The 265,656-nt window shown below is 38.5% G+C and overlaps 7 protein-coding genes across 14 annotated transcripts; 3 read left to right on the forward strand and 4 right to left on the reverse strand.

Moving 5' to 3' along the window:
- The first annotated feature begins 3,298 nt into the window (after positions 1–3,298).
- On the forward strand, positions 3,299–35,286 carry LOC117409120 (spermatogenesis associated 6-like protein). The gene is made up of 12 exons (XM_059000856.1): positions 3,299–3,779; positions 4,290–4,427; positions 4,718–4,766; positions 5,013–5,054; positions 5,561–5,685; positions 6,546–6,638; positions 20,070–20,178; positions 21,408–21,445; positions 21,996–22,183; positions 24,491–24,584; positions 25,693–25,786; positions 30,973–35,286. The coding sequence occupies exons 1-11, from the start codon at positions 3,732–3,734 to the stop codon at positions 25,774–25,776; spliced, it is 1,008 nt and encodes a 335-aa protein (XP_058856839.1). The 5' UTR covers positions 3,299–3,731; the 3' UTR covers positions 25,777–25,786; positions 30,973–35,286.
- Positions 35,287–38,767: 3,481 nt separating this feature from the next.
- LOC117408336 (excitatory amino acid transporter 3-like) lies at positions 38,768–61,658 on the reverse strand. Its single transcript, XM_034013249.3, has 12 exons — positions 61,440–61,658; positions 56,678–56,818; positions 54,698–54,790; positions 54,002–54,116; positions 52,568–52,610; positions 51,856–51,951; positions 50,736–50,920; positions 50,457–50,564; positions 49,311–49,433; positions 44,573–44,767; positions 43,953–44,087; positions 38,768–42,761 (listed from the first exon to the last, which is right to left on the reverse strand). The coding sequence occupies exons 1-12, from the start codon at positions 61,528–61,530 to the stop codon at positions 42,524–42,526; spliced, it is 1,563 nt and encodes a 520-aa protein (XP_033869140.1). The 5' UTR covers positions 61,531–61,658; the 3' UTR covers positions 38,768–42,523.
- Positions 61,659–85,748: 24,090 nt separating this feature from the next.
- On the forward strand, positions 85,749–153,337 carry LOC117409325 (rap1 GTPase-GDP dissociation stimulator 1). Of its 3 annotated transcripts, none has more exons than XM_034015188.3 (15): positions 85,749–86,184; positions 103,921–104,031; positions 114,446–114,568; positions 119,902–120,027; positions 132,319–132,465; positions 139,440–139,568; positions 141,576–141,701; positions 144,537–144,680; positions 146,175–146,306; positions 146,773–146,907; positions 147,266–147,391; positions 149,200–149,339; positions 150,475–150,601; positions 151,070–151,198; positions 152,603–153,337. In XM_034015188.3, the coding sequence occupies exons 1-15, from the start codon at positions 86,181–86,183 to the stop codon at positions 152,728–152,730; spliced, it is 1,827 nt and encodes a 608-aa protein (XP_033871079.1). In that variant the 5' UTR covers positions 85,749–86,180; the 3' UTR covers positions 152,731–153,337. The 3 variants fall into 3 exon arrangements, with proteins under 3 accessions (XP_033871079.1, XP_033871081.1, XP_033871082.1); XM_034015190.3 differs by having other exon boundaries at positions 103,924–104,031; XM_034015191.3 differs by lacking the exon at positions 132,319–132,465 and having other exon boundaries at positions 85,750–86,184.
- A 208-nt stretch (positions 153,338–153,545) lies between these two features.
- Positions 153,546–212,521, reverse strand: LOC117409437 (tetraspanin-5-like). 4 transcript variants are annotated; one of them, XM_034015481.3, is made up of 10 exons: positions 212,091–212,519; positions 175,875–175,925; positions 173,911–174,057; positions 171,392–171,562; positions 168,469–168,594; positions 167,250–167,297; positions 165,810–165,926; positions 164,474–164,535; positions 156,141–156,182; positions 153,546–155,037 (listed from the first exon to the last, which is right to left on the reverse strand). In XM_034015481.3, exons 1-9 carry the CDS (start codon positions 212,169–212,171, stop codon positions 156,170–156,172), a joined length of 816 nt encoding a protein of 271 aa, XP_033871372.1. In that variant the 5' UTR covers positions 212,172–212,519; the 3' UTR covers positions 153,546–155,037; positions 156,141–156,169. The 4 variants fall into 4 exon arrangements, with proteins under 4 accessions (XP_033871372.1, XP_033871373.1, XP_058856873.1 ...); XM_034015482.3 differs by having other exon boundaries at positions 153,548–155,772; positions 174,007–174,057; positions 212,091–212,521; XM_059000890.1 differs by having other exon boundaries at positions 153,549–155,772; positions 156,137–156,182.
- A 9,117-nt stretch (positions 212,522–221,638) lies between these two features.
- Positions 221,639–229,027, reverse strand: eif4ea (eukaryotic translation initiation factor 4ea). 2 transcript variants are annotated; one of them, XM_034013460.2, is made up of 7 exons: positions 228,925–229,027; positions 227,838–227,941; positions 226,211–226,306; positions 225,360–225,423; positions 223,461–223,574; positions 223,089–223,228; positions 221,639–222,565 (listed from the first exon to the last, which is right to left on the reverse strand). In XM_034013460.2, the coding sequence occupies exons 1-7, from the start codon at positions 228,940–228,942 to the stop codon at positions 222,451–222,453; spliced, it is 651 nt and encodes a 216-aa protein (XP_033869351.1). In that variant the 5' UTR covers positions 228,943–229,027; the 3' UTR covers positions 221,639–222,450. The 2 variants fall into 2 exon arrangements, with proteins under 2 accessions (XP_033869351.1, XP_033869352.1); XM_034013461.2 differs by lacking the exon at positions 228,925–229,027 and adding an exon at positions 228,838–228,913.
- A 4,445-nt stretch (positions 229,028–233,472) lies between these two features.
- On the forward strand, positions 233,473–246,834 carry LOC117408702 (methionine aminopeptidase 1-like). Of its 2 annotated transcripts, XM_034013943.3 has the most exons (12): positions 233,473–233,666; positions 241,607–241,658; positions 242,122–242,231; positions 242,933–242,993; positions 243,844–243,867; positions 244,175–244,266; positions 244,942–245,025; positions 245,448–245,586; positions 245,796–245,927; positions 246,130–246,273; positions 246,379–246,444; positions 246,549–246,834. In XM_034013943.3, exons 1-12 carry the CDS (start codon positions 233,553–233,555, stop codon positions 246,713–246,715), a joined length of 1,185 nt encoding a protein of 394 aa, XP_033869834.1. In that variant the 5' UTR covers positions 233,473–233,552; the 3' UTR covers positions 246,716–246,834. The 2 variants fall into 2 exon arrangements, with proteins under 2 accessions (XP_033869834.1, XP_033869835.1); XM_034013944.3 differs by lacking the exon at positions 243,844–243,867 and having other exon boundaries at positions 233,474–233,666.
- A 1,223-nt stretch (positions 246,835–248,057) lies between these two features.
- Positions 248,058–262,386, reverse strand: LOC117408703 (alcohol dehydrogenase class-3-like). The gene is made up of 9 exons (XM_034013945.3): positions 262,053–262,386; positions 260,499–260,600; positions 255,056–255,197; positions 253,119–253,206; positions 252,593–252,812; positions 251,477–251,737; positions 251,167–251,302; positions 249,091–249,229; positions 248,058–248,571 (listed from the first exon to the last, which is right to left on the reverse strand). The coding sequence occupies exons 1-9, from the start codon at positions 262,068–262,070 to the stop codon at positions 248,547–248,549; spliced, it is 1,131 nt and encodes a 376-aa protein (XP_033869836.1). The 5' UTR covers positions 262,071–262,386; the 3' UTR covers positions 248,058–248,546.
- Between the last annotated feature and the right edge of the window lie 3,270 nt (positions 262,387–265,656).

A 265,656-nucleotide genomic window follows, 5' to 3' on the forward strand; every position in this document is an offset into this window, starting at 1 on the left:
ATATATCTTTTGGAATGCAATTGTTCCAAAGTACTATAATGAACAGTACATTTATACACCAGCAGCACCTACTGGACATTATGTACATAACAGCTTCCTGAAATGAATGAGAACTAGGTGTGCCACTGTGCCCACAGTAAATCATGCTCATGTGCACTTGATTATACTTAGGGCTTCTAGTTATCAGGTTTTATTTTTGATCACGTGATGTCCCTTTAAACAAATTTTGAGCCAATTCGCTTTCTTAATCAAACACTAATTACCAAATGAAGTTGTTTCTTTTTACCTTCATGTCACGATTGAGCTAACAAATGACATGCATTGATCTCACCTGAATTCAGTTTACTAATTTCCACTGCGTTCGTTTCTAGTACTGTGTCGCTAATTTGAACAATCTGGTATTCAGTTAAGGCTTAATTAAGGTTTAAGAGGAGGGAGAGAGATGGAAAATAAAAAACGAAAACTAGAAGCCCTAATTATACTCAAAGACCTCTTGGGCAGTGGGTAAATGTTTTATGTTTTGGAAGAATGCTTTGTTATAACAATCTTCTATTATGCATGTTTGGTTACCACAACATTATGATTATATAATACATGGATGAAGGCTATATTCGCATCCTGTGTCTTGTGTCAAAAGTAGGCATAATAGCGCAGTAGTGATGTCAAAATGGCATATTCATCTAGAAGATTACACTTGACCTTTGACCCATATTTGATTCCTGTGCACCCTGAGACCACTTTCAAACACAAAATGTCTCGTTTTCAATCACTCGATGACACCCACAATAGTAGAGAAATGTTCATTTATGAACAACCAAATGAGAATACCTTGAAAAAAAACAAAATTTGATGTAGTGCTGGTACATTCATATCTCAGAGAAACTGGAGAGGAACGCGAAATGAAGCTCCATTCCTGTCAATGACTTGGACCAAAACCTGGCAAACTTCATCTTTTGTGTAAAAAAACAGGATGGCAGTGAGTATGAACCTGGAACAATTCATGGTTTTTTAAGCAGTGTAGACAGATACCTGAGGCAAAATGATTATCCACATTATATATATATATATATATATATATATATATATATATATAGATAGATAGATAGATAGATATAGATATATTGTAGAAATGATATTGATTTTGCTGAAACCAGGAAAACAATGGTTGCCAAACAGAAATAACAAACCTGTTTATTGTCGGGTAGAGTCAGGGTTAGGTTTAGGGGTAGGGGTAAGGCTAGGGGTTAATTTCAGGGGTTAGGTGTAAGTCGCATATGATGCAGTGTGGACTGAAGTTGCAGCTGTATTTTGTTGTATTATATTTTTGTAAATAATTAGAATTTATTTTTACTTTCCACATTTTTTGCCTGGATTAACATTTTTATATTTTAAGTACCTCTCCTACTCACGTAGTGTTGGTGGAAAGTCCATCTCTCTTATGGGGAAGTTCTGAAGACCTGTGATGGTGTCGATCGGGTACAGGCTGCTGTTAAGAAGGCGGGCTGGTAATTTGTATTGAAATAGATTCCTCTCTGTCGACGCAGGCTTTCCCAGACTGTAATGGAGACTTGAAAAGATGCCTTGATCCTTCACTAAGCAGACCGGTTGGTCATTCAGACCTGAATTAAACAGTAGCAATGTTTATTTCAGATATCCTCTTGGACTGTTAGATGAAGCAGATAATAATAACACAGAAAGGTTTTTATGGTTCTTGAGCCCAGCACAGTGCTGGCTGTGAATCAGTGCACATACTTTTATTATTTATGGGATGCAGTTAGACTCACAAAAGCCTATTAAACATTACAAAACACATTTTTCTTTTTTTTTTTTTACTTTAAAATGGCTATGCTAATCAGGTGTCAGAATTGTGAAAAAGACCTACAATCGACCTACAATCACAGAAAAGTATGTAGAATGACCTGTAACAAATGTCCATGCAAAATTAAATCAGATTTGTGTGATTACTGAATGAATTCCCTCAAACAAAAAAAAACAATGTACAGCTGTAGCATTTAGTGCTTCTTATGAATTGAATCAGAAGATTATAATGACAAATGAATTCAATAATACCTGATGCAGAGCTTGAAAGAACACAGATGGCAGGCACCTAACCCTAATTCCATATAGTTCCTTGAATACAACTATTTTCTGGATGTTGAGCATCAGTCCTGATGAAACGATAGCTATCTACAGTCTCTGTTGCTTAACAGTTCCAACATTCTGGACTTCATTGGTTCTTTGGTTGCTAAGATACTCTAATTCCCTGGTATATGTAAATAGAGTTTTGTTACTCAGTAATGGAAGGATGGGTATATGTTAGAACACATGTAGCCATATTCACAAAACATTTGCCCTAGTGCTAAGTTTACAGGGTTTTTTTTTTTTTTTTTTGTAAAAGGAAACAAAATTATTATGTACACTGCCTGGCCATTTTAATAGGATATGTGTAGTGTTGTTTTACGCATATCCCCAGTGTAGGGCAAGTTGTCCTGGTATACCCTGTGTCCCTTGATTATGAATGTCATAGTTTATTTAATTATCACTGTGGCCCCAACTACTTTCCAGCATGGTGCGGAAATGGTTTGAAGAGCATGACAGAGCTCATCTTCCATGATCACCACAATCCACAGATCTCAATCTAATTGAGCATGTTTGGGATGAACTTGAATGACACATTCGTCATCATGATCCTCATCCTCCCTCTCTCCACCAATCGTACAAATTAATGACTAACTTTCCACAAGACACAAATTGTGCAGTCTGTTCCACATTGTGTAAAGGCTGTTATCAGGGAAACGGTGACCCAATGGATTTTTAAGTACAGTTCCTAATAAAGTGTTTGAAGAAGCTCTTAAAACAACCCCCTAATTGGTTTCTTTTCATCGGCACTTAAAGAGTCAGGGGAGATATACTGCAGAATGGAAATGGCCCACTGTGGATGGACCAAGACAGTACATTATTTTTCAGAAAAATAGGTTTTTTATTTATTTATTGATGGTTTGACCTTATTGGTTTACTTGTAAACTTTGACACAAATCAACATATATTTTATTCTTTAGGAGTCACTTTTTATTAAAAAAAAAAAAAAAAAGAACAAAATTTCAACAAACATTCGGCAACACTATTAACAAAGATTATTGCAGAAATGGAGTTTGATTGAATGTGTACCAGTATTTATACTTTTAAAAATAGTCAATTAAACACAACTGTTTACATTAATTATACATACCGGTATTTAAAGAGGTCCCGTTGAGTACGTGATTTTTTTTTTTGGTCCATGGTCCAGTGAAGGTAGTCTACTCTCTGCACTGTTTTCCTGTATAATGAATAATGCCAAAACAACTGCCCTGGAAAGTGGCTAGAAATGTTGATGTTATGCAGATGTGAATATGTGGACAATCCATTACTTTTTTCTAATTTGAATAGAAAAATGTGGGTCCCGTCTACTGTACATTTTGTACCAACTTTTTTTCTGTTCTCACATTGGTTTACCTTCAACAAGCCTCCACATCCACTGCTTCACTGCAGCCCCCTGTCAGAAAGCAACAGAAGTGCATCGCTTGGGAATAATCGAGTAAAAGGGTCAGAACGTGCACCGCGGGTCTCTATGGAAACGTGAAGCTCCTCAAAACAGCGGTCTCGTCGGCGGGCGCAGTTGTCTGTAACTTTTCATACTCATTCACTCGCTGTAAACGCTAAAAATATACATAATTAAAAATCTTGACTGAAACATGCCACAGAAAGCAGTGAAGGTAGTTGTTGAACTCCAGCTTCATGCGGTAAGAGACTAATTTAAAATTAACAGGATTAGACAAAACGCTTGCATTATTTGTGTTTACAGCCCAGATTATTGCTTTGTTTTAATGTGTTTTAAGATGTTCGAGTAAACTATTCTTGTTGTTTGCTAGCTTAGTAATGTTTTAATACTATTTAAAGTGTCAAAAACGCTTTAGATATACTGTAGTATTTTATTTTGTTATCAGAGGTTCATTTGGACGTTTAGCTAGTACAAACAAGGAAGTAGCAGACTTGCAGGTCATAACACAACCTTTAGCAAAATCTGTAGACCGAAGTAAATTAAGCGCTACAAATTCTGCATAAAGCTGTATGCTTGCACAAACTGCAATTAACTGCCCCTAGTTACACAACAACCCACCCCTCCGCCAATGGCTGGACATGTTTACTTTGATGCACAAAATAGTATTCACTATTAAATCCAGAAAAATGCCCTTTCTTGTACATTAATATATTAATTTGGACAAAACACTGTTCTTTCTATTCTGATTTAGGTGACTTGCCCAGGTGTGTTTTTGACAGACAAAGATGATGTCTACCTCAGTGTATGCATCATGGGGCAGTACAGGAAGTCAGCATGTTGTTTGCCAGTATTCCCGCTGCTTTTTCATGAAAAGATGACATTTGAAAAGGTTGGTAATATTTGCTGTTATTTTACAGCGATTGTCTCAACAACAAACCGTTTTCTGAATGAGTAATTGAAAATGTATTTAATTAGAAAAAGTTACTTGTCCTGATTTTGTGCTAAAAATTAGAAAGTAAAAAAAAAAAAAAGTTTTGCAGAATATTTTAATGAAATTAAAGGTATTTGATAACATTTCTTATTTTCTAAGTTATTTGCTTATATTGGTCGATTCATGTTTTGTGGTGTATGCTTATTGCATCTATCGGAGTATTTTGTTTGTTTTGTATTCATATTTAGGTTTTTAAGATGGCGATGGACCCTGCTGCTGTAGCTGAGCAGTTAGAATGTATGTATTACATATATATTACTTTATAAATATAAAACCATGAATACATGGTGTCTTGCATTACATTTCAGTGGTTTCAATATGAAACATTATTGGATATCTCAAGACATACTTGTACTGTATACTGTTGTTCAAGTCAGTGTATTGTTAACACAATTGATGTACTGTTTTAGATATTTTACTCTACCTGTAATGTACTGTGTATCTATTTTAATTATGTTTTTTTTCTCTTTTTTTTTTAAATAGATCAAACTGCTAAATTTGAACTAATACAGTTATTTCCTCCAGGTAGGTTTTTTTTTTTTTTAGTTTTTTTTATCATGGAATTAGCACACAATTTGACTTCTAATAGTTTGGGCTAATGCAGGCTCCATCTATCTTCAGAACAATTTTCCTAAATGTGATGGAGCTATTGCACCTTTTTAATCTCAGTTTATCGATACCTGAATGGCAGAGTAATGGAAGGTTAGGCTGTATCTTGTGAGGCTCTTGCCATATATCCCTGAGAACCTTTTTTAAAAAGCAGCATTTCTACTGAAAACTACAAAAATGTCAGTAATATATTGTACTGTAGTTTTTTAACTATGCCTTTTAAAATACCACATGGTGTGATATACAAGTACAACACATCTTTACTTAACACCCTAATGTATATATTTCATCAGTTTGAAAAATGTGCACAGAAGTTCTAAGCCAGTAAAACTGTATGAAGGGTTGGCCACATGGTGTCAGCACTTTGTAGAGATCAAACAGCATCGATGTATTAAAAATGATAATGATGTTCTTTACTTTAGTGGGGGAGACATTGGCATCTTATGAAGAAGAGGCAAGGAGCTTTCTTTTTCCAGAGCCTAAACTGTCCCCTACTTACCCTGGAGTGGACAGAGAAGTACTAATGAGACGGACACGAAATTTCCCAGTAAGAAAGTTTTGGAAACTGTAAGAAATGTGTATTTTAAAATACATCATTGTGAGAGCCTTGCAAATGGAAACCACAATCACAGTTTTGCCAGTTTGATTAAGCAGGAATTTTTGTTAAGTCATTCTTGGTGGAAAAAATAAAACTAATACAGATTAACCTGTTTTATATCACCTTGCTTAATATCACACCCCATTTTTTATCACGATACCACTCACCCATACACCATAGGTTCTTTGAGAAATTACCTCTCTTAATATCATCTCACAAACCCACTTATTGTCACGTTTTGTGCACCCTGTCAAATGCAGCATGGGCGGTCTTAACGGGATACAATTTAGTTACAAAACACCAACAGTCTTATACAAATGCACACACACAAAAAAAAAAAACATCAAGTGCAACGCCTGATAGCTCTCATCAGTCGACAGTTCATGCCTTTTTTTAGATAATGACACAAACTGTTTTGTTCCAGTTAATACAAAACGTATTTATCCTATTGTAAACTATATGCATTTGTTTAATGTGAAGAACGACTAAATGTACAGTATTAAAACACTGCTCTTTAATTCACCGTTAGTTTGCTTAATTTGTTTCTCGCAATTGTAATGTGTTGTCATAGGCAAATGTGAAACCTGCTTTATATCACATATATCACAAGTATGCCTGCAGGGCAGTCATGATATAAAGCGGGTTCATCTGTAATATGCACTGCCATAAGCCACCAGAGGTCACTAGACTCTAAAAAATGAAACAGGGACTTACTGTACGTCAGTCTCTGTGTATTATCTGTACACTTTTAATACAGTAGTGTTCAAGAGCAATTTTAAATTATGTATACTCACTTTTGTTTTTATCAGGGAATTGCACCAAAACTAGAATTTTCAACCAGAACTACAATTAAGGAATGCTCATTCAAAAGAGAGAAAGGATTCTGTGCAAATAATCACTTGGTAAGTGGCCACTCTTTTGTATGGTGGCTCATTGAGGACGGGAAAAAATAGAAATGTGTTATGTCAAGATGACAAGATAAATACCGTGTGTTCTCGACATAACAGTTTGAAATGTTGAGATGCTGAAGATCCTGAGGTCATTTATGTTGTGATTTCGACATAACCCATTTCTATTTATTTTTTTCCATTGTCCTTAATGAACCACCGCATCTTTTATTTTAAACAAATAATACCAATGTATGTACTTTATATACTGTACTTTCACTGGTCACATTTTAAACAAGAAAATACAACAGTGAATGCTAATTGGGTCCCATTGGAATCCAAATACAGTATATGGTCTCTTGACACTGTGATGCTTTGTGGCTGTTTCAAGCAAATCACCACAGACTAGAATCTACTGTGGATAATCTTTTTGACGATGAGCTGGGCATATGAACGATAGATGATAGCAGTGTTGAAGGTAAAGTATTTATCAAAACTATTTCTATTACACTATTTAAATATCAAATAATAGATTGACCTTAAATAAATAAATTTATCGCAGTTATGGATTTGGCAAAATTCTTAAATCTCTGTTCTGAAAATATCTTACCCACTGCATAGAAAATATGGCACAATTTGAAGTTAAAAAAAAGCTAAATAACCCTGCACTTTGTAAACAAAGTTATTTGTTACGGTGCGTAGACCAAAACATAAATTATAAAGAAATCCAAAAAGGTCTGCACTCAAAAATTAGAAATTGTTTCCTTTTTTTCAAATTAAAAACATTTTTTTAAAAATGTGCAGTTCTCAGTCATGAACATGTTTCGCCCGTAGGCTTCATCAGCGTTAAAAAAAAAACACATCACTTTGTTATGTTTAATAGCAGTTCCTTTTTTTTATATACAACAAGAGACACAATACACAAAATGTATGATTATATATATATGGTTTTCTGGTACAGACACCTCACTTACCAAATAATGGTATTGCAGTGACAATATATTAATTATATTAATTTGAAATATACTAGGTAGCTCCAAGAAAACCAAATATTCAGAAGGCTCAAAGGTCAGGATCTTCCACACCATCCAGAAATAGAAGTACATCACCAGGGAAAAAACGAGTGTCCTGTTGTATTGAAAGGAATTACGAAAAGCAGACAAAAGTGTCCAGATCCAGGTCTTTATCGCTGTGCGCTAACAAGCGCGTAGCAGAGGATTTTGAGCTGAACAGACTGGGGCTGGCTCAGCTCAACCTGAGTCCTCACAAGTTCAAGTCAGACAAGAACACCAGGTCACACTTTCAGATCTAGTTCATAAAATAAAAACAGCATTCTGTGAACTATAATTAAAAAAAAAAAAAAAACACAGGATGGAGTTGCTATATGTATATTCAGTAAGAAGCTCTGTGCTCCCCAAAACAGAAACTTTTTTTTTTGTGTGATTCAAGGTGAGTCAACCACCACGAATGAGCAATCCGAGTTCAGTGTTAAGAACTAGTATTCATTGATTTTATTTTGTAAAGTATCAACTACAATATTCAAGGAATACCAGGATGTTTTATTTCTGTAGCAAAAATCACAATATGTTAAGGAACAACAAGTGTGTTAATCTTCAGAATACAAGGGGAAGTAAACAACTATTTAAATTAATTAAGTTTCAAAGTTGTCAATACATTATCCATAAGGAAAACTATTACTCTGAAACCTTATTAAAAATCTGGAATTTAGACCACTGGACACACCTTCTACTGACAATTAGTTACCCTTGAATCAGTTGAAGCCAGTATGTCACACTGGTGAGAATTTTCAAACCATAGTTGCAGACCCCATCAACTCTTGAAAGAATAGATAGAACTAAAATATTTTAATAAATTCATAAACATTTGTCCTCACAAAGGTAAATGTACCAGTACCTGTTAAGTTTTCAGAACAGATGTTTGCTGACATTGGTCCATGGGAAAGTCATTTAGTTTTACATGAAGTTCAAATTAATTTGGCTACACAAATGTGTCTCTAAACACTGGTGATGTTTAAATCATCAAAACAGGACCCAGTCTGGTGTTTTGCATACTTTATTTTTACCAACAAAAATACACTGAAGATAAATTAAGCCACGTAAATGGCTAGTGTTGGATTATCATAACCTTTGACTTATCTAAATGATCTAAACAGTGGTGGTTTTAAGATGTTCCACTGTTGATGGGGTGTCTGATGGAGTAGAATGACTAAAAGGGAGCTCCTTAATATTATACAGTAATATTGTGCAATCCTCCACAATTATTACAGAACTCTGTCAAGATATCAATCAGTAAAACTTTACTGCTTTAGATTTGCCTTTTATTTTCATCTTTTTTTTCTTTCTAATCATTTTTTTTCTTCGACACCATGCCAAGGCCTCCAAGAAAACCAACTCCAGAGGGCCTTGTACTCGCCGAGACTTTTGATAGGGAGAGTGTTGTCCTGGCGAGACCTGACTAGAGCAATCCGAATGCACATTGGAAAGCATTCGGGTTAGGGTTAGGGGAAACTGACATTCTGCGAGTGGAAATCAAATTAGCAATTGCTCCATTGCAGACTGCATTGTCATCTTGCCGCGAGAGAGTGAATGAGGTTAAAGTAGCAATCTACAAATACCGATGCCCGTCTCCGCTCCCTGAAAACAAACAGCAGTAACCTGCTGGCCGAAAATGAGAAACTGAGCAAAAATGGATGACCTGGAGAATTGTTCGAGAAGGGACAACCTCAGTGTCAACGGAATTCCAGAGGGCATTGAGAAGGTTAATCCAACTGAGTTTATGTCCCAATTCTTCTTGGAAGTCCTTGGCCCACTGAGCCTGGAATACCCATCCTCTCTGGAAAGGGCCCATCTCATAACTGGTGTGAAGCCAGGGGAGGGTGAATGTCTGAGAGCCATGATCTTAAGGGTCCACAAGTTCTAGGTAAAGGAGCGGATTCTCCATTTGGCTTCAGCGTGGATATCATGAAATGGAGAGCCGCATACAACGACGTGAAAAAAACATCTGAGGGCCTTTGAGGTCTGGTACGTCCTGACTGCGTGTATCCTTCAACGGGACAGACCAGGTATTCCTAATGCCACAAGCTGCAGAGAAATTTTTTGTGAAGTAAATCCAACCACAGATTAATAGATAGCTGTCTTTACTAGTATTTGATTAACTAAAAGTTCACAATAAGGAGCTGTGAATTGTCTGTTTAGAGGTGTCTCTGAATTCAAGCTGACATTTTATCTATATATATATATATATATATATATATATATATATATATATATATATACAGCCCCCCGCTATGTACCATATTCCTTCGCATTTAAGAGTACATTTTTTAACCATTTTATGCTTCAAAGATAAACTTTTACAATTTCAGCGTTTCTAACAAACATTACCAACTTGGACAGATGACTCCTGTATTTTTCGACATGCCAAGCAATACCACAGTTCACAAATTGGGAGAAAAACTGATGTCAATAATCTCCATATGCATATGTTATGTTCTATTGGTTGGTATTGTGCATACCATTCTGACTGTTATGTTTGCAATGTTATCAATGCTGTTGTGGTTGCTGGGTTACATGTTGCCTGATGCCGTGGAGTTTTGTGTCGTGCTTGCTGTTGCTGGGATGGGTGATGCCGTGATGAGTGGTGGTGTGTGTACGACAGACGCCATCTTAAGTACTATAGTACACAGCACGATAAACAAGCTCCGTGATTAATCTACAACAACACTGTTTCATGTCAGTTTTGTACGATACAACTGCGTAATTGAGGTTGTATCTTTGTAAATGCATATTTATTTGTTTTAATTTTTCCTCAAATTGAGAGTGGTAAATTTGGTCTGCGTCTTAAATTCGAGAGCATCTTAAATTCAAAGGTATACGGTATTGTGGAAGGGTGGTGGGCGATTCACTGACACACACGAGAGACAGAAGGTTTAATTGAAAACACCGTACTAGTGCCCAGTTTTATTATTGTATATATACACTACCAGTCAAAAGTTTTAGAACACCTCCATTTTTCCAGTTTTTATTGAAATTTACGCAGTTTAATGTCTCAATGTACTCTGAAATTAAAGCATAGAACAAATAAACAATTGGAGATAAAAAAGAAATCATGGAATTGTTTTGTTTAACAAAATTTAATCTAAATTTTTGACTCATCAAAGTAGCCACCTTTTGCAGATAGAACAGCCGAACACACTCGTGGCATTCTTTCTACAATGGAAATCAAATATTGTTCGGAAAGTTCTTCCCAACACTGTTGCAGAAGTTCCCACAAATGTGTTGCACTTCTAGGTTGCTTTGCTTTCACCCTTCTGTCCAGTTCATCCCAAACCAGCTCGATGGGGTTTAAGTCTGGAGACTGCTGGCCATTCCATGATTTGAAGCCTACCATCTTGTTCTTTTCTTCTAAGGTAGTTCTGACATAGCCTGGAGGTATGTTTTGGGTCATTATCTTGCTGTAGGATGAACCCCTGACCAACTAGGCGTATACCAGAAGGTATTGCATGGCGCTGCAAAATGCTGTGGTAGCAGTTTTGGTTCAGGGTGCCACTCACTCTGTGCAAGTTGCCGACCCTGGATCCAGCAAAAGAGCCCCAGACCATCATGCTTCCTCCTCCATGTTTGACAGTTGGTGTCACACACCGAGGAACCATCCTTTCGCCTACTCGACGGCGTACAAAAACCCTGCGTGATGAACCGAAGATTTCAAATTTTGATTCATCGGTCCATAAGACCTTCTTCCAGTCTTCAGTAGTCCACTGGCGGTGCTTCATGGCCCAGGCAAGCCTCTTTTTCTTATTTTGCCATTTTAGCAATGGCTTTCTTACTGCCACTCGACCTGTCAAACCTGCAGCTCGAAGTCTTCTCTTCACAGTTGAAACTGAGACTTGCTTACTTCGACCAGTGTTAAGCTGTGCTTGAAGCTGTTGTCCTGTGAGCCGCCTATCATGCAAGCTGTTGACTCTCAGAAAATTGTCTTCTGATTCTGTTGTGGCTTTGGGTCTGCCAGACCTCTTCCTGTCAGAGTTTTCTCCAGTTTCCAAGTGCCTTTTGATGGTGTAGGAAACAGTACTCACTGACACCTTGGCTTTCTTTGCAATTTCTCTAAAGGAAAGACCCTCCAAACAAATATATAATTATAATAATGAAAAGAAAACCACTAAAATTCATAGTACCATAATAATAATAATAATAATTACCCTCCCACCCCAGATTTTAATAATCACAGTACTAACAATTGCCAAAATCTACTAATATACCATAGTTGAAACATACTAAAATACCATAGTTAATAACATACTAAATTACCAAGTCAATAAAATTGTATATTTACAATTAGTAATCACAGTTTTGTTTTTGTTTAACCATACTTTTAGTTTACAAGTAAAATCTTTAAATTCATGAGTACCTTTAATGTTGCCTGGTAAAGAATTCCAGAAAGTTATACCTTTAAACTAAAGTGCAGTTAGTACAAATGTTGTATGTCATCTTGCCTCCATGCAGGTATTTTAAACGGCTGCCCTGGTAATTCTGTTATTCTAATCTGAACAGAACTCCATATATAATAATTTTTTGAGAATACTGCAATGGTGGAATCTTATTATCTAGAATTCTTAAGCTTTGTTCATACAGAGAGTAAATTGGCTGAATGACAGATTTCCAAGCTTGTGATCAAGTGGTTATTCAGTGGGATAAAATCATAGAATGCAAACATTATCTAGAGGCATTAGTGGATAGATTATTAAAATTTGACAGATTACATCTCACAGTTTTTATCACATTTTGTAATGTGTTTTTTGAACGTTAATTGGGAATCCATTATTATTCCTAAATATTTTAAATCTGAAAATATATCAATATTATCACCTTTAATTAAAATATCAACATTTTTTGTTTAATTTTTTTTGATAGAAAAATCCATTCTTCACATTCAGTGTTAGGCAGGAGTAATTTAGCCAATTTGTCACTGCTGTCATAACATTTGTCAGCCTCCTGACTAGTTTTGGCAGAGACATACACAACTGTATCATCAGCGTACATCTGGAGGTCACCTCCAGGACAGGCGACCGGCAAATCATTGATATACAGACTGACTAATAATGGCCCTAATACAGAACCCTGGGGGACCCTCACTGTGCAATTCCTAAAGGGAGATTGAATATTACACACATTTCAGGCTATAAACTAAACTTAAAAAAACGTGAACTGTTCCCAGTTAATCCCATAGCAGTTCATATGTCCTTTAACAATTTTACGTTCAAAATAGCCAGTGAAAGCTTTATCTATTTGGGAGTTTCAGTCAACCAGTCCTTAAAAAAAACCTCTTTAAGACAAACTTTATTTCTCTGTTAGAGCGTACTAAACTTGACTTGACACGCTGGTCCATGCTGCCTCTCTCGCTGATGGGTCGGCCATTTCTATCAAAATAAATATACTTTTCTTTACCCTTTTTAGTGTATCGCAGTCTTTTTTTTCTAAAGCTTTTTTTATTACTTTAGATCGCATTATTTCCTCATTTATTTGGAATGCAAAAAAGCCCTAGAATCCTGACATCCATCTTCACCATCGGATAGCCAACATCCGTACTATGTTGTATTGGTAACAATTCCACCCCCAGCATGAACGGCCAGAATAGTTATATTTAGAAGAAGCTTCTTGTAAAGCGTCATCTGTGTCTGCTCTATTGTGTTACTCCCTTCCCCAACCCATTTGTTATTCACTGTCTTCGAACCAGGCAGGTTGTCCGGAATGTCGAGATAATAATTGCACACACAGGTGCTGGACACGAGTGAGAGGTTAGGTTAAGGGCAGTATACACTTTTTGATTTTAAACAATTATCTTGTTTAAATAGCTTATATGCACATGCCTTCCTGAAAAAGAACTGTAACCACCAGACATTTCATTAGTTCATGATATTTTACTTTTGGTTGAGAAAAAAAGTATCCTCTAATGTTAGCACACATTTCCTTTCCAGTTTAGAAGGCAATGGAGCATCAGCAAGCTCCAGTTATTTTATTCATAATATTATGTTTAAAACTTAAGTTTGAGTGATAACTAGCACAGAAAGACAGCACTGCAGAGTTACATTAAAATACAATTGCAGTACACCCTCGCTATAACGAACCTGTTGGGGTCCAAGCCTTCTAATTATTATATCGAGGGGGTGGTTATTGTGAAAGGACAATCAAAATGAATGATAAACTGTTGGAGTAAATTAATGAGATGAGATTGTGAATAAAAGTAGAATTACATGTACCTGTTTGTTTCATGTATGCAGTATTCTGCCTTTATCCTATTTGTTAAAGAATTAAAACAAAGTACAAAAAGCAAAAATCCCGAATTGAAGCTGAACTTTTATTTAAAATCAATCTGACATGAACCGTTTCAAAATGCACCAAATCTTAATCCACCAGCAAGAATCCCAAACTGAGTTTTTATTCCAAATCATCCGACATGAAAAGTTTGACATAAAAAGTTAATCTGACCCTCAAGTTTTTGTTGTTGTTTTTTCTTTAATCAGTTTTGCTTTGCCGCATGGTTACTGAACAATCAAAAAACAGAGTGCTTTTTAACAACCTATATTCACGACAGAGGCATGCCTGCATTACTCCTTTTTTCAAACGATCAATATAGTTTCCAGCTTTGTTGCAACATAAAATGATTTTCGTTTCGGAGGCAAAGTTACACAGTACATGCTTTTTAACAGACTGGAATGTTGACAGTGTGCGTTTCTATTTTTCAGTTTTCTTTTTTTATTTATTTGGGGTCCAGGGGCCAGGTTCATTATAATAAAGGCCATTATAGCGAGGGTGTACTGTAATTGTTAAATGGCAGAAAAAGTGCATATGCTTTTATTTGTTACTGTATTCCTTCAGTTTGCAAATACCTACACAATTCATTCAAATACAATACAGACGTGCTCAAATTTGTTGGTACCCCTCCATAAAAAACGAAGAATGCACAATTTTCTCTGAAATAACTTGAAACTGACAAAAGTAATTGGCATCCACCATTGTTTATTCCATATTTAATAGAAATCAGACTTTCCTTTTGATTTTTTATTCAACATAATATTGTAAATAAGAAAACAAATGAAAATGGCATGGACAAAAATGATGGGACCGCTAACCTAATATTTTGCTGCACAACCTTTAGAGGCAATCACTGCAATCAAACCTTTTCTGTAGCTCTCAATGAGACTTCTGCACCTGGTAACAGGTAGTTTGGCCCACTCTTCCTGAGCAAACTGCTCCAGCTGTCTCAGGTTTGATGGGTACCTTCTCCAGACTGCAAGTTTCAGCGCTTTCTATAGATGTTCGATAGGATTCAGATCAGGACTCATAGAAGGCCACTTCAGAATAGTCAAATGTTTTGTTCTTATCCATTCTTGGGTGCTTTTAGCTGTGTGTTTTGGGTCATTATCCTGTTGGAGGACGCATGACCTGCGACTGAGACAGAGCTTTCTGACACTGGGCAGTACGTTTCACTCCAGAATGCCTTGATAGTCTTGAGATTTCATTGTGCCCTGCACAGATTCAAGGCACCCTGTACCAGGCGCAGCAAAGCAGCCCCAAAACATAACCGAGCCTCCTCCATGTTTCACTGTAGGTATGGTGTTCTTTTCTTTGAAAGCTTCATTTTTCCGTCTGTGAACATAGAGCTGATGTAACTTGCCAAAAAGCTCCAGTTTTGACTCATCTGTCCAAAGGACATTCTCCCAGAAGGATTGTGGCTTGTCAATATGCATTTTAGCAAATTCCAGTCTGGCTTTTTTATGTTTTTCTTTCAAAAGTGGAGTCCTCCTGGGTCTTCTTCCATGGAGCCCACTTTCGTTCAAAAAGCGACGGATGGTTCGATCAGAAACTGACGTACCTTCACCTTGGAGTTCAGCTTGTATCTCTTTGGCAGTTATCCTTGGTTCTTCTTCTACCATTCACACTATCCTTCTGTTCACTCTGGGGTCGATTTTCCTCTTGTGGCCGCGCCCAGGGAGGTTGGCTACAGTTCCATGGACCTTAAACTTCTTAATAATATTTGCAACTGTTGTCACAGGAACATCAAGCTGCTTGGAGATGGTCTTGTAGCCTTTACCTTTACCATGCTTGTCTATTATTTTCTTTCTGATCTCCTCAGACAACTCTCTCCTTTGCTTTCTCTGGTCCATCAGTGTGGTGCACACAATGATACCAAACAGCACAGTGACTACTTTTCTCCATTTAAATAGGCTGAATGACTGATTACAAGACTGGAGACATGTGTGATACTAATTAAAGAAACTAATTAGTTTGAAATATCACTATAATCCAATTATTTATTATCTTTTCTAAGGGGTACCAACAAATGTGTCCAGGCCATTTTAGAATATCTTTGTAGAATAAGCAATAATTCATCTCTTTTCACAGCTTCTTTGCTTTAGTCTATGACATACCAAAGACATGCAAGTATACATGATAAAATAGCTTTTAATTTCATCACTTTTCAGGAGGAATGAAGCATTATTTCAATGAGCTGTAGGGGTACCAACAAATTTGAGCACGTCTGTATATACAATAATAATACATCTCAAATCTGTGTCTCATACTGTCCACCTTACCATACAAAAAGCTTATTTTAAACTAAAAGAAATAAATGTAGCTAAATTGAAAAGTCCTGGCCATCACACAATACTACTTGGTTTCATAGCGAAATTGGATTAGAAAAATACTATTTCTTGCAATTTATTTATAGTTACTAAATACAACTTCTTGAACTAACTAACAACCCCATTTGACACAAATATGTATTTTTCAATATACAGCTATGGCCAAAAGAAAAAATAATAATTTTGGTCTTTTTGATAATGATTGTATAACTTCACAGTCTAATTCGTGATACAAACCGGGTCATGATATAAACCGAATTATGAGTCAAGGTACTGTATACTGAAACCAGACAAATTTTTTTGACAACATTTGTCTTTTTGATAATGATTGTATAACTTCACAGTCTAGAAAATAAGCACTTGCTGAATTTCCTCTTCTTTTGAGTAACATAAATGTTAATAAACCCACAAAGAGACTTTAAATACAGTACTGTATACTGTATGTATAGTTAATTTAAAAAAATGAGATAGTGTAGGGGGATGCCTTTTGAAGCACGCGATTACAATTTTAAAGGAAACATCAGTAACAATAGTAACCTTTCTGTACATTGTAAAAGTGCCAATTTTACAGCTGCCCTTTGAAGAGAGACCACCTCTTACAAGCAACCACTTTTGCTTACTCCCACGAGTGGTCGCTCTTGGAAGGTTTTACTGTATTTCATGTTAGATTTCAAAATGTCACATTTTTGTCAGTTTTTCATTAAGTATATGGAAAACTATAAAGTGGTATGTAATTCAATATGTTAAGGTAACATTATTCAGCAGGTTTCACTCGACTTTATGAAGCAATATTAGTTCATTCTATAGGGCGATGCAAAACTTTTGGCCAGAACTGTAAATAGTAAACACACATACATATTTGGGGGGCGTAATGAAATATAATTTACTTTAAAATGACAAATATCTAAAGCTAAGTACTACTACTAGCTTTCTGCGCACATATACTGTAGGAATGTTGTTTTGTTTTTTTTTAACCTGCAAAACTCACCAACATCGGAATCCTAATCATCATGTACATGCGAGAGTGCAAGAATCAAAATAACATACAATGCATTCTGTTCTGTATTTATTTTACCTATTTTAATACTGTTATCTATCTATATATATATATATATATATAAATGAAAGGCAGTTTAATCCCATCAGATTCTATAGTGGGGGCCCCAACCTTCATCCCCAAAAAGCTTTGTTTGTCCAACATAAGGAGGTGTTAGGTTTAAAAACAATACAATAAAATCACACACACACATACATTTATAGTGCTCAATGTAATGTAAATGTATAAATCATTGCGCTGAAATAACACCAATGTGTTTTGGGTAGGCTACACATAACATGTAAAAATATAAATCTGTACAGTAGGCCTATACAGTACAGTAGTAAAATCAACTTTTTACTTTAGCCTACTGGTAACACAAAATAAATCATGCTGCTGCAATGTGTACAATGCGAATAAAACATTATGTTAAATTGAAACTAAATGATTTTAGGGTTTTTTATTTTATTTTAATTATTATTTTTAACTTGGCTACTTAGTAGCCGAGACAATTAACACACAGTAGATCATTGTCCTACACAGATGCTCAGAATGAGCTGGAGGGGTCAGTGGCACATGTGTGCAGTCTATTGCTGCCAATATGCTGGGAAAACCAGAAATGTCATAGAAATTTGTTTTCAAGGTTTGTAAGTACACCCTGACTGAAAATTAGGTACTCAAAAATGTCAACGCACGAGAAAAAGCGGACTGGGAAATGCCACCAACAATTGAACAAATTGATTCAATTGTAAGTGTCACAATTGTCTGCAGCTTTAGTACATCTCATTATAATATTTGTGAACCCTCATTTGCACTCTCTCTGCCCCCTTTTTGCATATTTTTGCAAGAACGCCCATAATTACATATTCATGTAAGGTTAAATTGCAAAGAAAAACTGCTGCTGCAAAGCATTCCCTAAAAAGTCGCTAACAGCATTGCACTTGTTTAGTACATTTCACCCTAGACTTCAGACTCGTTTGCAACTGGTTTGCGACTATTGCGACAGGCGCAACACAATAGTTAAAATGTTCTTTAATGTTCAATTATGACCCTGAGTATTAACACTTAAAAGTTTGAATTTGGTTTCAAGTTACTGACACACAAAATAATTAAGATACAATTCACTGTATGAAGTATTATTCCTTTTCTCTGCACTGACTAATGCAACTACAGAGTCATGGTTTTGTAGCAATTCCTAAATGAGCCACTAAATCAGTATTAGATTCCATAGTTAACCTGCAAAGAGCTTGGGGACAAGAAATAGTTGAACTCTTTCAGCAGACCTCTCAAGTAAAAACAACTCAACTCGACAGCAGATCAGTTACCGTTACCAGTCTTGGGAATTTCCGTATATTGTTTGTGTCTTTTTTATTTATTAAAAAATGCATTTTAACAGTGAAAACAGTTCCCTTGCGCACACATTTCTTGGGTGACATACTCACTGTTCAAATTTTGTAAATACTGTGAAACTGTTTTGAATGCTGATGCTCTGAATAGGCAAAATGGCTTATTTATTGGTTCAGATACACTATCATGGATCATACACATTATAACACATACACCTAATGTGCATATTGCACATGACATACTATACTGTGCTGTAAAGGTCTCTTGTTTAGGGAGTGGCACAATTTAACAGAGGCTTTTCTCTCCTCACCCAGATCAGAGTAAGGGCCTAGAAGATTTACTAACTGTTTCATAAACTCTTGTTTTGAAAAAGACTGCCATGTTTGCTGTCTTCACTGTCTAGGTCATAACATCCTGCTGACTTCCCTCTGCACCATGCTCAAAAGTGACCTATTAACTTATAATCTAAAGTAATTTTATTGATATCTTGATTTCCCTTAGTCAGTAAAAAGACCATGGAAGCCTTCCTACAGACAGTAACTGCAACTCTTGGAAAATAATTATAAATTATTACCACATGAACAAAACAGGGATGGAGGTTCATTATTTACTCTATGCTCACTCACTGTGTATTGGTGGTGGAGGCCCCCAGCCAACATGATGTACTGGGTGGGGCCCAAATCTATCTCTTACTGTATTTATAGCCACCACCTTTTCAATAAATTAAATAGAAGCTCTTGGTCTATATTTTAATCTCTGGGCAAATCGCAGACAAATTGCCCCCTCCATAATTAATGTGCTGCAGATTGAACATGTTAAGTGGTAACTACTTGATTTAGTAAGCCTTGAATGATATATCTGAAATAGGCACTTTTAGTATATAATGCATGTGTTTGCTCTCAGAACAGGGGTGGCTCTATCTATAATGTATACTTTGTCCAGTGTGTACATGTAGGTAATAGTATTAGAAAAAAGGAGTCTGAGGTAGCTTCTCATAGCGCATGATAGTAAGACTGAGGGGAATGATGTAATTCTTCTTGTAAAGACCTCGCAATCAAAACAAAGCTATACCCTCATAATTTAGATCTATAGGTGCTGAAAAAAACAACTTTAAGTTGTCACATTGACAATATGTACGTAATGAGTCTAAGGTCAGTCTACCGTGTTCAAAAGATGTCAAGGAGCACTGGTAGTAGTGATTTTTTTGTGGTTGCAGTATGCTTTCTCAAAATGAAAAACCTTTAACTTGACACACTTCAGTGAACACTAAAGGATTGTTTCTGAATATTTCTCTACATTTGTGTATTAACTGAACATTTTACTGGAACTTGTCAATAAAAATAATTAACTTGGCATCAAATCTGCAGGAAATGTGCCACATGTTACTTTTTTCTTTTGTCAGGTTGACAGCTCCAGGTCTGTCAGCAAACATGACACACCGCCACAACGATCTCCAGATTTACTAATATCAAGGTCAAGAAGCACTTCACCCAAGTCACGTCTTAGTGGTGGTAGGTTTGCTGACAAATATATCATATATAGCCAATTACAGAGATACATGTGCCGATTTGAACACTCACCTTTTAAAAACTGACCCAGCTGATATTGATTGAAGCTCTTTCTTACTCATCTCCTTTGTTTCTACAATATGCCAGCAAGGATGGCAGGACACAAAACCCCTTCTATTGATTGGTGTTTGCTTTATTATGCTAACTAATGGCTTTATAGTGAGCCTTAATTGCATTTCACAGGTGTCCTAGTTGTTAAATCTGTTAAAGTATTGCAGTGCAACCTTTTGGCTGCCTTTCTAATTTAATTAACCATGTCTTTTTTATTCGTCCTGTCACACTAAAACAACACAGAAAGTATTGCTATCCCCATCCCCCACATGTTTTATTGCAGTTTGTAGGCTTTTGTATTTGCTTATTGTTTTTTACTTTTATTACACTGATGTGCTTATTGGCTGCTTTCACTGCCAATAGTTCCTATCCTTCCTGTTTTCATTAACTTTGGCCTTGTTTGTTTTATTTTCTCTTTTATTTATTAATAATGCAGATATTTCTGTTGTTTTTGCAAATTAAGGTAATCTGGGATTGTAGGAAATAGGCACAAATTGAAAATCAGAATTGATTTTTTTTTTTCTAAAACTGCAGATGTGTTTGTTATGATATAATGAATGTTGTGCATGAAATAGCATATTCCATGATGAGTACCCCCTGGGGTTCTCTTGATGTGAAGTATTTGGAATCTATGCCTGGGGGGTAGATACAACTGTCAAAGTGGTGTTTAACACCTAAGTTGTTTGCAATAGCATTGCTAAACTTAATTAAAATGTCTTCTATTTTTAGCAGCTGGAATTATATTACCTGCCAGTTAGAATCATCTGAACACAATAATTTTAAAGCATTTTCAAACAACACTTAATTACATTCATTCTACTGTCTCCTGTGTACTACTCAATGGGTTTTATTTTCAATTAGGAGACTGTGTGACTTGATTTGAGCTTTCATTCATTCTAGTGTACTAAATTCTCAAGTTTTCCTTTAAAAATATCAATTTAAAAAAAAAAATACTTGAATTTCACACATCTATAGTAATTGCTATTTTTTTTTTTTATAGGTAGCCTGCTATAAAAGTCATGAGTTGTTCGCCAGTGCTTTAATTTGGGAGGTAGTGAGTTACTAATTGTAGGACTGGCACAATAGTCATATATCTTTTAATATTTTTGTCTTTTATTTAGATATCTCTTTTGGAAGTCACAGACAAAAGAATGCTGTGGTATGCTTTTTTTTTTTTTTACTTTTATGACATTTTATTTTTAACTTTTTTTTATTATTAAATAAAAAGTTTCAAGCATCAAAAAAGTCAAAGTATTAAATAAAGCATTAGTATCTAATTGATCTCTTAAGACTGCTGTTACTCTTATTTTCAATTATGAGATATTCCTTAATGGAGATTTTATGTTAACTTTTCTGCCCTAAGTTCCATAATAAACTAGCCTATTGCATTGTTTTGAGAACATTATCTTCAGTGGTTTGATCCGTTATTGTCAAATCAACCAAGATCTCAGTATTTTTCCAATGTATAAAAAAGCACAATTTGTAAGTTAAACTTTATTTTTTTTAAAAAACACACACACACTGAGGCCAGGTGAATAATGTATTCCAAAACAATCAAAAGTAATACAATTAATTGCCCCCAAGGGATGGTCACTTAAGGATAACTGCAAAATTGTAATATCCAAGGTTAAAACTTAACTTGGCCGATCTGGGTCACATACTGTACGTGGCGCATTTGATGTTTGTTAAATAATAACTATTGTTTGCAGGAGATTAAAGATAGAGGCACCCAGGATGCTGGTGATTTGGCATCTATGGATACAGATGATCTAGTCAATTACTCCCCGAATTCAAATTCAAGCTCGGCTCTGAGAAGCCACATGAGATCCCCCAACTCTACCTCAATGCTGTTGAGTTCACGAAGCCTAATACTGAACCGGTCACCTCTAAGGCAAAGGTAGGTCAAGTTGGGAAGCCCCCTGTTGATACTGTGATTACACTTTGATTGATGATGAGGGCGTTAGAGAGTTCATTTGCATTATGCACTTCACAGCTAGGCAGCAAACTATTCAACCTGATGGGAAAAGTACTCTTTGTAGCGTTCAGAAAAATAACAAACTGGGACAGCCTCTTGCCTCTTTTTGTTTTCTTTATGTAAGAGACTGTGGCAGGGATGGCTGTAGTGGTGACGTCAGGCCAGCAACAGGAAGAAAACCACAGGCAGTACCGCAGGGCAAAAGACGCGCCGTTTATTTATAACACAAAAATAACTAAAATATTTGAACAAAAAACACTGCTCACAGAGCAAAATAAAAAGATAAAACAAATCACGAACACAAAACACAGGTCAGGCTGAGCAGATTGCTTTCACTGATCCTATGGCTATTTTAAACACTGTTTCTTTCTCCTCTCATTCGCTCTGTTTCTCCTCTCGAACACCCACACCCTACAACCAAAGCATCAGGTCTTTTATATAATGGCCGATTAATTCTCTCATTACCCCTCTGCCGTAATCTGCACAGGTAGAATTATTATGCTGACAGGTAGAATTATTATGTGTGACTGCCAGCTAATTCAATAATTACTAGCTGACAGTCACGTATTCCCACGAGGTATTTTAAAACAAAAACAATACATCATGGCAGATGGCACCTCGCTTGTCCTTGCCAAACAATAACAATTACGGCTTTTCGCCATCATATTTAAACATAATAAATCATAACAATAACAACAACAATAATAATAATACAACAACAAAACAAATACAGAATAATAAATTGCACAGGGGCAGAGGGATACCCCGTTCTAAAAATAAATGAACAATCATGTAGAGGGCTCCTCACCCTGTTACAGAAACACATTAAAGTCAAGTGTGGCCTTCTTGAACAAAATTGTTTTCTGAGTGATTCTGTCACTTTCATGGAATATGTTATTATAAAGATCTGTTTCTCAATGTCATTGGAGATCAGTTTCTCCAGATTGACTGTGTTGTAAGGATAATTAATCCAAGTCTCCTTCTTTGACTTTTAGCCTTGGCAAGCTGAGCATACTTCTCCTTTACACAATAAAGGAGAATAAAATCCCATGTTAATGTTGTCCCCTACCACATTTGGAGTTATTCAAGAAATACATTAAAAGTTCTATGGTTAGATATTGAATATTGGCTAAATATTCATAGATATTACTAGATGCATCGGAAATGATGGTCGGAAATATAATTGGACATGACATTATTTATAACTGGTTAGTGCTGGGACAAACATGGATTTTCATGTTTGGATATCCATTCACAGTTCAGGCAAGTATTGGAATAAAATTAAGTACAAAACAAAGGATGACATGCAGTAGTTTAAATTAAAAAAAAAAAAGTGGATGTAGATACATTTTCATAAAGTAATGCCGCTATTACTGGGATTTACTTATTCCTTTTTTTTAGCTGAACAAGCAAGTGAATACAGTAAAATTTAACCCAAATAAACACTTGTAATAAAATAAACTTGGAAAGGGGGGCGTTGGAGAATAAAAAGAAACTCACCGTTTTGGTTCTCATTTATTACATTCCATATAACAGACAAGTAGCATCACAACGTTTAAAAAAAATAAAATAAACTTTGATCACTATACATAACATTTCCCATACAAGTTGGGCCAGTGTTTTAAAGTATGAAGAATTTCTGAGTGATGTACCTGCATCTGTATCTCCTGATTCTGACTCGCTTCCTAAATATGTGGTTTAAGGTATAGACCATTATGCGTATGCATCCTAATCTGGTCTGTTTCCTTTTTGCTGTCAAGAGCCACTTTTTGCTATTTATCCCACACATCAAACGGAGGTCTATTTCAATTGCCAAACTGTTTCACGAATTCTGGGAAAATTGTTAACCGGTGCAAGGCAAAACATGTTGCGATATGTATTTCTAGTCTATCAACTGTTATTTCTGGCGGACACGGACATGGATTTTTGCTTTCGAATACATGTCAAGAAATCTTCGTTCGAATATTCCGATATTTATTCCAGCACTATAAGTGGTTGTGAAATATTGCACATTACACAATGTTTTAATGTTTGTGCATATACATTTTTCATTCATGCAGTTCTGTCAATTATGGGCATATACATAATTAAAGCATCTTCCTTGCCCCTTTTGATTGTAGTAACATATTACAAACTTTACCCCCAAAAAAAGCTACATTTTAAAATGTTTTAATTATTTGCAGCATTTGAGTTAATACATTCTATTTTACATTCTATTTTACTGTGCAGGTTCAATTCAGACTCTAACAATACCTGGGAATCAATCCATGACCGAGTTAGAAATCTTCTAACAACCCACAGTGCTAGACAGCGTCTTTCCTTTGTAAGTATCACTTAGAGGAGCTTGATGTAGGGATATGGAGTCAGACAGACTGCAATCTTCCCATTATATTCGTACACTAAATAGTGAGCACAAAATATAATATTAACTCACATTTGAGTCTGCTATTCAGATAGTAATGCAGCAGTTGACATTAGGAAGAAACTGCCTTTTTGACACAAAATCTTATTTTAATGTTTGGGACATTTTTATCATGCTAATATATGTTCTTACAATGTGTAAGAGGGGAAAACAAGTCCCTTTGCTTGGAGTGTTTCTTTTTTCAGTCTAAATACTTTTCAGACCCAATAAAGTAAAATGCCAATTATGTGTTCATAAGAGAGATGGGATCTAGTCAGGATAAGATGTTAATTCGGGTTATAAAGATGTGACAGTTAGCAGTTATTATGCTTACGTTTCACTCACCCTTGTGCTATGTATTGAGTCATGCTCTATTTTATTGCCAATTTGTTATAAAAAGAGCTTTAGTCAACATTTATTATCACAGAGTTTGACAAGGAGCACTGTCTTAGGCTAAACTGTATCACTGCATCTTTAGTAATCTTGTGTTGCATTTCAGTACTTAGGTTGGGTTAGTACTTGAACTTAGATACATTTTTAGTACAATATTTTAAACTAGAGTATATGCTAGCCACAATTATTAAAAATGACCACCCTCATCTCCTTGACTGGGTCCTAAATAAATTATATCTAACATTTTGCCGTTTCATACATTTTTAGATGACAATGTCAAAAAAGTTAGAATTTTGTTAAATAATGGAACAGAAAGTAAACTACTGACCAGTTACCAGCAACATGACAAGTAAAGTAAAATGTTATTAAGTATAAGTTCAGTTATTGTGTTCAATTATTGTAAAGGGTAGCACATCTAAACACCACTGTTGTTTTAAATCATTGTATGAAAACCAACATCTCTGACAGTGTGTGTCAGTTTCATAAGTAAGTAAACATGTAATATTTAAACAATGGGGTTATTTAGATGCTCCACTGTTTAGTTCAATTGAATAGATCCCCCATTCTCAATATTTTAAGTGTATTCTATGAATTTGAGTGGTTTGAAACATGGAATGAATATGCTCACATTTTCTAGGGGGCTACAGAATCTGAGGTAGCTGAAGTCCTTGAAAGGAGATCTATATCCCCTTCCAACTTCTCAATGGAAAAAAGAAATTAAGGTTCATAAGGTAACTAATAACTTTGGTTACAACTTTGGGATAAGTCAGCAGGGATTACTGTTTTGCCCTTTTTGCCTTGTATACCTGTAGCAGGGCGATTGCCCTGCACGTGTGTATTTAGTGTGGATATAATTTGTATGGGGAAATGGGTGTATTGTGTGTCGTTTTGGAGTTGATTTGTTTAATTGAATTATTGTTTTACAGACGGGCGCTCGATTGAGACTTGCTGCCTGCTAGGTTTGGTTGAGGGGAAGGGCAGCAAGTGATTGGCTGTGCTGGACCTCAATCAGCAGGTGGGCGGGTCTTGATCGAGTGTCCGTCAGTTCAAAAGCATCCGCGGGAGATGGTTCGAGGCAACTGTAACGCCATGTCAGAGGGGAGCGGCGTATACTTGGGAGGAGAGGGTCCGCTCTGCAGGAACGACAGCTATGCAACCCTGAGACTGCAAGCGGTGCTTGTGAAGGCAATGCCCAGCCAAGGCCGTATGAAGCAGCATGAGTCGTTGTATGAATACCGGCTCATGAGTAGGTTAGTTAGGGGATTGTGATCCCATGTGATGTATAGCGAGGGTTACGTAGTGTAGCCGGTTCCTGGAGCGGGACGCCTCGTTTTAAGGCTAGCGCGCGCCCTCTGGGGCACCTTTTATTTGTAGTTTTTGTACTGTGTTTTATTTTGCCTTTTGTACAGCTTGCTGTATGTGTCCCCTGTGCGTTACCATGGCTAGTAACGTCACATGACCACCTTTTTCGTTTCTGTTTGTATTAATAAATCCTGCGCGCCTGTGCCGGCGTTTCAACTCCACCCCCAGTTGTCTCTCTGTAGTTTGTAAACAGCGGCTATCCATGCACGTGACGTAAGACCCGGTCACAGTACCATACAATCCATTTTTAACTGCTCAAGATTTGGTCATAGAATTGCATATTTAGTGTTTTTGTGCACATGAGCTAATGAATTAGGATGCCCCAGAAGCAAATATGCTATTTTAATATTTAGCCAGGACACCAAAGTTAACACATAACTTTCTTCAGAAATGTCATGGCATCACATGACTTCAGTATGGAATCAGTTTTCCTGATTTTGCATGTATACAGGCATGACATATCGTATAGAAAATGTAATTATGTTATGTATTTGTTATGTATAGCTTCTACTAGGAACTTTTAATGTCTTTGTGTATCATGTATTCAGCTCTGTTAGCAAAAAAGAACACTAATCCATGCATTAGTAACACTGCTATTTCCATAAGTAGGTTATGACCTGACCCTAACAGTTTTCCAACCTATTGTTCAAAAGAAGCAGTAAGAAAAAGATTAACATAAGAGGTCAATAAATATGCAGATTTTTTAAACCTTGCAGGAACTTACTTGGAATGGAAGTCCCCTTGGATAAAAAAATGTAATGCTACATTATCAACTATCAAGAAAATTATGCAACTGTAGTCCAGTTACTGTTAAAAAAAAAAACTGTTAAAATACTGCATTGATTCTAGAAAAAGCTAATCAAATATGGAAGTTGTTAAAAGTAAGAAGTATATGTTATTGATGAAAAATGTTCAATTTTATATGATTTTGGTTTAGATATGTTTATACATAATAATACAAAAAAGTGAATTTGCTTTATATAGAACAGGATAAAATGCTATTAAAAACACAAGAGCAGCATACACTGTTTTGCTACAACCTGAAATCTTGATGCATTTAAATTGGATTTTCTTTCCTTTGATTTACACAACCTACTCAACACTTTCAATATGTGAAAAAATGGTGGGGGGGGGGGGGGGTGAAAAAACAAATCAATTAAAAATAAAAACCTGAAAAGTCTTCATTAGATAAGTATTCACCCCCTTTGCTATGATACTCTTAAATAAGCTCAGGTGCAACCAATTGCCTTCAGAATTCACACAATAAGTTAAATGGAGTCCATCTGTGTGCAATAAAAGTGGTTCACATGATATCAGATTAAATACACCTGTCTCTGTAAGGTCCCACAGTTGGGTAATGCATTCATAGCAAAGACACTACCATGAAGACCAAGGAGCTTTCAAAACAACTCTGGGATAAAGTTGTGGAAAGGCACAGATCAGGGGAGGGGTATAAAAAGATTTCAAAGGCATTGAATATCCCTTGGAGCACAGTCAAGTCGATCATTAAGAAATGGAAGGTATACGACACCACCCAGAATCTGCTTAGAACAGGCCGTCCTCCCAAACTAAGCAGCCGGGTAAGAAGGGCATTGGTCAGAGAAGCCACCAAGAGGCCAATGACAACTCTGAAAGACCTACAGCGTTCCATGGCTGAGATGGGAGAAACTGTCCATGTGTCAACAATAGCTGAGGTACTCCACAAATCTGGCCTGTATGGAAGAGTGGCAAGAAGGAAGCCATTTCTGAAAAACACCCATGTAAAATCCTGCTTGGAATTTGCAAAAAGGCATGTGGGAGACAACAAAAGATTCTGTGGTCCGATGAAACAAAAATTCAACTGTTTGGCCTAAATGCAAAGCGTTTATGTCTGGCGCAAACCCAACACAGCACAACACCCAAAGAACACCATCCCTACTGTGAAGCATGGTGGTGGCAGCATCATGCTATGGGGATGCTTTTCATCGGCAGGGACTGGGAAGCTTGTCAGGGTAGAGGGCAAAATGGATGGAGCTAAATACAGGCAAATCGAGGAAAACCTGCTGCCCTCTGCAAGAAAGCTGAAACTGGGATGGAAGTTCACCTTTCAGCATGACAACGACCCAAAGCACATAGCCAAATCTACACTGGAGTGGCTAAGGAATAAAAAGGTAAATGTCCTTGAGTGGCCCAGTCAGAGCCCTGACCTAAATCCAATCAAAAATTTGTGGCATGACTTGAAGATTGCTGTCCATCAATGCTCCCCAAGGAACTTGACAGAGCTTGAACAGGGGGGGGGGGGGGGTGGAGACTTATCCAATTATGATCTTTCAGTTTTGTATTTTTAATATATAATCTTTTTCTCAATAAAAACTTTTTTTCCCCTTAACAGTGTGGTGTATGGTGTGTAGATAAGTGGAAAAAAATCCTCATTTAAATGCATGAAACTGAGGCACTGACACAACAAAATGTGAAAAAAGTTCAAGAGGGTGTAGATTTTCTATAGGCAGTGTATATACTCTAAGCACACTCTTAAACGTTCAGGAGGACATAAAGATGTTTCGGACTCCTGTCACACTAAAACATAAATCATATACCTTATAGCAATGTATCAATATAAAACAGATATAAATTTAAAATAGTTCTTACATTCCAATATATATATGGAAGTGTAGAATATAAGGACAGAAACTGTCTTCAAAAGCAAAGACTTCTTTCTAAATACGACACCAACAGCAATCAGCTCAATCAGAGATCTTCAGAGCATGGATCACATCAGCTTGTAATTAGCAAGTTGAGTGACTCTTGACTAGGATTTTACCTCGGTTTTTAAACAATTTTTGCTTCGCTTTTAATGTCAGAAGTCATAATTAAATCTTAAACATTAATATGCCTTGACAGCTCATGTCCTTCATGTGAATAACATTTTCAAATACACCCAGTAACTCTTTATATTAGATTAATTGGCCATCATCACATAATCCACCTCCCCTACATTTCCAAAATATGTGAGGTGAACTTTAAAACTGATGGTATTCTTTTTTGGTACCAGGGAGTTCCTGAACACAGCACACAAGTGAATACAGTGCAAGTATAGAAGAACACATATAGAAAGATGTGTTTAATGTATAATACCTATTTTGGTTTAATTATTTCAACCTGGGTTAAAAAATATATTTCCCTTTTAACATCAAAAGACATCCTCCTTAGTAGGTTGGCTTTATTACATATATAGATGTGGTTTAACAATTAAGCCTTGTCTCATTGATTTGCGAGTTAGCAATCTCTAGTTATGAACACAGAAAATAAACATACATATTCACTATGCATTTTACAGTAGGTTAAGTCATATAGTGGTTAATAGCTCCTACAAACAGCTATTTGCGAGTTGCTATGTAGGAGCTATGAACCATTATATGACGTAACCTACTGTACAATTTAAAGTGAATATGAATGCATATTTTTCGTGTTCATAACTAGATATTGCTAACTCTCAAATCAACGAGACATGGCTTAAATTACTCCTTAGTATAACGTCTTTCATTGGGTGAAATATTGGTGTTTTGCGCCAATATCCAATATCCAATATCAACCTAACTTCACCGGGCTGAAATACCCTCTGATTCCTATTCATTTGAGGTGTAGTTTGTGTTGAATATTATTTTTTTAATACAATATAGGCCTATATATATATATTGTTTTAAATTGAGGACAATGTTTTGTGTTGTTCCAGCTTGCGGCATAAACCCATTTTGGTAGCTTTTCTTTTTAATGTAGACTACAGACTCTGTAGCCTCCATGTATTTTTTTCTACTTGTTTACAGTTAACACGTTTGTATTATTTTGTGTAAAAAAAAATCTAGTTTTGTTTATTTAAGAAATTGTGAAGATAGCTGTTTCTTCTTTTGATTTAGATTTTTTAGACTAAGGGATTAATGTGTCAACGTGTTGTTTTCTTTTGATATTTCGCTGTTGTGGATGTGCGCCATCGCCAAAAATAAATCTTCACACTGGGGGAAGGGAGCTTAAGTGATTCACATGCTGTCGAATGGGTGGAGGCAGATCGACGCTATATTCCAGTGGTTCATTCTCATAGTGGCTCTGCATGCGTTCAAGGAGTTCTCTTGCAACTTTGGTAACAGATCCATCTGCTTTGTGTAGATGTACAATTTGCCGCTTGAGGCTGTTAATGCTTCTCCTTTGTTTTTCATTGTGCAGCACAAGTTTTTTCAGAATAGAGTTCTTTGCTGGGTGAACAGGTACAAGGTGGGTTCGCTGCTGCATAGGTGAAATGTGGTCGGGCTGTTGCGGCAAAGGCAGCTGAGCGATGACATTTGCCTGTGTACGAAAATAAAATGTATTTTAGTATAAGGAGTAGCACACACTTTCTAAATAGCACAAGCTTGAAATGTAATGTTTAAAATTGAGTTTACTTATTTTGTTGAAGTAGCCCAATCCAACCTGAGCACTACATTTAACCTACATATTTTATTGTTTTTAGTATCTTTTAAAAATGTTGTACCACACAAGTATTAATGTGTTTGTTTGTTTGTTTGTTTGTTTGTCTGTGTTCCAGGACCCCCTTGTAAATGAGGCATCGCTCAACGGGTACATTTCCTGGTAAAATAAATAAATACAAAATTTGTAGCCAATAACATCGTACCTTTGACTTATTGGCAACATTCCTCTTTTTATCTGGATGGCAGCTTTCATTGTTACAAAGCTTCATTTTTCTTTTCTTCTGAACGTCATTTTTGATCTGTTGTTTCTCCAACTCCACTTTTGATTTAGCGAGTTTATCGGCATCTGGTAAAATAAAAAGTACAGCTAGATTAATGAATTGCATCAGTACATAACACATAAAGAGAGCTTCCCAGTATTCAACAATAAAATATAATTTGCGAGAAAAAAAAAAAAAAAGCTTACCACCAAGCTTCATAATTTTCATTGGAAAAGTTACCTTCTCTTTTCCCTTCTTTCGAAGAACCACGTTGCTGCCCTGCTTCAATGTTCCAACAATATCTTTAGTCAAGATGATGTCAGTCTTGTTCGGTTCAGTGTAGGACACAAGGGCAAACTTATCGCCGCAGTGTGAGAAGAAAGACTAAGGGATTCATTCATCAATGTGTTATTTTCTTTTGATATTTAATCATGTTCTTATTTTTACCCTGAATATCTCTTTACAGTCTCAATGACAGTTGTAGATAGAAGATTAGCCAACTAATGAGTCATAACGGAACGTTTAATGTGGAAATGTGCACAAGCAAACTGTAAACAGCGCAAGATCCCAAAATTATATCCAAATGATTATTATTTTATTTTGTATTTTTTGTCTGCAATGTGTAAAAACTAATCAATTGCGTTGCATGTTCGGTTTGGCCAAGGTTGTAATATTGCTACTGCATCATAAAGAAAATACTGCTGCATAAGGATTGCCTTTCTACCACAGAATATGTTCTTTAAAAAATTGCGCGAGAGAAGTGGCGTAAACAGTAAGGACAAACGTTGCTATTGGGACCATGCTGCATGATTTGTTTATTATTAATAGCATTATAATTAAACTATACCAAATCACGTTTTTATTTACAACGAAGGGAAAACATGTTTTTGCTGACTTTATAAGCATTTGGGTGACATAGTATAGGTTACCATTGTAAATAAAAAACATAATTTGACATAATTTAATGATAACGGTGTTAGTAAATGAATCATAATTATAGCAGCAGTTTTTAAGTATTCTGTAAATATTTTGTTAAATAGTTAAAAAGTACAATGTGGGGTTGGCATGTCTTGTTTTAAAAAATATCGGCACAGACATTATATACAAACCAATGGAATACCGTGTGTGTGTTTAATAGAGAGATAGAATACATGTCTCCAGTCATGTGGTTTTCAAGATCACGTCGCCTTAAGTTCTAGCGTTGTAGATATGCCATAGCCTTATCTTTTCACCTATTGATTCGGCCCATTGCCACTGTACTTTATGCATCCATGCAGCCCTTCCTGTGATGTCATCAGGCATTGTGTTCCGGGCTTAAGGTTACAAATTGTTAAAATAAGTGATCAAACCTCATTCATAACCACAAGTATATCAAAATTTAAAATATTTTCATAATTACAGATATTTAATTATCTAGGTAGTCTATCTATCATCGGCGTCTCAGCCGTGGTCTGTTAAATTTTAGTTTCAAGGTTAGTTATAGTTTTTCTTTAATTAAAACCCTCCTTTTCCAAGTGCAAATTAACTCCTGATAAATTATGACAATTAACACAGATTTGCTTATAAATTCCCATGCAAACAAAATAAATAGTCGCAAGAAGTTGCTCGTTACGCTATTAACATTATTTCGTAAATCAACATAATTTTGGAAATCACGTAGCATAATTATTTAATAACAAGATAGGCATAATGACCTCTTGAAACTAACAAAATCAATGCTACATAACGATTTGTTGATTAACACTGGAGTTATCATTTACGAACTTTTTGAAAATACTGCCCATGATGTCATAATGGTGGGGGAACGAAAGAGTTTCACATTGTTATAATAACCCTTCCACAGAACACCCCCAAATACCTTAAAATCCACCCACTAAGTAGATATAAGAGCATATTCATTTGTTAGTGCAAATTGGTTAGAATTGCTGTGTTAGGCAAACGCCCATCTGGTTACTCTAATACCCCAAATGCTAAAATAATAATGTTTTTGTCAGTAAATATGTATCTTCTGCCAGTACTCCTAAGATAATAGATGTGAAGGGAAGGTTACAATTCTGTTATGTCCCAGGAATGTATTGGGGCTTTAGAAAATCCAAATTATCGCACATTAATGCTTTGAATTCAGAAACATCTTGGCTGACATAGCTGATATGTGTTAAAGAATAAGCATTACAGTACATCTAATTATTTCAGTGATAGACAAAATTATACCAAAACATAATGTGCAATGTGTTGTGATACAACACAAACACAGCAAAAGCTAGTATATTTCTCACACAGATTGTTAGCTATACAGCATTGCAACACATCTTAGTTGACACGATGGTGAGTGGAAGTCATACAGTGAATTTATAGTGCATTGTATTTCATATTAATTTGTAAAGCATATAACTTGATTTGTCCCTAAGAGCACAATAACTGTACATTAATTGTAATTTATACTCCTGTGTACTGTATGAATTGCCTCCTACAAAACTGAATTGTGAAACTCCATGCTTATTAAATCATATATTGTTAAAAGGAGCCAACTGGATATTGCTGAACATATCCCATTTTATATTTGATTCAGCCCAAAAACTGCTAAATAATATTGTATTGCGTGCAATAAAAGGACACTGCCAATTGACATTTTAAAATCAGTGTTCAAATTCTAAATGTAACAAAATTCAAGACTCAAGTGATTTTTAACAGGCATTTCATGGTAAACCTGCCTCTCAAACTCATGTTATGGTTATGGATGCAAATAGGGGGTTCTCAACACATACCAGTAGTATGTTCCAATATGTTTATATGAATCTCACAGGTATGTTCTAACCAGGAAAGTATGTATTAATAAATGCAAATGTGTGCAGTTTAGGCATTCTTTAATATTGTTTCAAGTGAAATGCCTTGCATTTCAACGGTACTTTAAACATCTTAAATATCTTAATTAGAATTTATCTAGCATTCCGGTGTTATCACATTCCTGTCCAAAACATTGTGCTTGCTGTCTTTTCCTCAAAAACTTGCAAGCAGATCTGATCAAAAATCAACCAGAATATTTAACCATCTTGGATTTACTGTCGATGTTGAACTAACTTTGGGTTTCAATAGTAAAAAATACAAATAAATAAAAAAGATTATACTAAATTACAATATTTCCAATAGAAAAGTGAACATGTGCTGCATTGTTTTGTTAAAATAGCAAATAGCTGACTTGGTTGTACAATACGTGCCTCTGAAAACACCATCTCTCACTGTAAACCACCTGTCAAAAGTGGAAGGCACCCATGAGCGGCTGTACTGCAGTAAAACACATAGGAGTCATTTTAAAAGGGTGATGTTTTGTTTACGACATATCAAAATATGATAATATAAATGCTATATTATTTTTACTAAAATGTATTTGGAGGTTGCAAAGACACAGTAGCAACACAATTGCTACTTTTTTCCCTCCTCAATTTCTGTAATAAGTGTAATAAGATTAGACACAACTAAATATTGTATGCATATTTAACTGAAGCCATTCTATATTTGTTATTGTTCATTCTAGCTTTTTATTGGTTTTCTTTATAAACAAGTCAAATATGAAATTTTGATTTGTTTGACATCCTGATGTTTGTACATGTGTAGTAGGGCGGTAGTAAGCCCTGCTTATTGATATGTGTTTGTTTGTTTTATTTTCAGAACGAGGGTTCCCCCTCCGCCCCTGTGTTATTTTGTGTTTGTTTATTATGATTTAGTTGTATTTATATGACGGCGAGCGCCATATGTTTTCTTATTGTTTGTATTTTGACGGAGTAGACGGTTTGTTTTGTTTAGCGTGGATGGGTAGCCCCATCCACAACATAATTAAAACTCGTGCAGAAGGTGGCCATCTCCCGAATTAATTAGGTGATTTAATTTGTTGCTAATCGGGAGATGGTCACCTGTTATAAAAAGCCTGCAGCTCTCCAACTCAGGGTGGGTGTTAGTGAGGAGCGAGAGTGGAGAGAAACGAAACATGATTTAAAAAGATACCAGGAACAGTGACAGCAACTGCCCAGCCTGACCTGGGATCGTATTATTTATTATTTTGTGTTCGTGACTTGATTTTGTTTAAACCTTTTATTTTGCTCTGTGAGCAAGTGCTTTTTGTTTAAATATTTTATTTATTTTTGGTTCTCTTTAAATAAAACGGCGCCCGCGCCACTGCACCGTACCTTTTGTTTTTGTTGTGCCTTCTTCTGGTCTGACGTCACCACTCGTCATCCCTGTCACAACATGACTTAAGTATTTATAGATTGAAGCGTGCTTCATTGTGCAATGTATGCTGGGTTTACAGCAATTATTCTATGCCAATTAATTTGTCTCACATATGCCCATTAGCAAGAACAAAACAAAAACCGATACTATGGAGTAAGGTTGTGAACTTTCAGTTTATTAATTATGACCAAAGAGCAAAAAATGGAGCCCCTTGTCCCAACAATAAAAAAGTGAAAGTTAAACTAATTAAGATGATTCCGATTTATTTTTTCTTATTAGTTTTAATAACAGTGTTTATTTGTTAACATTTTGAGACTGTACATTTTTGTACGTTGATTAAAAGAAAATGAGGTGAGAAAGTAACTCAACCCCCTTTGGAATAATTAAATGGATAGTTCTTATAATGATACAAAAATAAAGCTGTTCTCAGCCATTCTGGGAGACAACTGTTTCCTTAGCTATGAATTATTGCCTGGGCAAGATCAGGCAGTATGACCTTGAAGCATCTTAATGTTTGTATCTAGTGGGCTATTAAATGAAAATTATGGTTGGAATGTTTGAAGTGGACCAAAGTCATCTTTCCATAATATTGCTTCTTCAGTGATTAGCCACTGCACATGTCATTCTAGAAAGTAGCAATTTACACCTGAAAAACAGCGAGATCAAGAAAAATGGGCTTTAATGAAAATGTTCTAATCGCAAATAGACTACTCTCAAGATAGTAGCAAACAAAGTAGCTGATACTAGTCAACCAGAAAGAGTTTCTAAATCTGTATATGGATTTATGAATACAAACTGAATAGGATGGCTATGTCTTTCTGCTCATTTCAATAGTTGTGTGGGGCTTGAAGGAGCAGAAGATTGGGTTTATTTTTGTGCATTTTTAGCATTTCAAAGCACAATACATTTTTATCATTTTAGAGTACTGTACTTTGAAAAAAGTGAATAATTCTAAACACGATGTGGAACAAAAAAAGGTGTACAGTATTCAGAATTTTCACTACTTATTATGTAGTTGAAATTATTATTTCAACTACATAATAAGCGTATTTTGAGCTTGTCAAAGTCTCTGATTCATGTCACATACTTTTCTGCTTGGCTGAAGGAAGTGTGCAATTATAACAAGTACAGTAATAATAATATATTTTATTTTTATATAGCATCTTTCATAGTGGACCACCATCACAAAGCGCTTTACAGAGGTAGGCTGTGAACTGTGCATTTTATGCAGAGTCACTTACATGAGGACATTAATTTAACATCTCATCGGTGGGATGGAGCACAAGGAGGTTAAGTGACTTGCTCCTGGTCACACAGTGAGTCAGTTGGTGGCAGGGGTGGGATTTGAACTGGTGACCGTCCGTGGCAGAGGTGGGATTTGAACCAGTGACCTTCTGGACTTTAACCACTGGACCACACTGCGTCCTTAGGTAAATAAACCTTACATGCTCTCTTTGCACTGTGCCAGGAAGCAGACGGAGGGTCTTGAGGGTCTTGTACTGTGAAATGTACATCGGTGTAGCCACCACTTGACATGTTACTAGAATTTATTATTTGAAAGGCTGCAGATGACTTTATCCATTAGAATATGCCCAGTAAAGCACAGAAACGGTTTGTTTAGAAAATCCATGTTTTTAATCAGCTGCCAGACAATGAAACGAAGACCCTACTGTATATAACTGTTGGTGCAAACACATTAACTTTAAAATAGTTAAACCTGTGTAGCTGACATTATACACTTACCTTTAGTTATTATGTTTGGATGGTGATATTTACAAATACACCTTTATTCTGTAAACCATTTCTTCAATTAAAAAACATCTAAGTTGATGCCCTGAATTTGTCAGTTGTTCAGAGATACAGTGGCTCTCAAAAGTATTCACCCCCCTTGGACGTTTCCACATTTGATTGTGTTACAACATGGAATCAAAATGGATTTAATTAGGAGTTTTTGCCACTGATCAACACAAAAAAGTCCATAATGTCAAAGTGAAAAATAAACTCTACAACTTGTTCTAAATTAATTACAAATATAAAACAGAAAATAATTGATTGCATAAGTATTCACCCCCTTTGCTATGACACACCTAAATAAGAACTGTTGCAACCAGTTGTCTTTAGAAGTCACATAATTAGTTGAATGGAGTCCACCTGTGTGCAATTAAGTTGTTTCACATGATTTCAGGTTAAATACACCTGTCTCTGGGAGGTCCCACAGTTGGTTAGTACATTTCCTAACAAAAACTACATCATGAAGACGAAGGAACATTCAAAGCAAATCCGGAATGAGGTTCTTCAAAAGCACCAATCGGGTAGGATTTAAGAACATTTCCACGGCATTGAATATCCCCTGGAGCACAGTAAAGTCCATTATTAAGAAATGGAGAGAATATGGCACAACTGTGAATGTGTCTAGAACAGGCCGTCCTCAAAAACTGAGTATCCGGACGAGAAGGGCACTAGTCAGGAAGGCCACCAAGAGGCCTATGGCAACTCTAAAGGAGTTACAGTCTTCCACGGCTGAGCTGGGAGACACTGTGCATACAGCAACAATAGCCCGGGTGCTTCACAAAACTGGCCTGGAAAGCGCATGAAGATAGAGGGCAAAATGGATGCAGCAAAGTACAGAGAAATCCTGGAGGAAAACCTGCTGAAGTCTGCAAGAGACCTGGGACTTGGGAGAAGATTCATCTTCCAGCAGGACAATGACCCCAAACATACAAACAAAGCCACACTGGAGTGGCTTAAAAACAAAAAGGTCAATGTCCTGGAGTGACCCAGTCAAAGCCCGGACCTCAATCCAATTGAGAATATGTGGAAAGAGTTGAAAATTGCTGTTCAACAAAGGTCCCCATCCAACTTGACGGAGCTTGAGCAATTTTGCAAAGAAGAATGGGCAAAAATTGCAGTGTCCAGATGTGCAAAGCTGGTAGAGACTTATCCAAGTAGACTCATGGCTGTAATTGCTGCCAAAGGTGCCTCTACCAAATATTGACTCAAGGGGGTGAATACTTATGCAATCAATGATTTTCTGTTTTGTATTTGTAATTAATTTAGAACAATTTGTAGATTTTATTTTTCACTTTGACATTATGGACTTTTTTTGTGTTGATCAGTGGCAAAAACTCCTAATTAAATCCATTTTGATTCCATGTTGTAACACAATACAATGTGGAAAAGTCCAAGGGGGGTGAATACTTTTGAGAGCCACTGTAAATAGCCATCAGTGTCATACTGATTAAGGGATAAGGGAACATCAGCAATTTATAATTAGAAAATGGAAAAGAGATGTTCCTTTAATAGATATGTAGAGATAACTGGTAAAGTAAAAGGCAAAACTTTCATTTTTATATATGAACAACTGCTTGTGAACCACTGGATAGAGGTGTGTCTAAATGAAGACGACAGAACAAAGTTTGTGGTATTTTCAATGGTTTATTACAGGGCTCAATAATTCAGTCAGTTATTCTTTTACAAACCAAATATACAAATTTATAATTATTATTTTGTAGTATTTGTGTGGTTTATTTAAAAATATTCAGAGCAAAACCAGATCTAAAATGTTTTAGATTAATCTGGCATTCTTTTTTACAGATCCCAAAACCTCTCCCCTCCAAAAAATATATATGTATATATATATACAGTATATATATTTTTTTAATTTAGTCATGGCCAATGATTTTACCCAATTTTTCTCCCCAATTTGGAATCGCCAATTGTGTTATTAATCCCAGTTCACTGCTGCGACACAGGAAACTGCAGTTGACACACGCATCCCCCGAAACGTGTCCCTGCCAAGCCGTCTTTTTTCGCACTGCAGATCCACAGCGAAGCCATCAGACCTATAGTGCCAGTGAACAACACAGATCCAAATGCTCCACAGCAGACCCGCAGATGCCCTATCAGCCACAGGAGTCGCTGGTGCGTGGTTAACTGCAGATTGCCCTGCTGACCTAAGCCCTCCCTACACAGGCGGCGCTCAGCCAATTGTGTGCCGCCTCCTGAGAACTCCTGGTCACGGTCGGCAATGACATAGCCTGGATTTGAATTTGACATCAAATATTATGAAAAATAGACATGAAACAGTGCTTTCTGTTATATTTACTCGAGACAGTCCTGAATATAAATGTTGAACACTTTTACATAACTCTTCATTGATGAAAGGTGTAGCATTAGTTTAGCTTTAGCACAATATTTCACATGCACAACATCTTCCAAAATATTGCTTCTTCACAGTATAAAAAAATAACTGCTGGAAGTGTTAATGAAATGTCTGTGACAACACCAACTGTTTTGGCCAATTATACACTTAGTTCTCTAAAAAACAACATTCAGTATAACTAGTGTGGTTGTAAGACTGCAAGATGAAACAGCAAAAAGTTACTGCAGTATCATTTATACATAATTATAGGCTGCTGAGGAGATTTTAGCAAAGCCAACCACAACTTACGTGTCTGTATTCCATGACACATTATAAACAAGTGACATTCATAACATCAACCATACCATATTGAGTTTTCACGCTACTTTATTGACAATAATGGTATGGTTGATATCACCTGCTTTAGATAATAGTGACATCATAATCGGCTAAGGACCTCAGTCACTTAAAGGAGGAGTACTGCAAAAAAAGAAAAAACATTTGCATGCCATTAGAACTAGCAGTATTAGGAGATCACGTGACCCACTGGCGCTAATGGTCTCTGTTCACTGGAGCTTCAAATCCCTAACTCCATTTTCCCCTTTTTTTTTTTGATATCCACTTTTCACTAAAGATGCCTTGTTCATCTCCTGATGGAAAGCGTCTTAAACCTTCTCAGAAACTTCCTGAGGCCTGTGACGGACACCGTTTCTGAAGCACTGGCTAAACAGCAAAACTCCCTCAAGACTAATTACCAACATTGTGAGCCAAGCTGTAGAGAAATTAAACGGTATGGTCCAGGAGACCAAGGATGCAGTGCAGTCGCTTAAAACAGACGTCGACGCTACAATGATCACCAAACCATTCTCCGGGGTGCAAAAGAAGCAGGTTCTGTTGCCTCTGCAAACAAGGAGCACAACACTCTCCCCCACAAACCTGTCAGCTTTCAGCAAATTCAGTGCTTGGTCAGGTTATAAAATTCATTGGTCTAAATCTGCCCTGATGCCCCTCAATGCTGCCACTGGTACAGTCCCCTTACCGTCCATTATCCCTGTTAAAAAAGCATACTTATCTTGGTATCGATATTTACCCCACCCTTCAAACAACTGCGAAAAACCTTACAGGGAGTTTGTGAAGACATGCACAGGTGGACACTAATGCCATCCTCTTTACATGCCCGGATCTCTACTGTTAAAATGAATGTCCTCCACCACGTTAACTTTGTGAGCTCTGTGATACTGCTGCCTCTCCCTTCGGGTTACTGGGTAAAGCTTGATTCTTTCATTCGGAAATTTATGTGGGGCGATAAACAACCACAGATTAAATTAACTACATTACAACTCTTCTTTCCGGTGCCCAGACCTTCTGGTCTAAAAAAGATAGTAACATTCTTAATGATATATTTAATAGATATGTTCTCTTCAGATTCCAAGAATGATGTTCATGTTTTGATTTACCTAGTTCATTTTTTTTTTCTACCTCAGACTTCGCTCTGTCCTGGGGGTCAGAACTGCAGCTATGTCCTATGATAAACTGGGTCACCACAAGGGTCTGTTCTAAGGGAATGGTCTCTGAGATCTATTTACACTTACTCAAAGCCTCCTATAAACCACTAACCCTAACCACTTTATGGGAAAGAGACCTGGCAATAACTGACAGACAAATTGATTGGGAAGCAGTTTGGGATCATATATTTGGAGCTGCCAAAAACCCTAATCACCAATTAATCCACCTTAAGGTCTGTCATGGATCTGGAACCCTTACTTTTATTGCTTAAATGATGACTCTAAACTTAATTTACCTGAGCTCCAGCATAAGATCCAGGTGGCTGGAATAACGGTGGCAAAAAAAATATATAGTTCAGCTCCCTCCTCACTAGTTATCCTGGTGGCAATGGCTATTTAATTTTAAAGACATCATTCTGTTTGAGCTCTCCACCGCCAGGATGAACATGATGAAGTCATCCACACTAGAGACATGCAAGGAAACTGCTACAGAGGTATCCCTGTTATTAACTCTATACAACATGGTACAGACTGATTTAGGCTCTTATACGCCCATGCTTTAATTGGCCCCTGGTTTAAAAAAAATCAAAATAAGTACATTCAAGTACATGTACTCAGTTATATAATTACTGTTTAATTACTGGGAGGGGCGGGTGACAGGCTGTCTTGAGGAGTTAGGGGTAGATATATTACACAGTTTCTGTTGTACGAATATGGCATTCTGTATATTCTGTTTTCATAAACTAATAAATAATTGATCTGAAAAAAAGAACTAGCAATATTATCATAGGTCCCTCTTCTGTTGATGATCTTTGGGTTCTATGCTTCTGTATTTAATACTTCTAGGTATTTATTTTTATTTGGATAGCATCACATTTTAAACATCATCACCATAAACAGCATAATTTTGTTGCATTTGTTATGTCCAATCAAACAAACGGGGAGAGAGGGGGAAGGAGAGAAAATTATGAAAATGACTAATACTATCTCTTTCTCATTATAACATTCCTAATCTGTTTTATAGAAGAGAAGAAATGCAGGCTTCCGGTCAGATTTGAGTGTGTAGTTTGAGTATAAGGCACACCAAAAATTGGTGACCTTTCTATTTTGAAATGATCCATATTTTTGGCACACTATACTATGCACAAAGGGATATATCAGAGGAGAGCATACATCATAGGCGGTGAAAACTTCAACAGTATAAATTGTATTCATTAGTTGTACGGATCATCGGATTGTGAAAGAAACTTTTCATATCTACTTGCTAATTGGGCTCCTATCCGAATCAGGGTTTATGAAAATTTTTCGTGGCACTTTCAACAGTTAGAAATTTTGAAACTGTATTTACAGAATTGGTGTCACCTGAAATCCACTACCTTTTTTGGCACAAATGCACATTAAATAATACAGCTTAAAGGACCCTGGGGCTGATTTACAGTCATTCGTATTTATAATCCTCCCACATGGTGGCACTGAAATTAAAGTCGATTACTGCAGTTTCTTTTTTTAACCCTACATCACTTTGACTCAATTTTCACTATAACTGAGATGACTCTGTGTATGAAATAGAGTCAGTTTTATCCACCATAAAGCCCCCATTTATATATGACTTTTTCTCGTGTTCCTCCTCATCCATTGTGTCCAGAGCAAACGGGTTGACAACATCCAAATCAGATGAGAGGTCCATCCTTTCCAGCTCCTTCTTGGAGAGTTTTTGCACGATACCTGCTCCATATGCGTCACCCAGCACGTTTATCATGGTCCGAAACCGATCCCTGAAAGGATATGAACCTTGCTGATATCAGAAGACAACAAAATCCTGACAGAGCCACTTCAATTCTTAAGTGTCCCTGCAACTGCTTGTAACTGGGTTGAACTAACTTAACTGGGACTTGTCTCCATACATCCTTGGCCATACACTACGCTCACAGGATGCCATTTTTCTGCAACTTCCTAGTTTTAAAATGCGTACTAGGGATAAAAGAACATTTTACCTCACCCCTAGCCTTTGGAATTACCACCTTTGGTCAGACAAGCAGTGTCTGTTCCTGTTTTTAAATCTTGTTTAAAAATATATCTCTTTGAAAAGACATTTCTTGGTACAGTACATTGCCTTAAAGAGTAAGTGGCAGGTTTCCAATAAATATAGCCTTACATGTCCCCACTTGTTGCTACAACTTTAAATATCGGACCTGTAATTTTTTCCTTTTCATTGTTAACATCCTGACAACATTTTACACTTATAACTTTAAAGTCTGTTTCAAAGCTCTTTTCAAAATGGCCACTCTAGTAAACTGATAGTGCAAGGATTATTGCCCACATTGTCAAACTGGTGAGACAGCAATAACAATCCATGATGTGGTATGGAACAGAAAAGCCAGTGCACTTTTTTATCGCTTTTCCTGCAGTGATTTAGAGGACAGATCTCAAATATTTTGAAAAGATCGTTGAAACAGACTTTAAAGTTGTAAGTGTAAAAAGATGTCAGGATGTTAACAATGAAAAGAAAAATTACAGGTACATTATTTAAACAGTTGTAGCAACACGTGGGGACGTATAACGCACTATTCATCAGAACCCTGTCTTTAAGTGTGTGATATATACATTAAACAGTGCTTTTGTTTTACAGTATTCTCTTAAGACAGTCCTGAATATAAATATTGAAGACATTTGCATAACTTCTATGTTGGAAGTATTAATGAAATGTCTGTGACAACACCAATTGTTTTGGCCACCTTATACCCATAGTTCTCTAAAAACAACATTCAGTTTAACTAGTGTGCTTGAAACAGCAATATGTTACTACAGTATCATATATACATAATTATATGCTGCTGGTGTCTCTTATTCATTTCAGACTACTAGGTTTTACTCATATTTGCTGTGCTAAAATGTGTTCATCGCTTTGAGAGGATCTGGTCTTGAAAGATGTTATGTAAGAAAAAAAAAAAAAAACATAGACTTACAGCAGCCAATCCACTGCCATGATTAGTGTGACATCATTAGCTGGTAATCCTACTGCTGACAAGACAATCACCATGGTAACCATGCCAGCCTGGGGGACTCCTGCTGCTCCAATGCTAGCTGCTGTTGCTGTTATACTGTAACCAAAACAAGCACAATGGTAACAAAATAAACTCAATAAATAGTAAATAGTTTACAGGAGGGTGGCTGCATTTTGGAGGCCACCCCCCCCCCCCCATCCCATGTTTTCTAAAGGTGTTTTGTTCAATTTGTTGGCTATTGATTAATAATAATAAAATGTCCAGAATACAACAACAATCCTGCATGGTATAAAGGGGAATTGCAGTGCTGTGGTGCACATTGCTTCAGTTTTTACAAGAAATATACTATTTTACCTTCACTGTATCCCGTGTAGTCCATATTGCAGCAATATATTTTTGAACAGTCCGATTGGTTTGGTATTTTTGTATTCACACATCAGGAGTCATAAATCATGGGTCATATATCAAGCTTCCTCTTGCAGAAATGCTGGTGCTCAAATGATCTCTGGCCAAATTCTAATGCAGGGATCTTGTGGTCTGACTATATTCCACTTGAGTCAGCTAATGTTGTGTTCCCTTACCTGATAGTTACAATCTGGCCAATATCCAGTGCATAATTATTAAGTTGTGCAATGAATATGGCAGCCACTGCTTCATAGAGCGCAGTTCCATCCATGTTGATTGTGGCCCCCACCGGTAGCACAAAGCGTGTGATCCTCTTGTCTACCTGGTTGTTTTCTTCCGCACATCGGAAAGTCACGGGCAAAGTTGCTGAACTGTGGAATACAGGTTCAAATTAAAGTATTTCATAAAGTATACAATAAGAAACTATTCTAAGAAACACTGTCATGATTTGGCATTTACCATTTTTCAAATGGGACTACAGAGGAGGAAACCTGTCTCAATAACATTAATTTATGTTACTCAAACATAGATCCTGAGGTAAAACACTGGCCTAGTACTTTCAACAATGTCATAAGCTTTGTCTCAGAATGCCAGAGCAGGGTAAAATTCAGGTCATTCATATTCTTTTAATCCCCAGTCTTAACCTATCCAATGAGACAGTGCTATATATATATAATGATTTCCATTACACGAGAGTAGATGTTAAAACTTCATGCTGATTTGAACTCGGCTCTCGCCAAGATACGCACTGACTAAGATGTAGCTTTACAGTAAACTAATGTGATCCATATGTGTCTCCATCCATTTGCGCTTCCTTCCATATGAGATATCCTTCTGTCTGGTGTTGTTGGCTGAAGTGTAATGCTGGCTCCAGGGATCAGCTTATTGCCTCCCTAGCGCATCAGCACACACAACGGCTGCGATGCTGGCTCCGGGTATCAACCACAGTGCGGTCTCCCCAGCGCATCAGCATGACAACCGTCTGGATTGAGCTAAGTAGGGTACATCTCTGGGGTCTTGAAGTGGGCACCTTCCATCCTTAGTGTTTCGTCAACTAGCCCACGACACCTCAAGAGGGCTCGACGGTGATTCTGGCGTCCCAGCATCACCCCCCTCCGTCCCCCACTCAACTCAGCCCAGCTTACTTACCTATACATCAGCGTTTCTTTCTTTCTATTGTGCTTGAGATCCCCAACCAGAATCTTTCCGTCTCAACCACAGCCAGTTGCTGCTCCTCTCTGCTGCTTCAGATAAGTTCTTCACTGTGCGACGCAACTCTTGGCCACTGAATCTGACGTCTCTGAGAAACCGGGTTGTAGAGTGTGCCACAAATCCTCGACAACCCACCTCCACTGGGTAAACCCGGACTCTCCATCCTCGCTGTTCCGCTTCAGTGGAAGGCGTGCTGATCCAGACCACATGACAATATCTGGTCAAAGGTTAGTGGTGGCAATCTCAGGTGGAAAAGTAAGGCGTTGACCAACATCTGCTAGCGAGGGCAAGGATTGGTTTTAACACCTTTTCTTGGTGGTTGCTCTCCTGGGCGGAGGAATGTTGTCTTTTGTGTGTAATGTTTTGATGGAACAGGTGGCAACTCATTGGTCATGTTACGCTTGTCTTCCAATGCTAAGGCCAAACATCGCAGCACCTGGTCAAGTAAACCGTCCTTGGCTAAGAGCCACCTTACATCCTGTCAAAATGTGCCTTAGTGTTGCAGATGATGAACACAAAGGACATGAGGGATCCTCTCCTACCCAGAGGTTTAGGTTCTGTGGTGATGGGAGAACATCATATGTTGACCTGATGAGAAAACCGATCCTGCTCTGATCAATTATCCATAGGTCTCACCAGCTGATCTTGCATTGTTCCACACTCTCCCATCTCATCCATTCTCCCTGCTTGGCCATGGAAATGGCCTTTATACACCTCATCCTCTCCTCCTGCTTTTGCACCTCGTTGACTATCAGCTTCCTCTGTTGAGCTGGGGCTGCCTTGTGCCATGTAGGAGGAGCTGAACTGAGACCAAGACCCCCTCTTCCATGCTGAACTTGCCCCATGATATCACCAATTTGAAGGGCAGCCTTTGCATCCTCCACAGCTTTCTTTGCCGCCCACTTTCTTCCAGTTTTCAATACAGGTGCTGCCTCCCTTACGCATTTGTCGCGTGACTCTACTAATGTCATTTCCAGTCTGACCTTGGCACACTTAAACTCCTCGGTTAGAGCGGAGACGGGTAGCTGCAGTATTCCTTTACCATAAAGTCCCACTCTGCTGAGGCAGTGTGGAACTCCCAACCATTTCCTGATGTATGAACTGATTAAAGCTTCCAGCTTCTCTACTTTTGTCATGTTATTGAACACATGCCTCAACACATTATATTCATACTAAAACATTTGCTAAAAAATATTTGTTTTCAGTTAAAAGTTTAAACTGAAATTAATTTGTAGGAATGTATTTAGTTTTTTTGGGGGGTGTGGGAGAGGGGAGGACATATTTGGACTTTGAAACAGAAACCTCTACTACTGTTCTATATGCCACTAAATAAACTGCCACTATAATTCAAACATTTGGGAACTCTAATAAAAAAATAATAATTATAAAAAAAAGCATTTTCTAAAACTCACAGGAAGCCAGTGCAAAGATTTAAGCACTGAAGTGATGTTGAGATATGAAAGTGTGAGTAAGCCCAGCGGTCCAGATAATCCGAAATACGCACTAAATTTAAATTGAACATGTGAAAATATGCATAGCAATTTTGCTGCATAGTTTGTCTGCCTCTCCTCCCGCCTCCCCTAAAACTTCCACTAACAACTACATCTCCCAGAATACACTGTCTTCAGTGACAAGGAAACTGTACACAAGAAAAAACAACCCAACAAACATTATCCAATCCCTGGCTAGCCCTGTTGTCTTTGCAGCCAATAACAGTAAGAATAAGAACAATTCAAAGCTGCACAGGTTGAAGCGTAAACATCCCAGTTCAGCTACAAATCCAATTGGAACCATCGTCAGAGGCAAATGATAAAAAAAAAAAACGGTGCCTTTAATATCAAACAAACTATTTTATAACTTTTTAATGCATTTCCTTATTTATCTGCATGGCTTCATATTGAAATGTTAACATGTTCATTGAGTGTAATAAATGCTAAAATATAAGTAACGTCATTAATTTGCAGAGTCAGTGTGATACCTCGAAAAAAATGCACTGAGTTGATAAAGAACCTTGTAGAACACACGCATGGTTGTACAGTAGTTCAAAGTAACAATGCAGTTAAAATGGAAGGCTCTTTTTTTAATGCATACCCCAATACCATTAAAGATTGTACAGAATTTATCAAGATTACTCATGACTTCAAGGTAATGTTGCATTTTATCCCCTAAAATTACGTTTTACTCTCTCAGTGTTAAAAGGGTAAGTTACTCCCAGACCCAAAACCTTATCTGGAGTGCTGAGTAAGCCATTTGGCAGCAGCATTCTGAACCAGCTCAAGCCTTTTTAACACTGGTTTCCACTGGTGCTTACTGGCCATGGCCAGCCCAGACCAACAGACACGCATTTCAGTGTTTTTTCCTAACGTGGCCAAATTCTGAAGTTCTTGTCCTGCATCATCAGGTCACTGGGGGGGTTGTGGGAATGTATTATGCTGCTTTTTAAAGAAACCCGTAGTAGTAGAAGTTCAGATAAAATACTGCCCAAGCCATGGAGCTGAAAAAAGTTTTGTCGTTATTTTTTATTTTTGTGCTATTCACTATTTTAGACAGCATTATCAAGACCCGATTTTCTGAACCAAAAAGAAGACGGATTGAATGTGAACCTGATAGCTCCCATGTTAAAAACAATACATAAACCTAGCACCACTAGCAAGGAACGCATCTTTAAACATGCAGGATTTCCAAGCAGGTAACATTTGTGTTTTATCTGTGCCAGAAACAAACATACTTAACATTGGTTCAGTGCAAATAAAATATTCCAAAAGGGGGCAGACAGCAGCAAAACAAACAACTAGGTTTTGTCGTTGTTGCGTTTAGCCTGGGCAAAAAAAGAATCATGATCTCTCCCGTAAACCTGTAACAACCCCCAAGACGCATTTTACTCTAGAATCACTGTAGTGCTCTAAATGTTTACCGTTTATGTTTACTGTTAGGAGACACAGTTTCCTGCTTTCAGAGAGAATAGTAAAACTTATATACCTGCAGAGTGCTGTCCCATCATTTCAAAACACTATCCATTTGTTCATAAAACAAAAAAAAATTGGCTGTTCCCACTCTGATTGTTGCTGTCTTTAATTTTTCTGTAGTCAGCCCGCAGTGTTTTTTTTTATTATTTTGTCCAGGCACTGTTGTGGTGTTCATGTGAATCCGTTATCTGAAAGGACTTTTGCTATTTTTTCATTGACTCGAATATTTCCACACAGCACCCTTTAATTGTTTTTGTATTTCCGAGTCAGCCCAATACGGACAACAAACATTTTGTCTCCTCATTTTCCTACATGCCACCACAAGTTTGTTCGACGGCAGCCATTGTAAAGGGTTAAATGTTACGTGATCACGTAATTCAGTCTGGCCACATCGGGTACGATAAAGCAAAGCAGGCCAGAAAAAATGTCCGCGGCTGACCAAGGCTGTTGTGGCCAGCAGTGGAAATACCTCTTTTACGGCCGTGGCTGGCCAGCAGTGAAAACGACACATTGGAACGCAAGCAAACAAAGCAATGGTCAATCAAATTAAGAAGTAGTACAAGCATATTTCTCAGCCTGTTTTCTAGTTAACATGGACCTTATATTTGAAATTATCCTCAAATGATAAAAACGTGGGCATCAAAATACAGCACAAGGTACACAACAATTCCCAAAGATTGCCATCAAGAACCGTGCCCATGGAATCCTCTAAAGCTACAAATTTGTTCCAACTTACCTGGAGGAGATCATGAGAGCTGTCAGTAGTGCCTGAGCCATCCCCATGGCAAACGTTAATGGATTTTTCCTCACAATTATGAAATATAACAGTGGAAGGCAAACAGTGGCATGAATTGCGAGCCTGATGGGAAAAAAGTTCATGTAACAGTATTGAACAAATTATTTTGATAACAACTACAGCAAAAATACAATTAGTACAGTATTGACTTATTTACTGCTGGCGCTTCATTTTAAGTGGACGAAAAATGGCCTAATCCTTTCTTAGATTTGTGCTGATGATTTTTTAAATTATTATTATAAGCATAATTTTCAAAGAACATCACAAATTAAATGAAGTTATTTATCTGCAAGGCCCAATCACAAGATTTTTCTTATGTGTTTGAGGTCCATAATACATTTAACCCGCCAATAAAATCAACCATAGACTGACAGTACGACTGTCCAATATAAGCCCACATAATGTGGAGCATAGAGAAGAGCCAGTGTGAATGCAATCCCAAACTATGATAACAGCAGTGAAATGAGGCTGAATGAAAGCTGCATGACAGTTACTATTACCATCGCTATTGTAAGGTTAATTAAGAGAGGAATTACTAGTGATAATTAAGAGAGAGATTACTGGTGGTCTGCTGTGGGTCAGCTTGTTTTGCCAGTTTGACAAATCCACAGTCACTACTTAACAGCACACATTATCTTAGCTTTTTGCTAAAGACAGCAAAGAACATATTATTAATTTAGAATCCATTTCCACCTCTTCCCAAAATCATACCATACAGATCATTTTTTCTTTGGATCTGTGTCACAGACGGCCTGCTGCAGATCAGAATTAAATGTAGGGGTGGGAGTTTTAATTGTATCTTCAGCCAATTCCAGCTACTCTCAGAGTCTGCATTACAGTAGACTAATCTGATCCAGTTGGGAGCAGACCCTGTTCAGATTAGTGATTCATTGGGTGTACTGCTCTTAATGTGTACTGAAAATGCCTTGGGTAGTTTATGTTTTACGTTTTTCATACTTATATTAATTCAAAAATACCAGTACACTCTCTCAATCTCAACAAACTGTGCCCTGATCAGTATTTGAATATATGCAATTAAAAAAACAAAACAAAACAAAAAAAACAGTAATACGGTAAATGACATACCCGGTCAACACAGTCACCATGTACAGCCCTAGCTTCCGGAAGATATCCCAGTCTTCAACTTCAATTATCTTGGCAGCAATTAGGGAGAATATTCCAATCGGCATGTAACTATGAACACATATTAAAAGTTAGAGGAGTTAAGAAAGATGGGTGGTAACTTCATCAAATTGCAGAGGTAGTTTAACATAGTAGTATGCAAGAAAAAAAGATAAATAAAACATGATATTTATTAAAAGCTTTGTTTGTTGTAGAGTTCCCAATCTGTGTGATTCCACTTACCACATGATGATCTGTACTATTTTCATGGTGGCCTCGTTTATTGCATCAAAAAAGTCCACCAGAACGCGCCCTTTCTCTCCCATCTGACCGATAACAATCCCAAAGACGAGACAGAAAACGATGAGTCCCAGCACGTTAATTCCATCTGAATACAGGCCCACTATTTTATAGTTCTTGGTTATATTCTGCAAAGTTAAAATTGAACAACATAAAGATGTGTAACAGTAAATGATAATTTAAAGATTACTATTATTATTTTTTTGTTTGTTTGTTTAATTAAAGCATGTATTGTAATATTTGAGAGATGCCATGGTACGCAGCAGGGTCTAATACATTTTTCTAAAGAGGGCCAGATCTAAATACCACCAGTAAGATAATTCAGACTTGAGAACCAAGATCATGATGACAAAACAGTGTGAGTCTCTTCAGTACATTTTCATCAGTAAAAGGAATGGGTCCTATTTAGTTAGTTAAAGATCACCACTGTTTAGTTAGTTAGTTAGTTAAGATCACCACTGTTTAGTTAGTTAGTTAGTTAGTTAAGATCACCACTGTTTAGATCAATTGAATGGACCCAAACATGTTTAAGAAACGTCTATTTAGGACTAGCCTAAAACTAAGTAATACTGTAACAAGAAAAGTGATTAAAGAAACATGTATTAGTGAATTAAATAAGGTGCAGCTAGACTACGGTTATAAATGTATGTGTATAATATTTTATATTCACTTTAAATGAGTGATAAACAAGGCTTCAAATTCCTTTTTATCTATAACTTTGTGCTGCATATCATTTTGTTCATTACTTTATCTATTTTCTTACTGCATATTTTTCAAGCTCCACTGGGTATTATTTCCTGTCTGATTCACTCTATTGGTCTCGATTGGTGTACCAGAGTTGTTCTCGTTATTAAGAGGTAAGAACAGTTGAAGGGACGATTGATCAGGTTGTTCTCGCTAATAAGAGGTAAGACATTGGATTGTAAACCCTTGGTTAGCCAAGCACTGCTTTAAAGATGTGTATCACTATTAATTATAAAGCTAATCCAGATGCCATTTGGTGTTTAATAATTATCGAGAGCTTCAAATTGAATAAAAAAAGTCAAACAATAAATAATATTACCTCTTGTAAAGCAGTTGTCATGACAACCGTCACCGGTGACACGGTAGTAAAGTTCACTGCCAGTTCAGGTTTTAATTCTTCACGCTTTGTTTTGTACTGTAATTGCAAGCAGTACAAAACAGTGTGTCGAACATCTTGATAAACAGAGGCCTTGAGAACCACAGTACTGTATTTGTACTTATTGTGTGGAGTAGTGGTTAGGGCTCTGGACTCTTGACCGGAGGGTCGTGGGTTCAGTCCCAGGTGGGGGACACTGTTGCTGTACCCTTGAGTAAGGTACTTTACCTAGATTGCTCCAGTAAAAACCCAACTGTGTAAAAGGGTAATTGTATGAAAAATAATGTGATATCTTGTAACAATTGTAAGTCGCCCTGGATAAGGGTGTTTGCTAAAAAATTAATAGTAATAATATTTGAATGATCCATACCTAACTTTTTTTTCATATAAAACCCAATCACAAGAACTTTCTACATGCAAGGTCTATGGGTTTATGTTCAAGACAATTATTTGTTTTTCTCTGTGCCCATACTGTACATTGACTTTGGTGTTGCTCATTTTGTTACATTAACATTGCTCAAATGTGCCCTATATTATTGGTATTCAAAATTAAGTCAATTTATGCAGCATTTGCAATGAGATGAATTGTGCCACTTTTTTTTTTTTTTCAACTAACCCATACCATACATGCACAAAAAAATAATTAATACTTTACCTGTTGAAAACAAGCCTGAACGAGATTTTCTGGAAACATGTTTCTTAAAAAAAAGGAATGCAATATTTACTTTAGCAACTATTTCTATGTACTGTACATTTAAAATGTTTAGATATTTATTACATTCAAGGAATACTCATTTACAACCTCTATTTTGTTTTATTGTATTTTCTTTGTGATGACTCAAGACTTTTTATTGAAACATCATGCAACCTTATAATTCGAGCCAGGTGCAAACACTGGTGTTTTGCTAAGCTGAGTTACAGCAAATCAGAAAGACCTGTGACAAAACACTAGGTCTGTGGTTCCTAATAGAACTGAAATAAAAACAGTAATGTATTTGTAATACTCAGAATAGAAAGAAAGTTATTGTAGAAATCCTCGGGGGTAAGCCCCCATAGAAAAACCATGGCTAATTTTAAAGGGGATTGTTTACGCTGGCCCCCCTAATTCAGGTTTAGGGAAAAGCTCCATAGGTGGCTGGGCTGTGACATCAGTCAAAAGAAGCAGGAGTTAGTAAAGGACTATGATGGAGCCATTTGGGTGTGGTCAGTTTTAGAACAGAGGAGTGGGCTGTGAAAAACATCAGGGCGAGGCATGGGCTGCATCCACTCTTGTCAAGCAGTCTGATAGGAAAGAATAGGGAACCACGCTTGTCCAATGCTTGTTGTTTCTGCTGTGTGGCGCCCAGGATGAGGCGCTGTACGGCAGGTCTGGGGTTACTAATTCGGCCTCTTTAAATGTTTGAGTCAGCTTATTTCTTTTTATTTTAAATTGCTAATAACAGCTGCAGTGATTATTCAAGGATGGCGGTAATTAGAAGTACTATGGTTTTCGAAAGGCGCCATTTTTTATTACGTTTTTTACAGTATTTGAGGGAGGCATATATTGAAGTTTATTTCTGTGCATACAACTTAATCAGGATGGTGAAGAAGTCCTACAACTTAGCTTTTAAACTGAAAGCTGTTGAGCTCGCAGACCAGATCAGTGTTTAACTAAGTGAGGACACATACCAGTGTCAGTACACAGTGCTGTGTATATTCTTTTTTTTGTTTGGGTTCGATAAACTTCACAGTAAAATACTGGCATGATCCAGTGTGTAATTGTATTCTTTTAAATAAATTGTATTCAAGTTTATTTTGTTTCTATTTGTAATGTTTTGCCATACTGTGTTTTGTATGTGTTTCTTTATTAAGTGCTGCATTTATTTCAGCTAGGTAGGGAAAAAAATGTACATGTTTCATTATTGATAACAGTGTTCATTCGAGGGCGGCATCTATTTTACAAATCTGATATCTGAATGCGGCGCTTATTAAGGGCGGTGGTAATACGGTACTTACTTCTAAAAGGTGAGTTATTTATTACAGTGTTTTAAGCACTCCTTAGAAATAATCACTCAAAGCTCAATACCTACTTATAATAAACAGTTTGTACCTAATTAGGTCCAACAAGGCATCCACTGTGGTGACCTCTGGAGTAGAGCCAGTTCTGTCAATGTCATCTGCATTTTGAGACATGCCAGGTTTGATGGTCATCACTAACACAATTCCTAAAATGAAATCAAACAAAGTTACATGTAAAACTTAATAAAATGTAATTAACATTGGTGCATCAACAATCGCTATGTTCCCATTTCTTGAATATAATTGGGGTCATTGTTCAAGATAAATGATCCAAAGTTATGATGTATAATTACTTGCAATACACACCCACACACCCACATAATATAAACACATATGCTTCATAGTATTAACCTTTAAGTAACCCTGGTAAATATATATATATATATATATATATATATATATATATATATATATATATATATATATATCAACAGTGAACAATCAATACAGATGTCACAGAAGTAGTTTTTAAAGTCAAAGAAAGCATATCAATGATGATTTAATTATGTGGATGTGTATTGCAAGTAACTTGCTCCTTTCTGAAACACATTCAAACCTTAATTTGTTCATTATCATTATGTTCTTGTAATGGATATTTTCAGAGAGTAATTGATTTGTTTCTTTCAGTTCATAGTGTTGTTTGCATTAATGGGTGCAGAGGATTTTCTCATTTGAGTATTGGGAGGTTGTGGTAAGAAATACTTTGGAGGATAAAACTGTTGCTTACCTAGGATAACAGCGATGATTGTTGTTGAGAAGTAATAGACAACTGCACGTAACCCGATTTTGCCAGAAACTGATGAATCTAATGCAGCCACTCCTGCAGATAAAGGCATCATTAATTATGCTGTCTCTAGAGGCAATAGACCAAGATGCAAACATTGTATTGCATTTAACTGATACAGTACATAATGTATATCTACTTAACAAATTAATATATCTGGTACAATACCAATACCAAAGCATGATTATAATTGGGTTGTTTCTTAGATGTGAAACAGACTATGTGATACAAGACTAATGTGGTTAACACAAAGTTAACACAAATGCTGGGAATGTCAAACATTTGGATTAGAGTTAAATAAGAACATGAACTGAATTTGCAGTTAGTGAAAATGACAAATTTAATTAAATGCTTTGAATAACTTTGGAAAGTTAGAGCTACTGGTATATTTAAGAATTGTGCAACTGAGCTGTTAGCATTCCATCATGTACTGTCCAAAATGGAAAGAATCTTTGTCATTGTTATAGGAAGGTTCCATAAATGGATGAGTTCCGTTGAGGTTGCTATTACCATCTATTGAACTTAATGCAGGTCTGGATGTTAGGGAAGGCAAAGCTATACATTCTTAGCAAAACAAAATGTAGTTTCTTATAGAAAATAAATTGATTTTGTGGTAATTGGCCACTAACATCAGGAAAATTAGGCAAATGGTAAAATTTTGACATTCCTTTCTTAGGATATATTGGATATGTTTGCTTTACCCACAATCCATTAGTTCACCCATACTTTAATTGGTTCTGCTAATTTCAGTTCTCTAAAGGATAAGGTCAATGGTTACATTTCTATTTCAGGGAACCAGGGTTATGATAATAACTTCAGGTATCCCTTTCAAGTAAGAAATGTAACCATTACCGATTGGGTGAGTGTACCAAAGCCGTCGCAATGGATAGATTGCAGAAGACTGGAATGCTACAAGGCGAACCCAAAGGCTGCCCAGTGCGTTATCATTCAGAATCACAGTAACAGGTAGTTATGGTAAAGAAAATTGGAGAGACATTTTCACCTCTATGCCTGTGTTGTAAGGGTCAACTGCAAAGCTGTCCTTAACACTCCATTTCCAAAACCAGGGTTTCGAGGATCCATGACATTAAGCCTGTAGAAACTAGTGAAGGTATGGGGAGTAGCCCACACCGCTGCATTGCATATGTCTTTGACAGATGCACCCTGGAGTAAAAGCTCAAGAAGTTGCCATGCTCCTGGTGGAATGGGCAGTGAGCTTCTCTGGAGGGGGCAAGTTGGCCAGCTCACAGGCAGTCTTGACCATGTCTGCTATCCACTTGGACAGCCGCTGCTTATACAGGGCTTGAACATGGGATAGCCGACCCATAGCAGACAAAATATAGTTTGAACTGCCTCCAACTTTTGCGTCCTGTCAACATAGTATGCCAGGGCCCAAACAGGGCAAATCATATGGCGCTGTCATTCTCTGTCAGACTGGAAAGGAGGTGGATGGAAAGCCTCCAGTTCCACAGACTGGTTGACATGGAATGCAGAGATAGTCTTCGGCAAGAAGGCAGAATTGGTATAGAGCATGACCTTTGTCCTTGCTTCTGTAAAAATTAAGCAGGCTTTCGCAATAGAGAATAGCTTCCATGCACTTCGAGATGGCATGTGGAGCTAGGGAGATGCCAAATGGCAAAACACAGAACTTGTACGCTGTACCCTGAAAGGTGGTGAACGTGCGGTTAGAGCGCTGCAGCATCTCATCCACGGCTGGAATGTTAACTCTTCTTCCTCATCCGCAGCAAAAACAGTGGCTTCAAGTGGGGCACAAGGCCACAGCGGGACGTAACAAGCAACAGGCTGTAGTGCACACAAATATGCATCATAGAAAAAAAAGCGATTAGAAAATGATCTCTTCCACCTGCCACCAGTGTTATTTAAAAAGTATCTTGTTTTATGCTTCGTTAGATGTTCAATTACCTGTAATCATGCTGGATATGATAAGAGGCAAGATGATTAATTTTAGCATTCGCATTAATATCTCTCCGGGAAATCCAAAGTAGAACTTGTCCTGGGTTGAGAGTCTGGCATATTCACGGACTAGGACTCCCAATCCAATACCTTAAAAATAAAGGCAAGAGAATTAACTTTGGTTTCAGAAACTCTTACGAGCCTGTTACTACATCTTATTTTGTCTACAAAGTAATATATGTTTTATTATATGGAGTGATCTACAGTATGAGTGATACTATATTATACCAGAATGCATGCACATGAAAAACATTTATTGGCACTGTGTGAAATTATTGCACTGGTCGCAATATTTTCTGTGGTTACCAGGGACAGTTCCAACCCCTGCTGTATTATTAGCAGCTCTACTTCTGACCATGTACATTTACTACATTGTGTTTGTGCTGCCACTCTTCAAGTTCAGGTGGATGATGACACTGGGAGGGGAATCTATGCTTGCAGACATGATGTAATTAAGACTGAATTTAATACACATACAGATCTACAACACTTAGCTTGGACAATTGGGAATAAATATGCTTTAACTTTTAATATAAACTAAAAGGTTTATGCATCTTACAAAATTTGAGAACTTTATTCCAAACCAGGTTTAGGCTTAGATTGCTCTTGTAACACTCATTGCTTGTAAGGGAACCCATCCCTTTCAATTGTTACTGCATACAGTCAGTTACTCTCCACACACTGGTCATGGTGCAATTTGTCCGGCGATAAAATTGTATTTTCGCTGCGACACTAGCTTTCACACCAATGGCAATGTTATGGTAAATTTCGCCCCCAGTATAAAAATATATTAACAAACGTTATTAATATGCATCAAAACAACAAAACAGGGTGCTCCCGAGTGGCGCATCTGGTAAAGGCACTCCGAGTGGAGTGCAGGATGCGTCCTATAGCCTGGAGGTCGCCGGTTCGAGTCCAGGCTATTCTATTGCCGACCGTAGATGGGAAATCCCAGGCAGCGGCGCAAAATTGGTCGAGCACCGCCCGGGGGGCTTAGGTCGGCCAGGGTGTCCTCAGCTCACCACGCACTAGCGACCCCTGTAGTCTGGCCGGTAAGCCGCCCAGCGCTGCGTTGTCCTCCGACACTGTAACTCTGAGGTGGCTGCACGGTGAGTCTGCAGTGTGAAAAAAAACGGTCGGCTGACAGCACACGCTTCGGAGGACAGCGTGTAATCATCTTCGCCGCTCCCGAGTCTGCGCGGGGGTGGTAGCGGTGAGCTGAGCCTAAAAAATTATTGGATATGCCAAATTGGGAGAAAATAATAAAATAATTGGCGATTACTACATTTAAAAAAAAAACAACAAAACCGACAGCATTATTGGTGTGTCTGAATGAGACATAATTAGTTAAAATGTATTCAAATTAGGTTCAAATAAGTTTTTCAATATATTACAAATAATAACTCAGTTACGTGTAATACGTAAACATACACACATGCATATCTATGGTTTAATTATGATTTTATATATATATATATATATATATATATATATATATATAGTAATTAAACCAGATTTTATGTTGTATTTGTTTTACTGTAAAGGTTATAATAATCACATGTTAATAATCCCAGGTCTGTGATGTCATCTGCTTGCGCCACTAACAAAGCCTCATGCTGCAACCATGGCTTCAAGAGATTTACATGATAAATGTGCTTTTCTCTCCGCTGCTCCAGCTGGCAGATCTCACAGTCCACCGTCCCAACTCGGCACGTAACCTTAAAAGGCCCTTGCCACTTCGCCAAGCGTTTAGACTCAGAGCTGGGTAATAGTAGAAGCACTTTATCCCCCGGCTAAAACATTCGTAACTGGGCCCCCCTATTATATTATGTCTCCTGTCTGTGCTGAGCCTGCTGCTAATTGTCATTTGTCCACTTTCCCACAGACGCAAGTCGTTTGCGCAGGTCCAACACATACCGGACTGTATTTGTCAAATTATTTTGCTGCTCCTCCCACATCTCTCTGACCAGCTCGAGCACACCCCAGGATCTCTGTCCATACAGCAGCTCGAATGGAGAAAACCCTGTGGAAGCCTGGGTCACCTCTCTGATAGCAAAGAGAAGGGGAGGAATCAGCTGGTCCCAGCAGCACACGTCACTTGCAATAAATCTACACAACATGTTTTTCATGGTTTTAATAAAACGCTCCACAAGACTATCGGTCTAAGGGTGGTAAACTGAGGTCCTGATGGTCTTAATCCCCAAAAGTTTACGTGTTCCGTGGACCAGCTGTGACATAATGTTGGTACCTTGGTTGGTACCAAGCATTCCAAAAACTGCTCGACCATGATGATCTCCACCAGCCTGGCTTTAGTGGTCACATTTGGGTTCAGCCAACCCATTGCAACATCCTTGAGGCAATGGGTTATGGTCCGGGGATGTTCCTCCGCCATCTGCTTATGACATGTCTTTTAAACCCGGAATAATTCTGGTCGCTCTTCTTTGCACTCTTTCTAGAGGAACAATATCCTTTTTGTAGCGAGGTGACCAGAACTGAACACAATATTCTAGATGAGGTCTTATTAATGCATTGTAAAGCTTTAACATTACTTCCCTTGATTTAAATTCACTATATATCTGAGCATATTGTTGGCCTTTTTTATAGCTTCCCAACATTGTCTAGATGAAGACATTTCTGAGTCAATATAAACTCCTAGGTCTTTTTCATACATTCCTTCTTCAATTTCAGTAGCTCCCATATGGTATTTATAATGCACATATTTATTGCCTGCGTGCAGTACCTTACACTTTTCTCTATTAAATGTCATTTGCCATGTGTCTGCCCAGTTCTGGATGCTGTCTAGATCATTTTGAATGACCTTTGCTGCTGCAACAGTGTTTGCCACTCCTCCTATTTTTGTGTCGTCTGCAAATTTAACAAGTTTGCTTACTATACCAGAATCTAAATCATTAATGTAGATTAGGAATAGCAGAGGACCTAATACTGATCCCTCTAGTACTCCACTGGTTACCTCGCTCCATTTTGAGGTTTTTCCTCTAATCAGTACTTTCTGTTTTCTACCTGTTAACCACTCCCTAATCCATGTGCATGCATTAACTTGAATCCCTACTGCGTTCAGTTTGAGAATTAATCTTTTATGCAGGACTTTTTCAAAAGCTTTCTGGAAATCAAAATAAACCAGGTCATATGTTTTGCAGTTATCCATTGTCGATGCTGCATCCTCAAAAAAATCAAGCGGATTAGTTAGACACGATCTCCCTTTCTTAAACCCATGCTGACTGTCTCCCAGGATTCTGTTGCCATATATTTTCCAAAATTTTACATATAGTAGAAGTCAGGTTTATTGGTGTGTAGTTACCTGGTAATCAATTTCAGTGACTCCAGTTTGCTAATGTACCAGTGGGGAATATTTGTCCAAATACATTGTGTTACCATTGCTGGTACTGTAATGCCGTGATCCTCTTCTGAAAGTAAAATATATATATATATATATATATATATATATATATATATATATATATATATATATATATATATATATATTTGGCTTATTTTAAGTCGCATTTGTCACAGATTTTATAGTGGTTACTGTTTGTGCAGGCAGATCTATGCATTAGACTGAATACAACAAAAATACAAGATAATGCTGTGTGATGTTTGAATATTATAGAAATATACATCTGATACAGGATTTTTTTTTGTTTATTTTAATGAATTGAATCAGCATTCTTGTGATAGTTTAAATTAAAGTAAAAATTAAACCAAAACAAAAACATAAATACAAATCAACCTAGTTATTTAACCCCCAAAAACAACTCTTATTTTATCTAAAACTCACATTGCCAGACTAAATTACTACATAACTGGTCAATAAAATTTGCAAGGTGTTTTTATTTATTTATTATTATTATTATTATTATTATTATTATTATTATTATTATTATTATTATTATTATTATTATTATTATGATGAATGTGTTCTTGTACTACAACAGTTTAAAAAAAAAACTTGTGTACAGTATAAGAAATTATTCAACAGATGTAATTTTCATAGACTATTCCATATTTCTGAGTCTAAAATATAAATAAAGCTAAATAATATACCCTTATATAATATACAATCCATTAGTACAAGATGTAATGTCCTCAAACTAATTATAATTCTTTCCTTTAAAAATACGTCTTTAAAGGGGCTCTTGTTTCTTATGGGGGAGCCACATCACCCATTGCCCCTCGGTATGTAGAACCCTGGATGGATGGATGGATAGATAGATAGATAGATAGATAGATAGATAGATAGATAGATAGATAGATAGATAGATAGAATTGTGCCTTTGTGTCTAATGTACAACTACTGATGCTACTACATTTTAGTTCCAGCAGTGTTTAATAGGATCAGGGTGGATGTATCATTGATATTAATAGATTACCAGCTGAGTCTGAAGCTCTGATTAGCTTAATTCTGCTTTCTGATTCAGGACCCCTTGCTTAGTGGAGAACAGCTGAACAAGGGACATAGACCCTTACAAACCCATTCAGGCATTGATTCCTGGCTGTTAATGCAGGGAGATGCTGAGGGCTGGATGTTAAACAAAAAATTAATAAATAAATAAATAGCAGGCTCTAGGCCCTTGCCTCACTGCAGTAAATAAACCATGCTGGATACAAGAAAACAGAACCATCTCCAGCCAGCATATGTGTGACAATTGCACATCTTTAATGCACTGCATGCTGAAAACAAAAGGCTTACCTAAAATCACGGCAACCACCGTTGTGATAAGAAGCCAGTTCTTCTTAAAACAGTTTTTAAAATTGCACCCTTTCTTGGATTTTGTCCCCATCCTTGGCTCTTTGTTTGTTCTCTACAGAGAAATTAATTCTTAAAACAGGAGCCGAGAAAGCAGCCCCCAACAGCTGATTCAAGAGCTTGCTGACAGCACCAGTGTTGAGGCAGTCTTTGCTGTGCACTCCCCTGTGCAGCTAGCTAAGTGGTACTGGGTGTGGGTGGGAATACAGACTGCTGCCCTAGTACCTAAATCACACTAAATTTAACCACATGTCAGCACCACTTCATTCCTGTGGACTCTGCCTCTCTAAGGTAGCTTTAACTGATATCATATTTTATATACACATTAAACAAAGGTTAAGAAAGAAATATAGTAAATCTATAGATAAATGAAACAGATTTGAACCACTGTTTTACCTTTTTGGATCTTTATTCAAATTTCTATGACGCACATAAATGATTGTGTCTTCAATACACCCTCACTATAGGGTCTTCATTTATTGATTTGGAAAAAGAGAGACTACTTATGATCAAAAGAAAGTATCAGCCTTACGGTATACCCTATTGACAAAATTAAGGAATGTTTTAAGGAATGCTTCTTTTAGGACTGTTTTTAAGTGTTTATAAACATTTTCAGTAATGCTTTATATTGCGTGGCATAAATTAATATTAAATAGATATGCAATTGCATATTAAATTAATGTTAAATTAATATTTAATAGATATGCAATTGATATTAAATTTACGTTCAATTATTCCTTGTTACTTTCCATTAATATTTAAGTCAGATTAACTGTATTTTCAATAAAAAAAAACCATGTAAACAATGGGAAATTATTACATATTTTCAAGGGTAACAAAACGTAATATAAATGGACGTGATATGCAATTACATTTACAATCGACATTTGGTTAACATTTAGCAAGAAACCAGCTGTTTCATATTTATTAAATATTAATTTAACATTAATTTAATATGCAATTGCATATCTATTTAATATTAATTTATGCCACACAATATAAAACGTTACCACATTTTCTTTTTTAAACAGTGTTTTGAGGATAAATTAAAAAAAACCTTTTCTAAAATAGTTTAAACAGGTTTCATGAACTGCAGGCTTGATTTAATTCATCAAAAAGGGCTTTAATAAGCCCTTAACAAAACATTCCTTAATACAGTCCTTAAAGTTGTGTCAATAGTACCTATGAAAATGCACCATATAGGCATACTGGAAGCTACTATTATCAAAACAAAATGCATGGGCCCTATTCTCAAAGCTCTACCTTTTTTAATTACTAAGATTAAGATACTAATTAACTTACCTATGTTGATGTTAAAGAAGCCAACAACAATCTAACAGTTTAATGACACTCCTGTCCCCTGCTATCCTCAGTGCCCTTTACAGATAACCCATCATAACAGTTTCAGGCAGAAAAGGTTCAGTGTAGCAGAAGAAACATCTGTACACCAAGAAAACATTTTAAAAATGTGCTGTAAATTCAAAATGTGCATGTTTTCACTGATAAGCTCATGAACTGGATAATTGTAATTTATAATTGTAAAGTAAAAAAGATGGTTGATTAAAAATGTTTTCAGACATTGAAACCAACATAAAATGTTGGATGTATAACGATCCAATGTATCATGAATGCCAAAATCCACTACGAACTACAGTATTGCAAAGGTTTGACAAGGTGATGACTCACAATAGGTCTGAGGTTAGTAGCTTGTGGGTTTATGACAAGACTATTTTTCATCATTGAGGTGACATGTGATGTTTTTCAATTACTTCATGAAGTTCTACTAAGGCAAGCGGTAAACACATCACTAAAAGTGTGATTAAATATTACTCTTGTACAACCCTGATGGGAATTTAAAGTCCTGAAGATTTAGATGCTGTTGTCGTGAATCTTTGATCCAGATGCAATAAACATTTGTCATAAAAAATTAAGAGATACCATTTTGTGAAACTTCTTAGGACAACAGAATTCTAAAATATACAGGGAGTATGGAGTGTAAGATAATAGTATTTCTAGTTTAGGTTTTCTTTTTTATAATTAGGTTTTAATCTAGTTAAACCTGTTTTTTTTTCTATACACATTGACAGACTTACCACTTATCTTGTGTTCATTCCCCCCTGTGGTTCACTGTGCAGTTTATTATGCTGTGTTGTATTACAGGTACAGTTTGCCATGTAATTCCCTGTGCCAGTATGTGACCCAATCAGTTCACTGTGGTGGCTAATTAAGGACAGCTCAAAATGAGTACAAATCTGTTATGCTAAGATCACAAAATACATTCTCAAGATCTCTATATTTCAAACCATTGCTGATAAAACAGGAGTATTTTGTCAGTTTACAAAACCTGAATATTTCCAAAAAATAAACATAAAAAGGTAATAAACACAACATAGAAGCTGTAAATATATGCTACACACCTGCTTAAATGTAACTCATTTCATTTTAGTTCTCATAGCTCTAGTTCTACTCATTTTAAAAAAATTATACCGTATTCACACTACCTAATAGTCTGCAATTAACACAAATTAAAAACATCATCACTCGCTCATCACTCACTTCATTCACAATCATATTTTTTGTTTTTATTTAAATTTTATTCTGCTCTCAAAAGTATTCACCCCCCTTGGACTTTTCCACATTTTATTGTTACAACATGGAATCAAAATGGATTTAATTAGGAGTTTTTGCCACTGATCAACACAAAAAAAGTCCATAATGTCAAAGTGAAAAATGAAATCTACAAATTGTTCTAAATGAATTACAAATACAAAACAGAAAATAATTGATTGCATAAGTGTTCACCCCCTTGAGTCAATATTTGGTAGAGGCACCATTGGCAGCAATTACAGCCATCAGTCTATTTGGATAAGTCTCTATCAGCTTTGCACAACTGGACACTGCAATTTTTGCCCATTCTTCTTTGCAAAATTGCTCAAGCTCCGTCAAGTTGGATGGGGACCTTTGGTGAACAGCAATTTTCAACTCTTTCCACATATTCTCAATTGGATTGAGGTCCAGGCTTTGACTGGGTCACTCCAGGACATTGACCTTTTTGTTTTTAAGTCACTCCAGTGTGGCTTTGGCTGTATGTTTGGGGTCATTGTCCTGCTGGAAGATGAATCTTCTCCCAAGTCCCAGGTCTCTTGCAGACTTCAGCAGGTTTTCCTCCAGGATTTCTCTGTACTTTGCTGCATCCATTTTGCCCTCTATCTTCACAAGCTTTCCAGGCCCTGATGCAGAGAAGCATCCCCATCGCATGATACTGCCACCACCATGCTTAACGGTAGGGATGGTGTTCTCAGGATGATGTGCATTAGCGTTGAGGCCAGAAAGCTCTATTTTGGTCTCATCAGACCATAGAATCTTCTTCCACTTGGTCTCAGAGTCTCCCACATGCCTTCTGGCAAACTCTAGCCGAGATTTGATGTGAGTTTTTTTCAAGAATGGCTTTCTTTTTGCAACTCTCCCATAAAGGCCAGTTTTGTGAAGCACCCAGGCTATTGTTGCTGTATGCACAGTGTCTTCCAGCTCAGCCGTGGAAGACTGTAACTCCTTTAGAGTTGCCATAGGCCTCTTGGTGGCCTCCCTGGCTAGTGCCCTTCTCGCCCGGATACTCAGTTTTTGAGGACTGCCTGTTCTAGACAGATTCACAGTTGTGCCATATTCTCTCCATTTCTTAATAATGGACTTTACTGTGCTCCGGGGGATATCCAATGCCTTGGAAATGTTCTTATAACCTACCCCTGATTGGTGCTTTTGAAGAACCTTATTCCAGATTTGCTTTGAATGTTCCTTCGTCTTCATGATGTAGTTTTTGTTAGGAAATGTACTAACCACCTATGGGACCACCCAGAGACAGGTGTATTTAACCTGAAATCATATGAAACACCTTAATTGCACACAAGTGGGCTCCATTCAACTAATTATGTGACTTCTAAAGACAATTGGTTGCACCAGAGCTTATTTAGGTGTGTCATAGCAAAGGAGGTGAATACTTACGCAATCAATTATTTTCTGTTTTATATTTGTAATTAATTTAGAACAATTTGTAGATTTTATTTTTCACTTTGACATTATGGACTTTTTTTGTGTTGATCAGTGGCAAAAACTTCTAATTAAATCCATGTTGATTCCATGTTGTAACACAATAACATGTGGAAAAGTCCAAGGGTGGTGAATACTTTTGAGAGCCACTGTGTGTGAATTTACCACAGTAAATGTTTATGGGCCTTTAATGAGGGGTCGGCTATTGCAATGTGTTATTCAGTTTAGTACCACACAAACTTGCAAAGACTCTACAAGTAACGCATCAGATAAGAAGCAGGAAATATTCTCCATGATGCTATGTCTTTTATTGTGCTTGCTACTACTAACAGGAAATGGCTTGCCTACTTAGCTAAGCTGAAATGACTCAAGACAGATGGTAATCAGAGAGCAATCTTTTTTTTTGTTTGTTTGGTGGACATTTTAAAGACTAATCACTGCATAATAAATGTAACACCTGTGCTCTAAATCATCTGATCCATAACCAGCATACTTGGTGATATTTTGATGTGAGATTAGACAGAATGAAATTGAATTATGACCGAACGCAAAGGGAGGGGGATGGAAAGCCTCTAGTTCCACTGACTGATTCAAGTGAAAAGCTGTAATCACCTTAGGGAGGAAAGCAGAGTTTGTGCGCAACGATACCCTGTTTCCATTCTCCCAAACACGCATACAGGAACTGTGCACGAACAGTGCCTGTAGCTCGCTGACCCGCTTAGCGGAGGTGATAGCTAAAAGAAACACTGTCTCCATAGAGAGATATTTCAGCTCTATGGTATTTATGGGCTCATTTGGCCTTCGTTAGAGCCTCCAATACCACGTCTAGACTCCATTCGGGGAGGACGTCCTTTATAGGAGGACGTAACCGCCGAGCACCCTTTAGAAAACGGGTTGCCAGTATATGAGCGCCCGGGGATACTGAGTCGATGGTAACGTGGCACGCAGATATGGCTACTAGGTACACTTTTAATGTAGAAGGGGATTTACCCGCCTCTAGCAGATCTTACAGAAACTGTAAAATAACTGCTATAGAGCAATACGTGGGATCATGGCCTCCGGCCATGCACCAGTTTTGAAAATATTTCCACTTATAGGTGTACAACGCTCTTGTGGAAGAAGCCCTAGCGTTCTGCAGTTTACTCACTACTGCGTCTGAGAGCCCTAGGGCGGACAGACAGTCCCGTTCAGGGGCCAAACCCACATTTGGAGTCTGCCTGGTTCTGGGTGCCAGAGGGTGCCTTTCGCCTGACTGAGGAGATCCATGTGTAGCGGGGGGCCTAGTAGCAGCTGGCAGAGGTTCGAAAACCAGTTTCTAGTGGGGGCCACCAGGAGATCTGTCGCCTCCTCTCCTGACCTTCTCGAGAAAGGCAGGGAGCAGCGGTATAGGCAGTGACAATTTATTACCTCGGTGAGGCGGGACCGAAGACGTCACTCTGCGGGGGGGCCTATCGGCAGCTTTGATATAAAATGCTCAGCAAATACCTGACAAACAGGCATATCCCAAAAGTATAATTGGCAGTCATCTTCGAATTGAAAGGGAACTGTACATTTTTTGCAACTGTAAATTTCAAGAACTGTGAAACTATAAGGTTTCTCAAATGTAAACATCTAACAGTATGTACATCCAGCTGTTCATCGATGCAGAGCACTCTCCATTGCCTGAATAAGCTTCTATTTAGAGTTTTTTTTCTATTTTCAAGCCACGTGTTTGTACAGGTTTTCTTCAGCGGTTATCAAACTACAGTTGCACAGACACTGCAGACCAAACAACTAATTTGACCACTGTCATTATTAATTTCCAGCCATGGGTAAATCTTCAGCAATGAAAATTGATCTTTTTTTTTAACTTTCCCTTCACTGACATCTCTTATTTGTGTTGTTGTATCACCAAGGCAGTTCAATTGTACAATGTATATTAACTAGGTTATGTTGATGGCAATAATTAATTGTTTTTCCATCTGGGTAAACAGGAAGTTGCAACCATGATGGCACCTTGGTTCATAAAAAATCCAGGAAACAAAATTGTTGCTTCACAGTTTGTCAACATCACCCATTTGTTGCCAAATTTATATATCAGGTGCTGCAATAAAACAATTTATTGTATCATTCTAATTAATGTGTTTTTACTGCAATATAAGAAATACCTTATACCTAATTCATGGAGGTTTATTTGCCCTTTACAGTTTAGGCAGAGCACAAGGAAGAAACACTGAAGATTGATCAATTCATCTAAACGGCACAGCAATCTATAGGCCTTGCCAGGCCAAGCAATACATCAAAGAGACACCCAACCTCTGGAAACCAGATCCAATACTTTGTTAAGACAGGGATGGATGAAACAACTGCAGTAATTATGATATCAATATTTGATATCGGTATTGCTTTTATTGATTGTAGAAACAAAATAAAAGCTTGTCGGGGAAAAAAATGGTTTAGAAATTGCATTGAATTTAACAGATAGTTTTAAAGACACAGAAAGATTTTTTTATTATATATTTTTTTTATTTTCCACTGGCAGATTCGCATGTACTCTTTTATTGATATATATACTCTAAGCACACTCTTAAACTCAGGTGTGACGTTCAGGACATGAAGATGTTTCAGACTCCTGTAAGTGGATCGTTCGTGCACTGGGCTTGCAACATATCCAGATGACTTTTAATAATCAAGTAACTCACACAGACTCATTCGATTTGAAGTTTTAATGAATCAGAGTAGTATTAGTACACCTTCGGTTTATTAAATGCTTAAAAATTTATTGAGTAGTTACAGACTACATCGAATCCCAGCTGACAGGCAATCTGGGAAGTCCAGTGCCTTAATAGGTATAATAGCATTAATACTTCAATATGTTTATGGTTATAACATGTTTTGCCCTTAAGCTATGCATGCATAAAGCTAAAAACGCCCATCGCTAAATCCTAGAACATCCAATATATCACTCTCACAGACTAAAACATAAATCATATACCTTATAGCAATGCATCAATATAAAAGAGATATAGATTCAAAATAGTTCTTACCTTCCAAAATATATATGGAAGTGTAGAATATAATGTAAGGACAGAAACTGTCTTCAAAGGCAAAAACAACTAAATACGACACCAATAGCAATCAGCTCGATCAGAGATCTTCAGAGCATGGATCACATCAGTTTGTAGTTAGCAAGTTGAGTGACACTTGACTAGGCTTTTCCCTTGGTTTTTATAGAGTTTTGCTTTGCTTCTTACGTCAGAAGTCTCAATTTAATATCAAACATTAATCCACTTTAACAGCTCCTGTCCTTCAAGTTAATAACATTTTCAAAATGATAAGATTAATTAGCCATCATCCTCTAGTCCACCTCGCCTACATCTCCAAAATATGTAAGGTGAACTTTTGAACTGATGTTATTCTTTTTTGGTACCAGGGAGTTCCTGAACACAGCATACATGTGAATCAGTGCAAGTATATAAAGAATACATAGAAATATGTGTTTAATATATAACACTTACTTTGGTTTAATTATTCCGTTCCTAGGTTAAAAGATATATTACCTTTTCAACATCAAAATACATCCCTCTTATTTGGTTGGCTTCATTACATGTATAGATGTGGTTTAACAATTAACTAAAACATATTGGATAGGGGCTGGTAGAAGGTCTATAGCAAACTTCCCTGTGGAAGGGTGGTGGGTAGTTCACTGACACACAGGAGACACAGAGGTAATTGGAAACACCGCACAGGTGCCCAGTTTTATTATGGGGAGATAATTTCTTTTCAGCCCACAGAGGGCGCTGTTGTCTGTGGTCTGCCTTACCAGCGATGGTACAGACAGAGCCACAACTATACCAGAGGCGGTACAGAACACAGGTGCTCAAACACAAGAATAATCCAAAGGCGAAAGGAACCAGGAAAATAAAGCACAATAAACAAAAACTACAAATAAAAGTTGCTGCACTCGGCAGCTTTCCCCAACCATCGCTACCCGCACGGCCCGGGTCTCCGTCCTACACTCAAGGCTCCCCCAGCCTACTATACAAATGGTTATCAGGTCTGCCCAAGGTTTTCCCCGCTACCACTATTTCTTTTCTTTGGGATTTCAGTCCCCACAGTTCTCGGTCCTGGGCCAGAGCTTCCGTACGCTCAGTACGTCTCAGAGGGCAGCCCTGAAGGAACAGCAGAATGTTATTTTATAGGGCCAGCAATCCAGCAATCCAGCAATCCCCACCCCCGCCCCGCCCCGCCCCGCCCCGCCCCGCGAGAAGGAAAGTCCACACACCCACCTCTCCGTGTCACTGCCATGACTGACAGACGAATACTGACTGGCTGCTGCCCTCTTCCTGCAACACTTCGAACACATCAGAAGAGTCAGTACAGGTCTCCCCCTGTTACAGTCCCTGTGACTGGGTGACAGAGGTTGAGACTCAGAGACAGTGTGAAAGCTCAAAAATAAAGCTTTTAATATACAAAATAAACCGGTACAAGGGCCAAACAAAAGGTTTCTAAAACACAAACAATTAACACAAAACTTACAACAAAATAAGGCTTCCAGGCTGGGCGTTACCTTCACTGGATTGCAAACTATGAACTAAAAAACAACACACACAGAAAACCACTCTTGCTTCCTCTCTTTCTAGAACTCTCCCCCTTCATGGGAGGCTGAGGCCTCCTTTTATGCCAGGTGGCTGGGTGATAATTAGATAATTGATTTAAATGTATAACATCAATTTAACATTTATAATTATATCACCAGCCATAATTATAAATCAATACATGGATTTCACTTACTGAATTTCAGTTCTGACAGTTAATGAACAAGGCAGAATAACCATTCTCAGGCTTTAAAAAAAGCTGTACCCCTTCTATCTGAAGATTTCATCTGAAGTACCCCTTTACAATTTTCCCTCACTGAATGGTACCACAGTTGCAATCAAAGGCAGAATAATTTGGTTAACAAATGTATTTATTTTCCCCAGTTTATGTAATACATAATTTATGTCACCAACAGTTTGGGACCAGTGATACACAGGATTATCTGGATGTATTTTTTTTATCAAACTCTGAAAACAATTCAACCAGCTGCTATTGCTGTTAATAAAATGCAACCTGCCCAGTTGAACTGATGCATTTGCACAGGTGGGTGATCATTTTGAAATTATAATTATAAACTTTGAGCTGCTAAACTAAAATGTAATCTTTATGTACAGTGGTTTATAGATAATATGTAATACCATTAAAAAGAATCAATTCAAGATCATTATTTTCTTTTACTTTCATTTTTATTTTTGCATTTCTAAGTCAACCTGCATACCTCCTATGACATAGGAGTATGCGTACCCCGGGCTGAAAACCCCCTGGTTTAGATCATAAAACAGACCCCCCTGTTGTTGTCCTGTGCTGTGTATTAGTAGATGCAATCTAGTAAAAACACTGAATCAAAAATCAACCCTAACCCTTTTCACTGAGCCATAGCACATGCAGAGAGCTCATATTAAAATATTTATACTAGTACAGACTGGCCTCTTAAGGACAAACATTGGATCTGCAAGGAATTTACATTCTCTAGTAGCGCATTTACAGTGCATGCGCTTATTCTAGAAACTACTCTAAATTTCAACAAATATGAATTGGCAAAATAAAATGCTGTGTAGGCCTGTGACAGAAATATAATGAGTTCTGGTTGTAAATCTCCCTCTCGACCTGTGAGGATACGAAGTAGCGAAAGGGAAAGGCTTTGGACAGGTTGTCCTGACAGTTCATTCCCTGGGTCAGGAAGTCAATCAGCCTGGAAAAAGATGAGGCTCCAGTGCAAGAATGTATTGACCTGGAAGGTAAACGAGGTAGCAGCTGCAGGCAATAGAATCAGCTGCAATCGTTTACCAAGGGGTCATGCATAATCGCATAAAAGGGGCTGGAGAATTGTAATTTTTTTCTTTCGCTTGGGTTTTGCTACGAGGAAACTGGAAGGACCGGAAGATCACCCAAAATAATTAACGAACGGAGTTCGTGAGTGTTTTGTTTGTTTGTCTATTTAGTAATTGTCTGTGTTTGTTATCACTAGACGGCTAAACACAGATCCGGAGCTGTCGCCAAGGGCCAGCACAAAACCGGATCCCCCCTGCACTACCGTCACGAATAAACAGTGTTATCAGCACTTGTTTCACTAATAGCACGTATTATATAGTACTTCACCACAAGCACTGAGAGCACTCACTTTGGAACAGTGATCGTGTGTGTCTAATTGTGTGTGTTTTTGTACCGTGTCCTTTTTTTGCGGGACTGCAACCCTTCGTTTTATTACTGTGCAATACACATTGTTGTGTATTGCCAGCTCTTTATTATTTACTGGCGGGTCATCAGACCATTGGATTATACACCATTAAATCAATCATTTTCACCCGTACTTTGTTGTCTGTGTGTTCTTGGAATTACTGTAAACGCACTGCACCTGCTACAACTTACCACTTTGCCACAAGGCCCCATTGAAATTGGAGGCCACAGTATTATTATTATTATTATTATTATTATTATTATTGACTGTGCTAGCGGGACTACAATCCCTAAAATGCAACATTTGTTGCTTATTGTGTGTTGAACTCTGTCCTAGTGTGTCAGTCAACAGGAGACTGTACTACTCAGGAATAAGGATTGCCTGCTTGTCCCTCCTCAGCTGATCTCATATATATATATATATATATATATATATATATATATATATATATATATATATATATTTGTGAGACTGCAGGGAGGGGGTTAAAGGCTCCCTGAAGAAAAACATGTGCGGAACGGAATGCACATTTGTTTAGTTTAATTGTTTTGGTTTATTGTTTAATTGTTTTGCGTTATTGTTGAATTTAATTTGTTAATTGTTTTATTATTAATTATCCCCTGCACTTGGTAAATATTGTCAAATTAGGACCAGGTGCAGGGTATTTAAGGGAGACAGTTAGTCTGCTCAGGACTGCTAAGGAGAAGGAGTCAGAAGGGGTGCGCTGCTTCCAGGCAGTCATTGGCAGGACAAAAATGTAAGTTTATAGCAAGTAAATGGCTTAGCCGTCCTGTGGTTCAGTTCAGGTTCCCGTGTGTTTAGTCAGTGCTCAGAAAGGAGCTAGGTGTTTGTTTGGTTTATTTTGTGTTTTTGTCTGTATTATTAAAAGTGTGCGTAAGCTCTGAACCTCCAATTCCTGTGTGTTGGGTCAGTTTTTAAAGGGGCAATGAACCCGAGCATGTGGCAGTGATCTTTTTATTATATATATATATATATATATATATATGTGTGTTTGTAGATGCTGTGAACATGTATTACAAAGAACTCTACTGTAACTACTTTGTTATTAGAGTTGGGTTAAGAAAACACATTTGCTTTTGTTATAGTATCACAGTGCTATGTTTGTTTTGGGTGTAATTAAGAAATGAATCATAATTGGAACAGTTTAAATTCTTAAGGGTTAATTAATGTTGTTCATTGCAGGTTTTCCCCTGGGTTACTAAATTAGGTAAAATAAATCAAACATTTTGCTCCATTTAAGGTGTATTTATGTTTTCAATGTACTGTTATTTTAAGTGCTGCTTAAAGTGTGGGTCAGATATGATATATTTTTCCTGGAAGATACACATTTGGCACATTAGTTTAGTGTGTACAGTATTATCCAGGTGGAGGCTGCACCATAGATATCCTCCATATTCATGCCTGAAGACACCTACAGGTAGAACAGGGGAATACCAGCCAGCGCGACATCAACCGCTGGGAACCAGGATCTCCCAAAAACGTACTATTGTAGACCTTCAGTTAACATCACCCGTGCAGATAAGTAAGTACTAGGTGTACCTTGTCTGCACGCTGGCTGGTTCAGAGTGACCAAAGTAGGGTTACAGCTGTTTATTTTGTATATCACTGTCAGGTATGGGTCTTAGATCCTCTTCATTTTTTTTCATTACTGCTACTGAATTTACAAATTCATACAGATTCTCTACCTTAACAGGTTGAGCGATTAACCTTTTTCTCTCTTCCCTTAAGTGAGCTTTAAACAGTTGTCATGGTCTTCACATTTTTTAAATTCACATTTTTTAAATTCCCCTTATACTTGATTTTACATATTAATATGCTTTTCAATTGATATTACATAGTAATACAATGGTTATCTTCTATGGTAGCACATAAGGCAGGTAAAGTGGTACAAGCCATTCAAAATACTATTGTCTAATAATACACTGTACTGGTTTTAATACTTTGTTTTGAGTTTTGAAAGGGTTTAAGACCATCAGTGTGGAATGGTTTGATGCTCGTATTAATGAATATGATCATACATAAATTCCCCTTACTCATTAATTTAATTATTTTAACCTTTCCTTGTGACATACTATTTATTAGCCTAGTTACCCTTCTGAAGTAGAATCTTTTTTTTTTTTAATAGTGAGTTTAACACTAGATGGTGCCTTATTTTCTGATATCAATTCAATCCTTTCTAAATCACCTCACCACTGTAATATAATCTAATTGTAAGCAGGCCAATATACTGTATTAAACTAAAATGCTACAAAATCTGTTCTGTCACATCGGTCTGAAATAAGTGCAACATAAGTAGATTATCACAAACATATGTTTAAGTAAATTCAAGATAATTTACTATTTGTATTTAAATATGTTCATAATGTTTAAATGCTATATTTTTATTATAATTAACTGTTGTACTTTGTAAATTCTTTGGCAATACTGCACCTTGAATTGAAAAGGGCTTTGTGCTAGCTGGTCCTAAAATATTTTGCTCGCAACAATGTAAATTTCCCACTACAGTAAATGTTCGTTAGCCTGCTCTAGAGAAAATATTGTACAAGTATAACGTATACACAGGAGGCAGTGTAGCTTAGTGGTTAGGGAAAAGCAAGGGAGATCTGTCACTGAATTACCTCACTTGGCTTCCACTGAATGACCCCCAAGGATGCATAGTCCACAGTAAGCATGGGGAGCTCCTGTACAACACTCATTTATAAGGTTTTCTAAAACTGTTCACTCCCACAGGTTGGTGTAAGCAGGTCTCATTACTTGAGGACATCCCTAAAAAAAGTACTCTCAGCAAAGTGAAAGATATTCATAAGAAGGTTTACAAACGAGAGGAGGCCATTCAGTCCCTCTTGCTTGTTTGGTTGTTAGTAGCTTATTGATTCCAGAATCTCATCAAGCAGCTTCTTGAAGGATCTCAGGGTGTGAGCTTCAACAATATTACTCTGGAGTTGGTTCCAGACCATTACAATTCTCTGTGTAAAAAAGTGCCTCCTATTTTCTGTTCTGAATGCCCCTTTATCTAATCTCTATTTGTGACCCCTGGTCCGTGTTTCTTTTTTCAGGTCAAAAAAGTCCTCTGGGTCGACATTCTCAATACCTTTTAGAATTTTGAATGTATGAATCGGATCACCACATAGTCTTCTTTGTTCAAGACTGAATAGATTGAATTATTTTAGCCTGTCTGCATACGACATGCCTTTTAAACCCAGGATAATTCTGGTCGCTCTTTTTTGCACTCTTTCTACAGCAGCAATATCCTTTTTGTAATGAGGTGACTAGAACTGAACACAATTTTCTAGATGAGGTCTTACTAATGCATTGTAAAGTTTTAACATTACTTCCCTTGATTCAACACTTTTCACAATATATCAGAGCATCTTGTTGGCCTTTTTTTTTTTTTTTTTATAGCTTCCCCACATTGCCTAGATGAAGACATTTCTGAGTCAACATAAATCCCTGGGTCTTTCATAGATTCCTTCAATTTCAGTATCTCCCATATGATATTTATAATGCACATTTTTACTGCCTGTGTGCAGTACCTTATACTTTTCTCTATTAAATGTAATTTGCCGTGTGTCTGCCCAGTTCAGTTTTTGCCACTCCTCCTATTTTTGTGTCATCTGCAAATTTAACAAGTTTGCTTACTATACCAGAATCTAAATCATTAATGTAGATTAGGAATAGCAGAGGACCTAGGTTATCCTGAATAAAAAATAACGTTAAAAAGTCTTCAACTGTTCTTAGTTTTATAATTGAATTCCCCAGTGGAATGAAATAAGTACAAAATATTTGATGTAGCCCTCGAATGCATGTTAATACAGCATTGGTCAGGACTGTGATTGCAGTAACATTGATTCATCCTAAATTGCTTACTTTTAACATTTAGTAATGTGAGAGGTAAAACGACAATGCCTCACTGTGACCGGGTCTTACGTCACGTGCGTGGATAGCCGCTGTTTACAAAGTACAGAGACAGTAGGGGTGGAGTTGAAACGCCAGCACAGGCGCGCAGGATTTATTAATACAAACAGAAATGAAATTAAAGGTGGTAATGTGACGGTACCAGCCATGGTAACACACAGAGGACACATACAGCAAGCTGTACAAAAGGCAAAATAAAACACAGTACAAAAACTACAAATAAAAGGTGCCCCAGAGGGCGAGCGCTAGCCTTAAAATGAGGCGTCCCGCTCCAGGAACCGGCTACACTACGTAACCCTCGCTATACATCACATGGGATCACAATCCCCTAACTAACCTACTCATGAGTCGGTATTCATACAACGACTCATGCTGCTTCATACGGCCTTGGCTGGGCATTGCCTTCACAAGCACCGCTTGCAGTCTCAGGGTTGCATAGCTGTCGTTCCTGCAGAGCGGACCCTCTCCTCCTGAGTATACGCCGCTCCCCTCTGACATGGCGTTACAGTCGCCTTGAACCATCTCCCGCCGATGCTTTTGAACTGACGGACACTCGGTCAAGACCCGTCCACCTGCTGGTTGAGGTCCAGCACAGCCAATCACCTGCTGCCCTTCCCCTCAACCAAGCCTAGCAGGCAGCAAGTCTCAATCGAGCGCCCGTCTGTAAAACAATAATTCAATTAAACAAGTCAACTCCAAAACGACACACAATACACCCATTTCCCCATACAAATTACATCCACACTAAATACTCGCGTGCAGGGCAATCGCGACCTGCTACACTCACTCACCGGCAATAACACGTTTCCCTCAAGACTTCCAGTATGAATAACATTAGTCATTTCAGCCAGCACTGAAACAAATCAAATGGGTAAGTTAACCTTCACTTGAAGTACTTGGTGTTGTTAGAATAATGGGAATTTGTTTTTGCTTAATACAGTGTAATTGCATTGATAACAATTTTCCTTCCCAGACCTAATGGAACAGTTTTCATTTGGTAGAGCTGTTAATTCCAACAAACAGTAAAAAAAAAAAAAAAAAAAATTAAATACATCAATAAAAAGTGGCAATTAGCCAATTTAAGTGATGTTCTTTCATTTACAGCCATCCCTCTCAATCAAGTAATACTGTAAGTCAGGGGCACTGCACCTGAAAAAGGCCAATCAAGCACATAAGCCCAAATGGTAGGAAATTGAAACGGAGCGATTGTTGACAGAACACTTCACCTTTACTAAAGCAGTGTTCCTGAGTGCCATGGCTGTGTAGGATGTGTAGCCTGTAGGCTGTGCTGCTGTGCTTACAAGCCGCCAGTATTGTGTCACCAGAACTGCTGGCTGTTGTCACTACCTTGCAGCAGTTCAGGGCATACTCACTGGTCAGCATTGTATGCTGCTAACTGATCACGCCTCCCTTCAATGGCTGATCAACTTCAAGGAGCCTGAAGGACAACTGGAACAGCTGCAGGAGTTCAATTTCAAGATTCAACACCGTCTGGCAGTAAACACAGATGCCCTGTCTCACCGCTCCAGCTCTCCAGAAGGTTTGTTTGAAGAGGGAACAGTGAGAGCAGCAAGAAGGAAGCTGTGGCGAGTGCCTCATTCCCCTTCCCCGCTTGCAGCAGGATCTCCACCGTGTCCACCACTGAACGGAGAGCCCAACAGGAGCAGGACCCAGACTTGCAGCCTCTGTTTCCCTGGCTACTGCAGGACACTCAGTCCCACTGAGAAGACATATCAGCATGCTTTCCCGCTACCAAGGCGTTGTGGTAGCAATGGAGGGGACTATCCCTCAGAGATGGAGAGATGGCAGCTGGTGGTCCCCTGCACCTTACAGCCCGTTGCTTTGTGCAGCGTGTCATATGTTATAATCTTTTATAAATGCAACCATTGCACTGCAAATCAGACATATTGTCGTGCCGTCAAAATTATTCAGTGAAAAAATAATCATCTGGCTAACGATTTTGGAATCTTCCGAACTCCTCCTTTCGCTTCCATGACATCTCCAACTACTTTTTGGCTACCAATTTAAAATTTTACACAAAGTAAAATAAATAGTTTAAACATGTGCGTGAGCAAACAGATCCTATGCCTCATTTGATTGGCTATTTTACTACCTCAGTGAGCTGTGATTGGCTTAATGGGAATGTCATTCATACTCATACATGTTGAATGCACGTGTTATATTAAAGAGGCAGGTTGTTTTAAAGAAGAATTCCAAAATGATACAGTACATCAATACAATTTTAGAAACTAATGGGCACGCCAGCAGAAATTGTCCCGTGGTCCGTATGTTTGACACCCCTGTGTGGCAAAGTGGTTAACAGTGTGCAGGTGCAGGAATGCAGCCGTGATCAATGAACAGACAGACAACGATAATCCAGGTGCAATGATATTTTATTTGTAAATCTAATGTTCTGATGACACAAATACAGGAATTAATAACAATGCTAACTTGGTTCACAAATTATCTCGGCATCTGCTTTAGGGTCTGATTAAAACATTCCACCAAACCGTCCGTCTGTGGATGATAAACAGATTGCCTGATGGGATGTATTTTTAGTATTTTGTAAACTTGCTGTAAAGTGTTAAACAGAAAGTTAGTTCCATGATCAGTCAAGATTTCCTTGGGGATCCCTACTCTAGCCATAATCTGCACTAGTTCTGTGGCTATTGCAGCTGCACTAGTGGACCTCAATGGAACTGCTTCTGGGTATCGCGTTGCATAATCTACCACTACTAATATATGTGTATACCCAGAATCAGAAGGTAGCAAAGGACCCACTATGTCCATTGCAATGCGTTCAAAGGGGGTGGAAATAATCGGCAGTGGGACCAAAGGGGCGGGGCACACTCGACCCAGCACTACTCTCTGGCAGTCTGGGCATATGGCTACATATTTTGTCACTTCAATATGAAGCCCTACCCAATAAAATCGAGCCAATATCCATTCCCTCGTTTTATCAGCTCCAAGGTGCCCCGCAAAAGGAATATCGTGCACCAGCCTCATGACCTCGAGCCGACAAGATGGGGGAACCATCAATTGTTTTACAGGCTGTCCTGTGCCTGTGGCAAGGTTTACCTTATACAGTAATTGCCCCTTGATAATGAAGTGTGGAAATACTAGCACCCCAGCGCCTTCAACAGACCGGACATGTCCCCAAGTGTGCACTAGTGAGGGGTCATTGTTTTGGCCCCACACTATGTCCGCACTTGAGTGCCACATGTCCGGTATATTGAGAGGGGCTGGAGTAGCTTCTGCCCTAGATGTGCACATAAATTAATGCATTCTCTGTTAGTAAATGGGGCAGAAAATTTAGATTTATCGCACACATTAGGCTCACTACGTGTGTGCTAACTCTAAATGCCCTTTCGTAAATGAGGCCCTATATGTCAAGAGACTTTTCCAAAAATATCTTAACAGATTTGTACAATACAGTATAATTTAAAATACATGATAGTTCATTCAGTGGTTATTTGATGATACAGTGATTCAGTGAGAAGTGATGTTGAGAATAACACAGTTTGGTATGAATCAGCACTTATCCTACTGCTCTGAGTTCACCTTGAATTCTTACAGTACTATTTTTGAATGTCATGTGAACAGAATTACTGTGCAGTCACCCTATTTTTTCTTTGCAGCAGCTTTTCTTGTACCTCCTTCAAAAGCTTCCAGAACATTTTGTCTGAATCTAGGTTGAAATCTGCATTGTGAAACTTGATGGATGAGGTTCTTAATTATTGTGCCTGATATGTAAACAGACAAAAATGTGGTTATGTGTATTGTTGTGTATCTACTCACTCTACTGAAACCGCCCTCCTGTCTGTCACCAACTCACACTCTGCCCGAGCTGCCTCTCTCTCCTCTGTCCTAATTCTCCTCGACCTCTCTGCTGCCTTTGACACTGTCGATCACTCTATTCTACTATCCTCTCTCGCTGACCTGGGAATCTTTGGCACTGCTCTGGCCTGGTTCTCCTCCTACCTCTCCAACCTCACTTACCAGGTAACCTGGCGTGGAGCAACCTCCACACCTTGCCCTCTCTCAAGAGGAGTCCCCCAAGGGTCAGTCTTGGGTCCTCTCCTGTTCTCTCCCTACACCCGCTCCCTGGGCCCTCTCATCGCATCCTATGGTTTCTCATACCATTTCTATGCTGATGATGCTCAGATTTTCCTCTCCTTCCCCACCTCTGACTCCACCATCCCCTCCCGTATCTCTACCTATCTGTCTGCTATCTCCTCCTGGATGCACTCACATCACCTCAAACTCAACCTCTCTAAATCTGACCTCCTTTTCTTTTCCTCCTCCCCCTCCCCCTCCTCTGATCTCTCTATCTCTGTTCCTCTGGAATCTACCACACTCCCTCTTCCTCCGCTAAGAACCTCGGAGTCACCCTGGACCCCTGCCTCTGTTATTCCCAGCACATCTCCACTCTGGCACGCACTTGCAGATTCTTCCTGAGCAACATCCGAAGAATCCGACCCTTCCTCACCAAGTACGCCACCCAGCTCCTGGTCCAGGCCTTGGTACTCTCCGGCCTAGACTACTGCAACTCCCTCCTGGCTGGCCTCCCTGCGTCTGCCACCCATCTGCTCCAGCTCATCCAGAACTCCGCTGCTCGCCTGGTGTTCTCTCTGCCTCGCTTCTCCCATGCAACTCCACTCCACTGGCTCCCAATCACCGCTCGCATCCAGTTCAAGACTCTTGTACTAGCCTGCAGATGCCTTGACCAGACTGCACCCAGCTACCTCCAGACCCTCATCTCTCCCTACACCCCCACTCGACCTCTCCGCTCCGCCTGCACTAGAAGACTGGCTCTACCTCCTTTACGCTCCCCTGCCCCCAGAGCCCGCTCCTTCTCCACCTTTGCCCCGCAGTGGTGGAATGACCTTCCTACAGATGTCAGGACTGCCCAGTCACTGACCACATTCCGGCACCTCCTCAAGACTCACCTCTTCAGAAAGCACCTGTAGAACTCCTCTGTTTTTCCCCTGGGACACTTATCACCCTTCCTTAAATGCGCTTTACTTGCTCTTATCTGCCCCCTATTTTACTGCATTTAATCCTGTACTTTAGAGTATTGTAATCTGCCAAGTGTTATTTAATCAGTAGTATTTTGTATTTAATTATATCCTGATGTAACTATCACTGACATTGTTATCTGTTGTATTATTGAATTGTATTTTGTCACACTTGTTCTTGCTTGAACCAAAGTCATTGTATTTATTTTGCTCAATTGTATTATTACTTGTACTGTGATTCTTGAAATGTATTTGTTTACGAATGTAAGTCGCCCTGGATAAGGACGTCTGCTAAGAAATAAATAATAATAATAATAATGTGTATGTGACAGCATGTGACAGCACTTTGTCATTCCAAAAATCAGCACTTGCTTTTCTGCTCTACCAACAGTTAGCTTGAATGAGCCAATGAAACGAGTGTTCAGTGTGATATTAGTTGCTCTAGGGCTAAATATAAGCAATCATTCTGACCCCATCTTCCCTGCCTCTTCTCAGCATTCATTTCAGATACATCTCTTTAGGTTAGTCTTTGATAAGTCTGTGTTTTCATGGTTTTCAGCTGCTATTCTAGCTGTCTACCATAGATATAGGTAACATCAGCCAGATCAGCCAAAGTGTCTTTATACAAGTAAGAGCAGGCTTCTCCCCAGGCCTTTTGAGCTTGTGTATGCTGGGTAAAAAAAAAAAAATGTTGGAACCACATGACAGCTGTGTTGCTGTATTAGATGTTGATACAACATTTAACCAATCAGAGAGCTGAAGGGGTGGGTTTTCCGTTTTAAGCACTTCGAGAGTCTGAAACGTTAAAATGACTGCTAGAAAAAAAAAAGGATTATTTTCGAAGCAAAATTAGTGACGTTCTGGAAAACCAAAAACAAAAAAAAATGTAGAAAATGAAAGAGAAACCAATTTTAATCAATAAACTTATTATATATTTAAGGTAAGGCAACTTTAGTTTTCTGTTAAAAGTGCTCACAGGTGGCCCAGGAGAATCTGGTTTTCAAACCTTTGCCAACTGCTACAAGGCCAGCCCTGGGAGATCACGGTATGCATGGATCACCTCAGTCAGGTGAGAGGCACTCTCTGGCACTCAGAACCAGGCGGACTCCAACTGTGGATCTGGCCCCTGAACGGGGCTGTCTGTCTGCCTTAGGGCTCTCAGACGCAGTTGTTAGTAAACTGCAGAATGCTAGGGCCTCCTCCACAAGGTCGTTGTACGCCTATAAGTGGAGGTGTTTTCAAAGCTTGTGTATGACCAGAGCTCATGACCCCATCTATTGCCTTATAGCAATCTTTGTACAGTTTCTGCAAGACCTGCTAGAGGAGGGTAGATCCCCCTCTACGCTGAAAGTGTACTTAGCAGCCATATCTGCATACCATGTCCTCATTGATTTGGTGTCCCCAGGTGCTCATTTCCTGGTGACACGTTTTCTGAAGGGCACTCGGCGGTTACGTCCTCCTAGAAAGGACGTCCTCCCTGAGTGGAGGATTTCACTAAGGCCCTGTTTGAGCCTATACATTCCATAGAGCTAAAATATCTCTCTATGAAGACAGCCTTTATGCTAGCCATCACCTCCACTAAGCGGGTTAGTGAGCTACAGGCTCTGTCAATCGTATTTATAATTTTTTTTTTTTTAACATTCTGGATATACAATGCATTAGACTGTTGGGACTTCCAGATATTTTGAATAAATACAGTGGCGATCCTGGGGTGAGGGGGAGAATCCGGAAAGAGTTGAGGGTGTGTGTGCGTGCAGGGGTTGCATGGTTGGTGTATGTGTGCAATGGTTGCATTGTGTGTGTATGTGTGCAGGGGTTGCCTGTTGTGTGTGTATGGAATTGGGGTGCAGGTCTGGTGCGAAAGACATGAGAGCGGGGGTCTGTGTAAGGGGCGGGGGAGGCGAGGGCATATAAGGGGGTGCAGACTAGCGCGTGAGAGAAGGTTGTGTTTAGGAGAGACAAAGGGAAAGATTAAGGCCACAGAAAAACAAACACAACATATAAATCTTTTTATTTTCATTTTCGACTCCCAGTTCTCTTCCCTTACTTTATGATTGTATGTTATTGATTATTGGAGTACTAAAAATAAATGACTAGAGCCTTCAACTGCATCCAGCCTCCAATTTCTATCCCAAGAACCCAAAAACGCTACAATACATTTCAGTTAAATAATTTTCTTTCAAATAATACCGGATAATAAGTAATAAGTATGTTTCCTAAAAAGCTCAGAAAAAGCATTAGTTTGCTATAATACTTAACTGGGTAACTCATTAAAGCACGGAAAGATGAAAAATAAAAAAACAGAATATTATAGCCTTTATTATCTACATATTTTAATATTAAATGACATATTTTTTAATATTTCAATTATTTTCAAATATAATTTAACATATTTGCATACAGTGCATTTCAGATATGTTAAACTATGTATAGATAATGTGTTAACGTTTAAACGACGTGTAAAATTTTACAAATTTACTGAAGATAGCAAAGATATTCCTCCTCAGTCGTCTCCTCCGCAGAATAATAATACCATTTTTAATTGCATATGACAGCATAACATGTATGAAATAAATACTGAAGCGTCCCGGACTGAGGGGATCAGAAGACCCGCTGCTGTGGGTGTTATGTGTTGTACATGTTGTGTGTATTGTTAAACTGGTATGCATGCGAGTGTGTCTGCGCAGCCAGGAGTGAATGGGGTTTGTTAGATTGTGCGTCTGCAGAGGACTGTGTGTGTGCGCGTGACGGGTGTGCGCGCGTGTGAGTGGTGGAGGAGCCGTTAAAGGTGTGACAGTTTGGAGGGAGACACAGGACCTGCATGTAGTGTAGAGGAAACCAGCTACAGTTCTGGCGGTAGCTTTATTAATAAAAGGATTAAACGACACTCACCTTGTCAGCGATTTTATTGCTGACGCCACAAAAAAAAGGGACGGTGCTACAATACAAACAATGAAGCAAACTGCACTAAAACGTGTTGTTTTGTGATCATCATTACTATTAGTAGTCTAATGTAATACAGTGTTATGTTTACCGTTACTAGGTTACACATTTGCCTTGTCTACTACTGATGTTAGTCTATCAAAGTAATCAGACCAATTATTTTACTAAATTTAACTTTGACTGTATGTAACTGCTTTGCCTTAAACTTCTTCCACTACCACAAACATACTTTTAAAGAACTAAAGCAAGCTCCACAAGTTTACTTGTAAAGTTACCATCTAGTTATTATTATTTATTTCTTAGCAGACGCCCTTACCCAGGGCGACTTACAGTCGTAAACAGAAAATACATTTCAAGAATCTTATGTGTACAAGTGTACACATAAGATGCACATTTTTTATCCATGCTGAAATGAAAAAAAATAATTATCAATTTCACACAAATATAATTGTTAAACATCATCAGCGGAAAGGTAGCCTACTTGTTTATGTACCATATTCTATTTTCCTTTTCTTGTGTCAGATCGGGACATGCATACCATCAAAATAAAGGGGATGAATGACTATTTAATACATTAATAGTACATCATACGTTATTGGGATATTTAGATTTTAAACACGCAAAGTTTCCACCTTTCCTTTGATGAAGGGGCTGCACTATATCACGTGGTGCACTTTCTCACGCTACACTGGCTTTAATGCGCTGCCACCCAGCTGTACAGAATTCCTGGCGAGAGCCCTGAAGAGCCAGCACCATTCAGCGATCTTCCACTAAATCACGTTTTCTTTTTTTTGTTTAGCTGCAATAGACTCAAAGTACAATTATTATTATTATTATTTATTTCTTAGCAGACGCCCTTATCCAGGGCGACTTACAATTGTTACAAGATATCACATTATTTTTACATACAATTACATTATTTTTTTTTACATACAATTCCCCATTTATACAGTTGGGTTTTTACTGGAGCAATCTAGGTAAAGTACCTTGCTCAAGGGTACAGCAGCAGTGTCCCCCACTGGGGATTGAACCCACAACCCTCCGATCAAGAGTCCAGAGCCCTAACCACTACTCCACACTGCTGCCCTGAAGCTTCAAACCATGCTAGTTATAAGGGGAAGTGTGCTGGTGATGGATCGAGATTTTTGCACATGGCTGGTATTTTTTTTCAACCAATGTAGTTCAAAAACACCATAATGCACCCAGAACATGTTATCATGCAGCACTGCCTCAAGTGGCCACAGGTCTCTATTGATGTGATGACTGATACAAAGTTAATCTAAACATCAAGAATACATCACTTAAGATAACTCTGATATTTCACACCCATAGCCAGTTTCTCTTTAAGGAAGGTTCATAACATCCCTATGAGATTTGTGGTTGGCAGTTTATCAAACAGCTGTTTGAAGAGTTTTTCTTGTAGTACTTTCTTAATATTGCCTGAATCAAATTCAAAGCATGTCCAAGCAAAGATTCATGAAATTCTACTGAGTGGTTTTCAAGATTTAGTCTTCAGTAGCACATCCAGTCAGGCCAGAATTGATCAAATATTCTCATGTTAAGTAAATGCACATAAACTAGTAAGTTTCATCACAATTAATCCAAAAAGTGTCTTGTATACATACAGGTTATCTGGTAACCTTCACTATCACATTCAATCTAAATAAGGGACGACAAAGAGCAATATTCAGAGCAAGTATGTTTTGTTTGTTTTAAATACAGACAGCTGCAGAGAAGTGCTGTCCAAATCTCAACACTTTGGAGGGCAGTAAAACACTAAACTCGGGTATGGTCCAGTGTCCATGTATGTTTTATTCTGCGTTTCCATTCGGTCTTTTTTTTCCCCTTGCGACACGTTTGACACATTGTAAAGTGTTTACTGTGCGCTAAACAACAAAACATCCCTGAGCAGCCAGTGTAGAACAAAAATGAGCTCACAACTGGGGTGAAGAAGGCGGGGTGTTTAGTGGGCGACACAGATTCGAGCAAATCAGAATCAAATATATCCCTACTAAAAACAAACCGCCAATGAAATTCAACGAAGGGGCGGGTCTTTGTCCTGTAGAGAGTCAGTGCTGCAACCTGGCTGTAGAGTGAAGGAAGTAAAGAGATTGGAGGGTTTATGTAATTTCGGTGTTTAGATCTGGCTCCCTTGATAAATTACATAACCGAGTCCGTTAACTTTCTGGGGTGCCTGCATCTCTCTGTTGTTGATAGCAGCAGCAGCAGCAGCAGCAGCAGCAGCCGCCGCCAGAAATCTGAAGCGTGTGTGCTGGTTGTATCGTATCTGTGTGGTGAGGTGCGGGTGTGAGGTGGGCCTTGCCCGGATGTCAGTGTGACTAAAATCCCTATTCTGAGACTTCTCCAATTTAGAAAAAAAATAACCTAAAAAATAATAATAATTTGAGTGCATTGTCCAGACCCTCAGCACCATCAAAACCATATCACTCGCTGGGACTGTGGTGTGGACTCCACGAGCATTTACAAATGGGTAAGTCGAGACATTTACACATTTATTGTTGCATTATCACATTCAAAATATGCGCAGCAGTTTAATCTTTTTGCCATTAGTGTCGTGTAATTCATTGACACTGGTTACTGTTTAAGGCAAATTACGCAGTAGTTGCTGTATCGTATTGTATCTGTCAAGTTGGGAATGGGACTAGTAGAGATACTCATCCTATTGATTATCAAGACATGCCTAAATGTTAGTCAGATCAGCGTTTGGTCCAATGATTACAATCATGTAATAATCCGGTTCGGAGAAGTATTTGACATTGTAGTGATTTTGTGCCACTATCTAACGCATTCCCTCGTTATTTGTTAGAGACAATTTAGTATTTTCAGATCCTTATTGTTAACCACAATCTGTCACGTTTGTGTTTGAACAATTTTACAAATACTGTAAGTAAACGTACCATAATGCAAATCTAATACACGTTTCATGCTTACAAAGCACATACCCTATAAACAACCTGCTGATTTATGTTCTGCATCTTCTACACTGTATAGCTGGTGTGCAGCCCGTGGTGAATTTGCATTCCAGTTCACATCAGTGGTACAATTGCATCATTGTAATGTATAATAATGCGTTATGCAATTCACGTGCAATTATTGTTAGTGGGGCTTTTTTTTTGAGGCGTTGGCGTTTACAACCTATTGATGAATCAGTCTGTGTCATGGTCCATTTAATGCAGTTGAATTTTCAATCATGCAATATTAGTACAGTAGCTATCTGTATCGAATGTTTAAACCACTGATCCAAAAATATTGTTAATACTGTGCCTTCATAGACTAACAACAGTCCATCATTAAATGCATAACACATAGAAACTCTATAATGTAATTTGAAAACACCCGTTATTTACTATATGATACTCTGTATGAGGTAGGACTTCTTACTTTTTTTTTTAATCATGCTACTGGATGCTACTGCAAACACACACCCTTCAGCTGTTAAAATCACTAGTTAACTCAATCATGCGTGTTTGATCTGTAGATTGAATACACTGTTACAATAATAAATCTTGTTGTTTTGATCTACACTGACATCAGCATTGCTCAAAATAAACACTGCCCATAAAATATTATTTCAAGTCACTAGGGCCTAAAGGTCAGACACAACCACTGACTTGCTTAAGGACATTTTTCCTGCCAATAAAATTATACATAATATACAACTGGCTTACAGTTTACACTACACAAATAAGGAACAATGGTGGTTGTTTGGAGTTAAAGTGTATAATTTAAAAACAAATGGTGTATTTCTTTCTTTATTAGGAAGCTTAATGTTATTTATTCATTTCAATGTATTCTGTAAAAACATTGGAATGTGCATGCAGTGTTCATGTGTGACCTGAAGAAGGCAGGAGCAGTTGGTTACATTTAAAAACAAATCTGCAACATATACCTTTACTGCACAAAATCAGAACACTGTGTCATATTACCAGTTTACGTGTTCAAGCAGAATACAATAACAAGACTATTGAGTCCTAAACCCTTAAATGCTCAAATAATGTCCATGTTATCAAGAAATATGTTGATAATGATAAAACTGCTGCATTTGAAAATCTTATAAATAACTTGCCTAAAATTGGTATTGATTTCTGTAAAACTGGAGTCTGTGTGCAGCACTCCCATGCATGAGACAAAAAGATTTCCAAAAACGGTCTGTGGTGCTTTTTCAGCCAAAGGCGTTTTCATTAAGACTGTAGTTAAATAGTTGGAGGTGCCTCAGGACAGCCCTTTGTTGTACTTTAACATTTAGGAGTCCTCCAAGGCAATAAAACCTTCCATAGTCTGCAGCTTCCTGAGTCTTTTAGAATATCATGACATAGCATCTTATTAAATGTCAGCACTGAAGCTGTATATTCAAACATTACAGAATTAAACTTGTGTAAGATGTGTTGTGATCTCACTTAATAACAACACACAGACCTTTAACTCTGGTTTCACAGACTGATTGCCACTAATCTTGGACTATTGAATGTTAACTTAAGGTAGCCCAAGATATGTACCCAGGCCCAGTGGTCATCAGGGTATAGGAAACCAGATTACCTTAAACATTTTTACTTTATAAGAAACTGAAAACAATAAAATATGCAAAAGTGAGAAGTACTGTAAAGTGACCATTCAGAGAATTTCAGAGCAGTTCTCACCGCATATGTCCACACTCTATTGTTTTCTGACCCTTTGTCCCCTGACTTCATTCATATACTGACATCTGATGGAAAGTAGATTAGAAAGTCAAGCTACTTGGTTGCTGCTTCGTTCGTGTTTTAGGCATAAATGTCCGGTGAAATGCAAAGTAACCACACAAAGATAATGTAATATTTTACACACAAAACATAACCCATTGTCAAATGCTCCAAACAAATATTGTTTTGTTGCATAACATCAATACATGTGATGTTGTCTATGAAAATGTGTAACATGTACTGTAGATCACACACCGAATACACGATAAGGCATAACATCAGCGGTTAACGGATAACGGATCCAATTCTGGCCTAAATTGATTCATAAATATTCATTGGAGCCAGATCGGTAATGATATTCAAGACAAGTCATTCAGAATTATTGGTCCCAAAATGTATACTTAGAATGGTATGTAGCTGCCGTTCCAGGAATACATTTATGGCATTGCAGTGTAATTTGTCAAGCATTTTGTATAAAAGTGCCACATAATTTAAGTACTGAGCAGCAAGGGATTTTTCAATCACTCAACCCTGTGACGACTAACATTGTAATTAAAGCAGAATCGTGTTTAAGTAGTTAAGTGGCACTGAGCTGCTGGTTGCTTTTTAATCCCGTTGCTTAAAAGTTCACATTATCTCTTCTAAAGCAGACAGACAGCACGCCTTTCCTCCAGGTTGCCATCAGGGTTTTTCTTTTATACAGAAAGATGTATAAGTGCTGCTTACTGGAATAAAATGGCATTAGGCTGAATGACGTCAGGAGGGGGAATGGAAATGGATATTGCAAAACTCCCTTAGGATTGCATCTTGATTTTTCAACTGATTCCATTCGGGGTACAATTTAGTTTAGACTTTAGATGCAAATACAGTTTTGTTGTATTTTCCATAGAGAGTGGCTCATCCAGTTGTAGTCGAACTTGATTACAACAGTCTTCCACTCACGTTATTGACAGTATCAGGATCTGGGTTCATGTGGAGAAACATGTGTTTGAGCTGTCTGTGTTTAATTGCACTTAGACAAAAGGCAAGCCTGGTATGAGTACATTTTGCCTGAGTGGAGGGCAGATCTCTGGAGAATTGGTGCTGCTAAGGCCCATATAGAAACTTGTGTGTTGCTATTCCACATGGCTACACAGGTGCAGAACCCCCTTTTACAGTACTTTACATGTGCTTCCTTTAGGCCACCAAATTGATTGTCTGTCTAGTTTTTTTGGAAAAAGGAATCTGTACTACAGGGTTTGTTTTTCTTGGTAAAGCAGTTCAAATATTAAATCTAGAAGCGTGTTTGTCTAACATTGCGAATTCAGCCAATGTGTACTTGTGAATAAATATAGGCCTGTATAGAGAATTGCTTATCCAGTTGTGGTTACAACAATCTTTAACACAAGTTATGTGTTTTTTTGTTTTGTGTTTGTGGAATGCTTCATTATAACAGTTTACAATGTGCACCATTATGAAGGTGCTTTCCTACTGTATGCAAACAAGAAATTGTTTAACAGTTGAGCGCTGCAAGACAACTTGCCATTGCTTTCCACTTTTGTTAGAAAATACTTTTATTCCATTTGGTCTTGTCAGCCGTGAATTTGTCTGAAATATGTTTTGGGACTACATTACGACAAGAACAGGTGCTTTGACAAGACCACCATCCAGGACCAGGAAAATAGAAAGTAGCACTAGTGTGGTCATCATCACTAGTAACAATTCATGGGGTGCCCTGTGCCCCAGATTCTGCATCCTAAATGTCTGTTAACTATAGACCTGTCAGATGGCTACATTCTTTGTCCTCGACTTGGTGCTCCTGGCTGAAAAATCACTATGTTTTCTTAATGCAAAAGACAGGACTCATAAAGCAGCAGGAAGGTTGTAAATTAAAGTGAATATTTATAGGTGTTGAAGCTTGACAAAACAGTGCTTCCTGTCATTTTGTTTAACATTCCAATGTCTTTCAGCACTTACGATATTCAATTTACAGCAATACACTAGCTCAGGGCAGGGGTGTGCAATTCTGGTCCTCAAGGCCCAGAGCTCTCATAGTCTTTGTTTTACCTGTAAACTAAATAATTTAATTGAAACAATTACAGGTCTTAATCAGTTAATAATAATATCTAGGACTCCGGATCTCAAGGACCTAATTTGTACTCCAGTGTCTGTTAATCACCAGACTGCAGTACAAAAAAAAAAAAAAAAAAAAATTCAACTAGTTGAAATAAATTCTCTGGGGGCACTTGAGGATCAGAGTTGAAACCCTGTTACAGTATGTAAGAAGGATCTCTGCTACTGTTCTGCCGGTTTGAGTTTAGCAGGCTGGATTGGGTTTGGTGCATGTTTTAAGCCTGCACTGGAAGAACACAATGTTTGGCAGTGCAATATACAATAGTAAAACATTTTAATTAAAGCAATACATACTTATTAAGTTAAGATACTGCATGTGTCCAGTTTACTACTGACTATAGTTGCCCAATTGCCCATTATCCTGGAAAGGTCTTCAATAATTTTTTGTTTCTCTTTTGGTATTCTGTTTCATTTACAGTGATCTTATGTTTTGTTTATTGGTGTGTGGGTATAGCAATAGAGAATAGTGACAACTGCAATATTTAGATATTTGACAAAAATAAAAAATGCATGCAAGATTATGGTCTTATTTCATGCTATTCATAAAACTTTCCCCAACATTGTTAAATTTAACTAAATCCAATATACCATTAGCTAAATCCAATAACTTGTTTATTTGTACTTTTTAATTCAGCAGCAATCAAGACACTTAATGAACTCCAAAACCACGTCTCTGTAAAAACTTCACAGCTACAGTAAATCTATATTTGATGAATTTTGACTCATGCTAGATACGATGAGTATTGGCACCACCAAGACAAAATCAAAATGATAGAGTTATTGACTGAGAAGTGTTAGCCTAATAGATTGTGCTGAATAAAACAACAGCAGTGTACACCTCATTGCTGGAGTGAGGTTCCTGTGGACCTCCAGCAACTCCTCCCTGTTCATTTTCTAGTTCCTTGGGCTCAAGTTGCTGCCCTGTTTCATTTGGAGATTAAGCATCTGTGAATGTGACAGGGCTGCCGTCTTTCTCATCAGCTGGCCTCGCAGCTGTCGGAAGTGGTTTCTGTTATAGAGACCCTTGACAGGATTAGGGAGCTCTGTCATTACAGTCTCCACTACAAGAACATACCCCTGCTGCAAACAAAATGGTAGGAATGCAGCCAGAAACATTCAGCTAAGCTATCTTGAGCCTTATTTTCTATCAAATTTATTTTATTTATTTATGTATGTATTTGTTCATTTTTGCTCTATTATTTTACCCGGGCCTTGATATTCTTAAAATTTAGAATATCCAGTTAGGTTCCCTCACATCAACTATTCCCTGTAACACCTCAGGTGAGCTGAAGGTCAATGGGTGTCCTGTTCCATGACCAAGCCAACTGCTTCTCTACACCCAGGTACTTGAAAGTGGTTGTAGGCGAGTTACCGGCCCCTTCAGGCCAGCCTTACAGGTGGGGGTGGGGTGTAGGAGAAATGTCACAAAGTCAATGAAAGGTCTTGACTGAATGAAGCTTTTTCTTGCTGATAAAACTGTTAAAATGAAGTGCTGTGCAGCATTGCAGACAAGGTGCATGTCTTGTGCCTTGAGCGGATGAAGCTCTCTCATGTATAAATGATGATGCAACGCAGCGCCCGGAAGCTCAGGTGTACATCCTGCTGAGACCAGAGCTAGCTACTCTGTTTGTATTCTATTATTAAAATAAACTATACAGCCTTTTGTTTTACTAACTTATGGTTATTGTTGTGTGTTTTCTTACACACCCAACAAGATCTATTTACTGTACATATAATACACATTATTTGTTGCTTTCATTGTACTGCAGGAATACAAAAGGGAATCAATTCCATTTACTCCAGCCTGCTTTGAAAGACTACCTTTTAATCTTTCCTTTGGGACAGCTAACTATGGCCATGGACCCCAGAATGATTCTAAGGACAAGCAGGTGTGACAGCCCTTGGTAGTGCAGAGTACATTCAGTCTTTGAAAGGTTGGATAAGCAGATCATATGGCAAGCTAGTATTTATGGATATTAGGTTGTTTATTAAGTGAGCTAAAATAAAGAAATACTTAATTTATACAACCACTACTTATTTTTTTCTTCATGTTTACAAACCATGCATTCTGTCAGATATACAATTACCTGTAAATTTTGACCTTTTTTGTTAATGTTTAATGGTTACTTTTAACTCCCTTACTCTAAAATAATTTACTTGAGAGGCTTTGTGTGTGCTGTCACTGCCTTCAAGGACCAGCATGTCAATGAGAAGATGGTTTCAATGATTATTATTTGTTTTTTTAGCAGACTCCTTTATCCAAGACAACTTACAGAGACTAGGGTGTGTGAACTATGCATCAGCTGCAGAGTCACATCAACATCTTACCCGAAAGACAGAGCATAAGGAAGTTAAGTGACTTGCTCAGGGTCACACAGTGAGTCAGTGAGTGAGCCGGGATTTGAACCGGGGACCTCCTGGTTATAAGCCCTTTTCTTTAACCACTGGACCACACCACCTCCTATGATGTTATTGGGATTACATAAAATGTCAGACCACTTAAAATAAGCATGACTAATGAAACAGTAGGGATTTATAAAGTGCCTCAGTGCCTTGTCAGAAAAAGGCCTGATTTAAAATATGCACAGATGCTGAGTCTCTAATATGTTTCGGCAGAGAATTCCATAAATAGGGAGCACGGTACCTGAATGCCCTACCTTCCACAGTCTGGAGCTGAGCCTTCAGGATTGTCAGTAGCCCTGCAGTGGAGGATGCTGGAACGTATTCAGACAACACGTCTGAAAGGTACGGAGGAGATAGTCCATGAAGTACCTTATAAGTTGTGCCTTATGTACAGATTACCATTGTGGTTGTAAAAGTCATCACGTACTGTATGGTGTTTTTTTTTCCCCCATTAACTAAATATCAAAACTGTTTAAAGTGGTTATTTTTTCTTTTGCTTTGGAGGTCTGAAACATCAGTAAACTTTGATTACTCATTGCTTTAAAACAATTTTTTTTTTTTTTTAAACTAACAGAAAAGGTAGCTAGCTGCTGTCCAGATTCAGTCAATTCACAGTGTTCTTCCATTCATAGAACAGTCTGTTCTCAGAAGGGCCACTTGAAGGTGTTCGATCTGGTAGGATGAATAACCTTCACTTGTGGTCCATCATCAGAGACGTTCGCAACTTCTCCAGGGAACATTTTATTGTAATACGACACCTTCACCCAGTCACCAACTGAGCTGGACGACTTCAGCCTGGTAAGGGGTAAGAATGATGTTGCCTTGAAGACTAGCTTGTGCTGCTCTTGCCTTAATAGTACCTCCCACACCATCACACAGACTTTTTCTGTGCGATGTGGCAAAGTAATGCCGTTGGGCGGTGATACCTAAGTCTTGCTGATGAAAGCTAAGGTTGCCGAAGTTTTTGCAATTCTTGTACTGCCTAGGAGCTCTGTCACTGAAGTAATGTATATGTTTCAAGTCAGGGACCTCTCTCTTCATGAAAGGAATGACATCCTTCTGAAATGCATACACTGTCGACGTGGAGTGTTGCATTTCATTACTCATCACTGCAACACTTGTGCTTAAGTTCACCGGCCTGATGGAAGTGTTGCCTGAGAATTGTCCCAATGAAATCCTTGGGCAGCATCTTGGATCATAAAACTATACCTGTCTGTAAAATCGAGCAGACAGATTGCTGATTATCTATCAGTTTGTAGTTTTTAAAACGCAACTAATTGAGATTTTGTGTCGCTGTAACACAGAAATCCAATTTCCACACGCAAGTTCATAACCCTCGGCTCCAAGCTAGTGCCACTGGAAGCACACCCTGTCACTTTTTACTCTAGATCTAACCACAGACAATGCAAAATTGAAGAATAATGTGGTTAGGACTATGCAGTACATTAGCCTCACCGAAGTGGCCATAAGCAATGCTCGAATGCATGACAAATGCAACTTCAAAAATCCAAAATCCACGGATACCAAAATGTTTTGCTTGATTCTTGTAGATGTCATCAACATCTGACCAAAATCATCTTTGGGTGATTTTTCGGACCCCTCCCCCCCACGTGAGTTATTTTGGCCTAAACTTGGTAGAAATACCAAAAATTCAAATTTCATGGGCCTTTAATGACCAGTGGTGGGACTTGAAACCAACATTTTTTCACAGAATTTGGAAGACTGGTTCCTAAGGTTCTTGCAGCAATACTAACATTTTAGGACCCACATCCCCTACAGGGCAAAGGGTTGGGCTGAAGTTCGAATACAACTCGTCATTTGCCCCTCGTCTGGCAACTTGCTAAAAGTGAGTTAGGTGTTCCTGGTATTTTTTTCTCGAAAGCCCTATTCATTACGAGTCGAACGAGGTGCTACACATGATGGTAGCGTCTAAGTTGAGCCCAGGGTGATTTTTTTTGGTCAGGGTCACTATTTCACTTTAGGTTGACCTTTGGCAGGTCACAGCTCGAAAGGGAAATTAAAATAAAAAAAAAAAAAAAAGATTAGCATTTCTGAACTCAGCTGGCCTGAAAACCCCCAGGTGAAATTTTCTAGCAAAATCTGACACGGTCAGGCAACAGAATGTCCCTTTTCTGGTTGAGTTGGCGCAGAATGACCCTTGTGAAAATGTTTGCAATAACACTGGTGAAGCACTTTTGGTCTAATAAGCATCACTGTTTTGCTTTTGTTTCCTGTTTATTCTTTAAAATAAATGTATTTAAAACAAATCTACATGTATTGTAAATAATAATAATAAATATGTGCACAGTTCTTGGAAATGAAAGTTTTTTTAAGGTTCTGTATCTGACAAAGTTTTGAGCATATGACTAAAATAATATTCATATTTAAAGAGAGTAAAACAGAATTTTTATTGCCTTGTTTTTAGCTAATGTTAACAGATCCCTGCATGAGTTCCGCTGTAATGACTGTACACAGCAGCTTCTGCAGCTGTTGCTAGCCAGTCGTGAAACAGCTTCCGGGAGCATGGCACCGGCGAACTTTGAATGTGTAAACTGAAATAAGCCTCCACTCTAAATATTCGTCTTCATTTTTTTTCAGAATTACTTTCTTTGATTTATTGATTTCAGTGCTTTCCTTTTGGCTTATTGGTTGCTTAGTTATAGAAAACCCGATTTGTAAAAGATTTGCCATGTCGCAGGAACGAGTACCAACACAGCACTTCGGTACGTGGCCTCAGATTCTGACCGTACAACAAATATGACGTGCGGCGGGAAAGTTAGGATTAGTTCGTGGTTATGTTTTTAAAAAATGGTTTTGTAAATTCGTTTTCAGCTTTTTGGCACAATGGCACATTTTCCTGTATCTATGAAACGGAAGCCATGTGCACTATATACATTATACTAGTTAAAAGTAACCGGCCCAGTCGGGCCTGTGGTGCTTCATAACTACAGGCCAGACTGCGATCTCTACCGGCCCCGGACTGCCGGGCCATGGTTACCGTCGAACCCTGCATATAATTCTGTTGCTAGTGAGGTCCACAGTGTCAAGGCCCTGGAAAGCTCTTGTATGACCTCTTGTTTAACATGCTGGTCTAATTCAGGAACTGCAGTTTCACTTATATAACAACGGTTAGGAAGAGTGTACCTTGGCTCCAAAGTATGTATCATTTTTCGAAACCCTTTGTTTTCCACAATACAGTAGGGGCGCATATCTTTTCAAATGAAATGCACTAGTGACTGGGTGATGTTTTTAGCGTGCACAGGTGTTGCAGATAGTTTTGCACGATTGAATGTTTCTAGTGTAGGCTGTGCATATTGAGTTTTCATATCTTCGTTTGCTAACCGATCTGACCCCGTCTGTAACTGTGATGGGCTGTCGATCATCTGATGGTGTTGTTTTAAATGAACACTAAGATTGGTTGTATTCCCTGAATACTTGATTTGAGCCTTACACACATTTTACACACAGCGTGACTCTTATTAATAACATGATGTGAGTCCATGGTACAATACAAACCAAAGTGAGTCCACACTGGCTTTTAAAGCGTCCGGAGCAGGTCGAATTTCGCAGTCACCCTCCATTATCAACATAACCCGCCTCCGCTCAGCCTCCAGCGGGCTTGACAGAAACACCCTTAACACACAGTGATTGGCAGGTGAGGCTGCAAGAGTACACACTATTAAATAATATTCACCAATTATCAGTGTAGACATGTTTATGTTCGCAGATAAAATTTTACTTAAAGTATTGATATAGGGGTCACTGTATTGATAATCGTATCGTCAAAAAAAATATCGCGGTTCACCGTGTGAATTGATGAATCGGCACACCCCTAGTACATGCTTTCTTTTCCTATATCTTATTTTTTTTTATTAGTTTTTATTATTTTCTCCCCAATTTGAAATGCCCAATTATTTTTTAGGCTCAGCTTACCGCTACCACCCCTGCGCTGACTCGGGAGGGGCGAAGATGAGCACATGCTGTCCTCCGAAGCGTGTGCCGTCAGCCGCCCGCTTCTTTACACACTGCAAACTCACCGTGCAGCCGCCTCAGAGCTACAGCGTCGGAGGACAACGCCGCTCTGGGCAGCTTACAGGCAAGCCCACAGGCGCCCGGCCAGACTACAGGGGTCGCTGGTGCGCGGTGAGCCGAGGACACCCTGGCCGACCTAACCCTCCCTCCCCCTGGGCGACGCTCGGCCAATTGAGCGCCGCACCCTGGGAGCTCCCGTCCACAGTCGGCTGTGGAATAGCCTGGACTTGAACCGGCGACGTCCAGGCTATAGAGCGCATCCTGCACTCTAGCGAGTGCTTTTACTGGATGCGCCACTCGGGAGCCCTTTTCCTATATCTTATTGAAAAATATACAGCATCAAGCTTTTGAAGCTGCCTCATGTAGTAAAGTACATAGTATATGCTATTAAACCATCAAAGTTGTATGAAGACTTCATCGCCAATAAATAATTGAACACATTACATTAAAACAACACAATTTCTGTGATGTTAAAGAGTATGCCGTATGTTTAACCCTTTGCAGTCCATTTATTAATTGTGTGTCAGGCACGCCAGGTCTAATTAATTTTCACATGCGCAGTTAATTTTATACCCGCTGTTTAAAAGTAATTTTTTTTTCACAGTCAAACGGGTTTAAATGGCCCTGCATATCAACAAAGCACTCACTAGGCATCTCCAGCCCCGCCCCACCCTTTCGTTTGCTATAGCGTTCACCTATGTAAGAAATAAATAAATAATAATAATAATAATAGTCGTACATACCGATTTGATCATCTCCGGATCATTCGTTTTATCACCAAACTCCTCAATAATGCGATCCAAGTCATTATTTTATTACTATAACATCTGAAAAAAGCTCTGCAAATGTCCATGATAGTCTCTGTGCGCTGACGCACTCAGCCAGCTTGTTTACTATGACCGCCCCGTTATCTGATACCTGATACCACGTATGACTAATCCTGAGATACGCTTTTTTTTTTTCGACTGGTCTCGGCTCCTGTCGCTCCCACTCGGCAATTGAATGGTTTTCTCGGCTTTTTCCGGAGAAAAAACGACTAAACACCCGTTTATTGCGTTGCTATAATAATGTCGGACCCAGTCCGGCAAAGGACCTGTGAGGAATAATTGCAATGTCGGACCCAGTCCGACAATGGACCGCAAAGGGTTAATAACTTTTTAGCCCCCTCAGCATTCAAGTACTTTTATTTAGTTTTGTATTAAAAACATTTCTCCCTCAGAAATATTGTAGAAGTGAATTTACACTTTCAGGCAAGACAGTTGCCGAGTGTTGAGAATCACACCAGATGTGGAAGTTCAGAAAGCACAGAAGTTGCAGAAATGGCTTGGTACTGCTTTGCTTGCTGTATCATAACAGGAAATCAGAAGGCATCTAGTTCCAGAATTCAACTGGGTTTTTGTCCAGCTGGCTCATCATAGTAGATGCTTAATTCATCCCTCTCTCTGCAGGGCGACTTACAATTGTTACAAGATATCACATTATACATTATTTCACATTATACAGATATCACATTATTTTTACATACAATTACCCATTTATACAGTTGGGTTTTTACTGGAGCAATCTAGGTAAAGTACCTTGCTCAAGGGTACAACAGCAGTGTCCCCCACTGGGGATTGAACCCACAACCCTCCGGTCAAGAATCCAGAGCCCTAACCACTACTCCACACTGCAGCTATTGTAACTTCATGTTACAATAGCTCTAAAAAAAAAAAAAAAAGTACATTTAAACAGCCTTAATAATCTTTCAACAATGGTCTTTTTCAGCCAGACAGCCTTGCTACAGAATGCATTTCTGAATAATCCAGTCTCTATGCTGCTTGCTAAGTACCTGCAGCATGAAACTAGGTCAGAACAGTGCTGTCTCAAGCTGTGAGGATGGGCACAACACACAACATAAAAATGTAAAAGTCTGAACCATTCATGGCTTCCTGAAGCACTGAGTGTAAAAGCATTCCAGATTATTATTATGTGTTTCCTTCATGCCTTTTCGTTTTAATTTTGCAAGCTGTATGAGCCTGGTCCCTGTGTTTATCCTGTTCAGGGAATTAAGGCTGCTACAGTAGCTTATAAACAATACCCAGACCATTTTAATTACCCAAAGATTGCTGCTGAGCGAGCTACGGTACCACTGGGAGTAAACATTGTGTGACAAGTAGCTAAATCCCATACCCAAGAGACTTGGGTGACTAGATCTTACTATATCAGCATGACATTTGAAGTGATGTGTAGCAGTGTACCGTAGCTCATGGTGAGCTGGGAGACAGCTTTCTTGACGGTATATTGGAAGTTTTTCATTTTTATTTTAAAGTCTTTGATGAAGGTAATCTTCATTAATAGGGCTGGTTTAAAAGTCCAAGCTTATTTAACTTTTCATTTTGTTATTTTGAAATAACTACAGCATTAGTAAATTAAATTTAATTCGGTTAGTATTTAAAAAAGACATGATGTTCTGTAGCATTTTAACCCTTTTAAATTAGAAGGGATATATGCATCCCATAACAAAATGTATGCTGACTTTCTTATGTTTGCAATGAGGTGTACGAAACAGGGTTTACAATTTACTGACAGATTGGATCTGGTCATCCAAATGATCAGTTTCCTTGTGATAGTTGAGTCACTCTCAAATGTATTTTAAGAAGAAACTGTTTGAAAAGCTGCTCAATACCTTGTGTACGTTACTGCTGATAAGAACAAAGCAAGAACTCCCTGTCTTGGGGGATATCTTCCATTTTGATAGCTGACTGCTGTGTCATCCTGGAACCTGAAATGACCCAGATTTCTATTTGACTGCATTCAGTGTCTGGGGAACAACTGGACATATGTTTGAAGAAGTCCTCATACTGTACAGTCGTGTTCATTGTATGACACCTCATTGCTGAGCAACTGATGTATTTTTTATAACTTGGTATCAATCAATCGATCAGTAAACAGAATGTATTAACCAGTCGACAAACGTAATTATGTAATGTGTGTTCTAATGATCTGAACAGCAGCAGACCTGTACAGTAGCCTACATTGAAGACATGTGCATCAGATGTTTTAATTCAACAGTAAATGCCAATTTAAATAATAATAATCCTATGCGCAACAGTATATGAAATATGAATGTGAAATGTGGTGTGTGATCTTGCTCTCTTGTTGGCTATTTTGTCAGCTGCTTATTCTTATTCAGTATGCACCAGTGCCAGTTGACTTTTATGATTGAGTTCTGGAAGGGTAGTAGGACTTTTCAACTGTAAAGTGGCACTGAGATTGAAATTTCTGGCTTCAAATGTCAGTTTCTCGGCACAAGAAATAGCATGCTGCAGTGTTACATATATATGAGGGACCACCGCTATCAACAAATTCTTAAATGTTTCCTTGTCCATTTTATACTAATTAAACACAATCGAAAAACAGAAACTGACTTGGGTTCTCATGAATAACATTTATATTAGGTCAGCAGTGTAGAGTAGTGGTTAGGGCTCTGGACTCTTGACCGGAGTGTTGTGGGTTCAATCCCCAGTGGGGGACACTGCTGCTGTACCCTTGAGCAAGGTACTTTACCTAGATTGCTCCAATAAAAACCCAACTGTATAAATGGGTAACTGTATGTAAAAATAATGTGATATCTTGTAACAATTGTAAGTCATCCTGGATAAGGGTGTCTGCTAAGAAATAAATAATAATATTAAATATAACTGCATTTATTTCACCAAAAGTAGCTATCCTCTTATTTTCCCCTTATGGAGATCCAAATAATGTACCCTGTAAGAATTTACACTACATTACATTACTCTATATTAAATATAAAAACATTCCATTGTTTGTCAACAAATGAAGGTTCATCACTGAAGTATAATGTTTCGTGCATCTGTGGGTCTTTACTGCAGGCAGCACAAGAATATCTTCCTAGTAGGAACAATGCAACCAAATGACATAATGTTATACGTGCAAGTAAGATTTGCCAACTCTCCAGAGCCCAAGGTCATAGTCTACTTGTACAAGTGCCGTTTTCCGCTGTGCACATGTTTCTTTTGTCAGAAAATGAGGGGGGCATTGCTCCTCTGGCCCCCCTGACTGCGGCGCCCCTGGCTGAAAATCACCTACTATAAAGAGTGTTGGATTAAATGAAATGAGGTAGGAACTGATTAGTTTGATCATTATACTGCAGCTGTTTTTTTATGCATGGATTGTAGTAATTTGCCACCATTTGTAAATGCATCTCTGGAGATGAGAATGCTTGAGACTGCTGTTTTTGTGTTTTAACTTTCTAAAGATATTATAGTTTTTCTGTCGTGTTAAAAACACAAGGTGTGCCAACATTGTTTGATGGTCATGCTGTTTGATGGACAAAGTGTGCTGCTTTCTCATTCAGGCAAGATTTAAAACCAACCATCGAAAGTCTTTTTTTCTTTTTTCTATTTAATACAACTATTTTAATATTGCTTTTGAAAATTCAATTTCATAAAGAATGTAAATGAATTCATTACATTTTTCAGTGCTGTACCCAGATACTTTTTATCATGTTTAAATGTTGCACTTTATTTGTTTGCTTAGCCATTTTTTTCTTATGATTAAGCCCTGAACTGTTTACATGGTCATCCCTGATTTTCCATGATTCACCTTGCTAGACCATGATTGGAGTTACATATCTAGGGTTAAATAATATTGATCCATTCAGATATCTCTAATTGAATGCAACAGGCACAGTGCTTTTTGAAGTTAGCAGACCATTTTAAAACTATAAAATACTTTTGTTTACTCTTTTTAATATATTTTTTGTTACTTTCAGTAGGGAATATACTACACAAAACAATGCTGACTTGTAACACACTTAAATTGTGTCCTTCGCCTCCCAGTTATACCAGTGATGGGTGATGTGTGAAATGAAGAAAGCTGTTTAAAATGAAAAGCAATTTAAGTATCTTTTCTAATTTGAATCTCCTCGGCTCACCTCTAAACACCATGACTGTGCTGTGTAGGGGTAGTGCAGGTTTGTGACCTGGTTGTGCCAAATCACATTGGAGCTCCCATGTGTTGGGAGGTAAAAGCATAAGGGACTGCCTCTCCTCACTAAAGCGGCCCCTATTGGCCAGGCAACCAGTGAATTTTAGTGGACTTCTGTCTTTGTTCTCCAAGGGCCAGTAGTTCAACAACATCCATTTTTGATCTAATGCCTTTACACTGGCACTGACCGTTAATTCTGTTCTGTTGAAAGTTTCTGTGGTGATGTTTTTTAAGCTTAGGGTCCTCTTGTTCAGCACCTTAAAATATCTTTATTTTTTTTATCTGAAGCAACTAGAAATGAAAGGCTTGAAACATTTCCATACACATGCTATTTTAGTGAAGGTGTTAACCTGTTGTTTAACTACACGTCTGAATCTTATTTTTTTGATTAACTGATGTTACCAACTACTGTACTGTAAATATACAGGGTGATTAGAAAGTATGTTTACCACATCAACGCACCATATCTCACAAACAGTAGAGCGTAGGAAGGTGAAACTGCATACGGTTGTTAAGGGAACCATGGGGACGCAAATGCCAGTTATTAATTTGTCACTAGGGGGCGCCACTGTGGTTACTGCCGCGTCTTTCCATACTACAGTGCTGTGGGTATAAATAGTCCTGTCACTCGCAAGCAACATGAAGCTGACACGTGTGCAGAGAGGTGAACTGGTCAGGTTTTTTTTTTTTTTTACAGCAAAGGAAGCAATGCCGAGCCAGCTCTCAGGGAATATTGTAGAGTGCATAACATCCACAATGGTCAATGTTCAAGAGTTGATGTTCACAAGTTAATCAAAAAAATTGAGCAAACAGGTTGCACTGAGATCAGCCATGCCGTAGCAGAACAACCCAGCACAAGCGCACGTGCTGTCGCCCGCCGCCTGGATTTGCCCAATTCAACTGTTTGTACGGCTCTTCATTCAACTCTGCAAATGTTTACATACAAGCTGCATCATGTTCAAGCATTGGAGGAGACTGATTTCATCAGACGTGTCGATTTTGCGTTGCAGTTCTTGGCACGATGGGAATTGGATGACCAGTGGCCTGCTAATATCCTGTGGACAGATGAAGCACACTTAACCCTGTCTGGAAGTGTGAACATGCGCAACTGTGTTGTCTGGTCAGAGACTAATCCACATACCACATTTGCGAGACCCCTATGTGATGTTAAAGTGACAGTGTGGTGTGGCTTTATGGCTAACTTTGTTAATTGAACCGTTTTCGTTTTTTTTTTTTTTTAATAAGAGCCATCAGCAAGGGGACCTCAAACGTGCCCAGTCACTGCTGCACGATACCACACCATGCTGACAACCCATGTCATTTCTATGCTGCAGCAACGAAATGTGATAAACACTACAGTCTTCATGCAGGATGGTGCCTCTCCGCATATTGGTAACCAGGTGAAATGCGTCTTGCAGGAGCACTTTCAGGACAGAATCATTTCATGTCGCTTTCCTTGTGAATGGCCACCTTGTTCACAGCACCTTACCCCAGCAGATTTCTGGTTATTGAGGTACCTGAAGTCACACGTCTACCGAAGGGAACCCTCGCACAATTCCGGACCTCAAGGATGCCATTGTCTGGGAGGTGGCCAGCATACCTGATGAGATGCTTGATGTGGCAAACGTTCTAATCACCCTGTATTTCGATTTACTAAATCTAGTGCCAAGACCATAACAGTATTTGCACTTTCTAAACATACATTATGTTAACAGCTATGGGTGTTATTGATAGATTTGATTGTATTGATTTATTTCACTGTTCAGCAGGGAATTCTACTGACAGTGTGTACTCTGCTGTTTGCGCTGAATATGGGGGATTGAATTGCCCTGTGGAATCTACAGTATTTGAACTCTGTGACCAGTATTCCATGTTAAAGATTGGACCCCTTATGCAGGGCATGTGGTCAGATTCACAGCTAACATGTAAGTTTTGAAGGTGCTGTACAATATATGGAAGCCCTGATGTCTTTCTGTTTCCTGTTATCCAAGCAGATAACTTCTGTGAGGCCCTGAAGAAGCTGAAGCTAACAGCAGCTGAGAGCACAGAGGATAGCTTGGAGGGATGTCTGGACTGCCTGCTTAAAGCCTTGGCTCACAACAGTAAGTAGGGCTCGACAACTCTTTATAGTGGGGCACGGATGAAGGAAGCAGCCATATTTACAGCATTTTTTGCAGAGTTCTGAAGCTTGGTAGATATGGTTAGGGTCGAAATTAAGCTGATTGGTTCAGTGGTATGGCAGCCATGTAGGCTAAGCTAATTAACACACAAATGTCTTCTTCTCCAAAACCGCTAATCTAATTGAAGCAAATTGGGCCAATCAAATTACAGCATTGCTCTAGTTGCATATATTGCGCATAACATATATTTATGTATATTTATTGCATTTATATAGCGCTTTTTATACAAAATTATCGCAAAGCACTGTACAGTACATAGCAGACAAAAAAGAACAAACCACAATACATTTGTATAGCATGTGACACATACAACTGCCACAGTCAGACCATTTAAATAACAGTATACACAATACAAAAGCAGCAATTTTAAAGTTACATTAAAACCCACTAAAATAAGAAAGCCATTTTATAAAAGTGCGTTTTTAGTCTTGACTTTAATACTGTAATGGTCCCTTGTAAGTTGACAGCAAAATCTTAAAATCAATTCTTTACTGCACAGAGTGCCAATGTAAAGAGGTAATATGTTCACTTTTCCTGGTTTTAGTCAGAATTCTAAGCTTCTGTACCAAATACTTTGATATTGACCTTGACCTTTGACTTCTCAAGGTCAAATGTAAAACTAGCTTATAACTCATTACGGTGTGTAGATAGGGTCATGGTTACTATGGAACACATATAGGAACCCATATGGGCGCTGAGTGAATGGCAACCAATGGATGGAAACCAATCAAAATGCTTACATTTCACAAAATATCACTGTCTGAAAACATTCAGACAGTGATAAAACTTGCAAAAAAGTACACGTTTTTACTTTTTTGTTGAGCTAGGCTGAGTACATAATAATAAATGAAGCTATGATAAACATCTGCTCCGACTCTAACTTGTTTACCCAACTGTGTCAATACTTTAACCACCATATGTTTTTTTGTTTTGTTTTTTACTGTATCTGATCAGGCATTTTCTTCTTTATGTATTGTAATAAAATAGATTGGTACATTTTTTGGTTATGGGAACTTCTGTAGAGCCACATCCATTTCTACTGATTTTATAGAATGTCACACATTTCCATTATTTATTCTTGAAATTGCTGAACAGTCATAAATCATTTTTAGTGTGTTTTGAATATCGGTGACTGCATGACAGATGCTGGCCGATGCCTCCCACACATTCCCTCCTACATTACTCTTGTTCCCCAGGCAAAGGAGACACGTCCAATGCAGTAGTTTATTAGTGGATGGGTAGCTGCTACTCATTGAATCGTAACAAGCACATTTACTGGTAATGTCTCAAAAAGTGAAAGTAGACGTGTATGAAACTAATCATGATCTCAAGGAGGCCCGTGTCCTGTAACATACACAGATGTGGTTTAACCTCCCTAAAAGGTAATCAACTGATCTACTGAATTTAACATCTTAATTGTATGTTGAGGCATTTGATCTTATATTCCCATTTAAGAAATGTCAATGAAATGCTACTTCAATGGCTGCATTTTCCTCAAAAAATGTTAATGAATGTAGAAAATAATATCAGCAAACACTTCTTCCAGATATCGGGGTTGATTTGGAATGTGAATTTGGCTGGTGAGCGAGAAAATATTCAGTGAAATGTCCTGTTTCATCAGTAGTACATATAGTACAGCTAAAGAATATAGTACAGCTAAAGAATAAATATACAGTGCCTATAGAAAGTCTACACCCCCTTGAACTTTGTTGACATTTTGTTGTGTCAGTGCCTCAGAGTTTCATGCATTTAAATGAGGATTTTCTTCCACTTATCTACACACCATACTCCACAATGAGGATTTTCTTCCACTTATCTACACACCATACTCCACACTGTTAAGGGGAAAAAAGTTTTATATTAAAAATACAAAACTGAAAGATCATAATTGGATAAGTCTCCACCCCCCCTGAGTTAATACTTGGTGGAAGCACCTTTGGCAGCAATTACAGCTGTGAGTCTGTTGGGATAGGTCTCTACCAACTGTTGGGATAGGTCCTACCCACAAAGCTGGCCATCAACTGGACCTCACCTTTTCCAGGGCCTGCTGCCCCTCCACCCTCTCTGTCACCCCCCTGGACCTCTCTGATCACTATTTCATCTCTTTTTCTCTCTTTCCCCCCTCTCCCTGCTCCTCCTACCCCCACTATCACCTCTCGCCATAACCTCCGCTCTCTCTCCCCCTCTGTCCTTGCCTCCACTGCTCTCTCTCACCTCCCTCCTATCGACTCCTTTTCACAACTCTCCGTAGACTCTGCTACCTCCACCCTCTTCTCCTCACTCACCTCCTCCCTCGACTCCCTCTGTCCCCTCACCTCCCGACCTGCTCGCCCCTCCCCTCCCCATCCCTGGCTCTCCTCTGCTCTCCGCTCGGCAAGAATCACACTGTGATCTGCTGAAAATAAATGGAAGAGAACCAAACTCCCTGCTGCCCTAGACCTTTACCGCACTCTCCTCTCCTCCTTCTCCTCTACTCTCTCCTCTGCTAAATGTGCTTATTTCCAATCTGTAATCCAAGCCTCCACTAACAACCCACGTAAACTATTCTCTACCTTCTCCTCCCTCCTAAACCCTCCCCCCCTCCTCCTCCCTCCTCTATCTCCCCTGATGACTTTGCCTCCTTCTTCTCTTCTAAAATCTCAGATATCCGCAAAATCTTTAACACCTCTCCCTCCCCCGCACCCCCTCCTGCTCCAACCCCTACACCCACTACATTCCCTACTAACTCGCCCTCCTTCTCCACCTTCTTGCCCCTCTCAGACATGTGCCTTGGACCCCCTCCCCACTCACCTCTTTCAAGCTGCTGCTCCTGCTCTACTCCCCTTCATGTCCTCCCTCCTCAACACCTCTCTACTTTCTGGTATCTTTCCCTCTGCCTTCAAAAAAGCCTCTATCACTCCCCTCCTCAAAAAACCTACCCTCGACCCCACCTCCCTCCAGAGCTACCGTCCTGTCTCCCTCCTACCCTTCCTCTCCAAAACCCTCGAGCGGACTGTACACCGCCAGCTCTCTGCTTTCCTGTCCAACCACTCTCTGCTTGACCCTCTCCAATCTGGCTTCCGCTCTGCCCACTCCACTGAAACCGCCCTCCTGTCTGTCACCAACTCACTTAAGTGTGCCCGCGCTGCCTCTCTCTCCTCTGTCCTAATTCTCCTCGACCTCTCTGCTGCCTTTGACACTGTTGATCACTCTATTCTACTATCATCTCTTGCTGACCTGGGGATCTCTGGCACTGCTCTGGCCTGGTTCTCCTCCTACCTCTCCAACCACACTTACCAGGTAACCTGGCGTGGAGCAACCTCCACACCTCACCCTCTCTTAACTGGAGTCCCCCAAGGGTCAGTCTTGGGTCCTCTCCTGTTCTCTCTCTACACCCGCTCCCTGGGCCCCCTCATCGCATCCTATGGTTTCTCATACCATTTCTATGCTGATGATGCTCAGATTTTCCTCTCCTTCCCCACCTCTGACTCCACCATCTCCTCCCGTATCTCTACCTGTCTGTCTGCTATTTCCTCCTGGATGCACTCGCATCACCTCAAACTCAACCTCTCTAAATCTGACCTCCTTTTCTTTCCCTCCTCCTCCCCCTCCTCTGATCTCTTTATCTCTGTTCCTCTGGAATCTACCACACTCTCTCCCTCTTCCTCTGCTAAGAACCTTGGAGTCACCCTGGAACCCTGCCTCTCTTATTCCCAGCACATCTCCACTCTGGCACGCACTTGCCGATTCTTCCTGAGCAACATCCGAAGAATCCGACCCTTCCTCACCAACTATGCTACCCAGCTCCTGGTCCAGGCCCTGGTACTCTCCCGCCTAGACTACTGCAACTCCCTCCTGGCTGGCCTCCCTGCGTCCGCCACCCGTCCACTCCAGCTCATCCAGAACTCTGCTGCCCGCCTGGTGTTCTCTCTTCCTCACTTCGCCCACACTACTCCACTACTCTGCTCGCTCCACTGGCTCCCGATCACCACTCGCATCCAGTTCAAGACTCTTGTACTAGCCTACAGATGCCTTGACCAGACTGCACCCAGCTACCTCCAGACCCTCATCTCTCCCTACACCCCCACTCGACCTCTCCGCTCCGCCTGCACTAGAAGACTAGTGCTCCCCTGCCTCCAGAGCCCGCTCCTTCTCCACCCTTGCTCCGCAGTGGTGGAATGACCTTCCTACAGATGTCAGGACTGCCCAGTCCCTGACCACATTCCGACGCCTCCTTAAGACTCACCTCTTCAAACAGCACCTGTAGAACTCCTCTGTTTGTATCCTGGGACACTATCACCCTTCATGTAAATGTGCTTTATTTTGCTCTTATCTGCCCCCTATTTTACTGCATTTAATCCTGTACTTCAGAATACTGTAATCTGCCAAGTGTTTAACCTGTAGTACTTTGTATTTAATCATAGCCTGATGTAACTATCACTATTTAATCATATCCTGATGTAACTATCACTATTATCTGCTGTATTATTGAATTGTAGTTTGTCACACTTGTACTTTGCTTGAACAAAAGTTATTGTATTTCTTGCTCTTATTGTATTACTTGTATTGTAACACTTGAAATGTATTTGCTTACGATTGTAAGTCGCCCTGGATAAGGGCGTCTGCTAAGAAATAAATAATAATAATAATAATAATAATAACTTTGCACACCTAGATTTGGCAATATTTGACCATTCTTCTTTACAAAACTGTTCAAGCTCTGTCAAGTTCCTTGGGGAGCATTGATGGACAGCAGTCTTCGTCATGCCATAAATTTTCAATTGGATTTAGGTCGGGGCTCTGACTGGACCACTCCAGGACATTTACCTTTTTGTTTCTTAGCCACTCCAGTGTAGCTTTGGCTGTGTGCTTTTGCTCGTTGTCATGCTGAAAGGTGAACTTCCGTCCCAGTTTCAGCTTTCTTGCAGAGGGCAGCAGGTTTTCCTCAAGGACTTCTCTGTACTTTGCTCCATTCATTTTCCCTTCTATCCTGACAAGTGCCCCAGTCCCTGCCGGTGAGAAACATCCCCATAACATGATGCTGCCACCACCATGCTTCACAGTAGGGGTGGTGTTCATTGGGTGATGCTCTGTGTTGGGTTTGCACCAAACATAACTCTTTGCATTTAGGCCAAAAAGTTCCATTTTAGTTTCGTCAGACCACAAAACTTTTTGCCACATGGCTATAGAATCAGTGTTTTTTTGCATACTTCAAACGGGATTCAAGGTGGACTTTCTTGAGCAATGGCTTCCTTCTTGCCACCCTACCATACTGGCCAGATTTGTGGAGTGCTTGAGATATTGTTGTCACGTGCACACTTTGACCAGTCTTGGCCCTAAAAGCCTGTTGCTCTTGCAGAGTTGCCATTGACCTCTTGGTAGCCTCTCTGATCAGTCTCCTTCTTGCTCGGTCATCCAGTTTGGAGGGACGGTCTGATCTAGGCAGGGTCTTGGTGGTGCCATACACCTTCCACTTCTTAATAATCGTAAATATCAAGGCCTTTGATATTTTTTTATACCCATCCCCTGATCTGTGTCTTTCAACAACTTTGTCCCAGAGTTCTTTTGAAAGTGCCTTGGTGCTCATGGTTGAGTCTTTGCTTTGAAATGTACTACCCAGCAGAGGAAACCTACAGGAACTGCTGAATTTATCCTGAAAGCATGTGAATCACTACAGTTTAACACAGGTGGAGGCCACTTAACTTTTTGTGTGATTTTGAAGGCGATGGGTTACACCTGAGCTAATTTAGGATTGCTATTACAAGGGGGGAGGACACTTATCCAACCAAGCTATTTCAGTTTTTATTTTTAACTAATTTTCTACAAATTTCTAGAATATTTTTTTCACTTGGAAGTTGTGGGGTAGGATGTGTAGATGCATGAAAAAAAAATATTTTAATGCATTTTAATTCCAGGCTATAAGGCAACAAAAGATGAACATTTTGAAAGGGTGTGTAGACTTTCTATAGGCACTGTATATGTCACACCAGATGTTGACAAAGTGGTGGTCAAAGTAAATAGTTTCTTAAACATCCTCAGATTCTCACCAATTTATACATAGAAACGTACTTGACTGCTTTCTGTTGGCAAGTTGGCACCCACTTAAGTTAAAGTCTGGCTTCTACCACCTTAAATCCAAATGAGAATAATCATGCACGACACCTGTTGAAACAAAAACTTCACCGGTTACACTTTTCAGTGAGGTTAAAATACTCAAGTTGATTGCATTTGTTCAGCAATTGATACCTATCTTTATTATCAGCTCTATCGACTGCATATACACGGATAAACACTGATAATTATTTTCTGCAGTTATCCAAAAAAATGTACAACATGGGAACAGTGATTCAAATACTTACTAAACTTTATTATTATTATTATTTTTTGTTATAAAATAGAATGAGTGTAAATTACAGATTGGAAAGGTTCTAACAGAAAGTGTGGCCATAAAGAATAAGAATACTGTACCTAAAAAGATGTGTAAATAGATGCGTGTAAGCCATATGAATATAATGCAACAATACAAGAAAGCCCTAGAGTTTGTTTGTCTTCATTTGGTAGATCTGTAGAACAAATTTGATTATACTATATGCAATACATTTTTGTTTTGGTTATTTTTTTATTTATTTAATTATTGCTGCTTTGTTTTGTTGTGTGTGTGTGTGTGTGTGTGTGTGTGTGTGTGTGTCGTCGCCCCCCCCCCCCCGCCCCCCGTCTCTTCCTGTCTCGCTAGCTAAACTGCCCTTAAGATCACAACTTTCAGACTCACTATCTTGGTCAAGACCAGCAGCCTGCAGTGCAGTGTTTTCTAAAAATAAAAAAAATAACATTTTTGGCATCTTTATTTGTAAAAAGTAATCACGGAGAGAGGCCGTGCAGTCCAAGACGTCTTTGAGGGGGTTTGTTTGGAACCTGTGTAAGTTTCCAGCGGCACTCAATCCGACAAGCTGCCTGCTGTGCCGTTCACACACAGACACTGAAAACTTACTAAGTTATTTTCTTGATCTGTTATCCAGCAAAATATTTTCCACTCCTATTTAAATATTTGACTTTATTGTATATCAATTAGGGAAAAACAAACATGAAAACATTACTTCAATTAATTTAGCAGTAAGCATTTTTTTTTTAGCAGTAAACATTTACAAGTTGTCATTAATAGCGATTTACATCTTAAAAAGAATGGCATATAAGTAAAATTTATTTTAAGTGAATACTGTTTGCATTTGCTTTAAAACAAAACTTTAATTTGATCAAAAAGTCCCTTGGTGCCCAAAAGGCTCCATTCTGTCTTCACCGAGTGATTGTATTGTGAACACTCAGTAATACAAACTAGATGAATGGCCCAATTAGGCCTTTCAGGACAATCTGAATAGTTTACAGCAATTAATAGAACTGATCATTAACTAAATACAAATTCGAAATCCTTTTAAATGTACTCTGCGCTGATTTATTGTGCCATCATCCTCATGATGCTGCTTATATTTCATTCATTTTGTTTAATTAAGAAGAGTGGAACAAAATGCAGTTGAAAATCCAGTGCTTTTGTTTCTGGGAGTCTATCACAGCTAGGAAACATTTGACTCAGAAACGTTAGGAGCAGGGGTGAAATTCTGCCTGTACTCACCGGTACTCAGTACCAGGACTTTTTTGATGCCGGTACTGGTTACCAGGACTCATTTGTTCTGCTTTTCATCCAATGCGCATGTATTCCATCCACTCTTGGTTGTTTATTTTACACAGTCCACTAGCTTTCTGTTTGAAAAGTCTTGTCACAGAAACAAAACAATCCATTAAAATATTCTTGAAGTGAACCAATGGCAATGGATGATCTAATTATCTTAAGTTATTGGCAGCAAGCTCATGAGAAGTTATTTAGCAGCTTTGCCAATCATTGTTAAACCAATCGGTCAGTCTCATCCGCCTATGGGTTTATATGATTGGTCAGTAACGTTACCCTCCCCTGATCGACTACTAATTATTATTTAAGAAATGGAAAGTGAAATACAATTGAATTAATGAAATCTGAAGTTTACTTTTTTGAAATGTTTAATTTAGTCTCCTGATTTTAATATATATATATATATATATATATATATATATATATATATATATATATATATATATATATATATATATAATTTCTTTTAAACCTTCAAAACAATGAATATGACTGAATTTGTAAAGTATAGGTGCTTTCTGAGGCATGTGAAGAAAAATCACTTTAAAAGTAAAATATGAATTCTGGGAACCACTCTATAGAGAAATATGTTTATTTTCTTAATATACACGATGAGACTAGTAAGGTACTTTTTTGAATGTTACATCCATGAAGTCATGCTTGTGTCCACGCTAGCTACGTAAAGTTTTGCCGTGTTAAACTCTTCATAAATCCAGTTGGATTCAGAAGTTGATTGACCATTCTGCAAGAGAAAAAAAATACCACTTACAGTAATTAATTATACGATAAAAGTCTAGCTGGAACTTTTCTTTGAGTTTGTAATATTATTTTTTAATTACGAGCAGCTGTTAAACAACAACAGTAATCACTGTTGTTGATTTGAATAACATTTTTTTATATATATTTTGGTTTCTGTATCTGAAAGCATTAGATTACGATCTTTTTCACTTCTCCTTGCGAATGTTGTTGAAGGCTATACTGCAGCTGTTAAACATGTTGCATTTTAAAACAGTTTTGATACGTAACGTAGAGTGGTAGAGTGGTTATTTAAGTATTTGCTCTGCTGGCTAGCAAATCTGTTTTAAAAAAGAAATTCTTCTGATATTGTATGGCGACGATGGTCATGCCATGATGAAAAATCAATTGCCGAAAGTGTACCGGATCTATAACACTGATATGATTTCATCACATTTCCTCTTGTTCAGCTTTGAGAAGCCTATTTGTTCATGGTAATTAATATAGACAGAAACAACAAAGAAACACTAATAATTAAGGCCCTGTGAAAATCACTGATTTTCTTTTAAATTCACGGTAGTGTCATAAGTGTATCTGCAAGGTCAGCTTTCATTTCTACGTCAGATGCATGTTCACCATTCACCAGGTCTTGCAAAACAAATACAATGTGTAACACATACTGATCTTGGGCATCAGTCGACTTGTCAGTGACCACTGACAAGCAACCAGACGTTTGACCAATTCCATAATCTCCTGCTTGTGATACTTGGCAACTTTAGGTAAATATTCATGTCTCAGCTAGGCTGGTGAAGGAATCACAACACCATTTGCTACACTCGGCCTGAAGAATTGACGTAACTTTGGGTTGTACAATTTTTCAAGAGGGATATTTGTGCAAACACATGCCTCTGTCAGGTGAGAAAATGTAATGTGTTTCGTACTTCACGGTTTTCAGAGGACTTTTGGAACATGGAAGTCACCGTTTTTTGTTTCTTTGCAAGTAAAGCAGTTGCAGTACTGCTCTGGATTGCTGCCTTTCTCTTTCGGTGAATACTTGAATCTAAATGCCTGTCAACAGCCGCTTTACGGTAGTGATCTACAGTAACATTACAGGACGTACAGAAGAGCTTACCTCTGTTGCTGTGTAAAACTCCTGCTGGATACTGCTTTACACGATCTGCTGCAGACACATTTTTTGCCTTTTTCTTGTTTACAGTGTGTAGTATTTTATTTTTCCACCTAGATTGCATATAGTCACAAGACATAATCACTGCACAGCACTGTGCATGGCGAATAGTACACACAGGCACACAGCAGAGCTGTACAGTTTCATTAATGTGATTTATTTATTTATTTTTTGTATGAAATACAAATAATTATGAACACCTGGCTGCTCATAGGAGTACCTGCACTTTTTTGTTGAGAATTTTACCCCTGGTTAGGTGTACCATGCAACAGGTGAGGCGTGTTGTAGTACCTTATCTGGGAGATATACAGTAATTGCACAAGGTTATTCAGAGGTCCGGTTACTGCAGAGAGAATTTGTCTAAAAAAACATTTCACAAGTACGAAAACTGCGAAGTTAGATGATTTAAAGATGTGCTATGTAAAAAAAAAGCAGCTACAAAAAGAGTGAGCCCTGTAAATATGTTATGTACAGTAAGACTGTCAACATTTAAAAAAAAACAAAAAAAAAACACAATTGGGACAAACTTGCCCCCCCATTTCTACTGTAGTAGGAACTAGTAGCAACATAAATAAAAAAAGTGGGGGCCTATGAATAATGGGGGGTGGCGGAAATATAGAAACATATTCAAAACAAAATAATGTCTTGTGCAGAGCCATAGAGGACTGTGTCTCTGTTGATAGTATTCCACAGGGGCCTTGTTGGAGCATCACCTGTTTACTCCCTGTAACAGTTGTTTTGTGGTTCCTTTGTTTCAGATGCAGAAGCCAGTGAAAAAATCCAAGAAAATGGGCTCCTCCAGGTGTTCCCTGGCCTGCTGGCTCCACAATCTTCCTGCACGCCAAAAGTAGCTAACATCATAGCCGAAGTAGCCAAAAATGGTGAGGTTTTCCACAAGAACTTTCTCTGCTAGAACATCTTCAGTTTTCCTCCTACCACTTGTCAATACAGTATAGTTTTAATTTTTTTTATTCCATTTCATTACATTTTTACTTGGTGGTCTTTTGTTGTAGTTATGGTTTTATTGTTGTAGTTCCCCTTGTTGTAGTGTTATTAATATTATTTGTGTTGTCCTCATCTACTTTCCTCGTGCACATAAAGCAGTGTTCAAGTGTCAATACATCCCTCTTTATCCAACAGAACTCTATAAATGAAAACTATGCACATTAAGGTATTTTTCCATCAATCATTTCCATCAAAGAGAATGGTCCAGAGGGTTATAAAATGACCAGAGCACAAGCCTCCCTACTGGTTTACTCTATGTAATTATTGTTCAAATTGTATAACTCTACATTAAAATGGATTTCAGCATTTAGTTAGTCTCTGAATCACACCTAGCATTGGATCCAGAATTTTTTTTTGAGAACAGTGTCACGGGTGTGTGGCACACAAACAGACAAAACAAACATGTACAAAACTTCATCACAGAACTGCTCTTCCTCATCTGACTGTGCACCAGATGGCACTTGGCTAAGAGACAGAAGGCAGTGATATTGTTAGCATCTATGCCATTTAGCATGTTTGTTTTTGGTGTTTCGGAGGGAGGACAGGAGCTGTCTTTATGCCATTTTTTATACATAACATAAAACTGTGCAGTACACGTAGACTGAATGGTCCATTACAATCCTAGTGGAGTGCAGGCTTGTTACTAATTGCCAGCACATTATAATATCAGCACATACAAAGTAAGTGTTGTTTTTGTTTTATAATAGCAATAATCTCCTCTTAATGTAGTCCTTTCACCGTAGGTAAGTGGCAGAGCAGGCATTACTGTACATTATTCCTCAAATAACTTACTGCAGTTGAAGCAAATGCTAAAAAGCATGGGGACATGGGGTTTAAATCTCAGCACAACCAATCACTCACTGTGTAACCTGGGATAATTTGACAATTTGGATAAAGACATCAAAGCAATGGGCATTAGTGAATAAATAATCATCTGATATTTTCCATAGGCAGTAAAACATAAAATGGAGTTTCCTAATGATCTGCAAAACTTTGTATTGATTGGGCTATACCCTATGCACAGGTACCCGGGAGAGCTTCATGAAAAGGTCATTAAGTAGGCAGCTGGTGTATATTAAATCCGAGACAGCATTAAGAAAAGCAACAACCTTTACCATTATGCATCATGAAAGACAACACTGCTCAATAAGCTATTAATATTTAGTGCTGTTTAATGTAATGCTTTGAAAAAGCTCAGACCTGAAAGGTGGGGTGGGGTTGGGGGTTGGGGGGGGGGGGGGGTAAGAGAGCCTAACACATTGTCAAATATGTTTCTTCTTTTTAATCCAAAACAGCAAATGTCTATTAGAGGTGCTGAATTATTTAATTGTTATTTTTCAATCCTTGACATTGCTTCAAGTGTATGTGGTTGAATGATTAAAAACAATTCTCAGTTTCAAAATGGCATGCACCTTATAAATGAGCATAAAGCAGCGATCCCAGGATAATAAATTGTTTTCTTAATAGCTTGCAAAGCACAGCTGCAGTCTGATTGCTGACTGGCTTTTGAGACTTGGCAAGAAACGACGAAGAGGCTTTATCTCGCCCTCAAACACCTGGCTTGAGCCTCAGTTAAAATGTGCCTGTTTCCAAAACCAGGCTCTACTTCTGCAGTAAATTACTTCATTTTCAAAATAGGGATGCAAGTCGATTATGATCGTGGCAAATAAGCTCAATACTGTGTGGTTGCATCACTCATACCAATGTATTATACGATTAGACATAATGTAGAAAGACTAAAATAATGTATTAAGAGACATTCAGCTATTATTTTACTAGTATTCTCATTGTCGCCATGATGAGTGGTAAGTGAAGTGAAACCTTAAAGTAAACAATTGCTACGCATGCTGGGTGTAAACCAGCACGATACTAGTTTATTTGTTACATGTCTGTTTTGTCCTGTTTATTTTGGCCACTGTGACGTTTTGTTTTGTATAAGTGATTCGGTTTGTTTAAATGTTTTATTTGTTATTAAACACGCAACAGCTCTTTCATACCCTGCAGTACTGCCTGTGTGTCCATCTTCTTTGGAGTCTGACGTCACCATGCAAGCTATCCGTGACCTGCTCACAGAAGCATCTCATTTAAATGCAGCTTCCAGATATGTATCCGCAGTATCCCATTCTCTTTTTTTACAGTTTCACAATGGTTTGGGACCTCAACTAACATTTTGTTTTCGCGAAAACAGGGATCATTGTCATTTTAATCAAATTACAGGATCGGTAGCCCACCCACTTCTGCTCTGGATTGCTCGGCATAAAAGCGATTCTGGCTTTAGGCTTGTGAGATCGGAGGCAATTGTCGAACACCTGCGTTGTCATGCACCCACATTGGTCTAGTATGGAGATAAGTTATCAAAGGTGATAAAAACGATAGCAAGAAGATATTTAAGGTAAATACCAGGGGTGCACCGAAAAAGATTTTCTTGGCCGATAACGATTAGCCGGTGATTATCTGCCCATATCGGCCGATACTGATTGGATACTGATAGTAATAGGTAGTGCAGGTAAGCTATCGTAAACTACTGGAACAAGACATAGGGCCTATATTTAAACTGTTTTATAATTATAGATGTTAAATGAACAGATATCTTATACTTGTGTATTTATGACAAAAATAAAGAGGTATTGTTTACTTGTTGCATTTACTACAAAGATTTATACAAATAATAATGTATTATACTGTGTGCTTGACAGCAGTTTATACATTTGTTTTACAACAGTCACACAAAAATAACATTTTGCATTTGTACTAGTAAAAACACTTCTGAAGAAAAAATTATATAATGTGACTAACTTTTATAGCCACTTGCTGTCAAACATTGCCTATTATAACTTCTGTACTGTACAGTAGATAAAAAAATGTAGTGTACACAATGTCAACTACAACAACTTTTGTTGAATTTATTATTTTAAGCATACACTGCTTAAAAATGCAGCACAACTTAAATTGTTCACTTAAGCAAAAAAAAGATGTCATAAAAATATTAAATTTCCAGTTCAAACTTGAATTTGTTACTGAACAAAAAGACGGCACAGTAATCAATCTCTGCTTCAAAATGCCTCCAAAAACACCTGCAACCAGTGCAGATTAAACAAGGTCAACAAAAATTACAAAAGGTCATTTTGAAGTACATTGTATAATAATAATAATAATAATAATAATAATAATAATAATAATATGATAATAATAACTTAAACCATCTGTGTTATTTAGGATTCAACCTACATTTTTTCTTAAAGCATCACAATAATATGTTACTCACAGTTCATCGTTGGATTTAGTTTAGAATCAAGTCTGTTTTGCTGCAAAGAACTCAGCTATCCTATTGTTTTCTTCAGCTATTTAAAAGAAATACCAAACACCGCTCTTTTGAGACACATTTACTGCAGATTGATCGCATGTTACACAGTACTGCAAGGCAAATGACTGTCTCGTGTTCTTGCATCATTAGTAAGCGAGCCTGACCAAACATTACATTCTGTGCTGAAAGAAATTCAAGGATGAATATCGGTGTACATTATCGGCTAAAATAACAACAAACTGCCCATAGCCGATTTGGGGGGGGGGTCCCCTATAGCCGCACCATGCCGATAGGCTACCGATTATCTGTGTATCCCTAATAAATACCTATTTAAAGAAAAGGTAAATACCTATTTTTGAAATTCAGCAACTAAGGTTTTTGTCACATGGCTTGCATTCGAGAAAACTGAAATAAGAACTTTAAGAGTTAGCATGGTCTATCAGGTAAACGAAAACTCCTGTTGTGATTTACTTTTCACCTTTCATCATGTACTATCTAGTTCCCATGGATACCTTACAAGACCCAACAAGAGCAGAGAGATAGAGGAGAAAAATCTGAGCCTGTAGTTATTATCCACAGGTTTTGAGCAGCATCCCAAAGACATGCAACCTTATCAACAGCAGTTAATACCAGTGTTAGGAACACTATGCAAGCAAGAGGTGTAGAAAACCTGGAGAATTTCTGTAGATTCATAGTGCGGATTGTTTCTACTCTTACATTTAAACAGAATTTCATAGCCAGAGATTAAGTTTATGGACCCTCTATGAACTAGTTCAGGACTGTTAGGGTTATTTAGGAGGTTGCTGCCTACAAAGCGATTGGTGTTAGGGTGGAAACAAGAGGTCCCCAGCACTAGATCAAAAACAGTTAGATCCAGGGTCAGGGCATTAACAGACAGTAACACAAAGTAAGGGTAGTCAAGTCTACCTCCATGGGCCAAGGCAGTCCAGGGTTTTTTTATTATTATTATTTTTTATTTTTTTAAAGCAGAAACTTGACATTCATATAATAAACCTATTTTCTCATGCCTTGGCTGTCATTTATTGGCACAATAAAGCTATATACAGTAGTTGGCTGGATCAAAACCATGAACTGTTAATGGCCCCTGAGAAGCTGAACACTCCTGTTTTAGATAATGGTGTTGAGAGCTCCTATTAAGAGGAAGGAAATTAAAGTTAAGTGAATCTGAGATGATACGAAATGTTTCCTGGCACTCCCCTTTTTCTTATTTAAGTTATTTATTTTACTTGCAGTGCTGTTGTCTTTGCACAGAACCGAGTTAAGAGAAAGTAATGATGTATCATTCTGTACTAAACGGGGGGGAAATTGTATTAAAAAGGATCTCTTTCAGCACCTTTTAAAGTAACACTGTATATGAATTGGTAAAGCTAATTACAAGTCAGTGAATGCACAATACGTCTCTCACCAAATATGTGTGACAGAACAAAAGCAAACTTGATTGCAACGATGATAATGGTTCACTGAGTTATTGGTTTTTCCAAGCTGTGACCGAAGCACAACGAGGTCAAGTTATTGTGTTTACTGAAAGTCGCACAACGCGTTAGTCAGTGGCCAAGCTGGGAATTAATTTTAATGTAAAAGCAATATCTTTTTAATTCCTAGACTGTTCATTATTTTATCTAACCTACAAACCAGCTTCTGAGCCTTCCATAATCTCCGCCAGTTTTGGAAAACAGGAGTGCCTATTTGCACTTGCCCCAAATCTTCTCATGTGTCTTGTGCTGTTGTGAGTAGAAGTTTCAGACCTCATTTGAAACTCCTTCTCTGCATGGATTGTGCGTCTGTGTGAATGTTGGAAAGATTGTTAATGAAAGGTTAACCATGTTAACTGAGAATGACTAACAAAGAACAACGTGTTTTAATGAAATGTCTGCACTGTTACAGAATCCATGCGGAGCCCATGTGTGGAAGCCGGATTGATCCCGCCCCTGGTGCAACTGCTAAACTGCAAAGATCAGGACGTGCTTCTACAAACAGGCCGGGCCCTGGGGAACATCTGCTACGATAGCCGTAAGTAATCAACACAAAAAAATTGTCTGGTTGCCCAGCACTAATTCAAACAATTAGCTACCCTACCATCCGTTTACATCTAAACACATGTTTGTTTTGTTTTTAAAATGTTTTTATAGATTGTGCGTTAAATGTTTTATTTAACCCTTACTTGATTAGGAAACAACTGCCCATTCCTTCTGAAAAAGCCACATTCTGTACAGCTAGTTCCATAAGAGTCGTTGAGAAGCCAAAGATGTTGTAGAGTTCTCTAACTTCAAATATCAGACTTTTAATATCCCAAGGTAACATCTACTTGACTGGGGAGAAGTAGGGTATGCAGTGTCCGTTGTCTAATCTAATGTACTGTATTTATCACAAAGTGTTGACATTGTTGTGTACATTAGTGTAACTGGTGACATTGCCACATGTAACTGATTGGAAGTGTTCTGTGCTGTGAAAACAGGAAGACAAAAACTTAAGAGCAAATGTTATTGTTAATGTGATTCCTAGTTTGTGTTTGATTTTATAAAGTGGTTAGCAGTAATCAGGGTAGTACAGTATTATTATTTCTTTAGTGGTGAGTTAGTTTGTGTATTCTTGTTAGTCTCAATTGATGCAGCATGCACCAAAAAATAACTATAGTTTAAATAACCTTAGGACTCGCACACACACAGCCTAAATGCGGTTGTGAGTTCACCTTTTGCTCTTAATACGGGTTAAGTACACACAGGCAGCGACAACCATCACTAGTTAATCCTGTTCAGAACAAGTAGCAAGTTCAGTTTATTATTATTATTATTATTATTATTATTATTATTATTATTATTATTATTATTATTATTATTTGTTTATTATTATTATTATTTGTTTATTTAGCAGACGCCTTTATCCAAGGCGACTTACAGAGACTAGGGTGTGTGAACTATGCATCAGCTGCAGAGTCACTTACAGCTATGTCTCACCCAAAAGACGGAGCACAAGGAGGTTAAGTGACTTGCTCAGGGTCACACAATGAGTCAGTGGCTGAGGTGGGATTTGATTACAAGTCTTTTTCTTTAACCACTGGACGTTTGGTTACGTAATGTGCAGCAACTGTGTGTGTGTGTGTGTGTATTAAAACTGCAGTAAAACAGCCATAGTTGGTGCTCGTGGATTTCTGTGCAAGTAATGATGTAATTGTTTATCAGACATTTCCGTGTGATAAACATGGCTAAAAAATATATATATATAAAGGTGCCTGATGAGCCAAGTTGATTTTGTAATATTGATGAATAGTAAAGGCATAACAGTAGTAAATAATGTGTGTGTATATATAATATACTTTTTTTATTTAATCAAAGTACAATTGTGTAATATTCTGTTGTAAGAAAAAAAAAAAAAACGCAAAAATTGTATTTTTGGTTTTGCAACTTAATAAAAAAATATGGGACAATTTGTATCCCCAAACGCCACAGTGCGACCACAACTCGTTTTTCCACCGATACCGAACGTCTCATCTGTGTGTTTTGCAGAAAAGAGCACAGCTGTGCTTGACGAGCTTTCGATCGATTACGTACTGTACTTTCTTCCAAAAGCATAAACAAAAACACACAAACCTAACGAAGGTCGTGTAATGATGGCCCGAGTTCAGTGGTTTGTTTAAACAGGGAGTGCACTCACTTCAGTAATGAAAGGTGTGTGTGTGTGTACAACAAACAACCACAGCGAGTGGTTTTTGTAAATACAGTTGTCAAGCCAACCGCAGTGTGTGTGTACGAGGCCTTAGTGTACAGGAGTCAAACTCTACACCTGTTCCTTTAGGGAGTATGTGATGTTACTTTAGAATTACCCATATAAGTATTTCTGCATGTAACCGTAAAGGAATGCAGTGTCTTTTGATTGTTTTACAGAAAGAAAACAATAAGAAATGGTAAACTGAAGTAATCTACTGTACATGGCCATTGCAAAATCACAGTACACTGAGACTAGCAATAACAAATTAGCTATGCAATGGATTTGTATCCTTTGCTTTTATACTGAATTGCATTAGTTGCATTATTTTGATGTTGTGAGATCTCCAGTAACATAAAATCCTGGAGGGTTTAAATGTTTTCACCTTGATGGTTGCAGGAGCCAGAAAACTGGTCTCTTGCTAAGAATGGGGAGGCTCAACTAGTAGTTGTGCCAGTAATCTGTGAGGTAATTGCATCTTTTCAGTGTATGAGCTGCTTGAGAGTTTTCAATTAATCGAGAAAGGAGAGTGCAGTTGCTCTATACACTGTGCCACAGTCTTTACTGTATGTGTGTGTCCAAGTCATTAAGTCCATCCTCTAAATACCAGGAGTTGGGATTCTTGGTTCAAAACTTCAAATGGTATTGCTGACGGCTTGTCTGGTTTCTATGATCATGCAGACTTGGGGGCCTGTCTCCCTGGCTGTTGAAGAGGGCAGCTGTCTTGAACGTGCGAGATCTTTCCCCAGTTACATGCCTGTGGTCCAGGGGCAAGGCAGTGAGAGGCACCAGCTGTGATAGAACCCGCAGCTGCTCTTGTTTCCAACCTTACTCAAACATTGGCCCAATTAGACCAAAACCTTTTGATAGGTTCTGCTATAGGATTCTGAAGTCAAATAGGCCTACATATTAAAAGTGACTGTTCATGCCAGATACATTTATACATTTCTGTGTTGTGCTTTAGGGAGCCTGTTTTGAAAGCATTTGCACTCTGACATACAGTACATAAACTGCCCTGGCAGTTGTCCACAGAAATGTGACCTGCTGTCAAGAATAAGAGTTGTCTATTAAATTAACCCTTTGTGGTCCATTTATTCAGCACGCCTCAAGTGCGTCAGGTCCAATTTATTTTCACACACGCAGTTTATTTTAGACTCACTGTTTTAAAAGTATTTTTTTCACATTAAAACAGGTTGAAAAGGCACTGCATATCAACAGGACACTCTGTACTGCATCTCCAGCCCTGCCCCACCCCTTCTTTGCTGTATTTTTCACATATCTCTTCATAGTAGTGCATACCGATAAGTCATCTCCTGATCACTCGTTTTATCACCAAACTCCTCAATAATGCGATCCAAGTCATTATTTTATTACTATAACATCTCAAAAAGCTCTGCAAATGTCTGATATTCTTTGAGTGCTGGATGAAGAAGCAGCTATGTTTATGTCCATGTTATATCTGTGGTGCTGGGGCTAAGTGTATTGCTCAGATCCGCCCCTTTTTTTTTCGGCTTCTCTCAGCTCCTCTCGATCTCACTTGGCCATTTGAATGGTTTTCTCTGCTTTTTCCGGAGAAAAAAACGACTAGAGACCTGTTTTTTTACATCTTTTTGATGATGTCGGACAGGGTCCGGCATTGGACCGGAAAGGGAAAATTGCAATGTCGGACCAGGTCCAATATAGAACTGCAAAGGGTTAAGCCTGATTATTCTTGGGATAATTCTAAATAATCAAGCATTTTTTTCACCTTAGTTACATTTTTTCTCTGTAAAGTTTTGAAACCAATGTAATTTTGTGAAACTGCATAATTTTTTTAGCGGGCCTTATATCGGTTTGACGGTTGTATTTTGGTTCTCCTAAATGATTGCAATACAAGTTGACAGTCTGTGACCGATAGCTCTCAACTGAGACAGTAAAATGGATAGAATTATTTTAAGTTTACATGAGTCATCGTCTCTCAAGGCCTCTTGAAATGACCATAGAGGACACATTAGTCCTTCTAGCATTTTTATTGTTCTTTGCTTTGTGTTTTAAAATTCAAAAAGGAGACTATATTTTACACTGCCTGAATAGAGGCATTAACAGATGCAGTATGTACTCATTTCAAGGTTGTCTTCACAAAAAGAAAAAGATTAGCTGAAATTTCTGGAGCAGTGGCACCTGGAACATAATTCCAGTCTTTTGAATTAAAGGGATAATTTCAATCCAAGGATTTTTTTCAATATTATTTATGTGGACAAAATCTAAATTATTAATAAATTAACTATTGGATACTCCAGAAATTGAAAGGAGCAACATTTCAAATCAGAATTGTTCCAAAACACAATTAACAACAAGAATCAAATTTGAGTATGTCAAGGGAGTACTCTTTACACGCTGAAATGAACTGATAAATACATTGTTCAAGTGGAAATCAAAACGACCATAGACTCGGACGCTGAATATCAGTTTTTCAGATTAGTCTTGGGGGATACTGCCCCATTCTTCAGTCAGTGTAATACCAAGCCATCTGATGTCACAGGGTGGGTTACAACATTGACGAACACAACTTCCTAGGAGGTCCAAAATGTTTTTTCTGGGATTAAGGTACAGACTTCTGATTAATATACTGTAACCCCTGAAAATTCTGGCAGTATGACATCAGGCATTATCTTGCATCAGAACAGTTGCACCAGCAAATTGTCTTGCTACAGGTTACAAGACTTTCTATGTAGGGCTGTAAATTCACCATTGGAAGCACAGTAAGATATGTACAACCTCCACTACAAATCTCTTCCCACACCGTAAGTAAGACCCCCCCCACCCCCAAAATTCATATTCAACAATACAAGTCGATCAATAGTGGACAGTTAAAATCTTGATTCATCAATGAACATAACAGATGCCCAATGACGAAGCTGACAGTTCTGGTGTTGCAGAGTCAATTTTGGAGCTGTAGCTGATCTTTCTAACTTCAAACCAGACAGATGCAATCTGTTTCTCAGTTTGGTCGCTTATGTTGTGTCCAGTTGCTGTTCTGAAGTCGATACTGATCCCATGTGCACAATCTGGAAACAATAGAAGGAACACACTGAATTGAGCTGCTACGCATCTTTATGCATCCCCAGATTACAGTGTTTGGGAGAATTACTCATGTAAATCAGGTTTGTGGCCTAAAAAAACAGCCAATTTACACGTGGAAATGATGAAAATCATGGGAAAATCTACGCCCAGTTTTGTAAATGTTAATGAGCTTGTTTGTCCTTAAGTGACATCACTATAAATATTGCAGAGGAGCAGATAAGTTGTTACTGTGGATTCCAAGACGGAAGAAAGTAAGTGGCTGATGGGCGGTTTTATGGTTAGCAGTGGTGTAGTTCACCTTAATGATAATGCGGGCAGCTTTTTTTATTATTGTTTTTTGGTGCGTCTGGTCTATCATGTTGTATATCTCTTGTGGGTTTACAGTTCTGTATAAAACCACTTACCATAAACTGCATTATGCCCTTGTTATAGTATTAAAGCAGCTTTTTGAGAATACCCTTGCTGTATAAACTACGCTAAAGTTAAACACGAAGAGCAAGTAAACTGCTTACTAAATCTCTGTAACTGGATTCCTTTGCTTTTGATCCAAGCTATGTCCAAAGACAATGCGTATCTGCCTTCCACTCAAAATCGCTAGAGCGAGGAGGAAACCCAGGCATTAATAAGTATAGTTAGTGACTTGGATGTTTTGAACCAGCCTGATCGCCTGAAACAGCGTAACAAGCATGTGTACCAACAAGTGGTTGATGTCCTCTCAGAAAGAGGAATCGAGCGCACAGTCCCACAAGCTAGGGACAAATTAAAAAAATTGAAACAGTCCTACCTGCAGGAACGAGCAAGAGGTGCCGTTCGGGAGAAGCAGGACGGTCCTGGTTTCTGTTCTGGGAAGACATGGATTGTTTATTGGGACAGCACCCAGTGGCAGTTGCAGCTGCCCACTTAATTGACACCTCCCAGCGCACTGCATCTGAAGAAGGTAATATCTTGTTGTGTGTACATGTACATTCATAACTTACAGTACTGTTTCTTAAAAGTAATTGTGATACTTTTTATTTTATTACTTTAAGACCGCTCCATCAGGCTACACAGTCAGCAGCCACGACCTCCTCCAGTAGTACACAACTGCAAGCTCAACAGGTGAGCGAACATACCGGTTTAGATGCCAACTGATGAGGCAACTGAAGAAGGAGAATCGATGGGTGAGGAATCGGTGGATGAGACTGCACATTCACAATCTGATGTGCCAGATGGAGGTGAGTCTCTTTTTTTATTTGTATACATTTTTTGTGTCTTCGGTTTACTGAATTCTGTATACATATGTCAAATGAACTATATTGCTATGGTGTGTGTGTGTGTGGTTGTGTTTTTTTTTTTTTTTTCAACCTCCTATTTTTCTCCCTCCTTCCCCTCGTCCATCACAACAACACCCTTCAGCAGTGGAGTACAGGCAGTCGAGTCTACAGAAGATGAGACGGATGCGACGCCAGATGCAACAGCAACAGGTCCTGTTCCAGCAGGCAGAGCGTCACCGTCAGCGTGACTCATCAACGTGGATGAGGCTGCGACATCCAACCCACCTAAAGTTGGCATTGGCACTGACCCAGCTGTGGCCTCTCCTGGCACAAGCCAAGACAGTATTGACCCCCCCCCCCCCCACCCCCCCCAATAGGGGATGATCTATCCACCGTCCAGGTCGCCCTTTAAAGAGAGGCCCCTGTACCAGGGGAGGAGGACATACCCCACAACAGTAAAATACTTTATGTAAATTAAATAGACAAAATAAAATTTCAAATGAACGCATTGATTGTGTTATTTGTTTACATCATTAATATTTAACACAACAGTAATTACAACAAAATAAAATAAAGGAGAGAATCTCTGACAGCACAAGCCTCCTCAGATCGCTGGTGTCCAGTTGAAACTGCCGGCTGAGGTAGCCACCCTATTTGTCTCACAGGCTTCAGCCACTGATTCCTGAACACCTTGTTTTGTTCTTGACACAGGTTGTGCAGGACACAGCAGGCAGTGGTAATTTTGGGAACGAACTCATGTTGCACTTCAGTCCGTTTCAGCAGTATCCGCCACCTCGCTTTCAAGTGCCCAAAAGCCTGTTCAACCACTACCCGTACTCCCCCAAGCGTGGTGTTGAATGCTTCCTCCGCAGCTGTCAGATGTCCGGACGGATAGGGTTTCATAAGCCAGGGAAGTAGGGGGTATGCAGCATCAACGACTAGATATAAGGGCACACCCTGATACCCTGTATGCTGTATTGCCTGAATGAAAGGGGAATATATATTACTATCGTAAAATAGATGTGAAATGTATGCAAAAGTCAATCTATTGTATTTTGAGCCATTACTGACATCCCCCAAACATCTTAAAGTATTAATATTGAGTGCTTAATTTGAAACTACAGCATTAAATACAAACGCTGTTAAGTGAGGCCTATATGAGGAAAATGTTAAATCTTAACACTGCCTTTCATTATACACATAACTGAGTAGCTTATTTCCATTAAGAATACATTAATCCCTTAGAAATACTAACCTGCGGAAGTGCGTGTTGACGTGTATACAATCCTGAAGTCCGGAGTGCCGCAGCATCATGTGCAGATCCTGGCACGCCACACAAGATGTCTCTAAACCTTTGAAATAAAGGAACAAGACATGTCAAAATTATTTAAATAAACAGTATTTTAACACATTATGGATGGATTTGTGACTTTACAAGGTACTTTACATGAAAAGTCATAATATATTCCTTACAGAGATGTTGTCAAGACCTATGTAAACACACATATATATATATATGTACACACAGTGGTTTGCAGAAGTATTCACCCCCCCCCCCGGCAAAGTTTTCACATTTTGTTGGCACCTGAACTTACTCCACGACGCTTTCAAATTACACAAATCTACACAAACTACTCCACATTGATAAAGTTAAAAAATGCATATAGAATATAAATAAGTAATATTTACAGAGAAAAACAGCTTAATCTCAGTTGCTTAAGTATTAATCCCCTTTGCTACTGCAGCCCTGAATCAGCTCAGGTGCAAATTATTTGTTTGAAAGGTCACAAAATTAGTGAAATGGTTTCAGCCTGTGTGTAGTCAAAGTGGTTTAACTTGTAGATAATTTTCCTCAGGTATATAAAGACTTTCAAGCTGCAACTCACAAAGTGATCCAACAAAGCAAACATGAAGACCAAGGAGCTTTTGAGACAAGTCAGGGATAAAGTGGTAGAGAGGCACAGAGCAGGAGAAGGGTACAAGAAAAATTCAAAGGTGCTGATTATCCCTCAGCACAGTGAAGTCCATCATTAAGAAGTGGAAGATGCATCATACCACCCAGACATTACCCAGATCAGGTCGCCCTCCCAAACTGAGCAGCCGGGCAAGCAGGAAACTGGTTTGGGATGTCACTCTGAAGCCAACAATGACCTTGAGAGATCTGCAAAGGTCTGTGTCTGAGATGGGAGTCAGTGTTCACACATCAACAATAAGCAGGTCCCAACATAAAGCTGGCCTGTATGCACAGGTGGCAAGAAAGAAGCCATTACTCAACAAGCCTCATCTTAAAGCACGTATGGAGTTTGTGAAAAATCATGTAGATGATACTGCAGACATGTGGAAAAAGGTTTTGTGGTCAGACGAGACAAAAATGTAACTTTTTGGTCTAAATTCCAAGTGTTACGTCTGACGCAAGCCCAACACTGCGCATCACCCAGTCAACGCCATCCCAACTGTGAAACATGGTGGTGGCAGCATCATGTTATGGGGATGCTTCTCTTCAGCAGGGACTAGAAAGCTTGTCAGGATAGAGGGGAGAATGGATGGTGCAAATTACAGGCGAATCCTTGAGGAAAACCTGTTTGAGTCAGCCAAGACTATGAAACTAGGGAGGAAATTCACATTTCAGCAGGACAATGACCCGAAGCACAGAGCCAAAGCCACACTGGAGTGGTTGAACAAGAAGAGAATGAATGTTCCTGAGTGGCCCAGTCAATGTCCTGATTTGAATCCAATCGAAAATTTATGGTGAAATTTGAAGATTGCAATCCATCGACGATCCCCCAAAAAATTATCAGAACTGGAGCAATTTTCCTATGAAAAATGGGCAAAATTTTCACCATTCTATTGTGCAAAGCTAGTAGAGACCTATCCAAAAAGACTCATAGCAGTAATTGCTGCAAAAAGTGCTTCTACCAAGTACTGGCTGAATACTTATGCAACCAGTAAATTTAATTTTATACAGTTTCTTTGCAAGTTTTGCTGACATTTAACCTCCTCCTCATATAACAGTGTTCAGTTTAACCACTACAGCTTTGAATAAAAAAAGTTTGTTTGAAAAACTGCGTATGTTATTTGTAATTCAACAAAATGTGACATTATTGGTAGGCGGTGAATACTTCTGCAAACCACTGTATATATACCTGTAATACACAAATACAGTAATATTCATGACATTTACCTGCCACCCACTACTGATTGGAGAATGAAATATGCCTAGTATTTCTGTTGAGGTAATCTCTCAGACAGTGCCATGGTGCTTTGATGGGAATGTGGGTAGCATAAATCATACCTATTACGTGGGGCAACCCGTGCTTCTCACCGACACACAGAGCAATGCTTTTTGCTTCAGTTATATCTGACATAGCTATGGTCATGTTCCAGTGCCTCTGAACAAGGGAGTTGACAAACTAAATACAGCGATGAACTGTGGTTTTATGCATCCAAACACATTGCCAACTACCCTGTACTCAGCTAAGTAACCCTAACCCTGTACTCAGCTGAGGATGCCAGCCTATACAGAGCAATCGCCACTCATTTTTTCCACTGGCACAGGAGGCCATACGTAATTCCTTTTTGGCTGCTTATCTTCCTTTACCAGTTCCACTATAATGCTGAATGTTGCCCTGGTGATGCGAAAGGACTCTATCCACTTCAGATATGTGAAAGAGTGATGCAGAACCTCTTCCCACCAGCAAATTTGGACGAGTATGCATAAGGATTTGCTAGTAGAGGATGTTTGGAGGTTCAAACTCCCGAAACAAAGGGAAAACATCCACTGTTCCCAATCCAGACAGCCTTGGGAGCATACATGGCACAGAGCTTTAGAATCCTACGTCTTCGCCGGTTTTCAGCCATGGTGATCTGCAATACCTGTGTTGGTCAGATTCATTTTATACCTCCCAGTTAATTTTTAACGAATGAATCGTAAGTTAAATTAGTTGAAACCAGATTCAATACTAACGACATGCCACCCCGCCAATGACATTTAAAAAACAATTTGGACAAGAGCAGTAAAACACATTATTAACCAAACAGGCATGAGGTATTTTGCTTTATTACAGCAGCTTAGATTCACTCGTGTACCAGTTCTCTGTGCATGAAAACCTAATTTTCACAAAATTTCACTATTAATCTTCAAAAACAGCCCGAGTACTTTACGCATTGCAAACTTACATATCAACCCCCACCTTTCCCCTTCATTTGCATGACGTCGGGTGAAAAGCCGGGTTTACTCGAGTAAAATAAACTGCGAATGGAAACCCAAAAAAGCATTTTACACAAGACATTTTTCTCGAGCTAAAAAAAAACACTCTTGGAAACTCCACCATTGACAGTAGTACACTATTGTCTTTCATTAAAATAAAAAAAAAATATTAGATTACATTTTTCTGACCCTGTGTGGATAAGCCTCTAACCTTCTCTAAAACAGTTGAAAAAAGTTTTCGGGACTGCATACTTAATTTACGTTAAACATTGTGTAAATAGTGACCAGAGCCTTCCATCTGTGTGTACCAACAAGCCATCATAGATGATGGTGCTCCAGCACACATGGCTTGCAGTAAGATCTCAACCCAGTCCCCTGACATAATAGAACACTGGCTCTTGACTGATTTGACCCTCAGATGTTGATCTCTTGCATTAACCCTAGAACTGCTGCTGAACTTGCGATAGCAGCCATCCAGGAGTATTTGCTATTTGGGATGTTGAAATCATGAGTGAATGCTTTGGAAAAACAAGGCCAAAGGTCAAACAATATTAATTGATGGTAAAATATAACCTCTGAATGTGTTGGATAAAGGGGTTACTGTGGATCTATCAGAAGCTTTCGTCAATAGATACTTAAAATTGTCTGCTGTTGACGATATTTCTTGTATCTGTTATCTCTTGGCATTGTGTTCCCTGTTAGCTTAATTCTGTCTTGGAAATGTTAGTTTTTTTCTCAATGTGCCACCTCCCTCTTCCTTCCTGCGCAGCAGTTCTTGACTTAATGTAAAATGGAAATAGCATCTGCCTCTGATTATATACAAATGCCTAAAATCATTGCCCACTGTGTGTTTTTATTTTTTCTTTTTCTTCGTTTTAGGTAATTGCTACTATTATGGCAGTCAGCCAATGTCCCTGCTTATATAATGGAAATAGAAATACAAATTGCACTGAAGTGCTAATCTTTTATTAGTAAGACTTCACAGCTTATATATGGTCTCTGCCTTTGTTTTACATTTTTTTGTTGCAGGAGATTAATGTGGTGTTTTCATGCAGAGGAGGATTTGCAATGAAATGTTCCGTACAGGATATTACATCAAAAAGGAAAATATATTTTTAATTGATTTTTTTGTTTTGTTTTGTTTTATTTTAGTTTCCCCTTGATCATGAAATGCATTGCCTAAGATTTGCCTGTAAAATTATTATTATTATTATTATTATTATTATTATTATTATTATTATTATTATTATTTTCAATTAATAATAATAATAATAATAATAATAATAATAATAATAATAATAATAATAATAATAATAATAAGATTAAACTGTTAGATACTGAGGTAAAGCTTCCAGGATACTCATTTAGCTCTGGTGTCAGAACTGGCTATAGTGAATATAAGTCCATTTGCCCACATGCCACAGTACTGCCAGGGAAACACCCACCAACACAAGCAGACAATGGAATATTTACATTTAGTTGCATTGACATGGTAATCTGTGAATTTTTTTTCCAGCAGTATTTAATATATTTTCTTGATCTTGTAAATTTGGTGTAGGATGATGCATTGAATTGAATTGTTACTCTATTTTTTCTTATTGTTATTATTAAATACAGCTATGGCCAAAAGTTTTGCATCACCCTATAAAATTAACAAGTTTTGCTTCATAAAGTCGAATGAAACCTGAATAATGTGACAGTAACATATTGAATTAGATACCGCTTTGTAGTTTGAAATCTATCATGAAATATTGTACTACTATTATGGCTTCTGGTTTTTTATTTTGTATAATGTTTCAATCATAAAATTCTAGGTGATGCAAAACATTTGGCCATAGCTGTACATCTGAAAAATGAAATGCTGTAACAGTTGTAACCATAACTTGTTGCCAAGACTAAGAATTGCTAAAGACAAATGTAACTTGATGCACTATTCATGATCACTAATGCATTCCCTATATCTTTATTATTATTATTATTATTATTATTATTATTATTATTATTATTATTATTATTATTATTATTATTATTATTTTAGAGGTGTTTTTCCTTTTACTTTAACTCTTTGTTTTCCAGATGAGGGCAGGAGTGCAGTTGACCATGCTGGGGGTGCACAGATAATAGCAGACCACATAAGGTCGCTATCCCAAAATACAGACCCAGCCAATCAGAAGCTCTTGACTGTCTTTTGTGGCATGCTGATGAACTATAGCAATGATAATGGTAATAAACAACACTGTATAAGAGATGTTTCGGTTCCACCGACATGCTGTTTTTTTTCTGAGAGTGTTTTTATATTAAGAATCCCATTCAAATCAAACAATCAAAGTCGTGTCTGGTATGAGACCATGTCTGGTTTCTTGATGCTGTCTTAAATGTTAACCCTTTCCTCATTACAAACTGAAGCAACCATCCATTTGAAATAATATCTACTTTCAGAAAATTCAGTAAATTCAGTAAAGTAAATACTGTAGATGTGTCAAGAAGTAGTCATGGGCTGCTTTGTACGGCCATCAAAAGTATTAAGGGAGATGATGGTCTGAGCTGACAAAAATACTCATTTTGGTTTTGCTTAATGCTTTTATATGGTGGAAAGGGTTAAGAATATTCTTCACTACCTATCCTGCTCTGTCTTCCGTTGTCTTGAACATCTACCTGCACTGTCACCAGTTGCTTGGCCTAAAGAGGTTAATGGAGCCTTGATTTCTTCTCTTTGACCATCAGCTTAGTGGTGTTTTTTGTTTTTTTTATTAGACTGAATTGTCAGCAGCTGTACAAGTAGTAAACTCTATTAACCTTACATAATCTATACTCGGTTGTATACTGTAAATTGATCGTCAAATCCGAATTTGTCATATTGGGTTATACAGAGATTGATTAGTATTGCTAGAATTTTAGCAGGCTACCTTCTGATTTGTCTTGGGTGTAAGTTTTAAATACTGGAGATGTCAAGATAGCATCTTAAACAACATATTTTATAAAATGGCTTGAATACATTAAATGGACCAAGAATAGTGTAAGTGTAGTAATAATTGCCTAGGGGCTCATTACCTCTAAAGATCAAAGCATGTCTGGGTCAACAGCTTTAAAAATGAACTTCTCGACACAGTTAAGGACTTAAGCTGTTGGATCTTAATAATGAAGGGGCCGTGTAAAAAAAAAAAATAAATAACAACCTCGATTTCAGATTTTCAAGAATTTGTTATAAAAGTTCCATTCATTACAGTAATTCCAGACTGCAGTTTGTATAATAAAGCAGTGAGGAGTGTTGTTCAGGTTGATTGATATGAGTGACATTCTGCATGACTGCTTTCTTGACTGTCTGGGTTCAGCTGATACACTGAGACTTTGGAGAAGTTAAAACTAGTGTTGATAAGAGACACAAGCCATATGCATTTGGAGGAATAAAAAATACAGGTGCAAGGTACTAGGGAAACTAGAGTCAAAAGTGATTTAAAATAGCAGCTTTACTTACTAAAGTGTATAAACATGTAAGTAAGCAGATATGTCTATTTTTTTGTTGTAGTTTTACTCTACAGGAAAAAAATACATTTAAACTGCAGTATAAAAAATAACCTATATCCTGAAAAGTTCACAAAGCAGTTTTTCCAAACAATTTGTACAGCAGCTTCTAGAGACAAAGTATAGGAACAGTTTTGCACTGGTGTAAGGTTACATTCAATAAAACTAAATTTAATCTGTCACTTCTATTAATGTATTAGTCATGTGTTGCGCTTATTAAAGAAGCATAATTTCACATATTTGAGCTATTGTAGGAACAGTACAGTATCCCAGCAATGTAGAAGCTGGCAATGTAAAATTCAATGTTTGCATGCTTTTCCCATGTTCCCACTAAATGCTATGTTAGTGTCCTGACCCTGACAGACTCACAGGTTTAGCAGCAGGTACCCCTAATTACTGCATTCCAGTTTCAGCTGTCTTGCTTCAGCAGGGCTCCTTGGTTTATAAGAAGTAGTTGATTTTGTTAACATTAGTGGACATGTTTGGATTGGTAGTTCCATCTATATTATATTTGTTGACTTTCTCTGTACACTGTTGCACATTCTTAGCTCCAATTAACTCATTTTTTGTCTAATTAATCTGTATGTCTTTATTTCCTCATGCTTCTAAGTATAGCTTAATTCTTTGTCTGACTGCAGTATTTTCACATTGTAACTAGGCCATAGCGTGGACTCCCAGGTGTATTTGAGGATGTATATCCCTCGGCTGTGCTCAATTTCAAAGATACATTTAAGCGGGATACAAAAAATAAAACCTATGAACTTGATTCATACTGAAGTCGGTTACCACTGAAGCTGCAGGGATACAAGGTGACTTGCATTGATATTTGAATTAAAGACAAACTCAGGTTGCCGATGGACAAATCTTATTCTACCTCTTGATAACTTGATACCTAAAAAACATATATAATGGAAAAGAACAAGAATCATGTAGTTGTAGTAAACACTGCACCGACACCCTTGGACTTCTTACTGAATTGTTGCATTTGCTTTGTGTAAGCTTGCATGTGTTTAATACAAACTTAATAAAAATAGCCCCAATGGCTTTCTGGTTGAGAGGGTAGGGCACTTAAATAACCAAATTAAATGAAGTTTTAAATGCTGTGGTAAAAATAACATAGCTATTGGTTACGATCGGTACAATATCTCCTGCCATCGCCAGCATATCGGGCTATTTGCGTTGACATTGCTTATTGGATAAAAAATAAAATTAAAAAAAAACATACTTAATAGCCTGGAATCAGCTATCCTATACATATTCCCTGAAACTCAAATGAGTCTCCAAAAGAAGTCTCTCCAGAAAATGTTTTATCAGATTATGCATAAGTAGCCTGAATGGATTTTTTTTCCGTTTGTTTGTTTTGTTTTGTTTCCTATTAACTAGAAGATCTGAAAGTGTTTTATTGCTTTATTTAAAACAAAAACAAAACCCCCAAAAAGTGCCTACAGAAGCATTCAGGGCTTAATTATTAAGCTGTGGGGCTTATGAAATACATTTTTTTATGCATCTTATTCAAAGCTCTAAATTAGGTCCTGCACAGCCCTAATTCTATACATAAAGAAGTATACCAATATTAGTCCATACGTACAGTCAAATCAGAGTCTGGGAACATCCTGAAGCGCCTGTTTTTTCTTTTTTTTTTTTTTTAATTTAATGGTTGCCAATTATTTTTATTATAGCTGTGTGTGCTGTGGCTAACTAGTGTAGTTCTTCAGTCCACACCTGCAGTGGCTTCAAAACCAGCAGACAATCGACCACCTTCTGTAGGCAGTCTCAAAGAAAGGGGGACATGGAGTCTGAACTGCACCTTCACCCCTAAGAGGACCGACATTGACACTGCTTTGGTGTCCCTGCTCTGTTTTTTTTTTTTTTTTTTTTTTTAAATTTAGTCGTCGCCAATTATTTTTACCCCGGTTTTCACCCCAATTTAGCATGCCCAATTATTATCTGTATCCCCGGCTCACCGCTCGCAACCCCCCCGCCGACTCAGGAAACGGAGGCTGAAACACGCGTCCTCCGAAACGTGCTCCTTCCAAGCCGTCATTTTTCGCACTGCAGATCCACAGCAATGCTACCAGACCTATAGTGCCGGAGGACAACACAGATCTGGCGGCTCCGCTGCAGAGCCACAGGCGCCCTATCGGCCACAGGGGTCGCTGATGCGCGGTGAGCCGTGGATTCCCCTGCCGACCTAAGCCCTCCCTACCCGGGCAGCACTCAGCCAATTGTGCGCCGCCCCCTAGGAACTCTCGGTCACGGTCAGCTGTGACATAGCCTGGATTCGAACCAACGATCTCCAGGCTATAGGGCACATCCTGCGAGGAGCGCCTTTACTGGATGCGCCACTCGGGAGCCCAGTGTCCCTGCTCTGTTGATAAATGGAGAGGGCTTCCATCTTCAGTGTTGCCAGCACCTTTCTTGGGTGCCACAGTTCATAACAAACTTAAAATAAATGTATCTAGTACATAGATAAACATGGAAACTAAAATCTAGATTCTTATGCTACATTGATATGGCTTTCAACAGTCAAGTTGATTAAAAAAAAAAAAGGAGGAGAGGGTCCACTAAACAACCATCATGTAATTTTTCTAGGCAAATAATTTCCCATAAAGCTAAATGACCTATTTTTACCTTCCTGCTGTGTTTGTAGGCAATCACTACACTCGCATTTCACATTCAATTGATTGATTTAACTACACATTCATTTTAAAACCAATTATTAAGATTACAACAAATTTCCACCACCTTACGGTATTGGAGTATCTTTATTTGTAGCCAAGAGTAAGCTGCTACTTTTTTACAATGTACCCTCAATCAGCAGGATAAGCATGGCCCTGTTATATTGAAGGGTGAAAGGCAAGTCCATCTTGATGTGGAACGGTTTTGGTAACCCACATGTCATGATGTCAAGGCAGAACTAAAGATTCTTTCAGTTTAGCTGAATTTCAACAGTGCGTGGCTACATTTTTTTAGCAGTCTGCTTTCTAGTATAAAAAGATTAAGTTGGTTTATAAGTTGGTTTAACAGGTCACATATTTTAATGTTTGTAATGATATGTAAAACATTAAGAAGCACACACTTTTACCTGTATGTATGCAATCATTCAACTAATGGCTCCTTTATATGCTGCAAGTAGCTTACAAACTATAGCTGTGTGTGCTGTGGCTAAATGCATGTGGCTTGTTTGTCCAGTACTCTATCAAAGTAATAGCATCTGTGAAAGGCTCCATTCCATCTTGACATTGCAAGTCCTTAATGGCTTAGCAGGAGTCCTGGTCAAATGTGTGCTGACTTTAACAGCTGTCTTCCTGGTTTAACGTGTCATTGAAGCAAGCCATGTTCCTGTCAGCTAGGCTTTCTCATTCAGCTCCTGTATAGAAAGACTGCTGGATTGCTCTTCCTCTGGGGAAATGGTATTAACTGGATCTTTATTTTTTTTCAGGACTTCAAAGGTTTTGATTTTAGCTCTTACATATACAGATGCTTCCTTTCAATTCTTCCTTATTTAAATCTGCCAATTATTTCCTTCCCTAGATGGTTTAATGCTCTGTGAACGACTGCTTTGAACTAATTTAACACTTTAACTTAAATCCCTTTTATAAATGTTTGCCATAGCTTTTTCTTATTATTAAACAAATGAGTTACTGTAAATAAATAGTACATAATACAATGGCACCAGTATTTACACAGGTATCCAAAGTTCTTAAAAAATGTATATTTGAGTAGAGTTTTCTCTCTCTAGCTGTTGCCTTCTGCATTAAAGAGAAACTCCTTGCTTAGCATTTCTGCCTCTTGTGCAGCCCATATCCTTGCAATATAATTTCCATGTAAGCATTTTGATATTTTATTCACATGTTCTTAAGTCAACACTGGGATGCAGCTACACACCTTCCAAACCAAAGTATGTGTAAGAACCTTTAGTAACAAAGGAAAACGTCTTCCTCATCCATACAGAGCATGCTTAGATGACAAACAGAAAACTAGCAACAACTTGGTTGCATGCTAGGGTCTCCTGATATTGCATGGATATGTACAGAACGTGAGAGGAATGGTTAGTATCAAGTTTGTCAACATGTATGAAGTGTGTTTTGGGGTCTTAGCCCCTTCACCATTATTAGCACTTTTTAGTACAGTCAGTGACAGTCTCTTGTGAAAGCCATAGGTACTGAGCTACTTTACAACTCCTTTATACTTATGAAAGCTTCCACTGTGGTTGCCTTTGACATATCTGCTCAGCTGATCGATCAAGGGAAGCATCTTCTCTGCTGTCCATCTGCCACCTTTCACAAGCACTTAATTCATCTCCACTACTTGCAGTGGAAGCCGCAGGTCATTTGAAAGCTCTCGGTTATCGGAAATGATGCCTGTTTTGTGTACAGCCTGCTGATCTGGGTTTTGTTAAGTAAAGGAAAAAAGGCCCAAAAATCAGTAAGCAGAATTAATGTGTCTATTGAAACACAAATCCTTTATAGCCCTTGATTAGTCACCCAGTTAAACTGAGTGATTAGAAAATGCATTAATATTAATAAAATGATTCAGGAGGGAGAGATGGCATTGACCCTGAACTGCATTGTTGAGGTACCAATGTACCACATCAACTGCAACTGTTGTAAAAGCCAGCATCTTTCGTAACAGGTTTTCTGCATTTGAAATTGGCCAAAATGGCTTTAAAATATTGTTCAGCCATTTACAGATAAATAAAACACTTAATGCACTGATTTAGTGTCCAGGCATTCCTTGATCCTTGAAAATATAATCCCAGTTCTGTTATGTCAGTCAAGTCAGTCACCCAGCCAGCCATTTTGATACTGTTAAAATGTAATCAGAGCGCCGACTGTATTCATGTGTCTGTCTCATAAACCAGGAAAAGAAAACCGTGTTATATGCTATTCAAATATCACTTCAGTTATTGGGAATGTCGATTACCTTTGCACTGCACATAACATAGATTTTATTACACTCTGAATACTGTATTTGTCAGCCTTTATGTCAATCATATCTATGAACCATAAAAGAAAATATACCCAGAGGTTGCCGTCCAAGGTTGTATACTGGTTGTAATTACTGTGTGCACAAGATCCCAGAATCAATATCTACAAGCATAGCTCATTTCACAGTGAATAAGGAGTCTGCATTTCTTGGCATGTAAACGGTCTTTAATCCGGTTAGTGAACAGTTTCAGATGGTCTGACATCATTGAGCCTGTACTGTCAGGGCAGTTACATTCCCTAAGGATACAGATACCACCTTCTCAGTAAGTCAAGACCTGGACAACTGGCACAGGGTTATCAAAAGGCTAATATTTGTCTTGTTCTTTTTTGATGTCCACAGGTAGCTTTCATTCTTATGCAAAATCTGGTCGTCAGCAGCTGAAGTTTGATTAGGGAACATTTAAAAACTCTGAAGTGACATCCTATAGTCCCTGCTCTTTTTTGTTTTCAAACGTAACCGCTGTTATCATCTTGCATTTTCTTCCCAGCTGTAACCCAGACTGTTTTTCTCTTGGTTTCCTTCTAAGCATGATGCTGTGCTGCTTAAATTGGTCATCAATCTCAGTTTGCAGCTTCATAGACTATCAAACCATTTACTGAAATAGTTCTTTAAAAGGAACACCCTTTATGTCTCACCAGATAGTAAATCATATTTTAATCACTGTCCTCTTTTTTTTATTTCAGATTCGTTGCAGGCACAGCTGATCAACATGGGTGTGATTCCTACCCTTGTAAAGCTGCTTGGGGTCCATTTCCAGAACACGCCGCTAACGGAGATGTGTTTGATTGCGTTTGGAAACCTGGCAGAACTTGGTAAGCCGTTAAGGAATCAAGACGCAGGGTGATCAGATTTAACAAAGGCTTTTGGGGACATGGCATGGCATTAAATAATCCCCAGCCCCGCCTGCTCCTAACATGATTAATTATTCAATAAACACTTTCATCTGGAATGATTTTATACAAAAATGAATGATTATTTAACATTCATTCCATTTACAAAAAACATTCATATATTTTAAAATACACGTTTCTTCTCATGTATACGTATTTGTTTAACCTGCATGAATACCGTCTTTGTTTACAAACACAATCTTTCAACCATTATATTGTTTACTTCTTGTTGTTATTATCATTATTATTCTCTAGTCCCTAACTATTACCAGTAAAGACTGAAAATTAGCATTACCCCTTCTATTGGAAGATTACCGAACATATGGATATAACAGAACCCTTGGTCCACATTTATAGCTATGGCAAATTCATTAAGGGAAGCACCCTAATCTAAATACAGCAATACACCACCATATATCAAAAATACTTGCTCAACAGCATGCATGAAACATAATAAAACCATGGCTTTATTGCCAGTAGAACAACATTAACAATAATACACAACATGCATTTGAATAATACAATGAGGGTCTCACCCTCACACAGTGCCACATTGATTGGCCATATTTATGATACAGACCATTCACTTTCACACAGTGTCTTTACAGCTGGTACACTGCTGCATTCTGTGATTCTCTCAACAACGTTCCATTACAGATGTTTTTAAATATACTAATGACACAGATCCTTTTCACATTTTGCTTAATGTTCACAAAGCAATAGATCTGATATGACCTTCCCCTTAGATTATGCCCTCATGAATGCTTAGTTTTCTTTTCACATTTCTAGTTAAATTAGAAATAAACAATGTGTCATGTTGATTTTTGCATTAAAATAGGTGGAGGAGAGTCAGAGCCTGCAAGATAAAACATATAACTTATAGAAACAATATTTTGGCTAGTGCCTTCATCAGCCTTTCCTAAGGTTTGATTGCCTTGTAGAAAATGTTTAATAATTAATTGTTCAGGAAACAGAGAGCTAGAATGAAGTTATGGGTTATTTGTACTTAATGTGATTCCTATTCCTATTGATATTCCTGTATTTGTAATTAGTTGCTTCAGCTGAAAAAGCTTCCCAGTAAACAAGACAACAAATCTCTGTAGGCCTGCCTGTATGAATAATTTTTAAATACAATTACCAAACAACAGTGCCCTGGAACAAGTACTATAAACTGTCCTTGTTTAGATTGTTTGAACTGTACTGAAACCGAAACAAGTTTGCTAGAGCTGACATTGTTGCTTTTTATATTCACTTATAGTCTTGACATATCTCAAATAATTCAGTACTGTTAACAGATGTGTGAATTCAAAACGGCAAATGGCAAAATAAATTTAAATATATATTTAACATTTAGAAGACCAATACTGTGATACTCACAGCCAGGGCTCATACAAATACAGAGTTTAGTATGTAGTGCTAAAAGTGAAACTGTGTTTAGTAAGTCATAGGCATCACCCAGGAGTTTTATAATGCTTTGGTAAACATCTACAATATTCAGGGAATATATTATTTTCCTAAATAAATCCTAGAAGTCGTCACAGGCAGTCTATTTAGCTGAAACATATTTAGGTGTTTACAATCAAAAACCAAAATAATATCTAACTTAAATCTGAAAAGTCACAGCCCTACTTACCAAAAGCCTCCTTAGGTTAACACAGTATGGCAAGGAAAATATACACGCTCTCCCATCAAAGAAGAAGAAGAAAAAAGAGTTTGTCTCATATGAAATACTTTACATTGCCTTGTTATTGATACTTGCTTTCACATGGTTTTCTAGTTGATTAAGGGTGTGCAGTCATTTCTAAAAGTGTGATGAATGTACTGATCACTATCTGGTGATATTAAAGTCCTCATTAGAAACACATTTCTGAGGACTCTTGTTGTTCTGGTTTTATATGCTCTGCATTTTTTCACATCATTATATTGCAGAATCCAGCAAAGAACAGTTTGCGTCCACAAATATTGCAGAGGAGCTGGTAAAACTCTTCAGAAAGCAGACAGAACATGAGAAAAAAGAGATGGTTTTTGAAGTCTTGGCTCCTTTGGCAGAAAACGGTGAGTGCTGCATTTGTAATTGTTGCAATTGCACCTCCCTCCACCACAACCACATCGGCCTAGTCTGATGGATCATCATTAATATACTGTACATCTCTAACTTATTGGAAACCTGAATAAATTATAGATCCTCTGCAAACACCCCCAGGGCCAATGCTTGTGGAGATGAATGTTACGATCTGCTTGCAATATGAAATCTCTGTTTTTCCCCCAGAAGCTGCTAATTTGATTCATGTTAAATATATGCTGGGATGTGGTTATAGACTTCTAGATATAATATAGATTAATGTTACCATCTCTCCTGATGATGATATGGAAACATTTTATTTGAGGTTGTAACAGGGCGAGGTGCCCTGTACATTGTTTTGTTTATTTATTTTTAGAACAGGGTTTTCCTCCTCCGTCCCTGTGTTATTTTGCATATTATTATTATTATTATTATTATTATTATTATTATTATTATTATTATGATTATGGTTTATTTATTATTTAAATTTGTCGGCGAAGCGCCGTATATTTTGTTTACAGATATGACGGCGTAGCCGAATGTTTGTTTATTTTGGTTAGTAGCGTGGATGGGAAACCCCATCCACAGTAATTGAAAAACTTGTGCAGATTGTGGCCGGGGGGTAATAGACTAATTACTAGGCAGTTAAACCCCTCGGCCACGGTATAAAAGCCTGCAGCTCGCTGCGCTCTGTGTATGACTGGAGAGAGGAAGAAAATGGAGAGAAAACGAGACTAAGCGAGACTAAAAAGATACAGGATCAGTGAAGGCTACAGCTCAGCCTGACCTGTATTTCGTATATTTTGTGTTCGTGATTTGTTTTATTTACACCTTTTATTTCGCTCTGTGAGCAAGTTTCTTTTTGTTTAAAATATTTTATTTCTTTTTGTTATTTGTTAATAAAAACGGCAGCCAGCCATGTTTTTCTTACTTTAACTGCAGTCCCTGGTGTCAGTATTTTTCCCGTCCCTGCTTCTGTCTGACATCACCGCTCAGTCATCCTGTCACAGAGGTGTTTTAATATAAGCCTTATGTATAGTCTCTGCCATACTAGTCCCAAGCAGAGGAAGGAACTAGGCATTAAATCAAAACAAGTGTGCCCTGCCAGGCAGACAAGACAAAATAGCAGCCTGGGCATATACATGTTATAGCTGCTTTTACATACATTTGACCACCCCCAAATTAGTAGAAAAAAGGCAGTTGGTAATGTAGGTGCGTAGATGTGACATTTCTTAGTGTAAATACTCTAAAGAAATGTAAATCTATTAAAACTGCAGAATGATCTCTCCCCTCTCTCTATGTTGTGTGTATGTCTTTCTTATGAAAATTGTGCTGTAGAAATGAAAAGCGTGGAGGTTATTATTATTCTGGTCACAGACTGCTCTACTTGTACACGCTGTCTCCAAGACAACGTCCTACTTTAGCTACTACAGAGAGGTGGGTTTCTCACTCTCATCATGAAGAGAGCATCAAGTTTTCCTTAAAAAAAATCACATTCTTAAATGCAGCCGACACTGCTTGTATCAGCCTCAGACTAAATGAATAAATTATGAGCTGAAGCAATGAAGAATATTAATTGGTTATAATTAGGACTTCTGATTTTCGGTTTTAACCGATAAAACGCCCCTGATACAATAAAAAATGAATCAGTGTATAGTAAATAAAAACCGGGAAAACATTGGAAATAGTTCCTTAGTTCACATTGACTTCACCCCTTTCCCATTGAAAAAAAACACCTTTCCCAGTGCAGTTGGGTCATGTCCCTCCTTCCTGACTTTATCATCGATTTGTTCTGAATACTTTAAACCCACCCAACTACTGAGTGGCGGCACATTCCTACATTTCTATTGGAAACAAAACTACAATTAGAAGGCTTGTTCGCAAGATTTAAAACTATATTACAGTTGGATCGAATAAAACAGAATTGCAAATTCTGGCACAATGTAGAAAAAATGCGTACACACAAAAACCCCAGAAGAATGTGCCTGTGATCTTAAGGATTTCGTTGTGGAAGACCGCAAAGGAAAGAAGGTACAACTTAAGTGTGCAAGTACTGTCGAGTTACTATACATATTGTGACAGAAATAAACACCCAAGCCTTTTGGAAAGTAACCGAAGAAAAATAATTTCATACAGTACATAAAAAGCAGAAGCCCCCCCCCCCCCCCCCTAAAAAAAAAAAACGATTTACACAAAACTCAAATAGCTAAAAATAAGCACCAAAAAATGAAATTAATAAAAACTGAAAAATAAACACACTAGTTATAATATAATAACTACAACATAATCTCTGTTAACCAAAAAAAAAACGTATTTGTCTTGTAAAACATTCTTAAAAAAATATTAGCTGTCTGGTACAAAGGTAAACAGTAATGCCTTCAAGGGGGAGTGAAACATTGTGGTGATGTGCAGACTACAACAGGGTGTAGCATTGTCTATATAAAGCACAATACATCTGAGGACTGAAAGTGAAGAGGCACATCCATAGTTCTCCGCCCTTTTCTGAATCATCAAATAAACTCCCAAGCTTGTCCTGGAATCTGCAGTGGAGGAGCAGTACAGCAGTTCTCTCTCTCTCTCTCTCTCTCTCTCTCTCTCTCTCTCTCTCTCTCTCTCTCTCTCTCTCTCTCTCTCTCTCTCTCTCTCTCTCTCTCTCTCTCTCTCATCAAACTATTAATCACTCAATAGTGCTGAATTTGCAAATACTAAAATAAGTATTTGCAAAACTTAATACATTTAAAAGTCAAACGTTTCGACTAGAAGTATTTTTCAATGTCTTCAACTCTCTCTCACTCTGTTCCTGGGTAACCTGCTGTTCTGTCTCTCAGACATGATAAAGCTGCAGCTGGTGGATGCTGGCCTGGTTGAGTGTCTCCTGGATGTTGTTGGACATACTGTGGACGGGGACAAAGAGGAAGACATAGCTGAGTTGAAAACTGCCTCTGACCTCATGGTGTTGCTGCTATTGGGAGGTAAGTGGAGCCCAGCCAAGCACATCATCTGTAGCATTAAATCCTCTTTGGTGTCACAAAATAATGCTTTTTAGTAGACAAGTTTTACTTTTTACTTTGACCTCTTAAGCATAATTTGCACGGGACTGAAAACCAGGCATCCTCTGAGTTAGTCAAAAGCAGAGGTCGTCTAGTAACCTCCTGGACGTGGATTAGTTTTCATCAACAAGAGTTGGTAAATTCAAATTGAAATGCGATGTTGTGGCCAGAGATAAGGCACTTTTGTGCTTGATTTGTAATTTCTTTGTACCTTCTTGTCCAAAGGCTACAATAACCATTTCATCCTTTGAGTGATATGTATTTCCATACATATCTTCAAATGCACCGTTAAAAGCATTCATTTTATAAGAGTCACCAATTTTGTTTTGTATTTTTGCCCCTTCCCCAATTTAGTTATGCCCAATCGTTGTGTTTTACAGAACTGTATGATCTCAGGACAGATCATACCAATTTTAATATTATATTATTATTAGTAGTAGTAGTAGTAGTAGTAGTAGTAGTAGTAGTAGTATTTGTTTATTTATTTATTTATTTATTTATTTATTTATTTATTTATTTATTTATTTATTAGCAGACGCCCTTATCCAGGGCAACTTACAGTTGTAAGCAGTAGTAGAATACAGCAAAGTGTGGAGCAGTTAAGTGCAAGTACAAGATGATGCAAGTACTGATACAGTTGGGTGCCATACAGTCCAGTATAGTCGTGAGGTTTACAGATGCTGTCTGAACAGGTGTGTCTTGAGGAGGCACCAAAAGGTGGTCAGGCACTGAGCAGCCCTGATATCCATGAGTAAGTCGTTCCACCACTGAGGGGCAAGGGTGGAGAAGGAGCGGGCTCTGGAGGCGGGGGCGCGGAGGGCGGTACAGCTAATCCTGTTGGTGGCAGAGGAGTGGAGGGGGTGTAGGGAGAATAATAGTCTGGAGTTAATAGTCTGGAGGTAGGAGGTTCAGAAAGTTTGAGACAGCGATAGGCAATAACAAGAGTTTTGAATTGGATATGAGTGGCGATAGGAAGCCAGTGGAGGGAGTGGAGCAGCAAAGTAGCGTGAGAGAAACGTGGAAGGGAAAAGACAAGGCGAGCAGCAGAGTTTTGGATGAGCTGGAGTGGACGGATAGCAGAAGCAGGGAGGCCGGTCAGGAGGCAGTTGCAGTAGTCAAGGCGGGAGGAGATGATACGAGAAGCAATGGGAGGCGATGAAGACTGGTATTGCTTTGAGGCAAATACCCCAGAAATGCTATATCAGTTCTAACATAACACTGACATTTTTGATTCGCACAGGAGTAAACAGACACTTTGAAAGTTTGCCGAAGGACCCAATGTCCTGCAAAATAATCAGAGGACCAATTTCCGAAACCACCTGTTTAGTAGTGATTTTTAGTCCTGTGCGAATCAGGCTTTAAAGAGTTTTTTTGCCGATCTGGAGAGCCGGTGTTTGATTGTCTTGTTGCTTGTAGACGAATCAATGCAGAAGCTGTTTGATGAAGGGAAAGGCAGTGTCTTCCAGCGTGTGCTCTCCTGGGTGCCGTCACACAACCACCAACTGCAGCTGGCTGGTGCCCTGGCCATCGCCAACTTTGCTCGGAATGGTAAGGCTTTCTGCTGCAGCGAATCTCCATCCTTGTAATTCAGCCCATCTACAATCAGATAACCCCACCACCATGTGAGCACTTTCCTTTTAGTGATACCCACACAATGAATGCCCTTAGAAAGAGCACATTCACGCATATTTGATTTGAGAGAATTGTGAGCTGCTTTTAAGGCCATTGCATACCGGATCTGTTGTATTTATTTAAACTTTACATTCACTGCATATTAATTCAACGAAAATGTCCTTTTGAACCTTGCACACCAAGCCCGCATTTATCATACAAGAGAGATGGGCAATATTAAGTAAGTTAACAATGATAGCAATGACAGTGCACAATTGCCTGAAGGCTAATATTTTGAGAGGGCCAGGAGTAATATAATGTTTCCCCTTCCTCCTGACAGTTCCTTTTAACACTATTCATAAAATAACAAATTCACACACTAGTTGTCGTTTGTTATATTTAGACGGGAATTGCATCCACATGGTGGACACAGGGATTGTTCAGAAGCTGCTAGATCTGCTGGACAGACATGTGGAAGATGGGAATGTCACAGTTCAGCACGCTGCCCTTAGCGCTCTGCGAAACCTGGCAATTCCGGGTGAGTGTCACACACCATCTTCTTTTTGTCTTGATTGACACTCAACCTTGCTAGCTTGGTATTGACTTGGTTATTTACTGAAAGACTTACAAATACTACTCTTTGAAACATCTAATTTTATTGAGAACGTTTCAGTGAAAAAATGCTGTGGATTGCTTTCTTATTATTTGAAGGCTTGAGTGTATTGGCTGTTAACTCTCCAAGGATGTTTTTAAGCTATAAACTGAGAACATAACCTTTAAAAAATATATAGTATTCCACCCTTTATAGGTTGCATTAGCACAAACATAGTGCTAAGATGCACCACCTCTTAATAACTTTTTTTTCTTTTTTCTTGTAAAAAAATCTTTATTTTCAGTTGTGAACAAGGCAAAGATGCTGTCTGCGGGAGTATCAGAGGAAGTATTAAAGTTTCTAAAATCGGAGATGCCTCCAGTACAGTTCAAGTTGCTGGGAACGTTACGAATGCTGATTGATGCACAAGGTACGTTTGTTCTAAGACAGACTCAACTAGAAGTTTACTGCTCATACACGACTCTCATCTTCGTGCTATTTAAAGTATATTTTGTGAAATAATTCAAAATAAATTAAAACTCGGTTTTGATTGGAATGGTCCAACTCATCAGATAGTTCAATCGCTTCTTTCTTTCTCTAATTAGCTAAGAGATTTAATCCAGGACTACGTTTCTGTGTAGTTAACTTGCAATAGGGAGTGGCAAAGGGGTGTGTTACAGTCATGTGTTATCAATACACGTTATTTTACTCTTCATTTGGACCAGGATAAAAGTAAATCGAGATGTAGATGTCTTTCATTAAAGGGTCCTGGAACCACATACACAGCACCTTCAGAACACTGACATAAATGCTGTTAAATGGATCAGCAAAGATTTAAAAAAAAAAAAAAAAAAAGGAAGAAATGCAGCATACATGCATTATTATAATATCAGGCCTGGACATCATTATTGAGTAGAAATGGAGTAGCTTTAAGAGCAGCGGGTACAATATTTCAAGCAGTGGGAGAACAAATCAGCGTTCTTACAGTAAAAAAAATAAATAAATAAATAAAACAAGGACCACCAAGGAGAGTATACTTTCAGGCCCTATGGAGTTACTGATATCCTGAATATAAACTCCTATTATACTGTAACTCAAATAGTTATCTGTGGAGTCATGCACCCCTCCTGAAGTGTATAACTAACAGACTACTCGTAATGTCTACACGTTAATTAGCCTGTTAATAATAATATATTGCCAATTATACATAAACCTGATGCAAGCTGTTTTTAAAGTACCCATTTAAAGAAAAGACATAACATTGCTACCAGTGTAATGTATTCCTCATATCCAGTATTGGCAAATAGACATGCTATTTCTGTAGACTTAGGGCCTAGGCAGCGTTTTTTTATGCAGTTTCAGCACTGATTTAATATATGCACTCTTTAATTGGAAACAAGGCTTGACGGCATTGAAAAAAAAAAAAAACAGCAGTCAGGCAGCTTGGAGTTATCTCGGCTCTGAAAGATACAGTAGGAGTAGAAAAGATTGGTTTGGTTTAAGTGGCTAAATCACTAGAAGAGCTCCATTACTCGACAGCTGCTTGAAACAGAAACCCAGACGGGCCAGCCAACACTGCATTCCTAATGTATACACCGGCTGAATTGCCACATATCTCCAATAACCTTTCACCATTACAATCCAAAAGCAACACTAAATGACATATTATAGTGTATTTTCTGTGCAACTGATCATCTTTACAGATGCATTTTCTCAAAGTACAGCTCTTCCTATCATCTCCTGTATATCCGTATTCTGACATCCAGAGTCCAATTTTCATACAACTAGTATGGAGTGGGGAAGAGTCCTTTTTAACTGAGGTGGTGTTTGGATTTAATTTTAGATCAAGTGATGGAAATGCCTGTTTACCCAGACAAGGGAGTACTGCTAAATGTAAGTTTCCCATTGTCAAGTCTGATGGCTGTATGGGTTTCAAGAGTATAAACTAACTTTGTAAACTACAATGAATTAGTTCATTTACAAAATATTGTGAATTCAAGTTGCTGCCAGTATGCTATTGGGCTGGAGATCAGTTAGTACAACATGACTGAAAAAGTGTTGTCAGACAAAACTACGCTACATTACTCATCCCATTCCACACACATTTGGTTTTCCATATGCTCGGTGTAATGTTGAAAATCTTTTATAGAAAATGTATGTATGTTGTGTGTGTTTTGACAGACACTGTATGCCATATCTGTGAAACCGTTCACATTTATCCTCTTTCTCTTTTACTAGCCGAAGCTGCAGAACAGCTGGGGAAAAATGTGCAGTTGGTGGAACGCCTGGTGGAGTGGTGTGAAGCTAAAGACCACGCAGGCGTGATGGGTGAATCAAACCGACTGCTCTCTGCACTTATAAGGCACAGCAAATCAAAGGTCAGTTGTACAGCACAATTGTCAAGGCAGCATCTGTAAGCAAAATAGTGGATACATCTAGATAGAATATGTTTAAACAAGAGGTTGTTTTATCTTAGATACTACTTGATTTCTAGACTTGCTGCAGACTCCCAAATTCAAGTGAAATTACTGCAGATGATCCCATCACAGATTCTGTATAACTACAATAAAAACAGAGAATGTTAAATGTAATTACCAAGGTGTTGAAATCAGTGCCCTTGCCTCTTGTCACCTGTAGCAACATGCTGTAGCCCACAACCTTTTAGTTTTTCGCTTGCTTTTAACTTCATGGTGTCTGTCCAGATTTGTTTTCAAGAACTACTGTAAAGCTTTGCAAAACTTGGACTATTCTTCCTGGTACACTTACTTCCTGTGCCAGACTCATTGACATGGTCTACTAGAGTGAGGCCTAGCAGTGGACATTGACCTTTATCACAGGAAGGGATATAGTAACACCACATTGTGTGATTGTGAGACAACTGCCTCAGGACAATACATTTAAACAGCTTTGGATTATTTCTTTGAAGATTAAAAAGCTAAATATATATATTTTTTAAATAAAGAGCCATGTACAGATGTTACATCAAAGTTGTAAGGAACATTAACAGTGGTAGTGTATTGGCTTTGTTCTATACATTTTTTAATGTTATAAAATACAGCCCAAGTAAAATAAATTGCACTTTACACCCTGTGTTGAAGACTCCACTAACGTTGATTCTAGATTGATTCATAAGACATTGCTGTGGAGTATCCTATCTTGTTTATGTTTTCTGCTTCTTAGGATATTTTACATTGTATGGGGGCAGCAGTGTGGAGTAGTGGTTAGGGCTCTGGACTCTTGACCGGAGGGTCGTGGGTTCAATCCCAGGTGGGTGACACTGCTGCTGTACCCTTGAGCAAGGTACTTTACCTAGATTGCTCCAGTAAAAACCCAACTGTATAAATGGGTAACTGTATGTAAAAATAATGTGCTATCTTGTAACAATTGTAAGTCGCCCTGGATAAGGGCGTCTGCTAAGAAATAAATAATAATAATAATAATAATAATAATAATAATAATAATAATAATATTTAAATAAAGAAATAATAATCCAACAATTCTGACATTTTTCAGGATGTCGTCCGGACGGTTATCCAGAGCGGTGGTGTGAAACACTTGGCTACCATGGCAACGAGCGAGCACATGATCATGCAGAATGAAGCCCTGGTGGCTCTTGGACTGATAGCTGCTTTAGACTTGGGTAATTATAACTGGCAAGACAAAGATTAATACAGTAATGACCCCACCTCAGGGTCACTTGAGGTAGTTGGGGCATGCATTGTGGGGGCTTTAGTTCCATAGATACTTGCACTGCAAAGTATATGTAAAATAAAATATGATGGGCCCAAATCCAGTTCGGTCAGTGATTTGCAATTACTGAACAATAATTTAAAATGATATAAAGTTTGATAAAACAGTCACAGGAATTGTAGAACCCAGTTGTGGTTCAGGGGGGTAAAAAAGCTGTACTTGTTTCAGCATCCACATTTGATTCCTTGATTTATTTATTAACAGCATGTGGCTTAATCAGGAAACTGTTGTTTAGTTAAAAGCTGTAGGAAGCTGTGTTATATTATGAGCTAGTTAATATCAACCAAGATCACAGTTAAGTTGTTGGTTTGTTCAAAAACATCCCTGAACACAGATCTGAATGTGTTTTATGGCACAGGCATGGCAGAGAAGGACCTGGAAAGTGCTACACTAGTGCAGGTACTACACAAGCTGTTATCAGATGAGAGGAGTGCCCCTGAGATCAAATACAATTCCATGATACTCATCTGTACTGTCATGGGTTCAGGTGAGTCGTTTTATCAAATGTTTGTGAATCATCTGACATTTTCTTAAAAAACGACCTGCAGTATTTCATTTATTGTAGCTTTTATTTAATTTCATAGGTGTCATTGATTAAGTATTTCACTATAAGTACTTAATTCTATTTTATATTAGAAAATGCTATGATTTAATGCTAAACAACAGATTACAAAAGGTTTAACCGTTTAATCTATTAAACATGTACAGCCTTAGTGTTTTTTTTTGTTTTTTTTATATAGTTATTTATTTATTTTTCATTATTTACCAGAGGCTAAAAATCTCCATATAATCACAGTTTACAGAAGGGAAAGAAAATGCTGCTGAATACCCTCTAGTGGTTATTTTTCTCAAATCACCTTACTTCAGACATTCAGATATTTGGAGTTATTTCAGAAGCAGACCCAGTGGTTGAAAATGGAAATTAGTTAGTAAGCCTAGCCAATAGAAAATTATACAAAACACACAAAATCACATTTTTCTTTAAATAAACAGGAAATTGAACATAGATCCATATGGGCACATTTCATTTAACACATATCACTACAGCATTTACCATGTCAACTGTTGGACAGAAAAAAAAAAAAACTACATGCATTAATACTGCTGGTATTAGACCTGTATGTAGATGGATGGGTCAATGTATTGTGGACTACTTGGTAGTGAAAATAACTACTTCAAAAAATATAAAATGACAGGTTGTGCTTTTCCAGATTGATCGTACCATCACATGAAACTGTACCTTCTAGCTAGACACTTGGCATCATACACAGCCTTCATTGTCTATTAAATGACAGCACCAGAGAGAGCACCCTGTAACATCTAATTTATAGATCGCTGTTTTTCAAAATGTTCACCCTCTTATCACACCTGCTATTTATGGGTATCATTGTTGACAACTTACTTGTGCCTGCTGAAAGCTTGAATGTTTCCCTAATCGACTAGAAAAAAGGTAACAAACCAGATGTGCATGTACAGAAAAGTGAACACTTATTAGCAACTCGAGTCTCAGATATGATGAGACACTGTCAAGGCTTTTACATAGTGATTTATATGAAAACCACTGAACAATTAAACTATTATTCAGTATTCTCCACGGGCCAGATTTATAAAGGGCTTTATTCCTGCAGTAAGTGCAATTTGCACAATTTCTGTCAAAACTGTAAATATTACTACTAGTTAATAAGCTACTCGGGAGTTTTATTTAAAGCTAAATTGTTAATTTAGAACACTGGAAGGGTTTCTTATTTTAATCCGGTGCAGTAAGAAATGTTAAACGTGCAGAAGAAGAGGGGGTTATTTGTTTGTACAAGCCTAACTTGGATGCAGGGGTGTGAATCATAAACCATTTAGTGAGTGTTTCTAATGTTTTTAGTTTTTTTCCCCCCCACAGAACCTCTGCATAAAGAAGTACAAGGCTTGATGTTTCTGGATGTTGTATCAAAGCTCAGAAGCCATGAGAACAAAACTGTGGCCCAGCAAGCGTCCTTAACAGAGCAGAGATTAACAGTACAGAGCTAAAGGACTCTAACCCCCTTCCTCGTCACTTTGTCTGTCGAGCGTCATGTCACAGGGTCTCCCGTTTTGTCCACCGTCCGCTTTTCCTGCTAACACTCCCTTTATATAACTTGTGCATGCATATACAGGTCTGCGCAGTTAACTCAAACAAAAACAAAAAATATACTGTAGGTAACGTTCTTAAATTAAAAAAATTAAACTTTTTAGACCATTGCTGTGATATGAATCTGCCAAAAAAACAAAAAAAAACAACCCCCTCCCATCAAGTGTGCAACTCTTCCCTTATTGCTTGAATGCCACGTAGCAAGATGTGCATGTTGTAGTCCAGTTGATGATGTAACAGTGTTTAGCCATACTGCTCACAGACTCTCCACATCTAATCCACATAGGGATATAATGCCTATAACCTGGAGAACAGGCAGAGGAGGCAGGGAGCACGATTGGGATTGTGCACTTTAAGAGCTCCAACAGAGCCCTCATCTGGAAGAGGAACGCATTGCACCGCTGCCCCCTTTCACTGGTCTTGCTTTTTTTGAAATGTCAAAAACAAATCATAGTTCCTAAAATTATACAATAAAGACTCCAGTAGTCCATGAAGTATGTCAAACAATTTTTTGTGCAAGTTCTTTTTTGTCTTCTGTTCTGGTTCTACTGTATGTTTGTAGATGTAAGAATCTTGTCAGGTGAATACTGTGCCAGGCCTGTGAGGATTCAATATTCAGATCCACTTATACAGACGTGCTCAAATTTGTTGGTACCCCTCCACAAAAAACGAAGAATGCACAATTTTCTCTGAAATAACTTGAAACTGACAAAAGTAATTGGCATCCACCATTGTTTATTCCATATTTAATAGAAATCAGACTTTGCTTTTGATTTTTTATTCAACATAATATTGTAAATAAGAAAACAAATGAAAATGGCATGGACAAAAATGACCGCTAACCTAATATTTTGTTGCACAACCTTTAGAGGCAATCACTGCAATCAAACGTTTTCTGTAGCTCTCAATGAGACTTCTGCACCTGTTAACAGGTAGTTTGGCCCACTCTTCCTGAGCAAACTGCTCCAGCTGTCTCAGGTTTGATGGGTGCCTTCTCCAGACTGCAAGTTTTAGCTCTTTCCATAGATGTTCGATAGGATTCAGATCAGGACTCAGAAGGTTGGCTACAGTTCCATGGACCTTAAACTTCTTAATAATATTTGCTGTTGTCACAGGAACATCAAGCTGCTTGGAGATGGTCTTGTGGCCTTTACCTTTACCATGCTTGTCTATTATTTTCTTTCTGATCTCCTCAGACAACTCTCTCCTTTGCTTTCTCTGGTCCATGTTCAGTGTGGTGCACACAATAATACCAAACAGCACAGCGACTACTTTTCTCCATTTAAATAGGCTGAATGACTGATTACAAGATTGGAGACATGTGTGATACTACTTAAAGAAACTAATTAGTTTGAAATATCACTAGAATCCAATTATTTATTATCTTTTCTAAGGGGTACCAACAAATGTGTCCAGGCCATTTTAGAATATCTTTGTAGAATAAGCAATAATTCATCTCTTTTCACAGCTTCTTTGCTTTATTCTATGACATACCAAAGGCATGCAAGTATACATGATAAAATAGCTTTTAATTTGAGCACGTCTGTACATACATCTGACTACCACTGATTGCTTGTCATTGCACGGTTATTGAATTTACTTGAAATCAAAATGCAGTCAACCAGAAGTTACAGTTTTAAACATTAAATCAGATCATGATCACAAATAAAACAGTACATTCCACTGCCACACCACTTTTGTTTTAATAAAACATGTTTTATTAGCCATCAAAACCTGCATATATAAAAGAGGATTTACATAAGGGAACACATTATACTGCATAACAAGAAAAAAAAAACAAAACATATACAGTTTGCTTAACACAATGGCAACCTATTCTCAAGTAAAACATAACTTTGCCTTCCTCAATACACAACTACACATTATCTCCTAGAGGTACCTTGTGATTACAGCATCACTTACATTGTCTTCCCTGTTTCGGGAGCATATTTAAAGTTAATGTATCATTCTAGTTCCCACATGTTCAAATGGTTCAATTTTAACCTAAAGAATATACCCTTTAGTTATCCTTTGAGATGTAGGTATACTTAATGTTGACGGGTTTTGCTTTTAGGGCTTCAGTTTACTTTTCTTCTTGAAGGGCAGCAGTCGGGCATGGTGCTGCCATGCTTCAGGTGAGATTCTCCTCATAGGCCTCACAGAACACTGCTTTATTTGTTAAAAGGTGTTTATCATCTTCTGTTGACCTTCACATTTGCAAATGTTAAGATAAAATTAGGACCCCACAGGAAAGAAAATGTTGCAGTTTAGTTTGCCAATAAATGAAAAACATGCTGTTCAGTTGCTGGGCCAGGCATCTATTTTATGGAGGACCTAAACTGCAAAGCCAGGCCAGACTACAAAATGCCAGAGGTGTGACCAAGGAAGGCAGACAAAAGAGAATGCTGAAGCTCTTCAGCCCCAAGCATGCGAAGGTTTGTAATGCAGCAGCTAAAGAGAGTACTACAGGTGCCCTGGGTTAAAAATAGCTGTACTATGCTGTCTTGCTGGTGAAGTAATGTTGCTGAAACTAAATCAAATACAAGGTTCGATCTACATGTGACTTGTCACATAAGATTACATTTTACTTCTTGAAAGCATAAAGATTCAGTGTACTTCATAAAACCAGTGGAAACTCACTTACGTAAGATAAAAAGCAAGGGAAGTAAACCATGTACTTGATAAATATAAATGCTTTGAAAATGCAAGGTTTTTTAGGCATGCAGTGCATGTACAGACCTTTTTTTCTTTTTTTTTTTTACACTGGTTACAGAATGTGTTTGACGCTGCCATAAGTTCATCAAAAATTGGCATCATGTAACTTCTACAAAAGTATATATACATATAATAAAACAATAGTGCAGATTCTCCTTTGTACAGTTTTAAATTTGTGGAACTTGACAGTTCTATGGCCTGGAAAACCTTGTCATGCTTGAAGAGACCTTCAAATGTAAACAAAAAATAAATAAGAAAACAGAATACTTAAATAAAATAGTCAAAAAACTTACATTTATATATATATATATATATATATATATATATATATATATATATATATATATATATATATATATCTATCTGTTAACAGTTCTATACTTTTTTTTACTTTTTATTTACAGATAGCATATTTTTAAAAAAATGCTTAACTCTTTCTTAGCGAAGCTCTTTTAAGTTGCATTATAGAATTTTAATGAAACAGCTATGTGCTAACAAATTAACATTATTATATAAACTAGCCGAAGCTCGCTTTATAAGACCACGAAAGGTGGACTCATGTTCATTGGTTCAGAAAAAGTGAAGGTTTACCTACGTTATCAAGGGTCATGGTGGGATTCTGCGTCAGGTGAATAAGCTGCAAAAGAAAACATGGTTAGATTTATTCCATGCTGAAAATCTAAAAAGGAACATAGGTTAGCAACTGCAATTTCAGCTATCAGTCTTCCTCAAACATGGCCTAGGAGTTAGAGGGAGCATGATAAGAAGTGTGTTGTGGAGATCAGAGGTTGACGGTTTGAAGAGGCAGAAGGAAATGTGGAAAGGGAGTTATTGGTGAGAAGGCTGTGGAAGGTGCAGTTGAGAGCAGGTATTAATTAAGAAACAAGATGCAAACTACATTCCCCCTGCTGAATGTTCCCAAGAACACATTACAGCCCTCCCTAACATGACGAAGTATGCTGCCATGTTGTCATTATCCTATACAATCCAGAATGTCAGAACTTATGCAAAGTATCTAAAACTTACTAATTAAATCAAGTTTAGTCACAAGTGGATTAGCGGTTCTCAAAATATACAGGTATCTAGTGTGCCATATCTAAGTACAGACCCCTCTACTATTTGTATAGTGTAGTAGCTCAGATCAAGGAATGGGGAGAGAAGTTAGTGACTACAGTGCTAGGAAGCATGAAACAGATGGTAGGAGGATATTATTTTGTTCTGTGATGATAGGAACTAGGTTATGCAATGGGTTTCATCCCAGTGGATGTTCTGTGGTACATGCATCATTTAGAAACACACTTGCAATCATTCTGAGGCAAACACATTTCATTTCTTGACTACAGTACATCACTATTCTAAATAGGAATTCCCATTTCTGTGTTTTCATAACTGCACCATATACATCAATTCCTTTGGGCTTGTTTTTCTAACAATAATTGTACCTGCACAGTTATTCAAGTTAAAATACAGGAACTGGTAATTCAATGTGATAAAACCATTGTTTTGTTTTGTTTTAGATGAAACCCATTCTTTGATTTTAAAAAGCACAGCTTACTAAAAAGCTTTTTTTTTCATAATGGTAGGGTTAGTTAAAATTGGTAAGCAGGAACATGAGAATTATAATCATTGAAAGTAGAAGTACACATAAAATGCAAAAAACTCAAGAGGGGACAATAAAACAAAAATAGCATTTGACAAGATCTATGCCGATTTCTGTTGTTTTTTTAAAAAAATAAAAACATCTTCGCTTCTTAGTAGATTTATACCTAATTTTTTTTATGTTTTTCAACTACTGTACATTATTTTTATTTTTTTTTAAAGTAAGTTGTGTTTTACATTAAAGGTAAGCCTACTGTTTACAAAAGACCTACAGTATATTCTATAATTATCTTTAGGACTAGAATATTTGAAAGATTACTTGTCCTTTCGACTGCTACCACAATTCCTAAACCATATGGGCCAAATTAAGTAAGCATTTGAGTCATATTTTCTTTATTGTTTTAGATAAAAACTGGTCCAAACGTAGTGCATTGTTTAGCCAATTTGGCTGTGTGTCTTGAAATCCCTGATAATGGTCACAGACAGAATGCTTATTGCAGCTGTGAATGGGAAGTGAAATAAAAAAGTGAACAAGAGTCTCAGAGGTGTACTTGTGGGTACAGTTAGCAGCTGATCCTGTTCTCTCAGGAGGACCATAGTTTTCATTCTACCAGCCAGATGTGAACCTCTGTAAAGGAATGTGGGGTGGGGGGTCACTCTATAAGATGGACAGAAGTCTAATTAAGGATACTGTGAAAAGGGGGAACTATCTTAAGTCTGGAGGTTTCCTGGGGGCATTCACGTTCCATGGGTTTTTTGTAACACGTGTGTGTGCCAGGATGATGTGTCAGCCAAGTAGCCCCTGTAAATAATTATTATTAAAATGCACATGGTTAGAGCCAGGAACTGGAGGTTATCCTCATCACCATAGAAAACATTATTATCATAACCCTGGTTCCCTGACATAGAAATGTAACCATTACCTAATGGGTATTTATCCTTAAAGACCATGAAAACCTAAACAGACATATCAAAGCTGCACACAGTGCCTGCGATGCAGTCGAGCCCTGCTGACACAACATCGTCATCATTTTTCCTCAAAGACTGCTGCAATAATAACGCAGCGACCTTTAAGGTTAATGGTTACATTTCTATTTCAGGGAACCAGGGTTATGATGTATGAAATGTAACCATTACCTAATGGGTATGAATACCAAAGTTGTCGTCAGGCAATATTGCCAACCAGCCAGCATGTCACAAGGCTAAGCCAAGGCTACCTTGCGCGTTACCATTAGGAACCCCAGTACAAGTAACTGGTAAGGGTCGACACTGAGGCCACCCTTAACACTCTCATTCCAAAGCCAAGGTTTAGTGGATCCAGGACATTCAGCCCAAAGAACCGGGTAAAAGTATGCGGAGTGGCCCACACCGCTGCATCGCAAATGTCTCTGACAGATGCGCCCTGGAACAAAGCCCACGAAGCCGCCATGCCCCTGGTGGAATGGGCAGTGAGCTTTCGGGAGGGGGCAAGTTGGCTAGCTCATAGGCAGTCTAGACTGTCTGCTGTCCACTTGGACAGCCTCTGTTTAGACAGAGCTTTCCCCATAACAGATGAAAAACTGTTCAGACTGCCTCCAAATGAGTTGAGTCCACATAATACACTAAAGCCCGCACTGGACAGCGTATGGAAAGGAGGCAGATGAAAAGTCTGAAGCGCCACCATCTGGTTAATGTGGAATGCCAAGATGGTTTTCAGCAAAAAAGCAGGATTGGTGCAAAGCATAACTTTCGCAATGGCTTCTGTAAAAATTCAGCAGGCTTTTGCAATTGAAAATGATTGCATCTCACCCACCCGCTTAACGGATGTGATTGCAAGCAAAAAAGCTTGGAAGAGGCTGCTTGGGGATCAGGCGCACCAGTTCTTTTGTAGACTCCACTGCAGGACCAAAAGTGTCCCCCAGAGTAATGGGAGCTCGCCATGTAACCAGAAGGTCACCGGTTCAAATTCCACCTCTGCCACTAAATGTCTCACTGTGTGACCCTGAGCAAGTCACTTAACATCCTTGAGCTCCATCCTGCAGATGATATGTTACATCAATGTCCTATTGCAAGTGATTCTGCATATAATGCAGTTCACAGCCTACCTCTGTAAAGCGTTTTGTGATGGTGGTCCACTATGAAAGGTGCTATATAAAAGATATTATTATTATTATTATTATTATTATTATTATTATTATTATTATTATTATTATTATTATTATTATTATTATTATTATCAGCTATGCGCGCTTGGGATAGCCAGAGTTTCCGTCTTGTGGCTACTAAAGCAGCAATGTTCCTGCCCACCGCCAGCCCGTTCAACTTCGAAATACAGAGCAGGTTCTTATTCATCAACTGCAACTCCTCGAGCTGCTGTGGTGTGGGTCTGTGTCTCTGAGAGAGTAACAAACAGTTCTGGTAGGCTACCAAGATATGGTTGTAATTAGCCAACCGTGTGGCGAATGCACCAGCTGAGTAAGCCCTCTTAAGGATCGTCTCCGAAACCCTGCACTGTTTATTTGGGCAAATAGCAAGAGTGCTAGCTTTGGAGCTTGTACCAGTGATGCAATAGCGGCATCTACTGGAGGAAAATTACACAAGCCAAGCATCTCTGCCTCATGCAAGCTGTACAGCGTCCCTCAAAAAGAAAGTCCAGGTGTACTGGCGGAGACACCTGAGAGGGAGCAGGATCATCCTCGAAAATAGATTGTTTCCGCTTGTCATTTACAGGCCATGGGACCTGCAAGACGTCGGTGGCCCTTTTAATCAGCGGCATAAGCTCTGCTGATTATGACATCTGCGCAACTGGCACTCTTGATTGGCCAAATCATCTGAGGCAGCTATAGACAGCAGATCTTCTTGCTACCATTCTGCCTGTACTACTCTCTGTTGCTCTGAAGGCACAGAGGGAGCAGGTGAAGTAGTGCACTCGTGCAGTAGCTCTGTTGTATTTCTGTTTATCCAGCTACTCAGAGCTCTCCAATCTATGAGACTGGTGGATCTTTCACCTCCTCTTCTTAGGAGGAGAAGCAGAAGGAGGAGGAGGAGGAGAAGGAGAAGAGGAATATGAGGAAGACGATGAAGCTCTCCTGCTCTCTCTTGGCACTGAGCCCTCAGGGGAGGATACAATCCTCTCTTTCTGAGTTGAGGATGGGGGAAGAGTTGTCCAAATGGAATGGATGAAGATCGCTCTACAGAGCTGCGAGACACTCGTTTCTCCAGAGTATGCTTAGAAAATGGTGCACAATGCATGGCACACACGGTATGGTGCACAATGCACTGTATGGTGCAAACAGTACGATACGATGCACGAAGCATGGTACAGACGGTACGGTGCACGGTGCAAAGTACAGTGCGCACGGTATGGTAAGATGCAGAGCACAGTACACTACCAGTGTGATAACCTTGCTCACTAAGAACGGTGGTAGATCAATCACCTACATAGAAGCAATATATAGGGATGCCCATCTGTACAGCTTCTGGCTTAACGCAACACAGCCCTAAGACTGGAGGAAGCCTGCTGTCACTGACAGCCTTCGCAGTAGCACTGCAAGCAGAGACCAGAGCAGCAACGAGACACTGCGGCAAGGACTGTAAGCAGTCAGACCTGAAGCAGAGCTGAGCCCAGCAACTGCAAATGAATCGGCAAAGGTAACCTCATTCGTTGCATGACTGGTCTTTAGTATTTCTGTGAAAAAAAAAACAGAAAACACACACAAAGAAAAAATGTTTTCTCTCACAATACAGTAGTAAAACAGTTATCATTATTTTAACATAATTTTTAATTGAGAACTACAGTAGCCGACTCATGGTGTTCGATCCCAGGGAAGGGGCGGCAAACTCACCACTGGCTTCGTGCAGGCACAAGGCCGCTAAGGGACTAATGAAAACCATGGCTGAATGCATAACGTAAATTAGTAATTACTAAAAGCACGTAATAAATCACAATAAGTGTAAACACGAGCAAAATCCGATAACATCATATATAAGTGATACTTATCTGTGCGTAGATCTCTCAGGTCAGTGAAAGGAAACATGATGACGATGTTGTGTCAGGAGTCCTTTTATGCCCTTTGTGTGCACCTTTGATATATCTATTCAGGTTTTCATGGTCTTTAAGGATAAATACCCATTAGGTAATGGTTACATTTCATACTTGATAGGGAACTGCGTTCTCTGAAACCGAGAGTGGATAGACAGGCTGATGTCAAGAAAAAGAAGAGATTATCTTGGACAACTTTCAGCGATGACACCACAACAGTCATCAAGGCTTCTAGAATTCGAAGACACAAATTGTGTATGAGGAAAATAAACATTCTTCCACAAATTCATAGACCAGGTACAGCAATAACACTAACCTAGTGAAAACAGTCCCAAAGAGTTAGAGTCTGTGTGTGTGGGTTCACGACTTCACAGCTGTCACAAAAAAAGAATGCTGCAATGCAATTGTCACTGTGTGGTATGACAATGTACAGTGATGCTCTATCCATGGTGAAGATCTGGTAATCTAGTGCTTGGAAATGACAGCTGTCAGATTACTGCATTTTATATTATTATTATTTATTTCTTAGCAGACGCCCTTATCCAGGGCGACTTACAATTGTTACAAGATATCACATTATTTTTACATACAATTACCCATTTATACAGTTGGGTTTTTACTGGAGCAATCTAGGTAAAGTACCTTTCTCAAGGGTACAGCAGCAGTGTCCCCCACCGGGGATTGCACCCACGACTCTCCGGTCAAGAGTCCAGAGCCCTAACCACTACTCCACACTGCTGCCCTACTACTCCACACTGCTGCCCTATGCTTGAGGAATATAAACCAACCAATAAGTCTAGTCCCTATTACCAAACCTTCAAATGTCATTTTAATTGATATTTTACATGTATCTGTGGTTCTGGGTATCTACAATATTGTGTTACCCTAACTTAGTTTTATATCTTTATTTACCTGGATCTAGCTTGCTTTGAGCTTGTCTGTTTAGTGCCTTGCCAGGCACTAAACAGACTTCCATATTCCATTAGAACCATGCATAAATGGGCCCTTTCAACTTTGCTGGCCCAGCCTACTATCCACGTATATCTAAATGTAGATTAGATGGGGTTACAGTGAAAAACGATGATGTCAACATTGGTGCAACCCAGAGCAACACATAATTATTGCATTCATCATAAAATGGTAATGGAATGTAAATAATCAATTAAAATCATATTTGAAGCAACTCACTCTTTAACAAATAGGGGTCTGCCAGAGTTATCAAAGTCTCCTGGCGCTTATAAACACTTTGATAAATCTCGTCTATGTTGCTACATCCAGTGACCAGTGCTTTTCATGTTCAGATACTTACTCAGAGCTGCATAAGCAAGCCAGATTTTTCTTTTTTATGTGCAAATGTTAAAAGAAATCAGGAAAACAGCAGCACTTGACATTTTGCTGTCCACACCCATCAGAAAAACAAAAGCATTCATGAATATGCATCCATGTATGTGAGACTGTGCAGCCATTGTCAGCCTGTAATAAAGTGAGTCATCCTAACTGAACAGGACAGGAAAGAGCAGGTTTGTTGTGAGCTGGTGGGTGTAATGAGGCCCTGAAATTGATTTATATTTACTGTGGAGAGACTCATAAAGGTTATGTTTCTGATTTGTTGTACTTTGTGGAAACCCTGGGAATGGGTGCATTACAGTCTGCATGGAAGGGGATTATCCTATACTTTAACAAGACTCAATGATCCATTAACATTGCCATTTTGTGTTTTGCAAATGTTCCTTATTCGATTTCTAAACTTATTTTAATAGAAATTAAGTATTTGGTCCTTGCAAAGGCATAACACTATGTAACATAATTTTTGTTCCTGGGTAGTAAGTGTTATTTCCTAATTGCTTATGCCTCAAAAGTATAGAAAATGGCTATTATTCCCCACACACTTTGCTTTTGTGACCAGGACAGTGATATTTTGAAATTTACCTATTTCCAATGAGAAAATGGGCGAATTTGTGTCTTTTCGTTCACATAAAGTCAGAAAAAAACATCATATGAATCCAAATTAACATGTATTTATACTAAAGTAATACAACAATGACTACAAAAGATTTAGAAGTGAGTAGTTTTTCGAGATTTACGATTATACTGTAAATCACTTTCACGAATCAGCCCCCAAATGTAGTCTCCCATCATGTTCTCGTTATACTGTCCTTGGTAGCGGCGTTCAAAGTCCAGTATATCTTGGTGGAAGCGCTCGCCTTGCTCCTCCGAGTACGCTGCCATGTTCTCCTTGAATTTAACAAGATGAGCATCAAGGATATGGACTTTGAGGGACATCCTACAGCCCATTGTGCCGTAGTTCTTCACCAGAGTCTCAACCAGCTCCACATAGTTTTCGGCCTTGTGATTGCCCAGGAAGCCCCGAACCACTGCGACAAAGCTGTTCCAAGCCGCTTTCTCCTTACTAGTGAGCTTCTTGGGGAATTAATTGCACTCCAGGATCTTCTTTATCTGTGGTCCGACGAAGACACCGGCTTTGACCTTTGCCTCAGACAGCTTAGGGAAGAAGCCTTGAAGGTACTTGAAGGCTGCCGACTCCTTATCTAGAGCTCTGACAAATTGTTTCATAAGGCCCAATTTGATGTGCAGTGGTGGCATCAGCACCTTCCGGGGGTCCACCAGTGGCTCCCACTTGACGTTGTTCCTCCCCAAGAGAACTCGGTCCGCTGTGGCCAGTCCCGCCTGTGGTAGTGCGCCTTGGTGTCCCTGCTGTCCCAAAGGCAAAGATAGCAGGGAAGCTTGGTAAAACCGCCTTGGAGACCCATCAGGAATGCCACCATTTTGAAGTCTCCTATGACCTTGATGCCATCTCAGAAAAATGCAGATATGTATCCACTTAGGCAGCTGGAACTAAACTGAACTGGTGGGCTTAAGGCCCCTGTATTTATACTACTATTTATATTACTGGAAAGTTCTAGAAGTTACTCCAAGTTTACTCAGCACTGAATCTATCTGGAATGTTCTGGAAAAAAGGTCAATTTAAAAATATCACTGTCCTGGTCCCAAAAGCAAAGTTTGTGGGGAATAATAGCCATTTTCTATACTTTTGAGGCATAAGCAATTATGAAATAACACTTACTACCCAGGAACCCCAAAAAAAAAAAAATGTGTTACACGGTGTAATCAAAAATACATGTCATTTTGAATGACTTCCACTAGATGGCAGACTTTTAAAAAATCCAAGAACAGTTGTGAAAATACTACAGTGAAAATAACTGGGATTCTATGTTAATTTTTGTACTGTACAAATATACATGCAGTGTGTTTTTTTTGCGTTTTTACAAATTGTATAGTTATCTCACCAGCTGGTCCTCACAGCCTCAATGTCGCTCACTAGATTCTGTGCCAAGCAGATCCCAAAAATCTGAAAGTTAATAATAAAAGAGATTATTATACATCACTATACGTGAAGGACTTTGACATTTACCCGTGATTCAATTCACTCAAAGGGACCTGACAAAAGCAGGCAGGCAAACCTCAAAGTTTTGTTCAGTTCCATGAGGCCTAAGATTTGATGGTTTTTAGGTGGACAGGTTGTAGAAACCAGTGTCCAGTTGCATCAAACATCTTAAATTAAATTTCCCTTTAGTTTTCTTCGTGTTTCTGGAGTTTAAGGGTATTGCAGAAAGCAACACATTTGAGTCAGGACACTAGAGGGAAATGTATCCTTCAGTCTTACAAGCCCTGTGGCCACCTTCTCAACACAAAGCTCTTTGAATCTAGGCCCTTCTTGTGATAATCCAGAGGCATGAGAGAAATTGGTTGTTTAAATGTTGTTAAACCCCCCCCCCACCCCCCTTCCATTTGCAGCTATGCTAGTAACATACATATTCCCCACCAAGACAATAACATATTACAGGTGTTCATATCATGAAAATGTGAGGCATAACATGTCCATAACTGCTTGTGAACACACTGAATTGTGTCTCTGATGTCGCACACTTCAACAGACGGTTGGGAAGTGTTTTGTGAACACGGCAGTATGTGCAGTGTACAGCTTCGCTATGTAGACTAATTCACTTACTATGATAGCATTACCACGATAACATTCCACATGAAATACTTTTAGAATGCAATGCTGAAAAGAATGTACCCATGGTGATGTTTGTAAGCTTTTAATTTTAAACTTATAAAACATGTAAACACTGTACAATATAGAAGAATATCATTGCAGAAAACCAAAAACGAGATTGGTAGTCTAGTGACAGTTCCTACAGAAACTGAGAAAAATAGCCCCTGCAAAATAAACTTGGACACCTGCCTTCCTGTTTATTGAAACTGAAGAAAAAGAATGGCCACTGGCATCATGGTTTACTTCAGGACCACAGGATCCACTTACTGGCTCCAACACAACTCCCTTAAGCATTACTGCTTTAATAAATCATTTGAAAAAAAGGAACAAAAGATAGATCTTTTGTCAATATAAGCAAACTGGGTAAATATTTTCTAATTGCTGCATTATCATTTCTGCTCGACAATATGACTACCTCATCAAACACAGTAACATTGGCGCACAACAGGGCTTCTGATTTATTTTGCTGCTTAGGGAATGTGGTCCAGCGTATCTTAAAATTGAGTTTGTTGTGCATGCTGTTATAAATATATGTAACATGCTCGAAATGAGCAAATCCCTCTTACCTGTAATAATGCAACTCCAATAAAGATCCCTGCTACTATTGTTAAATTGTCTTGCAGCCACTTCTCAAACTGTGGTACACAGCCCTTGATGTAGATAAAGTTTTGTTGTTCAGATTCCTTCAGACACACACAGTATCATAAAGGGGAAAAATGAAGAATATATATTAGAACATAAGAACATAAGAAAGTTTACAAGCGAGAGGAGGCCATTCAGTCCATCTTGCTTGTTTGGTTGTTAGTAGCTTATTGATCCCAGAATCTCATCAAGCAGCTTCTTGAAGGATCCCAGGATGTCAGCTTCAACAACAAACCATTTTACTAGACGCAGTAAACCTGTAGTAACTCACTTTTTATTTAGTATTTTTAACAATCCCATGGAAGCCTTTGATATGCGGCCACATTTATTATTTTTCTTGTCATACATTTGGCCCAATTTTCTATTGTGTGGCAATGATAATGCATAACCTAAGTAATTTAGTATGAAAAAAATCATGTTATTATCACAATTTGTGTAAATACTGTACACCTGTTTATTTCCTTTTTACACCTGAATGATATTTATTTTCATGTTGTATATCCATTAGACTGATATATCTACCTTCACTTCCACACAGCTTAATAAGGGGAAGTGGGAAAATGCAGCCCCTTTTTCATTATCAGACATACTGTATTTCTCTTTCTCTATCATTTAACATGGTGGTCGATAGCAGTTGAAAGTCCACATTAGACGATTCACTTACCACTCTGCATCATACCATACTGCACATACTGTAATTTCTAACAGGGAAACATCTTAGTGAAACAGCAGCAGTAAACCTCACCAAAGCCTTTATGTAAGCAAACACATCTTCATTTATGTCAGAAGGCATCTTTAATGGGGGTTATTTGTGCTTAATCACTGGTTGATTGGTTGATTCCTGTTGATTTCCCAGCAGAGCACTGGTATTTCCACTACCATTATAGTATCACTATGTTGCCACTGATGGCCATTTGGTGTAGCTGTCAAAAAAAGGATGTAGGATGTAGCTGTGGAGTTTATGATTGTTATAAACTTGTTTTATGTAAAAACATGGGCAATTTCATTTGAAGTAGTTTCTGGGAGCAAATCTGACCTAACAGGAAAAGGGTGCGATGCCTTAATGCTATTGTATTTATTACAATACTTTTGAAAATGCACTGTACCCATTAAGTAAATTATTAACAGTTCAATTTAGTTACCACTTTCAAGTAATTGTTTTCTACATATTATAGACAATGTGCTTAGAACTGTGCACAAAACTGCTGCCTACTGCTTTAGAACAGTCCATCCGTGCCTGATGCCAGGGCTTAGCTATTAAGAGAGCTGCTCCATACACAGGACCTGAATGACAAGTGATTTAGTTAGGCTTCTTTCTGTTAAAAAGAAGAAGAAAAAAAAAACACTTTTGGTTGCAGACTCACCACTTTTGCCCTTACATCATAGCCACACTGGGTGTTTATTACATCCTCCTAGAGAATGAGAAATCATTTAGTATTGAAATGTCCATTAATTCAGAATTGCACCAAATTTATCATTATTATTTATTTCTTAGCAGACACCCTTATCCAGGGCAACTTACAATTGTTACAAGATATCACATTATACATTATTTCACATTATACAGATATCACATTATTTATACATACAATTACCCATTTATACAGTTGTTTTTTTTTTTTTTTTAACTGGAGCAATCTAGGTAAAGTACCTTGCTCAAGGGTACAACAGCAGTGTCCTCCACTGGGGATTGAACCCACAACCCTCCGGTCAAGAGTCCAGAGCCCTAACCACTACTCCACACTGCTGCCCAATTTATAATAAAAATAGTCTGAAATGTGTATTATTTTGTACTGATTAAATTTGATTCAAATTATGGTTGTTACATATGACTGAACTTTATTTTTTAAAATGCTGCCGCTTTTATTATATATTATGTAAACCAAAAACTTGATATGTAACACATACTATACTGTTCTAAAGGACTGTTTTTATGGTTTTGGTGCTAGTGGTCAAAATTTCATAACAAACACCACCACCATGTACTGTATCATCCTATTAAAATGATTTTGTTTGTATCCTGACCAAATGGGCCGGAAAACAGAGAAAGTAATACAGAACTGAGACAATAGGACAGGATAGGTAATTAATTCAGGACTTTAGACTTGGTCAGTGGTTTACTTGGTTCATAATTTCATAACAAATATGTATTGAGGTAAACAGACCAGTGGATTGCAAAGAAAGATTTGCAGACGGTCTCTATTTATTACTTCCAACAAGAATGTGGACAGTATTTTGAAACGTGGAGATTGATTACATTGAAATTCTGTGTGCTGCCTTGGCTAAGACAGGATAAATGTTGATACTAAAACACAAATTCACAATGCTGGCCAATTGCTTGTGTTTTGTGGCTTCTCTAATGCGGTGCCTTGCATGTGTCGTTTTAACATTGTATAAAAACAAATTCGAGTTCTAGAACCTGTGTTTAAATAATCTTTTATACAAAGCTTTTTTTATTTTTTTAACTTGTTTTACAGGATTAAGGATCTGCTTATCCATTGAAAGGCAGTTACAATTTTTTTTTTTTTTAGCAGTGAAAAGCAAGTTGCAGCATACTAATATAAGACTGAAAGACCAACTTACTGCAGGGTCTTTGGTGCAGCAGGAGAATGGCACGCCGCATCGCTCTCGGCTGGCATTGCTATCTGTGCAGTTGAAGTAAATGTTCAGATTCCAGTCGTCGGCTCCAAATGCACCACAGCACTCCCACTGTAAAACCAAGGGAATGAAACAGAAGAACTGACAAATGAAACCAAGCTGCCAGGGTATGTGTTCTGCTTGCTCCTTTGTTCTGAAATGTCAGTCACGTTAATAAGGTTAATTTGGGATACAGATCCATAGAAAACGGCATGTTCCATTCTCCACTTTATACTCTTAGAGGCTCTCATGGGATGGGATTCCATTGCCCTTTGAACTACTGATAATTGAAAACAACTCCTACATTGAGGAAACAATAATAGCCATTGTAAAAAATGTGCAGTATTATGTACACAGGGTTGAGAAAATATGTCTGATTCTGAAGTAATAGGAACCAATACAAAATTTAGCAAATTATTATATACAGGTAGCCAAATTATATACAAAATAGCATGCAGGCTATATTGTGGGATAAAAGACAAGTAAGTTAGTAACCTACATCACAATACCAAATTAAAGCTACAAGTCACGTGAAAATGAAGTCATGACCTTCATCATCCATACTGTATGTAAATGTAAAACTGAGTGTGACATACAGACAGACCAACAGACAGGTTCTTCCACATATCCCCAGATTCTGATACTCTCAATAACGTGCAAAAGAATGTCCAATACTAACCATGTTTCGTCATATAATCAGCACTCTAAATGTAAAACTCTAGTGTGACATGTTTGTTTATGTACAAACATATGGCTCACCAGCAGGGGGAAAAATACAACAGGACATTAATAGTTTTACAGCTTTGTGGATAGGGCCTGTGGCAGGGCAGGAGCCCCTTGAATGAAGAGTGGGATTTGTGTGTAAATAATGTAGTGGCGGGGCAATCGCAACAAACTATATACCTCCCATGAACTGTTATGGATTGGGGAAGGGGTTGGGGCTTTATACTGTACCCGTAATGTGACCTGTGTTGTGTGCTGCTGTATGTGAGTGAGTGTGAATCTGTTTTGCCGGCTAATCCTCTCCTTCTATCCTTGAGCAGCCTGCCTGCCTGTCAGTTTGTGTGTGTGTGTGTGTGACCGGCCCTGCCCCTGAAGGAATGCCAGGCTGGGAATATGGACACGATCCCCTGCTGCCCCCAGCAGAGAGCAAGCAAGTGAGAGAGAGAGAATGTGTTGGTGATGCGGCCAGCCACCTCATGGCTGATTGCCGCCACCTGGAGCCCCGAGACATACCTCCGCCAGGAATGGAGGGAAACGGGATGGGGTCCGTGTAGGAGGGGAACTGCAGACCCCACCCCCTCCCGAGCAGCAGCATAGGAGATGGCGCTGATGTCGCCTGGACCCCTTGTCAAGCCCCGCGCGTCCCCCACATTCCAATGGACCGACAGAGTGGATGCAGTGCGGCCATATGCTGAAGCATTTTGCCTGACAGTGAAGACCTAGTGCATGAACTACATCAGGCTAAATGCTTAATGCAATGAAAACGTACAGCATGTCGTAATGAGAAACCAAATACTTTGTTAAAATTCACAGCATTTCTTGAACTTTACAAAGATGCTTTCCATGAACTCTGTCGCTTGTGTGTTGTTGGAGTTACAATTCCAGTGTCAAGCGTTGCTTGTGAACAGAGTTTCTTAGCTCTGAAACTTTTAAAAATGTACCTGCGCAATACAATGTCTGACAGCCATCTCAGTGACTTAGCTATTATTAACATTGAACATATGAGGGCACAAGCTTTGGACCTGGATACATTTGTGAAGATCTTTGCTGAGGAACACAAAAATGCCAGGATTGCTCTCTTTTGATCTGGAAAAATTGGTAAGTTGTGCTTGGTTATTCATTTATTATTGATTTAAAGTATCTGTACATAATTGTTGATAATTTAGGCCTTGGTAAACCTGTCAAATTCTATAGTTACGCCACTGACCCCCACACATAGCCGGCCGCTACAATATTGTAATTATTTTTTGTTAAATGTACGTTCATTTATTGTAATTGATTTCTGTAAATAATGAATGAAATAGTTGACGCTCCTGGGAGAGCCTGTCTGCTGTGTGTAATTATCAGCTGTGGACTCCTAATCAGCAGGTATGTGTGTTCCAGCAGGGCGTCAGGTATAAAAAGGTCCCGTTTATACACCTAAGGGCTGCTGCAAAGCCATAGCCAACCGGTTGAAGAACGTCCTTGCTACGCGGACAAAGAGAGCGAAACCTCTTGCTGAAAGCCTCCGATCGCCGTGAGGGTAAACTGGGATCAGAGCCTCCGGAAGAAACCGAAGCCACAGGCGGCCGGGCATGTAGCTGGAGTCGGGGTTTGTTTATTACTGAAGACTAAACCTTAGTTCAAGGATTGTAGATTCCCTTACAGTATAGCGAGGTGTATAAGCGGGACCTCCATTCATTAGGAGTAGCGCTGCCGTTTTCACGGCACCTTTTATAGTTTTTTGCAGTGTTTTATTTTTGCTTTTTGTACATTCCCATGTATGTCCGCTGTGCAATACCATTGGTGGTAGTGTCACATGAGCTGTCTGTGTCTGTGAATATGTAAATAAACCTGTTCGCCTGCGGGGCATATCAACTACACCCGTCTTGATCTGCCTGTCAGCAAGCAGCGAATACGCACCAACATGGCAGGAGCCTTTCACAGGGCCCAATCTCATAATGTTATCTACTTTCATTTACTTTTTTTCATTCCATATATTCAGCTCTCAGTGAGAAGCCAGGGAGCTGCACGTACACACTGATTATACATTCAGGGCATCTTTCTGAGCAACAGCCAGGGTGCTGGGTAGAAAAACAGCAATCACATTCTCCTGCCAGTTTAAAGCATCTCATTTGATTAGTCATCATCTATAAAGCCTCCTTACGTATTCCTGGGTGAAATCAATGAGGTTCTGTAGGTCAATATCATCACGGTATGCCCTGATGTTGTTGTTTATGAAGAAGTTGAGTTGATCTTTAATCCAGTCTTTGAACACAAAAGCCAGGACCCCTGCAGTCAGCTCCAGGAAGAAAATAATCCCCAAGAAAACGGAGAACTGCAAAGTGAAGAAGATGGAAATTTCATCAGCACATAAGCCTGTATAAACCCGTGTAGGCCTGGATGATAATGACATTTTCAGTTTTTGATTATCATGTAAAAACCACGATTACCTTATATCACGTATTAACTCACAATAAATATGACTTTGTTCTTCTATACTGCTATTCTATCACGCAGTCCCTTAATATGGAGATGGATTCAAATACATATATTCATGCACACATAAGTACATAAGTTTCTGGTTATGAATCCTCACATCCCACAGTCACAGTCCAGTCCTGAATACCTCCAGGGCACTTTAATTCTTTTAGAGCCTAAAACAAAACAAACCCCAGGATCTTTTGAACAGCAATATCTATAGTCCCCAACACACAGCACTTCTCCATGGCTTTCCCCATCAATCTCCAAGCGGTCTGCTTTGCTTTGGTGTACCTACTAAAGTATGGTGACAACAGTAACCAAGACACTCTACAGCTGCTGGCATTGCACGCTTTCATACGTACACATATGCTTAGTCTTTCAGCCTCTTTCCAGAATTAACATAGCCTTTTTTTTAATCCATGATTGACTTTCCTCAGGTTCAACCCAATCCCTGCAGATACTTCCAAAAACCCAATGGTTTTTAACAGACTGGAAACTCTCTCTGCTAGTGCGGGGATACTAAATCTTTATATCTTCCAGTTCTAAGACACAGCCTGATACGTCACTGAGCAGCCCAGCAACTACAGATAAAATATAACTCAATAAAACAATAACAATGATAGCAAATACATAATGAACACATTTGCATATCCAGTGTGTGTGCTATCTCTGGCATGAATGCCAGGTCCAATAACTTTATTCCTTTCTTGGATCTTTCTTGGGGAAGCAGCCTTCTTCTATTGGTTGGACACCATCTTTTTTCTCTGTTGCTGGAATTAAATCAAATCTACTGCTCTGGAGACCTAAAGCTTTTTGTTCAATTTTTTTTTTCTGAAAAGTACCCAAGTAAAAATATTTTTTAAAGGCCAGAAGCAGTGACAATGTGTTAACGAATCCTAGATCACAGCTTTTTATATGAATTGGGGGGAGACAAAATGAAACTTGTGTTCCACAGGCACACTTGAGAAAACATTACCCACTATTTAGTGTAAGTGTAATGCATCCAAATCTTTGTGTTTCAAACCTTCTCTGAAATGCATTTTCTAATGTATGTCTTAATTTATTGAAATATCTACACAGATTGACAACATTATATGTGTGCTTCTGTTACCATAGGGTTAAAAATGTGCAACTTGTTTCCTTGCCTTCCAGGAAACCTCTTACTGCTTCACTTCCTGGGTCATTTCCCCTCAGTAGTGAATTTGGGTCAAGTATATCATTGGCTGCAACATATGTCAGTCCTTGAGGAAACAGGTGGTTCTGACAAGAAGATGCAGAAAGGGTTGGGACAATTTCACTCTCGAGGTGAAATTACATGAAAGTGTAATACTATCTGATAGCAAGGGATTCAAAATGAGATTTCTTTAACCTGTTGTAGTACCAGATACCCTGTATGCTTGAGACCTATATAGTGAATGGATGTGCATGGTGTGGAGGATATATGGAATTATTTTGTACACATTCAGAAGAAATATGTATCTTAAACAAAAGTCCTTGACAATTTACATGACATTTGTGTGAAGTGTTCTTAAGATATTGCCTTCAGGAGCCCAACCAAGCAGTCTAGACTGGCATTAGCAAGGCTGAACAAAGGTCCTTTATGCATCTGGCACGGCAGAACACAGCAGCTTTCTGTTAGGAAGTGAGCTGAGGTCAGAAAGGTATTCTTCAGGCTATCAGCAAGATCAACCCTGCCTATAGGTACAGAATTGTAAGATATAAATATCCATGAATCATTTTTGTTTTAAGACCAAAAATCTGCCTTGTATTTAAAACAACCACCCCCCAAAAAAAATAAAGTTGCTGAATAGAAGTTTTGTTTCATATATATATATATATATATATTCAGAGAATTGAGTGCTGTAAAAAAAGTGACTTGATAACAACAAAAATAATAATTTTAAAAAGGGTTTAGTTTTCTCACAGGAAAATCACCAATTACAGTATGCTTCTTATAGACCTAAAAGGAACTTCTAAAGGTAAAATTCTCTGACAAACATTTCAAAAAGAAATCTTTCTCATGTCACCATGTCCAGCTGAAATGTATGCCAAATAATTGTACTAAATTTCTTTTAGTGTTCCTGTAGTACTTATTTCTTGTTTAGTAATTTCATTGAGTGCATTTGTCCTTGTAAAAAATGAGCTCCAGGTTTCACTTGAAGGTCCAGACAGCTGTTTAGCATCATTGCACTGCTGACTTACAAACTTGAGTAGAAATGTGTTTTCTCTCAGGGCCCCGATGCAGCCGGCAAAGCCCAGGATGAACATCACCCCCCCGACCACGATAAAGAGCCATACCGGGTCAAAGCCACCCATGTCTGTGATGGAGGAGATGTTGGACAGCACACCCTGCACAGAGGTGGGAGAAACAGGATAATCAAAGACTGGACACATGTACAGTATAGGGGTGTGCAAGAGATTCAGATTTAACATTATAGTCACTGTTGCTTTTTTTCAGGTGTTGCAGGTGTTAGAGTTGTTTTCTTTTTATATATGACACAGAAAATACTGTTAAAAATATCCTATAAATAGTATAATCTACAGAAAACTACATTTTAAACATTCACTCACATTTTAGTGATGTTCAGTAAAAATAGCACTAGGGGCCTGTCATATTTAGTCTTTAGATGCATATACACTTGTAAAGCAGATCATACTGTGGTACAGTATTTGGATGGTTTTAAAGTAATGAGAGCTCTGTTCTTATTGAATCTAGGTAAATATTCATAGGGTTTTATTAATGTCTATTAGTCAATCTTGGGTCAAGTATTTACAAAAAAAACTGCTGCCTTAAGTGTATCTTGGCTGAAATTGCATATTTCCACATTGTATTATGTTGTGTATCAGGAGACCAATGTTTAATGTGAGTTAATATCTTTGGGCTACTTTTTGCTTCACCGCAGACTGCACTTTAAAAGGTCAGTTATGGTCATACTGCGTCGGAAAGAAAAGGATCATTACGGACATCCGAAAAATCAACAGAAACAGCGGCTGAGGCTCCAGCTTAAACAAAAACAGATTATCCTTAGCTAAACATCCTGACATATCTGTTACCAAAGAAAACTTGATGTGTCTGTTTGATATCCTCTACTGTAAATAAGTCATATGGATTTTATAAAACATTTTCCATTATAAAACATTTGTTGCATCCACTTGTAAATGTATTCTATTAAGTGCAATGGCAATAAAACACACGCTTATACTTTGATGTTTTCCTTTAGAAATAGTGTTTAATACACTTCTTGAATACTGATTTCATTAATCTATTTCATGAATCACAAAGACACCATTAAAAACAGGTTACACAGCTAAACCATGTTTAATTCAGTAGAGGGTTTAAACAGGAGTCTGTTTTAACATACAATGCAAATGGATACAATTCTACAACATATTACTGTGCAGACCACAAATTGTTTTACAAAAGTATTTTATTTACAATTGCCCCCCACTGCCATTTTATCTATAGCAATTAACCTTGAATTGAACATTAGAGAGGCATGCTCAGCCTGCAAACACCATCATCCACTGCAGCAAGAAAGTACATTGAATGGCAATTTAACTGCAACGGTTTGTTTTACAGATACCCACAGGCTACCCATTCATCCAAGTGAATGCAGTGAAGCAAATTAAAAGGGCAACAACCCCATTGCCTGAAGCCATTGGGAGATAATACATAATATATATTGTATTGCTAAGATGCTTAACTTCTTTCTGATTGGAGACGAAGCTAAAAACAATATTAAATATCAGGCAAATCCTTCTGAAACTTAAAAGAAATGTAATTGCATATTTCACACACTCTTCTGGGGGTCAGTGAAATGAGAGAATTAAAACCCTCACAAGATAAGAACAAATAGCTCCACTGCAAGTTGTTATCTGTGTCCTATCTTCCGTTTTTATCTCGTCTGGTTCTGTTCCTTTGGGGGGACTTAATTCTGCAATGCAAAGCAAGCAATGAGAGGGTTTTGCAGTCTAGCAAATGGCAAAGAAACAGTAGAAATCCTGAAAATGAATTTCTAGCTCTACCACTAAACCTCCCTTGTACAAGGTATGCTGCATCTCAAGTCAGACCTTCCTTTGTAAACGATTTTGAAAGCCAGTAGGTAAAAATCTCCCCTAACAATTCAATCAATTTCAATGGAAATAAACATAAGAGAGAGGTTTACCTTTTCACTCCATGCCCACAGTCCAATTCCAAGGAAGGCTACTCCAAGCAACTGTAACAAACAAAAAAGATACAAAAATGTAATGACAAGGATACACAATTTTATTTGTTAGTCAGCTCCCCGAGTTTCATATTGCGAGTGTGTTTGTATGCTTGCCTTTAATGTAATTAGGGATATTTTTTGGGACATTCTGTCCTTGCAAAAAAGAGAACTATTTTTAAATAGTCTTTATTTAGATATTTGTGTGTGAGTGAATTCATGGAAAAGTCACCAAATAATTTTAAATAGTACACCAAAACCAATAATATAAAGACTAGTGCTTTTGACTACTGACAAGTTTAAAACGTACAAAACGTACAGTTTTCCATGATTCTGAAACAGCATGTCATAAAGAAAGCCTCTAAATCTGTAAATTTCTGGTCTCCGATGCATTTGTTTTTCTGTCTTTACATAAAACAGCTCACTCTCCGTTTTTTGTATTTTAGCTGTCTTTCCAGGGAAGATTCAACGGCTTGTAGCTTCCGTTTATCTGAAGCACTTTCAATGTGTTTGTCACAGCTTGCTTTTCGTTTGTAATCCACAGGAACATTACACGCTGTACAAAACATCATGCCACCTCTTTAATCAAATGTACCCTTTGGATATTTTTCACTTCCAGCTTAGCAGTGAAATTTGCCACTTTGCTCGCACATCTGTCACCATTTTTTCACCCCATAAACTTCCACTCCACTCATTTACATGCTTGCTCGCTCACCCATAAATCTCATTCGCTGACCTACATAGCTAGACCTAAATGCTGTGTGCATACACAACCAAACAATTTACATATACTCACAGATTTGTATTTTCAGTGCATGACATACTGCATTGTTGATAGAAATACAGGATGTGCCTAATCAAATGTGTTTCTACTTCCATTTCCAAGATTTCACTGAATTTCACCCATGACAAAATCGTAGCTTTATTTATAGCTAATAAAATAACAAGCACAACAGATAAACCAGCCTCATTGATCCCTTGGCAAACATAGGCTTTCCTAAATGGAAGCTATGGGACGTCCCATTTCAGTACTTCAGTAAGGTAGGTCCGTGAGAGAAATACTGTTGTAAAGGTAATATTTTACTATTGTATAAATCCTAACACTAACCTAGGGAACTGGCTGAACCACAAACACTTCCAACATTTTCCTTGGAGGTCTCCCATCTAAGCACTAACTGGGCCTAACTCTTCTTTGCTTCTGAGATCTGACAAGGTCAGGTTCCAAAGTGGCATGGTTGCAGACAGATACAACATTAATCCAATATCTCTTGTGCCAGTTTGAGGATTGTTTAAGTTTTTTTTTCCTATATTCAGCTAGCAGTCTAACAGAATGGCACTGAGGAATTAGTTTACGAGACAGTAGATCTGTAATACAGGCAAACAGGTCTGTTTTTTTCTGAACCTCCCATCCAAAAGACAAATTGTACTTTAATAAATTGTTTTCTATAACAATGTTGAAAATTACATCGGAAATATTAAATAAGCATTCTTGTTCTTTTATCATCGAAATGTCATACTGTTGCTATGAACCATATTGGAAGCAATAACTGTGTACAGTGGGAAACACATTCATCCCTACTGTTGAGTAGCAAGACCCACAATTTACAAGCGCCGTGTATCACCTTCAGGTGGGTTATAAATCTAGTTATACCCTGCTGTTTTTGTATACAAATACCTAATACAGTATTTCTGTATATACCTAATATACCTAATACAGTATTTCTGTTTTTAATTGTATTTAGATTTAGATTTGTCAGGTTTTCTCTTACTAAATCAGTTACATCAACTGTGCCATACAGTAGTTCTGTCAGTATTTCTACAAATGGTAACTCGAATGTAATACATTTTGAACTATGGTCATATGATATATACAGTAGAACCCTAACCCTAATAATGGGATGGATTTGACTCTGTATTAAATATCAGAATGGTCAAATAGCACAAAGTTTCATTTAACAAGGTTACACATCCATTACTGATAGCCATTTTAAAGACCAATGTATTATTATTATTATTATTAGTTTATTTAGCAGACTTTATCCAAGGCGAAGAGACTAGGGTGTGTGAACTATGCATCAGCTGCAGTCACTTACAATTACGTCTCATCCGAAAGACGGAGCACAAGGAGGTTAAGTGACTTGGTCAGGGTCACACAATGAGTCAGTGGCTGAGGTGGGATTTGAACCGGGGATCTCCTGGTTACAAGCCCGTTTCTTTAACCACTAGACCACACAGCCTCCTATCCAATGTACTTGATTCAGATATCATTCAGATGGCAGCTTGTAAGCTGGTGCGTTACCAGTGTGAAAACTACAAGCCACAGGAAATTCACTTCCCTGACAGTCTGGCATTACACCACACTAAGAAAGACACCGTCCACAGGATGCCTTGGCACTAGACTGGCAGAGCTGAGAAAGCATGGGCTTTTGTGGGCTGAAATGAACTCATCAACAACTGAAATACAGGCTTTTTTTGGTACTGCAATTAAACTGCAAGCTTAATCTAAGCATGTCTAATTCTAGTCAAATAGCTTCAAATGTCATTATTATGTTTTTTGGGGTTTGTTTTTTTGCTACAATGTTAAACTAGAAATGGGAGTTTTTTTGTGAAAAACAGTTTAAAACAATGTCACAGTGAAAGGGTTTTGTTTTTAGTGCACAACGCTGGTAATGGAAATTAAGTAAGAAAATAAAAAAATACAACTGTGTACCTGTGACGGGGTACTGCCCCGTCTTTATGATCAATGTTGGGACTGGCAGGGAGGGGGTTAAAACTCCTCCCTGCCAGAAAAACATGTGAGAATGTGGCTGGAGCCCTAATTGACTAATCAGTAATTATTGAATAATTGGGCTCCAGCCACAGGGGATAAAAGCCAGGGGAGAGGCCCTGGCTAGGAGAGAGAGTTGGAGAGAGTTGTAGAGGAGAGTTCCAGAGGAGAAGGTGTGTTTGGTTTGTGCTGTGATTTTTCTGTTCCAGTGAAGGCAACGCCCAGCCTGGAAACCTTTATTTTTGTAAGTTTTGCTTTGTGTGTATTTTATGTTTAAATCTTTTTGTTTGGCCCTCGTGCTGGTTTTTTTTTGTATTTTTGTTTATTAAAAACTTTATTTTTGAACTTAAAACTGTCTCTGAGTCTCAAACCTCGGTCCATCCTGTCACATTTGGTGTCAGAAGTGGGATAGCGCCACCTGGAGGCTCAGAGCAGTAATTTTTTTTTTTTTTTTTGAAAATGGGGAAGAGCAGACAGCGGCAAAGGCAGGAGAAGCAGCAGCCGAAGAAATGTAGGCTGCTGCAACAACAGCCACCCCAGCTGGAGGACCCAGCCAGTCTTTTCCCCTGGTGCTCTTGGTGCGGGAAGGTGGATCACCGGTGGAGGTCCTGTCCAGATGGGCTACCAGCTGACTGGTGTGGGTACTGTGAAGTGGATGGCCACAACTGGGCAGGATGCCCCCACAATCGGGACCAGGAGCAGCTGCAAACCCCGTCCTCGGCAGCCACCCCACCACTTCCTACATCACCGCCTTCACCACCATCCCAGGAAATATGGGACTGGTTGATGCACCCTGAGGCGGACCTCTTCCACGACCTCCCCATAGTTATCAACACGCTGTGGCGTAGAGATGGGGGGAGGTGGGAAAAGTGGGAGGAACAGCATCACCCGACGTCCTTCGCAGAGCTGGCCCTGATGGTCGTTAATTACCTGGCGGTAGATATGGGAGACGCCCCAATCATTCCAATAAAGAAGGTGGAGCTGTCGTCCCGAGAGCCAGAGAGGGGTGAGCCATCGTCCCGAGAGCCAGAGAGGGGTGAGCTGTCGTCCCGAGAGCCAGAGAGGGGTGAGCTGTCGTCCCGAGAGCCAGAGAGGGGTGAGCTGTCGTCCCGAGAGCCAGAGAGGGGTGAGCTGTCGTCCCGAGAGCCAGAGAGGGGTGAGCTGTCGTCCCGAGAGCCAGAGAGGGGTGAGCTGTCGTCCCGAGAGCCAGAGAGGGGTGAGTTGTCGTCCCGAGAGCCAGAGAGGGGTGAGCCGCCGTCCCGAGAGCCAGAAGGGGAGGAGCCGCCGTCCCGAGAGCCAGAAGGGGAGGAGCTGCCGTCCCGAGAGCCAGAAGGGGAGGAGCTGCCGTCCCGAGAGCCAGAGAGGGGAGAGCCGTCGTCCCGAGAGCCAGAAGGGGAGGAGCCGCCGTCCCGAGAGCCAGAAGGGGAGGAGCTGCCGTCCCGAGAGCCAGAATGGGAGCCGCTGCCTTCGCCCAGAGAGGGGGAGCCCGAACGTCCACAGCCCGAGAGGGAGGAGCCCGAACGTCCACAGCCCGAGAGGGAGGAGCCCGAACGTCCACAGCCCGAGAGGGAGGAGCCCGAACGTCCACAGCCCGAGAGGGAGGAGCCCGAACGTCCACAGCCCGAGGGGGAGGAGCCCGAGAGGGAGGAGTCGGTGCGTCCACGGCCCGAGAGGGAGGAGTCGGTGCGTCCACGGCCCGAGAGGGAGGAGTCGGTGCGTCCACGGCCCGAGCGGGAGGAGTCGGTGCGTCCACGGCCCGAGAAGGGGAAGCCCACAGGCCTAGGGCTGAAGGGACCTGTAGAGGGAGACGAGCTGCTGTTCCCGCCTCCGCCAGCAGAGGGAGACGAGCTGCCGTTCCCGCCTCCGCCAGCAGAGGGAGACGAGCTGCCGTTCCCGCCTCCGCCAGCAGAGGGAGACGAGCTGCCGTTCCCGCCTCCGCCAGCAGAGGGAGACGAGCTGCCGTTCCCGCCTCCGCCAGCAGAGGGAGACGAGCTGCCGTTCCCGCCTCCGCCAGCAGAGGGAGACGAGCTGCCGTTCCCGCCTCCGCCAGCAGAGGGAGACGAGCTGCTGTTTCCGCCTCCGCCAGCAGAGGGAGACGAGCTGCTGTTTCCGCCTCCGCCAGCAGAGGGAGACGAGTTGCTGTTCCCGCCTCCGCCAGCAGAGGGAGACGAGTTGCTGTTCCCGCCTCCGCCAGCAGAGGGAGACGAGTTGCTGTTCCCGCCTCCGCCAGCAGAGGGAGACGAGTTGCTGTTCCCGCCTCCGCCAGCAGAGGGAGACGAGTTGCTGTTCCCGCCTCCGCCAGCAGAGGGAGACGAGTTGCTGTTCCCGCCTCCGCCAGCAGAGGGAGACGAGTTGCTGTTCCCGCCTCCGCCAGCAGAGGGAGACGAGTTGCTGTTCCCGCCTTCGCCAGCAGAGGGAGACGAGTTGCTGTTGTTTCCGCCTCCGCCAGCAGAGGGAGACGAGCTGTTGTTCCCGCCTCCGCCACTAGAGGGAGAGGGGCCGCCGTTCCCGCCAGCAGAGGGAGCCGGGCCGCCGTTCCCGTCTCCGCCAGCAGAGGGAGCCGGGCCGCCGTTCCCGTCTCCGCCAGCAGAGGGAGCCGGGCCGCCGTTCCCGTCTCCGCCAGCAGAGGGAGCCGGGCCGCCGTTCCCGTCTCCGCCAGCAGAGGGAGCCGGGCCGCCGTTCCCGTCTCCGCCACCAGAGGGAGCCGGGCCGCCGTTCCCGTCTCCGCCACCAGAGGGAGCCGGGCCGCCGTTCCCGTCTCCGCCTCCCGAGGGTCCGCTGCTGCTGCCGTCGCCTCCCGAGGGTCCGCTGCTGCTGCCGTCGCCTCCCGAGGGTCCGCTGCTGCTGCCGTCGCCTCCCGAGGGTCCGCTGCTGCTGCCGTCGCCTCCCGAGGGTCCGCTGCTGCTGCCGTCGCCTCCCGAGGGTCCGCTGCTGCTGCCGTCGCCTCCCGAGGGTCCGCTGCTGCTGCCGTCGCCTGGGGTTGCCAGGGATCCTGCTTCGCCTGGGGTCGCTACACTATGGCCGGAGCCCCACGGAGGGGAGTTGCTGGCCATGAAGAGGGGGAGGGAGGTCAGGAGACCAGCTCCCCCAGCTGCACTTTCGCGGCAAGATAGTGTGTGGCCGGAGCCCCGGAAGAGGGAGCTGCTGGCCACGAAGAATTGGGTGGTGCCAGACGTCCCACCATGGCCACCCCCATGGACACTGTTCTTCCCCCTCTTCCGGGACTGAGACTGAGGGGGGAGGTGGCCATTTAGGCCATGTTGTGCTTGGCACAAGGGGGGGGATATGTGACGGGGTACTGCCCCGTCTTTATGATCAATGTTGGGACTGGCAGGGAGGGGGTTAAAACTCCTCCCTGCCAGAAAAACATGTGAGAATGTGGCTGGAGCCCTAATTGACTAATCAGTAATTATTGAATAATTGGGCTCCAGCCACAGGGGATAAAAGCCAGGGGAGAGGCCCTGGCTAGGAGAGAGAGTTGGAGAGAGTTGTAGAGGAGAGTTCCAGAGGAGAAGGTGTGTTTGGTTTGTGCTGTGATTTTTCTGTTCCAGTGAAGGCAACGCCCAGCCTGGAAACCTTTATTTTTGTAAGTTTTGCTTTGTGTGTATTTTATGTTTAAATCTTTTTGTTTGGCCCTCGTGCTGGTTTTTTTTTGTATTTTTGTTTATTAAAAACTTTATTTTTGAACTTAAAACTGTCTCTGAGTCTCAAACCTCGGTCCATCCTGTCACAGTACCATTAACATGTTTTAAGGTTTCTATTCAGATGTAAAGCCACATGTCCTCAATATGGCAGCCATTTATATTAGTTTAGAGGTCAATTACAATATCAGCAACACATTTAGCATGCAGGGTTTATGTAACCCTGTAATATGAAGTCACTAACTCACATGGTTTCTGTGATACAAGGCACACTGGATTTCTTAACAATCGCCCTTACATTTTAACATGACAACTGAAGGTTGTTCAGTTCAGTCAAAGCTGGACATAGTTTACAGTTTACCAAAAGATTTTTCCAAACACCTAAATTTTGATTGAACAGGGAATGTGAATAAAATAATTTCCAGCAATTCACCTGGAACTGCCTAGTACAGATTAAAGGAACATTTATTTAATACAAATAAGAAAATTCAACCAAAAGGTGAAGGATTTCCATTGTATACAGAAAATGAATCTGCTGACAGAAACAGCTGTCAGTTTAAGATGCCCCATGGAGATATACTGCATATATATTTTATTGTATTTTATTTTATTTTTAAAAGCACTACAGAAACGTTGAATCTAATCATGATGGACACCAAGTAAAAAAGGATTGTAAAAAGGTTTGAAAAACTATGGTTTCTCTGAGAAGAATCTAATGCTGTATTAACTAAATAACTACCCAAATAACTAACTAACGAATGTTATTCACTCACATACATTTCTTCACTGATATACAATCCCAATAAAAACTGAATTACAGACCAGATTGATCTGGCGTGGGTATGTATCTATTGCACTGTGCAGTAGAATAACCCAGACAACAAGAAACAACCCTTGTGCATGAACCCACTGTCCTGCACAGCAAACAAATATGTGTAACAAACCTTTTTTTTTAATTCTGTAAAAAGGTGTCTAAGATTTAGCCTTTAATTGTTCAGTCAACCATGTATTAGTACAGTATTGTAAAATCTTGGGTTACCGTCACCTACATTCGCAGCATGAGGAACAGCATTTTGTAACAAAATTCCTTGAAAAAATTGCATCAGATATTAGTTCATCTCATTGTCCCCTACATTCTCTCTAGTCTAGGTCCTTTGTTACTGTCATTATATATGCTACCGTTAGGTGATACTATACACACACATGGAGTGAACTTCCATTGCTATGCTGATGATACCCAGCTATATCTGTCCCTAAAGCCAGGAAATACTTTTGCTGGGGAGTTATATGCTGCTTGCCTTGCAGACATCAAGTGTTGGATGTCTCAGAATTATTTAATGCTAAGTACAGATAAAACAGAGGTTATGCTAGTGGGCTCTCAGAACCAACCAAAAAATGTAGTATTACATGAGCTCGACCATAGTAACCTCTCATTATATCTTAAACTAGAAATGAAAAATGTGGGGGTCATCTTTGATCCTGATCTATAATTTGAGACGTATACTAGGGAAGTTACAATTAACTTTTTACCATTTGAGAAATATAGCCAAACTTAGACCAATTATTTCTGTATCTGATGCCGAGAGACTAATGCATGCCTTTGTTTCATCTAGAATTGATTACTGTAATGCACTTCTCTCTGGTATCCCAAAAGGTGTGCTGTCTTGCTCGTTCAGAATACTGCCACTAGAATTCTGACTAAAACCAGGAAAAGTGAACATATTAGCCGTTTTAGCCTCCTTACACTGGCTCCCTGTGCAGTATAGAATTGATTTTAAGATTTTGCTGTTAACTTACAAGGCCCTAAATGGATTAGCGCCTAGTTATTTGCAGGAGTTACTGACCCTGTATCATCCAAATCGCACTCTTAGATCACAAGATATGGGGCTACTGGTTATTCCTAGGGCCAACAAAATTAACACTGGAGGATGGGCTTTTTCATGCAGAGCCCCTAAATTATGGAATGCCCTCCCTTCTTTCGTCAGGGAAGCTGGGACTGTTACAGTTTTTAAGTCAAGACTGAAAACATACTTTTATAAAAACGGTTTTCTTTTTTTTTTGATCAATTCTTTTTTATTTTTATTTTGGAACAAACAGCACATTACAATAAAACAGACAGGAAAAGACCCTAAGTTCCAATTTTCCACCCACCCTTTTACCCACCCATAACCACACCCCCACCCACCCATAGCTACCCCCCCTAACCACACACCACCCACAGTACCTTGAGAACCCACATCACCCCCCCGTTAGCAAATAGTACAACCAACATAGATTTTATGATATCAGCAGCTGATTTCCAGGCTAGAACATTCTCCCCCTGGCACCATGGATCCAAGCCGTGGAGAGCTGCATATGAATAACATCAAGGTAAGAGAAGATCCACTGGCGATAGGGGAGAGACTGCGCTGGCTGCCAGCTCAAAGCAATCATCTTTTTTGCTGCGGTAAGGCCTGCCAACCAGATCCGCCTCTGCTGTGACAATAGGTAAAGGGATGAGTCATCATTCAGCAGAAGTAACGCAGGAGAACAGGAAATATCTTTAGAAAAAATAGTGGATAAAGCTGTAGAGACCTGTTCCCAGAAACTGGCTACATCTGGACACTCCCAGACCATGTGTAAGAAAGTGCCATGGGTACCCTGAGAGCAAAGCAAACAGACAGGGGTACGGACAGGTTTCATTCGAAATCGCTTGAGGGGTCAGATATAGTCTGTGAAAAAAATTATAATGAATCATCTGAAGATTAGGGTTCCTGGAGGCAAAGCCTATATTAGACCTGACAGTATCTCAAATCATTTCAGTATCTGATGGTGGTAAATTCCTATTCCATATTGTGTTAATTGTTAATGGTTAAAGGATAAACCTCCTGTACACTTCTCCCGCTGTAAAAGTGAAAAATTTAATGCACGGGCATTAACCCTTCCACATAAATTTGGAAGTTAAAGAGTGTAATTTATCCCAGTATCCTATAGGGGGTGAGAGGAGAATCATAGAGCTGATAATTAATACGTGGGAGCACATTCATTTTAACTATAGAGATACACGCTTGAAATGAATTATGAAGTTGAGATCACCTATCTAAATCTGCCTCCACCTTTTTAAAAATATTATTGAAATTAGTTACTGCAACAGAGTGTAAAGAGGGGTAGATCTCTACACCCAGATATTTAAAGTGCTGAACCACAGATATGTTCGAGGGCAAGATTATATTTCTCATCGCCCCATTCAGGGGTAAAAGTGCCTATTTAGCCCAATTGATTTTATATCCCGATAGCAAACTGAAGTTATCAAAAATAGTCAAAGGTGAGGAAGTACCTGAGACACATTTTTGACAAACAGTAATACGTCATCTGCATAAAGCAAAATATGATGTGATGGGAGTACAATCAACCGACTGGTGAACAGCCTGAGAAAGCAGTTCGAGTGACAGGGCAAACAGCAGAGGAGAGAGGGGGCAACCTTGCCGGGTTCCCCTGGAGATGTTAAATTGGGAAGAACACCCACTGCCTGTCAACACCATCACTGTGGGATTAGCATACAAGACCTTAATCATGCCTATGAAGTTTTCCCCGAGACCCATATGATTTAGAACCGATCAAAGATATTGCCATTCTAAGAGATAGCACGGCACATGGGGGCTTTATGTCCCACTGTCGCATGAATAATATGAAGCAGGTGGCGAACATTATTAGATGCCAACCTAGTTTTAATAAATCCAGTCTGGTCATGGTGAATCAATTTAGTCATATAGGCTTCAAGTCGGTGTGCAAGCACCTTAGCATATAACTTTGCGTCACAATTTATTAAAGAAAGGGGACGATAACTCGCGCAATCAGTGAGATCTTTATCTTTATTTAATAGTAGGGAGACAATAGCAGTATTAACATCTCTAGTAAAAAAAAGCCCTTCTCAACTGCAAAATGCATCATATCAAGCAAAAGAGGACCAAAAAGTCAGAAAAAAATCAGGAGGAATGCCATCAAATCCTGGAGATTTACCCTTATTCATATCTTGAACAACGTCTTTAAGTTCAGCTAAAGATACTGGAGTACCGAGAAGAGCTGCCTCATCAGCTGAAAGGTGCGACAATTGCAGCTTTTGAAGAAACTGCATGCATTTGTCTTTGTCATGAGTAATATCGGAACAATAAAGTTTGGAACAATAAAGTTTGGAATAAAAAGAGCGAAATGCCGAATTTATTTGTACCGGGTCTGAAAGTATATCTCCCTTCGGAGATTTAACAAACATGTTTGTGAAGTGCTTGTTAGCCCGTAGTCTCAAGGCTAGAAGATGACTAGGTCTCAAGCCACTGAAATAATAGTGCTGCCTAGCTCTATGAATAAGGAATTGAGCCCGTTGCCTGAGTAAAAGATTAAGATCTTTTCTAATTAAATCACGTTCCAGCACAGTGTTAGCAGAGAAATTAGAATGTAAAGTATTTTCTAGAAATGCCAGCTTGGTTTCTAATTCCTTAATTCTACTAAATAGCAACTTACTAAGGTTAGAAGCGAATGACGTAGTACTACTCCTGATAAATCCTTTAACTGCATCCCACAACACACGCTGATCATCAACCGAATGTCTATAAAATTTTAAAATTCTGATAGTTGGCTTTCAAATTCTGACCTAAAAGACTCATTCTGCAGCAAAGTGGTGTTAAAGTGCCATCTGGCGGCCCGAGTGCCCGGGAGAGTGGCTGTACAGAAGAGTGCGTTGTGATCTGAAAGAGAAACCGGCAGCAAATCTATATGGTGAACTTCTTTAAAAAGATCCCTCGCTACGAAAATAAAATCAATCCTTGAATATGACTTACGTCTTAGGGAAAATAAAGAAAAATCTATTGATTGAGGGGTTCAGTACACACCATAAATCTACAACGCCTATATCAGACGCAAATCTCTGTAGTGCAGTGGATGCTAAACACTGATCTCTCCCCTTAGCTAGTCCTGTCCAGAGCATTCTCCCACACAGCATTGAAATCACCTCCAATAATCAATCAGAACTCGAAACAACCCGAAAACAACTGTCTTTACATATGTTATTCAACCCTTCATGTCACTTCCCAAATCCAGAAGAGTAAATTGCAGGTTGCGCCGCCCAACAATCAGAACCCCTTTTTTTTTATCTGAGGATGAAGAAGCTATAACATGATAATAGCTATTTGCGAGTCTAGGAATGTCTTTCTGCATGAGATGCGTTTCTTGAAACATGGCAATATCAACTGTTTTCCTACGCAGTAGGTCAAGACAGCTCATATATTTATGAGGTGTGTTCAGACCCAGCACATTCCAGGATAACAATGACAAACTAAGTCATGGGTATCGAAAATAAAACTTACAGATCAGTAACCAGCAATCAAAATATCCTATGAGTAATCAAAGTGAAAAAAAGTAGTAATAACAAAGGGAGCTAGCGCAGTATATGATCCCACAAGTTACTCTCCCTCCCCTCCCCCCCCCCTCCCCCACACCCACCCCAACAAGAATGAAAATAACAAAACATAATCCCACCCCAGAACATTCTGAATATGGTGCAGAACAATAAAATGTACGGCGCTCCACTCCCCCCCAAACAAATCTAGTATCCGTGACCCTGATGGTTTCGGACAGAAAGAGCCTTCTCTTCACATGCCCCCCCCCCCCCCCCCCCCCCCTCCACACAAATAGTTCGAATAGCAAAAATTCCCTATAACATGTAAACAAGGTTAAAATCAGGGCCGACATGTATTGTAGATAACCTTATATATACATATATATATATATATATATATATATACACACACACACACACATACACATACTGATACACACACATACCTGCAGTAATAATACTTTTCTGATAAAATATAACCGCGATTACTATATGTCCCCAATAACAATAGGATAATATAACGGTAAGAAAATACAGTAAAGTGGAAAACAGAAAAACCTAAGACGATGAGAACTTCAATAACTATGAAGTCCCAAATCCACAATGTTGATTCCAGCACCAATCCAAATACGAGGGGCCAGCAGGCCGATCAGGAACAACTCAAGTCCAAGGCGCCGGGCGAGGGGTCTTCTTCCATCATGTTCCATCCTTTCGGGAGAGGAAGAAGAAGGACGTTGGGCCCATACAGAACCAGACCCCAGCGAATCCAGGAACTCCTCAGCGTCTGCTGCTGTTTTAAACCGATGTTCTTCAGAGTTGTGTATAAGTTCAAGGGTGGCCGGGTAAGCAGGAAAGTTTGCAGTCCTTGTGAATGAGCCCGGCCTAAAAACAGCTTTCTTATATTAGTGGGTTTTAATGTAACTTTGAAATTTATGCATTTCTAACATGATTAATATTTTGTTTTATATACTGTTTTTTAAATATGCTATTTAGTATGTAGCAGTTGTGTGTGTGACATGCCTGAGGACTTTTATACATAGGTATTGTGTTGTGTAAATGTAAATGTACTGTACAGTGCTTTGTGATACTTTGTATGAAACGTGCCATATAAATGTAATAAATAAATACATGTGAACACATTGCAGCTGTGTTGACTTCTGCACACACTGAAGTGACATTTTTCCCTCCAAAGAACAATAACACCCCCTTCTATCCACATTCATCAAGGTTGTTTTTAATATGGTAGCCAAGACAAAAAATGTAAATAGCCATTCTTCTCATACATGTTAACAATTACAGGATAAACCCATGTCTGGGGAAGAGGGAGTGGGGACTGAATGGATTCCCATTATGAGGCGAATATGTGGATAAGACTTCATGCTATTTTGAAAGGCAGAACATTTTCACAATACGCCTTTTGTGCAAAGAAACAGTATCCTCACTGTAGAAAAAAACTGAAGGAAACTGTTTATCTTGTACTCTTATTTTCCTTTTACAAGTACAACCCTAATGTGCAGTAATAACTAAAACGGTAAGGGTTATGAATAATGACAAAGCATCCCAAGAGAACGGCACTGATTGAATAGAGGTGCAACACCACAATACTAGATCGTAGATCAAATCTCCAGTCTTTATTATTTACAGTTTAAAAAGAACAAGGTTAAAAACATTTTAAATAATAATGAATGGAAATTTGATCTACAATTTAGTAATATGGTGTTGCACCTCTATTTTCCTCGATTGTGATTAATGTTGGGAACCTGATCCCAAATGTAGCACCCAGTAATGGAAATAATTGCATTATGAAATAGCCGGTGTGTGATATCAGCTACATGATCCAAATTTTTTAAACATACATTCAAATGTAAGTGAAAAGATGGGAGGTTTAAACAATGTGGCAGTGGAACAGTTTTTACTCTACACAGCTGGAATGAAACTCTTTTGAGGGAATCATCTGTGTACCAAACATGAAGACACTGTATTCTTACAATCTAAACAGCAGTAGATTCTATATAAAAGTTTACCATAGTAAAAGCTGAGCAAAGTGTAATAAAGCATAGTGAAAGGACGGTTTAGTGTATGTAAGCACCATAAAGTCCAGGGAGGTAAATGTATATCAAAGCTTATTAAAAAAAAAAAAAAAAAACACAACATGGTAAACTATGGAAAGTATTGGAGCACTGCGTAATTACCATGCTTATTCCCTGTTCTGTGTTACAGGCTGAGGTGGCATGACACTGGTAAATCATATCAATATGTATCCCATAGAAGAAAAGATCATGTTAGTTTTGTAATTGCTGGCAACATGATTCGGACGAGATAGGCAGTTACACACAGCTGTTTCAGAAAAAAAAGTACTGAGTTATTTTAGATGAACCAGGAACACAGGCAAAGAACAACAAGGTTTGATACCCTTTTCACGCTGGCACTTTGAGTACACACTGAAGCAAGACTCATTCTGTTTTGTTCACACTTACCTTAATGCGTCTTTGAGTGCGACTGACTAGTGGACTAACTAATCCACCTCCTCCTGGGATAGTTTCGAGACTGCATTCATAACTACCAGAGTCATTTTACCCTGCATTAGCCTGTGTAAACAAACTAAGTCTCATAAAAAAATATTGCAGCCTACTTTTTTTACTCTGCATGTGTCAAGCATGTAAAGATGTCTTTTACACATGCTCTGCACTGCAGAGTGAACGACAGTGTTACTGTGTCTACATTAAAGAAAAACTAAGCTGCATCAAATCTGAGATTAGTTTCTAGTGTGAACAGAAAAGGTAACAAAGCCACATTAACTACTCCCAGATTTGACTACCAGATTTAACTGTTGGATTCATTTTGTTTAAGTATGAAAATAGTACATCTCACTGGAACTGTTTGTGAGCCATTACATTAGTTTCATATCAAGGTGACACAACCATCACACAATTCCTTCTCAGATGACACTGACCTGGTGTTAAGAATCCCTGAGCAACACCTCTGAGAAGGAGCATAAGTTATTACAAAGGGTATGGGAGCAGTGATACTAATAAAAATGGTCTCTTAATATTTCCTGGATTTCCAACTTCAAACACAAATACACAAGCAGACCCAGCTGAAAGTCAGCTAAACCCAGATTGTGACCTCAGCCTTCAGATCAATGAGGTTTTTCAAAACCCTGTCTCCTGGTGCTTGACACTGCATGGCATGTTATCTTGTGTAAACACGGGATGTGTAGTTTGAAGAGCTGTGCTGTTCTTTTAGGCATATCCGAAAATGTAAAAATACTAACACATGTTTAAAAATCGCCAGTTTAAGCAACAATTTAGTAAGTCTAAGCAAAATTTTCACTACTAGGCACAGCTGAGTTTTACTGTAGCCAACGGCTAGACTCTCAAAGTGACCACAGAAATGTTTCAGGTGGGTGGCAACTGACCACATCACAAGCCTACACATTGGCTCATTTTTTAATAAACCTGTTCAGATTAACAATAAACCAGCATTCATGTGCAATTAAATGGCCTATATATATTTTTTTCCTTATAAATCTTCTGGGTCTGTAATTGTGGCTTGCTAATTGGGAGCCAGACTCCATTAGGGTACGTAATGCATACAGTGCACAGCAAAGGGTATTTTGCGGAGAGCAGACATTGGGAATTTCAAAATAGAACCCATTGTCTCAGTAATACTATATAACAAAAGGATATCATACTTGTTAAAACTGGCATTCAGTTGTATCTCAGTAATAGCGCTATTTTCACAGAGGGGGTTTACAGACCAAAGGCACTACAAAGGGAAACCAACAAGAAAAACTTGTCAATCCACATAAATAGGACATTACTTACAAGTTTGTAATACCTGAAAAGGCAAGTAAAACAGCCCAAACTCTTTCCTCATTGATATCCATGGTCATCTCTACTGGACTATAATGTAATGTTCATATGGAGGTATGTATGAGCACCTCCACTATAACCTCAAGGTAATAGTTGACCAGTTTGAAAAATCTGCATTAAATGTAAAGGTTTTGAAGCCAATACAATTCAGCATTAAGAGGCATTTTATCATCACAGCAAGAATGAATTACTGTCATTCATCCTCCACATTACAAATGCACAAAAGAAAATCCATACTTTCCAATCTCATTACTCAAAAAAGCAATCCTCTTTTACATAATTCAATCAATACCACTTAAAACCCCAAACTACTGCCATTAATCAGTCACAGAGCTCAAACACCTCACACGTAATACAGTACCCTGCTCCTGCAGCATAGCATAAATGCAGAATTGAAACATTTCATTTTATATTTACATGGCTTTAAATCAAACAAGGCATTTATCACTGATATACCATGCCAATCTGCTTTTATCAAACATGAAATAAATAAGTCATTTGCCATACAAGCTCCTCTGGGAAGAATCCCTAAAGTGACTGATAACACCATGCTTTTCATTAACCATTATGGACAGAGACAGGAGTATTTTGTTTCAGCTTTATAAAAGCATCTGCATTCAGTCTGCCGAAGTATTACAGTGGGTCTACCTTGATTAGATAGTACAGGAATGTGTGAAGAAATCTGGCAGCCCTACACTTTTGACCTGCCTCCTGTCCACATACCACACTGTAGGAACCAGATTTCACATGCTATCAGCATTCCTTGACACCAGTGAGAAACTGCAAAGCCTCATTCAGATCCAGACTTTAAATTTATCTCTGCCATGTAGTGGTTTAGATGGCTTTGCCCTGGCTAGTCATGCTTGAGTAGCCCTGTTTCAAAACTCATTCCTTAATCTGCAAGGTACTTTTTCCACATTGATAACTAAAATATTATTCTATTTCAACAAGTCAGCTCCTTTAGCCTTCTCTTTCCCATAACAGAGTGGGTAATAATGAATAATTCTGGATCTTAGTTACTTCTTTACTCTTTGGAGGACTTTAGTGATTATGTATTTGGCCACTGGTCCCTGATATCAGGGGCAGGGGAAGTTTCCACCTCTGATCTGACGAGGCCATTTCAGCAGGTTGGACTGTGACAATCTTGTATTTAGGCTTTAGATTGTTTGTGCTCTATTCTATTGTCATCAATGTTTTGTTGTATCCATGTACCGACCTTGGAACAAACACAGTTAGAAAAGCAATAGACACATTTAAGAATGCTCCTTTCTGACTTAATGGCATGATAATTACTACAGGCATATTTATAATTTCACTCATACTGTACTGGACACATGTGCTTTTCATATTTATATTTTTGTGAATCATATAAATGATCAGCGACCACCAACACTATTCATGTGGTTAAGTGACACACCCACAACCCTCAAAAGAAAGCTTACACCACCTTCTCAGTTATAATACACAAACACAACTGGATATATTTATTGTTTATAGCTTTTTTAAAAACGGATCACCGTTCATCACTCACTAACAAAGCTCACCACAAAAGCTCCTAGATGCCACAAGCATGGTCTGTGTTCTATACTACAGTGTTAACCACACCTCTGTACACACTATAGGATTCAGTCTCTTTATTAAAACTACTCATTGTCATATGTTCTGTAATTACAAATAAGCCTAGAGCAAATCAGAAGAGGCTGCAGGATTTAATTCCTGGCTGGGCCCCAAATTTTCACGGACGGGCCGTTTATGACTTAATGACGTAAACGTAATGACGTAATTACTAATATGCGTACTGAGGACACTATATCAAAGATCTTTATAGTAACTAGAAGATCTTTGACTCTATACTGTCAGAAATAGCACCATATTCTCCACGAACGCACACTCTACCAAAACATTTTGACAGTCGGAAATCCAATTTACTACCAACAGGCATAGGAGCACAAAATCCAAAACGTTAGCGTCTGACAAAAGCTCTCACACGTGTTTCAACTTCCCAAAGCGAGCTTAAATTTAAAAAGCTCTCAAACAGTGACTAAAAGTGAATGTTAATACTTCCCTTTGAGCTTTAAAAAAGAGTTACATGGGAACAAAAACAAAACAGGAATAGAGGCATGAGTTGAGCATAACATACATCTCAGCTGCATCAGTCAACTGAATTCAAGTTGATAAAATTAAATCTAGGTACTTACTGGTGCATTTGTTGATTCGTCGGTTCGTTTTCTTTTTACAAAATTTGTCGGGACATAGCTAATGTGTAAGACACAAATATCTGTAGCTATAGTTTACAGCAAAGTTGGCTAAACAGTCGATATTATATTTCTTAGACTTACAATTGTTACAACACATCACATTATTTTTACATACAATTACCAATTTATACAGTTGGGTTTTTACTGGAGCAATCTAGTTAAAGTACCTTGCTCAAGGGTACAGCAGCGGTGTCCCCCACCTGGGATTGAACCCACAACCCTCCAATAAGGAGTCCAGAGCCCTAACCACTACTCCACACTGTTGCCCTGTGTAGGTAATTAGATAGCTAATTGCAAATGTAAAAAATAACTAAACAGCAGCTGCACAAGCTAGTTGCTTGCATGCCTTGCAATGAAAGAAAAGTTCCTGTATGTAGGATGGGTAAAGCAGGCACCTGGCGATTCTTCCTCTAGAACTCTGCTCAGAGCGCTCTGTGATACTCATGAACTTTGCAGTTTTCAACTCGTTGTATAATTAAATACAAAACAGTGAAGCAGGATCTTTCTGTATTTTGTAGAAGTGTAAATACTCTGGTAAACATAAATAACATTCATAATACTCATACTTTGACAGGTTTTTTAATTATTTCCCTTTAAAAACTGCCATTTCTGAAAAAAAAACACTGTCTCAAGCATATTCAAACTGGTAGAAAATGAATAAAAATATTAAATTAAAATCTAAAACACACATTTAAGTATAGTATAGTAACTGAAGAAGACATAACATGTGCAATGTAATTTATTTTTGCTTGTATGTATGCTGCCGACTCACTGTCATTTCGATACTATACAATCACCAATCTTTTTTTTTTCATAACCATGACAACGGTGCGGAGGTGGGTGGGACGGATATATTTTTTGAACCACAAGGATGAGCTAGACTCGCCGCAGCGGATTACAGTCTGATACGGTTTTGGCATGAAATGTTTTTAATTGTCAATCGCTCCATAGGGTGGGCCCATGAGCAAAATGGGTGGGCCCAGGCCCCTCAGGCCCAAGTGTGGCGCGCCCCTGGAGCAAATTACCTATTTTAATGAGCTACCCATAACAAAACACAATGAGTTGTGTATTCTGGTCTATGGTGTCCCTCCATCTGGTCCACATATTGTCTCCAGCCTATTTCAGAGCCAGTCTCCTGCAGTAGATGCCTATAATTCTAATCCTGGTTGTTATATGAGGCAGCAATAAAAACGAGACCTCAGGTACTGGAGAGGGAACAAAGGCAACCCTGCTGACTTCCTGCTCGCCAGCACTGAAAGCAGCACTTTAACATGGCTTCCAACAGATAGGCAAACAGCAACAAAGATGAAAGGCATGGAGCACACCAGCAGCCCTGATGTGTAATTGTGTGGAACAATTACTTATTGCTGTGTGGCTGTGAATCCTTTTTGAGCAATTACAATATATTCTAGATATATTCAGCAAGAACTGTACACATACGGCCTACAGATAGTTGCAGTAGACTCACACAGAGTCTTTCTTTTTTTTATTTAACCCTTTAAGAGAAAGAGAAAAGTCTGGCAATCAAGCTTTGGTTTGAGAGAGAGAGAGAGAGAGAGAGAGAGAGAGAGAGAGAGAGAGAGAGAGAGAGGGAGATAAAGACAGTGCCACCTCAATTAGAGCTGTTCACGTGTTTGCAATTTGCTTTGTGTCGACATTTGTTAACCTTGCCACTCTAGCCATTGGTGCCCAATTTTTTTTCTGTTTGAACATGTGCAAGTTCCTGTCATTTTTTTTTTTTTTTAACAAGGATAAAAACAATTTAAATGTTATAAAACGAGTAAATGTTCGTTCTCAGTAATATAACCGTTTCTACCTAAATCCAAGTTCATTCTAATTTATAATATTAGGATAGTGTTCGCCTCGTCAAATAAAAAAATGAAAGCAAACTTTGCACTGCTGGCAAACAGAAACAAAACAGACCCTGTTCATTTAGCTTGCTTTTCATAGCTTCTTTTTTCATTCAGTATTTATTCACCCTAAACTGCACACCCCATTCTACCATGTATTAGTTTAACAACTTATTTTACTGAATAATTGAAAATTAAAAAGATAATAGTTTAAGACCACAGCGCAATAGCTACATGCACATCCACACATTGTTTTGGCTCCCAAAGATGCCAACTACTGTAAATAAGCCCTCAAAGTTTAGACATATTGAATATACCTATTGATTAGGTTTATAGAGTAAAGTCAATTATGCCTCTTTACTAGCAAGGTGAGCATCTGCAATGTTTAACTTTGTAATAAGGCCTTCTCACATATTGCAATAACGGGCACACACTATTAGATCTCATTAAGGTAAGAAAATACAGCATGAGTGCTTCCATTAAATCTCCCTTGCCAGGGACGTGGGGCGGCAGTTATTACAAACAGCAAATTTCTGATATTATATTCACATCAGCAACTTGTAGGAGCTCACTGAGTTTTGATAATAATGGTCAGTATCAGTCAGACCTGGAACAGTTCCAATATGCCGTCCAACAGCAGAAGGAAGTCTACTGGAAAGTGAAATGCTTACAAAGTAAACAGTTTATGAATGGCAAGACCTCCCAAGGAGCTTAATTCTGGTGAATTCTTATTGTATTCACAGACTGATCCTGGGGTCTAAACAAGGGTGTGGCTACTGCTTTGCTTGTCAACCAGATAAGACATGTCTTATAATAAGTAGTAAAGAGAATGATATTGCTTACTAAGGCATCAGACATTGTGTGATTATGTCTGCATAGTGATGCAGGTACTAAAATGTGTTGAAACAAAAATGATTAAACTAGCATTACAAACAGACAAGCTGTAGCACGAACAGTACATTGTGTCAAAAACATCATACAACTGCACGGTCTATATTCTTTGGCACAAAGAAAGTGCTATTGTAATCAAATGGGAGCAATGACCATCCTGCCTTACAACCTGTTCTGCGGTATAGGCCTGAAGGGCCACCTTATAAAGATAATATGTAGTATGCCAGTCTCCAGAATTGAAATGGCTGGGTTAGTGTATGAATGTTAGTGTAGGAGTGTTAGTGTAGGAGTGTTAGTGTAGGAGTGTTAGTGCAGGAATGTTAGTGCAGGAATGTTAGTGTATGAACTGAAGTAAGGGCAGGGGAGTCCGTAGGTTTCTGGGAGGGGAATGGTGGAAGTGTTTCTCCCCACATCTAAACAGGAAAGTACCAAAATTCATTGGGGGCATATTTGCATAGGTTACTAGTATGACCTATACACTCCATCTGTTTTTATCTACATGAATCCTTGCCCACGTTGTAGAGTAATTTTAGTATAGTGTGGTGATCATGGCTTATAATTAGAGATGTATTATTTAGTATGACCCAAGGTGAGTAACTGCAGCCTTGACTTGCAAATGACCCACATTGTTCCAATGTGCAATTGCCGCTTCCTGTGTAAGGGAGTGCAGCATTTATTATCTGAACAGCTGGGGTATTTAGATGTGTTCATATTTATCAGTCATTTCAAACTTCTCGTTTCTCCAGGGTTTATTTTGCAGTGCCTTTGTTAACTGAGCCAAAATCAAGGACTGGAGACAACTGGGTAAATCTCCGACAGTGCAAAACAATAGCATTCATTTTTTTTTTTAAACTTGTAAGTTCTGTTTAGGAATGCTGGCCTATAAAACACCCCTCTCCTGCTTTTGTGTATTGCTTTCCTGACAGAATTAATACCATTTACTGTGGAAGCACAAAGAACCGACTTTGCTGTCTGGCTCACACAGCAATTCCTTTTGTCAAGACTGGGCATGTAAGTAATTAAACAGAAGCCCTGGAGACTGGGGGATACCGCTGCTAAGGGGATTGGTTTTATCATGGGTATTACCTGCTTATGCATTGCAGGCTGACTATGTGGACTATGTGGTTAAAAATAAGTGTTCCTGGGGGCTCCCGAGTGGTGCATCCAGTAAAGGCGCTCCTCGCGGAGTGCAGGATGTGCCCTATGGCCTGGAGATCGCAGGTTCGAATCCAGGCTATGTCACAGCCGACCGTGACCGGGAGTTCCTAGGGGGCGGCACACAATTGGCTGAGCGCTGCCCGGGTAGGGAGGGCTTAGGTCGGCAGGGGAATCCATGGCTCACCGCGCGTCAGCGACCCCTGTGGCCGATAGGGCGCCTGTGGCTCTGCAGTGGAGCCGCCAGATCTGTGTTGTCCTCCGGCACTATAGGTCTGGTGGCATTGCTGTGGATCTGCAGTGCGAAAAATGACGGCTTGGCAGGAATACGTTACGTGTTCCAGCAGCCGTTTCCCGAGTCGGCGGGGGGGTTGCGAGCAGTGAGCCGAGGATACAGATAATAATTGGGCATACTAAATTGGGGAGAAAACCGGGGTAAAAAAATTGGCGACGACTAAATTAAAATAAATAAATAAATAAAAAATAAGTGTTCCTGTAATTAATATTCAAAATCCCTCCTGCGCTCATACTTTAGTCTTTCTTCTGTTTAGCAGATCCTTCTACACACTTGTTGATGTAGCAGATGCACAAGGGAGCATGGCAGACATCATAGCTGTTTTTGAAAAATGCAAACAAAAAAACATAAAACAGTCTTATCTCATGTACGGCAATCAAAACATGGAAATCTTTTAAATGGTATTAGTCAGTCAAAATGACCTGGGGATTGAATGGGATAAGTAACGCATTTCAAATCTATTCTTCCTAATTATACCTTACAATGTTTTTTAGTAGGTGATTTGTGAAAGACTGTAATGAGGAAGTCTGTTTAAAGCCAGACTGACTGCTCAGCTCAGTCAGAGCCAGGTAAAGACTGATACAGAACAAAACGATGATAACTCAGGCATAACAGATCTAGAGCCACTCTGACTGATTGCATATATCATAACAAAGAATGGGAAATGAAAGAGTCAATTAAAATTAGTAGTGGGATTTCTACTGAACACCATCTGTAACATTATTGAGAGAATCATAGAATACAGCGGTGTACCAACACTGTCTGAAAGTGACTGGTCTGTATCCTTATTATGGCCAGGGATTAAAACTTGTTAATGTTCACTGGAGGTTTATTGAGAGAATTATAGAATACAGCTATCTACCAACTATAAAGACACTGGGTTCCATTTTAATGATCTAAATAGTGGTAAATCTAAAACACTAAAATGTAAGTCTGATATTTTGCAGACCTCATTTACTATATTAGTGATTTTGTATTAATTTTATTAAGAAGGAGAAAACACCTTCAGGATTAATATAGCATTACAGAGCAGTGGTATTTATATTAATCACTGTTTCGGTTAAAAAAATGTAGTACTGAAATGTTCACTGGACACCACCAGCAATGGAACTTTTTTTTTTGAAAGAATCATAGAATACAGATGGCATACAAGGATTCTTTTTTGTCTTTATTGTCCAAAAAAACAAAAAATGACATGACTGCAAGCTGAGATATTAGTATTTGTACTGTAGTTCAGGTTAGAACATAACTTGAGAAGAGTTCTGTAAGGACTAAGGTGAGTCCACACAGACAATTTTTCTCAGCGTTGTTGGCAACATTGTTGTTGGAATTAGTTGGGTGTAGAAATCTGTCAACTTGACTCCACGCCAAACCAAAACATCTGAAGCAGTTTATGAGATATGAGCTGAAGAAGGTTTAACAATCTGGTGCTGGATAAGACATGACCATAATAACAGAATTACTGGTTGTTCTGTACTAAATAAAGGAATAGACGTCAACAATTTGATTCAACTTTAAACAATTTTTTATTCCCTGGTGTTTACATTCTATGGTTGAATTGAGACAACAATAAACCCAGCAGGCTTCAAGTAACATAGTAAACATTTCTTGCTCCTTTCTCTTACCACGTGATCCTCCGGAGCCGAGGATCTTGGGTAATGTAGTTGTTTTGTTATGTACACTAAAGTCCCCCTCTGTAACGGCCTTTTCGTGGAGAATATAAACAATCCTAACAGAGTTGCAACACTGGTCTTTGTAGTTTGTTACTGTACACTGATAAGCTATTTCACCACAACCACTCCTTTATTTTTCACGTAAATTAGATAATTTGCAGTTGTTTCAGAGACTGATTTACAGCATATGTTTTTCTCCATCTTCATTCGAATATTGTGGTATATGCAGCAAATTAATTGTATTTTATAGTTAAGCCAAGGCGATGACTTTTAGAATGCGGAATTGTATTTTACTAAGAGAGAATTCTGAGTAGAACAATTAATGAAAATACTCCAGTTAAGTTAGAGGAATTCCAGAATCAGACAACAGTTCACATAAGCACATCACTGACAGAATATGTTTTGATTAGTAAGTATGTTAATGTAGTACTTTATGTCAGACTTATTAACAAAAACAGGTTGTACCAAGAGCATGGTGCCGAGCAGGTGGAGTCTTTATACCTAAAGAAAAAGATTCTACAAGCATCAGTCAGTTTCGTCCTATTTCCCTATTAAACGTAGAAGGCAAGATTTTCTTCAGCATTATTGTTCAGACATTGTCAACTTACCTATTAAAGAACTGCTTCATTGACACTTCAATACAAAAAGCGGGCATTCCAGGTTTCCCAGGATGCTTAGAACACATCAATGTGATCTGGCAACAAATTCAATCAGCTAAAAAGGAGAGGAAGGAGCTCCATGTGACATTCCTGGATTTGGCTAATGCATATGGTTCAGTGCCACATGAACTTCTTTGGGCAGCAATTGATTTTTTCAGTGTACCGATGACAATAACAAATTTAGTGAGAGCCTACTTTGGAGATTTGCAATTTAGTTTTTCAACTTCAGAATTCAGCACTACATGGCAATGCCTAAAGGTTGGAATAATGGCAGGATGCACCATTTCTCCACTGAATTTTACCATGGCAATGGAAGTAATCATTAGGGCATCAAAATGGGTAGTAGGAGGAGAGCGCTTGGCTTCTGGAATGCGACTACCACCAATTCGAGCATACATGGATGACATGACAACTATGACTACAACAGTAGCCTGCACTAATCAGTTATTGGGCAAATTAACCAATAACATTGAATGGGCACGAATGCAATTCAAGCCCACTAAATCAAGGAGCATCTCTATAATTAAAGGCAAAGTAGTAGATAAAACATTCTTCATTAATGGTGAGGCAATACCAACAGTGTCTGAGAAGCCAGTGAAGAGTCTTGGGAGATGGTATGACGGGGATCTAAAGGATACAGTTTGTGTGGGAGAAGTTTGACAACAAGCAGTGGAAGGGTTGAAGAGCATAGACAGCTGCGCTCTACCAGGCAAACTAAAACTCTGGTGCTTTCAGTTTGGTCTACTGCCAAGGTTGCTGTGGCCATTGACTGTGTATGAGGTTTCTTTGACAACAGTAGAGAAGCTGGAAGCTTTAATCAGTTCATACATCAGGAAATGGTTGGGAGTTCCATGCTGCCTCAGCAGAGTGGGACTTTATGGTAAAGGAATACTGCAGCTACCAGTCTCCACTCTAACCGAGGATTTTAAGTGCGCCAAGGTCCGACTGGAAATGACATTAGTAGAGTCGCATGACAAATGCGTAAGGGAGGCAGCACCTGTGTTGAAAACTGGAAGAAAGTGGGCGGCAAAGAAAGCTGTGGAGGATGCAAAGGCTGCCCTTCGAATTGGTGATATCATGGGGCAAGTTCAGCATGGAAGAGGGGGTCTTGGTCTCAGTTCAGCTCCTCCTACATGGCACAAGGCAGCCCCAGCTCAAAGGAGGAAGCTGGTAGTCAACGAGGTGCAAAAGCAGGAGGAGAGAATGAGGTGTATAAAGGCCATTTCCCAGGCCAAGCAGGGAGAATGGATGAGATGGGAGAGTGTGGAACAACGCAAGATTGGCTGGCAAGACCTATGGTCAATGGAACAGAGCAGGATCGGTTTCCTCATCAGGTCAACATATGATGTTCTCCCATCACCACAGAACCTAAACCTCTGGGTAGGAGAGGATCCCTCATGTCCTTTGTGTTCATCATTTGCAACATTAAGGCACATTTTGACAGGATGTAAGGTGGCTCTTAGCCAAGGACGGTTTACTTGGCGCCATGACCAGGTGCTGCGATGTTTGGCCTTAGCATTGGAAGACAAGCGTAACATGACCAATAAGTTGCCACCTGTTCCATCAAAACATTACACACAAAAGACAACATTCCTCCGCCCAGGAGAGCAACCACCAAGAAAAGGTGTTAAAACCAATCCTCGCCCAGGACAACTGGAAGCTGCTAGAGACTGGAAAATGCTAGCAGATGTTGGTCAACGGCTTATTTTTCCACCTGAGATTGCCACCACTAACCTTCGACCAGATATTGTCTTGTGGTCTGGATCAGCACGCCTTGTTCACCTGGTAGAGTTAACAGTGCCATGGGAGGATGCTGTAAATGAGGCGTATGAGAGGAAGAAACTGCGGTATGCTCAACTAGCCACTGAAGCGGAACAGCGAGGATGGAGAGTTCGGGTTTACCCAGTGGAAGTGGGTTGTCGAGGATTTGTGGCACACTCTACAACCCGGTTTCTCAGAGACGTCGGATTCAGTGGCCAAGAGTTGCGTCGCACAGTGAAGAACTTATCTGAAGCAGCAGAGAGGAGCGGCAACTGGCTGTGGTTGAGACGGAAAGATTCTGGCTGGGGATCTCAAGCACAATAGAAATAAAGAAACGCTGATGTACAGGTAAGTAAGCTGGGCTGAGTTGAGTGGGGTACGGAGGGGGGTGATGCTGGGACGCCAGAATCACCATCGAGCCCTCTTGAGGTGTCGTGGGCTAGTCGACGAAACACTGAGGATGGAAGGTGCCCAATTGAAGACCCCAGAGATGTACCCTACTTAGCTCAATCCAGACGGTTGTCATGCTGATGCGCTGGGGAGGCCGCACTGTGGTTGATCCCCGGAGCCAGCATCGCAGCCGTTGTGTGTGCTGATGCGCCAGGGAGGCAAAATAAGCTGATCCCTGGGCCAGCATTACACTTCAGCCATTAACACCAGACAGAAGGATATCTACATCATCATTGGAAGGAAACGTAAATGGATGGAGACACATATGGATCACATTAGTTTACTGTAAAGCTACGTCTTAGTTGGTGCTTATCTTGGCGAGAGCCGAGTTCAAATCAGCATGAAGTTTTAACATCTACTCTCGTGTAATGGAAATCAACCATATTATACCTAGAACAATTGTCTATTTTCTTGTAAATTTATTTCAAGTTTTACAGTGAAAAGAAAAAAAACAGAACTGATTGAAATAACCTGATTCAGTTAGAGCTATCAAAATGTAACAAAATATATTGACTGCCTAATATGTAAAGTGGGATCTATTCATAATGAGTTACGTAGCAAATTAAATGGTAGTTTGATGAAACTGTTCTAGCCTGTATGCTGGTTTCTTTAAAAACAGTCATGCATACACAATTTATTTTAATCCAAAAAAGACTTTGATAGTGTATATAAATAACGCATGACTTAAAGCTGTATGCAGGTTAATAAATACAAAGCTCAATGCATACACTATCAATTAGCAAATAATCTCAATCAGCAAAATATGCAGTTGTGACAGACAGAATGATTCTTGGTGATAAATCTTCCTCTCAACCTGTGAGGGCGCTGTGTAAAGAGAACAGAGTGCCCTGGACTGGATGGCCTGACAATTAATTCCCAGGGTGTGCTAGTGTTGTTACAGCAAAATTAAAAAAAAGTCAAGAACATTCAAGGTTACCCCTTTTCTGAGCTTTACATTTTATTTTATAAATAAACAGCTGCATGTCCAGCAGTGGTGTGAGAATTAAAGTGTGTGTTTATCAATCATGTTTCTGGTATTGGCAAGCAGGTTTTTAAAAGAAAAAACACAGACAATTGAACTTTCCTGTTCTTCCTGCAGTCCACTCCCAAAAGTGAAGGAGACCTGGTAGACTTCCAGTAATGGTTTGTGTTTGTTTTGTAAGGTTTTAAGGGTAAACAGTTTCTAGCATTTTTTGTTTTGTTTTTAACCCTATTATTTGAAGAGGCAACTTTGAAACAAGCCGTTATCATTTAACCCTTACAGTGCTACCTGCCCAGTGACCAAAGAATCACATGCTAATGAGAGACCTTGATCTGTTCCAAAAGTGCTACTGGACACTATGGGACAGATTTACCAAGGCCTTTATACCAAAATTAAATTTGCACTGTTTTTTTAGGAAAGGAAAGCCCAACTATTACAGAAACAAAGTCCTTAGATACCTTTGACTCCTTGAGTTAACTTTCAAGGTTGTTTGTTTCTAGTTTTATTATATTGTTCATTCAGTGTTGTCATTATAATAATATAATAACTTTATATTGTTGGGACCATTATAAGACAAGTGCCAATTGTAAGAACTACATTTCAAATATCTATGGATTCATTAGCTGGGGTATCTCAGCTTAAGACCAGGGAATCATTTACGATTCCAGTTTGAGCCATAATGAATCTCTGAAGTCTTTCCAAGAAAACAAATATAGCTTTACATTTCTGTTGTTTTTTGTTTCAAGTAAAATGATAAATCAGGGAATTCTGGGTAAACTCCTGTTCAAAGATTCTGAACAAAACATCTGGTTCACTTTTGTTCTCTATTTTACACAGAAACACTGATATGAAAACCAAGTGGAATTCCATTAAGTGTGAAGAGGCCCAACAACCAGATAGAACCAGCATCACAAATTACTGGTGGTATTTCAACTAACCTGCTCCTCATAAATATTATAAGCCTACGAGGGAGCATGAGTTCATTTGTTTTCATGGCAACCCTGTTTTGCTTCCCAAGTGGTTTCAGTTCCTCTGCATCTGGATAAATAGTATTGCTTGCAGAATGACTACTAAAGCAAAACTAAGCCTTTCAAACATGTATATTTTAGCAAATAGACTTGGGTTTACTATATAGGATTAAGAGAAGAACAAAGATTAAGTCAATGAAAATTTGGGGTTATGATTTTTCCCAATTTTCAGTGGACGAATCGATAACCTACCACTTAGCCAAAAACAGGAAATAAATATTGTGAAATTAAAAATATAAGAATGTGAAATAACCCTTGTGAGATCAGAAAACATAAATCTCAATAGAAAGGAGTAGACATGCTCTTCTGTTCAGCTTTCTGTTTTTTGTGCACCACTCTTACCCATATAGTCACAGCAAAAGGAACATTACAGTGGCCTTGAAGTGCAAAACAAATACAAATTGAAAAGCATAAACGCAAATTTAAAAAAAACAGAAATAGAAATTGAAAAACACAAATGCAAAAAAAACAAAAACAAAAACAAAAACAAAAACAAATTCACAAAAGGCAAAATCAAAGCAGAAAAAAAAATACAAAAACAGAAAACACAAATACAAAAAGCCCACAATACAATGGAACATTTTACAACGAAAATACATCACGATGGAGGCCACTCCCCCAGATACCCCAGCACAGTCTGTACCTGTTTCTGAAGAAGTTAGAGCTGTTTAGAAAGCACAAGTTGAGTCTTTAGTAACTTAGTTGGCCGTGATATATTTCTGTCAGTGTTATAATTGGTATCGCAAACTTACAATTTTTTGTCTAACTAAAATAGTAGTTTTTAGCCGCTATTACTGTACTGTGACTGAGAAACAATTAATCTTGGTTATAAATCTCCCTCCCGACCTGTGAGGACGCTGTGTAAAGGAAACAGTGTGCCCCGGACTGGATGGTCTGACAATTCATTCCAGGGAAAGGTGGAAGTCGGCCATCTAGAAAGGGGGCAGAGCCACAGTACACCAAGTCATCGCCCCAGACGAGAAGCAATGTGGCAATCGCGGATTGGAGGAAAAGCGATTGCACTCACTAACCAAGGGGGCGTAGCTGAAGGTACAAAAGGGGATGTGGCTGAGCGAACTGCTCCTTTGTTATGGTTGCAACTGCTGAAGGATTGTAAAGTTACCATGAGTGTCGCTAAAGGCCAGCACTAACCCAGACAGCACTGCACTATTGTACACAAATAAATTGTATTTCACCACTTGCACCAACGCACTCACTCTGGACTTGTGATTGTGTTTGTGTTCTGTGTGTGTTTATGCTATGTTTATTATTTTGGGACTGTACCAAAAAGCAGCTACATGGTGACAAGTGCGCAGTCTGAGAGTTATTATGTGGCACAAATCCATTCCCAAAAGGTTAACAAAAGAAGATGGACCGTTTCAATGGGATGTCCCTGTCACAAGCACTTAGCAACACTGTTTTCAATATGCATGTGGCCTGCATGGAGGATTCTCTGATGAGAGTGCCACTGCAGATCCTCAAGAGATTATAGACGTTAGACAAGGGAAAGAAAACATAAATCTCACAAAACGCTTAGAGTGCAGACAGGGCCCACAGAGGTTGCCATCTATAAGGGAGTACTGGAAACCTGTGTTAGTTCAGTTATTTACTACATGAAAACATCTGCCTTTCCCCTTTATCTGTGACTTTAATGGTTCCTGGTACCAACCATAAAGTCATGGTAAGAGCCCGTGCAGTATTTATCAACGGGGAGAGGGGCACTGCAAACTAAAAACTGGCTCTCAGATCACACCAACCCTACCCAGTTATAACACTCTCCGAAGTTCATTTGTATGCGTGCCCCAAAGCACAGCAGAATAACGTATGACCATTCACACATATCTATTGTAGTTCTATATAAGTTTCGTAGTCAGTATAATGGTGGTATTGTCTGTGTGTGTCCCTTTAGTCACTCCTTTGCATTGCTGAAATATAGGTCACAGGCCTAAAACAATCATGATGTTATAAATGTTTTTAAATTATGCATTTGATCACAGACTTGGAAGGAATGTTCTACTTGTAATTCATATAAAACCATAAAAGGGCACTAGAAAAGTCAGTGTTTTGAAATAATATGATTGTAGAACAGTTTAGCCTGAAGGAGTGACAGCATGCCAAATAACTTTATGGGGATGGGGGGAGGGGTGCATAACCTTCCTCTGAATTTCATGAAATGTACTATTTTTATTTACAGCAAATTATCATTTAAGGTTAGTATATTGGACAAGCAGGGTGTCTTGTTTTAATAGTTCTAAATCTTTGACAGAGTAACTTAAGTATATATCAAAGCAGGAATTGACATTATATGAAATATTTCAAAGCAAAATTGCTACACAACCTCAATGAATCAGATCATTTAATTTACACATCAGTTCAACAGCAGATCTTTGGTGGAGTTGAAGGGCACAGTACCAAGGCACTTTTTAAATTACATGAGATTTAGTTGCAGTTACATAATATTGAGAAAAAAAGAAAAAACAAAACAAAACATTGAATGCATTGTAATTACTAAGCATCTGAGGTTCATCTTAAGCAAAATCATTTGTATATGCAAATTAAATTAAATATGTGTTAATCAGGCGCTCAATCTTCTAGTTATACAGTGTGATACAGCACATACAAAAGGTTAAGGTGCAGTACATTGCTTTGAGATCTCATAGGACAGCTTTCAATATCCTGTATGGCATTGTATAGGATATGCTTTATGAGGGAAACTGCATTTGTCAATATTGTCACAGCTACAAAGGGGAAGAAAATACAACTGCATGCCCCTAGTGGTCATTTCTAAAACCACTTCAGAAATTCAGCCTTTAAAAGTAAAAAGAACATCTTTGCTGGAAGAGTTGGTAAGCATAGGGGAAAAATCTATAAAAGTAGAAACAGCAGTGTATGATAGAGAATACACATAATAGGATATTAAACAGGAAAGTATGTATAACTAAATATTAAAGCTGTTATTAGCTACTTGCCTTACAGACATCAAGCACTGGATGTCACAGAATTTTCTAATGTTGAATTCAGATAAAGCAGAGGTTATGGGGGAGTTTGGGGTCATCTTTGATCCTGATCTATCATTTGAGCCTCATATTAGGGAAGTTACTAAAGACCAATTATTTCTGTATCTGATGCTGAGAGACCAATGCATGCCTTTGTTTCATCTAGAATTAATTATTGTAATGCACTTTTTTCTGGTGTCCCAAAACATGTGGCATCCCGCTTGCAGCTTGTTCAGAATACCGCCGCTAGAATTCTGACTACAACTAGGAAAAGTGAACATATTACCATATCCCTGTGCAGTATAGAATTGATTTTAAGATTTTGCTGTTAACTTACAAGGCCCTGAATGGATTAGCACATAGTTATTTGCAGGAGTTACTGACCCCATATCTTCCAAACCACACTCTGAGATCACAGGATGTGGGGCTGTTGGTTATTCCTAGGGTCAGCAAAAGCAAATAAGGGAGGTAGGGCTTTTTCTTGTAGCGCTCCTAAATTATGGAATGCTCTGCCTTCATTGGTCAGGGAAGCGGGGACCGTTACAGTTTTCAAGTCAAGATTAAAAACACACTTTTATAAAATGGCTTTCTTATCTTAGTGGATTTTAATATAACTTTAAAATTACTGCTTTTGTATTCTGTGTATACTGTTTAAATCTGTTATTTAAATGGTCTGACTGTGGCAGTTGTACGTGTGACATGCTATACAAATGTATTGTGGTTTGTTCTTTTTTTCTGCTATGTACTGTACAGTGCTTTGCGAATCTTTTGTATAAAAAGCGCTATATAAATGCAATAAATAAAAGGTAGATGGTTTCCATTTAAACTGTAACAAAAACATAAAAAGGTAATTATACTTTAAAAATAGTATTGTTATCTCATCATTGGTTTAGTAACTTAGTTGTTAAAACATTTGTCATCAGTCTCTTACAGTTTTATCCCAAACGTGTTTAAGGTTATAAATAGGGCTTCTGATTTTCGGTTTTAACAGATAAAACCCGATAAAACACCCCTGATACAAAAAAAATGAAATCGGTGGATAGCCAATAAAAACCGGAAAAACTGTGGAAATTGTTTATCAATTCACATTGACTTTACCCTTTTCCCATTAAAAAATAAAACCTACTACAATAATAATAAGAAATACATTTCCCAGCGCTGCTGGGCAATGTCCCGCCTTCCTGACTTGCATCTATCATTGATTCGTTCTCAATACTTTAAACCCGCCCCAACTACTGAATTACAGCACATTCCTACATTTCTATTGGAGACTCCGCTTGCGAGATTTAAAACAAGATTACAATCAGGATGTTAGCGGGATTTCAAGATGTATTACAGTTAAGATACGGAGGATTTAAAACAGAATTGTGGCGAAATGTACAAAAATGCCTACACAGAAACCCCAGAAGAATGTGCCCGTGCCCATAAGGATTGCGTTGTGGAAGACAGCAAAGGAAAGAAGGTACAACTTAAGTGTGCAAGTACTGTCGAGTTACTATACATATCCTGACAGAAAAAAAAAACGCTCAAGCATTTTGGAAAGTAACCGAAAACTAATTTCATACAGTATATCACAAACGAAAGCCCTGAATATAGAAATATTAATATAAACAATAAATTCACATTGAATTTATTAAGTTTATTTTAGTATTTCTATAATTCCATACAGCTAAATATTTTTGAATGACATGTTTGTAAGACTTTTGTTTGTTTGTTTGTTTTTGTTTTTCCTTACAATGTGTGGCACAGCTAGTCATGTTTTTACTGAAATCTGTCCATTCCTGGTACTTAATAGTCGGTGCTAAAATAAAAACAAAGTAGTGTTTAATTAGGCTTATAAAAGGGTTGCCTACTACACGGTGGCACATATATTAGAGGTTGCACTGCATCTGGATCTAGGATAGTACAAGTATTAAAAACGTACATATCATTTTACAGAAGAGAAAGTTCTCACATTGCTTCACTCATTACTTTCCCTGGGGTAAACACCAGTGCTTTATATATCCAGTACATTACATTATACAAATCTGCCAACCACAAGTGTAATTGAAGGTTTAACATGTTAGGAAACAACAGGTGACGATCAATGTGTTACAGGAATGGATGACAGGATTGGCACATTACACTACAGAAAATGTATTACAGGACTGTTTTAGCATAAATACCAAAAAGGCTTTGTAGTAAAATCATACTGTCAGAGGAATATTTGAAGCTGCTGAATTGATTGTTTTTGGAAACCAGGCAAAATAATTCATGTGACTGCACACTTAAAATAATACAAGGTGACATGTTGAAAGACATGACCCTTGTGCATGAAGCTGGAACTCAAAACGAAAATGTATTCGTCTGTCATGTAACCCATATTACAAATATGCATTATGTGTGCTGCTATTTAAAATAATCCATTATTTGATCCAGATTATAACTTGTCAGAGTTGGGGACAATTCCAACTCCATTTCTAATCCCAATTCCCTTTTAATCAATTCAAATTCCTATTCCCATAATTTAACAACAAAGGCTTTATGAGCAAATAAATACCGTATACAACTTAATGAACTTTTCAGGTAACCTGATAAAGCCTATGGCATGAACCTCAGTAAAGACGATGCCGTAAAACTGAATAGGAATTGGAATTGTATAAAAGGGAACTGGGATTGGAAATGGAATTGAAATTGAAAAAATTGAATTGATTCCAACTCTGTAACTTGTAAATAAAATGATATAATTTTTCAAATATTCATCACATTCAGCAGAGGTGGAATTAAATATTTGTTAAGAATGCTGATAATAATCCCAAACCAATCAGCATTCTGTTTTGAAAACAAAACATTTTCATAATGTTAAACCCTCCCCTCTCACCAGACTTCTGGCAGCCTACTGATACTAAAAAAATCTCCTTAGGGTTATGTTACCTACATTTGATGCCCTGTACTTTAAGTTGTTAAATTGTTAAAGTCGAAGAATACATGGCTGGAACTTGCTAACAGAGTTTGCAGTCCTTGCTGAAGCAACTTCACAAATAAAATAACAAAATTCTGTACAATACAATATCAGACATTGAAAATGTTAAATTGAATATTTATTTTAAATAAAGGTTAAAGCTGTAGGCATAAGTAGACGGTCACCAAATAAGAATACACACATAAAAAGTTGGTGTTATGCACAACAATACTTAAAAATGTCACGTTCCGGTATACACAACTGTACAATATATATATATATATATATATATATATATATATATATATATATATATATATATATATTCTTAGCAGACGCCCTTATCCAGGGCGACTTACAATTGTTACAAGATATCATATTATTAATATGAAAAATGTATTATTATAGTTATCATAGTTTTAACTGAAACATAAATACACAGATGTGGGGAGTGGAAATAATGGGTCAGATGATACCAGTTAGTAATCCGATGCATAAAGGTAGCGTATGCGCCACAGAACACATGCAAAGCATTAAACATCCATCCATCCATTATCTGTAACCGATTAATCCTGTAGATGGTCGAGGTAAACCGGAGGCTAACCCGGCAGACACAGGGCTCAAGGCGATACTATACCCCGGACGGGACGCCAGTCCATCGCAGGCAATTTAGAGAGTCCAATCCACCTAGCCAGCATGTCTTTGGACTGTGGGAGGAAACCGGAGTACACGGAGGAAACCGACGCGAACACGGGGAGAACATGCAAACTCCATACAGACAGACAGACCCCTGAGGCCGGAATCGAACCCAGACCATGGAGCTGTGAGGCAGCACAGATAACCACCGCGCCACCGTGCGGCCATCATTCAACATTGTGGCTTATGTTTAAGAATTGATACGTTTAATCTTTAAACATGAGTACCGAAGAAAGATCGGTTTTAGGAGCGCTATTACGTTCTCCCTGCTGAATAATAAACTTCCCAACTCATCTAGACACGACAGTCCATGTAATCTGCTCAACATAAGAAAGATTGTGAGAATTGTTATGATCAAAGAAGTTATACTGTATCTAGATGTGAAATAAAATTAAAATAATAAATGTCGCATGTTTCTTTTCTGTTGATGAGGTTTTCTGTTAACACTGAGACAGAAAACGCGTGAAGGACAACACAATCTCTCAACACACGCCCCAAAAGTGACAGGCAAAATAACATACCGTTCCGAGGGAGTCACTTAGGTACTGTACTAAAAACTAACAAATGTATGTCTGCTTCTGCGTCTGGTATTATGGTTTAATAATATAGCTATGTGCCCATGCATGCCAACTGCAACTTTATATAAAACTATCGATTAACGCATAGTTCAAAGTTGCCAAGCTGTTTCAAATCTACCTGAATCCTATTAAAAGTCTGTCAAAAGATGTACTTGTCCAGGCCTGGATCCTAATTGCAAAGCCGTTTGGATTAGTGATACATAAATATCAACGAAATACAGTAATTTACTGGGCCTAAACCCCGCATTATTTATTAAATACATCAGCATGCATCATAACCAAGACTATGGAAAAAACGAAATTCACTCACCCAAAAAAGAATGTTGAATCCAAATATAAAGTACTTGATGCAGCAACTGACTTCATGGCCTTTGTAGTGTTTTCCTGACATGCTCAGATTTCATGAATATACGTTTCCCCCCGAAATAAAACACAACTCTGAAATAATAAAGAGCAGATAGGAATAACCAGCAATTGTCCGAGCACAGCAATCCAATAAAGTCTGAGATTTTTTGGCACAGCTGTATTTAGATCCCGGTATTTAACAAAAAGGACACAACTTTGTCATTGGAATCTGACACAACGTCAAGAAAACAAAACAGAATTATTTGCATTATTATTATTTCCCAAATCCCACAAAAGATCTGGTCTATTTGTATATTTATCCCTATGCTCAGAATAGCGGTCTTAAATCCCCTTTAAGTGTCTTCCCAGACATGGCTGTTCTATGATTGACTTCCACGTTTACCAATGAGATGGAAGAAAGTGGCAAAGGAAGGACTTCCTACTTGGCATTGGTTGAAACACGACAATGCAGTGGGTTTGGTTTGCTCTGATTATGTGAGAAAGAAAACATTTTGAAAGTGCCATCCAGATTAAAGAAATACAGAATGATTTCCTTTTAAACTGTTATATTTTAATTTCCAGCTGTACTAAAGCTCGTAAGCTGTTGAACAGATCAAATACGTTACCTTATGTTTTAGCTTTCCGTTAACATGCGCCTTGTTGTTGCCTGAGCAGGCGAAAAAGTTAGTATGTAAACCTTAATGGACCGATAATTACATTGTTATTGTCTAGTCAAGTAACAGCTTTCACGAACTGTCATATCATTCTGTAAAAGTCTGTTTTTTAGCTAACCCAAGATTTGTATGCAAGAATTAGGCTGCAACATATTTAACTTTCAGCTAATGCGATTTTAGTAGTCGTAGTCGTAGTTGTATGAACCTCATATACATAAGTCATGTAAATAATACATTTAATGAAACCAGAGCCTTGGTATAGGGGGTTTAGAGAATTAACAGTGCTTCATCTCAGCCATGATTGTCAGCCTTTTTTCTCTCTCTCTCTAAATCGCCAAGGAACATTTATTTTGGTACTTTTTCTTAAAATGCGCTAATCACGAATTGGAGAAGCAAGTTTGGAACATATATTAAACTTGGAAGCAGCAAATTATTAAGGAATATCTTTATTAATTACTTTGTGATGCATTCATTGTGTTGTTATGAATAATGCAACCCTTTTGTACTTGTCATGAAGAATTTCATGTGGCTACTGCAAAGTAGACTTTATATAAAAAAAATAGAGGAATCTAAAAAGTATGCACTAAATAAGCATAACAAGTGAATAACATAATAAAGCACACACAGTGATTACATATCCAGTAGAAAAAAGGAAACCAAACCAAGTGAATATATCAAAAAGGAAAGCAATATATGTGTAACTATAAATATACTTAACTAAATCAATCCCACGTACTAACCCACTATTATACTATAACCTAGCCACCACAATAAGCCTTAAGAACAGAGTTTACAAACGAGAGTAGGCCATTCGGTCCATCTTGCTCGCTTGGTTGTTAGTAACATAATAGGATATCCTATGTCTCAATCCTAAAATTCTAGTTGAAGCAAAGCTTTTGGCCATAACTGTAGGCTATGCTCTCCCTTCTTGTTCTGATCTTAGCTTGTGCATGTTAATTATTTATTTTAATTTTTACATGAATTGAAACGAGAAAATAATCATATTACAGCAGGATGCATAAAAGAGACGTCCACTTGTTTGTAACAAGTCTGGTTAATTCATTTAGAGTAGTAAGGACGCGCTCGGTATCATTTAATACACGAGGTTGTGTTCTATATGGGACTCCAATGCGTTTACCTACCTAAAGCTTCATCAAACAGTCAATCCGTTTAGCTAGATATTCACTAAAAATGTGAATTGTTATTTTTATTGTTGTTTAAGGTGGAGAAATGCAATGGAAATGGCCCAGCAAAATATATTCTAGCGTATTTATGTATATATCTTGCGAATAACCTAGATGCGCATAAACGTTTATTTTCTTCGACATCTCAAAGGAAATATACCCTGTGTCATTCTCCTAAAGGATATGGACTCACAGGGACCATTTGACCATTTACAACAGCTTGTGCTGCATTTGATATATTGCTTGGGAAAGCAAACATTACAGTAATCTTAAGTTTGACTACAAATGTATCCACCTTCTATATTTTAAGTACTCTGAACATTGAAAAACACATTGGTATGCGAGTACCATTGAGAGCGGTTTTTACAGGAGTATTATTATTATTTATTTCTTAGCAGACGCCCTTATCCAGGGCGACTTACAGTCGTAAACAAAAATACATTTCAAGAATCACAGTACAAGTATTAATACAATTAAGAGCAAGATAAAATACAATTACTTCGGTTCTCGCAAGTACAGGGTATATGACAAAATACGATTCAGTAACGGAGCAGATAACAGCGTCAGTGATAGTTACATCAGGATATAATTAAATACAAAATACTACAGATTAAATAACATTTGTGACAGATTACAGTACGCTATAAAGTATCGGATCAAATGCAGTAAAATAGGGAGCAGATAAGAGCAAGTAAAGCGCATTTAAGGAAGAGAGATAAGTGTCCAGAGGGAACAGTTCTACAGGGGCTGTCTGAAGAGGTGAGTCTTGAGGAGGCGCCGGAAGGTGGTCAGGGACTGGGCAGTCCTGACATCTGTAGGAAGGTCATTCCACCACTGCGGGGCGAGGGTGCAGAAGGAGCGGGCTCTGGAGGCAGGGGAGCGTAGAGGAGGTACAGCCAGTCTTCTAGTGCAGGAGGAGCAGAGAGGTCGAGTGGGGGTGAAGGGAGAGATGAGGGTCTGGAGGTAGTTGGGTCTGGTCAAGGCATCTGTAGGCGAGTATGCTATTCATCAAACTTAACAGTCAATTCTAAACTTCCCTATGTCATGGTGGAGGCGCAGATATTATTCATTTGAAAAATATTTCAGATGCTAACCCTTTGACATGATCTGAAAATCAAAACAAGAAAGTAAATGGAAGCTGCAGCTGCACAACAATTATTTTTTAAAATTTATTGCAAATGTTATTATAGCTGTGCAAGTTCAAGTGTAGAGGAAGCCAGGAATTTTAATTTGAAAATAGTTTAACATGCACACTGATATAATCAGTAAAAACATGATAGAATTCATTATATTTATTCTTAAGATTTAGACTGACAGAGTCCATGAGACGTTCTGAAGCTATGCATCCACTGCAATGGTTAATTACATGTGAGCTATGGGGTCTATTCAAGTGGTCAGCACAGCAACATAAATGCCACGTCTGTTTAAATGAGGACCAAACCTGTAATTTAAACCCGTAAGAAACAAATACACTTAAGAGACTCACACACTGTACTATGATTTGAGGAGGGGTACTGGTTTCACTCAACTCCAAGCACTTGCTCACAAATTATTGGTACCCTGAATGGGTAAGGCAAAACAATTTAATGAGCAATCCCTCCCATGAGTGCAATGGTACCCCTAATATTATTAATATTCTACCAGTGCAGAATGACTGGGTAGGACATGGTTTATTTTACTACAACAAATGAAATACTATCTGCAAAGACTTCATTGTGCTAGAGAAACAAATACCCCTCTCCCAGTCCAAACAATTGTACTTACTGTACATTTATTGTTTCAATATTAATTGTAGGATAGTGTAAAATCTTATTCCAACACATGGTCTCTCACTCTAGGAGGTCTCTAAATAAATTGGTAAATTAAGTCAGCTAATTGGTCCCTATGGGGGGGCTTTTTGCTCAAAACAGCCAACTGTCAAGCCATTTGGTTATACTCATAATGACACTGATTAATAACATTATTATTTGCAAGTGTCTTTCTGATAACATAGTCATAGTAACTTTAAAAAAAAGCTTGATTGACAGCTTAATTCTAAAAGACTTTTCACACTAGCCATTTCGAACAGCAAGCGCTTTCACATTGCCAGTTTCAACCTGAGACAAAACTGTTGGCAGCCATGTTGGATATTTTCTTCCACCTCTGTGTTTGACACAGGTTGAAAATGTGCAGTGTGAAACAGTCATGTCCAGCCCCATGGCGAATCTTAACCCAAGAATTGTAGCGCACGGCAAATGCTAATGCATGCAGGGCTGAACTCAGGGCTGAGTCACCCCGAGGCCGCCCCATGTCGACTCAACCCGGGTTTTGGTGGTGTAATGTGAAAAGCCCTTAATAGGTTTTAACAGGAAGGATCCCTGGAGGCAGAAATGTTGTTTATAGTTGTAAAATACTAATGAAAGCTTACTGAAAACATAATTATTTAGAATGTCTGTTTAAACTTCAAAGAATCAAGGTGAACCATTGGTCTCCTGACAAACAGACATAATCAATTGTTACAAAATCACAAAGCAAGAGTGAATAAAAGATACACATATCTTATTATTATTATTATTATTATTATTATTATTATTATTATTATTATTATTATTATTATTATTATTAATGTATTCAATATAGCACAATTGTCTACAGCCAGAAGAAGAATGTCTGCCAGTTAAAAAGTAGCAAGAATACAACACAAAACACTAATACTTACACATTAATTAATGTAACTTAATACATACTGTATATTTGTTGTATAAAACTGGACAGTTAAATTGGTAATGTTCTCCATTTATGTTGGTAGCCGCAATTAATAAACAAACAGTACAACAGTAAACAGTCAGGTATTTCAAGGTCAGTGTGCAAGGTCCAAGCCCAAAGTGCTGTAAAACATGTATGTTACTGTGCTTTTCTGACCATCTACCTTCTTATAAGGGATGCATGCTTACTGAAAACTGTTGTAAATACAAAAAAGTGTTCTGTTTTTACATTTGTGCTGGTGATTATTCAACAAAAATTTTCTGCTGCATAATTAACGCCTTTGTGTGTTATTATACTTCCGTGGTTTTCTGCTCTGTGACTATAACACATGCAAACTATCAAAAAATAATGCAAATTATGTAAACTACATCAATCACGCTTTATTTTAGTAATAATTAAAGAGTGCTAAACAAGGTTTTAAAATACATTTCTGTACCTACAGTAACAAGCAAAATCAGAGTTATCACTGTTCCCCCTTTCACTTTTTTATTATACTCACACTTCCTTGGTTATTTCTTCCTGTTTGTAACCAATCAGTTGCTTCTTCTAATGACATCTAATGACTTATATGCTTTGTAGCCAGTGACATGTTATAACAGATGACCTGATGGTAAGAGAGCTTTCTTTAATGTATACTGAGCATCATAAGAAACTTATCACTTATATTTGAGCAGCAAAATAAATATATCACTTATATTTGGATAAAAATCACTAGATGTGATCGAAATGTGATCAGACTCAGGTGCAGTGACTTTTTATTGTGCTGATTAACAACTGACATCACGAAGATGCAGCAAAATTATCTGTCGATCTTGGGCAGGTGTTGTGACTCTTGGTCTCCCAAGTTGTGGCCTGTCATTGACAGAGTGAGTCTGGTTATACCGTCTCGCCAGGTTTAAAATTGCTGGCCGTGAGCACCCAAGACAGTGAGCCACAGTATGCTGCCGAAGTCCAGCCTTCAACAGCCTTTTCTGTGGTTTACTTTACTGCTTTTATTCAAGCTTGCAATTCAACAGCTGAAATCACTCCATATCCAGTGTCCAATCAACTGTCTCACTAATTAGGTGATTAAGTGCATATGCTTCAGTCATAGTCACTCAAGAGTGTCATGGTCAAGGATTAATGATCGAGTGATTAAAAAGAAACCAAAAACATTCTGTCACTGTCCATCATTTATATACCTAATTTTTTTCGAAAATAAATGTGTTATAATAGTGATAAGTTTCTTTTGAAGCTTGGTATAGTATGAAACTCTTTCAAAACTGCCAAAGGAAATGTGGAAGAGTGCATGACAGGTAAGACTTATCCATGGATTTTTTTTAACCCCATATTGGGTCTTATAGAATAACTATTATTTCCACTTAAACCATATGACAGTAAGAAAATCAGAACATTTGAACTTTTAGGTAACCATTTTCCCTGTTTTTAAGAAGCAGCTCCATTTCCAAATGTCCATAAAGAAAAAGCAGTGACTGCTATTCTGTAAAAATGCTGACATGTTACTTTTCAGAAGCTAAGCTAAGCATCAACACAGATGGATCCAAGGGATTACTTTCAGCAGATTTCCTGCTGCAGAATATTGTTTACAAATTGCAGACTGTATTAGAACATTTATTAGGAGTGAGCAAAAAATCCCTTTTAAGATGTTATGTTATGCAGTGTGGCGTAGTGGTTAGGGCTCTAGACTCTTGACCGGAGGGTTGTGGGTTCAACCACAGGTGGGGGATGCTGCTGCTGTACCCTTGAGCAAGTTATTTTACCTAGATTGCTCCAGTAAAAACCCCATTGTATAAATGGGTAATTGTATGTAAAAATAATATGATATCTTGTAACAATTGTAAGTTGCCTGGATAAGGGCGTCTGCTAAGAAATAAATAATATGTTATTATAGATTGTTTTAAAGTACAATGCAATGATATTTAATACCTCAAAGGCATCAATATGTGTGAACAACTGATCTAAACTTTCTGCATCTAGGGTTCAGCCTCAAGTTTTGTTCTGCCTGTGCATCCATTTCTCTACTACGGTGGATTGGCACAATAAAATCACCTGCTAGAATGCACATATCAAGTCAAGTTGAACTAGGACATCTAGGGCAGGGCTTCCTAACCCTGGTCATGGGGTCCCGTGTGTGTCTTCTGGTTTTCATTCTAACTGTAGGGTTGGGAAGCCCTGGTCTAGGACATCCCAGCGGAGTCTTGTTTTTTAAAATACAGAGCTACTTTATGACCCGCTTTATTTCCCTGGTCTGGTGTTTTTCAATCAAACATTTTGGAGGTGAGCACAAAAGTAGATTACTATAACACAAATCCTGATACTCTCAAGTTGTTCCATAGAACCCAGTCAGGGAAAAGGGAAATCTACAAACTATAGCCTGTTGTGTTTGGTTTTGCTGTGTTTGTTACTGTTCATGATGTGTGTGTGTGTGGGGGGGTGTCGTGCGGTGTGGGTTGTTGGTGTTGCCGTAGGTGAGTGGGTGTGCTAGTTTTACGGCAGTGAGATACGATGCTGGAGTTAGAAAACACAATAAAGCGTCCTTTAGTTTACTGTAACAAGTTGTTGGAGTCGTTTGTTTTTACAATACAACATAGCCACTTTCAACAGAAACAATGTGTTGCTTTCAAGCTGGAACAATACACAGATGTAAGTTTTATGGATCCTACATTTAATCACATCGCTCTTTATGTAAAGAAGCAGTTGAATACCCTGTTAGTGAAGACCAGTGGTGCGTTAATCCAAAGCACAATATTATACAAACGAATCAGATTTAAATTAATGTTTTGCATTCAATGTATCTCAATTGAATTGAATATCTGATACCCAACCTACGTTACTGTACAATATGTTCCCTTTTATAGTAATTGTGTCTGTATGTGCAGTCATACCTTATTCTAGTATGCCTCCAAGTGGTATGAAGGAATAATGGCTATTGAAACAAGGTATATTAGGAATAATTCTTCAGAAGATGGAGCCGATAGGACAATGCATTTTTTTTAAATGCCAAAACACCCTGATTTCCAAAGATACTGAAACTACATGGTTTCAGGTCCCAGACATTCATTTAGCTATATGACAATTTTTACCGTTGGTCCACACACAAAACAAACACATTAAGATGAAAATCTTGATCATAATAAACATCTGGTGTGACCTCCTTTGGGTTTATAATAGCTTTAGATAACAGAGGGTTGCAACCTTGTTTTAAACTGTACCCCTTCTGTCTGGAGTATTCAGCTCAAATACCCCTTTACAATTTTCACTTGACTGAATGGTACTACAGTTGCAATAAAAGACAGAATAATCTGATTACAGTGCCTTGCATAAGTATTCACCCACCTTGGACTTTTCCACATTTTGTAGTGTTACAACCTGGAATGTTGTAACATGTTGGTTGCATAAGTATTCACCCCCCTGAGTCAATACTTGGTAGAAGCACCTTTGGCAGCAATTACAGCTGTGAGTCTTTTTGGGTAAGTCTCTACCAGCCCATTCTTCTTGGCAAAATTGCTCAAGCTCTGTCAAGTTGGATGGGGACCGTTGGTGAACAGCAATTTTCAAGTCTTGCCACAGATTCTCAATCGGATTGGGGGCTGGGCTTTGACTGGGCCATTCTAAGACATTCAGGTTCTTGTTTTTAAATCACTCCAGTGTAGCTTTGGCTGTGTGTTTAGGGTCATTGTCTTGCTGGAAGGTGAACCTCCACCCCAGTCCCAGGTCTCTAGCAGACTGAAACAGGTTTTCCTCTAGAATTTCCCTGTATTTGGCTCCATCCATTTTGCCCTCAATCCTGACCAGTTTCCCAGTCCCTGCCGATGAAAAGCATCCCCATAACATGATGCTGCCACCACCATGCTTCACCGTGGGGATGGTGTTCTCAGGGTGATAAGCAGTGTTGGCTTTGTGCCACACATAGCGTTTTGCGCTAAGGCCAAAAAGTTCAATTTTGGTCTCATCAGACCAGAGAACCTTTTTCCACATTTGCTGTGTCTCCCACATGCCTTTTGGCAAAATCCAAACGGGATTTGACATGGTTTTTTTTCAGCAATGGCTTTCTTCTCACCACTCTTCCATAAAGCCCAGCTTTGTGGAGCGTCTGGGTTATAGTTGTCCCATGGACGGTTTCTCCCATCTCAGCTGTGGATCTCTCCAACTCCTTCAGAGTTACCATTGGCCTCTTGGTTGCTTCTCTGACTAATGCCCTCTTACCTGGTCACTGAGTTTTGGTGGACGGCCTTCTCTAGGCAGAGTCGCGGTTGTGCCATATTCTTTCCATTTTTTAATAATGGATTTAACGGTGCTCTGGGGGGTATTTTTTTATAACCCAACCCTGATTGGTGCTTCTCCAGAACTTTATCCCAGAGTTGTTTTGATAGCTCCTTGGTCTTCATGATGCTGTTTGTTTAGATATGCTCTCTAGCAAACTCTGGGGCCTTCCAGAAACAGGTGTATTTAATCTGAGATCATGTGACACTTTAATTGCACACAGGTGGACTCCATTCACTAATTATGTGACTTCTGAAGGCAATTGGTTGCACCAGAGCTTATTTAGGGGTGTCACAGCAAAGGCGGTGAATACTTATGCAATCAAGACATTTCAGTTTTTTATTTGTAAATAATTTTGAAAAACATGTAGATTTGTTTCCCCACTTTATGGACTATTTTGTGTAGATCAGTGACAAAAAATCGTAATTAAATCCATTTTAATTCCAGGTTGTAACACTACAAAATGTGGAAAAGTCCAAGGGGGGTGAATACTTATGCAAGGCACTGTATGTATTGTATTATATATATTATATAATTTATTTGTGGAATATATATATATATATATATATATATATATATATATATATATATATATATATATATATTCCACACACACACACACACACACACAATGACTGCACGTCACATTTTAAAGACAAATCACTGTACATATTTTATTTACAGCTTTTTTTTTTTTTTTTTTATTATTATTAAACATTCTTAATATGAAAAGAGACTGCTTTTAGGGAGGCAGTTTTAAACCAAAGCCAAAAATATTCAAAATGAATACGTCTTAAAATAGAGTAGCATATAAAACAAAGGCTTCAATTCATCTCCCTATTTCTAGCAAGGAATGTAAAATTACAGCTTAAAGCTTAAAAAAAAAAATCCATTATTTAACAAACAAAAAGAATCATAACACAAACCTAATAAAACACTTTCTATTGAACTGCAAAAATTGTTATGAATGTTTTTAATGTTAATACTTAAACAAAACATGTGAATGCAAATAAAAAGCAAGATATTTTCACACTCCATGAGTTTTATGAACTACAAAATAATGAAGGAAGCTATATCTTTTACCTAAAGAAAAAAATAACCCAAGCACAGAATATCACTGTGCTGAACACAATGAAAAAAAATGTACATGTTAAACCAACATTTAGGCAAACTATCAGCATCATCTAGGCCTTAAATAACATGGTTTTGTAATTCTAATTCTTCATATCAAAGTCGTTTGGCAGTACTTTGTGGTTAATGGGTCGTTACAAACACAAAACAAATGTTAATAAATAAATGGATAATGCATTCTGACATGTTCATGAAGGAAGAGTCGCCCCTGTTCAGATTGACACTGTTAGAATGCAGTCCACTCTGCTCAGGAGAAACTTTGGTTTTTAACTCCCAGAACTGGATTGCTTGACGCAGTCTCAAAAAAAAAAAAAAAAAACAAGTCTTCTTAAACGACAAATTTGTTCTTTGTAGTGGAGCCACTTTTAGTGGCAGTGTCTGCATGAGACTGGTAGCCAATAATTACCTTTTGTGGGACTCCTAACCTTTCCTTGTAGACTTGCCTGGTTGGAAACAAACAGTATGTTAGGCAAACTCACACCTGCCTCCAAACTATATAAAAATTAGACTTAACACTTTGGGCTGGTTTCAGACCCCAATAAGCATTAATCTAACTAATCCATTTGAAGTTTTACTATAGCTATTTTGTACACATTGCATCCAATTTAGCTGTACAATAGCTGCAGCATACCAGATTTGGCTGTGTAGACGCCCCTGACTGAGCAAATCGCCACACCCCAACTTAAAGCTGAAAGTAAAAATGCTCTTTATATATTGTGAGTTATATGTAAATAGGAATAGTTATAATAAATAAATAAGATTTAAACTTAGTAAATGTGTTTATGATTTTAATATAAATGGAGATATTTTGCTTTTACCCCTGTAATATAGGATCTTCACACAATCAATCTGTATATCAAACAATAACATACCCATCAGACACAATTTGAAACTATTTATTTATTTTAAAAGATGAATGCTTCTTTTTTTTACAGTACTGGCACAATGACCAACAACATGACTTACCCTATATGTGTAATGGCATCCTTATTTTCATAGTCAGTTGTCCATATTGCTATTTTATCTCCTTTTGTTCTAATATTGACTACTGCTCCACATACATCATCACTATGGTCATCAAAAGCTTCGCCTACGAGGCAGAGCAGCTGTAAAACAGATAAGAATCATTTCACCTCATTTACACAAGCAGCAATATAACCGATAAAAATGCAAGTCAAGATATTACTGTAATTTGGCAAACATTGGTTGACTGGTACTGGCTGTAGAGATTATACTCGTATCATGTGTGGCAGAGCAGTAGTTTTTCTTCAAAATCGTTACAACACCACCTTCCAAAGCCTCTGCAATTGTAAAGAATTCCTAAATTTGTATACCCACAGTTTCTAGCCAGAATCTATCCAAGTCTGATCGTCTTTGTTGCTTTGTAAGAGTAATAAGCCATCTTCCTCCTTGTTTATTTCTTTCATCTTCCCACATGGGCTCAATCCCATCCTAAAGGGAAAGATTTAAAAAAAATGCTTTTACTGGGGTCAGAAACAATATTTAAGCATTATAAAGCAACATTTTCCAATGTTCCATGCTTTTAAATAGCAACCCATGGGCATTATTGGTTTGAAGCACTGAGAATAATACATTTTGAAACTGTACAACATACAATACTCCCTATGTGAACATATACAGTACACATTTATTTTCAACATGTCAAATGGACAGTTTTTACAACGGTTTGAACTATAAATATGTAGAGTCTATAAACATAATCATGTATTAGAAAACAGCAAGTAAAAAGTAGTGCTATCTACAAGTACTTCAAATTGGAATTTTCTATGTTGCAGAATCTCTACAACCTGAAGCACGGGCATCAATATGTCAGATCAGCTACTTTCCTGCTGGAAGGACTCCAGAGTAGAGCATGCAGCAGCAAAGCAACATTTATATATAAAAAAAAAAAAAAAAGGGTAAGCACAAGGTGGCATCCAGTATGGGTCACTGAGACTAACCTTGTGGACGTTTAAAAGACAAAAGGAAAACAAGGGGCTACAGTAATGCATCGTCAAGACACAGGCTGGTAGAAATCTAAAAGTACCAGACAGCAGGAGTTTAAATTAAACAAAGTGGTGGACCCTTTTCTACACCTAAGCTCCGATAGGTACGCTAGCTGTCCCAATTTCACCAGAGTCCACAGTTGAAGACATGTATGAATCTTATGCCCAGGCACAGATGTCTGTCCTTTCATACAGCCAATTAATGATTTATAGCATACACCTAACATTGACAGCACTTTAAAAAGGTATCCACCATAAATCATAAGCCACAAGTAAAATAAAATTTAAAAAAGTGTATTAACAACTCGACATAACAGCTATTATGTTGAAGTTTGCATATCACTTCAGGCCTGGTCACATGGGGGACTTTTGTCAACTGCAACAAAAGGCACACATTTGTTGCCTGCGAGTTGCCTTGCAGTTTGTGGTGGTCACACGAGAGACAAGCATCTAGTCGACAAGCTGGCTACAACGTAATGCAACCCAATCACAATGCACCTTTGTCACGAGACGTAAACATGCTGCAAATGAAGATTATGACATAAAAATGTACTAATTACATTAACAAACCTGTAGTTCCTTCTTAATTAAATAAAAAGGGTGGACATTAGTAGAATTATTTTGGTAATAGGTCTACATATTTAATATGCCAAACATAATAAATATCAGTATTCATTATCCTGAACAATGGTTTCAATACTGTACTTTAATTCTAGGCTTGAGAGCAAGGCGGCAGACCTGAGATTTACAAAAAAACTAAAGATATTATTATTGGGAGTTAATGTAGGAATGACAGGCATACTGCATACATGGCAAATTAATTTAAAATACACTACACATGTATTTTGTTATTGTAAGAAATGTATTCATAGCATTAACTTTTGCTTATCCACATAAACACTTACATCTACAGAATGCATACTATTGTGACATGCAGGAATCAGAATGTACCCGGTGATATGTGGTCTGTCTGATGTTATGGTCTATCCTTTTTATCATGTGACACTACTATCAAATAGGATTGGCTGGTATTGAACAAGGCAACAAGCCGGCAACATCATCACCCCCTTGTTGCTGTCGACAAGTCACCCGTGTGACCAGGCCTTTAGAGAAAAATATAAAAACAAAGAGGCAGCTGGCTCTTTGAGCTAAAATTACATTTTTTTTTTATATATAATTAAATGGGCAAAAAGCTTTATCAGTTAAATTAAGCTTTGTAAGAAGCTCCTACCTTGAAAAGCGAGTAGTCACAGCCAGACATTAAATTGCTTGACAGCTGAATATGATTATAAAGGCTGTTTAAAGATACAGAAAATAAGACAAACATTTTACTATGCAGCAGTTATACCTTCAACCTCATTCAACAAGTAGGCTATTTAGGTTATAATGTCTACACTTCAACATTTTTATTACCATCTTCACACAATTAACACTGGGTTATCTTAAGTTTCCATGTTGGCGCAAATGCTGCACATTACATTTTCATATGGGGGTTTGTAATCATGAGAAGGGATTCTTATTGGAGGCTAGATCAGCAAATGTCTCAGCATTTCAAAATGCTGAGCCTGCCTGTGTTGTTTATATCTATGGCTGAAGCAGCTTCTGAACTCGGGTCAATGCACTTTAAAACACAGACCAAAAAAAAAAAAAAAAAAAAACACCACGAGTAACTACAATAGAACCATTCAGAATGATTAAAAATCAAACAAAATGTTATTTAAAGTTCTTACTCTTGAAAATTCTATACCCTGGGGCAATACAAACAAATCCAGATAAAAAAAAAAAAAAAAAAAAGAAATAAAAAAAAAAATTGAATTTGAATTAATGGTTCAGAATCAAAATCCAAGGCATGCTATTTCAATCAAGTCATTTGGTTAGGTGAATCTTTTGTATTGAAATAAAAAAAAAGACACAGTGACAGCAATTCTCATTGCATTATTTTATTTTACAATGTATTAACATACCAACAATGCTATGTTGTGAATATAATAGAACAGAAACATTCGATTTACTTTCATGTTACATTAAAACACATACACATTGAAAAACTGTTAAACAAAATTAGTTTAACTGATAACTTACGCCCAGAAATCTTCAACTGTATCAAATTTGGAGATCAGACGGAGATTCGCTTGCCAGGTTTTGCTTTTGTCATTCTTAAAGAACCAAAGGGCCCATCTGCAATTATACAATTCACAAATGCACAATTAAAAAAATCTCCACAAGGAGCCATATATAAACACACCAAAAAAGCACCTAGCTTCAAGGTGTAAAGAAAACAAGATAGACACCAAGAGATTATGCTACCAATAAAAAGCCAAAACTACAGGGTCAAGAGTATGCAGTGGATACAATTTGAGTCTGTACTATCAAGGGCTACTGTTTTTTACCCCCCCCTCCCCCCTCCCCAACCCCAACCCCAACCCCAACCCCAACCCCAACCCCAACCCCAAATACACTGGTGTGTCTTTCAGTTAAAGTATTATATGACAACATCACATTATGATTAATCTCCCTATTCCTAGGTTTTCATTCAAGTACGTTAAGATGTTTTTTGAATTTAATGGAATTGCAGAAATAATTTAAGGAGAAAGTTAACTTGTTTTTATGCAACTAGCCACTGGGTTAGAAAAAGACCAAAAATAAGAAATTAGTACTTTTGTTTGGTGAAAGAGCTGCTGTTACTATAGACTTGATAACTGGATTTGGAATCACAATAAAAGAGAATGGCAAAGATTACACTTAACAGTAAGCAACACTGTATGGTATTACATTATCTGTTCAGATTACTATAATATAAAATGACATGTGGTGTCAGACCTTAGGCTCCACAAACAGTGATATGAAAGTTTTATAATAAATAAGACGCCCCCTTGCACACAACACATTAACTTCTTATAAGTCACACAAATGAAGATCATACTCAGGAGCTGCTACTTAACAAAAGGTAGCATTTATTTTTTAAACTTCAGAATCTTGCTGTAAGTTCACAGGAAAATACAAACTTGATAAATCCATAACTGATTGGTTGATTTCTTATGCAATTTATAATATTAAATACTTTTCTTGTCTGACAGTAAAACACCTCCAATTAAACTTAAAACCTCAACGAAACAGAAATAAAACGTGAGTGATTTGGCGAGTGGTCCCCCCAGTATCAAATTACCATGACACAGGCTTGCAGTGATGGTGCAAGTCCATGCTTCAGGCAGCAGGGGCTGGAGAAAACCCTGTGCCAAGCTGCCCACTCTTCCTTTAAAATGAAAGCTGGCTTCTAAATGTAAATAGTGTGTATAACTGTGTTTGATTATTGTTGTAACCAGCATGTGTTCTGAAGTGGCCAGTCTTGTGCGTACGAGGAGCAGCCCCTATGAAAAAGGATTCAAGAATGTAATTTTTGTGCAAACATCAAATCGGGGCAAAATTGTTAAACTGTTTCTTTTGTCAGTTAACTATAACAAGTGCAAATGCGCTAGAATATCTCCTCTTGTTCTTGTGCAATTCCTGCTCATGTGCAGACTAATTTACAATAAGTCACAAAACATTCACATAGACTAGCGGACAAGGAAAACAGGTCACTGTTTTGCTGTATCCTGGTATTAGTTTAAATGCATGTCACACTTTGATATCAAAATAAACGTAAACTATCATAAAACACCCTTGAAAACATGCTGCTTAAGATCACTGGAGGACGCAAGAGGAGGACTACCTGTTCTGCAGTGGGTGTTTGACATAGTGTTCAGTGCTGACAACTTCTTGGCCAGTTGCTTCAGCTTTTTCGTCTTCGGGATTTGTGCGATTTGAAATGGTTTGCTACAGAAGCAGAATAAATCATGTTATTGTCAGAGCCCTATTAGATGAATGGCAAAAACACCCAATAAGATATTACAAAAAACCAAAACAAAAACAAACAAAAAAACACATGTTTATGTATGGAATAGGCTAGATGTTAAGTGGCCTGTGGAACACACAGATCTCCAAGACACACACTAATATATATATATATATTATATATATATATATATATATATATATATATATATATATATATATATATATATATATATATATATATTATAGCCTGTAGAATTGGCAATTATTCATTCAAATCCAGCTTTTAAACGACCAATAGCAGATGGCATTTTAAAAACACAAGTAATCTACAACTTTTTTAAATCACTTCAGTTTTAAAAGAACTAAAAAAATAATCTTTCTCGAACAACAATGGTAAACGTAAACGATAATAAACGGGTAAGAAATGTAAAACTGATCGATCAAAAACTAAGGCCACACCTCCTTGAAGCCTACAAACAACAAATACTGTACTGTATTTCCAAATTGGTCGCACATAAATTCACTGCACGGGCCAAAACAATGCAACTGTTAAATGCAATTAACAATAAATGAGTGTTGTGCACGAGCAGGCCCAGTGGTTGACAGAGACATGCAACCACACTTTGACTACAATATCTATAAAAACAATAATATGATCCTCGATCCTGTATGACGCGAACCTGACTCGCGCGTACACACAAATACACAAACATAAACATACATGATACATGATACATACATACACACACAGTTCGTGTTATGGCCTCTGTGAGTCGTGGCTAAGGCTCACCCCATATTCCCACGAACACTCACTTCAATATCTCTCTAAACCCCAGCAAACATTTCCCAACCCATCACCCCTTTCAAATCTGTACCATCTTCCTTGCACTGCGCCGTAAAGGACAGCTGCTTAAAAGAAACAGTACTCGGTTTATGCCCACCAATGCTTTTAATACACTCACCGGTTCCGCGGTCGCCATTTTATATCAATCTGATTCACAATCTCCTGGAGGGAACATATTAGCTGATTGGCTTACACGCACCCACGTGACTCTAACCGCATGCCAATCGGCAGTACGCATGTTTTTGGGGAAAAAAAACGTGACCTGCAAGGGGTTGTGGTATATGTGGTTTTTCAGGATTCTATATTATTTAGCAAAACCAGTGGTTTCCTAAATTAGCTTGATATTGGATATATAAGATCCGTAATCTTTCTATTAAATTTGGTTAAAAAAAAAAAAAAAAAAAAAAAAAGCTAAATTCAGACATATTATTTCAGAAATAAACTTAAATCTCCAACAAAAATGAAGTTAGGTCCAAATTAACATTGCAATCACAGTTAGACGAACTATATAAAAATAACAGGGCTCCTGTGTGGCACATCCGGTAAAGGCACAACGCGTGGAATGCAGGACGATCACTGTAGCTTGGACGTCGCCGTTTAGAGTCCAGGCTATTCCACTGTGGACCGTGGACGGGAGCTCCCAGGGTAGCGCACAACCGGCCGAGCGCCACCCAGGGGAGGAGGGCCCAAGTCAGCCTCGGCTCACCGCACACCAGCAACCCCTGTAGTCTGTCCGGGCGCCTGCGGGCTTGCATGTAAACTGCCCAGAGCTGCGTTGTCCTCCGACTCTGTAGCTTGACGGCACACGCTTCAGAGGACAGCGTGTGTTCGTCTTCACCGCTCCCGAGTCAGCGCGGTTGGGTGGTAGAAGTGCTGAGCCTAAAAATAATTGGATATTCTAAATTGGGTGAAAATGATTTTATATATATATATATATATATATATATATATATATATATATATATATATATATAATCATTTTCACGAATGTTTCTGTTCTATTATATTCACAACATAGCATTGTTGGTATGTTAATACATTGTAAAATAAAATAATGCAATGAGAATTGCTGTCACTGTGTCTTTTTTTTTATTTCAATACAAAAGATTCACCTAACCAAATGACTTGATTGAAATAGCATGCCTTGGATTTTGATTCTGAACCATTAATTCAAATTCAATTTTTTTTTTTTATTTCTTTATTTTTTTTTTTTTTTATCTGGATTTGTTTGTATTGCCCCAGGGTATAGAATTTTCAAGAGTAAGAACTTTAAATAACATTTTGTTTGATTTTTAATCATTCTGAATGGTTCTATTGTAGTTACTCGTGGTGTTTTTTTTTTTTTTTTTTTTTGGTCTGTGTTTTAAAGTGCATTGACCCGAGTTCAGAAGCTGCTTCAGCCATATATATAAACAACACAGGCAGGCTCAGCATTTTGAAATGCTGAGACATTTGCTGATCTAGCCTCCAATAAGAATCCCTTCTCATGATTACAAACCCCCATATGAAAATGTAATGTGCAGCATTTGCGCCAACATGGAAACTACTAAATTTAAAATAAAGTAAAGCCACAGGGGCTTTTATTTGTTCTAAAGCAAAGTGGTTAGAATTTTTTTTTTTTTTTTTAATTTAGAAAAGCAAAGGCAATGTAAAAAGTCTATAACTACTCTCTTTATTAATAATCAAAAGATAGATGATAAATTTAAAATCGCTAGTGAAATTTATAATTTTTTACCAAAATCTATATAATTCCTCATGTTCTCAAAGTGAATTAGATATTTTTTAATGCTATAGATTTTGCTATACCTGATGAAGAATAAAAAAATGTAACCAAATGTGATCTTAAAATCAGTGAATTAGATATCGCCATTAAATAAAATAAACAAAAAATCGGTGTTTGAAAAATAATGGTTTGCTAAAAATGTTATGTTTCTCAGAGATTCATTGGATGCACAGGGAGTATATAGATCGTATAATGATTTCATACAAGAATTCAACCTCTTAATTACAAGGCTCTAATACTCCTCATTAGAGATTTACTGCAGTATTACAAAGTTAGTCATACTTACCCATCCTTATTGATTAATGGTTTACACTTTCTAAATAATACATGTAATAACAAATATGGCTATATTTAATGATTTCAAATCTAAATACAATAATGACATCATAGATCAGTCAAGGCTTAGAAAACCAAGAAGCTTCTATTTAACCTGCCCAATTCCTCCAAAAGCTAAAGAAACTCACTTTAAAATCATTAGCTCTCTATATCCAGCCAGTGAATTTCTTCAGAAAAGATTTCGTTTTGAAAATATCCCTTGTGTTTTTTGCTTATCAAATATTGAATCTTTAGAACACTTATTTTTTTCATGCCCTCATATTATAAACAATTTTGGAAGGAAATTCATACTTGGTTATCTATAAAAAATGTACATCTGCCAGAATTGATATATGAGGACAATAGATGGTATTTCAATGCAGATTGCAATAGTGATATTTTGTTTATTGTAAACCTTATTATTTTGTTAGCAATTTTTTTTTATATTCACAAGTTTAAATGTTATAGCTCTTATGCACAATATTTCTCTATATAAAATCTTTAAAATTGATCAATTCCATATTAGCTTGTAAGTCATATAATTTATTAACAAAATAGCAGTGTGGAGCAGTGGTTAGGGCTCTGGACTCTTGCCCAGAGGGTTGTGGGTGCAATCCCAGGTGGGGGGCACTGCTGCTGTACCCTTGAGCAAGGTACTATACCTAGATTGCTCCGGTAACAATCCAGCTGTATAAATGGGTAATTATGTGTAAAAAATAATGTAATTGTATGTAAAAAAATAATGTGATATCGTGTTTGGAACCAGCAAACCCCCCAGAGCAACTCTGCAGAGGATGACGAGGTCCATCACCAGCTGTCCTTGACCCTTGGTCAGGCTGACCTTGGCTAACAACTCGCCAGCCTGCCAGCTAAAACATCACTCCTGCGGCAGTAAATGCAGTTTGGTGCTGCAGCTGTGAGGGGCTTTGCCCAGCACAGAAGGGTAAGCTGCAGGAGCTGTTGCTAGAGTTCCAGCACTGCTTTGTGACCCTGCTGGAGGGAGTGGGCCGGACTCACCCGGTGCAGCATGACATTGAGACTGGAGACGCAAGCTGCTGCCTCGCCGGCTACCTCTGGTCCGACAAGAAGCAGCAGAGAAGGTCTTGGGGGAAATGCAGGCGGCAGACCTGATCAAGCCATCAGAGTGTCCAGATCTCCCTGCAGTTGGCAGTAACAAAGGGTCTTTAGGCTCAGTGGGGCAGCCTGGCTATCCAGGACGGCCCTACAGTGGTGGTGGCGGGAGCTGGCAGAGCGGAGAGATGAGGTGGCAGGTGGTGGTACCGGACTCGCTGAAGTCAACAGTGCTACAGGCCCATCATGGCACCCCGGCTGCAGGACACTTCGGGCTTGCAAAGACCCTCTGGAGGATCCAGTAAGCGTTCTACTGGAGGTGCTGCTGCTGGCATATAGTGGACTATTGCCGGCGCTGCAACTAATGCGTGGCACGGAAAGGGCCCTCAGGCCATTTCCAAGCCCCACTAACAATTTCCAGTCGGGGGGCTTGTGGAGCGAGTGGGGGTTGATATTCTGGGGCCCTTTCCTCGCTCGGACTGGGGGAACCGCTACATCCTGGTGGCCATGATGGCCATTTACAAAGTGGCCAGAAGCCTACGCCATCCCAGACTAGGGGGTAGGGTGCCGCAGGAGCTGCTCTCAGATCAGGGGCGCAACTTCGAGTCCAGGGTCTTATCCGACATGTGCCAATGTCTGGGGATCCACAAGACCCGTACCACACCCCAGCACCCTGTGTGGTCCGGTCTTGCCAGCAGTAACACCAGCCTGTAACTATTGTGTGCACGGAGCAGGGAGGCGGTACTGAGAGGCTGCTTCCAGGTGCACAGGTTGCCGTAAATCAAAGGATTCAGGGGATTAAAGGGATGCACCTGGACTAAAAGAAGGGATCTCAATAAAGAATTGCTGTTCTGAACTGAAGCTACAGTCTCTAGTCTCGTCTCAACTGTTGCTGAAAAGCTGGTACATTATAATATAAGTCTCTCTTTACCCATTTTATTGATTATTTATTACTGTATTTTAATCATTCATGATGTGCAAATACAAAATAGCTGTTGATTGCCATGTTTTTTATGGATTGAAAGACTAGTGTCCTTTAATTTTCCAGAATACTTCTGCGTCCATGTCTACCATGATGATACTTTTATAAAGCGGACATGTACGTACTTATCATTATGACTAGATTAAGATGTTATGAATATAACCACAGCACAAAACATATTACCAGAAATGTACAAAAACATACAAATTGAATTTAAAGCACACACTTTCAGCTTAAGTATTCGATTCAAATGAGTACTGTAGTACTGTTAAGACATTACAGCGGTAAAGTGCAATTTCTTTTTTTTTTGGCAAACTTAAAATCATGCATACCATAAATATCAAAAATACCGGGGGTACTTTTTGTTTATGTTCCCACTAGTTGTTGTCAGTCTACCTGTATTATCTTTGGAAAAATGACATGACCGCTACAATCGAATAAAATGAATGAAAGATGCAGCGGACCTATTGAGACGGGTAGTCAGGCACTGCTGTAGATGGCTGTATGCCGCCCTGCTCCTCCCTGATCGAGGTCCTCATCATCGCTGGGCCCCTCCTCTTGTCCCTTTTTGCTCTGCCTGCATCTCAGTGTCAGCATGGCGGCTTTAGAAACCCGAGCGTGTGAGACTGATGGCTGTAGCAGTGAGGCCAAACTGCAGTGCCCAACCTGCATCAAGCTGGGGATCCAGGGTTCCTACTTCTGTTCACAGGTAACGGAACTATTGGGACAATAGACGTCACATGCAATAGAAAGAATGGAGGCGATGTCTTGCTCTTAGGTTGTTCAGGGGTCTCTCCTCCCGAGCACTCAGCGATGTGAAACTTGACATTGGTTGTAATGGTCAGTTCATTGTTCCACTCGTTGCCCAGATGAATTACATAATTGACAAGTTCGTAATGATAATGATTCTGCTTGCTTGCGTACAGTCTAATTGTACTCGTGTTCTTGCAGGGGTTAGGTGTGTGTGTGTGTGTGTGTGTGTGTGTGTGTGTGTGTGTGTGTGTGTGTGTGTGTGTGTGTGTGTGTGTGTGTGTGTGTGTGTGTGAGTCAGTCAGTCAGTCAGTCAGTCAGTCAGTGTAAGTGAGTGAAGTTGAAGATTCCTGCCTGTGCTGGTACATGCATTTGTTAGTGATTCATTCAGATGCTGTATTTAAAATGGATCTACAGCACAATTCATGTATAGACAGTACTGCTATGTTTGAATTGGGCGTCGGCTGTAGGTGATAACGTTTACGCACTATTACATTAATTATTGCATGACAAAATCATACCACTAGCATCTGCTGGTCACTGCCACATTGTGGCTCTACATATAAAGTGACTTGAACTCGTTAAAAACATAGAGCTGTATATTATTAGGAACAGCTACATTGGAAATGTTCCCTTAATTTGCATAAGAAAATAGACAGTTACTGTAACATAACAGAGCATTAGGCAATGCCATTTTGAAGCAGACAACTGCAACAAGGAGTATAGCTTCAGAAACAAATAGTAACAACAGCAATAGTCACTTTTTACAGCACCGAGTCGACTGTATGGGGAATGCAAACACAAGCTATTTAAAGAGTGATTCAGCAGGTAGCCTTACTATTGAAAGTCTTACCAATTGCAGCCTGATTTTTAAAATAATTAAACCTTGTATTACATTGACAATGATTGCCTTGCACGCTGATGCTTAATGAAGAAGTATGTCAGTACAGTAACATACATCCCCTGCCACAGCTGTGAATTCAAAATCAGACCTGTCATAAAGGCAAAAAAAGAGTGGACTTATATGAGCAGTATGTACAGTATAGAGTAAGAAATGGAAATGTGTAGTTTAATGAAAATTGGTTATGTGATTAAGCATAATAGTATAATGGTATATTAAAATGATTGATTCACAGTATGTGGAATAACTTATTTTGTTCTCAAAATACATTTAAAATGAAAGTGTGACATACAGACAGACGGACTAATGTACAGACAGAGAGACAAATGCGCCAGATGAACACCCCCTTCATCTACATAACATTCTCAGTAACTTGTACTAAATAATGTTAATGCCATGTGTTACCAAAATTGGATAACGTTTTTCTTTTTTCAGATATATGGAAAATGTATGCTTTAATAACGAATGCACAGTTGTACAATGTTGTGTGAGTTGTGACTCCGAAGCTAAAGCAGCTGTGCTAGTCAACGCTCAACAGGTTCATAAATCACATCTTTGTGCTCTTCAACAAGAGGTTGCTGCTTGATCTTTGACTTGCCTAAGTCCTGCCCGGTCCCTCAGATGTGTGGAAATGATTGCTGGAGCAGGGAAAGTGCAAACAGCCTGATCCTTCTAGAATGTGAAGATTGCAGTTTTACAGCATACATGTAAAGCTGTTTTCTCTAGAAAAATGGTACAGGTGGTGACAGGATGGGTTTGATGAGTTTTGCTCCTGAAATATGAAACCTCTTCTTTTTGCCAAACAAGATGATAGTATGTGTTGTCAGTTTCATTTGCTATTAAGGTGGAGCTCTATGTAAAGTATTGTATCAACCTCACAATTCTTACCAAAATGGCTTTTTGTTTCTTTTTTTCTCATTTTCTCCCCTATTTGGAAAGCCCAATTATTTCTATTTCAACCCGGCTCACCACTGCCACCCCTGCGCTGACACGGGAGAGTCAGCCGTCCGCTTCTTTTCACTCTGCAGGCCCGCCGTGCAGCCACCTCGGAGCTACAGTGTTGGAGGACCACGCAGCTCTGGCAACTTGCAGGCAGGCACCTGGCTAGTCTACAGGGGTCGCTGGTGCGCGGTGAGCCGAGGACACCCTGGCCGAATTAAGCTCTCCCCACCCTGGTGGCGCTCGGCTAATAGTGCGCCGCCCCCTGGGAGCTCCCGTCCACGGTCGGCAGTGGAATAGCCTGAACTCGAACTGCCGATCTCCACAAAAAGCTATTTTATCCTTCCAAAACAACCATACAATATTGGGCAATACAATGGTACAGCAAACTACACTTCATACATTAACTTTGTAGTTTAAGGTATAGGAATATTAAGACTTAATTCTTCATCAATATTTTGGGGATATAGTCCAGGCCCCCTTCTATCAGTTGTCATTCCTGAGTGGTGTTCTAGATAAAGGTGTCCATCGCGGACAAGGCTTTTGAAAGAATACACAAAGAAATATGTGAAAATAGAAATACTAGAAAAGTTAACTTGGTCCTGTAACATCTTGATGTTTTAATAGCCTTCTCTTGTTACAAGTACCAGTCTTTGTTTTGTATACATTGGAGGTTATTTCCAAAGGTCAGTCAGAGGAGACAAAGTCTTTATTAACTTGTCTAAAACTGCTAAACAAAATAGGTTAAACATGGTGCTTTCTGCTAAATTAACACATATGTGAATATCGTCTCGGAGGGAGTCATTGTACTACATTGTAGTTGCTTTGTCAACGTAGGTGCATTATACGTGAACAATGTCAGGCACATCAGTGTGTATAATCAGTGAAAATGATTGCAAAACAAAGCACTGTTTGACAATTTACAAAAAGGCATTCCAAATACAGTTTTTAACGGTACAGTAAGTATATGAATGCCTTGCTTTCTCGTTTTCTTTAATTGAACATAGTTAAACCTGGGTAGTTTGTTTTACATAAAGTGAGAGCATGTAAAAGTAAAACTGAATTCCCAAACGCACGGTCTTAACAACAAACTAAATAAATAAATAAATAATCTGCAACTGAATCCTACTAAGAGAGAGCCGACTCTATGAGCTGAGCTTCCACAGTCATAAAAACTGCTTGTGCCACCTGTCTTGTCCCCAATAAAAGTTTTTTGTAATGTAGGGAAAACTGAATTGTCAGACAAACCAGCAGATCTAATTTAAAACTATTGTCACTATAGGTTTAAATGGCAGTTTAGCATATTCTTAATTTGGCAGTAAATGAAAGAAATCCTACCTCTTCAGCTGAAAGTACTAAGGTCATTCATTCTGGGGCACTGAAAGGCTTGCCAGTTTGTCATGAATTACTGCAAGTGTTTACCTGCTCTGTTGAAAGTTAGAAACACCAGCTGTTGGACAGAGGATGCTAAATATGCAGAACTGTGTTCCCAAGTTGTAGAAAAGGGTGGGGGGGGGGTTACGGGTAGCTTGATATTCATTTCATTTAGTTATTTTTAAACTGCTTCCTACAATATCGTGTTTCTTCTACTTTACTGTGTATTATATGTAAGCATACAGGCTTTAATTATTTGTATGAAGTACAGTGCACAATGCTTTAATTTTCAGATGATGAAAATCAACCTGTATGGGTATATCTAGAGGAAGGTAATTTCCTATCTTCTGTAATTTTCTGTCGTTGCAGACCTTTATTGGAATGTTCTTTAACATGATCTTTCTCCTGTTGGGTTTGTGAACCTAAGTGGGGACCTCCAGCTGTTTGTCAGACCTAATTATATCCGCCAGTGTTAGCACTGACTCCAGAATGGAAAGCGGTAAAGATGTTGCATCAGCTGTGGTCAAATTTAATCAAAGTGGGGAACACGGAAGACGTCTAGAAAAGAAACTCCCACTCAACAGACTGTAAATTGGTCTAATGTAGCATGTGCCAACATCTGATCAGGTATATTAGGGTTGCAGAGCTTTGATAACAATAGTATTGATGATATTCAGAGTGTCATTCAGTACTCCAACGACAGTGAGGTACATTAACAAAGCAATGAAGAGATTTAGTTGGTGACCAATACGTTTCTAGATATTTTTGCAGATTATTAGCTATCAACTGTTCTGCTGCGCTAGTACAGAAAAATCTAACTAAAATATCCTTTCAGATTTGCAGCTGTTTAGCATGAAATGTACTGTACAGCAGAGCTGGAGTCGAGTCCCAATAATGTCAAATCGAGTTGCGTGTAAGTCAACCCCCCAAAAAAGCCTTTGCTAGATCAGCTTGTATCTTGTTTTTAAGATCCTCTGCTTTTTGTTTTATTTTTTAATGCTTGTTTGGTTGTTAGTAGCTTATTGATCCCAGAATCTCATCAAGCAGCTTCTTGATGGATCCCAGGGTGTCAGCTTCAAGAACATTATTGGGGAGTTGGTTCCATACCCTCACAATTCTCTGTGTAAAAAAAGTGCCTCCTGTTTTCTGTTCTGAATGCCCCTTTATCTAATCTCCATTTGTGACCCCTGGTCCTTGTTTCTTTTTTCAGGTCAAAAAAGTCCCCTGGGTCGACATTCTCAATACCTTTTAGAATTTTGAATGTATGAATCAGATCACCACATAGCCGTCTTTGTTCAAGACTGAATAGATTCAATTATTTTAGCCTGTCTGCATAAGACATGCCTTTTAAACCCGGGATAATTCTGGTTGCTCTTCTTTGCACTCTTTCTAGAGTAGCAATATCCTTTTTGTAACAAGGTGACCAGAGCTGAACACAATATTCTAGGAGAGGTCTTACTAATGCATTGTAAAGTTTTAACATTACTTCCCTTGATTTAAATTCAACACTTCTCACAATATATCCAAGCATCTTGTTGGCCTTTTTTTTTACAGCTTCCCCACATTGTCTAGATGAAGACATTTTTGAGTCAACATAAACTCCTTGGTCTTTTTCATAGATTCCTTCTTCAATTTCATTATCTCCCATATGATATTTATAATGCACATTTTTATTGCCTGCGTGTAGTACTTTACACTTTTCTCTATTAAATGTAATTTGCCATGTGTCTACCCAGTTCTGAATGCTGTCTAGATCATTTTGAATGACCTTTGCTGATGCAACAGTGTTTGCCACTCCTCCTATTTTTGTGTCGTATGCAAATTTAACAAGTTTGCTTACTATACCAGAATCTAAATCATTAATGTAGATTAGGAATAGCAGAGGACCTAATACTGATCCCTGTGGTACTCCACTGGTTACCTCACTCCATTTTGAGGTTTCTCCTCTAATCAGTACTTTCTGTTTTCACTGGTAGCCACCTCTCTTGGATGGTTGCTTCTATATCTTCCAACTTCCTTGAAATATGAAGTTATTTCTTTAGTATTTCCCTCACTTGCATGTCCTTCTGAGGAAAAAATGTAACATAAAAAGAAGGTAGTAGAAATTATAACTATGGTTTCTGATGTTTATTATTATAACTATGAATTGTAGGGTTTATTTTTTTATTTATTTTTATTTTTTATTTTTTTTCTTAGCAGACGCCCTTATCCAGGGCGACTTACAATTGTTACAAGACATCACATTAGTTTTACATACAATTACCCATTTATACAGTTGGGTTTTTACTGGAGCAATCTAGGTAAAGTACCTTGCTCAAGGGTACAGCAGCAGTGTCCCCAACCTGGGATTGAACCCACGACCCTCCGGTCAAGAGTCCAGTAACCACTACTCCACTTATTACTCTACCTGCCAAATTGTTTCTTTTTTTTTTTTTTTTATAAAATACAGAAACGTGGTACTAGTCAAAATATTTAAAACTGGTAGGAAAGTTTTTTTTTTTTTGGGGGGGGTCATTCACAAACTTTTACACAGGGATCCTACTCTATAACTTTCTTCAAGAATACTGCTGGGTGGAATGTGAGAAACACATTTTTTACCTGGTAAAGTTTCCAAGCAGAAATGTACAAATTCTCAGCGTTTTAATGAATAAGCTGAGCAGTTAATTGCAACTTACCAAGCATAGCATTAAACATAAAACACAACAACTCAGATCTGATATAAATAACAGATTTATTAATTATTATTATTATTATTATTATTATTGCAGAACAGTGTACTGTATGAAGATCAACAAACAGTATTGCTCCTGGGACAGATGGAGAAATACAAGCAAGGCAACACGTTATTTAAAATCCGGTTTTATATCGCCATTAAGAATTTGAGAGGTTCATATATTTAAAAAATGTGCGTATTGATTGCTACATCAAACTGCAGTATCGTAAGCAACAAAGATCACTATGTAAAGCTGTAGGCCTACTACTACAGAGACATGATTGTAAAGCCAATATTGTATAAATGTTCATAATTTATCTTATTTATTTATAAGCGACGCACTGGGCTTAACGCACCTGTTGTATTCTTATTGCCTATAGTATATATTCATAAGCATCCAGATATATTATTGATATGTCTTTATTAATAAAAATAAAAAAAAACTGCTAATATTAGTAATTCCTTAATAAAATATATAATTTGTTGGAAAGTAGTAGTTTAAGTTAAAATCTACTTACCTCTCCGGGTGCATACGACTGAGTTGTCTATTAAAGTTAGATGTTGTCCCAAGCTCATCAGTAGTACATGTGGCACAGAATGTGCAGCTTACTTTGCTTACATTGTAGTTATTAAACCTGAATTGCACCACTTGAGGAGGTACACTCCTTGACTCCATTTTTACAGTGCATGTGGAAGTGCCAGACCCCGTACTGTAGAGTGTGCGCTCAGCACATTTTTCCTTAATGTCCTGTATTAATACACATTATTTAGTTTGTAAACATTAAGACTACAGTACTTGTGTACCCCCCCCCCCCCCCCCAAGTAATACAAAGTATGGATTACTAGTTGGATTAATAGAAACGTGATTGCATAAAAAAAGCAGTTACAAGTCAAGTCTGAATCAAAGCCTCGATTCATTCATGAGTAAGTCAAAGTCTGAGTCATGAAAATTGTGACTTATCCTCTACCTCTCCTGTACAGTATTCTTCTCACCCCACCCCCGCTGTACAGTATTCTCCTCTCCCCCCACCCCTGCTGTACAGTATTCTCCTCCACCCCCACGTATCAATAAACATGGTCCTAATAGGCAGCAGTGTGGAGTAGTGGTTAGGGCTCTGGACTCTTGACCGGAGGGTCATGGGTTCAATCCCCAGTGGGGGACACTGCTGCTGTACCCTTGAGCAAGGTACTTTACCTAGATTGCACCAGTAAAAACTCAACTGTATAAATGGGAAGTTGAATGTCAAAAATAATGTGATATCTTGTATCATTTGTAAGTCGCCCTGGATAAGGGCATCTGCTAAGAAATAAATAATAATAATAATACTAATGAGTGAGACACCCATGTTGTAGAGTGATAGGACCTTTGACCGTTCGTTACAAACTGCTGCTGATAACAGAACTTCCAGAAACCACAGCAAATGCCCTTGAATGGATAAATATTCTAACTGACAAGACTGCTGAATTGCTGCTTTACTGGGCTTCGTTAAGACCCTTGGTGTTAGTATGCAGGACTGCAGGCATTCTGGTGTCTAGCTGCAGTTTTAAAGAACCGTTCTGAGTCACTCGAACGTTCCCAAGTGACAATGTAGGAATGGCCAAACTTACCAGCGATAGTTTTAGTTTTTCATATACAAAATTGCTCAGCTGGCTTACAGACTGAGGGTCTGCTAGACCCTAGCAGTGTCTCTATGGTAACATGTATCTGAACATAGTACAGTACCTTAATTGATCACACGCTTCGTCTGTCTTTCCAAATACTGGTACAGGGTAAGTTTTTATTATGACATGTCTCATAACTTACCTAAACCTACTACTCGTGGATTTCTGTACAATTTCCCTTTGCAGCAAAGTGTTTGTTTGCCTTTATGCATTCTAAATATTGCAAAAAAGATTGTCAGTTAACTTGACCACAGCAGTTTCCAGAAGTGTAATTTGTGTAACTGGGAAATGCTGTCTTTTTTTCATACAGGAATGTTTTAAAGGGAGCTGGGTTACCCACAAGCTGCTTCACAAAAAAGCAAGTACGTTTTTTGTTTTTTTTCCCCTCGTCAAAATATATATATATATAAACATCTGCTTTTCTTAACCAGGTCACACCAGAGATGATTGTATGTATTTATTTATTTTTATTTTTTAAACCTGGTTATGTAAAAAAAAAAAATTAATTGCCTTAAATTAATTTTTAGATGTCACAGAAGTGCTGCACTTTAAAATGCATTCCTGTAAGACTCCCATTGTATGTCGGTGTGACATTTGGGTGTTACTGTGTGCTTTATAAGACCTATATCAGATGTTATAGGCATACGTGTAATTTATTAAGCTCATGCTAAGCAATGCAACTCTTTCCTGTTGACATCCATGATACTACTTGATTTCTATTTTTATCAAACTAATTTACTTTCAAATTACGTACAAAATTAAATTGGAGTTATGACGGTACCTGATTACTATATTTTTCTTTCTGTTTACCTGTTTGTACTGTAGAAGAAGATAAGACGAATCAGGATTCAAGCAAAGGTGTAGAGAATGATGTCAATACAGACCCCTGGCCTGGCTATCGATTTACAGGCAAACTGCGGCCCTGCTATCCACTGGTAAGTACACACAGTCAGTCACAGTCACTTCCCCTACCTGATAAAAGCAATCTCACACCTTGTATGTACTTACATGTCAGACTTGATATATATCTGTAAAGTAGGGCTGCAACGAAGGGTACATTTTGACCTTCGAAGGTTCGGAACACATTACTGAACTAAGGTTCGAACCTTCGATGGTACTATTTTGCTAAATTTACTGGTGACGTCAAAGCTTTATTTAACAGTCACCGTTCCAAACAGTAACTTAAAGTAACAGTAAGTAATTGTAGCTCACAAAAAATTCCATAAATCTTGCTTATTTTATACTTCCAGTAGCTGCAATGGTCTCACATGCGCAGACACATGTAGCAATCTTGTCATTTAATTTTAAAAGGTATCTGGTACTACATTAAGTTCCCAGTTTGCTTGCTTTAGTGAATGGGGTGGAGACAGGTTAAATGACCCAGGAAGTGTACGGCTTGTAAACTGAGATTGCTTTAATCCTAATACCAGATAGCATGTTTTAAAATGAAAATACATGTTTGGTAAAAACAAGTGAACCTTTCAGAAGTGCATGTTTGAGACCTTCTGGTTGCTCAATAGTTTGTGTTATGCTCCACAGGACATTAATGAAAACCATGTGTTATTTAATACATAATAACCCAGCACCTAACAGTGTTATTCTTGACACTGCATAACCACCTCTTTCCTCTGATTAGACTCCAATGAGGCCTGTACCGAGCTATATCCAGAGACCTGATTACGCTGATCATCCATTAGGTAATGCATCTGTATTTTTCCAACAGTTTTTTTTTTTTTTTTTTTTTCTAGATTATGGTGGTTGACTTGCAGTTCACAGGATATTCTTCTGAGCAGGACCGTAGCGTGTAAGCAGTTACAGCAAAGTGTATTGTTTAATTGGTATTTATTTTTGATCAGCAGCAGCATTTGTATGTAAACATGTGTCCTGAATTGTAAATGGGTTGAGCCAAAGGTGGGAATCTTTGAGACAAAGTTTCCTAATCCTGAAAATATTAAACAATGACCTTGCTAGGTAAGATCCAGAGAACTAAGGTAGCTTGATATTTCTAATCCAATGATACATGTGCCAAAAAACAAATATCTTTTTAAATATGAGATGTATGAAGTGTTTAGTTTTGTTATTGAAGTGCTTCCTTATTGTTTGCTTGTACTGCAGTACTAAATGATTTCTGCTGCAGACCTGCAAAAACATCTATACCTCATTTACAGCAAATTCCTAAAATACATGTCAGTAATTTAATCTGTCGAATTGAAAAACTCAGGTAAACGGCAGGTAAAAACTAGCAGTAATCCAAATTTGGGGGGGTACTGTCTAAAAGAAAAGCATTCAACACACATATAATAGTAATGCTGTGCAAAAAAAGCATCAAACAGTAACCACTTCCAGTTGGTTCATGGAAGGTAGTTCAGGCAGAGGGGTCCAAGCAGAACTGAATTGCAGTCAGGTTGATCAAGGCTTTCCTCTGTCTGGGGGTGAATGGAAATGAGGTATAAAAAGGCTTTTAGAAATGAAGCAATCCAATTTCAAAGGACTTTGAGTTTCTTGTTTATTTATAAAGCTTTTTTCTTGCCTTGCTTACTACTGCAGCTGCAGAAGTGGGCCTCATGGCAGGTATGTGTCCTGTGGTAATTGTAGATTTTATTTATCTATTTTTTAAATGGCTATTTCACTTGGGATTTTTCATTGTTTTTTAACAGATCTGTCTGAACCAAACCTAATGGAAAAAGAGGAGGCCACCTCACTGTTTCGCTGTGTTCTTGTTCAATAGAATGTGAAGCGAAAGCTGACCACCCTTTATTATTGTCTCAAATTTGGAAAAAAAAGTCCATTGGCCCACTCTTGCTTCAAAGCCATCCATTTATTCTGTGGAACTATGATGTTATTGTTACTAAAAAGTAACCAACCTTTTTAATTGTAGGAATGTCTGAGTCAGAGCAATCCCTAAAGGGCACCTCCCAAATTAAAATCCTTTCTTCAGAAGATATAGAAGGAATGAGGGTGGTGTGCAAGGTAATACCTTTTAATTGCTTCTTAACATCCCTTGCGTGTCTCTTGTCCTTTTAAGATTTACTTGAGCGATTTTAATGGTTTTTTTTTTTTTTTTAACATTTTCATGCAGTTTCCAGTCAATGTATTTTTCTTGATGCACAGTTGAGGACATTCCTGATTTACGGGATCTTTTTTTAATGTTTAAACAGGGGCAGATCCTAATATCATTTAAAATGATTAAATCTGATTACCTGCTGCCCTTTTCCTGTATCTTTTAGGGTATGTAATAATGTTAAGACTAAGGTCAATACATGTCCTTGGGAGAACCCCAGGTGGATTATTGTAGACAGTATTTGTATCTGCTGTTCTCTTTAGATCATGAAACTATAGTGCTGTTTTGTGTATGAAATGTGTCGTCATCTTTTTCTTAATGTGGCCCAATATGGGACCTTCAGGCTGTCTTTCTCCCCCCTGTGCGTGATATGGGATTAACACATAACACCTGCCTCCTCACACGATGTTAGGGTCTGACAGACGGATTTAAATCGCTGACCACCTGGCTCATAATTGAGCATTGGGTTTTCAACATCATGAGGCAGATTTCCCTAGTCCTGTTTTTTAATAAATCTCTGTAACCTGTTCTAGCCTTTTTTATTTTATTTTTTTAATGTAACATTTTGTGCTTTTGTGTTGTAGCTTGCTAGGGAAGTGCTGGATATAGCCTCTTTGATGATAAAGCCAGGGATTACTACTGAAGAGATTGACCATGCTGTGCATCTGGTAAAATCTTATTAGCCTTCATCCACCTTATAACAAGTTTGAATTTAAGATAGTCACAAGAGTTTTAGTTATTTTAGTTGAGGTTGATATTAAAATTAAATGCATGCTTCAGTGACATTACATATTTGGTTGATCTGTTGCATTATTTTCATATAGCTCCAGTCTCTATTCTTATGTGAGGGTTACTTTCTGTGTGTGTCAGAAGAATCTTGCACCTTATCTATGGAAATCCCTTCCTAGCGTGCTGTGTCCAGCCCTTTCTGTCTTTACTAAAAGGCTTTATTTTCACACACATAATTTCTGATTTGCAGTTTGTATTCCAAACCTATTGGAATGCTTGTTCATAAAAAGCTAAATTGGACAGTTGTATACATACTGTGTATTACACTAATAACATGTTTACTGCTTTGTCACTTTTCCAGGCATGTACTGCTAGAAACTGCTATCCTTCTCCACTAAATTATTACAACTTTCCCAAGTCCTGCTGTACGTCGGTAAACGAAGTGATCTGCCATGGAATTCCAGACGGCAGATCCCTGGAAGATGGAGATATTTTAAATGGCAAGTAGTTTTTCAGTCCTCTAGCACTATAGAACAATATTAACATTTTAATCAATTGCATGCTCTAAAGTAAGTCTACACACCCCACTCCTCTGAAGGATGATAACCTATTTTTGCATAACATTGCATTTGTGTATTTGTTATCTTGCATTGTCTACAGCACCCATACTGATACTAACGCCCTATTTCATGGTCTTTCCTCCCTGTAGTGGATATAACTGTGTATCGCAATGGGTACCATGGGGATCTTAACGAGACCTTCTTTGTTGGGGAAGTGGATGAGGCAGCCAAGAAATTAGTGCAGACTACTTTCGAATGCCTAATGCAATCCATTGATTCAGGTAAGCATGTTTGAAACTCCAGTGTCCTATTTATTTTTTTCAGTCCATTTTCTAGTATTAAGTTTTTCTGAAGGGTATTTTTGTCTATTGTAATGACCCTGGATTTCCTCATGGATGTGCTGTTTACTAGAGTTGCATGAACCGATGTATTGTCTGCTTGCAGTTTGTGTGTGGTTGATTGCCACCCTTGTTTGTTTTGCAGTAAAGCCAGGTGTTCGTTACAGGGAGCTGGGCAACATAATCCAGAAACATGCACAAGCCAATGGGTTTTCTGTAGTAAGAAGCTACTGTGGACACGGTATTCATAAACTGTTCCACACTGCACCAAATGTGCCACATTATGCTAGTAAGTATTGTTTTATTACAGGCTTTCAAAGCTTTTGCAAATTCAAGAAAATCTAACAAGATTTAATTTTGATTTGTATCAAACAAACTTATTTTACTGTTTTAGAAAACAAGGCTGTTGGGGTGATGAAGCCAGGGCATGTGTTCACCATAGAGCCAATGATTTGTGAAGGTGAGTTTTTGTCTGAAGTGTGAATATATAATATTGCAGAGTGTAATTGGTTCATTTTCAGTGATAATGTGAAAACTGACTGTTTCCCTTATGTCTGTGTGCAGGTGGTTGGCAGGATGAGACCTGGCCGGACGGTTGGACTGCAGTGACCCGTGATGGGAAGCGGTCTGCCCAGTTTGAGCACACTCTACTGGTGACCGAGACTGGCTGCGAGATCCTTACTCGACGCTTGGAAGACAACGGGCGCCCGCACTACATGTCACACATTTAGGGGTTGCTGCTGTCACTCTAGGCCTTTTGTCTCTGTGCAGGGCACTGTTTACATTACAGTAACAGACTGCAGTGCCTGTGGGATTGTTTTGCTCTCCTCTTTTTTTTTTTTTTTTTTTTTTTAATACAAGTATTTAAAAGACACCTGGTTTGAATTTCCTATATTGGGTATTTTATAGTCAAGAACCACTGACTTTAATATCCTCTCATGTTCTATACAGGGTTTGACTTAGATGACTTTGTTTAAAATGAAGTTTCCTAATCATACATGATAGCTCAGCTTATCCTGGCAGTAACTTCATAATTTGGTGGTGCTTCACTGTAGAATATGCCAAAATCACATTCAAATTAATTAAGTAAAATGTTAATGGTGTGATTCGTTAAACCTGGTGCACAATGCAGTTGCTTGACAGCTACAAACACTCTTAGGAACTAATAGGAGGAGGGGAAGAGAATACAAAAGGGAAAAAATCTATATGTATATATCTATTGAGCTGCAGTACTAAAGTATTTTCATTGGCCACAGTGGGATTGCTAATGTTGGAGTAATAACTTCCCTAATTTGTTTGATACAGTTTTAGACACTCCATTTGGTAAAATGTGTGGCTTGTACAAAGCAGTAATGAGAGAAGATACATATTTGGTCTCTCGTTAACGATTCGGTGACTCGTTACCCAGGTCAGATTTCAATTTCCGACAATCTTCCTGTGGTATTTTTACATTTTATTTAAAAGGACAAACTAAGACCTTGAAGCTGGAGGCAGTTCTTTCTTAGCAGTGAAGTTACAAATAAGAGAGATCCCACTTAACGAACAGTATTTTAAAGTTGCCTACGGCACCGATATTTTCCCCACCTTTAGCATTGGATCCTAGTTGCATCGTCTTATCAACAAGTGCCTCATTTCCTAGTAAAACACTTACACCAGATTATTATTTTATTGTTCTGATGGAATGTATTATCTACACAAGTGATTTGCAGATTTTTAAATATAGGGAGGTTGTAAATTATTCTAAAAGGGATGAATTGTGTCAATGCTATCTTACATGTACTTGTTTAAGACAGAGCTGTGTTGATTCCTATAGCCACTGCACCTCCACAGAGGCAGAGGGCTTATTCAGCTTTTCATTTAATAATAAAAATAAAAAGAAAGATTATATCATGAAAAACTTATTTTTGTAGACCAATACTGAAACCTCAGCTATGAATGGTTGAGCCTTGTGAAAATGTCAACAATCTGGTTACCTGAAAGACATGTAAAACCTTTAGGTACATTTGAAATTCAAATACCTAACAAACATCCAATTTCAGTAACATGTACCTATATATATATTACACATCTACCTTTTTGAAAGTTTCAACTTTATTTAACAAAATTCGTGCTGTTGGTTGCTTTCTGTCCAATTTGAAAATTGTTAGAAAAAAATGTTTAACCACTTTTTCCAGTGAAAAAAATAAATTCTAACCCTTTTGTCAAGTAACCCTTGGCAGCACTAATTAACTGCTACTAACAGTGATGCTGGGGGAAGAGGAGAAGACAACAATGATCTAAGTGAGTTGAAAAGCCATCTTAAAGAGAATGCTAAACCTGTGGCGATTTAATAAAACTTACTAATTCAGACAGGTTGCAGCAAAACATTAAGATTTTTCTATAACGACCCCCATAATCCCAGAAAATTGCTGATGTCAGATCTTGACCAATTACAGTGTAAGAAACAGGATTTGTTAGTAAGTGCTGTTTGGATTAGGGCAGTTCAGTATTGAAAAATATTTAAAACAAGCCAGAACATGAGAAGGCAACTGTACTTGTGACCACTTGCCCCTGGCAGGGAATTCAAAACATCAAAACCGATCGGATGCTGCAAAAGAAAGGGGAAAAAAAAAAGGGATTAACTTTAGGCTGATTTCAAATTCTGTTTTTTTCACATCATTACACAATATTTAGTTAATATTTTAGAATCTAATTTAAACAAGAGGTAACTCCAATTACATCTAACACTACTCTAGAACTGGATAGAACCCCATGCACATGGAGTAGGGGTACTAACCAATGCTTTAAATCCATTTTCATACCCCTTATTAGCTTTGTTAATATAACTTATTGTGCGTTGAATCTGTGTTAATGAGACAAGAACATTTATTTTAAAAATGTGTTTAGCACTCCTTTAAATTGTTTTAGAATTGGTTACACAATACATTGGTGGCGTTAAGAGTTTTGTATTGGGGAACATTTCTGTAATCCTCTAGATTTCCCCTGGCATTTCAATAATGAACATGTTACATTCATTCGTAACTAGTTTAAAGAACAGTAAAGGTAAGCAGGTGGAAAGAACATTGTTTTGAATGTTATATTTCATCTTGGTCATCTGGTATTTTACCTTTTTCCAGCATGCATCAGGTCAAACCCCTCATTCACTTTGTCAAAGGGCAGAATGTGGGTGATGAACTCATCCACCTTTATTTTCTTTGCCATGTAATCAGCCACCAGCTTTGGTACACTCTCCACACTCTTAAACCCTGTTTTTTAAAAAATAAATAAATAAATCTCACACACACACAAAAGACAATCCTTATTGGAAAAGTAGAGGCACAGATGGTACCACCTCCACCTACATCAGCTTGTTTTGACACGCAGTACAGGTTTAACTTCAACTCCCCAGTATTCTCTCTCGTCAGCTTCACTTTAAAAGTTAAACTGCCTTATAAAAAAATCACAGGTCTAAAATTCAGTTTTAATTAGCTACAAGCAAATAAACTAATAGATGATGAGTACACCACAGTTAACTTTCACTGTTACTGTATTTTTTTTATTTATGTGAATAAAGTTTGTTTAAGTGTGCCTTGCTCTGGGGAGGTGCTGTGTTCTACTATAAAATCAATTTCTGGATACATTTAAATCAAATGCACACCAATACATTACCAGGAAATTTTATATAAAATAAATAATAAAAAAAGAGAGGCCCATATGTACTTTAAATATAACTTTTTTTTAGATGCCAATCCAAACAACCTTATTCACTGCATAAAAATTATAACAGATCTGTGAAAAAAATAATTACATGGATAGTAGCTATATTTACACTTTGGCCCATACTAAAAAAAGTTGGATCAAAGTTGTACTTTCTCTGTCAATCCAGATTAGCTCGAGCAATAAATGTTTGTTACAAACTCAACACCCAGCCGACACCGATGCTCAAAAAATGCATTAGGTCAACAAGACAATGTAAACACGTCCAAGAAAACAAAATTTGATTTGGCTCTGGTAAAATCTTATGTTAATCTTACCGGTAATGAAAAAAAACAAAGACAGCGAGTAAAGTCCTGGCACTGTGTGTATGGGCTGAGCTCCCTAAAAGACTGCTGTGGAAGCCACTCTCTCCTTGTGTTGCTGTCCCCTAGCAACATTGCTGTAGGGGTGGGCCTTTCTACAGAGGCTCTCAGACTGTGAAACTTCAATAGGCAGAGCGCTCCAGAGAGTTACATGGCACTTTCTATTGAACAACCTGCACGCCAAGAGCACTACATAACTGTAGCGAGTCAATCTCAGAGCTACCTTGCTGGAATTCCAAAATGGCCGACTTCTAGGGCCAGTCTTGGAGCTTCTGGTGCCCCAAGCAAGAGTAGATCATGGTGCCCCCTTTAATTTTGCATACACTCGACCACCTTTTTCTTTCATAAGATGTTTTAAGAGATATATACACAGTTGTAGTCAAAAGTTTATATACCCCAATGGAAATTCATAATTTCTAGAAATTCCTCAAAAACAAAGAATTAAGAAAAAACAATTTGTAGCAAGAGGTTTGCTTTTGTGGACGAGGGAAAAAAAAAAAAAAGTTGCAAGAAATAGGATGTCTACAATTATTTAAAAGGAAAAAATGCTGATTCAAAAGTATTCATACTCTAGCATGGAAAAAGAAATTAACAGCTAGTTGAGGCGCCTTTAGCAATAATAACCTGGTTAATAATAAACCGTTAGGTTACTTGTCAATGAGCTTTTGGCATGATTCTTTAGTGATTTTTAACCGTTTCTTCAATGCAAAATTGTTACAGTTCATTCAGATTCCGAGGACTTCTCTTGTGCACAGCTTTCTTCAACTCATACCAAAGATTCTCTGGATCGGGACTTTGACTAGGCCATTCCAGAACCTTGATTTTATTCTTCTTTAACCATTCTGAAATAGATTTTGATGTGTGCTTTGGATCGTTGTCGTGTTGGAACGTCCAGTTGCACTTTAAACTAAGTTTTGTAGTGGAGGGTTTCAGATGATTGGCCAATATCTTTTGGCATGCTATGGAATCCATTTTATTATATGCCATTAGAGGAAAAACAGACCCATAGAAGGACATTACCACCTCCATGCTTGACAGTAGGTCAAGTTTTAAGTTTGGCCAACAGTGCCGATTCCGAATTAGGTGTACAAAACTGACAAGGGCAACTAGAAATGTATTCTCACCTCCAAACGCAGTTCCCTTCCATGTGCGTCCTGTGACCAGCTGGAAAGGACGGGTTGAGATCTCTTGTCCTGATGCTGCCACACCAATGATAACACTAGTTCCCCAGCCCTTGTGACACGCCTCCAGGGCAGACCTCTGGAACACAGTTAGTTTATCAGTGGATTGTCCCATTAAATTCTGGGAATGCAGAATGCTAAACTCTGTTGGTGCAATAAATCCAAATAATGCACTGGTTGTAGTCCCAATTCTACCTTTGCTTCATACACCAACAAAATATTATGAGGACAGCTCAGTTTGATAGGAACTCACCATAACCCCGACGTTGCCGATGCACTCAAATGAATAATCCACCCCTCCGTCCGTCATTTCAACCAGCACCTCCTGGACAGGTTTGCTGTGATCCTGGGGGTTAAGGCACTCTGTGGCTCCAAACTCCTTCGCCTTCTCAAACTTGTCTTTATTGATATCGACTGCAATGATCCGAGAGGCTCCTGCTGCCTTACATCCCATTATGGTGGCCAAACCCACTGCTCCCAGACCAAACACAGCGCAGTTAGAGCCAGGTTCAACCTGTAGACAGGGGGAGTGGGAGAAGAGGAGAGCCCCTGAAGAAACAATGCAACTTACTAGTAGCATATATTTAACATGGCATCACTGGCAAGCTATTAACCAGGAGCAGACTCAAACACAGGAAACAGCAGGTTTAAAAATGCAGATGCACTCTTTAATCATATCTACAAAACAAACAAAACCCAGGAGCAAAATAAACCAGCACATGACCAAAAAATAATCCTCACTAACACCCGTGAACACCTATTTTATACACCAGTGAACCCTTAATTAATCATTTAACCATTCATTCAATTGCCTTCTCCAGCCACATTCCCACGTGCGTTTGCAGGAAGGATTTTAATTTCCTCCTTGCCACCAAAGATTCCCCTCCCCTCCCCACACCACACAGCACTGCTCTGGCAGGGCTTTCACCCTGCTGTGCTGCCACACACCTACCCTAATACTAACACACTCAAACAATAACATCAACACAAAAATAATACAAAAAAATTCAAATTTTTCTTATTCTTACTGCAATTGGCTGCAAAGACAACAGGACTAGCCAGAGATTGGATAATGTTTGATGGGTTGGTTTTGCTTGTGTACAGTTTTTTAATAAGTGAAGACATAGTATTCTGGGACATGTAGTCAGTGGAAGTTTTAGGGGAGGCGGGAGGGGAGGCAGACAAGCTATGCAGTAAAATTACTATGCATATTTTTTAAATGGGCAGGTACGCAGGACCGCCGGCTACAGATATGCAGGACATCACAGAAATATGCAATACTTAACACTAGAGCTATATGATACTTAAAAAAACAACAAAGACACTGCAGGAATCCTTTAAACCCGCAAAACAAAAATGCAGCAGTAACCTTGGCGGTGTTGAGTGCAGCTCCATACCCAGTGGAAATGCCACAGCCGAGCAAGCAGACTTTGTCAAGAGGGGCAGAGTCATCCACCTTGGCCACTGAGATATCAGCCACTACAGTGTACTCTGAGAAAGTGCTGGTCCCCATGAAGTGGTAGATGGATTTCCCCTTGCAGGTAAACCTGGATGTCTTATCAGGCATCAAACCTTGACCCTGGGTAATCCTGCCAATACAGAAAAGTGATATGATTTAAACAACCCTCAGTGACAAAACCTGTTACAGCTGCCTGTGTTAAACAATGCATGAAAACACTTTGAAATATGGAGATACTGTACAAAGGTATAGTGCTCCCTCATCATAAGGTGGCCCTTTATATCGTGAAACAGGTTATAAAGAGATATGGTCATGGCTCCCATTCGCCACATAATGCTATTTCACAAGAACTTGTATTCTCTTTATACAGTGGAATACTGCGTTATAAAGGGGTAGCACTGCAGTATGTACTCAGAATTTATGACAGGCTGCTTACCTGATCTTTTGACACAGGTTGGTCTTGGGATTCTTGCAGAACTTGCACTCTCCACATTGTGGAATGTACAGAGGGATCACTTTGTCCCCTAAGAAGAAATAAGAACATTCTTAGAAATCAAAGACTCTGGTGATGGCTTAAAACAAGCAGGAAAGCAGAAGAGGTAGAGTAATCTGTAGACAGTACAGGGTTAGAAATTCACGCTCGCCCGAGGTGAATTAAATCTGATGAGGACTCGTTAATGTCTGTGTCTCCGCAGTCCTCCGGGCGAGTGCTTAAAACAAATGTACAGCTATACTCTCACGTTCAGAGTCTTGCGTTAAATGCATAAAAAGTCAATTGAAACCTCCCTTCATCTCCCCTGCAATGCCAACCCCACTTAATGACGTTTTACATTTGTGCTCTCCCTCTCTGCGGGATGCAAAGTTTATTGGGCGTTTGATTTTACTGAAACGCGTTGCATCTTTAAAGTGTAAAGTCATTTAAAAACAATATGAAGAGATTTATACCGCGTTGTGACTCCACCACAAAAAAAAAAAGACTTGATGTGATTAGCAAAGGCCACGTTTTACTAAACATTTTACAACAAATAAACATTTACCACAATGAACACCGTTACAACTTAACTTTATATTTTAAGATGTGGTTTTATTCTGGATTCTTCTTTTTTTTTTTTTACACTTTAGCAAGAATATTTAGCCGACATGTTAGATCTTGGTTTTTAAGAAATAAATCTGTTTTTTGTTAAACTTGGCAAGTCAACATTTAGCTAACATTTCTAACAAATAAATCTGAAAAAATGTGCAGACAGCACAGTGTTTTACATTATTGGGAAAAAACACACATATACCAACATATATGACCGACATAAAACCGTTTGACAGTTTAATTTGCTGTAAATACAATACCACTTACCTGCGTACGCTAGTGGTTATAATTAGCTACATGACTTTGTTTTGTAGTTCAGTCTATATGTAACAATGGGCCACCGTATCTCATGGCATGCACTTTCTAAAAGCTACACCCGGACATTTAATGAAAACCTGCAATTAAAACAGTGTGTTTATTTTAATATACCAAAGCTTACTTTCCGATTTCCTTATATTTTCCCATAATTTATGTTTGTATTCTGTATCGAGATATTTCTTGTGCCGCTTATCATAAAGAACAAGATATTCTGCACTGCTACAATCAGACTTTCCCCCCATCTTGCCTGTGAGAGATTATATTATATATATTATATATATATAGTTCAGTTTTTTATAATAAATATTTCCAAAAAAATATAGCAAAAATTGTTTTGAAAACTGTCCAAATTGCTTATGAGAGCCAAGAATGAAATCTGCAAAAAAAACACACCCCCGGAAGGCAATCCTTCACATATTAAAATCCATTTATACCAAGACCCCCAGCTTTCTTGAAAAGATCTGCATTTCCCTTGTTTTTGTATTTTTTATGCTCTCATTAGTATCAAACCTTGTAAATTCAGTGTCTTTGTAAATAGCAACACATGTAATGAACAATTACGTAAACATTTTATTTGTGTCATTGGTGTCAATTTCAGGTGGAGCTTCATGGTCGGCAAGGTGACACAGCTGAGAGAATTGTTTTCCTCCATCATCCCGTCTGGTGCTGTCAGTGTCAGTTTCTCAGCACACAGTACAGTAGTCTCTCAGTAACTAGATGAAAACAGGTGACTAATCAATCTGTAGGAGCATTTACTAAGGTGCTTGTGTTAAATAAATAAATAAATAAAATACATTCTACATCTATAACATTGTTTATTTTTTAGGAAAATACAATACGCCTAATATTTTTAGGGACCTTAACTGTTGTTGTTTACTATTTAGGCAATTCACATAAGGACTAGTAAGTTTACATAAGGACTAGTAAGTTTCTAACCCTGCAGTATATGGCTAGAAATACAATTGATTTACCTGGTTTGAATTTGGTCACTCCCTCACCAACACTCTCCACAATTCCAGCTCCTTCATGTCCCAGAATCACAGGGAAGAGGCCCTCAGGATCAGCTCCACTCAAAGTGTAGGCATCAGTGTGACACACTCCAGTAGCAATGACCTGGTTAGCAAAAACACAAGTTTAAATATATACTGTAGTTAGCTGCTCATTCTTACACCACAAAGAACATGAAGATATTATGTGTGAAGTCCACTCTTAAATGTGTGTGTGTGTAATTATATATATAAACAAGCAAAGCCTCACTTACGTTTGTAGCCTCTTTAAAATTATGACCCAGGACACAAGTGGACTTAAGCACAGACACAGTATTTTTAATTAAACAAAAATAAACACCTAGCTGTGTTCGATCCCTAACTATCACACACTGGAACCTATCTAATAAACTGGACAGCTAAACTGTTTACCGGCATAAAATGAAACCAAACACACAGTTTTGAGACAACACAAAAAGGCTTTTCACTACGACTACGCACACGCGCACAGTCAGGCTTCTTCACACACATCAGCCCAGAACAGACTGGCAATAATTTACAATAATTACCAGGTGCGGGTGACAATTAACAATAAAACAATACAATTAATTAAACAGTAAACAAGCGTGCGTTTGCACGTGTTCTGGCAGGGAGGCTTAACTCCCTCCCTGCCTGGTAACTATATATATATATATATATATATATATATATATATATATATATATATATATATATATATATATATATAACTATATATATATATATATAACTATATATATATATATATATATAACTATATATATATATATATATATATATATATATATATATATATATATATAAATAAATAAATGAGGTCTGCACGGGTAGAAAATCCAGAACCAGGAACCCACCATGAAAAATACCCGGTATTAATGATTTTAGTGCAGGATACATATTTAAATACTATATAGTACACAAATATTTAGTCCCTTCAGATCTGTACACTTGTGTAACCTCTCAGTACTGGAAACATAATATTATTATTATTATTATTATTATTATTATTAATAATAATAATAAACAACATTAAAAAAATACATCTCAGTTTAAAGTTATTAATGTTAAATGTACATCATTTCCACTGGATTCTTTGCAACATGTATTGGCCATACTCCGCTGTTAAACATGGCTGTTATGTTCAGTTTTAAAACTAACAGTAGTAGAGTACCGCTATTATGTTATGGACTGTCGCAATAGCTTCCGTAAATTGAGCCAGCTGAGTTTTGACGGCAGGTCACAAGAGAGACATGTGCGTCTGTTTTGATGTTTGTTTCCAATTTAGTTCCCAAGAAGAATAGTCACCGCAGTTATTATTGAGGTGTACATGCCGTTCGCTGTGTGTTACTGTTTTCTGTAAAACATTGATATCCTGGTCAGTTAAGAAAAGGCTTAATGCAAAAACTTGTTTTAACATTGTCTATTATGCCGGCCAGAGACCCGCACTTAAAACTGTATTGTCATATTTTCTACATTTTCTTTAAATTCTCAAATAAATCGATACCCAGGTAGTATAGAGACCCGGGTAGCATCTGGTAATTTAAAACCCGACAGGTAACCAGGTTTTCAGGTACCCGTCCCGATCTGTAGTATATCTATATACAGTTGTAGTCAAAAGTTTACATCTCCCAAAATAAATTTTTCAAAAACAAATTATAGGAAAAATCTTTTGTAGCAAAAGTTTTGCTCTTGTGGACGAGGAAAAAAGTTACAAAACATAGATATCTACAATTATTTGTTTCCGCACATTTTTTGCAAAACTCCAAAAAATGATAATTCATACCGACAAGGAAAATGAAATTAATAGCTAGTTGAGGCACCTTTAGCAATAACCTCTTTGTGCTTTGGATCGTTGTTGTGTTGGAAAGTCCAGTTGTTCTTTAAACCAAGTATTGTAGCGGAAGGTTTCAGATGACTGGCCAGTATCTTTCGGTATGCTACGGAATCCATTTAACCATGTACTGGAACTAAATTTCCTGTGCCGTAGAAGGCTATTACCACCTCCATGCTTGACAGTAGGTATGGTGTTCTTTTCTTTGTACGCCTCATCAGACTTTCTCCAAATGTAACGACTATCAGCGTGCCCAAATAGCTCGATTTTTGTTTCTTCACTCCACAAAACCTTTGATCAGAACTCTTATACATCAATCAAATGCTGTTTTGCAAAATTTAAAAGAATGTCCTCGTAATGTTTTCTTAAGAGTGACTTATTCCTTGGCCTTCGACCATTTAGAGCTTCACCATGCAATACTCGACCTATGGTTGCAATGGAAACCCCAGTCCCACTTGCAGCCAATTCATTTTGAACATCTTTGGCAGTCAATCTTGGATTGTTACTAACCTTCCTCACAATTCTTCCACTTGTTCCTGGTGAAAAAAACCTTCTTTCTTCCAGACCGAGGGAGCATTGTGACAGTACCATGAGTTTTGTACTTCTTGATAATAGAAACAGTGGTTGAAATTGGGACACTCATATGGTTGGAAATCTTCTTGTATCCTTCTCCAGCTTTATGCCAATAAATAATGTTCTGCCTAAGGTCTTCAGATAGCTCTTTAATTTTTCCCATATTGACTTGTTGGTAATGACAGCAATCATCCAATGCCTAACCCTTTTATACTCTAAGAATGCTGGATTGTAGGTGAACATTTTCAAGAATTAGGTTCTGCCTTATCATATTACAATTTCTGTCACCCACCTTGTAGACAATACTATCATAGCATCAAAGGGTATGAATACTTTTGAATTTGCATTTTTTGGAGTTTTGCAAAAACATTTGCTGAAAAATAAATTGTAGACATCCATTTCTTTTAACTTTTTCCCTCATCCACAAAAGCAAAACTTTTGTTACTAATATATATATATATTATTTATATACACACACACACACACACACACACACACGCGCACACAGTAGCTCTCAAAAGTATTCACCCCCCTTGGACTTTTCCACATTTTATGTGTTACAACATGGAATCAAAATGGATTTAATTAGGAGTTTTTGCCACTGATCAACACAAAAAAAGTCCATAATGTCAAAGTGAAAAATAAAATCTACAAATTATTCTAAATTAATTACAAATATAAAACAGAAACTAACTGATTGCATAAGTATTCACCCCCTTTGATATGACACACCTAAATAAGCTCTGGTGCAACCAATTGTCTTTAGAAGTCACATAATTAGTTGAATGGAGTCCACCTGTGTGCAATTAAGGTGTTTCACATGATTTCTGGGAGGTCCCACAGTTGGTTAGTACATTTCCTAACAAAAACTACATCATGAAGACGAAGGAACATTCAAAGCAAATCCGGAATAAGGTTCTTCAAAAGCACCAATCAGGGGTAGGATATAAGAACATTTCCAAGGCATTGAATATCCCACGGAGCACAATAAAGTCCATTATTAAGAAATGGAGAGAATATGGCACAACTGTGAATCTGTCTAGAACAGGCCGTCCTCAAAAACTGAGTATCCGGGCGAGAAGGGCACTAGTCTGGGAGGCCGCCAAGGGGCCTATGGCAACTCTAAAGAAGTTAACAGTCTTACACGGCTGAGCTGGGAGACACTGTGCATACGGCAACAATAGCCCAGGTGCTTCACAAAACTGGCCTTTATGGGAGAGTGGCAAAAAGAAAGCCATTGTTGAAAAAAACTCATCAAATCTCGGCTAGAATTTGCCAGAAGGCATGTGGGAGACTCTGAGACCAAGTGGAAGAAGATTCTATGGTCTGATGAGACCAAAATAGAGCTTTTTGGCCTCAACGCTAAGCACTATGTTTGGCACAAGCCTAACACCACACATCATCCTGAGAACACCATCCCTACCGTGAAGCATGGTGGTGGCAGCATCATGCTATGGGAATGCTTCTCTGCGTCAGGGCCTGGAAAGCTTGTGAAGATAAGAGGGCAAAATGGATGCAGCAAAGTACAGAGAAATCCTGGAGGAAAACCTGCTGAAGTCTGCAAGAGACCTAGGACTTGGGAAAAGATTCATCTTCCAGCAGGACAATGACCCCAAACATACAGCCAAAGCCACACTGGAGTGGCTTAAAAACAAAAAGGTCAATGTGCTGGAGTGGCCCAGTCAAAACCCGGACCTCAATCCAATTGAGAATATATGGAAATAGTTGAACATTGCTGTTCACCAAAGGTCCCCATCCAACTTGACGGAGCTTGAGCAATTTTGCAAAGAAGAATGGGCAAAAATTGCAGTGTCCAGATGTGCAAAGCTGGTAGAGACTTATCCAAATAGACTCATGGCTGTAATTGCTGCCAAAGGTGCTTCTACCAAATATTGACTCAAGGGGGTGAATACTTACGCAATTAATTATTTTCTGTTTTGTATTTGTAATTAATTTAGAACAATTTGTAGATTTTATTTTTCACTTTGACATTATGGACTTTGTGTTGATCAGCAGCAAAAACTCCTAATTAAATCAATTTTGATTCCATGTTGTAACACAATAAAATGTGGAAAAATCCAAAGGGGGGTGAATACTTTTGAGAGCCACTGTTTGTGCGTATATATATATTTTTTTATTATTTTCTCCCCAATTTGAAATGCACAATTATTTTATTATGCTCAGCTCACCGCTACCACCCCTGCGCTGACTCGGGAGGGGCGAAGATGAACACACGCTGTCCTCCGAAGTGTGTGCCATCAGCCGCCCGCTTCTTTACACACTGTGAACTCACCGTGCAGCCACCTCAGAGCTACAGTGTCGGAGGACAACGCAGCTCTGGGCAGCTTACAGGCAAGCCCGCAGGCGCCCGGCCAGACTACAGGGGTCGCTGGTGCGCGGTGAGCCGAGGACACCCCGGCCGACCTAACCCTCCCTCCCCCAGGGCGACGCTCGGCCAATTGAGCGCCGCCCCCTGGAAGCTCCCGTCCACGGTCGGCTGTGGAATAGCCTGGACTCGAACCGGCGACGTCCAGGCTATAGAGCGCATCCTGCACTCTAGCGAGTGCTTTTACTGGATGCGCCACTCGGAAGCCCCATATATTTTTTTTTAATAAGAGCTAGTATAATACAGTATTTATGTATGTATACATTGTGCCATATTTTATATTTTACACAGTTGAAATAAAAAAATGACTTATTAGCACTACAAATCAACAACAGAGGTCTTGTTTCATGCCAATAAACCCCTGGAAAAAAACAAAAATAACATTTGTGAAAGCTCCATCACATTCAACATGGATTTTCTGGACTGGACAAACCAGACAATGGAAGATGGCTAAGAAATTATTAATCTAATTAATTTTAAAATGCATAAAGGAGCGCTTCGATTTGTCCAAAACAAGATTAGGTTACTAGTAAATTAACATACATCCTGATTTGGAATAAATAAGACAGACCACTATTATGCAACAGAATAATAATTACCTTAATACGAACTTCATGAGCCTTCGGTGGTGCCACCTCCACCTCCTCGACAGACAGGGGTTTCTTAGCTTCCCAGGCAACAGCCGCCTTGCATTTGATAACCTGCACAAGAATGCAGTTAACAGCACAAATAAGTTTGCCAGAAACAATGTTTATTTTACTTTCTTTTAGAATATAAAGCATAGCATTCAATATGGATCCTCTTTCTGATTGCTTACCAGCAAACTATAAACGATTTTACAAGATATCTTGTTTCTTTGATGGTCTTACTTACCATAGAGACAGGCAGATGACTTACTACTCAGAAACAGTTCAGCAAAGGCTCTGAAAAAACCTTACCAGGATAATTTAACCACACCAGGATAACCCAATATCACCAATACACAACTGTAACATCTTACTCCTACTGTACTTATCAGAATGAGAGGGTGAATCCAAATATTGCTAACAGGTTTATAGCCCTCTAATTTGAGTGGTTTAAAAAACAAACAAACTCAGCTATGTCATCATACCAAGAACAAGACATCTCTTTAAAATGCAATTAACAGAATGAATTATCCCAATACACAATCATTTTTTTAAATGATCTTCAATGGCAATGCAGTGTAACTGTAGTGGTGGATACTGGGAGGCAATAGAAGCACAACGGTGGCTCTGAATGGTCCGAGTCACTACAGTGGTTTACCAAGGAAGATTGGCAATCCATTTCAGTACCATAGCACCAACAATCAAAAGCACTGGTCTAATATGAATTATTCTAAAAGTCTTTTTTTTTTGGAGACATCTTAGACAAGTTGAATACTCTTATCCTGTTTTCTTGAAGTAGTTTTTGTGTGTTTTCCCTTCAGACTCACTTTCCCTTCAGTAATAAATAACCGCACAATAGATACAACTTTACATTCATGGTTTCAGTTCTATTTGAGTTTTAATTATGGGTATCTGCAAGTGCAAGAAACAGAGGTTTGTTTTCCTTCTCTGAAATAAAAATTAATGTATAAATGATATTCACCATAGGAGTTATTTTACTATAACAATTCGACTTTTTGTCGGTTAGGCCTGTAGTACTGCACCAGCCCTGAATCTGACGGTCAATTTTTGTTGTTAACTTAAATTAACCGTTTCCGGAGCCTGTACGACTGCAAACAAATTTAGCGTTTTTCTTTACATTTGTTTAACGTCGACCAACTTTTTTTTTTTTTTTTTTTTTTTTTTTAGTTTAAGACAAATTGCACAATTTTCATTGCTCTTTTATAACCTATTTAGTCAAATCGGTGTTTTATTTACACATTGTAAAAAACAGTTGATTATCCTGTCAAGAATAACTACTAAATAAATAGCAGCATCAACAAAATGCAGCATTTGCAAGGACCGAGGTTAACAATTTAACAGTTAAGCATGACGACAACCCTAATAATTTGTTTTTTAAATATTACACATCAACTTGCATTCTAAAGAAAAGGGTATAACGACATTAACAAAATACTGCCAAAAAACATTTACAGCTGCGTATTTTACATTAGTTTGTATTAAATAAAGAATACACTTTGCACTCACTTTGCCTGCTGTCTCCATGTTGTTTTCTCAGTCTGAGCGAAAGAGAGCGGAACAGGCCCCAGGCATCTGAATATCTGCTTTACACTACAAACCAATCAGGCGGATCCAGGGACACAAATAACATCATATCCCCTGAATCCAAGCTCACTCATTTTGTTTCTATAAACGATTGCCGTCACGACTGTATTAAGTCAGCAAAAAGCTACAAGTATTTTTGCTAATAAAATACAGTTATTCACAATGCATTTTACATTTTGAAAGAGTTAAAATCACCTTCTCACTTTTTGATGCTGTCAGTTTCTACTACAGTATATTTAATTCTGATATAACTCAGGGGCGGCGCCACGCTTGGGACTGAGGGGCCTGGGCCCACCCATTTATGGAGCGATTGACAATTAAAAACATTTCATGCAAAACCGTATCAGACTGTAATCCGCTGCGGCGAGTCTAGCGCATCCTTGTGGTTCAAAAAATGTATCCGTCCCACCCACCTCCGCACCGTTGTCATGGTTATGAAAAAAAGATTGGTGATTGGACGGCTGAGATATGAGATCTTACGTCTTCGATACTATAGTATCGAAATGACAGTGAGTCGGCAGCATACATACAAGCAAAAATAAATTACATTGCACTTCTTCAGTTACTATACTATACTTAAATGTGTGTTTTAGATTTTAATTTAATATTTGTATTCATTTTCTACCAGTTTGAATATGCTTGAGACGGTGTTTTTTTCAGAAATGGCAGTTTTAAAGGGAAATAATAATAATAATAATAATAAAAAAAAAAATCAAAGTATGAGTATTATTAATGTTATTTATGTTTACCGGAGTATTTACACTTCTACAAAATACAGAAAGATGGTGCTTCACTGTTTTGTATTTAATTATACGGTGCCTGCTTTACCCATCCTACATACAGGAACTTTTCTTTCATTGCAAGGCACGCAAGCAACTAGCTTGTGCAGCTGCTGTTTAGTTATTTTTTACATTTGCAATTAGCTATCTAATTACCTACACAGGGCAACATTCTATTTAGCAGATTTAGCATTCTACCGAGGTCACTTAGGTTCCAAGCCATAGCTGGCAGTATTTATATGACTGCTTGGTATTTACTATTCAACCTCCAAATCTATGTGACATGGCAAACCAACAGAGAAAATTAAGGAGTCTTTTGTATTTTACCAAGATTTTTACATGAGCATCAACATTGATGATGAAAAAAAAAAACAACTGAGGACACAACCTCGGGTCCTCACAGCTAGTTACGGCCATATTTTGAACAACCAGGCCATTGGAAATTACTAAATCTAAAGCATGGCCATGATTATGAGTTGGACCCTGAACATGCTGGACAAAATATAAGGAATCCAATAACCCCCAAAATTCTGAACATTTAGAATCAGATTTAATATCGATATAGATATTCAAATCACCCAATAGAATAATTCTATCATAATTGACAGACAATAGTGATAAAAAAGAACTCAAATCAGTAAGAAATTATGTTTGACTTAGGCAGCCGATATATAATTACAGTGAGAACAGGTAATTTGTTATTTAGTGTTTAAGTTAACAGTTCAAAAGATGAGTATCCCTCAAAAATTCTGTTTAATTATATATTCATTGTGGATGATGGTGGCAAGTCCAGCTCTATGCCCTCCTGTGCTTTATGAATGAAAGAATAATTTGGAGAAGCCTCAATCAAGGAAACAGCTCCAAGCCAAGTTTCAGTTCAAGTTAAAATATCCAGGTTAAAGTCCTTAATAAAATAATTAATTAAGGTGTTTTATTAGAGAGAGATCTAACATTAAATAAAGACAGGTGTAAAGTTGTATTATCAGAAGCATGCAGTTGGGCAGAGGTAATAGGGATTTGATAAAGATTACTAAAACAAACACCACAGGGTGTTAAAAAGCAATACATACTGTGAGTGGTAAGATAGTCAAACTTAAATTGTTTTAACATTCAGCACAATTGCTTTTGCATAACTTTCCGCTATGTCCCTGCACACAAGCTGAGGTCCTCTGACTCTGGCTTGCTTGTTATACCGAAGCAAAAGTACACCACACCTGGAGAGCGCTCTTTTAGCTTCAAGGCCCTGACTCTCTGGAACTTTCTCCCAGCTTCAGTGAATGCAGCCCCCACAGTCGCTCGCTTCAAATCAACTCTCAAGACCCACTTGTTAGCTCTTGCTTTCAGTGCTCTTTAAGCCTGATATCTGTTATTAGCTGTTGTCTAAATTGCTATTTCAGGTTTTTCACTCCATCTTTTTTGTATGATTATGTATGGCACACGCATCCACAATGTTTAGAATTCACACCCTAGCCTTGAATGTAATGTAATATGCCTGTATTTAATGTATTTGCATTTTTTTATTGTTTGTATTCAATGTACTATGCCCTGTATTTCACTGTATTTAATGTATTATGCATTGTTCCTCACTATCTTGTAAAGCGCTTTGTGATGGTGGTCCACTATGAAAGGCGCTATATAAAATAAAGATTGATTGATTGATTGAACTTTCAAAATTAGTCTCAGGGCTGGTTGCTTTGAAACTGTCTGTTTCACTTTCTATAAATGTTATGGGTCACTGTCAAAATATGACATGAGATTTGGTATATGTTACTTCAAAATATATTAACTATGACATTTTACCTTCATTTTTCCTGTTGCCTGAGAGCTGCTAGGCCTGTTTGGAGTGTGGTGCTGGCTCAGGGGGTGCTGGTTATAGCACAACAGCTATGGCAAAGATATTCTATTACAAACTTGCATTTCTACAGAAAAATATAATGCTTAATACTATATTGTACATTTACAGTAAAATAAAGTATATTTCTGCATTTCAATAACAGATCTCAAATAACTACTGCAATTGCTAAAGTTTTTACACAGTACTAAAAACTGATCTCTGCACATGCACCGATGAAGAACCGTGTTCAGAAAAGTTCATTTTTCTTATCAGTTATGTAATATCATCATTCACCATGTTGATGAAGTTATATATTTCATCAGTGGACCTTGGGCAAGTGAAACAGACTGCATATGTTTTTATAATGTCAAGACAATCAGCCTAGAATATCTTGGTGTAAAATAGTATTTTTTTGTTTTAGAGAGATGTTAGTGGAGGAGCTTGACAGCAAAGCATTCTGGGACTGTTGTGTAAAACAGGCTTTGTCTGATGCTTGAGGTGTTCTTGTCTTGTTGCTCTTGGTGTTGTAGCAAACCTGAGGTAATTCTTCAGGTAGCAGTAGGCTCTTGCTAGAGCCCATTAATGTAAACACCTGTGTGGTACAGTGGTTAAAGAAAAGGACTTGTACCAGGAGGTCCCCAGTTCAAATCCCAGCTCACTCACTGAGTAACATTGAGCAAGTCAGTTAACCTCATTGTGCTGTCTTTTAGGTAAGATGTAGTTGTAAGTGACTCTTTAGCTGATGCATAGTTCACAAACCCTAGTCTCTGACATTCACCCCCAAAACAAGCAAATTAAAAATTACAGCTATCGGTAGAGCCCCGTGTTTTTCGCAAATATGAAATAGAACGAAATAAAACAAAATTCAACACATAAAACGAAATTCAAATATAAAACAAAAGCAAACATAGAA

The sequence above is a fragment of the Acipenser ruthenus genome, chromosome 2 (assembly GCF_902713425.1).
Source record: "Acipenser ruthenus chromosome 2, fAciRut3.2 maternal haplotype, whole genome shotgun sequence".
NCBI classification, from domain to species: domain Eukaryota; kingdom Metazoa; phylum Chordata; class Actinopteri; order Acipenseriformes; family Acipenseridae; genus Acipenser; species Acipenser ruthenus.

Bases quoted from the DNA above. Each gene is read 5' to 3' on its own strand.
- LOC117409120 (XM_059000856.1), top strand. From the start codon at position 3,732: ATGCCACAGAAAGCAGTGAAGGTAGTTGTTGAACTCCAGCTTCATGCG. The intron at 6,639-20,069 runs GTAAGTGGCCAC...TTCTTTTGTCAG, and splicing joins TCTGTGCAAATAATCACTTG to GTTGACAGCTCCAGGTCTGT. The intron at 22,184-24,490 runs GTAGGTCAAGTT...TTTACTGTGCAG, and splicing joins CGGTCACCTCTAAGGCAAAG to GTTCAATTCAGACTCTAACA.
- LOC117408336 (XM_034013249.3), bottom strand. From the start codon at position 61,530: ATGGGGACAAAATCCAAGAAAGGGTGCAATTTTAAAAACTGTTTTAAG. The intron at 56,819-61,439 runs GTAAGCCTTTTG...TTTATTTTTAAG, and splicing joins GGTGGTTGCCGTGATTTTAG to GTATTGGATTGGGAGTCCTA. The intron at 50,565-50,735 runs GTAAGTGGAATC...ATGTGTTCATAG, and splicing joins ATAGTACAGATCATCATGTG to TTACATGCCGATTGGAATAT.
- LOC117409325 (XM_034015188.3), top strand. The intron at 120,028-132,318 runs GTAAGTAATCAA...TTTGTTTTCCAG, and splicing joins GAACATCTGCTACGATAGCC to ATGAGGGCAGGAGTGCAGTT. The intron at 141,702-144,536 runs GTGAGTGCTGCA...TCTGTCTCTCAG, and splicing joins GGCTCCTTTGGCAGAAAACG to ACATGATAAAGCTGCAGCTG.
- LOC117408702 (XM_034013943.3), top strand. From the start codon at position 233,553: ATGGCGGCTTTAGAAACCCGAGCGTGTGAGACTGATGGCTGTAGCAGT. The intron at 233,667-241,606 runs GTAACGGAACTA...TTTTTCATACAG, and splicing joins GTTCCTACTTCTGTTCACAG to GAATGTTTTAAAGGGAGCTG. The intron at 242,994-243,843 runs GTAATGCATCTG...TTACTACTGCAG, and splicing joins TTACGCTGATCATCCATTAG to CTGCAGAAGTGGGCCTCATG.
- LOC117408703 (XM_034013945.3), bottom strand. The intron at 252,813-253,118 runs GTAAGCAGCCTG...CTGTATTGGCAG, and splicing joins AACCTGTGTCAAAAGATCAG to GATTACCCAGGGTCAAGGTT. The intron at 251,303-251,476 runs GTGAGTTCCTAT...ACTGTGTTCCAG, and splicing joins TCGGCAACGTCGGGGTTATG to AGGTCTGCCCTGGAGGCGTG.
- eif4ea (XM_034013460.2), bottom strand. The intron at 225,424-226,210 runs GTAAGTTATCAG...ATCTTTAAACAG, and splicing joins ACAGTTGAAGATTTCTGGGC to CCTTTATAATCATATTCAGC. The intron at 222,566-223,088 runs GTAAGTCATGTT...GTTTCCAACCAG, and splicing joins GATGCCATTACACATATAGG to GCAAGTCTACAAGGAAAGGT.
- LOC117409437 (XM_034015481.3), bottom strand. From the start codon at position 212,171: ATGTCAGGAAAACACTACAAAGGCCATGAAGTCAGTTGCTGCATCAAG. The intron at 171,563-173,910 runs GTAAGTCAGCAG...TTCACTTTGCAG, and splicing joins ACACATTTCTACTCAAGTTT to TTCTCCGTTTTCTTGGGGAT. The intron at 167,298-168,468 runs GTAAGTTGGTCT...CTCATTCTCTAG, and splicing joins GCTGCACCAAAGACCCTGCA to GAGGATGTAATAAACACCCA.